The following is a 224089-nucleotide window of genomic DNA, read 5'->3' as shown; positions in this document are numbered from 1 at the left end:
TGACTGCTTGATTTTGTTTCACGCGCACAATCCACTCTCTCTGCTTCATCTCCTCTTCCGGAAAAAGCCAACCCACTCGCTCTGCCTCTTCTCCTTTTTCGGAAAAAGCCAACCCTCTCGCTCTGCCTCTTCTCCTTTTTCGGAAAAAGCCAACCCTCTTGCTCCGCCTCTTCTCCTTTTTCCGAAAAAGCCAACCCACTCGCTCTGCCTCTTCTCCTTTTTCGGAAAAAGCCAACCCTCTCGCTCTGCCTCTTCTCCTTTTTCGGAAAAAGCCAACCCTCTCGCTCTGCCTCTTCTCCTTTTTCGGAAAAAGCCAACCCTCTCGCTCTGCCTCTTCTCCTTTTTCGGAAAAAGCCAACCCTCTCGCTCTGCCTCTTCTCCTTTTTCGGAAAAAGCCAACCCTCTCGCTCTGCCTCTTCTCCTTTTTCGGAAAAAGCCAACCCACTCGCTCTGCCTCTTCTCCTTTTTCGGAAAAAGCCAACCCACTCGCTCTGCCTCTTCTCCTTTTTCGGAAAAAGCCAACCCTCTCGCTCTGCCTCTTCTCCTTTTTCGGAAAAAGCCAACCCTCTCGCTCCGCCTCTTCTCCTTTTTCCGAAAAAGCCAACCCACTCGCCCCGCCTCTTCTCCTCTTCCGGAAAAAGCCAATTCACACTCTCTGCCTCTTCTCCTCTCTCAGAAAAAGGTAAAAACTTCTTCCTGAACCGGTCCCGTTGTTACAGTTGACTGCACAACAATAAGGCATGGTTTTTCTTTGGAAATTTCCGAACGCAGGTCATGCACTCAAGCCGAACGGCAATGTAAGTAAACGGCAGTGGACTCAACTCAAGCAGTTTGTTTGGCTTAAATGACGTCACGTGCCGAGTGGTCACGAAAATAGCTGACAGAAATTCGCCACGATCCGCGCTAACCAACTTATTTTAATTATTACTTATTAACAATACTTCTTGGGACCAGAAGAAAATTACAGAGGGTTTTTTAACATATAAAGTTTCAAATGTGCATAAAATTAAAACCGTTGCCTATGAGCTTTAAGGGCAAATTTTTTTCCAACAGCCAGTTTCAGAGTAAAAATAAATAAATAAATAAATAAATAAAGCAATTTGTATAATTTAGCTATAAAAGGGATTTTAAAATAAAATTAGTTCACAACATTAAACTGTGTAAAAAACTTGTAGTCATTAACTTCCAGTACTTTTTTTTTTGCAACATGACGCGCCACTACAAACCCAAATTTGAACATTTCAACTGATCAGCTACTTATTAGGAAAAGTGTGTGTAGCACATCTGTACAAATTAGTTTAGTTTTTAAAAAAATATATGTTTGTAATAGACCTCATGAATAACCCAGAGCTGCTCATCTAATGGAGGCGTTCGCTGGATCAAGAGCTTGACAATGTTGGGGTGCCAATACTTAAGTATTCGTGAAAAACAACAGAATGTATGCAGGGTTGTTGTTTTTTCCCAAAAAAAAGAAAAGGGGAAAAAAAAAAAACTGAGCTGCAGAAAATGCACAAAAACATTTTAAACTAGTTTTTATTATTATTATTATACAACAGTTAGTTCCAGTCCTTTAATCTGATTGGTCAAGCAACATTCCAAGCGTGCCCATATTTACTATAATAACCATATGTTATTATATGTTATTATCATATGGTTAATATAATAACCATATGAGCTTTATTTATACAGGGGACACACTTCAGCATAGCTGTTCTCCCAGGCACCCCGATACAAAATAAAATACAATATTATAATAAATAAGATAATTACAATTATTTACAATATAAGACACGATATCAAATGATTATAATATACAATCGTGACTTAAAATATATGCACTCGTAAGTATAGGTATAAGTGACTACTGAAATATACATACACGTTCGTCTGTATAAGGAAGTAATACATTTTTAAATAAAAAAATGAATATCATTTAGACGTCTCTTGAATGTTTTAATTGAGTCTGGGTTCTGTATGTCTCGGGGGACAGAGTTCCACAATTCTATAAATGTGTGCTTTAAATAATTTGTTCTTGGATTAGGGGGAACAAAGTTGTCTTTCTGTCTTGTGCTATAACTGTGGAAATCAGAATGTCACATGTAGTTTGCGTCAGTTCCTTCAAGTTTATTGCTTAACCACACTGGGATGTTTCATTCTTACCCCTTTTCCACCAAGCCAGTTAATTCCCAGGCCATTTTGGAGCTGGTCCTAATCTCAAACCAGTTCTTCACATTAAAACATAAAACAACCAAAGAACCGGTCCTCGGCCAGGAACACTGGTTCCAGAGCAGTACGAACACTTTGCTGGTCTAGAACCAAGAACAGCTTACGTCAGAGGATAGAGGCGGGATTATCGTGACCAGCTAAAACTTTGTGACCACCATTTAAAAAACAAAACAAAAAATCAGAGCTAGTGTAGTGTCGAGTCTGACTAATCCAATGAATGTGGGCTAGCAGCAAGAAAAGCGGTGGCGTATACAGTGACATATTGACATGGCTCTATGGCCCATGGAAAAGCAAACCGGTTCTCAAAAGTTTGCAAGTTGAACCAGCTCCAGATTAAGCAATTTCCGAGTAGGTTTTAAATTTACACGCCCCTCAGGCAACACCGTTTGGCTTTTTGTTTAAGGATGTGTCCCGTGAAACTAAAAGACAGGAAACCGCGAGCAGCCCAAAAGTATCGGTTCTAACAGAAGTGATTAGTTACGCTACAACTGACCTGGCAGTAAGGATCACAGATACACAGGTCTGAAAGTCCCAAATCAACCAGATCTTAAAGGGCACATCTTGGGTATATTTAGGAGCAAGATCAATGTAATTCTCCTATTTTTTATTAAGCTTTGGTCAAATATGTGTCACATTTTGTGCAATTTTTTTTCCCTTGCGCAATACCAGAAAAATTCAGTTGATATCAAGCCATTTGAGGCGAATTCGTCCACCTCTGAAAAAACCTGGCATTTGGATTTCCTGGGAAACATTGATTTTCAAGACGTCACGTACGTGCGGGACGCCTCCTTCTGAATCCTACATCAGTGTTGGTTTGTTTATGAGAAAACGACCTGGTGGTTTTCTGCAAATTTCTTCAACGTTATCACATAATTATTAAAATGGTCAACAGATGTATCGTAGGAGGATGTAGCAACACCAATCTTGATGGGATTACTAGTCATCGTTTTCCAAAAGACCAGACAATGAGAGAGAAATGGAAGCGCTTCGTGCAAGGCACCCGGAAAAACTGGCAACATGCAACAGACCACAGCATTGCATGTGGGGCTCGCTTCATAAAGCCTGACAACTTTGAGAACTATTTGCAGTGGGAAATGGGCTTCAAGAAGCAACTTGATCTGGAAAAAGACGCAGTTCCATCTGTCAGAATGCCCAAAGCAACACCGTCTCCATCTGTGTCAGCGTCACCAAAAGAGCCAGCCGTGTTCGTCTCCCCCGACAGAAGGCGAAGTGCCGCATCCACTGAGGCCCTCGAAGCCGAGGACCAAGCAGAGCCGAGAAAAAGACCAAGAAAATTGGCAATTCACAAGTTGACTGCTGCCAGGGTAAGAAATAAGAGAGACTATACTCTAATGGCGCTTTTCCACTACAAACGCGGCTGAGCCGTGCCGTGCCGAGTCGAGCTGAGTCGAGCTGAGCGGGGCTGTTGGAGTTGCATTTCGACTACAACCGCGCTGAACCGTGCTGGCTGGAAGTGGGTGGACACATTGGGTGGAGTTAGCGAAAGTGGGTGGACGTCACGTGATGTTGTTAAGCAGCGCAAACAGTGACATCAGTGACAGTGGCGGAACAAGTCAGAGCCGGGCCGGGGGCGGGGCAAATGACCGGGCCCTTTATTAAAGCTTATCATAACATCATTTTAGGCTACAAAATGTCCGCAACTGCGGTGTTTACCAATTTCAACACTACGGGGTGCAACTATGTTATTTAGTACATCAAGTCCTTCAAACGAACATGTAACTCAGAAACAAAAAACATTAGGATACTGTACATGGCTCATAATAAAACATCAATAGCCTATACTGCGCACATTATTTGAAGGCCATACGAATGAGCGCTCAGAGGTTGCAACGGTGACAGGAAGAGTCAGAAATAAAAGGAGGGCGGTGCAAACCTCACTGAATGCACTGTGTTTACCAATTTCAACACTACGGGGTGCAACTATGTTAGTTTGTACATTAAGTCCTTCAAACGAACATGTAACTCAGAAACAAAAAAACATTAGGTGACATACTGTACATGGCTCATAATAAAACATCAATAGCCTACTGCGCGCATTATTTGAAGGGCATACGACGAGCCTTGTGCTCCGCGAACTCGTCCACAATGCTCTGTATGTCACTGATTCAGTGATCTTTTAAGCGGTAGTCTCACGACCCGAATAGTAAACAATAAACATGGAGGACATGGAGTCGTTAGTGTTGCTGGTCTTGGTGCTGTGGCTTGTTGTCACCGACAACGCAAACAGATACTGGCAAGAGCGTATAGATGAGGCGAGGCGCATAAGGCTTCAGAAATTCTCGTAATTCGTAATTATTCTCCTTCCGGGTTTGCGGTGTTTACAGATCCCAGCGCGCTCGTGGGGCGTGTGTGGGCATGTGAGGACACTCCTCCTCACCAATCAGTGCACAGGGGAGTGTCTGCTCACGCCCCCAGCCTCAGTCGGCACGGCTTGGCTCGCTTCAGCCCCACTCCAAAACCGTGCGAGTTTTAGGGGCTAAGCAGGGCTGAAGCGAGCTGAGTCGTGCCGGTTTTTGGTAGTCGAAACGCGAGCCGTGTCGGGCTGAAGTGAGCTGAAGCGAGCTGAAGTGAGCTGAAAAAGGGTAGTGGAAAAGGGCCATAAATTACAGTAGGTGTTCCTGTGTTTGTCTCTCAGCCTGCTGGCGGATCCGCACGTGACGTCACGAATCTGGATCAATCTGGCTCCAGACTCCCTTGGGATTTTTCCAGATGCGTTTTGTTATTTTTTTTTTTTTCTGCTGTAGACAGATGGCCTTGTGCAAAATCACCCTTCTGGATGAGTGTGTAAAGGGACAGACTTTCATATTAAAAAACCCATGAAATTGGTCCAGGATATGCACTTTAATCTACTCTGTAACAGCTCCTGTAATGATTCTGGAAACATCTCTACTACTGCATATCTTGACTTTACTCCTTATACAGTACAATGTACTGTGTGACCTAAATTTGATGATCACGGCTTGATTTTTGTCCTGAATGTAGACTAACTTGTGACCGTAACAAAATTTCATGTCCTCCATTTGGGCTGAACTGAAAACGAGCTGAAATGGAGACGATGAGAAAGGAGCAGAAATTCCTCAGGTAGGTGAGGAGAAGCATCACCAAGGAGCCACTTTACACTCACCAGACTGTCAGCAGCCAGTGGACCAACAGGATGGCCTGGAAAAAAAACACACACACACACACACACACACGTTTTTGTACTATTGTGAAAACCTTCCATTGGCACACTAATGATTCGTGCAGGTACTGAATGTTGTGGCTGACCCTAGCGCTCAGCTCGCTGTGCAGTGGAAGGAGCTGGGTGTGTTTAGCGGTGAGGATGTTGGGCAGGGCAGGGCAGGGCAGGGCAGGGCAGGGCAGGGCTGTGCTCCCTGCAGCCTGGCTCAACTCTTCCCTCCGCTCTGCTCCTGCACTTTCACTCCCTGAATAACTCACTACTAAAGTAACTTTAATGCAGCCGGTTTACAAAAATGACATTTTCTAGTTACATGTAATTATCAAACTAAATCAGATCAGATCAGATCTCATGAATAAGTAATGAGCTTCCGGTCGCTCTCTCCTGCTCCACAAGTTCCTCATGCAGACCACTGACTGCGCGCGCGACACAAATCCCCAAACATGGCGAGAGAGAGTGGCTATAAAAGGAGATAAAGTCAGTAAATTACCTTCAGGTTTATGGCCGGAATTTCCATTTTAAACTGTCGCCTAGCAGCAGCGCATGCAGCCCCGCGGGGAAACGCAGCTCAGAAAGTTTGTTGCGGTGCAGAAGAAAGAGCTGCTCGTGGCCCCTCCCCCCGCCGGAAAACAAACAACATGTGACAGAAGCATGACTCTCGTCACGTGACGTCTCTTTAAAGAGTCAAAGTGCCCTACTATTCCTTACTCCGTTTCCATGCTCCCTACTCTCACTATTCCCTGCTCACTTCTCCCTAATCACTATTCCCTATACCCTACTCACTATGCCCTACTCCCAACTCACTATTCCCTGCTCACTTCTCCCTAATCACTATTCCCTATACCCTACTCACTATGCCCTACTCCCAACTCACTATTCCCTGCTCATTACTCACTATGCCCTACTCCCAACTCACTATTCCCTGCTCACTACTCACTTCTCCCTAATCACTATTCCCCACACCCTACTCACTACTCACTATGCCCTACTCCCAACTCACTATTCCCTGCTCACTACTCACTTCTCCCTAATCACTATTCCCTACTCCCAACTCACTATTCCCTGCTCACTTCTCCCTAATCACTATTCCCTGCTCCCTACTCACTATGCCCTGCCCCCTACTCACTATGCCCTACTCCCAACTCACTATTCCCTGCTCACTTCTCCCTAATCACTATTCCCTACATCCTACTCACTATTCACTACTCACTATGCCCTACTCCCAACTCACTATTCCCTGCTCACTACTCACTTCTCCCTAATCACTGTTCCCTACACCCTACTCACTACTCACTATGCCCTACTCCCAACTCACTATTCCCTGCTCACTACTCACTTCTCCCTAATCACTATTCCCTGCTCCCTACTCACTTCTCCCTAATCACCATTCCCTACACCCTACTCACTATTCACTACTCACTATGCCCTACTCCCAACTCACTATTCCCTGCTCACTACTCGCTTCTCCCTAATCACTATTCCCTACACCCTACTCACTACTCACTATGCCCTACTCCCAACTCACTATTCCCTGCTCACTACTCACTTCTCCCTAATCACTATTCCCTACTCCCAACTCACTATTCCCTGCTCACTTCTCCCTAATCACTATTCCCTGCTCCCTACTCACTATGCCCTGCCCCTACTCACTATGCCCTACTCCCAACTCACTATTCCCTGCTCACTTCTCCCTAATCACTATTCCCTACATCCTACTCACTATTCACTACTCACTATGCCCTACTCCCAACTCACTATTCCCTGCTCACTACTCACTTCTCCCTAATCACTGTTCCCTACACCCTACTCACTACTCACTATGCCCTACTCCCAACTCACTATTCCCTGCTCACTACTCACTTCTCCCTAATCACTATTCCCTGCTCCCTACTCACTTCTCCCTAATCACTATTCCCTGCTCACTACTCACTATTCCCTGTTCAGTGCTCACTATTCCCAACTGCTCCCCGGGCGCTGTTAGCATGGCTGCCCACTGCTCTGGGTATGTGTGTGTGCATGTGTGTGTTCACTGCTTCAGATGGGTTAAATGCAAAGAGGAAATTTAACAAGTGTGTGATGAATAAAGTTGTGCTTTCTTTCTTTTCTTCTTCTATGCCCTACTCCCTGCTCCCTACTCCCTTCTCCCTACTCATTTCTCCCTGCTCACTACCCCCTGCTCCCTAATCACTATTCCCTACGCCCTACTCACTTCTCCCTACTCACTATGCCCTCTTCCCTACTCACTATTCCCTACTTCCTAATCACGTCTCCCTACTCCCTAATCACTACCCCCTGCTCCTTAATCCCTATTCCCTACTCACTTCTCCCTACTCACTATTCCCTGCTCCCTACTCACTTCTCCCTACTCACTATTCTCTGTTCACTACTTCCTGCTCCCTACTCACTTCTCCCGACTCACCACTCACTTTTCCCTGCTCCCTACTCACTGTTCCCTACTCACTTCTCCCTACTTATTCCCTTCTCTCTAATCCATAATCCCTGCTCCATATTCTCTGCACCCTTATGTTTTTGTTTATTTGTTTGATAGTTTGTTCATTTATTAATTCATTTATTGATTGATACATGAGGTATGAATCCCAAACCCTATAAAAAGGGTTTCCTTTTCAGAAAAAGGTCCCAAATATCTCGAGCCCTTAATTATTCAGAGAAACCATGAAGGAATCTTTTTTCCCCAAAATATTGGATATATTTTTCCATGTAGTCATAATTCTTTATTCTGTCTGTTGCCTTATGCATATTGTGTGTGTGTGTGTGTGTGTGTGTGTGTGTGTGTGTGTGTGTGTGTGTGTGTGTGTGTGTGTCAGTGTTTGGGGAATTTCATCACATTTTTGTGAGCATCATCTTTATAGGTGGGAATTGGGTGTCTGTAATGAAGTTATGAATCTGCTGAATCGCATCATATTTGACATTTTATATTGCATCCCAGGATCCCTGGAACAGAAATGACTTGTCCTGTGTGAAAAATCAAGTGTGACAAGTTAATTTCTTCAGCACATTGGATCAGACCTGTGTTATTAGAAATGGTTGGCGCACACGGGAGCACAAAGGCTCAGCTGGGAATGTCAGAAAAAAAAAGACAAATTCCCATTACGTATTGTCATATTCATGCTAACTATATATAACTTTGTTGAATAAATAATTTCATGACAGCACAAAATTCATCAAAATCTCTGCAAAGACTTGAAAGAAAGGATGAAGGAAAGAAAAGGTCACACGGCGTAGTCAATGAGCCACCTGCGATGTGTCCATGCAGTGACGGCTCTGATTGGATGAACCAAACCACACACGGGTTTGTTTGCTTTGTAGGACATAAAAGGCAATTTTGGGGCGGGGGAGTTGGCTTACACCCTGCTGTGTGGCACACGCCTGGCAGATGGTGACCTTTGACCTCTTGCCACCCCTGGCTAAGTAATCTCATCCCTCGTGGATGCAGTCTGTCTCATGTGTTTTGTCTTGTTCTTTTCTGTCCAAGTGACGGACGGTGACTTCAGGGAGAGTCGAATTATTTTAAAGGGGGATGAAAAACAAAATCATCCCTCCTTGTCAAACTGTCATGCATTGATGATTTTATCCCACTACCCATGAATTAATGTGTAGGATTTGTATAAATGTTAGAAAAGACAAAACCAAAAACCAAACAATAGATTTAAGCTTATAATCTTGATTATAAAGCCCTAGTATTGAATTCTGCCATGTTACATGAATTAGATTACATTAGACCACTGTTTACTTAATGAATTAAATAGATACAGTAAAGTGTTTATTTATTTATTCTAGAGGCATTGAGACTTTTTTTTACACCACTTCCAGGCAAAAATAATTTAATATTTTTATTGTTGTTGAATGTTCTTAAATTTTTTCCCCCTAAAAAACGTCAGATTTCTTACAAAAGTAATTTTATTTTATTACTACGCTTAAGTATCACTTGAGACAAATTAGTACCCGAAAAAAATGAATACTTGTCCTCACAGATTATGCAATTACCTTAAGCCACTCATTCTTTATACGACTTGCGGTACATTAAACAGTTATTCCATGAAATCGAGTCGTACATGAGCTGATAGCTGATGAGGTACGTAGCACCGAGTCGGCTATAAGCCATGTACGACGAGATTGAGTGGAATAACTGTTTTATTCTATCCACATTCACTGGATTTTGAGCAACAGAGCATTTTTATTTTTTGCAAATTCGATAAATAAAAACTTTATATAAAACGTCCGACCATCAAATACTTTCATTCCATATTTTGTTGGGCTTTTTATTTCGTTCTCGGTTGGTTCAGCAACACGTTCCACCATTTTGTTTTTCTCTACTCATGGTATAGATAGTTTTCACTGACGTCACGGCATCCCGGGGAATGCCCCCCAGCCGCCATCTTGCGGGGCTAACAAAATGGACCATCGCCACTACCGGCTACTTTATCTCGGATGAATTTATTAAGTTATATAGTCAGTTTTCTAAAATAAAGATCAATGTCGGCAAAATCAAGCAAACGGAAGTATATGGATACATTGGACGACATCTCATGACAATGGTATGTAGTCAAACTGGCCTTGATTGGGGGAATTGACCCCTACGAAGTGGACAAAGAAGCGTTTTCAAGTGACTATGCAGGGCTGCCATCCATATCGTTCCCTGATATTGTGAACTATTTCGTGAATTGTAAAAGTGCCTACAAACTTGACGACCTCAAAGCATACAAGTCGCTGGAGTCATACAATTATTTTGTCTGTGGCTGGGTCCGCGAAGTCCGCCATATAAAAACAAGTGACAGTCGTGTCCTAATTACAGCCAAGGTATGTAAACATTGGAATTTTAGAGCTCTCAACACTGCATATAAATATATGTGTGTGTATAATATCGAGTTGATTTAAGACAAATTTTACATCCATTAGTGGTATTACAGTACCATGTCAGTATAAACTTTGTAATATAATTAACTGCTATGTAGGCTTGTTACATTTTGTTTGTTATGATAAATATGACAATTTATAGGCCAGTAATAATCATATGTTTGCAGCCTTGTACCAAATGTTTTTATAAATACAGTACACTCAGCGGTTCCAGTTAGGCATTCTCCAGAGATTGTTTACACGATGTTTTGATTTCCAAAAACAAACTTAAACACAATTGATTGTTTATTTAAACAACTTACCACTTATAAAATGATCAGAGCAGACTTTGCTGTGTCTGGAAGGCTGAAAATCCTTGTGGTTGATTCTCGCAAGGCATAAGTTTCTCCTTTGTATGCTGAGTTTCTTTGCTCGCCTTCGTGCTCCCGTACAGTGGGAATTCCATAAAAGCTCCGCTTGACGTCATCATCTGACCTTTTACGACAGCCGTCAATACAACAGGTGTGCACCATTGCTAGCTTTAAATAGTAATAATGTAACTATAAATGTAAATAATATATAAATAAATGTAACTCACGCGTTACAATGTGTGCTCGATGACCCGTACGGTAAGCTCGCCCCCCAAGATGGCCACCGACTCTGTGACGTCATGTGAAAACTATCTATATGAGCTGATATCCTAGTAGTAGAGTAGCCAATCAGAGCGCACGATTGCTCATATCCAGTGAATGTGGACAGAATAATTTCATTTAGATCTTCCAAGTACTCATTACAAAATCCCAAACATGACAGATTCAGTCAAATCACACTGCTGTACATTTGTCCTTTATTGATTAATTTGTTTAACATTATTCATTTCCTCCTCATGACATCTCAGGGAGTTTTTCCTTGCCGCTGTCGCCTACTGTCTTGCTCATTATGGATAAATTTAAAATTCATACATATAAAATTTATATCTCTAATTTATATATTTCTGGCAAGCTGCTTTGTGACAATGTCCACTGTTAAAAATGCTAGACAAATAAAATTGAATTGAACTGAAATTTTAACAGCATTATAAAAATATACACTCACCATCCACTTTAATCAGAACTTGTTCTTGAGTCTAAGATCCCTGTTCTTGGCTGCAGGAGTGGAACTCAGTGTGTTATTCTGCTGTTGCATGCTGAGATGCTTTTCTGCTCACCACGGTTGTTAAGAGTGATTACCCATATATGAGTTTATATATCCTTCCTGGCAAAAAAAAGCTCGAACCAATCTGGCCATTTTTCTCTGACCTCTCTTATCAACAAGACATTTCCACCCACAGAACTGTCAATTATTATTTTTTCTTTTTTTCTGGTTCTGTCCCATTGTCTGTTAATAGTGTCGACTATCACAGTCAATGTCAGAATGTCATTTAATGTCATGGCTATGTTAAACTGAAATAAAAATGTCTCATCTCATCTCATTATCTCTAGCGGCTTTATCCTGTTCTACAGGGTCGCAGGCAAGCTGGAGCCTATCCCAGCTGACTACGGGTGAAAGGCGGGGTACACCCTGGACAAGTCGCCAGGTCATCACAGGGCTGACACATAGACACAGACAACCATTCACACTCACATTCACACCTACGCTCAATTTAGAGTCACCAGTTAACCTAACCTGCATGTCGTTGGACTGTGGGGGAAACCGGAGCACCTGGAGGAAACCCACGCAGACACAGGGAGAACATGCAAACTCCGCACAGAAAGGCCCTCGCCGGCCACGGGGCTCGAACCCGGACCTTCTTGCTGTGAGGCGACAGCGCTAACCACTACACCACCGTGCCACCCTGAAATAAAAAGAAAAAAGAAAAAAGAATTGTCACTCGTTTTTTGTTTTTCACACCATTCTGAGTATGTTTAAAGCTAGGGTAGGCAACATTGGAGAAACTAGCAAGAGTAAGCTAGATTTTGAAAGTATCCAATTGAAAAATCCCACCCCTTCCCTTCAGGTCTCCCTCCAAAGCTACTTCTTCAAAACACATGAACGTGCACCGCCCGACTACCACTGGAGGATGAGTCCACAAGAAAGAGCATTGGAGGAGGAGCGTATCCAACAATTTCATGTCTCATTCACATGCCAGAAAACACTTTAAATTATCATAATGAATATAAACGATGAACATTGCTATTGTTCTGACTTACAGCTGTCGACTAGCTCGCTAAATTTACCAATATGTCTGCCTAGCCTTCTGGAAGATTCTGGTCATGCGCAGAATGCACGCATGTAGGTAGGCAGGCCATCCAATTATTTCATTCAGACCATGAGATGGTGGTTCTTGAGTTCTACTGGAGTTTTAAACCTGTTAGAAATGCTAGAGGTCAATGACGTCCACAGCATCTTTGCTCCAGAAAGTCCTTCTTTTTCCTTCTCTCATGCTCTATGGTGTGTTTTACAGTCAAAGCAGGTCCCAGGTGAGTCCTAGTGTGTGTATCACTGTTCTGGCATGTCTCCAGCACCAGGCACAATGCACCATGGACCACAGAGATTAAAAATACATCAGAAGCAAAAGCATAACAACAGTTCAGCAGCTTCTCTGTGTCATTAGATAAGCGTATAAGTCTAGAAGAATGCGTATATCATATGCACAAATGTCTATTTTTCTGAAAATATTGACAAGGGGGCAAGCTAACATTGTTCTTGTAAACACTTAGGGATATCGATCGCACTGGGTTTGTGCTCGGCTCAGCGAGAGAGAATGAGAAAGATGAGCTCGGAGTGGGATTTATACGCCCAGGATGGATGGATGCAGGCCGAAGGGTGTGTTAGAGAGAGGGAGAGAGAGTGTATGTGTAAAAAAGATCCAATTCTTACATGCAGGATTGTAATGAAAGCGTGATGCATGGGAAAGTTGGGCCAATTTCAAGAGCATTACAAAGGCTGTGAAATTTATTTTGCTTCTTTACACAAGCACATTTTATTAATTTAACAGAATGAAGAATGACTTGAACTGCAACAAAATAATCCACATACAAAGAGAAGCACTTCCGCTGGTACAAAAGGATTGGTCACAGATCCCATAAAATGACAAGTAGTAGTTTTAAAGATGTTTGTAGCTGAGAAAAAAGACTTTTTTTTCTCCCTCCCAATTGTGCACTCACTCATCCAAGAGCTTAAACTCTAAAATGACATGGGTTGCAACTGAATATGGTTTGAGTGAACGAGATGCATTTGACTCCGTTCCTGCCTGAACTTTGTGCCGTCCACAGTGAATCCGATGACCCATGATGCATGATAATTACGGAATCAATTTTGTGCCGGGTGGCACGGTGGTGTAGTGGTTAGCGCTGTCGCCTCACAGCAAGAAGGTCCTGGGTTCGAGCCCCGGGGCCGGCGAGGGCCTTTCTGTGTGGAGTTTGCATGTTCTCCCCGTGTCCGCGTGGGTTTCCTCCGGGTGCTCCGGTTTCCCCCACAGTCCAAAGACATGCAGGTTAGGTTAACTGGTGACTCTAAATTGACCGTAGGTGTGAATGTGAGTGTGAATGGTTGTCTGTGTCTATGTGTCAGCCCTGTGATGACCTGGCGACTTGTCCAGGGTGTACCCCACCTTTCGCCCGTAGTCAGCTGGGATAGGCTCCAGCTTGCCTGCGACCCTGTAGAAGGATAAAGCGGCTAGAGATAATGAGATGAGAATTTTGTGCCAAAATGTTCATACAATACTTTTGAAATATCAAACAAAAACGACAAATCAAAATACAAAAAAACAAAAAAAAAAGTCCATTTTTTTAGACTGGCAAACAAATTATTCGTGTAATCGTGCAAAATATCAGTCTATTACTCTTCAGAAACCTTTTATTTTTGTTCCGCGTCTTTCTCAGTTTTGTTTGACGTAATTTATTTTGGTTGCGATTCCAGCTTTCTCGTTTGCGCTCCCTGACTTTTTGCTTGCAGTTTTGGCACAAACTTCACGTGTGGGTGGGCTGTCCAGGAATGCATTCCCATTGGCTAACTTGTGTTTGACTGACAGCTACGCTCAGCCATTTCCCCGGAGGCTGTTGCGGCCATTTCCTACTCGAATTTTGGCGGACTGTTTGACGAGTGACCGATCCATTGACGGTAAACAAGGATCGAGTGGACTTCAGTGGCGACTATGATATTGAATTAATTCAACAAAGTGTAAATTCAATATCATAGTCACCACTAAAGTCCACTCGATCCTTGTTTACCGTCAATGGATCGGTCACTCGTCAAACAGTCCGCCAGAATCCGAGTAGGGAATGGCTGAGCGTAGCTGTCAGTCAAACACAAGTTAGCCAATGGGAATGCATTCCTGGACAGCCCACCCACACGTGAAGTTTGTGCCAAAACTGCAAGCAAAAAGTCAGGGAGCGCAAACGAGAAAGCTGGAATCGCAACCAAAATAAATTACGTCAAACAAAACTGAGAAAGACGCGGAACAAAAATAAAAGGTTTCTGAAGAGTAATAGACTGATATTTTGCACGATTACACGAATAATTTGTTTGCCAGTCTAAAAAAATGGACTTTTTTTTTTGTTTTTTTGTATTTTGATTTGTCGTTTTTGTTTGATATTTCAAAAGTATTGTATGAACATTTTGGCACAAAATTGATTCCATAGATAATGGCAGACATAAACACGGCCTAAGACCCCATATTTAAGACCCTGTTCACACCTGGTACAGTATTAACACACATCATGGGTGATCAGGTCATAAGTGGTGGGAATGAGTGTGTGAAATTTGTGTGTGTTTTGAGACTTTTGATCCTTAAGAGAAAACGTATTAAACAATTTCTGAGTCTGTGTGTTCTAACCAGGGCTTTGAACCGGTTCAAGGAAAGAAAACGAAAACCGGGAACTTTTTCTATTTCACATAGAACAGAAACGAAACCAGAAACTTTATTATTTTTTATGTTCCGGAACAGAAACGCTTATTAAAAATAATGGTAACCGGTTAATACCGGTTTTTATTTCGTTCCTCAAAGTTTCCATAGCCTACAAATAAAAAAGTCATTCTTCTCCTGCGCAAGTTTCTATGACCTGCTGGGGTTCACTTCCTGTGTGACGTTCACTGACTGAATGGAGAGAGCGGGAGGGTGGACTACTATCACGTCTCCACATCTTAAATAAGAGGTAAATATTGCAGTCTATCGTTATTCGAAAACGTCAATTTCAAACACGATATCAATATATTTGTCCACGTTAATGAGAGGCTCGCGAACATTAAATGACGTTAACCTCTGTTAGCCTATCAATGCATAGGGCCTGACTAGCCTTTGGTAACACACTAAACGAATTATCTTTAATTTTTGGCACTTTTTCTGGTTGTGTAGATGGGAAGACATACTGAGAATCCAAATCGCCAACATTTGAAATAATAATTGTTTTGAATTATTTCTTGTTTTATTTAATGAAGGTTGTAATAGAATTAGCCTACATTTGGCTTAAGCTGGATGAGACAGAGACATAATTTATAGCCATTTGTTAAACAGCTGACAGGGAACGTAATTAACCGCTCCGGGAATGAAAATTTTTTGTTCTAACCGGTTCGGGAACGTCTATTTAATGGTGGAACCCAAAACCGGAAACGTTAAAATTCCGTTTCTGTTCGGAACGAACCAATAGGAAAAAAATTCTGGCTCAAAGCCCTGGTTCTAACCATGCTCAAAAAAGGAAAAACAATGTGTTATTAATTGCATTAGTTTAATAAGGACATTGAAGTTAAAAAAAAAAACCACACACACACACACAAAATACACTTAGTCTGTATTCAATGGACCAAATGAAGTCCAGATGGTCATCTCAAGCTCTGTTTAAAAAAAAAAGAAAAGAAAGAAAGAAAAACCCTTCATTAAAATAAAGCCAGGAGAGGAAAACAAATCACTGAAGGAAGAAAAAAACGATGGATCTCCATATCCTTCCAGATGTTGTTCTTTTTTTTTCCTACACTGCTAAAATTTAACAAGCCAAAAACATATACCCTCCTGAGACCCTGCATCCTCATATGAGGACATTACATTTTACAAGTTAAAATGCATTTCAAGCAAAAAAAAAAAAACCCTCAGGTCTCAGGAGGATTTCGAACATGGATCAATTTCTGTCAAATTTTGCTTCTTTATTCAGGCAATTATTTCCAAAAAGAAAAAAAAACAAGCAAAAATGTCTAATGCAATTAGAGGAATCAATTTCGTGAAATCAATTGAAATGTCTACAAAAAGCTGAGTCATCCACAATTATTTGCCGAAGCTGAAGCGAATATTGGTGAATAATAAACGATTTGAAGTCAAGGTTATTATTCACCGATATTCACTGAGCCTGATAATCATTTTAGTGCAAATACACAGGTGATTATTTAAAAAAATCGTATGAAAAAATCATTTATTTCAAACTTCAAAAGCAGCTTGCAAATGTAATAAAGGCGCGCCGCAGACTTGTCACTTATCTACGCCCAGTCACATAAAATACTTTGTTCTGAAACCGATAAAATAAATCACAATCCCACTTTACCTTTGAATAGTTTTCGACCAAACTTCATATAGCATCTTTAGTGCTTTTAGGAACAGCGTTTTCTTTCATCATTTGTAATTCTTCCTCACTTATGGTGACGACGCAATCGGCCGCCATTTTGCCGAGTCGCTCGAGGTGATTATCGAGAAACAGTCCGAATTTCTCGACCAATCAGCACACGTGATTTTCTATAATCATCTGTGTATTTATACTAAATGATAATCTTATTATGAGAAATATTACATAAATTGTTCTGTCCCATTTTATTGAACTCAACAAAAGACTCCTTGATGTTTTCCAGTGACACATAGGTGTGGCATAAATAATAAATCTTACAAAGCAAATCAGAAACAAAACAAAAAAACAGGCAAAAACTCCACCACATCACTGCAATAAATGATTACAGCATAATAGGTTTTAGAAAATGCATTCTCAGTTAACAAAAAAGATAAAGAAAATGAAAAAACAAAAGAGTCCAGTTGAGAGATGAAATCATATGTGAGTAATGTTGGTACACAGTGCACTTTAACACACAGGCGAGTTTGTCAGATTTTTTTTTTTTGGACTCGTTAAACTTTTCAATTCAGCTTTAGTCCATCTGAAGTCTTTAGAAGGAGGTACAGGGTTGTAGGGTCGTGATCCGTTCTTCGTGTACGTCTCTCTGTCCGTCTCTCTCATCAGATTGTGATGAAAGCTCCCTGGTCGCTGTTAGCCGATTCGGGTTCCACGCAGCGGCCACGTCTCCGGGTCACCCTTCGCTTGCGGTGGAATTTGGCGTAGCATCGGAAACCTTCACGTGCAAAAAAAAAAGTGTCCGTTTACGTCTCTGGGACTAATAACTACAAAATCAAAAGAGTTTGTGTACAAACTGTAATAAAAGTCAGTTAAAGCTACATTTCCCTGCAGTCCACATGCTCGGCTCTGAGCAAATATTCATTTGAACCAATCATTTGATCTCATTTTACAATTTTAGAGCCTGATTTTCACATCTTTCATTTCATCACAACACATGTTGTTATTGCTATTATCACATCGCAGTGTGCGTTTTCAACCAAACTTAATAACAATCTACCAGGTATCAATATTTGAGAAGACATTTATTTTAGATTTATGAGTCTTTTTTGTGGGCGGCATGGTGGTGTAGTGGTTAGCGCTGTCGCCTCACAGCAAGAAGGTCCGGGTTCGAGCCCCGGGGCCGGCGAGGGCCTTTCTGTGGAGAGTTTGCATGTTCTCCCCGTGTCCGCGTGGGTTTCCTCCGGGTGCTCCGGTTTCCCCCACAGTCCAAAGACATGCAGGTTAGGTTAACTGGTGACTCTAAATTGACCGTAGGTGTGAATGTGAGTGTGAATGGTTGTCTGTGTCTATGTGTCAGCCCTGTGATGACCTGGCGACTTGTCCAGGGTGTACCCCGCCTTTCACCCGTAGTCAGCTGGGATAGGCTCTAGCTCGCCTGCGACCCTGTAGGACAGGATAAAGCGGCAAGAGATGATGAGATGAGATGAGTCTTTGTTTGTACTTTCATACAAAAGACTGGGAAGCTGTCCTACTTTAAAAGGAAATGTTGTGAGTATTTTATGATTTGTGCATTTCTGTCATTCTGCTTGTCTTTCCTTTCGAATCATGTTTCATTTCTGAAAGAAATAAACAGCAATGTTTATTCACAATCAATTCCTGCTCTTTGCAGAAAGTCGGATCAGTTGGATCAACTGGAGTCGAGTCTTTTCGACTCCCAAATGCTTCGCTTATTTTTCAACAGACAAAGTTTGCAATAGTTTGATCAGTGAGAACAGTTTTTTGAATAAATAATGACATAAAGCATGCAAGTCTGACGTTTCAGTGCTGTATACAGTATAACTTAAAAAATATGGATGTTGTTTGGACAGATGAAGAAATTGATGTTATGAGCTCATCCGGCCGACAGGTGATGAGTTTATGCCATCATGTGTTGGCAGTCATCTGTCCGTACGTCCGGCGTCATCCATATTTCATGAAAATCGCTTCTTCTCTCTCAGTTTGTCACTGATTTTTATTCTTTTTGGCAGGAAGGTCGGTCTGCCTGGGGTGCATATACGTAGCTTCTACCCAAATTTGCATAATTGGAATTAATAATGAAGATATGGAGTAATTAATCAATCCCTAATGAGCAGTTTCCACACAAATCACTTCTTCTCCCTCAATTCTTCACCGATTTTGATTCTCTCTCTCATGAAGGTAGGGTGCATATAACTTCTACCCAGATCTGCTTAATTACAATTATTAATGAAGTTATGGACTAATTAAGCCTTAATGTCTTGCAGTTCAACAAAAATCGCTTCTTCTCGGTCAATTCCTCACCATTTTGGATTCTTTCTGGCAAATAGGTCGGTATTCCTAGGGTGGATATCGCTTCTATATAGAGCTTGTGTATATAGCTTGCAACATTGATTGCACAAGGAAGGTGGCCCACTTTAGATCGTTCCTTCTGGACTAGATGGGGCCGGAGTGAGCTACGCCATCATGGACGGTCTCGTTTGTTTTAATTCCCAAAATCAGCATCATGGTTACTGATGATGAATGAATTCATAGCAGCAAACAGATCAGATGTTGAAATCAGGTTTCCATGACAACATTTTGATAAAATTACACTACTAGTGTAACACCACTGCTAAAAACAAACAAACAAAAAAATGTCGGTTCACATATACTAGTGCATCTCAAAAAATTAGAATATTGTGAAAAAGTTCAATATTTTCCATCAGTTATTTAAGAAAGTGAAAATGTTATATATTATAGACTCATTACACATAAACTAAAATGTTTCAAGCAGTTTTCTATTTTAATTTTAATCAGTATGGCATACAGTACAAAAACATAAAAAAAATCTCAAAATATTAGAATATTTAATTTCGAGTTTGAGTAAAACAGTATGAACACAGTGTATCTCTCGGTCTAGTTCAGTACACACGACCACAACCATGGGGAAGACTGCTGACTTGACTGCTGTCCAGAAGATGATCACTGATGCCCTCCACAAGGAAGGTAAGCCACAAAAGGTCATTGCTGAAAAGGGTGGCTGGAAAAGGTGCACAAGCAACAGGGATGGCTGCAGTCTTGAGAGGATTGTCAAGAAAAGTTGATTCAAGAACTTGGGAGAGCTTCATAAGGAGTGGACTGAGGCTGGTGTCAGTGTATCAAGACCCATCACAAACAGACATCTTCAAGAAAGGGGATACAACTTTCGCATTCCTAATATCAAGCTACTCCTGAGCCAGAGACAATGTCAGAAGTGTCTTATCTGGGCTCAGGAGAGAAAGAAATGGACTGTTGCTCAGTGGTCCAAAGTCCTCTTTTCAGATGAAAGTACATTTTGCATTTAATTTGGAGATCATGGTTCTAAAGTCTGGAGGAAGAGTGGAGAGGCACAGAATCCAAGGTGTTTGAAGCCCAGTGTGAAGTTTCCACAGTCTGTGATGATTTGGGGTGCCATGTCATCTGCTGGTGTTGGTCCACTGTATTTTATCAAGTCCAAAGTCAACACAGCCATCTACCAGCAGATTTTAGAGCACTTCATGCTTCCATCTGCTGACGAGCTTTTTGGAGATGCTGATTTCCTTTTCCAGCAGGACTTAGCACCTACCCACAGTGCCAAAACTACTACCAAATGGTTTGCTGACCATGATATTACTGTGTTTGATTGGCCAGCCAACTTGCCTGACCTGAACCCCATAGAGAATCTATGGTGTATTGTCAAGAGGAAGATGAGAAACGCCCGATCCAAAAATACAGATACGCTGAAGGCCACTATCAAAGCAACCTGGGCTTCAATAACACCTCAGCAGTGCCACAGACTGATTACCTCCATGCCACACCGCATTGATACAGTAATTCACGGTAAAGGAGCCCCAACCAAGTACTGTGTGTATAAATGAATATACTTTTCAGAAGTTGGACATTTCTGTATTGTAAATCCTTTTTTGATTGATCTTAGGGAATATTCTAATAATTTGAGATACTGGATTTCTGATTTTCATGAGCTATAAGCCATAATCATCAAAATTAAAACAAAAAAGGCTTTAAATATTTCACTTTACATGTAATGAATATAGAATATATGAAAGTTTACCTTTTTGAATTAAATTACGAAAAAAAGGAACTTTTTCATGGTATTCAAATTTTTTGAGATGCACTAGTATATATGGGACGTTCAGCTAAGAGATCCGGTTCAAAGAGTTGACTTGTTCATGAACGACTCATTACTCACACTCACCTTCTTCACACATGCAGTCATCGTAGCACTTGTTGTTCAGACCACGGTTATGTGGTTTGCACTCGTGATGTCTGAGGTCACAGCAGGACCCTGAAATGATTCACAACAGAGAGAGAATGCTTAGACGTTCAGGTTTCTGTGTAATCAATCTTACTGCTGATTGGTCGGTTTTGTGGGTGCACTGACCAGGCAGGCAGTCGAGGTGATGGTCACATGGTTCAACATCATCTGTGCTCATGGTCACATTACCACTGCTCATGTTCCTGCTGCGCCGCTTATCTTTGTCGAAAAAGATCAGCAAACACAAAACAGTAAAACAGCACCATGTTCTTACTTCTGCGAAACGATTTTCATGAATCAATAACGACATTACGAAAGCTGAATATGTGTCTGCTTTCAACCTGCTGACAGTCACATTGACCTGTAGTAATTAAAATATTTTATTGATTTCTTCATGCAAGAATGGCACTCAGGAAATCGAGAAGATTTGATTATTAAAGAGCCCTTCAACTTATTTTTACATAATTATCTTAGCAATCGCTTCTGTGGTGTACTCGGTATCGACTGCGGAGATCTTTCTCGCTTGCTCAGCCTTTTTTCCCCTGTGAGTGTCTGTGAGAAAAATTGGCATCTATCTAGCATTTTTAGCACTGTCTACACGCCTACACTCAACGGCCACTTTAATAGGAACTCGTTCTTGAGTCTAAGATTCCTGTTCTTGTCTGCAGGAGTGGAATCCAATGTGGTGTTCTGCTGTTGCTTTTCTGCTGAGATGCTTTTCTGCTCACCACAGTCGTAAAGAGTGATTATACGAGTTGCTATATCCTTCCTGGCAGCTCGAACCAATCTGGCTAACATTTTATCACATTTATGGATGTGATAAAAATATTTGTCTGGCATGCTTGGAACTGGAACAGGCTGTTCCGATTGCTACTTGTTCTTGAAACTGGTACAGGCAGTCCTGATTGCTACTTGTTTTGGTTTGTTAAATCTTTGAGAATTATCTTCGCTCGCACATTCTGTTCTCTGATTAATGAAGGTCATGTTGACCAGTAATGTCTTTCTTCTTTTCATAAGACTATGATCCTGACGGGTGGTGTAATAGTACATAATATCTCTCTTCTTTCATACAATAGTGCAGTCTAAACCAGTGATGTAATGCTTCATCACCCATTTATGTTATACATAGATAACTCAGCTTTGTCAATATCATCATCATCATCATCCAATCACATCGCTACAACACACTCTTGAATGTGAATATATACTCATGTTTATCCTAAAATAAACTGAGAAACATCTCTGAACAGCTGTGTCTGTGTCAGTGACTGTTTGATCCCGGATCGATCCGTGAGGCAGAATCTCTTATGCGGCAGAGGTCGACATTCCTAGATCATACTTTGTCAATTCAACCTCCTTCGGCACAGACAGATCAAAACCTAACAGAATGCTACTAAAAATCCTCTCAGATGTGGTTCATGTTAGCCAGCTGGCTAGCATTAGCAATGAAGGAAAAAAAATATTCGAAAACAGCGTCATACCTTTTTTCTTGTTGGATGACCAGCTGTCCTCAGGCCTCATGTCCTCGTAGTCTGTCCAGTCAAAAAGCGCCATGTCCAACGTAGGCAATACTTCACCTTGAGCTGTTTCTCGACCTGCCTTCTATGTGCAAACACACACACACACGCAGAGTAAGCTAGATGTTACTTTATTATATACAATACTACTTTCAAATCTGATTGGTCGGGGACTGTTACCTGACCAATCGCAGGTTTATATGAATGTCGTTCTAATACTTTAGCATTTTATAGTGTTGTCGATATGGTGAAGCTTTCTTTAAGGATATGTTTATTCGAAGGAGTCTCCAGGGTCAATTCTGCTTCGCATCAGGCCGAATCACACCACCTCACCGTTCATTATTTTCCTAAAACAGCACTTCCAAAGTGTTTCATTCCTGACATGATGGTATAATTAACAGTAAGAGTCGTATCTTACTGACTCAATGCTATTCATATAACATTGAGATGCAGTTGGAATCACACTTCCTCTCTCTATACTGAAGTGTTAATTGAGCATGTTCAGTACTGTTCCTGTGAGGAAACTCGATTTATTACAGAGATGTGAAATCCCGGCTTCTTTTTTAGTACCAGAGCTGCCACAGACGTTCACAACTCTCTCAAACACAATCTGTGTATGCGGCATAAAAAGCTGCTGTTTAAAAGCACAAAATCAAAATCTGAAAGCACTTTGCAATTCACTGTTTCCAGGGATGTAATGGCTTCTTGCTTTATAACACGCAAGTTATAAAAAGGCTGGTCATGCTTTTCCCTTTAATGTATCTCTCTCTCTCTCTTTTTAAGAAGAAGAAACCTTTATTTGTCACATGCACACTTCAAGCACAGTGAGATTCATCCTCTGCATTTAACCAATCTGAAGCAGTGAACACACGCACACACACCCAGAGCAGTGGGCAGAGATACTACAGCGCCCGGGGAGCAGTCAGGGGTTTGGTACCTTGCTCAAGGGCACTTCAGCCCAAGGCCGCCCCACGTCAACCTAACTGCATGTCTTTGGACTGTGGGGGAAACCGGAGCACCCGGAGGAGAAGACATGGGAAGAACATGCAAACTCCACACAGAAAGGCCCTTGCCAGCCGCTGGACTCGAACCCAGAACCTTCTTGCTGTGAGGCGGCAGTGCTAACCACTACACCACCGTGCCACCCATTTACAATTTATGACTTTGTATCCGGGGCGGCACGGTGGTGTAGTGGTTCGCGCTGTCGCCTCACAGCAAGAAGGTCCGGGTTCGAGCCCCGTGGCCGGCGAGGGCCTTTCTGTGCGGAGTTTGCATGTTCTCCCCGTGTCCGCGTGGGTTTCCTCCGGGTGCTCCGGTTTCCCCTACAGTCCAAAGACATGCAGGTTAGGTTAACTGGTGACTCTAAATTGACCGTAGGTGTGAATGTGAGTGTGAATGGTTGTCTGTGTCTATGTGTCAGTCCTGTGATGACCTGGCGACTTGTCCAGGGTGTACCCCGCCTTTCGCCCGTAGTCAGCTGGGATAGGCTCCAGCTTGCCTGCGACCCTGTAGAACAGGATAAAGCGGCTACAGATAATGAGATGAGATGAGATGAGATGAGATGAGACTTTGTATCCAGTCTGAAAGGATGGTAGGTAGCTCATGTTAGCTAGTGTGCTAATTCTGGCAGCAAACACTCTGAATATGAATATAAAATTCTCACTAGAAATTCTGTCAGGTTAAATCACATTAGCTAGCTGACAATATTTAAGAGTGAAGATCATGAATGCTTTTGGATTTGATTTAAAATCCCCTCAGAAATGCAGTCAGGTTAGCTCTGTAGTTTTAATAATGAAGATAATAAACACAATCCTCTAATAAATCCTGCCATTTTAGCTCATCTTCGCTAACCAGCTCCCAAAATCTGGTGTGAAGAATTTGGTACCTACTTACTTGTAGATTACACTACTGTATATGGACTCAAAGACACGCCTGCATTCCCATTTATGGTCTTAAAGGCACGCCCATTCTGGACTCCTCTCATTTTCACATGTGGACTAAAGTCATGCCCATGCTTCTTTAAATATACAAAATCAGAGTCTGCAATTTGGATTCCTAAACTATGGGCAATTCCATGTAAATGTCAACCTCACCATGCAAAAATAAAGCAACATGTAATACATCAAAACCACTCCCAGAGATCTCACCTAGGCCTGTATTTTACAGATGTGAATAAGTTGAACCAATTTGTAACCAACCTAATATGTCACTGTCAGTCTTTCTTTCTTATAATGTAAACCCCAAGCTAAAATCAACTTTGATCATGTACAATTCTATATTATTGCCACAAGCCACAGAAATGTATGCTAAAATCCACAAAACAGCAAAACAATAGCCATCCTAAATATTATTTAAGAACTTTAATAGTTTTAGCTGATATTTAGAGAGTTTTTCAAAGGGTTATGGTGGTTAAATTGCTGATTTTCTAAACATATGCCATGTCTATTTCAGACGCGTCACATCCATAACGGAATTTCATCACATCCATAACGCTGACTTTTCCTTCCGAAACTCTGCATGAAATACAAAATATTTTAAACAAAGATTTTTTAATATTCACCTTGGACCCCTCTATCAAATGGATATCTCCATTTCGACATTAGGTTTACAATTTCACAGAGTTTGATAAAAATGTACAGTAACCCAAGAAAAGTGATACAGATAAGAAATATTTTCTCAAAGCAGAACAAACCAATAATCTGCTGTTGTGGCAGAAACGTCTGTTCATGACATTTTCCAATTTCCAAGCGCTGCCAATGCTAAGGTCACACATAGCCGGTTGATATGTGAGAACTGTGGCTGGGGCTACCGTGGCCATTCTGGCAGATTTTGGAGGTGGTCCGTCACATAAATTTGGGCAGAGTGAATATGCAAATGAAGCCACAGTATTCATGATGGTAGATGCTGGAAGCACTACTGGCAACGATGGATGCAATCATGGTTGCCCGTGGTAATGACGGCTGGGTGGCGGTAGCCTCTGCGGTTGAGGCCGGTTGGGTAACCGCAGCGACGTATCGCAATGTATGGCCTTACGACAATGATGGTAGTGTGTACAGTTTTCACAGGTGCAGTACGGCATAGCCATGGCAAGACGAAATAAGCCATGCCCCCTTGGCAAACTTTTCACTTTCTACAGAATGTTGTGCCGTGAACATTTTGAGCTTGAAGGTTACGACGGAATGCTACGGGAACCCCTGGTAGCCCACGTAAACCTCACGTATACAGTACCTCAAGGATGCCTTCACGGATGAATTCATCTGGCGCTTGACCCACGGCAATTTTCAACATGACCAAACTTTCTGTGGATGGAAGCCACACCCTTCTGGTTGTAAAGGTAGCTCTCTGGCTCTCGCATATTCCGACAGAAGGGCCCGGAACGCGTGCTGGTTGACCCCCAGAAGGCCCAAATTCGTCTACCAGTGTCTACCGTGAAGTGATTCTGGTTGCATGCTGTGTGGGTTGATAGCTTTGTCAATATGTTCTCCGTACTTCTAAAAATAAAATTGTTTTGAGGGCGGGGCTAAACTTCAGTTCAGTTTGTCAATAAATAACCTCCTGTAGAGCTTTTAGTGCACTTATGATTGGGACAATTTATTATTCTACATAGACTGAATTTCACAGAGTTCAACTCCATGTTCAGGGAGACTTTAAAACCACTAGCACACCAGACAAGTTTAATTAATTACAGGGAGCTGCGTTGCTGTGGGCTCTAAATCTGTATGTCAGCACCAACTGAAGCCAAATTAAGATGACAAAATCGAGACACTGAACCCATATCTACATATACGAACACTCAGTCCCCCAGAGGCTTTTTCTATCATAACTCTCTAAGAGCTCATGCCTGCTTGTACACATGTTAAAACAGAAACCAGTAGGGATTAATGGTTCTTTAGAACAGCCTTCAGGTTTAAAACAAAACTTCTGCATTTGGGTATTGAGCTCTGTACAGGACTCTTTTTTTTTTTTTGTGGTTTGTACCCATGTGCAATATTTTCCAATGAATTTAAATTTCAAAGTAATAAGGTCACTTGAACACTATTAAGAAAGTTTTTATTTCTTTTTAGTGACAAAACAAACAGATCCAATTTATCATCATGGCATCATTTAGGCCTCAGTCAGGCTAAACATCAGGGGAAATTTCTGAAAGAGAAAAAGATTACAGGAATATGAAACTACAAAGTTAGCATCTTGGACAACGCCACCTGACAGGATTTCTGAGAGGAGTTTTAGCCAAATTAAGAAATGTTTTTACACATCAGTAATAAAACCAACCATCTATGTAAAACAACCTAAACTGACAGGATTTTTCATTCATATATGCATAAATTTATAATCTTCGCTGGTAAAATTAGCCAGCTAGCTGAGATTAGTTAAACAGACAATTTCTGAGAGGAGTTTAAAGTAATATTCATAAATATTTCTAATTTTGTTGCTAAAAAATAGTCAGATAGTTAATCTGAGCTAATCTGACAGGATTTCTGAGATGATTTTAGTTTATATACCCAAATGTCTTCAAGTTAGCCAGCTAGCTAACATGAGCTAACCTGACAGGATTTCTGAGAGGATTTTAGTTTATATACACACAAACTAATTAAAGTTAGCCAGCTAGCTAACATGAGCTAACCTGACAGGTTTCAGTTTATATACATGCACACACAAACCGCTTAAAGTTAGCCAGCTAGCTAACATGAGCTAACCTGACAGGATTTCAGTTTATATACATGCACACACAAACAGCTTAAAGTTAGCCAGCTAGCTAACATGAGCTAACCTGACAGGATTCCTGAGAGGATTTTAGTTTATATATACAAATGTCTTAAAGTTAGCCAGCTAGCTAACATGAGCTAACCTGACAGGATTTCTGAGAGGATTTTAGTTTATATACACACAAACTAATTAAAGTTAGCCAGCTAGCTAACATGAGCTAACCTGACAGGTTTCAGTTTATATACATGCACACACAAACAGCTTAAAGTTAGCCAGCTAGCTAACATGAGCTAACCTGACAGGTTTCAGTTTATATACATGCACACACAAACCGCTTAAAGTTAGCCAGCTAGCTAACATGAGCTAACCTGACAGGTTTCAGTTTATATACATGCACACACAAACAGCTTAAAGTTAGCCAGCTAGCTAACATGAGCTAACCTGACAGGATTTCAGTTTATATACATGCACACACAAACAGCTTAAAGTTAGCCAGCTAGCTAACATGAGCTAACCTGACAGGATTTCTGAGAGGATTTTAGTTTATATATACAAATGTCTTAAAGTTAGCCAGCTAGCTAACATGAGCTAACCTGACAGGATTTCTGAGAGGATTTTAGTTTATATACACACAAACTAATTAAAGTTAGCCAGCTAGCTAACATGAGCTAACCTGACAGGATTTCAGTTTATATACATGCACACACAAACAGCTTAAAGTTAGCCAGCTAGCTAACATGAGCTAACCTGACAGGATTTCTGAGAAGATTTTAGTATAAAAGTGTCTTAAAGTTAGCCAGCTAGCTAATGTGAGCTAACCTGACAGGATTCCTGAGAGGATTTTAGTTTATATATACAAATGTCTTAAAGTTAGCCAGCTAGCTAATGTGAGCTAACCTGACAGGATTTCTGAGAGGATTTTAGTTTTTATACACACAAACTAATTAAAGTTAGCCAGCTAGCTAACATGAGCTAACCTGACAGGATTTCAGTTTATATACATGCACACACAAACTGCTTAAAATTAGCCAGCTAGCTAATGTGAGCTAACCTGACAGGATTTCTGAGAGGATTTTAGTTTTTATACACACAAACTAATTAAAGTTAGCCAGCTAGCTAACATGAGCTAACCTGACAGGATTTCAGTTTATATACATGCACACACAAACTGCTTAAAGTTAGCCAGGTAGCTAATGTGAGCTAACCTGACAGGATTTCTGAGAAGATTTTAGTTTAAAAGTGTCTTAAAGTTAGCCAGCTAGCTAATGTGAGCTAACCTGACAGGATTCCTGAGAGGATTTTAGTTTATATATACAAATGTCTTAAAGTTAGCCAGCTAGCTAATGTGAGCTAACCTGACAGGATTTCTGAGAGGATTTTAGTTTATATACACACAAACTAATTAAAGTTAGCCAGCTAGCTAACATGAGCTAACCTGACAGGATTTCAGTTTATATACATGCACACACAAACAGCTTAAAGTTAGCCAGCTAGCTAACATGAGCTAACTTGACAGGATTTCTGAGAGGATTTTAGTTTATATATACAAATGTCTTAAAGTTAGCCAGCTAGCTAACATGAGCTAACCTGACAGGATTTCTGAGAGGATTTTAGTTTATATACACACAAACTAATTAAAGTTAGCCAGCTAGCTAACATGAGCTAACCTGACAGGATTTCAGTTTATATACATGCACACACAAACAGCTTAAAGTTAGCCAGCTAGCTAACATGAGCTAACCTGACAGGATTTCTGAGAAGATTTTAGTATAAAAGTGTCTTAAAGTTAGCCAGCTAGCTAATGTGAGCTAACCTGACAGGATTCCTGAGAGGATTTTAGTTTATATATACAAATGTCTTAAAGTTAGCCAGCTAGCTAATGTGAGCTAACCTGACAGGATTTCTGAGAGGATTTTAGTTTATATACACACAAACTAATTAAAGTTAGCCAGCTAGCTAACATGAGCTAACCTGACAGGATTTCAGTTTATATACATGCACACACAAACTGCTTAAAGTTAGCCAGGTAGCTAACATGAGCTAACCTGACAGGATTTCTGCGAAGATTTTAGTTTAAAAGTGTCTTAAAGTTAGCCAGCTAGCTAATGTGAGCTAACCTGACAGGATTTCTGAGAGGATTTTAGTTTATATACACACAAACTAATTAAAGTTAGCCAGCTAGCTAACATGAGCTAACCTGACAGGATTTCAGTTTATATACATGCACACACAAACTGCTTAAAGTTAGCCAGGTAGCTAATGTGAGCTAACCTGACAGGATTCCTGAGAGGATTTTAGTTTATATATACAAATGTCTTAAAGTTAGCCAGCTAGCTAATGTGAGCTAACCTGACAGGATTTCTGAGAGGATTTTAGTTTATATACACACAAACTAATTAAAGTTAGCCAGCTAGCTAACATGAGCTAACCTGACAGGATTTCAGTTTATATACATGCACACACAAACTGCTTAAAGTTAGCCAGGTAGCTAATGTGAGCTAACCTGACAGGATTTCTGAGAGGATTTTAGTTTATATACACACAAACTAATTAAAGTTAGCCAGCTAGCTAACATGAGCTAACCTGACAGGATTTCAGTTTATATACATGCACACACAAACTGCTTAAAGTTAGCCAGGTAGCTAATGTGAGCTAACCTGACAGGATTTTTGAGAGGATTTTAGTTTATATATACAAATGTCTTAAAGTTAGCCAGCTAGCTAACATGAGCTAACCTAGGGTGACCAGACGTCCCGGTTTTACCGGGACAGTCCCGGTTTGGGATTGTGTGTCCCGAGTCCCGACAAAAGTCTGTCGGGACATGTATATGTCCCGGTTTTCGCCACTCGCGACGTTTGCGACTGAGCAGCGTGGGAATCATTAGCGGAGAAATGTCTGCATTTACGATTTTGATGAATTGACAGGAATCGCAAACTTTCCTGGTTACTGCCCCCTGGCCCTGTGGCATGGGTGTTTATTTAGCCACATTATTCCAGACAACAGAACGTGTTGCCATGCAACAATAAAATAAACATTAACTGGCGCGAATGTTCTTTGTGTAGCAGCTAGCAGCAGTAATGCCGCAGCAATTATGCCGAAAAGAAAATGTACCTTTTCCAAAGATTTACAGGGCACCTACCCCTTCCTCCGAGAGGTGCAGAACAATGCGCACGAAGCCTACTGCACACACTGTAAGTGTTTTGTTCTTGTACGGAGTTGGGTAGCCTATGCTGCAAATGCTGTGCGCTCCTGTGGGGGCTTTCCTCGGGCTGTCGCCCCTCTCCTCCCTTCATATAATCTTTTTTATTCACCTTGTTATCCTGAGATAACGACATAATTAATTCAGGATCTCGAGAAAACAACACAACTAATTCGAGATCTCGAGAAAACAAAACCGTTATTTCATGATCTCAGCTGGATCACTGTATCTCGGTCCGTGTATCATCCGATCATTCGGGTCCCAGGCCAAAAAAGGTTGGCAACCACTGCTTTAGACAGTCAAAACACATTACTCAGGAATGTACATGGGTTTGTCGCCTATTTTTGTGAAAACTTCCTTGCAATATATCTCACAACTCAACACAGACTAGCCTATTTATCTGGCCTAGTATGCACACATTTCTGTTGACCATGGTGTTTTCAATGTGTGAGGGTTGGATTCCAAACCAAAATGGCATGACATAACAATGCATGACAAAAGGAAAGTTATATGTGACAGTTTACTATGACAAAAAAAATAGGCGGGGCGGCACGGTGGTGTAGTGGTTAGCGCTGTCGCCTCACAGCAAGAAGGTCCTGGGTTCGAGCCCCGGGGCCGGCGAGGGCCTTTCTGTGCGGAGTTTGCATGTTCTCCCCGTGTCCGCGTGGGTTTCCTCCGGGTGCTCCGGTTTCCCCCACAGTCCAAAGACATGCAGGTTAGGTTAACTGGTGACTCTAAATTGAGCGTAGGTGTGAATGTGAGTGTGAATGGTTGTCTGTGTCTATGTGTCAGCCCTGTGATGACCTGGCGACTTGTCCAGGGTGTACCCCGCCTTTCGCCCGTAGTCAGCTGGGATAGGCTCCAGCTTGCCTGCGACCCTGTAGAAGGATAAAGCGGCTAGAGATAATGAGATGAGAAAAAAATAGGCTACAAGTACAAAAGAGGTTGAAATAAAAGATTAAAAGATAATTTAGCCAGCATCAGGAAAAGCAGATAGTATAGTTCTCAGAACAACAAAAAAACAACCAAACATAACGTTGTGTGGAGGTTATAGTGTAACCAAATGATAACGTTTCAGTTGGTTAGTTACCTCAACGTTTCGGGGACGTTTGGCTTCGTTAGGTTTATGCATAACCATGAGGAAACGTTCTCTAAATGTTAGTTGTTGGTTACGTTCTAACAAACTTTTAGAGAACCATAGGCTAACGGTACATTAACGTTCTGTGTTACTAGGGAAGTATTCCATTCAAACTGGAAAACGAAAAACAAAAAAACCACTCAATATTTCGTTTTCCTGTTTTTCTGTATGACCAAAAAATGAGTGATTGGTGTTTGTTTTCCTTTTTCCAACTCAAAACGGAACAAATAATAAACAGGGAAACCAAAACGAAATAATAACTCTAATTTACGATTATTGATTTTCTCTATTCCCCACGCTACATTAGCCTTCCCATGATCCTCAGCGACAGTCCATCATCATCTCTGCGTCTATGAAACAAAAAAATTGCATGTGCATGTATATATCAAGTAATTTATTCATACATCCTATTCATTTAATATATTAAGCTGATGATCTCTTAATTATTATTATCTCAATATAATAGTAATCAGTACTCGAGTTGAGGGGGGATGGGGGGATGCCATCCCCCCGGAATAAAAAATGGTCAAAATCATCCCCCCTCTAAAACGGGCTTCCCCCCTCCCTTCCCTTGAGCAATTTTATCAATAAATGTGGACATTACTTCTATTTAACATTGGAATTAGAAATGCCATTCCACGTAGCTTTGCTGAAACTGGGCATACAGTAAGCTACGGCGAGAGAGCGCACGCGCAAGTGAAGCGTTTGAGGAGGTGACATTCAGTTGGGGTTCCGTTATTTTTGATTTCATTCGGCGTCAGTGACAGCAGCGGATTGCAGCATCATGGCCAAGCGGAGTGGACAGCAAGACCTAAGCAAGTTCGGATTTAAGATCGCAAGAAAAAACATTTCCGGAGGTAAGTCAAGAGTTACGAATATCAGTCCCACTTTCTGTGAGCCCACTATCATGCTGTAAAGTTCCCGATATGGAGCCTAATTTGTGGGCGGCGGATAACAACACAGCTATCATAATGAATGTTAGTTTGGAGTCTATCCAGCTATCGATAGCTTACTCAGGTTCATGTTAGCTTTGATTTCTTGTATAAGGCCATTAATTTAATCAGCCTGGACGTTCGTTTGTTATTCTTCAGGCAACAAAAAGTATTATTCAAGACAGGAAGGCTAAAATAAACGACACTAGCAGTTTTGAAGGCTTCATTGCCTCATTAGAGAGCCGATCACGACATGTAAGGCAGAGCAGGATTGGTGTAGGACTCGACAGTGTCTGCTAAAATGCAGCTTTCTTTTTCTTCGTCATAGGCTCTTCTTCTGTCTCCTCAATGGGCCTTTTCCCCTTTCCAAAGAAACTTTCCAAAGATGCCTGCTTTTAACTCATTTTGCTAGCTTGTATCCAGTATGTATCAAAGTGCTGCTATGTATCGAAGCAAAGTATCAAAGTATCCAAGGCAGCTCCTTGGTAACCGTCAACATTAAGGTGTCACGTGACCTAGATAACAGCGGGAATCAACGTTACAGAAAGAATCCGGTCATTTTTCAAAGCTCAAATCCTCGTTCAGATAATAAATAAATCAGAAATAACATTATAATTATATTTAATTAAATTATCTTATCCACTGCTCTTTATTCCAGATGACAGTCAGCAGCAACTGCAGCACAGTGTGACAGGAGCTGGAGGACCCGGAGTGTGAGACAATACAGGAGCAGGAGCAAGCAGGAGAACCAACAGCTGAAGAGCTGAAGATTTACAATTTACTGTTGCTTGTTTTAGCTTATTGGTTCCCTACCTACCTCTGTATTTAATTCAATGTTCCCAATGTTCAGCTTTGAATAAAAATTCTATTGACTTGATATGAAAAGATTCAGTTGTTCATTTACATTGCCTGCTGAGGTTTTAATAAATTATTTACCAAACGATTTAAAAGGAGCCTACCATGACTAGTGCAATTTGAAGTGTAACTTCATAGTCATGGTAGGCTCCTTTTAAATCGTTTGGTAAATAATTTATTAAAACCTCAGCAGGCAGTGTAAATGAACAACTGAATCTTTTCATATCAAGTCAATAGAATTTGTTGCCTGAAGAATAACAAACGAACGTCCAGGCTGATTAAATTAATGGCCTTATACAAGAAATCAAAGCTAACATGAACCTGAGTAAGCTATCGATAGCTGGATAGACTCCAAACTAACATTCATTATGATAGCTGTGTTGTTATCCGCCGCCCACAAATTAGGCTCCATATCGGGAACTTTACAGCATGATAGTGGGCTCACAGAAAGTGTGACTGATATTCGTAACTCTTGACTTACCTCCGGAAATTTCTTGCGATCTTAAATCCGAACTTGCTTAGGTCTTGCTGGCCACTCCGCTTGGCCATGATGCTGCAATCCGCTGCTGTCACTGACGCCGAATGAAATCAAAAATAACGGAACCCCAACTGAATGTCACCTCCTCAAACGCTTCGCTTGCGCGTGCCCTCTCTCGCAGTAGCTTACTGTATGCTCAGTTTCAGCAAAGCTACGTGGAATGGCATTTCTAATTCCAATGTTAAATAGAAGTAATGTCCACATTTATTGATAAAATTGCTCAAGGGAAGGGAGGGGGGAAGCCCGTTTTAGAGGGGGGATTATTTTGACCATTTTTTATTCCGGGGGGATGGCATCCCCCCCATCCCCCCTCAACTCGAGTATTGATTACTATTATATTGAGATAATAATAATTAAGAGATCATCAGCTTAATATATTAAATGAATAGGATGTATGAATAAATTACTTGATATATACATGCACATGCAATTTTTCTGTTTCATAGACGCAGAGATGATGATGGACTGTCACTGAGGATCATGGGAAGGCTAATGTAGCGTGGGGAATAGAGAAAATCAATAATCGTAAATTAGAGTTATTATTTCGTTTTGGTTTCCCTGTTTATTATTTGTTCTGTTTTGAGTTGGAAAAAGGAAAACAAACACCAATCCCTCATTTTTTGGTCATACAGAAAAACAGGAAAACGAAATATTGAGTGTTTTTTTTTGTTTTTCGTTTTCCAGATTGAATGGAATACTTGAATGATCGAATGATACACGGACCTATCTCCGTCGGTAGAGACGAAGCCGGGCCAGTCTTCTGCGGAGGTGCCGCGGACTCATTTTGAAATTATCCCTTATTAAAAGCCTTAATGCAATCTCTCCCTGTGTCAACCCCTGATCAAGATATTGCCTTATTAGGTGATCGATTATTCCAGACATTCTAATGACCAAAGTTGTGTCTCATAGGGTTGCCAACCGTCCAGTATTGGGCGGGACATCCCGTTTTTCGGGTAATTTTAATTTGTCCCGTCAGGGACAGATCCTGCCCCTCACTCCAATGCTGTGGTGTAAATCGCGTTATTGCCGTGAGAAGCGCTATTACAGCGAGTTGCGGTCATCTGCAATTTAAAACCATTCACTGTCAAAGGCTGCCATATCCTGAATTTTTAAGCTATACTGACAAAATAGGCATCAAATTAAACTAGAGCAGATGGTGCAGCCAGTGGCTACAGCCTAACTGTTCGATAAGGATAGCAGATAGCTTAAGAAAAACCCTTCCGAAACAGGATAGACCTCAGCCTATAGTAGGGGAGCTTTTCTGCCTCACTCCTGCCTTTGTGATGTCTTTCTCTCTTCTTCTTCTGCTATGAAGCATTGCAGAAGGTTCTTAGGGTTTTCAAATGGACAATTAAGCAAATATCAGGGTTTTACAGCTACAGCAAATACTTTTTCAGGTTATGACATTGCCTTCATAAATATGGCCTTCATAAATATTTGGCCAAAGTTTAAAAGAGAAAATGAGACAATAATATTAGAATTGTTTGTTATTTTGCATTAAGTTACTTAAAAATATCCATTAATTGGTCTGTTAATTTTTAAAAGCTCTATTTTAGAAATGAATTTGTAGTGGCCTACATTTGAAACCCTCACCTAAAGGTGATTCGGTAACTATTTTGGGGCGCTGGGGTGCGTGTACAGGGCCTGTACCGGTACTTGTCCACACCCGGAACAAAGTGTCCCTCATTTGGATATGAGAAAGTTGGCAACCCTAATACAGAAAGAGAAATAGCCCCAAAGTCAGCATATCACAAGTCTCTTGGCGTTCCTGAATGAACCATTTCTCAGCTGTTTACTCGAGATCATGAAATAATTTTTTCTCGAGATCACAGAATAATTGTTTTGTTTTCTCGAGATCTCGGAATAACGGTTTTGTTTTCTTGAGATCTCGAATTAGTTGTGTTGTTTTCTCGAGATCCTGAATTAATTATGCCGTTATCTCGGGATAACAAGGTGAATAAAAAAAAAGGATTATATGAAGGGCCTCTTGCGGCTTCCGTAGGTATTTATTCTCAAATCACTTGTCTTTTTTTTTGTTTCTGTTTAACATACCATTCTGACAGTTTGGCCATATTGCTGTGTTGAACAGCTTGTTGCACCTTCCATTAAAGTGTTCACTTTTGTACACATCTTGCTTTATTCATTCAGTTGTGGGGAATGGTTAGTAAGGTTGATTCTGACCTAGGCTATGTTGAGGTCACATATCTACTTTTTAAGTTCATGCTATAGTGCAGGGGTTCTCAACCTTTTGCAACCTGGGCCCCACCAAAGCTGGTTCATTGCAGTTGGGGGCCCCTCTTCTCGCCCCGCCCCCATCCCCCCCCCAAACACACTCACCCGCAGTGACGCCACCCGACCTACAGCACCTTATATCGACAGATAGATAGATAGATAGATAGATAGATAGATAGATAGATAGATAGATAGATAGATAGATAGATAGATAGCCCTGGGCTAGATTATTATTATTATTATTATTATTATTATTATTATTATCATCATTATTATTCTTATTAGTAGTAGTAGTAGTAGCAGTAGCAGCAGTAGTAGCATTATCCATTCCATAGAAATACATAGGCCTATTATCATTATTAGGCTATTGTTATAATTGGCAGTAGCACCACATTTCTAATCTGCTTTCGGGCATTATTATAATTATAATTATTATAATTATTATGGCCTATTATCATTACTAAGCTGTTGGCAGTAGTACAAGACTTATGTTCTTTCAGGCATTATTATTATTATTGGGCCTATTATTATTATTATTATTATTATTATTATTATTCCTGTTGTTGGTTATTATTATTATTATTATTATTATTATTATTATGCTATTATTATTAATAGGCATTATTATTATTATTATTATTATTATTATTATTATTAGTGTTTTTATTAGGTATTTTATTAGGCTTATCATTAGCTGGCTATTGATATCATTGGGAATTGGGACCAGGCGTGAATTTAGGTTTTACTTTTTACTGTGCCTTTGTGATCTGCATTTGCGTTAATGCGAGACCTGAGCCTGCTTTGCCTTACAAAGATCCTCGATTCTTGGCGAAATGTTTGACAAGCACAGTCTCAAGTCATCCTCAATTTGCGCACGATTGCGATATTTCGTTTTGAGCGCAGTCATTTTTGAAAATCCTGCCTCACACAAGTAGGTCGATGCGAATGGGATGAGCAGTTTCAAGGCTACGTCACACAGTTGCGGGTACTCCTGCATCAATGCTGCCCAGAATGTCGAAAGAGGGCATGAGGTGAAGACTGCCTTAAGTCTACTGTCACTCTTCAGCTCAATAAGCTGTTCCTGCATGTCAACTGGAAGTTCGTCAGCAGTACACACAAATGGATCTCGAACCCACGCAAAAGAGCGATAATCCTCTGTGAAGTATGCCGCAAACTGTTTTCTCATTACCGACAGGTGCTCTGACGCTGCTTGAAAGACAGATGAGAAATCGTGGGAAGTGCCTGCATTACTGATAAAGTCTGCAAGGCTTGGGAACATATCACAGTTCCCCCGACTGATGCGGCCACACACACAAGATTTTATGATAGATTGATGATAGATTTTATAATAGTATTGATTTGTATGTAATAGTCCAATGTCCTGCATTTTGACATGGGTAAATGTGTTGCATCTGCTTAGCTACTATAGCCTGTTAGCCCCAGATTTTTTTTTTCCTCCATACATGAAGCCTACTCGCGACCCCCCTGGAGTACCTCCGCGCCCCACCAGGGGGGCGCGCCCCCCCGGTTGAGAACCACTGCTATAGTGCATACAATTTTAGAGATATAGCCTACATGTGCATATGCATTCTTCTTGGTGTTCTCACAAACAGGTGAAATAAATCAGTTTAAATTTGGCCTATGGACATAGCCTGGCCTATTCTCAGCCATTACAAAATCTGTTGTCTGACCATATTTTAACTGATCTGTATACCACTATGCTACTAGATAACAAAATGCCTGTTTGTTTTATTTCATGTGAGATGTTGATAAATGTGAGCTTCAACAAAATGATAAGAGCACCTCTCCGAGTGTCACGTTTACGTAAAAAAAAAAGGTGTGCGTGCACGAGCATGGTCGCGCGCAAAAGTGTCCCGGTTTCAGACTAGGGAAATCTGGTCACCCTAAACTAACCTGACAGGATTTCTGAGAGGATTTTAGTTTATATACACACAAACTAATTAAAGTTAGCCAGCTAGCTAACATGAGCTAACCTGACAAGATTTCAGTTTATATACATGCACACACAAACAGCTTAAAGTTAGCCAGCTAGCTAATGTGAGCTAACCTGACAGGATTCCTGAGAGGATTTTAGTATATATATACAAATGTCTTAAAGTTAGCCAGCTAGCTAATGTGAGCTAACCTGACAGGATTTATGAGAGGATTTTAGTTTATATATACAAATGTCTTAAAGTTAGCCAGCTAGCTAATGTGAGCTAACCTGACAGGATTCCTGAGAGGATTTTAAACAGATTTTCATAAAAAGAATGCAGTCATGATGTACGGCTCTGTTTGTGTACAGTGGTGCTTGAAAGTTTGTGAACCCTTTAGAATTTTCTATATTTCTGCATAAATATGACCTAAAACGTCATCAGATTTTCACACAAGTCTTAAAGGTAGAGAACCCAGTTAAACAAATGAGAGAAAAATATTATACTTGGCCATTTATTTACTGAGGAAAATGATCCAATATTACATATCTGTGAGTGGCAAAAGTATGTGACCCTTTGCTTTCAGTATCTGGTGTGACCCCCTTGTGCAGTAATAACTGCAACTAAACGTTTGCGGTAACTGTTGATCAGTCCTGCACACCGGCTTGGAGGAATTTTAGTCCATTCCTCCATACAGAACAGCTTCAACTCTGGGATGTTGGTGGGTTTCCTCACATGAACTGCTCGCTTCAGGTCCTTCCACAACATTTCGATTGGATTAAGGTCAGGACTTTGACTTGGCCATTCCAAAACATTCACTTTATTCTTCTTTAACCATTCTTTGGTAGAACGACTTGTGTGCTTAGGGTCGTTGTCTTGCTGCATGACCCACCTTCTCTTGAGATTCAGTTCATGGACAGATGTCCTGGCATTTTCCTTTAGAATTCACTGGTATAATTCAGAATTCATTGCTCCATCAATGATGGCAAGCCGTCCTGGCCCAGATGCAGCAAAACAGGCCCAAACCATGATACTACCACCACCATGTTTCACAGATGGGATAAGGTTCTTATGCTGGAATGCAGTGTTTTCCTTTCCCCAAACAGAACATTTCTCATTTAAACCAAAAAGTTCTATTTTGGTCTCGTTTGTCCACAAAAAATTTTTCCAATAGCCTTCTGGCTTTTCCACGTGATCTTTAGCAAACTGCAGACAAGCAGCAATGTTCTTTTTGGAGAGCAGTGGCTTTCTCCTTGCAACCTTGCCATGCACACCATTGTTGTTCAGTGTTCTCCTGATGGTGGACTCATGAACATTAACATTAGCCAATGTGAGAGAGGCCTTCAGTTGCTTAGAAGTTACCCTGGGATCTTTTGTGATCTCACCAACTATTACATGCCTTGCTCTTGGAGTGATCTTTATTGGTCGACCACTCCTAGGGAGGGTAACGATGGTCTTGAATTTCCTCCATTTGTACACAATCTGTCTGACTGTGGATTGGTGGAGTCCAAACTCTTTAGAGATGGTTTTGTAACCTTTTCCAGCTTGATGAGCATCAACAACGCTTTTTCTGAGGTGCTCAGAAATCTCCTTTGTTTGTGCCATGATACACTTCCACAAACATGTGTTGTGAAGATCAGACTTCGATAGATCCCTGTTCTTTAAATAAAACAGGGTGCCCACTCACACCTGATTGTCATCCCATTGATTGAAAACATCCGACTCTAATTTCACCTTCAAATTAACTGCTAATCCTAGAGGTTCACATACTTTTGCCACTCACAGATATGTAATATTGGATCATTTTCCTCAATAAGTAAATGAACAAGTATAATATTTTAGTCTCATTTGTTTAACTGGGTTCTCTTTATCTACTTTTAGGACTTGTATGAAAATCTGATGATGTTTTAGGTCATATTTATGCAGAAATATAGAAAATTCTAAAGGGTTCACAAACTTTCAAGCACCACTGTATATGGTGTTGTTTTCTAATACAAAATCTAAAGCACATTCATAGAAAAATAAAAGCAGCAGAAAAGACACTAATGTAGATACATAGCTATGAACATTTGTCTACTGCAGATATAGACAAGTGTTTCTAAAATTATGGAACTTTTTCCAGAATGAAAATGACACAAATGTAAGATTTTCTAACTGATCTTATTGGAAAAATGTAATTCGCTTTCTCATTGCATCTTGCTTGTCTCGTCGGTCTCCTAGCTTGCTAGCATAGCAGTTAACGTGCTCATGGTGGAGGAGAAAAGTTAACTCTCGCAATAAAAGTTACTCTTGACTTTAAAAAACAAAACAAAACAAACAATAACAGTGAAAAGACGACTTGCTTAATTGCAATGAGGTTAACGGCTGCCCTGAGACGTTACTCATGAGATGTGTGAGGGCGGTAAGACAATAATATATCGTTTTTACAAAAGCCTTTTTTTCCCCCTCTGGTTGTAGTAACGAGTGTGTTTGTCATCCTCGCTCTTGTGTTGCATGTAGAAAAGAAGCAAAACGTGCCATGGTAACCAAACATGAGCTTGATTTTGGATACACAAATAACAACAAGCTTAATTGGGGAAAGCGACAGCGAGCACACGCTTGACAACAAGCCAGTGGAGGAGAAAAGAGAACAGATGGCTTTGAGGAGGAGGAGGAGGAGGAGGAGGGATGGATGGATGGAAGGACAAGCAAGTGAGCGAGTGACACCTCTTTCCCCGGCACTGGTGTGTTTGGCGCTCCCCTTCCCCCTGCCTCCATCTCAGCATGCACTGAGCTCATTTGGCCCATGTTTTGAGCAGCAGGAGAAGCTCCCACATGCAGTAATAAAGAAGCAGAGGTGCTGCGCTGGAGTCAAATAAATCTACACAATCAGGTCCCTCACGTGTGGTGCATCTGCAGTGATGATACAACCCAAGCATATTTACAACACACTCAGAAATTACTGTTTGTTCCTAGCCTAGTAAACTAGACCCACCCGCCTAGCGGCCAAAAATATTTTTGCCTAGCGAATGGGTCTAGCCTCGCACCATATAAACAAAAACACCCCAGGCATCAAATCGTGCCCGCCAATCACAACGCAAGGTTTTTGTTTGGATTCTTTGGGCGGGCTTTTGCAGGAGTGACGACAAAGCTGCGCGACGCTGGAGAAAGCGCAGCAGGAAAGATGGCTACGGCTAGTGAACAGCGCGCGTTTGACTCCGCTTTGGAATCAGTTTTAGAATAATTATACTTGGAGTTTTCGTTGAAACATGAGCAGGAAGAGGCTCTCCGCTCATTCCTTTTCAAGAAGGACGTTTTCGCTGTTTTGCCGACCGGCTATGGCAAAAGTCTGATCTACCAGCTGGCTCCGCTCGTAGCCAAAAGGATGGGGCTAGTTTGTGCAGTACGAAGAATTAATAAACAGCTTTGAAACATTACTTTTTGATTGTTTCTTATTTTCCCGTTATTTTAAATTTAAGGGAAATTATTTCACCAAACACCACTAAATAAAAACTCTCAAAAACAGTTTAAGCAAACCCTTGAAAAATACTTGGAAAAAAAAATGAGTGTATGTGGTACAGACTCCAAACTTGTGGTCATTATCTCCAAACTTCTTAATATCTAGAACCTGTTTATTAATTAATACGCATTTTGAAAAATTATTTATTTCAAGGCCTCCCCCACTGCTTTCTGTCGCTCTGACTACGTCACAGTCACTGTTGCGCTGATTGGTCAGAGCGTTGGCCTATACGCGCAGAGACAGTTTGAAAGACAGCGGGTTGTTCCTCCCACCCCCGTCGGAAATGTCTACGGATCGAGGCCAGACTAAATATTCACATTTAGTCTGGCTTGCCAGGCTAGTTTGTTCCACCTTTATGCCATTTCGTTTTAAACTTGGCATTTGATGAAATGCAAACGATATGCTCATTATGTTCAAAATGCTGAACGCACAATAGTGGACTACTGTATTTCATGTATAATGCAAATCAGGACGTTTTTAGTTTTTATTTACCGTAGATAGGGAGAAAGACTGGCCCTCGTCTTGTGCTTTCTTTGGTTTGAATCGGGTTATGTAGTTTATAATCGCAGAAAGTGATCCTATTTGCTTGTTTTTTTTAAGCTGGTACTCACCACAGTATATTTTATACATACATAAGCAACAAAACCATTCTGATCTCTTTGTTTTTGTTTTACGTCACTGGCATAATGAGCGTTACTTTAAATCGGTTTTGGAAAACAAAGCAATGGCCAGGAAGGTGAAAAAAAAAAAATCTGCTACATTCTGTATTCATAAATGATGGAACATAAAACCAAGAACCCCTTTAAATGGACAAATCTCTTTTCTCAAAACACATTACACTATTTTCTGTCTTTCTCTATTCAACAAATAACGGCACCATTCAAAGACACACTTCATGCGGAAACACAATCCTTAGTAGCATGGCAATGAATCGGAATAAATCCCTCAGAAAGCTCAACATCCCAGTGAATTGAAAACCTTTCAATTCAAAGACACATTGGCCGAATTGATACCTGCGGTTTGGTGGAGGTCGGGGCTCGAGTTGGTGGATGCTCAGGCATCACTGTGGCTACCGGGATACGAGAGGCAGGGCCTTCTGCGAGTGCAGCAGCTTCACGATTGGACAAGCGGGCATAGGCTTTGTCTAAATCCCTCATTGGAGAGCCAAATCCTGTGCTGGGGTCATGGAAGAACCCTGAAAGAGGGAATCAATAAACAGGAAAAAAACTGGATTTAGTTTCATGTTGCGTTCAAGTTTCATCGAACGTTATGATACCTCATGACATCATTGGGTTATTTAAATGGAATATCATTTTGTCATCCATGGGTTTCATATTTGTAGTGGATTTTTAAGAATGTGGCAGAAATGGTCAACACAATGCAGTCAAGAATGTGGGTCAAGGAAACTCATTTGCATCAACATTATATTTTGATGGCATGTTTGGCATCATTTTAACACATTCATGGTGAACCATGTGGGTTCAAAAGCAACTTAAGCCACTGAGACTGGGAATGTAATGTTTTCCGAGCTTGTTGCATGCAATCAGTTATAAATCTTAGTCAGATATTCATGTAATAAAGTAATACACACATTTAACCTTCACCTCACCTATTTCTGCCATTGGTTTGAGGTTAGCAGTAGATTATGACCCACTTACAACCCCCCTACTTTTCATTAATATCTATGCGTTCTTCAATCAGTACACAAGATGAATCTGTAGACACCTTGGCCATGTACTTTGTCCTTGCGTGCATGTCTCTTGCCCTCCACTTGCCCATTTTTCCTGCCTTTGCGCTGGAACTCTCCTCCATGATGCTGCTTGTTCCCTCTTGTATGCCTGATGCCTCTTTCCCTACCCCAATCTCCTGGTCCCATTTCCAGCCGGACTGGGCTCAGACCCTCCAGACCTACTTCGTCATCTTCTAGCCGCAAAGATTTGTGGGAAAACAGGCCTCGTGAACCCTGCCTCCTCCACCTGCCTCCATGAAACAGCACCGCTTCAGGATCCTGTACATTTTTGCTACCAGGATTCTTGGCGCTTTGTGAGGGAAGGGTGAGGGCTGCGAGGAGAAGGGTGAAGGGTACGCACCAGCCGAGGGACTTCATTTTCACTCACAGCGCCTCCTGCTGGTCAGACACACACACACAGGATGTTAATCAGAAAGTAAACTGGCACAATGAGATGGAGCAAATACATAGCACAGTGCATGTGCTTAAAGCTAAAAGTTCTAAATGGTGTATTTGGAAGAATTTAGGGGCATAAGTGTACACAGAACATTACAAAGATGGGTATGGTTTGATAGAATTGTCTTGATTGTCTTTGATTCTTACCTTGACGACCATCAAAACATCTTGTTATGGAGAAAAACAACATAAAATCTGAACCTTTTTGCAAGCTAACAAGTGAGCATACTAATGTAATAGCATAATTAACAGGCTTATTTCACAAGAAGAAGAAGGCTAAAATTAAGTTTAGCCTGACAGTCATTAAAACCAGCTAACACAGAAGCTAGCAAAGAAATGTAATAGCTCGCTAATGAGACACAGCTTGGGTTTCACTGGCTAACATGGTTATCCTACATGATTTTTTTAAAAAGATAATCCGAAATTATATTATTTGTTTTGCCATTTCTGAAGATATAGAACAACAGCATAAAATAAAGGTGAAATGCAAATAACGCCTCAAATAGAACCAAAGCGCAGACTGTATTTACACAACCCCAAATCAGAAAAAGTTGGGATGGTATGTTGAAATTTAAATTAAAAGTGAAAACAATGATTTGTAAATAATAGTTGACATGGATTGCACTCAAAATAAACACTTATTTCAGTTTTGATTCTTGCAGCACATTTAAAAAAAAAAAAAGTTGGGCCGGGCGGCATGGTGGTGTAGTGGTTAGCGCTGTCGCCTCACAGCAAGAAGGTCCTGGGTTCGAGTCCTGGGGCCGGCGAGGGCCTTTCTCTGTGGAGTTTGCATGTCCTCCCCGTGTCCGCGTGGGTTTCCTCCGGGTGCTCCGGTTTCCCCCACAGTCCAAAGACATGCAGGTTAGGTTAACTGGTGACTCTAAATTGACCGTAGGTGTGAATGTGAGTGTGAATGGTTGTCTGTGTCTATGTGTCAGCCCTGTGATGACCTGGCGACTTGTCCAGGGTGTACCCTGCCTTTCGCCCATAGTCAGCTGGGATAGGCTCCAGCTTGCCTGCGACCCTGTAGAAGGATAAAGCGGCTAGAGATAATGAGATGAGATGAGATGAAAAAGTTGGGCCAGTAAAGCATTTACCAATTTATAATATTGCCATTCCTTCTCACAACATTTAAAAGACGTTTAGGGACTGAAAACACCAAGTGATGAAGTGTTTCAGGTGTTATTTTATCCCATTCTTCCTGTCTTACGGTTTGTAACAGCTCAGGGTTGTCATTGTCATATTTTTCATTTCAAAATTCACCACACATTCTCTTTTGGGGACGGATGGGACAGGCACCGTCTTCCTCCACAGCTATGCCTTTGTAATGTGTGCAGAATGTGGTTTTGCGTTGTCTTGTTAAACATCCCTGGAAAAGATGTTGTCTTAAAGGCAGAATATGTTGTTCCAAAATCTCAATGTACTAATGCTCCATCATAGAAGTGCAAGTTACCTTTGGCAAGGGCACAGACACAACCCCATACCATGACACACCCTGGCTTTTGGACTTGTTGCTGGTAACAGTCTGAATGGTCCTGTTCATCTTTGGTCTGGAGCACATGGGGTCCATTTCTTCCAAAAAAACCTGGAATACTGATTCATCTGACCACAATACATGTTTCCACTGTGTAATGGTCCATCCCATGCCTCCGAGCCCAGAGAAGTCGACGACACTTCTGGACACAGTGAACATAAGGCTTCCTTTGTGCACAGTAAAGTTTTAACGGGCATTTGTGGATGTAACTCCATATTGTAGTGCTTGACAAAGGTTTGCCAAAGTAATCCCGAGCTCATGTCATTTATATCAGCTATAGATGAATGACGGTTCTTGATGCAGTGCCATCTGAGGGATCGGAGATCACAGGTGTTCAGCTTAGGCTTGAGCCCTTGCCCTTTATGCACTGAAACTCCTCCAGATTCCTTGAATCATTTAACAATATTATGCACCGTAGAGGGTGAAATATCCAAATCCCTTCCTATCTTTCTATGAGGAACATTGTTTTTAAAATTTTCATTAATTTTCTCACACATTTGATGACAAACTGGAGATCCTTGGCCCATCTTTGCTCCAAAGACTAGACCTTTCCTGGATACTGATTTTGTACCAAATCATGATTAAAATAACCTGGTGGCATCACTTGTTTCAAATCACATCATTATTGAATTGTTTTAACGCCCGGTCACACAGCACTCCGCGTCTATATCACGTACAAAAAGATACAAAAATCTGGTGGACGTGGTCGTAAGTGGTAATTTTTGGTCAATTTTGGCTTTGCCGTGCTTTGTACGGGGTATGGCCGTCGGCGGCTGTTTCACTGCTGCAGCACTGCCTAAGCACAGCTAACCAAGTCCAGCCACATGTAAGGCTAAAAATAGGTTCGCACGTGTTCGAACGCAGGGAAAAAAGCGACAAGTTACCACGGATAACCGCGGCCTCATCGCGTCTGTAGCACTGCCGATCATGTGTTGAGCGCGGACGTAAAACGGGCACTCCACTGCCATAGCACTGCCAAATCACGGGTAACCGCGGCTCAGCGTCGTTGGAAGAGCGGCTTGCTGCGCATATAAAAGCGGTCGCGCAGGGCTGGTTTCAGTCTCTGCACAATTTCATCGTACATCGCAGGAGGCATCCTCATAAAGTTCTGAAAGGCTCTTGGATCTTCGTTACGCAGCTCGACCATGAGACGGTCGTAAAGCCCAAGCTGAGGTCTCCTCGCAATCCAGTCACGTACCCAGATGTTCCGTACCACCCTCCTCCTCCTCCTCCTCCTTCTTCTTCTCTCAGCAAGGATATGTTGAGCCTGTATCAGTTGGTTCTGTTGGTGCTGGAGCATTAAGATGAGGACATCACAGCGTTGAGGGTTCATGTTCACCCCTTGACATCTAGACTGCAAGTGCCGAGGTCTCAGAAAATTACGGTATTTATACATGCCGCAAATCAGAAGTGATGCAGAAGTGATTAGACAGTGATCAATCGAATTTAGAACTTGTTTGAGACATCGTTTAACGGGCTTAGATAGTGCCATGTACGCGGAAAAATCCATTTCTCAGTGATAAGCCGCTAAACACACGCTATATCCCGTGATACCAACGCGTAACACCCGTCCGATGACCGTGCTCTGCCCGTGATAGACCGCCAAACTTTTGCGTCTTACCACGTCTCCCCAAGTTTTAATAACGGCCGGGACACTGATTATCACGTGTTTTTCACGTGTGTTGCACGTCTTTACCACGTGTGCCGGCCGTGGTTGTCCGCGGTCTAAAGTTTTGAGCAGTCCAAAAGTTTTTGCCGCGTCCGACGCCGTTCCGATTTTCCCCTGCGTCCTGTCACGTCTGTATATCGACTGTAACACGTCTTAACTTCGACATCAACACGAACAACATCGTCTGCTTCACGGGAGAGCACTTTTTGACGGGTTTTGGCCGTGATAAAGCCGTAAAGCGCTGTGTGACCGGGCCTTTACCTCATTACTTGGCCTAAATTGCCCCATGTCCCAAGTTTTTTTGGTATATTAACAAATGATGAAATGAAGTTGACCAGACAAAACATGAAATATCTTGGGTTCATACCATTTGCAATGAAATACAAGTCAAAGTAAGTTTAGAAATCACTGCTTTTTTTTTTAATTTGCATTTTTCATACCGTCCCAACTTTTTCTGATTTGAGGTTGTACATTCTTATCAAGTACACTCACAGATACGTGCTCATCCTTTAGAAGCTGCTCTATAAGACCCCTCATATTCCTTCCTTTTGTTCCCACTGCTTTCAAAACTTCCAAAAAGTTTTCGGAACTACTGTGGTTTTGATTGCTATAATGACTCGCTGGGAGCAGCAGTGGAGAATATTTCTGAAAAACCCCACAGGAGGTGATCCAATAGAAATGGGTGCTATTCACGGCATGATGGCTTTCTCACACCATTATTGCCTTTAATTGGTATTGCAATGCTGTCGTTCAGATTTGCCTCGGAATACATGTACAAGTGATGTTATTGAAGGGAAATTTAAGATGTGAAATTGCACAGCGGTGTCGATGAATATAAATCCACCTCAGCTTACAAATTCAAAATTCAGCCCAGGTACTGTCTATTCTCCTATAAATTCTTCTTCCAACAGGGACAAAAAAATAAATAAAAATCCATCATTTTATCTGCCTGCTGGTTTGGCCACTCTCTTGCAGGCAGGTGGCCGGGCCGCATACAGGAAATCAATAGCAGTGGTGTATTGAGTTGCTGCTGGGCAGCGGGTCGATAGATAGACCAGCTTTTTCTCCATTGCATGCACGCGCACACACACATTCATCTACTCTATGTGGAGGGATGTGTATTGAGGACAGGTACCCGAGGGTGTCTTTCAATGGCTATTTAAGAACTCATCAGTACTCAGCAAAGAGCAGGAAGTTCTATATGAGAAAGTGAGTATGAATGGTGCCAAGGGAAATTTTGCAGTGCGGTTGCTGAAGTTTTTTTTGGGAATACAAGCTGAGTGTCTGTGCTTGTCTTGTACCAGCTGCGCACTTTTTCAGAACTACAGAGCACAAAAATAATGGCCACGATTTTCAGCTCAAATGGCAAAATCAATAGCAGGACAAAAAGCTATTACCAACCCTTCGTATAAAAGGATTGTCCATTAAAAATATTTGTATTGTTATTCTTGCATTATTCCTGATATTTCCCAAAAACTCTACTGCTCAAGAAAAATGCAAAACGTAAAAGATTTCTATGTACGCTTATTATCCAGGTTGACATTCATTCATTTTCAGTAAGCATTTTATCCTGGTCAGAGTCTTGGTTGATCCGGAGTCTATCCCTGGAATGCTGGGTGTGAGGCAGGAATATACCCTGGATGGGGCTCCAGTCCATCACAGGACAACACACTCATCCATACCTAGGGGCTCTGGGTTACTGATTGGAGGGTCAGTGGTTTGAGCCCCATTGCTGACAAGCTGCTATTGTTGGGCCATTGGGAAATGACCCGTCATCCTATCGGCTCAACCTATCCTATCCACACAGAAGTAGGAAAAATTATCTAAAAAGAAAAAGAAGAGTTGCTGCTTTATTGGGTGTGAAGAAGCATGTGAATGGTGCCCTATGATGCCCTGGCGTCCCTTCCAGACTCATCTCATCTCATTATCTCTAGCCGCTTTATCCTTCTACAGGGTCGCAGGCAAGCTGGAGCCTATCCCAGCTGACTATGGGCGAAAGGTGGGGTACACCCTGGACAAGTCGCCAGGTCATCACAGGGCTGACACATAGACACAGACAACCATTCACACTCACATTCACACCTACGGTCAATTTAGAGTCACCAGTTAACCTAACCTGCATGTCTTTGGACTGTGGGGGAAACCGGAGCACCCGGAGGAAACCCACGCGGACACGGGGAGAACATGCAAACTCCGCACAGAAAGGCCCTCGCTGGCCCCGGGTCTCGAACCCAGGACCTTCTTGCTGTGAGGCGACAGCGCTAACCACTACACCACCGTGCCGCCCCCCCTTCCAGACTATATTATGAATTATGTAAAAATGACTTGCTTGTAGACTCTGTGTTTTGGGCCCTACAGTGTATTTAGACGTTTCACTCATAATTTAGCAACTGTTAGCTGTACCTTGAGTTATGAAAAGTGAACCAAGCAGCTATGATATACAGTGTTTTTACACCGGCTGCAGTCATATAATGAATGAAAAGCTAGTATCATGATTTTTATTATTCACATCTTTCAACGGTAAAAGCTCCCTAAACAACCAAAAGGTTTGGGTTTTTTTTTTTTTTTTTTTGTGTGTGTGTGTGTGTGTGTGTGTGTGTGTGTGTGTTATTTTGGATTGCAGCATAAGGAACCAAAATCCAAGGTATTCTTTGCTGTCACACTTCGACCAGCTTGTAAAGCTCAGCAGGCAGCAGCAGATTTCATGCGTTATTCAACAAAGCAGGATCACAATGCGGAGGTTTGATGGAAATTCAGCATAGTTAAAAAAATGAATCTATTCTGCCACATAAACTATATATGATATATACAATGTACATTGCTCATCAGTTATATTAGGATACAACAGTGTATTGCTTCAGCTCAGGGGAAAGAATTATATGACAAGAGAGTGCAAGAGAGATGTGAGGTGCATGCACTCAGTTATATCTATAGTGCATGAAGATCAAAAAGTGAGCCAAGGAGCTTTGACACACACTGAGAACATCCCACAGCATGGTAGCTCGGCGTCTGCTGCAGTCCATTGAATCTTCCGTTAAAAAGAACCTGCCACTAGGATATAAAGTACCAAGGCACATAAAAAGGCACGATGATCCTGATTGAACACAGAAGGTTCTTTCACGTAAAAAACAAACAAAAAAACCCCAGATATAACCTTGCTTCCACATCTGAAATACCACTAAATCACAGGTTCCAGACAGAGATCTGAGATTGTACTGTGGTTATAAAGACGTGTATAACTGCACTTACCAGCAACCAATAATCTTCTAACACTACATTGTTCCATCTAGCAACACACAGGATTCTTCACTAGAAGAACCCCCAAAGGGGAGGGTTTCACTTACATCCATCATCTGCGTTTCCTCAAGTCGAGGATGTTTCCAAAGTTTCTTCATCAGTGTTGCTGATATTTCCATTTTTCATGACTGTACCTTCCAAAGTTTGAGATGAATTGTTGGTCAGAGAATCGGCACCGAAACTGACAAGTTGGTCTTTGTCGCAGATGATGTTATTAAGCTCTTTCCTTTCTTCTGGTTCTTTTTTCTTCAGCTTCCAACAGCTCCCTCTATGCATGCTTGCCACCAGTTCTGATCGTCTTCAGCTACTTTTTCCCAGTTGTTTTGTTGGATGTTGAATAAGGGCAAGGCCTTCTTGGTGGAATCACAAAAGTGTTTTTTTTAGGTGCACTTCTTGTACCTTGTACTTCTTGACCTTCTGTAAGTTCAGAGTACAGGATCTGTTTGGAGGTTCTTGTGTCTGGCATAATTTTTCCATACCCTAACTACTGGAGTTGATGTTTTTCAATGATCGTTTGGATTCTCATGGAGTTTGTTCTTGCCAGTACTATACTTCGTTGTTTGTGATATAGTCATCCCAACTGATGTTCAGGGTTGATCACAGTTTTGCTTGATGAAAGTTTTCAAGTCAGTGTATTTGATGGTGATATGCTGTCCAAGTTTCATAGCTTGATACACCATAACTTGTTTGGGGTTTCAGGTTATGAAAGACATTGTATGAGAGGCATCAAGTCTTGATGATGCAAACCTTGAGGCCATTTGCTAATGAGATTGATTAGTGTGGAGAAAAAGTTGCGAGTTTGATCTCCACAGTATTTGGTCATCAGAGCCCCTGTATCCATGGCACAACTGTGTTGGGATGATGGGAACCCTTTCTGATTGCAGAGAGCTGATGGTGCTGCAGTGCACCGACAATATTACAAGTGAATCCATAATCATATGCTCAACAGAGAAATGGGTTCCTCATTGGCTCTTTGGATATTTAATGATTCCAGGGATTCTTATGAAATTCTTTGTACATGAAAGGATTCTTGATTCTGTTTTGGAAACAGTCTATTGTATGGTGGTATGTCACCTTTAAGAGTTCCCCGAGAGATTCAACCAAAAAACTCTTAAGGGGATTAGATTTGATCTTTTACATGTTGAAATATGCTTGCAGACTTGGTAAGAAATGATTCCTTGAGGGGCCTTTGTACATATAGGTAAGGGTGCTTATTATTCTAAACACTCCAAAAGCAAGGTCTACAACCTTTAAGGGTTCCCTCAGAGGGACAACCAAAAGCTGTTTCCTTTATTTTTTCCTAAAAGCATACTTGGAACTCTCTCTAAATAGGAAACACTTTGCTGTAAGGATGTATGTAGAGTTTTCAAACCTAGAAACTTAAAGATTTCTTTGGTTTGTCAATCTGGATGAGGTTCAAAGATTTACAGTAGAACCACTTAGCTAGAACCATTAACCATACAAAGATCCCCTGTAGTAATATTATTTACAGATTGAAACCTCTTTGCCATGTTAGTATTAATTGGAAATTGACTACTTGTACTTCATACAGAAAAGGGTTCTTAGCTTACTACAGAGGTTCTAATTTGGATTTCTTTTTTCTGTGTTCTGTTTTAAGAGTGAACTTGAAATCCTCTCTTGTTGTAAGGTTTTACAAATAACTTTTACCAAACCAAGTCAAAGTACTCTTTGGGTTGTCGATGGAACTTGTTTTTTAAGTGGTACAAACTGGTGAAAATCATGAAACATAGCACTGCAAAGAAAGGACCTAGAACCCTAATGCTTTCTTTGGTTTGTCAATCTAGGAAGGTATACAAAGCAAGAACCATTAACCATCCAAAGAACCCCTAAGGAATCCTTGCAAAAGATTCCTTCAAGGATCTTTTGGATAGTTTAGCATTCTTCAGTTGGGGTTCTACGTCTATATCTGTTCAATTCTGTAAACAGAAATGTATAATGGACTTGGAACCCTGTCCAAAAGACAAATGCTCATTACAAGGGTTCTATGTGCACCGTGGGACAAACTGGAAAAGTATAAACAGATAAAAACCAGGAAACACAATACTACAAAGAATGGTTAAACCTTGAACCCTTAAGTTTTCTTTGGTTTGTCAATCTAGAGGAGGTTCAAAGTAGACCCACTTTAGGAATCCAGAACCATTCGATATCCAAACAAATCCATAAAAAACCCTAGCCTGGCAAGCCAGACTAAATGTGAATATTTAGTCTGGCCTAGATCCGTAGACATTTCCGACGGGGTGGGAGGAACAAACCGCTGTCTTTCAAACTGTCTCTGTGCGTATAGGCCAACGCTCTGACCAATCAGCGCAACAGTGACTGTGACGTAGTCAGAGCGACAGAAAGCAGTGGGGGAGGCCTTGAAATAAATAATTTTTCAAAATGCGTATTAGTTAATAAACAGGTTCTAGATATTAAGAAGTTTGGAGATAATGACCACAAGTTTGGAGTCTGTACCACATACTTAACATACACTCATTTTTTTCAAGTGTTTTTCAAGGGTTTGCTTAAACTGTTTTTGAGAGTTTTTATTTAGTGGTGTTTGGTGAAATAATTTCCCTTAAATTTAAAATAACAGGAAAATAAGAAACAATCAAAAAGTAATGTTTCAAAGCTGTTTATTAATTCTTCGTACTGCACAAACTAGCCCCATCCTTTTGGCTACGAGCGGAGCCAGCTGGTAGATCAGACTTTTGCCATAGCCGGTCGGCAAAACAGCGAAAACGTCCTTCTTGAAAAGGAATGAGCGGAGAGCCTCTTCCTGCTCATGTTTCAACCAAAACTCCAAGTCTAATTCTTCTAAAACTGATTCCAAAGCGGAGTCAAACGCGCGCTGTTCACTAGCCGTAGCCATCTTTCCTGTTGCGCTTTCTCCAGCGTCGCACAGCTTTGTCGTCACTCCTGCAAAAGCCCGCCCAAAGAATCCAAACAAAAACCTTGCGTTGTGATTGGCGGGCATGATTTGATGCCCGGGGTGTTTTTGTTTATATGGTGCGAGGCTAGACCCACTCGCTAGGCAAAAATATTTTTGGCCGCTAGGCGGGTGGGTCTAGTTTACTAGGCTATAAAAACCCTTTACATTCTGAAATCTCCTTGCAGCATCAGTAACAAAAGATTGTTTTCCAGTTCCTACTTGGAATCTTGGTTCGTAAGTATCAAGCAATCTGGCTGACTTAAAGTGATGAAAAAGCAAAGCTTGAGGCATCTTTTGGATCCTTGAAAGGTTTTGGACATCAACAGCTGACATTAAGCTAAAGATCTCATTGTTCAAAGTGTCTGATCTTAGCGTGCTACTCTATGGTTGTGAGGCATGGGTTTCGACATCTAACCTGTGTGAAATTCTAGATGTCTTTCAAAGACAATGCCGCTGAATCATATTGAATATCAAGCGGCAAGAGTATGTGAGTAGCGAAGATCTACATGCAAGGGTGCAAGAGAAACAATTGTCCCTAGCAGTCAAGGAAAGACAGCTTCAATGGCTAGGCCACCAGCTTCATCAGCCTCAGAAAGAGCTCATTACCAAGTTTGCTCTTTGGACCCCTGAACATGGTCAACGTGCAAGAGGTGGGAAGAGGATACTCTACTCAGAGTATATAGTAAAAATTCTACATGCCGGTTCCGAAGTAACCCTAACATCTGGCAAGCTACATGAAGCTACACAAGACCGAACAGGCTGGGTGAAACTTGTAGCTGCCGCCTGCGTCTCATGATCCCTGTGAACAGCAGCCGACGATGAGGAAGGGTTCTATGCAAGACCTTTAAAGTGCACCTGACAGCAAAATTATGTTCTAAAATAGGTTTCTGTAATAAAACTACAAACACCACTGATCACTTTCATGATAGAACTAACCACCAACAGAACAAAACTCTTTGTGCACAGCTGCATCAATCTGGCCAAGCACCAAGCCGCTGTCAGTGGCCGCCATATTTGCCGTGACGTCACATGCAGAATGACTGCTTGGCCTTCTATGCAGCTATGGCCGACGAAACAGAGCGATTTTCTGATCAGTCTTCAGAAACTGAGGCCCTTTTTTGAGGTTGACACTGGACATGTCGGATTACATGAAGAGGAAGCAGTGGGTGGCATTTTTCCTTATCGTTTTGAGCCGTATCTGGACGATTTGCCTGCAGAAGGCGAGATTTCTGACTCGGACACAGACGACGACGGGACCAATGCAGAGGACGTCGTGATCCCAGCTGACATCGGGAGACTCCAAAGCACTGAATGGTAATATAATAATAATAGATCTAGTCCTCGGGGGGGGGGCATGAAGGATGAGGGAGGAAAGCGTGTGGGGGGGAGGCGATTAGGCAGGGAATGACCCCTTGCCCGGTCTACGCCACCCCACATACACACACACACACTGGGTCTTGACGTGGACTGTTGCATAAATCCAGGCCTCTCCCCTATTACTGTAACTAAGCATCTAAAAACTTACCTAGGATATAGATGTACTGTGTAGTACAGAGTTTATGACTGAGTGATTGAAAATTTATAATAATAATAATAATAAATTTGTAACACAAGTAGCAAGTCAGTATTATTCTGTATTATTCTGCAACAATTTCCTGGTTGCCATTGACAGTGGGATTGGTGAGGTACACATCCCGGCTGCCGCCTGAGCGGGATTTGTTTACCTTACACATCCTGCCATCAATGGCAACGTGATAATGATTAGGTCATTTCACTTGTTTGTGTTAATCACTTCCTGTTAAACAGAGTTAGTATGTTGAATTCTCTCAAGAGACAATACTGTGAAATATCCATGCAAGTAGTAAGATTGCCCATATCTTATATGACAACATCCTATTTGTATGCATTGGATTGGTTTTCATTGATATAATTACCAAAAATCGCCTTAGGTTTGCATACAAACCCTTCGATTCACGTCAAATTTGAAGATTGAAGATTTGAAGATTCAGTAATTTGCGAACTATTGTGTTATTATGAATAGTCATAATATGAAATGGGCGGCACGGTGGTGTAGTGGTTAGCGCTGTCGCCTCACAGCAAGAAGGTCCGGGTTCGAGCCCCGTGGCCGGCGAGGGCCTTTCTGTGCGGAGTTTGCATGTTCTCCCCGTGTCCGTGTGGGTTTCCTCCGGGTGCTCCGGTTTCCCCCACAGTCCAAAGACATGCAGGTTAGGTTAACTGGTGACTCTAAATTGAGCGTAGGTGTGAATGTGAGTGTGAATGGTTGTCTGTGTCTATGTGTCAGCCCTGTGATGACCTGGCGACTTGTCCAGGGTGTACCCCGCCTTTCGCCCGTAGTCAGCTGGGATAGGCTCCAGCTTGCCTGCGACCCTGTAGAAGGATAAAGCGGCTAGAGATAATGAGATGAGATGAGATAATATGAAATGTTATTTTTCGTTGAAAAATAGGCCGTATCTTAGGTGGTAAATGATAACAGGATAAAATACTTCTATCATACGGTATAAAATTGACAATCATTGACCGCACTGACTTCCTTTTAAAAAAAATATGCTCTCTTGAAAGTTCATGGTCTTTTAGATTCTGGCCATTTTCTCACATTTTTATTTGATAAGAATAAAAACTTCTATGACCTGATGAAATTCAATTGCATGTTAGGCCTATAAGGTCCAGCCAACATGGTATTGCAGCAGAACTGTGGCAGAACTTTGAATCATGAACAAATTCACCTATTGCTATTATTTAGTAGTAAATATCTCATTACAAGATGGAGATCTACACCGAAAAATCATCAATCAACAGCTAATCAAACAAGTGTCACAAGTCTGTCAGAGGCCCACCTGTCATTGGGAGTCCACATGTCCCGTGTCCGGCGCACTTGTTTTGCCCACTCTTCGCGTCTGATGGGATCCTTGGGAAAGGTATACAGACTATACCCGGCTTCCCTGGTGTTGGAGCAAAACCCAGCTAACACAACGAGCAGGCATATTCACCAAAATCCACAAGTCAGACGCAAAAATATTCACTTGCAAAAGCACTGATGAACAACAAGAAGCTGAGAAAATGGCCGTCAGCGGTTCTGCATGTGACGTCATATCTGCCTTCTTCCTCGGCCGTGGGTTGGCTCGCCGTGATATCAATTTATCTGCGTGGCGGGCCATTCAAAACAATGTTTCTTACTATTCTGTCGCGCGATGTGTGAAGTAAATCTGTCATTTTATTCAACTCAATATGGCGGAAATTAACAAATTAACATGTTTTTTGGTGTCAGGTGCACTTTAAAGGCTCCCAAAAGGGGAAATCCTGAAGAAACATTGTGTGTGTAGCAGTGTGGTGCACTTTGGGTGAAAACTAAGATCATTAATCATCCTACAGTGGAGATGATATTAATGTCTTGGAAAGGAGGTTCCTTGGATTTGCATCCCAGATGCATTAGAACTGAGGGTTCCTGGAAAATATTTGGACTTCCATACTGTAGCGCTAGCAAAGTGTGGGTGGAGCACAGAGGATGGCAGGACAACGCTTAGAGGCAGAGAAGGCTATTTATTAGACAACTTTTCAGTTTTAAATTCGGTATAAGCCCACATACACACGCACACTCTGCTCTGGTCCCGGGTTGCGCTCCCTCTGCTCTCTCTCTGCCTCCTTAAATAGGGAGCGGTTACTGGGAAAACACACAAAACACAGGTTAACTACCGTCAGGTGTAGCGATTCTGCCACTCACCTTCCCTGGCTCCGCCCTCCTGTCACAGACCGGCGCTTGACCACGCCCCCGCTGCCACATACCCCCACCGCCCGACTCAGGCCGGGTGCCCGTCCGGCCTGCAGCCGACTCCCCCCCCCCTTGACGGGAGAGGAAGTCCGCCACGACCATCTGCACCCCCGGCCTGTGGACCACCTTGAAGTTGCAGGGTTGGAGTGCCAGATACCAACGGGTGATCCGCGCGTTGGCATCCTTCATGCGGTGGAGCCACTGGAGGGGCGCGTGGTCCGAACAGAGGGTGAAAGGGCGCCCCAGCAGGTAGTAACGGAGGGCGAGGACCGCCCACTTGATCGCCAGGCATTCCTTCTCAATCGTGCTGTAGCGCCCCTCACGCACTGACAGCTTCCGGCTGATGTATAGGATGGGGCGATCCTCCCCCTCCACCTGCTGGGACAAAACGGCCCCCAGCCCTCTGTCCGACGCATCCGTCTGTAACATAAAAGGGAGAGAGAAGTCAGGGGAGTGTAAAAGTGGCCCCCCACACAGTGCAGCCTTTACCTCAGAGAAAGCCCGCTGGCACTGCTCCGTCCACTGGACCAGATCTGGTGCCCCCTTTTTAGTGAGGTCAGTCAGCGGGCTGGTGACGTCCGAATAATTAGGTATAAACCTACGATAATAGCCAGCCAGCCCCAGGAACTGTCTCACCCCCTTTTTGGTCTTGGGCCTCGGGCAGGCCGCAATCGCTGCTGTCTTATTAATTTGGGGATGCACCTGCCTGTTGCCTAAGTGGAAGCCCAGATACCATACTTCCACCCGCCCAATCGCACACTTCTTTGGGTTGGCAGTGAGTCCCGCCCGCCTCAGCGACCTAAGAACGGCCCTCAGGTGTTGCAGGTGCCGCTGCCAGTCATTACTATAAATGATAATGTCGTCTAGATAAGCGGCCGCATAGGTGGCGTGGGGCCGGAGGACCCGGTCCATCAGCCGCTGAAACGTAGCGGGCGCCCCAAACAGCCCAAACGGAAGTGTGACGAACTGGTGTAAGCCGAACGGTGTGGAAAAGGCCGTTTTCTCCAGGGATAATGGAGTCAAGGGGATCTGCCAATATCCCTTCATCAAATCCAGTGTCGAGTAAAAGCAAGCCGTGCCTAGTCGATCGAGCAGCTCATCAATACGAGGCATTGGGTACGCGTCGAATTTAGACACCGCGTTGACTTTTCTATAGTCCACACAGAACCGGACCGAGCCGTCGGCCTTGGGAACCAAGACCACCGGGCTGCTCCAGTCACTGTGGGACTCCTCGACGATGCCCATTTCGAGCATGGCCTGAAGTTCTTCCCGAACCACCTTTTTTTTGTGTTCGGGTAGTCTATAAGGGCGGCTACGCACTACCACCCCCGGGGGCGTCTCTATGTGGTGTTCTATGGGGTTAGTGCGACCGGGCAGGGGCGAGAACACATCCGAAAACTCGGCCTGCAACTGGGCGACCTCCGTGAGTTGGGTCGGGGAGAGGTGGTCTCCACAGGGGACCGGAGAGGTACGTGATGCCAATGTCCCTTTTTGAACCTCTGGCCCCAGCTCCACCTTCTCCGGAACTACCGACACCAACGCCACGGGGACCTCCTCGTTCCAGAGTTTCAGCAGATTGAGGTGGTAGATCTGTAGTGCCCCCTCCCTGTCCGTTCGCCTAACCTCATAGTCGACATCCCCGACTCGCCGTGTGACCTCAAAGGGTCCTTGCCACTTGGCGATTAATTTGGAGTTCGACGTGGGCAACAGGACGAGTACCTTATCTCCCGGAGTGAACTCTCTAAGGCGCGTGCCCTTGTTGTACAGGCGGGTTTGCCGTTCCTGGGCCTGCCGCAAATTCTCCTGAGTTAGGTGGGTGAGCGTGTGGAGTTTTGCGCGCAGGTCCATAACGTACTGAATTTCGTTTTTGCTCTGTGAAGGTCCCTCCTCCCAATTTTCCCGCAGTACATCTAAGATGCCGCGCGGCTTATGCCCATATAATAATTCAAACAGGGAGAACCCCGTGGAGGCTTGGGGGACCTCTCGCACTGCAAATAACAAGGGTTCGAGCCACTTATCCCAGTTACGTGCGTCCTCACTTACGAATTTTTTGATAATATTCTTGAGGGTGCGATTGAACCGTTCAACTAAACCGTCCGTTTGTGGGTGATAAACGCTGGTGCGGATCGGCTTAATACCCAGTAGCCCATACAGTTCGCTCAGTGTTCGTGACATAAACGAGGTGCCTTGGTCAGTCAGACTCTCTTTCGGGATTCCAACCCGGGAGATGACGTGGAAGAGGGCCTCTGCAATACTGCGTGCTGAGATATTGCGAAGAGGCACCGCTTCCGGGTATCGCGTTGCACAGTCCACCAGAACCAATATAAAGCGGTACCCTCGTGTTGACCGATCTAATGGCCCGACGAGATCCATCCCAATTCTTTCGAACAGGGTCTCGATTAATGGTAGGGGGCACAAGGGCGCCCAAATGATCCTCCGCCAGTCCTACGGCCTGATCCAGCGACGCTGGGCGGTGGCACTGGACCCACTCCGTGGTTCCGGCTGGTAAGCGGGCGATGAATTGCTCCAGCACCACCTGATCGATGATTCCCTCAGCGTCGCGATCGTCGGCCCTCAGCCACCGCCAGCAGGCGTCCCGGAGCTGCTGGCCGAACGCGAATGGCCGGCCGACTTCCTCCATCCGCAGCGTGCGGAAGCGCTGGCGCTGTTGTTCGGGCATGCGCCCCACGCGCTGGAAGACGGCCCGGCGAAGGTCGGCGTAGGCCAGCCGGCGGTCGGCGGGGAGCTGTAGCGCGGCCAGCTGCGCCTCTCCCGTCAGGAGGGGGAGGAGGCGCGCCGCGCGCTGCTCCATCGGCCACCCCGAGGCTTCGGCGACCTGCTCGAACAAGGTGATAAACACCTCGGGGTCGTCCTGCGGGCCCATCTTGGTCATGGTGAGGGGAGATGGGCCCGCGGCCGGGGCGCTGGCGGACCCCGCCGACGCGAGGAGATGCCGGAACGCCTCTCGATCTTCCTGCTGGGCCAGCACCAGGGCTTCGAAGCGTCGCTCCTGCTCCTTTTGGAGCGTGATGAGTGCCTGGTGCTGGCTCTGCTGAGCCGTGGCGAGGGCGTGGACCAAGTCCGCGAACGGGGAGGATTCCATGGGGCTGCAAAGTTGGTGCTCCACCTTTTCCCGGGTTTTGGCACCACTGTAGCGCTAGCAAAGTGTGGGTGGAGCACAGAGGACGGCAGGACAACGCTTAGAGGCAGAGAAGGCTATTTATTAGACAACTTTTCAGTTTTAAATTCGGTATAAGCCCACATACACACGCACACTCTGCTCTGGTCCCGGGTTGCGCTCCCTCTTCTCTCTCTCTGCCTCCTTAAATAGGGAGCGGTTACTGGGAAAACACACAAAACACAGGTTAACTACCGTCAGGTGTAGCGATTCTGCCACTCACCTTCCCTGGCTCCGCCCTCCTGTCACAGACCGGCGCTTGACCACGCCCCCACTGCCACACATACTTTTTTGCGATATGAGAGATATTGTCTTGTTTCTATTTAATATCACAGCTCAGATGCTTGGATAGAGCCTTTTTCTTTTTCCTATTCTGATTGTACTCGAACCCAAACCCCCCTCCGCCTATATTTTTTAAAGCACCCAGTGGACAGTAAATTTCAGCCTCCTTCTCAGAGAGATAAAGAGGCAACATGCTTCGGCAGAGGGCCAATTTCACAGTCAACAGCTCGGCTACAGCAAGTGGACAAGCGTGACAAATGTACTGAGGGCCCACCACAAAGGCGGGACACACAAAGCTGAGACAAATGTGCTGATAGAGTTAGGAAAGATATGATTTGTATCAGGTTTGTCAGTGGAACCGTCGCAGGATTTGGGGTTGAGTCTCTCTCTCTCTCTATCATAGTTAAGTAGGCCCTAACAACAACAACAACAACAACAAATATAACTTAATATCATTGTGCATATTTTAACACTTGGTTAATTGGCCAATCTTTCAGCTTCCAAAAATGTATTTTTTAAACAATTTTTAAAAATTCCAGAGACATTTAAATTATTTTTAAGATGCCATTTTACCACCAGAGAGATGCAGTCCAGATTTTTTTCTGTGAAACTTTTTGAATGATTATAAAATGAACAGAATTTTTTTTAATATATAAGATTTTCCTCACTGATTCTTTGGACGTGCAATGATTATAGAGTTCAAACAAAAGGGGGTTAAAGATCTTAGCTTTCTAAAAGAGCTCTAGATTGGGACCAGGGTTCTTCTTAGAACCTTTAAGGTTTTCCCCAGAGGGACAACCAATGATTACCTTAAGTTGTCTGGAGTTTACAAATTTATTAAGAATGTACATGGAATCATCTGTTCATTTGTAAAAGAGAAATTATTTGTTGTCAGGTTCCACATGGAGTTTTGAATGATTCCTCCATTGGAACACACCACTTGGGGTTGATGGATGGAACCAGGAATCACCGTAGTACAAAAAAAGGTTAAACTGAGGAACCTGAAGGATGTTTTTGTTCGTCTGTAAATCTATGGGAAGTAGAAAGATTCAAAGTAGAGCCGCTTTAGAAAGCTAGAACCATGAACCATTTGAAGAATCCAGACAGAGCCCCTTGTAAGAGTGCTGGAATAAAATGGATTATTTGATATTTCTTTGCTTACAAAAGCTACTTAGCTCCCTAAATGGTTCTAGCTTGGAGTCCTTTCTGATAGGTAAACACACTGTTCTGGGGGCTACAATTAGAACCTTTAATCATCAAGGTACTTGAAGCCTTCAAAGGAAATACTTTGTGGTGAGGTTTTACATGGAGATTATTAAGGGTTCATTCAGTGGAACAAACCAAAGAACCCTTTACGATGGTAAGATGGAACCTTTTGTTTTTTTGGTACAAAGACTGCAAACCTAGAACACGAAAGGCTTCAGTTCAAAGACTCAATGTAGAATCGCTTATGAGTACTAGAACCATTAACCATCCAAATAACCAAGAGTGGTAATAATGCACTTTTGTTGACGTGTCATTGTAGTCTATGAAAAAAAAAATTCTTAAGGGGTTCTTTGGAAAATTCTTCATTTCGTAAAGAGGTTCCACCTACTCTAAATAGCAAACCCTGTAGAACCTTGAGGTCATTATTTGGACCCTCTATCTCAATAGGAAACACTGCTGTTAGGTTCCACATAGAGTTTCTAAGCGTTCCTTAAAAGAACAAATCGAAAGAAGTCTTCCGGCTTTTCATACAACAGCTTCTTTTTTGTAGAAATTTGCTTAAAATTGAGTCAAGGTTGAGATAATGCATGAAAAATCTCTTGCAAATCCTCCTGGATTTATTAAAATCATGTCCTGTTTAATCTACTTCAATTAAATCATTCAAACTTGCAGAAAGGTAATTAGACTCAGGAGAAAATAGAGCTGTCGCGTCTCAAAGGACTATAATCGGGAATTTCACACCACTTGCTTCAACTTTTGCCAGCTCCAAACGTGTCGAAAGACTCAAAGCCCATGGGGAACAGCGAAGGTGTCAAAACTGACATAAGGAGCCCATCTGCTGCCAAGACGATCAGGAAGAGACACACAAAGTGAGGAGCGAGAAAACGACAGAGACTGAAAGAAAGAGGCGGGATATTTGTTACAGCAGATGTAAAGCGAGATCAAACGACTCCGTGTCACAACGGCCTGGTGGGATCCTGCAATCAGATGGAGCACTGATGGAGTGCAGCATACACTAACAGCGGGAGAACAAGCACGCACGCACACACTCCTAAGTTTCACTAATTACTTCAGCCAAAAAGTGTCCAAAGCCAACATTATAAACACATCCTTTATCCTGGTGAGGATTGTGGTGGAAACACAGCCTATCCTAGGAGCAGGGCTTTGAATCAGAATTTTTTTCCTATTGGTTCGTTCCGAACAGAAACGGAATTTTAACGTTTCCGGTTTTGGGTTCCACCATTAAATAGACGTTCCCGAACCGGTTAGAACAAAAAAATTTCGTTCCCGGAACGGTTAATTACGTTCCCTGTCAGCTGTTTAACAAATGGCTATAAAATTATGTCTCTGTCTCATCCAGCTTAAGCCAAATGTAGGCTAATTCTATTACAACCTTCATTAAATAAGACAAGAAATAATTCAAAACAATTATTATTTCAAATGTTGGCGATTTGGATTCTCAGTATGTCTTCCCATCTACACAAACAGAAAAAGTGCCAAAAATTAAAGAGAATTCGTTTAGTGTGTTACCAAAGGCTAGTCAGGCCCTATGCATTGATAGGCTAACAGAGGTTAACGTCATTTAATGTTCGCGAGCCTCTCATTAACGTGGACAAATATATTGATATCGTGTTTGAAATTGACGTTTTTGAATAACGATAGACTGCAATATTTACCTCTTATTTAAGATGTGGAGACGTGATAGTAGTCCACCCTCCCGCTCTCTCCATTCAGTCAGCGAACGTCACACAGGAAGTGAACCCCAGCGGGTCATAGAAACTTGCGCAGGAGAAGAATGACTTTTTTATTTGTAGGCTACGGAAACTTTGAGGAACGAAATAAAAACCGGTATTAACCGGTTACCATTATTTTTAATAAGCGTTTCTGTTCCGGAACATAAAAAATAATAAAGTTTCTGGTTTCGTTTCTGTTCCATGTGAAATAGAAAAAGTTCCCGGTTTTCGTTTTCATTCCTTGAACCGGTTCAAAGCCCTGCCTAGGAATACTAGGCACGAATCAGGAACACATCCCGGATGGGATGCAAAACACACACTCCTTCACAGCTACGGCCAATTTAGACTAAACAAGCAATCAGCTTATTTGTGGGAGGTAGGGTAAAACTGGAGAACCCTGAGAAAACCTGCTGTGCGAAAATGCACAGAAAGTCCACACAGAGACTGACCCAAGCTCAGGAACGAACCAGGGAACCATGTACACTAGGTAGGATTAAATTAGCAACAAACAAAGCTTTTGAATTCATCTTAACATACATGGCAACCCCTTTGGGCGTCCACCTGTAGTATCAGAGGAAGAAATCCATAAAATCAACATGAAATCCTTATAGCCTTCGAATCGCACCAAACTTAATAAATAAATAAGTAAATATAACTTGCCTGAGAACTTCATCCAGCATGTCGAAAATCGCCTCGCCCGTGCCGATATTGCAAACGGGCATGTCTATGATTCTTGACTTCGCCCCTCTGTTTATGTCGAAGATCCGCACCAAAACGGCCAGTCGCTTGTCCGTCTTTTTGTCATTGGATTCGTCGATCATCAAGGAAAATGGCGACGTCCGGCAGTGCTGGATGATCGGTAGTGTAGCTTCGGGGGCCAAGCTCTTTTTGATTATTTGCGTTGTTTTGGCGCGCCTACAGCTGATAGATTTCGCAATCGTACTGTCCGTGCAAATTCACGGCAACGGTTCTGTCAGGTGGTCCACAACGGCTAGTGGCAAATTGTGCTGAGCAATAAAATTACAGATCGCAACTTCTGCTCTTATTACACTTGTTGGTTGATCATCGGTCTTAGGCTTTGCAAACATCGTCATTTGCGGCTGATTCTGTTTCTGGTGCAAATTTCGCTGATGTAGTTTGGACCTCACGTCGTAAACTCCAGACGCCGCGACTTTTATATCTCGCACACAAACTGTGCAGTGCGCGTACTCCTCATTTTTCGCCTGAACAATGACACCATTAAATGTCTCCTTCCATTCAGGAAGATACCGCCCGCCGTATCTCATTTTCTTTCTCGGTGTTCCCATTCTTTCACTCAGCAGACGCTATTCAAAATCTCTCAGGTGTAAACAGTGTCACTCTGCACAATGAGAAAATCGTTCGAACAATGACCGTTTGGACGCATTTAAATGCAGATCGTGCGCATGACCGGAACGAGCGAAGTCTTGCAGTCGCGATACTGCACGAGGCTTGAGGAATAAACATCCGGTTTCACATAGTCTAGGTTATCTGCCCCTGCATACACGGTGCTCTTTGTCTATAAATCGAGCTTTTGTATGTTTTTGCGACGATCAGCTGACGATGTTCAAGTAAGATACACAAAATAAATTTAGGTCAGAAAATACTGAAAATCCATAAGACTTTGTTTATACGCCCGTACGCCCTTGAAATGAGCTAAAATCCGTATAATTTCCGGACAATCCGTATAGGTTGACGTGTATGTCTTAACTGGTAACGTCACAACAGGTCATCTGATTTCGTTAATGTGTAGTAAACGCATTACTGAATGCTACCTGCTGTGCCACAGTGCTGCCTCTTTACCAAAATAGTCCAATTAAAGTTGACTAATGATGTTTTTACACCAACCTTGCGTATCTTGTTAGTTTGGTTTATTTTAATGGCTTTACCAAATGGATACCAAATGAACCCAACGCCAATAAAAGTAGGTGTCTCTGTCCCCATCTGAGTAAACTGAACAATGGTTCACTTAATTACATTACAGGCATTAAGCAGACACTCTTATCCAGAGTGATGTACAACACACCCAGAACAGCCTGGGAAGCAGTTAGGAGTTAGCAGGTGCCTTGCTCAAAGGAACTTCAGCCATTCCTACTGGTCTAGGGAATTGAACCGGCAACCTTTAGGTCCCAAAGCTGCTTCTCTAACCATTAGGCCATGGCTTCCCCCCATAATTACTGGTCTTCCGTAAAATTTAATACACCATTTCTCATTTCAACCAATGAAGCTTTCTCCATGAAGGGATGCTGAACTTTCCACAAGGGTTACTAAAGGTCAGAGGAGGCATCCATAACCACAAATCACGAATCAAGGATGTGCCGACGAAGGAGACATCACTTTTCTCAGACTAATAAAATGCCAAATCTGATTGGGGTCAGCAAAAAACTTTGTAAAATTGCTGTTAGAAAATTTTTTAATCCACCAAAACTGCATTATCCATCCATCCATCCATCATCTGTAGCCGCTTATCCTGTCCTACAGGGTCGCAGGCAAGCTGGAGCCTATCCCAGCTGACTACGGGCGAGAGGCGGGGTACACCCTGGACAAGTCGCCAGGTCATCACAGGGCTGACACATAGACACAGACAACCATTCACACTCACATTCACACCTACGCTCAATTTAGAGTCACCAGTTAACCTAACCTGCATGTCTTTGGACTGTGGGGGAAACCGGAGCACCCGGAGGAAACCCACGCGGACACGGGGAGAATATGCAAACTCCACACAGAAAGGCCCTCGCCGGCCGCTGGGCTCGAACCCAGGACCTTCTTGCTGTGACGTGACAGTACTAATCACTACAAAACTGCATTAACTGAATGATAACGTTACAACGTCATGGCTACAAGGTCCAACAGTTTGATCCTGAGCTCAGGGGTCGAATTTCACACCTTCGTCCAGTGTCTGGATGGATTTCTTAAGCGTTCTCCATTTTCCTCCAACCTCCCAAAAACAAAGTCCATAGGTGGATTAGCGAATCTAGTTTCCTGCAAAGTATGTGCATCCATCCTTATTCTTTTTAATGCTGAGGGAGTGTCCTTGAACATTCCAAGAGACATGAACTTGACGACTCTTGACGGTGATGTACTTGCTGTAAAAGACTACTTCAAGTATCTGGGCTCATATATCAGCTCTTCAGAGAAAGATATTAGCGTGAGAAAGACCCAGGCCTGGCATGCGCTTCATAAGCTGAAGAATATCTGGCATTCCAGCATGGCGGACGGAATGAGAAAGTGTATCTTTGTCGCCTCTGAAGAATCTATTCTTACTTATGGATGCGAGGTCTGGATATTAACAGTCAGGGATGAGGCGAGTGTTACACGTTTGCTTTGAAAAGGGTGTAACATCAGTTGGCAGGACTGCGTACACGACAAGGTGATCTACGGAGACTTGCCACCGCTCTCTTTAAAAATAAGATCTACATCACTACATCTGGCGTAGCTGCGCACAGTCTGGTTCTTTGAGAGCCTCAGTAGGATCAGGCTTCTCAAGGAGGCCAGCGATTAACATATGTTGACCAGCTCAGACGTGACGCTGATCTGCAGTCAGCCGAAGAAATCAAATCAATTATGCTGCATAGACCATTCTGGCAGGCCATTGCCACAACTTCCTGAGGAGACTGAGGAGCCTGAGGAGACTTGACCTGATGATGATGAGCATCCAGGTTGTATTGGCACCTCATAGCCAGTGTATCCGGAACAGACTCTGGATCCACCATGACCCTGACCAGGATAATGTACTTACCAAAGATGGATGAATGACCATTGAAATGGTCAATAAAAATGAAAGATGACTTTTAAACATAGATGGTTTACACAATGGTTCTGATAACCAAATGTGGGCACGTCTGTCTAATAAACCGTTTCTGACATTTTCTTCTTGGATTTTTATAATTTCATATCATCTTTTTTTTTGGATTTCATCTTCAACCAAATGAACACCTGTACATCTTGAATGATCTGAAGAATAAGCCACATTGACACTCTTTGGGATGATACAAGCAGAGTACGTTTCTCGCTTTAGTAGCTGAGAAATGCTGCCATGTAGGGAAGCCTGTATGAAACACTGGCATTACAAACAAGAGAAGGATGAACATGGACACCCCATGCAACCCCCCTGTTGTCCCACCATTTGTCTTGGCCAAGATTTTGGCAAAGCCACAGCTTTTATTGGCGGAGGTTCTCAGTTCAGCCGTATTTTCTTGTATTTCAATTCCTAACATCTCTAAACTGGAACATCTCTCCTCCACCAATTTTACTGAGCATGAACAAAAAAAATGTTTATCTGAAGAGAGCATCCAGAGCCTCATCATTGATAAAATTTCCCATGCAAAGCTCCCACGATGTCTGAAAATCCACCCTTTCCCATCAAATCATCCAACCACATTTGCGACATTCGCATACCACATCATATCTTCTGTAAACTTCGGAAATTTCAGCTTGTTGTATATCCAAACAGGAGGGTCGAAATAAGGAGGGTCAGATATAAAGAACAGTGATGGTGAGAAAACATGTACAGTATGTACTGTATAAATGGACTCTGGAAATAGAATTTTTTTTAAATTAGTGGGGTTTTGGTGAAATTCAGACACATACTGTATTATATTGCTGAGAAACAAGACCAATAATTCACTTGTCAATCAAATAAATTAATGTAATACAGCAAAATTTTTTTTAATGTTTAAATGCTATACTCTCTCATATTTCTCTACAAATATGAAAGAAGTACATCAATGAAGTCTTTTTTTTTTACCAGCTGTAGATGTGATACACTGAAACATGATGTATCATCATCATCATCATCTATATACTGGATGGATGGATGGATATGGGAATTACATGCTAGTTATGAATTTCAAACGGAGAAGTTCTTAGTTAAAATAGTTGTATTATACATTTCGCTCCCTACTTTTCTCGAAAGAATGACAGCAGAAATATGGAGTCAAATAAATAATGTTTTTTTTTAATTTACAGTTTTAATATGATCATTGTTTACCGTCCCGCCTTAACGTATTGTAAATAAATGTTCACTAACAAACTAAAAAAAATCATGTTCACTGAACATCCTCAGGAGAGAAAAAAAAAAAGTTATTTGAGGATTTTTAAGGGTTAACGCTTAGGAAAAAAATCAACCATTTCACCTGATCATGTGTTTTCGCCCCAAGTGTCAGTAATACATCAGAAACATGAAGGTGTACATCGTATTTCAACAATAAAAAATGAATTACACACTTGGGGGTCAAGTAGCGTCATGTGATATACTGTAATGTGATTTTAAAAAAATACATATGGAAAAAACAAACAAACAAACAAACAAACAAACAAACAAACAAACAAACCCACACACACACCTGGATCATGTGACCTGGTTCTTCACCACCACCCTCAAAAAAAAAAAGGGTTCCTTATTCTACACAGGGCGGCACGGTGGTGTAGTGGTTAGCGCTGTCGCCTCACAGCAAGAAGGTTCTGGGTTTGTGGCCGGCGAGGGCCTTTCTGTGCGGAGTTTGCATGTTCTCCCCGTGTCCGCGTGGGTTTCCTCCGGGTGCTCCGGTTTCCCCCACAGTCCAAAGACATGCAGGTTAGGTTAACTGGTGACTCTAAATTGACCGTAGGTGTGAATGTGAGTGTGAATGGTTGTGTGTCTATGTGTCAGCCCTGTGATGACCTGGCGACTTGTCCAGGGTGTACCCCGCCTTTCGCCCGTAGTCAGCTGGGATAGGCTCCAGCTTGCCTGCGACCCTGTAGAACAGGATAAAGCGGCTAGAGATAATGAGATGAGATGAGATATTTAAACATGCGTTAAATAATAATTTAAAAAAATAATAATAATAAAGTGCATAAGATATAATAAATAATTTTTTTTTAATTTCCATATTTAAATAATAATTAAAAAAAAGAGTCAGGTTTTTAAAGCTCAACTTTAAGACAGTGAATAAACGGAATGTCGGAAATTTGCCGCTAATTAAACAAATCGCAAAAGTTTTGCCACCCATCAGCTCCAAGCACACAAAAGGACACCAGAGCGCGCGGGCAGGTACTCAGAGTAACCTGCAAGCGCGAGCGTGTCCCGGTACCCGGTTAAATCTAACCGAACGTCCACAAAGCCTAAAGACGGGGTGATGATGATGTCTGTGGCATCTCACCTGCGTTCCGTTCCCGGAGATGAGGAAAAGTCCCCCGGAGTCGCGGCTCCTAAAGAGAGGAGGAGGACCAGAGGAAGAAGATGCGGAGGAACCGAGCGCGCGCCAGAACCGACACACAGCAGCAAGTGCGATGAGGAGTCCGAGCTGGATGCGCGTGCACCGGTGCGGGAACGGGGACGCGCGCATGCATTCATGCAAGCGTGCACGCGCGCGCGCGTCGCGGTAGCCTAGCAACGGTATCCTATCTAGCATCTGTCGCAAATATCAAAGGAGTCGAGTGCAAAAGTATTGGCACCTTTCGTGTCAATGTGTGTTCTGAACTTAAACCCAGTGTAACACAGACGTGGGCAAAACACCCACAAAGTACAGATCCCACTGGTCAAATGTGACTCCAATACAATTTTTACTGAAGTACTTGCTTTTAAAAATACTTAAGTATTAAAAGTACATTTTCCGTCAACGCATCGTTGTATTATTGCCACAACGCTTACAAAACCTAACGCCGTTACCAAAGACATAAATGCGAATTCAGAAAATGAACGCGTGCTGTGCCATCATGGCGGTTTAACGTTGAGCTAGCTAGCCAGTGACGCGCCACCTGACATGCTAGCAAACGCTTTTCAAACTCGAAATCATATTGTGTAGCTAACGCTACTAGAAAATTAAGATTTCTACATTCTGTTTAGGGGAAACCGGGTATGGTTAACACGGGGGGAGTTGTAACGCCACTAATTCCACCAATCAGGGATAAGATACAAGTCATGTGGCAATTAGAATCTCTTCATAGTTCCTTTTCGACCACGCATGGACATTTGGAAATCGTTGGCGCAAGTTCTCACGGAGAGAAGTGAAAAAAACAAAGTCTGAGGTAAGAAAGTAACTTTTTTTATATTATTTTTTTCCTAGTGCTTTACACATTGTAGGTAACGTTGTATGAGTTATATCAGGTCAAACTACAGTCTCTAAGGTAAAGAATGGTGTACTTATCCCCTGCTAATGTCAAAGCACCGTGCTAATACAGCTAGCTAAGCAATGGATGACAGTGGTGGGGTAGGTTGTAACATTAAACATTAAATGTAAACATTATGCTTTTTATATTTTGTTTATAACATTCATATGATCTTAATTTTCAATATGGAGAGTGGATTGTATGTCATACAACATAGTTGGTGAATCTATTTTCCATGTTCATGCAATAAATCGGCATATGAAATGGACTTCTGTTGTTTTTTTTCTGTGTTTTAACTACCTGTTACAACCTACCCCAATACGTGTTGCAACCTACCCCAGTAGTGGGGTAGGTTGTAACAAAGGTACACTCTGTCTCATCTCATCTCATTATCTCTAGCCGCTTTATCCTTCTACAGGGTCGCAGGCAAGCTGGAGCCTATCCCAGCTGACTACGGGCGAAAGGCGGGGTACACCCTGGACAAGTCGCCAGGTCATCACAGGGCTGACACATAGAGACAGACAACCATTCACACTCACATTCACACCTACGCTCAATTTAGAGTCACCAGTTAACCTAACCTGCATGTCTTTGGACTGTGGGGGAAACCGGAGCACCCGGAGGAAACCCACGCGGACACGGGGAGAACATGCAAACTCCACACAGAAAGGCCCTCGCTGGCCACGGGGCTCGAACCCAGGACCTCCTTGCTGTGAGGTGACAGCGCTAACCACTACACCACCGTGCCGCCCCCGGTACACTCTGTATTTGACATAATCAGACAAATTTTGTGATGTAGTTGAGGAGATTTAAATGGTTGCAAACTGCAGTAGACAAATGTGGGTACTTTGCCTAAAAGTTCTACAACTGTAGTTTAAAAAGAAATGAGAGTTTTATGTGCTGAAGAAAAATGTGTTACAACCATACCCGGTCTCCCCTACTTGGCGAGATTATGCTAAAACATATTTCTGAAAGGACTTCAGCCTGAGATACGTTAGCGTTATTCATCTTAGCATAACTCTGTTTTACACGCTAACAGTTTCCAAGTTAACTAGCTACACTACCGTTCAAAAGTTTGGGGTCACCCAGACAATTTTGCGTTTTCCATGAAAAGTCACACTTTTATTTACCACCATAAGTTGTAAAATGAATAGAAAATATAGTCGAGACATTTTTCTGGCCATTTTGAGCATTTAATCGACCCCACAAATGTGATGCTCCAGAAACTCAATCTGCTCAAAGGAAGGTCAGTTTTATAGCTTCTCTAAAGAGCTCAACTGTTTTCAGCTGTGCTAACATGATTGTACAAGGGTTTTCTAATCATCCATTAGCCTTCTGAGGCAATGAGCAAACACATTGTACCATTAGAACACTGGAGTGAGAGTTGCTGGAAATGGGCCTCTATACACCTATGGAGATATTGCACCAAAAACCAGACATTTGCAGCTAGAATAGTCATTTACCACATTAGCAATGTATAGAGTGCATTTCTGATTAGTTTAAAGTGATCTTCATTGAAAAGAACAGTGCTTTTCTTTCAAAAATAAGGACATTTCAAAGTGACCCCAAACTTTTGAACAGTAATGTATGTATTAACGTTAGCCGTTGACAAGGTGACGGCAACTTGGTGGGCAAATCTATAGAAAGTCATTTGACTAACCAGACTGCACGGCTATTGCAACGTTATCGCTAGCTCTAAAAGCACAGACAGCTTCGTTGCAAGCTTTCTCTTGGAATAAAACGTTTATATCCCTCAATGTGCTTCCGCAGGTTGGACGGTGAGTTTTTGTAGGCCGTGATGTGGTTCGTTTTCGGCAAACAAAGCAAACATTTAAAACGAAACAACTCTTTAATCCTTTCAGAAAACTGAAACATGGGTTCTTGGTATGGCCATGAGTGCGTGCATTCCACAGAAAATCCGCCTCCTTCCATTCTGCCATCAACTGATTGTGTTCAAATAACGCTGCTGAGAAATCACTGATTTTATCCAGTCTATGGACGTGACGTGACCCTAGTGATTACTGATCGGCTGTCTCAGTGTCACCTGCGAAAAAACCAATCACGTTTTAGAAAAGAAAAGAAAAAACATCCACTTTCGAAGCTGCTTCATAGTAACGAGTAACGAGGACCTTGATAGAAATGTAGTGGAGTGAAAAGTATGATATTTGTCTTTCAAATGTAGTGAAGCTAAAGTCATAAGTTTCCAAAAAAAAATAATACTCAAGTAAAGTACAGATACTCAAAAAGTGTACTTAAGTACAGTACTCAAGTAAATGTACTTCGTTACTGTCCACCTCTGGTGTGATGTTGCTGTTGTTTCTTTTAAACCCCGTTTTACCTCCAAAGTTCTCTTAATTAGCACAATATTTTCAGGAAAACCCCCACCACCACTGGTTTCAGAAGTTTTGGCACCCCCATTATGAGAATATCATCATATCGTCTGTTGTGATGTCTAAAAAAGATCTAATCCATCTTGTTAAATTAATAGATATCTTAAACATTTTTAACCGTGGTTTAATTTGTCAGTTTCCTTTTTTTTTCCACCAAACGTGCCTGTACAGAGTCATTAGACTACAAAACACAATTCTGATTGTAGGCCCAATTCCACTGATGTTTGGTGAAGTTCAGTAGCAAGTGATATTTGGTTTTATTTTTTCCAGGAATAGTTTTTTTTTTTCTGAGCAGTGTTATGGAGGGCTGTGTGTGTGTGTGTGTGTGTGTGTGTGTGTGTGTGTGTGTGTGTGTGTGTGTGTGTGTGTGTTAGAGTTGCTTTTTACACTTGACAAACACAAGAATGGACTAAATTGCAATTCCAAACCTCCTCATCGCCTCTTCTAGCGGTAACTTAATTGTGCATCAGATTCCTGACAAAATGTTTAACCATTCAAAACACTGGATTTTCTCTCTTTTCTTTCTTTTTTTTAAAAATACCCCCACTCCGAAGGGGTGGTATAGTGGTTTACGTCTGTCTGTCCGTCCGTCTGTCCAAAACACCCTTTTTCTCAGCAACCACAAATCATAGCCACATGGTACTTGGTACCAAACTTCAGCTTGGGGTTCTATACCACATATACCGTTTTCAGGTCTGCCCCACATCGACTTCCTGTTTACCGCTTGAATGTATTTACGAAACATATAGCGTGGATTTATAAAATTTTCCTAACACTTTTCTCAGCAACTACTAATCACAACTGCTTGATATTTGGTATTGAGCTTCAGCTTGGGGTTCTATACCATGTATACCGTTTTCAGGTCTGTCGCACATTGACTTCCTGTTTACCAACTGAACATATTTATGAAACATTCAGGGTGGATTTTGATGCTATTTCAGAATAACAGTTTACCAGGATGCTGGTTGAAATCCCTGTGGAGAGACACTGCTCTTTACTTACTTGTTTCAGGGTTCATTATTTGTTGAAGTCAACATTCACAATAAGTGTCCTATTCCTTCGATTGCTTGCATTCTGATATAAGCAAGAGCGGGGGGATACGTAAGTGAGCAGTAGCTCACAGTTGATCTCGTTAATATATGGATCTGTTTTTATAGCTATTATCTGACATGGACAGATCTGTCTATTTTGTGTTGAAAGTCATTTTGGTTGTCCACATTAACTAATTGATAAAACCAGGCTTTGTTGCGTAAGCAAGACCAGACAGGCTAGTTGTTCCTCAAAAAAAAAAATCTACTGTATCAAGTGTCCAATTTCCGCCAATTTTTAAGATTATTCCTTGTCACATTGTATGAGATGATCCTCATGCCAAGATCAGACGACATGAATTCAGCCAAATTTTCACACAATTTCATAGTGGCTGACAAATTTCCAGGAAAACAGGGAAGATGAACAGGCCTTGGCATGCGACATAACTGAAAAACAGTGATATGGCATCTGGGACGCTCTCCAACACCCTGACGAAATAAATGTCTAGCATATCAGAATTTTGTACGGCGTGTTTCTTGATAGCATTGATTAAAAGTCAATCTCCGACGACACACAAGGACGTGAACGATGATTGGTCAGAGTCAAACTTGTAGTGTTGCCAGTCTCCAGACCAAGACACGACAAGAATTTATAGCACTGTGATTGCTTGATCTGACACGATGACCATCGTGAAGGACAAAAATATCACGTAGTCTGATCTGATCCCGGCGTTATGGATTTAACCAGAGAATATGTTTATGACTGATCTAAAAGAAAGACTCGTACATACAGTATGACTCATTTAAAAGTAAAGAAGTAGTGCTACATCGTTTGCATCTGTTGCTGTGAGCAGCCACGCTTCTTTGACGTCACTTGCTGAACTTGGAGCTGAAAAGACCATCCCGAGATCCTAAGTAGGAATTCCGAGTTGAAAGGTTTGGGTTTTGTTTTTTTCACCCAGGTCAGAGGATGTGAATGACGAGTTATGTTTATATCTCTCATCCAATCTTGCATAAGAAAGCTGATCTCAAGTCACGACCAAAGAAACCTTTTATGATGTGTCTTATTTAGATAGATAGATAGATAGATAGATAGATAGATAGATAGATAGATAGATAGATAGATAGATAGAAATGCACACTCTTAAGGAAAACAGGTCAAATCTAGAATGCAGTGTTTCCTTCATCAGAAAAAGTGATCTATACAAAGAACCCCTTGAAGAACCCTTTCTCTCTCTCTCTCTAGGCTCCTCTCATTGTACAATAAGACTTGCCCCATTTTATCATCACATCTTACTAAGTTGCCAGAAAGTTTGTTGAAGAAATAAAAGCGGTGTGTGGAGCGGCGCAGCAGGGGTTCTGCGAGAACTCTGGAGATCAGCAGGGTTTGTGAAAGACCCCCTGCCTGCGACTCCGCCTTTTTCAGCAACACACGAAGTAATACACAAACACACAGAGCAGCTCTCTCTCTCTCACACACACACTCAGTACTGTGCAAAAGTCTTAGGCACATGTAAAAAAAATCCTGTCGTTCAAAACTGGCTTAAAAATAATGAAATGAAATGTTTCAACATTAAAAAAATACTATAAACAGTACTCAGTAAGCTATAATAAATGAAACAAAGTCAGTATTTGGTGTGAGACGACCCTTTGCTTTAAAAAAAAAAGTAGTCTCGGGTTCAATGAGTGCAGTTTTATGTGGAACTGAGCTGTAGGTTTTACTGAGCATCTTCCAGAACCAGCCACAGTTCATCTGGACACTTTGACTGTCACACTCGCTTCTTCGTTTTGCACCGAAACCCAGCAGCCTTCATTATGATTCCTTTTTTAATCTGAAAAGTGCTCTCTTATGGAACATGCTGCTCGGATACAAACTTTTTTTTTCCTGTAACATTTAATTTTGCGTTGGAAAATGAACGAACGTTTGGACTCTAAAATGTTTTTGTGTTGCTGACTCGATAATGTAGAAATCATCTCATCTCATTATCTCTAGCCGCTTTATCCTTCTACAGGGTCGCAGGCGAGCTGGAGCCTATCCCAGCTGACTACGGGCGAAAGGCGGGGTACACCCTGGACAAGCCGCCAGGTCATCACAGGGCTGACACATAGACACAGACAACCATTCACACTCACATTCACACCTACGGTCAATTTAGAGTCACCAGTTAACCTAACCTGCATGTCTTTGGACTGTGGGGGAAACCGGAGCACCCGGAGGAAACCCACGCGGACACGGGGAGAACATGCAAACTCCGCACAGAAAGGCCCTCGCCGGCCACGGGGCTCGAACTTGGACCTTCTTGCTGTGAGGCGACAGCGCTAACCACTACACCACCGTGCCGCCCTTGTAGAAATCATAAAATAGAAATCTATAACAAAGTTTGTATGAAAAAAAGAGGCTAAGACTTTGAAACAGGGAAAAAGCTATTAAACAAAACCTCTACAAAGAGTCATAGTGATCAATTTATAATAAGTGTATAATATTCCTTAAGGCTCAAATCGAGGACTTGAATGAATTAGTATGTCCTGAAGTTATTATACATATTAAAATGATTTGAAATTGTTTTAAATGTACATGAACTACACCTTGAGGCATGCTGGGTGTTCAAGTATCACGGATTGTATCGTTTGTCATTTAACCATTAAAAAATAGCCTCAATGAGTCTGTAGCTCATACCAGCCACTACTGTTGTGTATGAGATTGAAATCCGATTTTTGTGAAATTGCACATGACCCCTGTGTAGCCTCATCCATGGCAAGTGGCACCACTTGGTGAACAATTCTTGCTCGAATATGTCTTCAGAGTCTTCTGGGTGAGTTTCAGTGAAAACATCCTAGCAGTTTACGAACAGTCGTGTTTGGTTTGACGAGTCACACAAAAATTTCAAATGCCCATAAAATGTTAAATATGACAGGTGGCGCCACCATCTTGACAACTTTTACACACCAACCTGGAGAATATTCCATATGAGTTTGATCAAAATCTGATCAATCCTGTAGGAGGAGTAGCGATTTTTGTGAAATTGCATGTGACCCCTGTGTAGCTGCGTCCATGGGAAGTGGCGCCACTTGGTGAACAATTCTTGTCTTTAGAGTCTTCTGGGTGAGTTTCAGTGAAAACTTCTCAGCAGTTTACGAAGAGTAGCGTTTAATGTGACGAGTCACCCAAAATTTTCATCTCATCATCTCTAGCCGCTTTATCTGTTCTACAGGGTCGCAGGCAAGCTGGAGCCTATCCCAGCTGACTACGGGCGAAAGGCGGGGTACACCCTGGACAAGTCGCCAGGTCATCACAGGGCTGACACATAGACACAGACAACCATTCACACCTACGGTCAATTTAGAGTCACCAGTTAACCTAACCTGCATGTCTTTGGACTGTGGGGGAAACCGGAGCACCCGGAGGAAACCCACGCAGACATGGGGAGAACATGCAAACTCTGCACAGAAAGGCCCTCGCCGGCCACGGGGCTCGAACCCGGACCTTCTTTCTGTGAGGTGACAGCGCTAACCACTACACCACCGTGCCGCCCCCCAAAATTTTCAAACACCCATAAAATCGTAAATATAACAGGTGGCGCCACCGTCTTGACAACATTTATGCAAACCCACCTGGGGAACATTATATGCGAGTTTGATCGAAATCCGATCAATCCTGTAGGAGTAGCGATTTTTGTAAATTGTGGCTGGACGACGATGGATAGATGACACATGATCACATAAACTTAATTTAAACAAACAAACAAACAAACAAACAAACAAACAAACCATATGTACAATTTCTAAAGCCCTCTACATATTTATTCTCATAAATCCAACCCAAAATCTATGCATGAATATGCAAATTTGGAAACACCCCATGTCATCCCAAACATCCTACTATTATCGCGAACCTTCATCTAGTTACATTAGTGGGATTTTCAGTATCTTGATTTGAATCATCATTTCCTCAATGACTTATTTAACAGCAATCAAACCTGTCAAAATCCCAAAATCAAAATTTTACACACAACCACCACCATCTGTTCATCGTCTAATCTCAGATGTGATTTTGGCCAAAAAGCTTTTTGGGCTTATTTAGCAACTTCACAAATTGAGCTCATTATATATATATATATATACACACACACACACACACACACACACACACACTACCATTCAAAAGTTTGGGGTCACCCAGACAATGTTGTGTTTTCCATGAAAAGTCACACTTTTATTTACCACCATAAGTTGTAAAATGAATAGAAAATATAGTCGACATTTTTCTGGCCATTTTGAGCATTTAATCGACCCCACAAATGTGATGCTCCAGAAACTCAATCTGCTCAAAGGAAGGTCAGTTTTATAGCTTCTCTAAAGAGCTCAACTGTTTTCAGCTGTGCTAACATGATTGTACAAGGGTTTTCTAATCATCCATTAGCCTTCTGAGGCAATGAGCAAACACATTGTACCATTAGAGCACTGGAGTGAGAGTTGCTGGAAATGGGCCTCTATACACCTATGGAGATATTGCACCAAAAACCAGACATTTGCAGCTAGAATAGTCATTTACCACATTAGCAATGTATAGAGTGGATTTCTGATTAGTTTAAAGTGATCTTCATTGAAAAGAACAGTGCTTTTCTTTCAAAAATAAGGACATTTCAAAGTGACCCCAAACTTTTGAACGGTAGTGTACATATCTCCCCACCCCCAAATCAGTTTCACCCAGAAGTGCTGAGAAAGTCTGGGGTTTAAACATCACATACTGTACATACCCACATTATTGTGCAAAAGTCTTCGGCACCCTGTTTATTTTACACAAACCTTGTTATAGATTTCTATTTTATGACTCCTACATTATCGAGTCAGCAACACAAAAACATTTTAGAGTCCAAACGTTTCTTTTCCAGCACAAAATTAAATGTTACAGAAAAAAAAAGCAGTCAAAGTGTCCAGAAGAACTGTGGCTGGTTCTGGAAGATGCTCAGCAAAACCTACAGCTCATTTCCGCATAAAACTGCACTCGCTGGACCTCAGACTACTATTTTTATTTTAAAGCAAAAGGTCGTCTCACACCAAATATTGGCTTTGCTTCATTGATTATGGCTTACTGATTACTGTTTATAGTATTTTTTTAATGTTGAAACATTTCATTTCATTATTTTTAAAGCCATTTTTGATCGGATTTCTTTACGTGTAAGACTTTTGCACAGAACTGTAGATTTAACAGTTATTCCACGAAATCGAGTCGTACGAGCTGATAGCCAACGAGGTGCGTAGCACTGAGATTGAGTGGAATAACTGTTTTATTCTATCCACATTCACTGGATTTTGAGAAACGGAGCATTTTTATTTTTAGCAAATTCAATAAATACAAACTTTATACAAAACATCCGATCCACTTAGAATGTAAACAAACCGGCGAAATGACAGGAGCAATTTGTAAAAAAATAAAATAAAAATGCGATACTTTTATTCCATATTTTGTTGCTTTTTTTCTGTATTTTTTGGGGGTTTTGTTTTCGAGTACAGTTTTTAATTTCGTCCTCAGCTGGTTCAGTAAAACTCTCCGCCATTTTGTTTTTCTCTATTCACAGTATATGAGCTGATATCCTAGTAGTAGAGTAGCCAATCAGAGCATGCGATTGCTCATATCTAGTGAATGTAGATAGAATAAATATCAATATCACCACATCATCATCACATAAATTAAAATAATCCTGATATTCAGCAAATAGTTTTGAGCTTCTATTCTTTTTCCCTGGTGTATAAACATAGAAGTACAGTTGGAAAAAACACAACAGGACACAAGTTATTGTGTGAAGACATTGCAAAATATATTTAACATCGACTCCCATGTGATTGTCAAGAGAACGTAGATATCATTTTTAGCTAAAATACTGTGCATGTCAGAAATGCCAAAATGAATGCAACACTTATGTACACACTTACATTCTATTTACAGATCCACGACTTTACAAAATCTAAAGACGAATTTGGATACACGGGGGAAATACAGTGGATGATACGAACAGCTTTGGTCTGAAAGAAGTTGTTTTGTCGACTAACGACTCTGACTGAAGGAACACATTCAGACATATGCGTTTTGTGCATCCCATAAACTCTTAACTCTCAATGTTATTGCGATCACTGACTTCCTTGCTTCTTCTATCTGGTTTATTTATCATTATATATAAATCTAATACTGATTAAAAATTTAAAATAAAAAAAAAGCTTCAGCAAATAAAAAAAAGTGGCTAAATGAATGACTGAAATTAAATATCGCAAATGATTTATAATTTCATAACCAAGGTTTATGATCAAATCCCTTCCCTCTTCTTGCTATGCAACAGAGAAGATTCCTTGCATGTACACAGCAGCCCTTTCATTACAAGCATGTGATTCTGTGCAAGATGAAATCCTCCGGGCTGAATTTATCTGCTAATCTGATTAATTTCTCCCTTAGGGTGAACGAACGATGCTGAATGTGGCTTCTCTGACAGAGAGGCCACGTTTATCTCAACAACCCTGAAGAGGATTTAGATTAACGAAAAATAACAAATGATTAAAAAAAAAATTATAATCTTAGGAATACTATAAGCTGTGATGCTTAGAAACAAAATGAAATTAAAACACTGGATTGCACTGCAGCTACACACACAGTAATGAGCTGAGTGATGCACGGAGCTGGTTTTTAATCATACAACACTGACACCCTGTGGCAGCTAGTGGTACTGCAGCGCCCTCACTGTATTAACACCCTTCAGATTTTTATTTTTCTTTCAACACAACATACTTTAGCAGCTATCCCTGAATGGTAGTGAGTGAAAAGAATGGATTTAAGAAATACTCCAGGATTTTTTTTAACGTAATCTCTATTCCAAGCATCTGTTTTGAGAAACAAAACAAACAAACAAACAAACAACGAAAACCCGTTTACATCAAACTGCAAAAAATATAGAAGTCTAAGTGCAGTTATTGGGGCAGTTCATAAACCTTTAGGTGAAACCCTTACTGTTGAGTGCAAAAGTTTGTGCCCCAACCGCCCCTTATGGTTTACTGGTGGGGGGGGATCCATTAGTACTGTATCTCGACTACACAATTTAACAACAATGAAAAAATATATCCGTCCATCCATCATCCGTAACTGCTTATCCTGTACAGCACTGCACGCAAGCTGGAGCCTATCCCAGCTGACTATGGGCGAGAAGCGGGGTACACCCTGGACAAGTCGCCAGATCATCGCAGGACTGACACTTAGAGACAAACAACCATTCACACTCACACCTACGGTCAATTTAGAGCCACCGATTAACCTAAACATGTCTTTGGACTGCGGGGGGAAACCGGAGCACCCGGAGGAAACCCACGCAGACACGGCGAGAACATTCAAACTCTACACAGAAAGGCCTTCGTCGGTTGCTGGGTCTGAACCCGGAACCTTCTTGCTGTGACGCAACAGTGCTAACCACTACGCCACCACCAACAACAAAAATAAATAAATACATAAATAAATAAATAAAGTGTGTTATCTTGCTCACGATACAATGATCCAAAGGATTAGCAATTTCACAGAAAGTGTGAACGGAATATTTGGATTATTAGCAAATACTTATTTTATTTATCTACCCCTCCCCCACACTGTTTTTTTTTTTTAAGCCTTGTTTGCGCTTTAAGGGGATACAAACTTTTGCACTTTTGCTCAACTGTCAAACTCTTTCATAATATTGATTAAAGAACAAAACCTGCACTTATTTTTATCCATTTATAGTTAGGATTGATGTAGAACGACTAAGATGAGCGAGTTCCTGTCATCACTTGTTCCTTCACAAGCCTCTTTTTTTCTTCTCGAAGATAACAAAAACCACAAGAAGAAGGAGAAGAAGAAGAAGAAGGAAAAAAAGCATGTCGTCACTGACAAACTGGAAAAGTATGGATCTCGTCCATTATGGAGTCCCTGTGCAAGTTAATCAACGATCAGACTTCAAGAGCGCGGTGTTAAGAATGTTAACGTTCTTCTCTACAGACGCGCTGCATAGAGATCGGGTTTAAAAAGCATCCCGGAGTATTCCTTTAATTTAAAGCTGGACTCCCATTAAAACACTGCTTTTCTGTCCAGCAAGACACACACACACACACACACACACACACACACACACACACACACTTCATAGCGCGCCGTTATTTAAAATAACAGGTCACCATACTGACTCAAGGCACATACGTACGTATACGTTACGTTAAATATCATCATCATCATCATCATCTACCAGAAAGCACGGTTAGCCCTGTAACGTTCCACCACTTTTGCGCTCTCGGTTCGAATGTCTGAACAGAGAACGAGGAACCACTTGCTCAGAAGCACAATCCAAAATGGTACACGATTCACTGTGAACTACAAAGCCTTTGAGATTTTAGATCTGTGCTTTGGTAAGATAACCGACTTCATATTGTGTTGTTTTTCTTCTTTAATGTTTGCTCAGCACCACTAATTTTACCCAAAACTCCAGCAATCTAAAGTCATTTCATTCTGAATCGTGACCGGGGTCTCGACAAAACACTGCTCGAGAACCTTTCGGTCTCAGACACCCTTCTACCCCCCCAAAAAAATTTACCCTGCAATCCAGACGTAACAACAGCGATTGTTTGAGAAGCACGAAATTTCCAAGCAGGTGTGAACATGTGATGAGCAGGACCTGCTTTTTATTACTGATTGGGATTAAAAGAAAAAAAAAAAAAAAACACACACAAACACGATTCCACCATCGTGTATACAATCATCGTGTCAATCCCCAAGAAGTAGCACAGAGGCACGGGCGTGAAACCCGACACGTCCCGGATGCGTGCGACGGCTCACCGTCCCTTATCCTATCTATTCTACCTTCCTGACTGAAATGAATGTGCGTCAGAAACGTTCTTTTAATGTTGCCCCTGAGTTTTGGAAGGAACTTCGTACTTAAAGACCACGCTGAAGATCTTGCCGCCGAGCCGTTCGGCCAGCCACGAGTTCTTGATGACGGCCAGCTTGAGGCTTTCGCAGTTCAGCATGGCGTAGTAGTTGGTGTGGATGGCGCGGCCCATGCCTTCGATGATCACCAGGTCCGTGCCGCGCTCACGTACCACCGTGGCCAGGACTTTGTCCAATCGACTGGAGGAACAGAAGCGTCATATCCACATTTCACCAGCATGATGAGTTTAATATGATAAAAAAAATCCCTGCTTAAGAATACTCTCATTTTATCAGCAGATGATGGTTTTAAAAGAAATATCTGTACTGGATGCACAGATTTCAACAATAATTGTTGAAAAAAAAAAAAGACGATGCATTTATTCTATTCTGGGAACCAGCAAGACCATGTTTTCTTTTCTTTAAATTTTTTTTTTAAATAAATGAAGCACTTCACAGTTAAACTCCATCACACAAAACTTGCATGACAAAAAAAAATACAAATAATAAATAAAATCATAATTTAAAATATTTTTTAAAAGTGTCAAATCTGTTTCATGTATAAAAGATTTCCAGTTCCAGGGAAAATAAATAAATAAATAAATAAATAAAAAACCCATTTCCGGATCAGGGGCCTCATGTACAAAGCTTGCGTATGCACAAAAAAGCTATGTACGTCACTTTCTACGCAAACATTCGTATGTACAAAGATTGACTTGGCGTGGAAAAGTGCGGTACTCTACGCAAACCTCATGGCTGGCGTACGCACATTTCTGATGCATCTTGGTACTTGGCGACACTTAGAGGCAGAGCAACGCAACTACATTTAGGCTTACTCGGTCAAGAGTCATGACATGGCGATAAGAGGCATCCAAAAATGCATCGGAACATCAGGATGCGTGAATTGAAATGTATGTCAGTCATACGACATTGTCGAGACACATAATGCGAGACTGTTGGGTAAATGCCAACAGATCCATCAACCATCCCTTCCATATTGTAATTACGGGAAATGAGAAACCCCAGCAATATCATTTCGATATTATTCCCATTGACTATTGGTTAATTAATTAAATTAAAGAATGCACATGCAGGACCATGCATTGCAGCTAGCTTAATAGATCTTCCTTGCGCATTTGCCGCGAGGTGTCAGACTGAAATATTATTAGTTGATGTTGCGTGGGGTAGCCTTATCACATAATTACCAAGATCAATATATGAAACGATTTCCAAGTGCGTACAAATCAGACACAACCGCGGTGTGTGGCGTGTTACACAATGTGGTGCAGCGGCACGGCGTGCCAATAATGGAGCGAGACCTGCCGGAGGACCCAGACCCTGGGCCTCACAACGAGGTGCCACAGCGACATGGCATACAAACCCGGCAGCGCTTAATAGCCACAATGTGAAAAGGTAAGGACAGACGGGACACGGGACACCATTCATTTTTTAAGATATTCTTTTAATGTGTTATTCAGTTCCTTCAATTCCTCGCGGATTCCCTCGAGGTTGTCGTTAATCGCCTCTATCCCCTTTAACATTTCCCCCTGTGACTCAAGGACCGCGCGCGTCAGCACCCGGCCTGTGGACCCGGCGACAGGGGCAGGCGGTGGAAAAGGGGGGCAGGTGACAGTGACGCTGGATCCGCTCGGCTGAATTGGCTAGGAATATTGGGCCTATTAAGAGAGGAAGACATTTCCTCAAATACAGGGTGTCCCCGAAAAAATGTACACATTAGAGCACTAAAGGTGTTTTTTTGTTTTCAAAACCCATGTAACTCAAATAGACACTCATTGTGGCGCAGGCACTGCGGACGATGCGAATCATACCGTTATCTTGGTATAGGCTACATTCACATTCAGTGGCATACAATCAGTGACCGTTGCATGTCTCATAGCATACACTTTGAACATCACTTTAATTGGAGGTGACAGAACAATTAAGTGATGTATGTGAATTCTATTACACTGTGCTAAAGGCAGGGATTAACGCGAATAAATGTTAATAATAAATGTTAAATGTTAATTTGATTAACGCGAGATTTCTAACATTTAATTAACATTAACGCGTTAGTAAAAGTTGCCATGTCTTTTACCTAACGCGGGCCTTACTGCAGGTCTATTTATACTAATTAACATATTCAGTGTGGAATAATTGAGGGAGGAGACGGGGCGGGGAACGGGGCTTGTGCATGTGCGCCGAATTCCACGTTGATTCGGATGTACAACAGGAGAGTGCGTGGAAACCTTCGTACGCACTGATTGATACATCCAGATTTTTTTGGTCGTACGCAAATTTCCCGATTTTGACGTGCGCACATATTTAGTGGGAAATCCACGCAGGTCTTTGTACATGAGGCCCCTGATATCCAATCCTCGGGAGGAAAAAAAAACAAACAACAACAAAAAAAAACCCTCAGGAATGCAGGCACTAAGACCACGCGGAAAGAGTGCCTGCTCAAAAACAGGAGACGGTGCAGGCACTAGGACCATGCACAAACATCTCCCGCTCAAGCTGCTGGTTCCCTATCTGCTTCGCTCTCCTCTTGTGTGCTCAAAAACGATTTGACACAATGTCGGAACCCCCCAAGCGACAAAAGATGCGACATACGACATCCCCCCCCCCAAAAAAAGTGAGTAATGTCTTTAGACACACTCCATATTAAGTTCGCTAACGTTATGTTATGAATATTCAAAGTGAGACATCTTAAGTACTGTGATCAGTCTATTTACAAACCAAACCCATCTTTAATATATCAGGATCTACAAATATTCTCAGGACAAAAACACTCCAGAATATTCCAGAATTCTCATATCGGAAATAGCGGACACTGATCACTTCAGTGGTCGAGTGATTTCTGAATCTCAAATAAACATGATTCTATTATTATGATAAAGCGCACTCCCCAAATATGACAGTGCCAATAATAAATTATCATTCAGAATGAATCCGTAACCGAATGAATGAGAAATAATTCATAAATGAAATGTTTTCTCCATTTTACTTTGTTCTTAAGCTCTGGTGATCGGTCACTTACACTGTTTATCAAGGACATGAACATCAGGTGTACTAAATGTACAGAAACAAAATGGATGATCTCAGTCAGGTGAGCATCTCTTTTAAAAAATCATCCACATTCTTACCTCAAGTCCAGACATGGAGAACTGGATCCGCTCTGAACCAACGTCAGCCTGTCCTCTTTTACTGCGGCCCTAAAAACAAACCGCATGGCAAAGATGAGAGTAAAAACACGATTAACACACAGCCACGTCTAACCCCTGGTGTGTGTGCTTACTGAATGACAGGATCCATAGCAGCTATTCTCTCAGTGACGATCTGCAGTTCACTGTTGGTGACGTCGTTTAACGCGGGACCCGAGTTGCTCGCAAGAACGACCTGGGAGACGAGAAATCTGCGCATATGTACACTGAACTTGTGCGCACACCAAGCTGCAGTAATTGTGACGCCTCACCGAATCCAGGGACGCATGTCGGCCGAAACGAATCCGAGATAATCGCAAAAGAAGCATTTTTTTTTCGAAATTTGTGATTGTTTTTTTCCATCATGTGCAAGTTGAGATCTTGAAGAATGCAATCAGTATTTCAGATAATAGATTGTTTTGTTGGAAAAGCATACATTTTTTGTTGCAAATTGTCTCGTTTTTGTCAGGACTGTAGCCTGCTGGGGGGTGTGGGTAAATTACCATATGGGCCATTCACATGATGATTTAAGTCTTTTGTTTTTTTTTTCCGCGAATCAGCTGTATGATACGAGCTGAGCTCGTGGCTACTTAAGCTGCATACAGGCGTGTGATTTCACTATGGAATGAGCAAGCTAAACAGCGCGCAGAGGAGCTGAAACACCGCGAAGCAAACAGACACTCGGTATTTACATCGGAGATAACCTCATCTCATCTCATTATCTCTAGCCGCTTTATCCTTCTACAGGGTCGCAGGCAAGCTGGAGCCTATCCCAGCTGACTACGGGCGAAAGGCGGGGTACACCCTGGACAAGTCGCCAGGTCATCACAGGGCTGACACATAGACACAGACAACCATTCACACTCACATTCACACCTACGCTCAATTTAGAGTCACCAGTTAACCTAACCTGCATGTCTTTGGACTGTGGGGGAAACCGGAGCACCCGGAGGAAACCCACACGGACACGGGGAGAACATGCAAACTCCACACAGAAAGGCCCTCGCCGGCCCCGGGGCTCGAACCCAGGACCTTCTTGCTGTGAGGCGACAGCGCTAACCACTACACCACCGTGCCGCCCTCGGAGATAACCATTGCTAGCAAAAAAAACCAACCAAAAGGAAGCTAGGATTACATTCCATCGGAGGCATTGGCGTGTGCAAGGCGCCGTTTCTCTTTCTGATGGGGTAAGTTTATTAATCTAAGGCTGTGTGGTTATTTTTGCATGTAACGGAGAGTGTTGTGGTTTGGTTAAGCCTAGGTCACAACCGGACGTACGATTTTTTGGCCGTGTGATTTTTGGCGTTTCCCAAATCGCTGCGGGTTTTTTTTTGTTCGTGGAGAAAGACGCACGTTGGCCGTAGGTTTGTCTTGCAACCTGAAAAAAACGTAAGCGCCTGTAGAGTTTGTTTGACATGACAAACAACCTCTGGGGCCGGTCTGCGGCTCGAAAATCAGCACATCACACGCGCGCTCTCATGCGTTTCACGCGCGCCCTCCGTGCGTTTCTTGCGTGTAGACCGGCCGTAGGAGCGCGTACGGCCGGTTGTGACCGAGGCTTTACATGAAACTAGCGTTGTGTTAGTTGTGTCATCATCGTGCTATCTTTCTTTCTTACGGTGTGAGTAATTTTTCAACCACAAAACGTTAAAGTATACTTTAGGACTTATTTTTGTACTTCATAATTGTGTTGGGCATACTTTGCATGGAAGGAAAATTGACGTGGTGATCTTTGTTTACATGAAAGTAGCATCGTGCTAGCTCGTAGGGGGTAGGGCTTTCCTTAATGTCATGCAAATGAGCAGCATTATGTGCCCGCCCTACAACCAGAGTAGCTGAGATGGAAAACTTTGAGGGCGATTTTCTCCCTTTTCTGTTTTAAGAAGTACCGTATACACTTTCAAAAGGCCACACATTCTTCAAAAATTCTCAGATCTCCACATGGAAGGCATCAGTGGAAAGCTTAGAAACTGTACTTTCTGAATCTGTCAATAACTCAAAATGCTCCCGGGCGGGCATGTGTCCCTGGATTCTGGATTTGGGCACAATTGTGTATCTCTGTGTGTGTGTGTGTGTGTGTGTAACAGGGACAGTCTTACCTCTGTGCCTCGAATGAGGAGTTCTCTTACAAAGGGGAAAACTCCCAGAATGATATCCACTCCACTATTATCTACGAAAAACAATGCACATCTATGAGGAGCACCCTGCAAACGAGAAGAAAAGGAGACTTTGTGTTTAATCATAGCATGAAATCCAGAAAAAAAACCCTCAGAATAGTACTGGAAGCTAGTTATGAGTAATACACGATGGCAAGTTTAATGAAACAGTTTCCGGAGTTATTTTCTCCACTTTTACACCAGGCGATTTTTTTTTTTTTTTGCCAACACACACTGGTCCTCCTTTTTATCAATAGACTGATTATCAATCGAGTGTCTAAGTGAGAAATCCGTTATTTGTGAAAATCCTGAAATTGAACAAAAGCGTTCGTATCCGACTCGTGCTCCTGAGTGTGTATGAGCGAGTGTCTGGACGCAACCCTAAGCAGAGAGACGTACAGAAGAGCTTTGGAGTCTCTAATAAAAGCACATCCTTGTGCAATTTCACCCCATCAGGGACTCAGACCTAGTCTGGCTAACGCGACTTCAAAGCTCTGCGAGCATTTGGTCTGGCAAAGATATTAAGCCCAACCGTTTCCCAAAGCGCGTGGTTGACCCGCCTCCCTGAAATGCCTCAGTTTGCTACTGGTCGAAGCCAGAAAAGCCTGTGACGAAGCTTAAACCAATCACATCACTCTTTCCTCTGACGTATGTGACGCGACGGAAACTGCTTGAGTAACAGGAAGAAGATAAATACCTCCAGGGCTGCTCTTTGCTCCGTTTTCAATGAGAACTTCCCGTTGAATGCTTTCAATACAGCATCTACCGCTGTGTCAAAGGCTTGCCGCCGCTCCATGTTCGTAATGTTTCTAGTGAATGAAGCGCTTCCGGCATAGATTCTGTAAACAATCTATGGCTTCCGGTCGCAGTTCTACTACGTCACTGCCTTGAACACGCCTCTACCCAGGGCCGTTGGAGATGCTCAAAGTTGATTGGCTCCCGATTTTTCGGGAGCTTGGAAGAGCTGTAGATAGCTTGCCTTGCCAGACTACTAAGCTCGCAACAGGCCCTCATGTTGCGTCACACTTAGGATGGGCGGGCCCAGGCTAACTCAGAGCACCATCAAGAACATTTTGTGAAAATCAGTCTTTTTTATATATTATTAGCATTAACGAAAGAAGAAAAATATAACTAGAACTGTGTGGAAACTCACTATAGGATACCCCTCACTCGCAACAAAATTTGTCAACTGGAACTGTGCGTGAACTTAAAAACGAGTGCTCCGAGAGCACAATATCCCCCGCTGGCAGCTGGGCCATAACTCTGGTAAAATGCGACTGAATTGAACAAAATTACAATATGCGTATTACCGACATATAACAAAGAATCCTGCCAAGTTTCATGAAATTCCTCCAAAAATTGAGAGAGGAGTTGATTTCAGAAAGCAAGCACACAGTGTTTTCCCCAGAAAAAAATTAAAGCCCTAAATTCTGGCATGATAAAACACAGACAATTGAGCGCCAACAGCGCGAAGCGAAACTAGGGGAGTCCGGGGGCACGGCCTCCCTGGAAAATTTTTCGAAAATAGATGCTCTCAGGTGCATTTTCAGGGTCTCAGAGGTTTTAGATCCATGATTATAGGATCGATTTTACCAGTGCTTCAATAATTTCTGACCTAAATAGTATTAATGTATACGCATTTAAAATTTCACCTTAAAGTTCAACATGCATTGAAAATCTACGGGGATCCCTTGCACTTAATTATCTATGATCAAGTAGTGTTGTAACAAAAACGTGCATGAAAATATGAAGTGGTTTGCTCCATCTTATGCAATCCAGTGAAGAGAATCGATCATCATGACCTCCTGTTGATCACAAAGGGATCTGAACCTAAGAACTGCCACCTTATGGCGTATTCACACCTACGTTGTTTGGTCCGGACCAAACGAACCAAATTTCTCTTGGTCTGGACCTTTTGGGTTGGTCTGAATACAAACCACCGAACTCTGGTCCGGACCAAACAAGCGGACCGAGACCGAGCTGCAAGGTCGGACTCGGTCCGGACCAAAGGTACCTTGGTGCGGATCTTTTGGAGGTGTGAAAGCAGACCGGACCTAATCCGACAGTTTTGCTTTTTTGTACCTCGGGAGCTTCCGTCGTTTGTCGAGCATTATGGGAAACAGAGTCTTGACACTCCACCGCAAAGTGCAAACACTGTTTCGGTTGTCAAGGGAACCTTACAACAGTCGTTCAGTCATTCAGACCAGTGGTAGGCTAGACTACAGAGTACAAAAAATGAGTAGGGGGCAAACGTGGGCCGAGGAAGAAACGCGTACCCTTGTGGATATCTGGGCAGATGTCCACATATCTGAGCTTTTGGAGAGAACACACAAAAATGCCGACGTGTTTGCTGTATTCAGTGAGAAAATGAAGGAGAAGGGGTTCACGCGTTCCCCAGAACAATGTCGGCTAAAAGCGAAGAAACTCCGTCAGACCTACATTAAAATCAGGGACATTCTTTCAAAAAGTGGCGGTACTAGCGACGCAAAAAAGAAATTCATCTATTGCGTGAAGAGCCAGAACTGTCACAACATGATGTGCGCTCATCAGCGCTATCCTCCGTAGCCGCCTTGCCCTTTGTCGTCGTCGTTGATAAATTACTTGTACAACAGCATAGTAATCGCACAATTGTGAAAACAGTAAAAACTGTAAAAAACATATAGCTTTGATGACATTAAAAAGAATAACAGCACGGAAAGCCTCCATGACTACTTTTGAGCTTAACGCTTTGTGCGCGTGTCGTCTCTGACCAATAGCTGAACGACCTCAGGGCGCGTGGCTTTGTTGACAGATTTTGGTCCGCTTACTAAAATGTACAGTGTGAAAGCAAACCGCACCAAATTGAAAAAATGAAAAAAAAAAACCATTTGGTTCGGACCAAAGCAAGTGAACTATCGAACTATCCTGGTCTGAATACACCCTTAAAATAAGTTGCTGTAGTGCTATATCTGTAATGATTTAGAATGTTCCGGATACATTTACCGTAATATATGTATAACTAAGATGCACTGAAAAGAAAAGTAAGGCAACTGCGTATTATAAAGTTTAAATTTTGGCGCTTTATTAAACTGACTAGATTAAGATTAAAACATATTTAAAGGAAAAGAAAACTTAATTCATACATTTAAGTTTGCAGAAAGATTATGTATTTATAAAAACATTCATGAAGGGAATTTGTTAATAAGTGTCAAATGTAGCATAATTTCAAATAATAAATGATAAGCATACCGTAAAATACCAAATAATAGCTGAGTTCCAATTAACCGCCGAGTTCCCTTTAACGGCCGGGTGTACGCGTGTGTTGTGATAAATAAAGGCCGGTTCCGAATACTCGCCGGGGTCTAAAAAAAAAAAAAGCGTCCGAACGTTCTATCTAGAATCTTGAGGCCCAGCACTTTTCTGGTTTTCTGGTGTTTAAACGATTTTGCATTGCATAGTTTTCTACCGAAACAATATGAATGAATGAATGAATGAATGAATGAATGAATGAAAAATGAAATTATTTCTATAATACTGTTTACAACATTTTGTTACGTGATAATAAACATGCCATTTCAATGTTATAATCTTGGTCTACCGTAATATTTCTTGAGGAATGCAACTCCGTAACTTTTGACAGATGTCTTAGCCACCCCTTTGGGTATATCCAACGAAAGCCAGCGTGTGTGGTGACATTGAGGACTGCGGGTTTCCAAGGTTGGACTGCTGCTTCTGTTCAACGACCTAAATTGCCGAATGCATGCGTCAAAGCACACACTGAGTTTTATTAAAGACCTTATACCATTTCACTTGCCCTTACCCATTCGGATCTGGAAGACGCTTTACAAAAAAGGTGAGAGCGTTCTAACATGCATTTCAGTCTGCTCGCGGCCAGTCTAATCCAAGGGGCCTTTTCAACAAGTAATCTGTCGTGCACGTTGGGCAGAAGCACGCGTCAGGCAGGCAACATGTAGGCCTACAAGTCAGTAACCTATTCAACTAACTTTCATCCGAACTTTAAGTTTTCTACGGGGTCGAGCCACCGTACCAACTCACTCGGGGAATAGGCTCATATCGGCCAAATAGGGAGACGTCTTGGAGAGAAACGTGAGAATGCAAGATGACAGTATGTAGCCACTGCAGGTCACTTATTTTTCAGCATAAGAAAAAACCCTTTGGTTTGACACTTTGCACCCTAATTACGTTGCTTCAACGTCGCGCCCTCCATGCAATTTCAGATTGACAGACATCGCGAAGCGCAAAGGGTGGAGGCTGCATGGGTGAGGGTGATAGCAAGTGACCATAACTTTGCAGAGTAATTAAATCACAGTGCTGCGCACAGACAATGGTGTGGTTTCTTGATTATTTTGTAAAGCATGCGCTTAACTAGTCATTAACAGGAAAAGGTGTGTGATTTATCCTTTATCCACCCCGACTGTGCCATGCGAAGATGCATTCTGCGTCTTCAAAATTCCCCGAAGTCGGCACCGTGCTATCTGTAATCTAACTCGAAAGAAACTGTAAGTTATACTGGTTAAAAGTAGGCCTATCTGAGAATGATTTTTTCCCCGTTTTGAGGTAGATTTTGGGGAAGGTGTTTGTGAAGAAGGAATTAATCGCCTGTTCCAAATAGCCGCCTAGTCTCTAATACGCGCCAGGTCTCTTACGTGATTGAGACAAATAATAGCCCGGGCTATTATTTGGTATTTTACGGTATTTGGCAGTGTGACGTCACTGTAAGCCTTTAACGAAAGAATAATCCGGAGCCTTCTTTTGTTAAATGGATCCCAGTGACATCACACTGCCAAATATGCTAATGATGATTATTTGAAATGATGCTGTATTTGACACATTTGGACAACTTCACTTCGTGAGAGTGTTTATACGTACATAATCTTTCTGCAAACCCAAACTAATGAATTAAGTTTTCTCCTCCTTTAAAGCAGATTAATTCTCCTCGGCTTTTGCTTGACCCATGTTGGGCGACCTTCTCATAGTCCATCTCGCTGTCATCCATGCTGATGTGGATCAAATTGTCCAGCGAGTCTTCTCCTCGCTTATTAAAGTCAGTCGGCTTTGTCCGTCTGGTGGGGGACGACATCGGCAGCCAATCAGATCGCTTATAATGAATCGGAAACTTCCGGGATGTTTGACGTTTTCTTTCGATGTTTTTATTGGACGGTTTGAACATGTGCTCTTGACGTAGCCAACAGATTAGTTTGTTTACATCATACCACACGAACATATTACTTTGACGGAATCAACACAAACATTGGGAAAAAAGACCGCTTGTTTAACACAAATGTCAATCAGTATGTAAATGGATCTGTTATTTGCTCTCCTGTGTATCTAGTTACTTGTCGGTAGGAAATTTTAATGTATTGGTATAAATCTAAGCGTATCGGATTTTAACTAAAGCGACTAAGCGTATCGGCAGACACAGCAAGCGTATCGGGCCTGATACGCTAAAAAGCTTTGGGGAAACCCATGAGCACACCTTGATGAAATTGCCAAAGTACAAGTTTGTTAATAATCAAGAGCATAACTCTGGGAAAATTTGCCCAAATTAAACGAAATTTCAATCTGTCTATAACTGTCATATAACAAAGAATTATTTTGCCAAGTTTGCTGAAATTCCTCCACAAATTGTGAAAGGAGTTGATTTCAGAATAGCCCAGGAGTAATAGGGTTATACCCGGAACAAATTAGTAACAAGCTGAAAATTTCAGAATATGTTCAGAATACCTTTAGGAATAACATACTAAAAGTCCACGGAAATCCCCCTTGTGCTCTCTGAGAAATTCAAGATGGCGTCCAAAATGGCCGCCAAATGGAGATCTGCCCATATCTCAGGCCCAAAACAAAATATTAATGCAATTAAAAGGTCAGAATATATGTTTTGTAGGGTAGGAGAGTAAATTCCAACATGTGTGTATTAATTACATTGTGTATTAACATTATATAATAACAATGTACACATTATTATAACAGTATATTTGTGTATAGCAGACCTGGGCATTTTACGGCCCGCGGGCCGCATCCGGCCCTTTGGTTCATTCTGACTGGCCCGCGTAAGGTTAATTAGAAATTACAAAATAAACGTATTTTCTAATTTTACCTCATGCATGGACTGAATGTGCATTGCTTTTATTTTGAAGTTGTGTTCAATAAAAGCACAATGCGCGCGACATGAACATGACATGAAATCCCACGAAACCTAATCCCGTGATAACTACTTCCGTAATTTGTCCAGACCAACCACAAACTTGTACGTCATCCTTCAAACGGTCCAGCCAATCACATAGTGTGACGTCACCAGCAGGCGCCCGAGCCGATCTCCGGCGAAAAGCACCAAATGAGGTGATTAAACTACAAATGTGGGCGTCATTATTATAATATGATGTATCTTGCTTGATATTTGGAGTAGAAAGACAATATTGTGATGTCTTTATTGTGTTTTGGAGTGAATGTGACTGAAAAAAAAATGGTACAAACGTTCACATTTTGTTAACCATTGTTTTGGGAAATTTGATTGAATAAATGACATTTTTTGTAAGGCAACCTCGTTTTTTCCCCATACTCTTACCAGTCTTAGCAGCTTGTAAAAACAATGATATTTACTGCTTTATATAAAGAAATACAATTAATATTATGCAGAATTTAGTTCAGCCTTTTGGTCCGGCCCTCCACAAAATTTTCTGTTTCTCATGTGGCCCCATGGAAAAAATAATTGCCCACCCCTGGTGTATAGTGTGGATCCATTGGTTACTCGTTCACTCCGTATCATCCTATTCTGTTCACAAAACAACAAACACAATTACTAGGGGTTGGAGCACTTATTTTCATTAATATTAATTAAAGTAAATTGGTGGTGTAAAATGAAAAATGGCATGTTAAAAGGTCATGCTGAGTTCAGTCATTTTTAAAAGGTCATGCTGAGTTTAGTCATTTTTTGTCCGAGCACACTGGCGTTGCTAGTAGTAAAGACTGGCGCTAGAAACTCAAAGATTAATTTTTTTCCACCCTTAAACAAGCTTGAATAAATTCCCTATTTCATTGATGGTACAACAAAGGTCCAAGCATTACAACTGAGGCACTGAGAAGTGTTTAAGTCTACTCATTGTTTATAAGCAAGAGCTTTTATTGAGGCAGACCTTTTTGTCATGAAAGTCGCCGGAATGTTGAAGAAGTGTACTGAAACAGCTTGCCATTGTAGTTTTAGAAGATAGAGTTCTCAAATTTAATTTCCCTTTAATATTTTATCAAAGCTTAAAGATGCACTAAATATTAAGGAAATTGATGTCTAATTGTTGTCTTACATTATGTTCATGTATGTAGGTAGCCTACTAAGCTAATCTGTCAATCATGTCAACCATCAAATTCCATGTAATTTCCACATTAATGACCTTGTAATCTTGGTTAATTTTAATTTTAACAGTGTGACGATGGTGAATTTGCATTGCTTGTATGAGAGAACATATAATTTAACATTTTAATTGCATTTATATTATGTTTTATCCCTGAGATATTGAAAAATCTCCAATCGGCGGCCATTTTGGACGCCATCTTGAATTTCTCAGAGAGCAGAAGGTGGATTCATGGGGACTTTTAGTATGTTATTCCTAAGGCTATTCTGAACATATTCTGAAAAATTCAGCTTGTTACTAATTTGTTCCGGGTTGGACTCAATTTTGAGCTAATGCTCTTGGGCTAGAACAACGTACACCCTCATGAAATTGTCAAAGTACACGTTATTTATTCGAGGGTCAAAAGTGTGGGAAAAATTCTCACAAACGAAATTAAATCGCAATCTGCGTATTACCGTTATATAACAAGGACTTTTGACAAGTTTCGAGAAATTCGTCCAACAATTGTGAAAGGAGGGCGACACGGTGGTGTAGTGGTTAGCGCTGTCGCCTCACAGCAAGAAGGTCCGGGTTCAAGCCCCGTGGCTGGCGAGGGCCTTTCTGTGCGGAGTTTGCATGTTCTCCCCGTGTCCGCGTGGGTTTCCTCCAGGTGCTCCGGTTTCCCCCACAGTCCAAAGACATGCAGGTTAGGTTAACTGGTGACTCTAAATTGAGCGTAGGTGTGAATGTGAGTGTGAATGGTTGTCTGTGTCTATGTGTCAGCCCTGTGATGACCTGGCGACTTGTCCAGGGTGTACCCCGCCTTTCGCCCGTAGTCAGCTGGGATAGGCTCCAGCTCGCCTGCGACCCTGTAGAACAGGATAAAGCGGCTACAGATAATGAGATGAGATGAATTGTGAAAGGAGTTGATGTCAGAAGGCGAGCACACCTTCATGAAATTGTCAGATTATAATTTTGTTAATCAAGGGCTCTGGTACTCTGGTAAAATGCGACTGAATTGAACAAAATTGCAATATGCGTAGAAAGAATCCTGCCAAGTTTCGTGAAATTCCACCAAAACTTGTGAGGGGAGTTGATTTCAGAAAGTGAAATGGACGGACAGATAGAAATCGCCACGACATAATCCTCCTTTGGGCTTTTCAGCCAGCTGGGGATAAAAACAATACCCCTGCAACACCGTGATTCAAACTCCCATTAGTCATTCATCTCAATGATACGTGGGGTCTAAATCCATTTGGTACAATTTCATGCAGTGGAACCCCAGCCACATCACCAGATGTAAGAAAATAAGTATCTTTAAGACCTTGGTTCGGGATTATTTTTCTTCGTGCGCATCTTCAGGTGGTATACGGCAACTGTGTAAAGTTTCATCAAACCGTTTAGGAGGAGTTGCGCTTACAAGCCATACGGACAGACAAACAGACGGACAGACAGGGTGATTCCTATATACTCCCCCCCCAAACTTTGTTTGCAGACGGTATTAAAAAAAAAAAGAACGTGAAAAGCACAACCGCATAAGAGAAATAAATCTAATTATTCATTTATGACAAAACAAATGGAAGATTTAACACACATGATTGTTAACCCATTGACGCCGGATGCTGCGTCACGCAACATTGCCCCTAGCGCCGGTTGCTGCATAACGCAGCATTGTTGATTTGTCATTATTTTCAAGACTCATCTATGTGTTAACAAATGTGTTAGTGTTAATGCTGAATGAGCATGATCCAATAAAAGCAGAGAATTTTATCTTTTAAATGCAACTTACTTCATGTCTTTATGTGCTTCAGAGGCTGAGATATTGAATTTTTCATAGGCGTTTTCAATTAATTATTTTTATTTCAGAAAACCCTCAGGCAGATGGGGACCTTTTCTAAAAACTGGCTTACGCATTTGCAGACGTTTTTTTGCAGGCGTTTCAGGCGTCAATGGGTTAATCTAATCATTTTTATTGGCAAAGACTTCCCTTTCTGAATGATCGATTTTGTTCAAGTTAGAATAACTTCTGCGTCTGTCTTTCAGCCTTTACCATCACTGCTCATTTCACTCCCGGCTCGCTGTGCGCTTGACCTTTTATAGAAATCCGTGGGCGTCACCGAATGCAAATGAGCTGTGCCAGGAATGCAGTTTACTCTTTATGGCTGATCAACATCTCCTTCCATCTTGGATATCTGCCTTTTTCTTTCTATCTTTCCTTCCATCTTGTCAATCTGTCCACTTTTACTTCTGTCTGTCTCCATCTTTTTTTCTTTGTCTGACCCCAGTGGCCGGGTATTTTCCCTAATCTGCATGTCTCTGTACTGTGGGAGGAAACCCACGCAGACACGGGGAGAACATGCAAATTTCACAGATGCCCCTTTTCCACCAAAGCAGTTCCAGGGCTGGTTCGGGACCAGTGCTTAGTTTGGAACCGGGTTTTCTGTTTCCACTGACAAAGAACTGGCTCTGGGGCCAGAAAAACCGGTTACAGGCTAGCACCAACTCTCTGCTGGGCCAGCGGAAAGAACCGCTTACGTCAGCGGGGGGGGGCGGAGTTGTTAAGACCAACAACAATAACAAGACCGCGAAAGGTCGCCACGCGAAGTCATCCATTATTATTGTTGTTGTTGTTGCTGCTGCTTCTTCCGTGTTGTTTTTGCTTCGATACTCGCACCAAAGTTTATGCAAACATAACGACGTAACTGACGTATACAGCGACGTAATGACGTGGCTTCCCTTAGCACCGCGAGCTATGGAAAAGCAAACTGGTTCTCAGCTGGCTCGCAAGTTGAACGAGTTGTGAACCAGCACTGGCCCCGAACCAGCCCTGGAACTGATTTGGTGGAAAAGGGGTAAGAGTGAGGTTCGAACCTGGAACCTTCTCGCTGTGGGGCGACAGTGCAAACCACTGCATCACCGTGCCGCCAACAACGTCAACGAAATTTGCATTTCATTACATAATGTCGCTAAGATCACCTAACTAACTAACTAGCTAGCTAGCTAGCTTCACTTGTGCGCTAGATTAGACTCATTATTAGCAGTAATGCAGATGAAATGCAGCCACAGTAGAATTGTGGCATCGCATCACATATCAGTCCAAAAAAACAATGCTATTTTCCGCTGTGTGTTAGAAACACAGGCAATGACTTTTTTTTTTTAATTCAACATGTCGTAACTAACAAAGACTCATTTTTCGCCAGCACGTTGTTTCTTTTTCTCACTTGTGACCTGATTTCCCAGAGTGAGGGGGGTTTAAAGCAGCCTGTACGAGACAAAACTGGAAGCTACATCAGTCTCGTAAGCTCCAGTGCAAACCTCAAACCCTGAACCGGGGATAAACCAGCTTTCTTCAGGTTTCTCACCTTCAGTCTTTCAATCCACTGGTTATACGCGTCGACAAGCCAAGGACGCTCTGAAAAACAGATCAAAAGAAAAAGAACAATGTTAAATTTAAGAAATAATTGATTAATAATTCATCTGTATTAACTGTCCGCATATTGTCAGACACCACGAGACTATTTCGCGTTTCCCTTTTAAAATTTCTCATCTCATCTCATTATCTCTAGCCGCTTTATCCTGTTCTACAGGGTTGCAGGCAAGCTGGAGCCTATCCCCGCTGACTACGGGCGAAAGGCGGGGTACACCCTGGACAAGTCGCCAGGTCATCACAGGGCTGACACATAGACACAGACAACCATTCACACTCACATTCACACCTACGCTCAATTTAGAGTCACCAGTTAACCTAACCTGCATGTCTTTGGACTGTGGGGGAAACCGGAGCACCCGGAGGAAACCCACGCGGACACGGGGAGAACATGCAAACTCCACACAGAAAGGCCCTCGCCGGCCACGGGGCTCGAACCCGGACCTTCTTGCTGTGAGGCGACAGCGCTAACCACTACACCACCGTGCCGCCCCCCTTTTAAAATTTATTAAACTATTTATTTAGTACGGTTCTCCAAAAAAAAAAAAAATCACATTTTTAAAGGTCCCATGGCATGAAATTTTCACTTTCTGAGGTTTTTTAACGTTAAAATGAGTTCCTCTGACCTTCTTAAGTCACCCCAGTGGCTAGAAATGTCATAATGTGTAAACCAAACTATGCCCACCCTTTGTCAACATTTGAGAATGGCGCGTCAAAATGGCGCGTTGATAGGCTCTTCCCTTTACTACGTCAGCAAGGGAGATGATCCCCACGCCCCCCCTTTGGATTCCCACCCACTGTATGGATTGCCCGCCCAGCTCAAAAGTTGCCACCATAGATGCGTCACTTCAGTTTTGTAGTGAGGAGACCATAGAGGACACAACAACATGGCACCACCGAAGCGAGCGAAACATGGAAATTGCGCTGTACTGTACATGGATGTGACAACACAGAAAAGAGTCTGTTTTTACTGCCGACGGGAGAGACCCTGAAGACGCAGTGGCTTAATTTTATTTACTCCAATAATACGCCGTCGAGTCTACCTAAGACGGTGTATGTTTGTCGGAAGCATTTTCCTGATGAATGTTTCCACAACTTGGGACAGTACAGGGCAGGTTTTGCACATCAACTGTCACTGAAGCCTGGGTCCGTACCAAGCATCCCTGCCGCATCAGCAACAAACACCGAACAAGTAAGTGTATAACTGTTAAGTCGTTTTGCCGTGTTTTAAAATCGGTGCGTTAGCCTAGCAATGGCTACATTAGCTGTGCAGCTAACCGCTTCCTGCAGTTAGCCAGGTACTCTGCGCTACAAAACTAAAGAGCATGCAGCATGCTCTGTTAAACTGAGTTTAGTCTGGAAATTGACTGTAACTTATGAGCTTATGTTTGACTATTGCTCCGCAATGCATGTCTTCTGTTGGATAAGCGATATGTTGCTGTAGTTGCTGCTTCTATCCTCTTTGGTTATGGAGTGCGTGTTCAAGCCTAGGGTATTATACGTTCGTAAACTACCACTCCGAACACTCTCACTCTCTGTTCTCTGTGTCACGTTGAGTTTACGAAAGGAGTCCGAGGGAGAACGGGGTTTTGTCTTAGCAGCGTGGCTACAGGCGCTGATAGCAGCGAGTATGTGTGTGCGCAGCTTGGTCAAGCCCCTCCCCCCATGGCCCACCCCCACCCTCTACCCTTCCCCGCCTCCTGCTTCTCATTAGCAAAACGACGCACTGGGAAAAGCGCTGAAATGGGGCTTTCTCCCAGGAGGCTATATATACGTGCCGAGGGTTCATTTCGAGTAAGGCTGCGGATATAACATCCGGAAACCTCCACGAGCCCGTTTAAAGCATCAACAAACCACCATGCCATGGGTCCTTTAAGAATTACTTGTTAACCCTCATCCTGCCAACTGGGGTCCGATTGGACCCCAGAGGGTATTTTTCATATGCCACACAATTATTATTCGCACAATTTTTTTTTTTTAATTTTATGACTTTGTCAGACTCTGTCAGGTTGTTCCAATACAACATTTTATTTCAGGTTTCTAATTGTTATGCGGCAATAATAAACAATATTCCTTTGGGGTCCGATCGGACCCCAGTCAGAAATGTGAATTTGTCAACATTTTTGATGCATACGTCATACTGATTTTGTTTTTTTTTTACAGTGAATAATGGCAAACAACAGAAGATTGGCAAGATACACTGCTGCTCAAGCCCTAAGAGCTATCCTAGAGGTATATGATGGGTCTGATTTAGAGGTTTCAGACCTATCAGATGCAGAAGAGGATTATATTTCAGAACAGAATATAGGGACGCTGAATCCGTAGACCCAGGAAATGGAGAACAAGTTAATGCTAACCAGCTTCCTCAACCCGACCCAAACGGACTCCAGTCAGTAAACCTTGTACAGAACATAGATTCTGTGTTCAGAAATGTTTATTTTCATATAACATTCTTGCATATGCTTATATTTTTTCACATTTAGACTCTGTCTGACACAAATACAACTCCATTTGAATTTCAGGTAATTCAGTTACAAAAAATCGGCAAAATATATCTCAAACTGGCGGCACGGTGGTGTAGTGGTTAGCGCTGTCGCCTCACAGCAAGAAGGTCCGGGTTCGAACCCCGTGGCCGGCGAGGGCCTTTCTGTGCGGAGTTTGCATGTTCTCCCCGTGTCCGCGTGGGTTTCCTCCGGGTGCTCCGGTTTCCCCCACAGTCCAAAGACATGCAGGTTAATTTAACTGGTGACTCTAAATTGACCGTAGGTGTGAATGGTTGTCTATGTGTCAGCCCTGTGATGACCTGGCGACTTGTCCAGGGTGTACCCCGCCTTTCGCCCGTAGTCAGCTGGGATAGGCTCCAGCTTGCCTGTGACCCTGTAGAAGGATAAAGCGGCTAGAGATAATGAGATGAGAGATGAGATATCTCAAACTGTGCCTATTTTTTAGGGTAGTATGTGCCGATTATAGCTTAGTTAGAGTAGATAAACTGTTAATAATGAGCATTTTTTACTGTAATCCTGTTTGTTTTTAATTAATAAAATAAGTTCTAACTAAAAATGTTGTTTGTCATCAATACTTATTGAAAAAATTCACATATGGCCCTTTTCCACTACCCTTTTTCAGCTCGCTTCAGCTCGACACGGCTCGCGTTTCGACTACCTCAGAGCAGCACGACTCAGCTCGCTTCAGTCCTACTCAGCACCCAAAACTCGCACGGTTTTGGAGTGGGGCTGAAGCGAGCCAAACCGAGCCGAGTGGGGCTGGGGGCGTGAGCAGACACTCCCCTGTGCACTGATTGGTGAGGAGGAGTGTCCTCACATGCCCACACACGCCCCGCGAGCGCGCTGGGATCTGTAAACACCGCAAACCCGGAAGAATAATAATTACGAATTACGAGAATTTCTGAAGCCTTATGTGCCTCGCCTCATCTATACGCTCTTGCCAGTATCTGTTGGCGTTGTCGGTGACAACAAGCCACAGCACCAAGACCAGCAACACTAACAACTCTATGTTTATTGTTTACTATCCGGGTCGTGAGACTACCGCTTAAAAGGTCACTGATGTCACTGTTTGCGCCGCCTAACAACATCACGTGACGTCCACCCACTTTCGCTAACTCCACCCAATGTGTCCACCCACTTCCAGCCAGCACGGTTCAGCGCGGTTGTAGTCGAAATGCAACTCCAACAGCCCCACTCAGCTCGACTCAGCACGGCACGGCTCAGCCCAACTCAGCCGCGTTGGTAGTGGAAAAGCGGCAATATTGTAATTGGGGTCCAAACGGACCCCAGTCGGTAAGATTTGTATGTAAAATATGTCGGTAGGATGAGGGTTAATTTTAAGATACTTAAAAAGCTCCACACGATTATTGCTTTCTATATTAATGCCTTTTTTTTTTAATTCTTCTTGGAAATAGAAACCGAAATGAATTTCCTGCACATGTAGAGCGCCAGTTTTCTGGAATTTGTGATAGTCGTTTTGTCTTTCAGTGGCTAAATACTCCGCTACGGTGCGCCAGACCTATACAGAGGGTGCTATTTTAGGAGACACCATCTCCATTAAGCAAAATTGCCACCAATTCTTGGACAGATGCAGAAATTGTCTCAACCAAAACACGTCGATAGACGCTATACAGACGCTGCCTGGATTTAACCATGCATGATACGGTCGTCACCCCGTAAGGACTTTCACTCGTCCCGCATACCGATAAGTGGATTTAAAGGGGTACGCCACCCCGAGGTGAAATTGAGTCAGTCCCTGCAGTCCCTAGAGTTGGATGAGTGAGCCAAAGCGTTTTGTTGCCGACCCAGCCATTGTCCTGATCTAGAAACGCCCCGGTTAGCTTTAGCTTAGCGTAGTCGCTGTAATCCGGCGTGTCCAGCTAGCATTGTCGTTGCAAAAGTGAATCAAATAACTCAAGATTTTTTATAATTATTTCTCATGACCTGTACATTCACATCGAGTACACATATCAATGCAAATTAACATGAAGGGATTTACTAGACCAATTTATATCTGGAACTATTTTCGGCCACAGCACAGGCAAAGCACCGCTGCAGGCGCAAAGACACCGCGCAGCACCACAACTTCCGTCAATACTGGTGTGAATACTCGATGTGAATGTACAGGTCATGAGAAATAATTATAAAAAATCTTGAGTTATTTGATTCACTTTTGCAACGACAATGCTAGCTGGACACGCCGGATTACAGCGACTATGCTAAGCTAAAGCTAACCGGGACGTTTCTAGATCAGGGCAATGCCTGGGTCGGCTACAAAACGCTTTGGCTCACTCATCCAACTCTAGGGACTGCAGGGACTGACTCAATTTCACCTGTGGGTGGCGTACTCCTTTAAGGTGACACAACCACCGGTATTTTTATCAAGACACCATCTCTAGAAGGGTTGCCAACCAAGGCTAAAGAACCCCTCCTACCCATGAGACAGACTAGTCCCCGCTGGACGCCAACCCGGTACTTCAAGGTCTCGGGGAGAGCTGACAGGTGCTACACCTTGCTCAAGGAGGTCGTTGTGACAAAGGGTAACCTCATACATGTCAACCTATACGGATTTATACGGATTTTAGCTCATTTCAAGGGCGTACAAACAAAGTCTTACGGATTTTCAGTATTTTCTGACCTAAATTTATTTTGTGTATCTTACTTGAACATCGTCAGCTGATCGTCGCAAAAACATACAAAAGCTCGATTTATAGACAAAGAACAGCGTGTATGCAGGGGCGGATAACCCAGACTATGTGAAACCAGATGTTTATTCCTCAAGCCTCGTGCAGACTGCGAGACTTCGCTCGTTCCGGTCATGCGCACGATCTGCATTTAAACGCGCCAAACGGTCATTGTTCGAACGATTTTCTCATTGTTTACACCTGAGAGATTTTGAATAGTGTCTGCTGAGTGAAAGAATGGGAACACCGAGAAAGAAAATGAGATACGGCGGGCGGTATCTTCCTGAATGGAAGGAGACATTTAATGGTGTCATTGTTCAGGCGAAAAATGAGGAGTACGCGCACTGCACAGTTTGTGTGCGAGATATAAAAGCCGCAGCGTCTGGAGTTTACGACGTGAGGTCCAAACTACATTAGCGAAATTTGCACCAGAAACGGAATCAGCCGCAAATGACGATGTTTGCAAAGCCTAAGACCGATGATCAACCAACAAGTGTAATAAGAGCAGAAGTTACGATCTGTAATTTTATTGCTCAGCACAATTTGCCGCTAGCCGTTGCGGACCACCTGACAGAACTGTTGCCGCGAATTTGCGCGGACAGTACGATTGCGAAATCTATCAGCTGTAGGCGCGCCAAAACAACGCAAATAATCAAAAAGAGCTTGGCCCCCGAAGCTACACTACCGATCATCCAGCACTGCCGGATGTCGCCATTTTCCTTGATGATCGACGAATCCAATGACAAAAAGACGGACAAGCGACTGGCCGTTTTGGTGCGGATCTTCGACATAAACAGAGGGGCGAAGTCAAGAATCATAGACATGCCTGTGTGCAATATCGGCACGGGCGAGGCGATTTTCGACATGCTGGACGAAGTTCTCAGGCAAGTTATATTTACCGTATTTTTCGGACTATAAGTCGCACTTTTTTTCATGGTTCGGCTGGCCATGCGACTTATACTCCGGTGCGACGTATATATGTTTTTGGTTTTTTTTTTCACCGCGGAATAACTGGAGCTGATGCTGAGTCTGACGACAGCCACGCAGAAGAAGAGGAAACGGCGCTTCATCTGCCGCTGGAGGCAGAGTTGTTCAGAAGCGACACCGAGGATGAGGAATTCAATGGATTTGCTGATTTGGAGTGAAATCATCAGCTTGATAAACTTGATTGACCTGTGTTTTATTATTAATGATAGGCCTATAGTTATTTAAATAAGTTATGTAGTGATTTTAGGCAGTGCTTAATTTGTGAAGTGGGAGGTCCCAGAACGCAGGAGGTGGGTGGGTCCGGCGACTCAAAAAAAAAAAAAAAAGGCGGGGGATGGTTTACTATAACTTTACGCACATGCGCTTATAGTGTGTGTAAAATAATAATAATAATAATAATAATATCAGACATTATGATCTTAGAAAACGCTTTAGTGACAAACAGTTACAGACAGTAATATGTCGTGATATTATATTATAAAATATTAATTTTTATTAGTCTATATATTAAATTATATATTACATTTATCTTCTAAAATAACAGACTGTACTCATCACAACCGGTTTATTTCACCATTGGAGATCAGATCACACAAGACGTGAGTTAAATGACTCATTTTAAGGATTTAAGTAGGGGATTTAAAAGCGGTTGTTGTTGTTTTTTTTTCACTAGACGGTTGTTTTTACTACCGTACCTGTCTTTGGAGATGATATACCTATAGCCTACTTGACCTCTGATTTGATGAAATAAAATTCAACAAAAATGAAGAATGACACTCCTCGATGATGACTACAGCTTTAATAACACAGATGAAAGAGCCATGGGGCGATAATAAGCCCTACCGGTAAAAATAATCTAAAAGCAAACTGATTAATGCATCAGTAATAGGCTACTAATATTAGTTATAATAATAATAATATAGGCTATTAGTAATAACGATAGTGATAGTATTAAAGATAGTAGTAGATATTTAAAATAATCAGACTAGGCTACTTACAGGGCAAAGGGCGCGTTATCACTGCTCAGCTGTTCGTTTATTCAATAAACAATGCAGTCGCGCAGTAACCACGCGCCGCTTATCAGATACAATCACAGATTCTATGGATAGAATAACCCTTCAAAAAAGTGCGACTTATAGTCCGGTGCGACATATATATGTTTTTTCGTCTTCATAATGCATTTTTTGGCTGATGCAACTTAAACTCCGGAGCGACGTATAGTCCGGAAAATACGGTACTTATTTATTTATTAAGTTTGGTGCGATTCGAAGGCTATAAGGATTTCATGTTGATTTTATGGATTTCTTCCTCTGATACTACAGGTGGACGCCCAAAGGGGTTGCCATGTATGTAACCTCATTACCCCACGTCGAAACTCCACAACCGGATGCAGTTTTATGTAATACCCAGGACAGCAGAGCGCCAAATGTGGTTGAAGACGGGCTAAATGTGGATAGGAACTAAAATTCTAAGAGTAGAGATTTTTTTTTTGGGGGGGGGCGGGGAAGACGACACAACACACATAATAATATTTAGTCCGACGAAACGATCAGAGCGGACCGTTTGGATCGGGACATAAAATTGCACTTTGCATAGAATTAAGAAACTCTTCATTCAAACGGTGTGACAGCAGGCTTAGAGTACGTACAGATCTGTGTAGAGACGCCATATTTGGGCAAAAGTAACACGTTTCATCATTGTATAATCAATCAGTGGCACTAAACTGGCGTTTATGTACAGTCAGGTCAAAAACGTCTCTTACCTTGCAGCTGCTGCTTTGCCTGTTCAAACCCGAACTGCGGATCAGTTTCCAGAATGCTGTGAAACAGGTTGATGGATCAGAAATTGGACTCGTTAACCTTACAGGATTCCTGCTTTTTGTTTGTTTAAAACAAACAAACAAACAAACAAAAAAAACACCACTGCTCTCACTGGTATACTTTTACATATCGCTCACTCGGACACAGCTTTGGCTCCCCAGTCGAACACGTTGCCCGCCAGCAGGCCTCGGACCAGAGCGAACTGCCTCTGCTCCCAGCTCAGCTCCTCCAGAGACTGCACCACCTTCTCGTAGTACTTCAGCGCCATGTCGTTCTCCTTCTGCTTGATCTGTGCGCGCAGAAACGACACGGAGTGAACCTCATCTCCGCAGAGTCATACAAGTATACAGTATAACAACGAATACACTATATGAAACGCTAAATATCGGTCATGTTAAAATTTTGCTGTTCCTGTGATGTGAAATTAGCCGAGATAAAATCACTGATCCGATCGGCTTTGGGACGTTCCAAAGGTGTTTTATTCCTCAAACCACAGAAATTTGTCAATGCTGACTTTTTTTTAAAAAATAGATTTATTAGGAAATACACGTGACTTCACCCTAGGCGGAAGTAACAAAGCTTGAAAACACACACAAACAGATCTAAAATGGGAATGAGCTGCTGTAAAAGAAACTCTAAAAAAAAAAAGAGTACACTTTATCTGTTTATGCAGTACATATATTTAAATAATATTGGCTGGCGTTGAGTGATATATCAGATATATTCCATTCAGCTAGCATGATATTGAACGAGTCGAAGATGAGTAGCTGAATGGAATACATCTGTGGAATATACCACAAAAAATAGCTAGCCAATATTATTATTATTATTATACATTCTTTTCAGGTGCATCTTTCTCTTTCAAAATTCTCTCAAAATCTTCCGTATTTAACAAAGCAAACCTGTCAGCCGTGTTCGTTTACAAATTGTCCCAGTCACTCGCTAGCGCGGAAGTTTTACAACTCCGACGTGCGACATGTTGTCTTGACAACCATGCAATATCGTAAACCGTATTCAACGCTCATTCTCCATTGGGTAGAGTGACGTAATACACGTAGGATAAGCGATATGCTAACAATACTGCATGCTATCGAACCAAATGAACGAAACCCGCTAGAAGGGAACAGAACACACGTTTTTATTCCATCGAAAAAGTGTCCTGTATGTATTATTATAATAATTAACATTACTGAACATCTGTAAAGCAAGTAATCATTCCTGTTATCATTTACGTTACAGCAGATATATACAGTAAGCATTTATCTCTCTCCGAGTTACAGGAATATAATGATATATCGTGTGATGATAACTTGCAATACAAATTTTAGACAATTCGAATCGATGAAAAAAAAAAAGAATCACAATTATTATCATCAGATCTTCCTCAATGTAACTGCGTTGTTTATACACCAGAGGTTGAAATACATGTGACTTCACACTAGGTGGAAGTAACACAGCTTGAAAACACACACACAAAAAAACCCCAACAACCCAGATCTAAAATGCGAAAGAGCTGTTGTGCAATTGTGTACTAATAGATTCAACAAGAAATCAGAGCTCTCTTTTTACAGACTGCTGAAAGATAAAGAAATGAGAAGCAAATGAAGGTAGCAGAAATGTTCATAAACATTTTTCCTTTAAAAAAAGGCCTTTACAACCAAACATTTACAAATGTGGGTAAATTATTGCTGGTTAAGAAAATGAGACAACATTTTTTTTTTCCATTTAACAAAAGGAATATTTAAGTAGATCAAGAACAGGAAAATCAACGTTGTGGGTTTTTTATTTTGGGAATAAAATATTTAATTTTTTACAAAACATCATGGGAAAATCAAATCGTGAACCCAATATCATTTAATGAATCGGCTTGTTCATTGGGTGAATCGTTACCTGCCTTCTGAGCTAAAAAAAGCTATTATAAACTGCTGACACTGGAGACTCCTTCCAAAAATGTTAAAGACTATCTACAATCCAACAGCACTGTGGTATAAATATTTTTTGCTCATTCATATATGTGATGTGTGCTTTTATTGTGCACAGATTATCGTACGTGCGTGTGGTTTTTAAAACGTAAGCACTGGATGCCGCTAAAATGGCTGTCCGAAGCAAGACAAACATTAAAGATGAACAAAACCACGTGGGGAGAAATCCTGAACTGTTTTAACCTTAAAAAGACCCGTAAATGTGAAATATTCATCAAGACACATGCACAGAAATCTTCTATTCGGATTCATGTGCACCGACTCTTTGTAGGACTTTTTCCGACACTTATCATCGACTTTAACATTTGGAGATATTCAAATGACACAGAGCTGCCCATCACATCACAACTTTCTATATTTAATCATCCAGTGTTTATTCAAATATTAATACAAACCTTAGAATAGGGGTCAGGAAAGTTGAATTCGTTCAGACAATGTTCCCTGGTGTCGAGCAGGCTCCGAACAGTGAGGGATCCGTATGCACTTGGAAAAGGAAAAAAAAAAGAGAAAGAAATAGTGCTAGTTGTGTCTGTAGTCTGTACAAGTTTGGTATTTAAATAAAATCTACACTGTGATTATGTTTATGAGAAACAAGAGCGCTCTGAGAGCACAAAATCCCCCGCTGGCAGCTGGGCCATAACTCTGGTAAAATGCGACTGAATTGAACGAAATTGCAATATGCGTATTACCGACGTATAACAAAGAATCCTGCCAAGTTTCATGAAATTCCTCCAAAAATTGTGAGAGAAGTTGATATCAGAATGTGAGCACCCTTCCCGGAACGGACGGATGGACAGACATCGCCACGACATAATCCCCCTTTGGGCCAGCGGGGGATAATAAAAATTGTGCAGGAAGTTGATTTCAGAAAGCAGGCACACCTTGATGAAATTGCCAAAGTACAAGTTTGTTAATAATCAAGAGCATACACTACCGTCCAAAAGTTTGGGGTCACTTTGAAATGTCCTTATTTTTGAAAGAAAAGCACTGTTCTTTTCAATGAAGATCACTTTAAACTAATCAGAAATCCACTCTATACATTGCTAATGTGGTAAATGACTATTCTAGCTGCAAATGTCTGGTTTTTGGTGCAATATCTACATAGGTGTATGGACCCTTTTCACGTGACGTCACGCCAAACGCGGCCGCCGTTTTGGACGTGTACTACCAGTAGTTTACCACAGCCAACATTGAGGAACGGCAGCAAAGAAAGTTTTTACTTTCAGCAAGACTTCCATCATGCCACTATATTGTTGTGCACCTGGATGTAGTAACCATCAACAAACAAGGCAAGGTTTATCATTTTATCGGATCCCGACGGAGAAGATGGATAGCGGCCATTAACAGGAAAGATTGGCAGCCCTCGGCATACCAACGCTTGTGTAGTGACCACTTTGTTGGAGGTAAGACGAATAAAATTAGCCAGAAAAGGCATTACATTGCTGTTAACATTCTGTGGCGGCGAGTGTGTAACCAAATAGGTTAAAATAACCCATTGTAACCTCTTTGTTCTTCTGTAGTAGCTATTGTTGACTAGCTAATGTCAACAACATCATAGCTGGTATGTTACTGTAGCAATGTTTACGTTCAGTCATTTGGATGACTGTTAAAACCTTTCAGTCTCAAGTTTTTCCTTTACTGTATTTACTAGTTTACTGTAATTATGATCCGGCAGCTATTTACACCGGATCCAGTGTAAATAGCTGCCAGAGCCAACGTCCGAGGTTCCGGAGCACGCTCCGGCTTGCTCCCCCTCAAATTAAGCAGTGTGCTCCGGCTTGCTCCCCCTCAAATTAAGCAGTGCGCTCCGGCTTGCTCCCGGAGTGCTCCGGCCGAGGTTCCGGAGTGTGCTCCGGCTTGCTCCCCCTCAAATTAAGCAGTGCGCTCCGGCTTGCTCCCGGAGTGCTCCGGCCGAGGTTCCGGAGTGTGCTCCGGCTTGCTCCCCCTCAAATTAAGCAGTGCGCTCCGGCTTGCTCCCGGAGTGCTCCGGCCGAGGTTCCGGAGCGCGCTCCGGCTTGCTCCCCCTCAAATTAAGCAGCGTGCTCCGGCTTGCTCCGGAGCAAGCCGGAGCGCGCTGATTAATTTGAGGGGGAGCAAGCCAGAGCGCGCTGCTTAATTTGAGGGGGAGCAAGCCGGAGCGCGCTCCGGAACCTCGGACGTTGGCGTGTATGTGTATGGCGATGGGTTTTTAACGACATAGGTATACAGATCACGTGGGCCGAAGTCAGGTAAAGATGAGGGCTTCGTGTACTTCCGTACGTCAGTGAACAATCCTGGTGGAAGCAGGTAAACGTCGTTCTCTAAGCCTGCTAACCTCAATTTTTGCAAATACCTCTCCCTCTGCTCGCCCTGTAAATAAATGCCCTACGTCGCTGGATAGTGAAGGCGTTTTCTGCATCTCGCTCCTTTTTTTTTAATGTTTTTCGTTTGTCGCCTTCCTCGCATTCAAACCGATTCGAGCCGAAGTCCGCTACATGTCCAAAATGGTGGTCGCGTTTACGAAGGTCACGTGACTGAAAAGGGTCTATAGAGGCCCATTTCCAGCAACTCTCACTCCAGTGTTCTAATGGTACAATGTGTTTGCTCATTGCCTCAGAAGGCTAATGGATGATTAGAAAACCCTTGTACAATCATGTTAGCACAGCTGAAAACAGTTGAGCTCTTTAGAGAAGCTATAAAACTGACCTTCCTTTGAGCAGATTGAGTTTCTGGAGCATCACATTTGTGGGGTCGATTAAATGCTCAAAATGGCCAGAAAAATGTCTCGACTATATTTTCTATTCATTTTACAACTTATGGTGGTAAATAAAAGTGTGACTTTTCATGGAAAACACAAAATTGTCTGGGTGACCCCAAGCTTTTGAACGGTAGTGTAACTCTGGTAAAATTTGCCCAAATTAAACTAAATTTCAATCTGCGTTTAACCGTCATATAACAAAGAATCCTTTTGCCAAGTTTGGTGAAATTCCTCCACAAATTGTGAGAGGAGTTGATTTCAGAAGAACGTACACCCCCATGAAATTGTCAAAGTACAAGTTATTTAATCAAGGGTCAAAACTACTGTAATAACTACTGTAATTTAATTTAACTACTGTAGTCTAGACATATAAAATGTACTACTGGACATGGTGGTAGTTGTGTGCGTGCGTGTGATGACGTGACGTATGAAGACCAATTGTTTAACGTTTTCTCACAATGGCTGTTGACGTAACGTCTGCAGCTTGTGTCTGTACTTCTGACGGAACTTCTCTGCCCTCTCGATGGCCTCGGGCTGGTCTTTCTGACTGGCCACGGCTCGCTTCACCACCTGCACAAATAAATAATAATAATGGCGGTGGTGTCATAAACCAGTTCAGGTCAGTATATACAGTATGACTACTATAATATTAGTAGATCTTCATTATTACAAGGCAAATGCCAGAATAGGTTCTACTACATGATATTATTTGATCATTTTCACATTACTACAACAGGGATTCTCAGAAACAGAGCCTGCGTGTTTAACATCACTGCGCATAAAACAGCTCAACATTTTACAGTTCGGTACAGAAACCTGATGGACAGGACTGTTGGACTGTTCTGGCTTTGACATGCCGTCTAATAAACGTTGCTTTTAGATCTTCTGGATGTACACAAGATACACAACGAGGGTGTGAACAATAATCATGGCACTCGTGTTACCGTGCACATGCTCATAAAATCACGTCTAGTATAAGGGTCTGTCTCAGAAACTGGGGACTAAATATACTCAGCCAATAAACTATACCAGGACTTTTCAAAGTGTGGGGCGCGCCCCCCCTGGGGGGGCGCCAGAGTTCTTCAGGGGGGGCGCAACGTGAGGAGCCTTTACCAGAGACAAAATGGATCGATTTTTAGTACCTAAAGCTACAGTGAGTGAGGAGACAGAGTTTGGGCCAAGCAAAAAAACCCAGAGCCTCCAGGATGTTGCGATTTGCAACTTCAGCGCAAATTCAACCAATCCCCGCGAATTCAGGGCGGTGTTACAATTATATCCAATCACCGCAACTTTCCCGCAAATTTGACCAATCGTTGGCATCGTCTTGAGGTGACGTCGACAAACTACCTTCCGCCTTACTTCCATGTTTACGTTCAAGAGAAGCAGCATGCGCGCAGTGTTGCCAGATTGGTTTTAAGTGCATTTTGGCGGGTTTTGAACATATTTTGGACTGGAAAACATCAGCAGTATCTGGCAACATTGCATGATGTGCGAGTCAGTGTTTATGTAGGCTTAAATTCTGTTACTGAAAGTGTGTTATGTTTACAGTGAAGCACTGTGTGCACTTTTTTTTTTACTTAATACAAGAAAGTAATGGATGCCAACATTTTTGCCAAAATGGTATTTTATTTTCCATTGTTTAGGCAGCTTCAGCATCATACTGTGAAATTCTGTTCAAATTGTTTTTTTTTTTTCTTCTATGAAGCCTGAGCCATTTATTTTATTAGTTTATAATTATTGTTTAATTTAGTCTTCAGGAGAGACTGCCTGCACACAGTACTAGTATTAATAGTTTTTTTTCTTACATGAAAGCTGAGGCATTTATATTATATTTTAAGGTAACTTCATGTCGTGCTGTGAGGTTCTATACACTTTAACTTTTGAACCAACAGGAGCATTTGGATAAGTAAAGCCTATTTTTCTGCATTTTTGTAGTCCTGGTAATCTTTTATATTGGTAAAGTTGTTTATAGGACCGTTTCTCAGTGTCTTTGTTTTTTAATCAGTAGTTTTTCAGTAATAACTTAATATTTAACATATCACTCAATTTTAATCACAAAAAGAGAAAATCGCAACAATTTCTCGCAACTTTCACTTCCTCCCGCAATGTAATCGCAACAAAAACCTAAAAAACACCGCAACTTTCATCGCAATTTTTTTGGAACACCCCCCCCGCAACATCAGACATTTTAGCCCACAACAATCACAAAAAAGGCCCGCGGAATCCTGGGGGACTGGAAAAAGAAGGAAGTATGACCACGATTATTTAAAGTTTGGATTTTCATGGACTGGATCTGAAGATGCTCCACTGCCACAGTGTGTTGTCTGCCAAGAGGTGCTAGCTAACGATGCTATGAGATGTTTAAAATGTGTAAAACAAGATGTTTTAAAAAGCACAGATGTTTAAAATGTGAAAAAGAAAAAAAGAAAAATGTGTACAACAACCATTTTTTAAAAATACGAATGGAACATTAAGTATAGCAACAACAAAAAGTGTAGGGGGGGCGCTGTTGTTTATTTGCTCTCCGAGGGGGGGCTCACTCTCCCACACTTTGAAAACCCCTGAACTATACGTTTTTGAATGGTGATGTTAGTTTTAATTTGAAATAAAATAATGAAAGAAATAATACAGATAAAACAATCTTTGATGTGAAAACTCTATTCAGAATTTGGCAAAAATTCTTCAAATTTGTAGAAAAATGGTGGCTTGATCTGGGACATGATAAACGGTCGACTACATCGCATTCCCTTAAAAAGGTTGTAGTCCACTGAAAAGTCTACAGTTATCACTAATTGTATTTTAAGTTGTAACTTTATCCACCTAAGGATTGGTGCGCTCACGGAATAATCATAACCGTAATAAAACGTCATGCAAAATATTTGATCACCGTCGTAACTCCGTTTTCCGCAAACCTAAAACCAATACGATCGTGTGTTTTGATCTAAACAGAAAGCCTCAGGGTCGAGGTCACTACCTCACCAAAAGTAGTAACTTAAAATCACTACGCCATATAAACATTTAGTTATAAATCTGCGATTTTGTTTTTTAAAACGAAAGCTGAAAGTTAGGTATAGAATATGTTTCTTACAGAATATGTTACGATGGTAGCTGGTCTTGTATGAATTTCTGAGCTATAAAATGAGTCGTGGTCTATTTTTTACCGTAGCGTGCGGCGAAGGACACGCATTAACAATTTGCATGTGTAGAATGGAATTTCCCACTCCAACAGTTAGAAGTTGATCGTGCTTCCATTTTCGGTCTTTCTGTTACGCGGGTGATCTGTTCGGACGTTATCGCTGAAAAGGTGAGTTTTGACAGTTTTATTTTGTTTTAGTCTTGCAGTATAAGGCAATACACTGCAAAAAATAAAAATCTTAGGAAGTTGATTTGTCTATTTTCAAGTCAAAACATCTAGCCACCCTTATTATAAGACATAATTGCCCAACAAGCAAAACCTCATTTAGCTAGAAAGGCTAGTTTTTAGACAGTCCATCTTGAAAATCTTGTATAGACAAAATGTCTTGAAAAAGTCTTGTTTGGAGCACCTTTGAAAATAAAACAAGGTTTTTTTAAAACAAATAAGAACATTTTGGACATTTGTCAAATGCCGTTCATCTTGTTTCAAGAAAAAAAACAACAACAAAGTACCGTATGCTTGTTTTGGGAATAAATGAACTTTACTGACATGTTTGAATCTAGTGCCCCCAAACTGTATTGTCGTGGCTCAGGTGGATAAGGCGCCATACCATAAATCCAGGGACCCGGGTTCTATTCCGACCTGAGGTCATTTCCCAATCTCTCTTCCGCTCATTTCCTGTCTCTACACTGTGGAAAAAGGCCCAAAAAAATGGCTAAATGTAAGTAGTACGATCTTGTTATAAGAACTATTTTGATTATTTTCAGTTAATCAGATCTCGCATAATAAGTTCCCCAATCTTATTTTGGAATTATTTCATCGAAAAACAGGTTAGATTTTTCATCTTACTTTAAGAAATCTTACCAAGTCAAATTTGACTAGTTCCATTGGCAGATTTTTTTCACCTGATTCAAGCAAATATGCTTTGTTTTAATATTTTATTTCTTATTTTTGAAAGGCCATTTTTTTGCAGTGTAGAATGTTTCTTTTTCATCTTACTTTCATATTTCGTAGTGTTTGCGTATTTTTGGCCAATATTTTGCAACCATGGTCAATTTAGATCGAACTTTTGATAGAATCTACGGCCAGTCATTTTGCCCCGCCCCCACCTTGCACTCCGTCCGGTGCGGTAGTGATGTCCCGTTGCTCACGCGCCGCAGCAGAGACCCGCGCGACCTTCAGCCGGTACAGTCGCTGTTCTTTTACCACCGCCGTTATTCTCATCTTTCCGGTGTGTTCTTGATTTTTCCATTGTGTCCTATTTCGCCGTATCAAACACCCAAACTGGATCATATTATCCATATTTAAGTGAATAATCAATTCAGTCATCATAACTTGGCATTTTTAACCCAAGCAATCAAAAAGAGGAAATTTATTCAATCTTTTCACTCATCTGTGAAGGACGGGCTTTAATTCTTCATGATGGAGTTATTTTATATGGAAATCAATTTTACAAAAGCATTTGAATTGTAATCAAAAGAAATTTTCCACAGTGGAGGCCAGATAAAGCAAGATGCTATCTTTATTCTTATTAAACATGACAAAAGAAACATTGAGTGTTAGGTAAAATGCAAAAAAAAAAAAAAAGTAAAATTAGAAAATTTATTTTTTGACCATAACGTCCCAAATGAGAGACCAGTTTCTGAGACCGACCCATAAACAAGGCTGCTTGGCGTTGCACTCCACCCCAGTGCTGACTTTCCGCGAACACAACACTTCACACTAGACTCGAAAGTCAGTGTAAGGAATACCCCTTTCACTTTTAGTCACTTGTTACACATACACTCGTTACTCATCTCATCTCATTATCTGTAGCCGCTTTATCCTGTTCTACAGGGTCGCAGGCGAGCTGGAGCCTATCCCAGCTGACTACGGGCGAAAGGCGGGGTACACCCTGGACAAGTCGCCAGGTCATCACAGGGCTGACACATAGACACAGACAACCATTCACACTCACATTCACACCTACGCTCAATTTAGAGTCACCAGTTAACCTAACCTGCATGTCTTTGGACTGTAGGGGAAACCGGAGCACCCGGAGGAAACCCACGCGGACACGGGGAGAACATGCAAACTCCGCACAGAAAGGCCCTCGCCGGCCACGGGGCTCGAACCCGGACCTTCTTGCTGTGAGGCGACAGCGCTAACCACTACACCACCGTGCCGCCCACACTCGTTACTGATGTTGAAAAATATTCAAATCGAGTATAGGGTCAATAGAGTAGGTCACGTGTGAAGCCTCACCCCGTCCAGTGCTTCCTCGAAACAGTAGAGCCAGTACTCTCTGGCCAGAGCGTCCTCTGTGAGGTCCACAGTGTCGGGGATGTAAGACGATGGGTCCTGCAGGAGCGGCAGGTTCACCAGCTGCCTCTCCAAACGATCCATCTCCAGCATGTCAAACTGTAGAAATGACGAGAGAGACAGACAAAGAGAGAGACAGACAGGAACATCGTAGCATAAATCTTAGATTCAACACTGGATCAGAACAGTCTGGGTGATAAAAACCACGGCTGAAGCGAGACATTTCTGACAGCATACTATTCTAATTTCTCAGAAAGTACTCACTCTCATCCCAGCACTTTAAACTGTTGCAATCTGGAACTGTATATCAGCGCAGGGAGACGGATAATCACACATGTAGTGCTACAGAACAGTGTGAAAAATTCTGGAGTATTCCTTCGACTATCAGAAGCTTATCATTTTATTCAAGTGAGCAATTTTTGGTCTCAAATTGTCCCTGCTGACTGATATCCCATTTCTTGTAGCAGCGCCATGAGGCGGGTTTCCATTTTTGCGACAAAACTTTTGTTTTTCCGTTGTTTGAGGTCGTATGGTTGAAGCTGGGCTTTCTCCTCTCTTGGTCGTCTTTCCAGTTAACCATGGTGACGGAGCTCCAGGGCCTGATACGTGTTGGTGATTTCGATTGTACGTCATGTCATATGACTTAAACGCGAACAACAGGCATGGAACAATATATCGTGTGACGATAAATCGCAATACAAATTTACGACGAATCGAATACAAGGAAATAAAAATGAATCGCGATCATCATCAGGATGGTTAATCTGTTTGTTTTTGTGTTGTTTAGACAGCAAAATGCACATGACTTCACTGTAGGTGGAAGTAACACAGCTCTAATTCCGGGGGGCACACACAAAAACAGATCTAAAATGGGAAAGAGCTGTTGTGTGATTGTGTACAAATAGATTTAACAAGAAATCAGAGCTCTCTTTTTACAGACTGCTGAAAGATAAAGAAAAGAGAAACAAATTGAGATAACAGAAAAGTTTATTAAGAAAAGGCTTGTTATTAACTATTTTATTTTTAATAAAAGGAATATTTTAATTAATAGTTTTTTTTTTTCGCGGTCCGGTTTCCATCAAATCCTGCGCTCTGATTGGCTGGCGAGCGGGTCTGTATCCTACGATACGGACCCCGGTTACGGACCTCTGGCGACTCACTCGTTCACAACAACAACAAACATAGTAGCAATTTTTGTCAACATTTATTTTCGCATTTCTCAGGAGAATAGCATTAATTTTACAGCATGGATAGCGATAATGACAGTGTTCACAGCGAAAGCGAGTTTTACTACCCTGAGGAAGAAGAAATAAAAGAAAACATTTCAGGAGAAAGCTAAAAACCTGTAACTGTTGCTAACGCCGAGCAAAAACATGGCTGAATCCTGAATGACTCAATTTTGTATAAATACGGGACTACATTAGTCTGGTTAACACCAGACCATATCACAAGTGAAATATGGTCTGGAATCCGCCTATTGAATTTCTCGTAGGGGAGGTGTGGTTTACGATTGTCAACGGCCGTTTATTGGACGTTGCGAATGTCTATCATTTGGCGTATACGTAGCCCATGGCCAATCATGGCAGTTGTACCCGGTGACGTAGTTAGAGCGACGAAGAGGTGAAGAAAGACTGAAACGCCAAACGCTGTTCTTTTTTTAAAACAAACTTTCGCTCTAAACTATTCAGAACAGTGTCTAAAGCTTGATCGAAAGTTTGGTTCGTATCGCTCGCCGCCATGTTAAATGTGATCCGTAAACAGTCCCAAATAAACTACAAGCTTCCGTTTGTCGAGTAGTACGCATCACCGTCTTTCCACCCCTCCCCACTCTCTGATTGGCTCCCTAACTCAGGCGAGCCTTTAGACCATAGTTTCCATGCTGTCTTTTCAGATCGGAACGATTGTGCAAAGCAGCATGGGATTTCCCAGGCTAGGACTACATAGGCGGCAAAATGTAATTTTTTTCCTGCCATGGAAGTGCACTTGTATACCGAGGAGGAAGCCATTTGCATTACAGCCGTGAATGAGGATTCAAAATGGCGGCTCGGCTCGGTTTTCCCTTTCGGGCGCTCTCGTTTTCTGTTAGAATTTGGTAAAGAAAAAAATAAATATATTATTTACCAGCTTAAGGTCGGTCCGTATGGTGAAATACCGTGACCTCGGCCTTGAATACTGACCTCGGCCCAGAGGGCCTCGCTCAGTACTTTCAAGACCTCGGTCACGGTATTTCACCATACGGACCTCCCAGCTGGTAAATAATATATACATATACATATATAAGAATAGAGTAATCCTTAGGCACAAGAGTGCTCAAACTAGGAGCAATAATACAACAAAATAAAGAGAGAAAATACTTCAATTTTTATTGAATTGATCAAGAAATTGAAGTATTTTCTCTCTTTATTCTGTTATATATGTATATATATATATATATATATTTTTTTTTTTTTTTTTACTCCAAGCTTTACAAATGTGTGCAAATAATTATTGATAGTTATTAAGAAATTTTTTTTTTATTCACAAAAAGGAATATTTAAGTTGATAAAGAAAAGGAAAATGTTGCTTTTTTAAATACTTTTCTTCGTCTAATTTAAAAAAAGTAGGAAAATCGAATCAAGCGAATTGCTGTCCAGTGAAAAATGCATTTCCATTTAAAATTTTGTGAAATATGGCTGTTAAATTGTTTTTTTAAAGGAAAAACCACCTCATGCGAGTGTATGAACTTTTTTGCGATATTTGACAGTTTTTCTAAATTCGCATGCTTCCATTATTCGTTTACTGTTTTTTTTTAGTTCACAATTTTAAATAAGCAGGTTAATGGAAACCCACCTATTCTTGAAAAATTGCACATCCACTTCTAGTGCACTTGTTATTTTCTAGCTTGCTTTAGTTAAACATCACCACCACACACTATTAAGCAGCATAAATCCATCATCTCAAAAACTAAACAACCACCGAATATCCTGCTGAATATTTTGAAAAAAAAAAAGCATAAAGCCAGAAATGCATCACTCATCAAAGAATTTGTACTTACAGGAAACTGACGAGTACAGATTAAGACAAGAACATAGAGATGTACGGATGAATGGAAAAAGAAAGAGATGTTAGGAGGGAAAAGCAAAAAAGTAAAGAACTAATGATAAAAAATTAATTTAAAAAAAAGAAAGGAAAAAAAGATTATTTTTTTCCTACTGGTTGTATATAGGTTGACTTACTGTGCCGCTCCGTGCCCGCTGCATAGGATTCAGATCTGGAGACACGCTCATGAGGCCTGAACTGCCGGCGTAGTTTTCCCCCCAGCTGTACTGATTAGGATCTGAACAGAGAGAATAAACTGCACCTACTGAGGCAGATCACAAACCCAGCAAAGTGAGTGCTAGTCCAGGTGTCAGAACAACTTACTGTCTTCTTCCGCACCCTTCAGGAAAGCCCCGATAGCACCCAGATAGCCTTCGTGTCTTAGAAACAAAGCCTGCACCTCGCCCTGGAACATCATAAAGAACATCACATTCAATTCGCTCATTCATTCATTCATTCATTAACGCCAATGAATAAATCACCATCGTTCTGAAATAGTCGCGTTGGAAGAGGAACAAAACACCCGGGATGTGCTGTTATTGGAAACATCACATGAGCTCATCGTCACATGAGCTCATCGTGTGTGTGTTTGAGATGCACGGAGATGGCAGGGTATCTGCACATTTCTGATAACCAAAAATAATACTTTTTAAGGCCATTTTAAGACCTGTGAGAATAAAAAATAAGACCACTACCACGGGGAAAAAATATTTTAAAAAATCAGACTCTAGGCCAGACCTGGGCATTTTACGGCGCGCGGGCCGCATCCGGCCCTTTGGTTCATTCTGACCGGCCCACGTAAGGTTAATTAGAAATTACAAAATAAACGTATTCTCTAATTTTACCTCATGCATGGACTGAATGTGCATTGCTTTTATTTTGAAGTTGTGTTCAACAAAAACGCAATGCGCGCGACATGAAATCCCACGAAACCTAATCCCGCGATAACTACTTCCGTAATTTGTCCAGACCAACCACAAACTTGTATGTCATCCTTCAAACGGTCCAGCCAATCACGTAGTGTGACGTCACCAGCAGGCGCCGGAGCCCGAGCCGATCTGTAGACAGGGCTCGAAATTAACTTTTTTTCTTTGTGTCCCCCAGTGGTCCCGAATTCTGTGTTGTATTGTCCCGAATGGAAGCAATAGTGTCCCCATTTTTTTCCTCTCTGAAATAACCAGTGGTTAATATTATCATATGAAGTCTCATCTCATCTCATTATCTCTAGCCGCTTTATCCTGCCCTACAGGGTCGCAGGCAAGCCGGAGCCCATCCCAACTGACCACGGGTGAAAGGCGGGGTACACCCTGGACAAGTCGCCAGGTCATCACAGGGCTGACACATAGACACAGACAACCATTCACACTCACATTCACACCTACGCTCAATTTAGAGTCACCAGTTAACCTAACCTGCATGTCTTTGGACTGTGGGGGAAACCGGAGCACCCGGAGGAAACCCACGCGGACACGGGGAGAACATGCAAACTCCACACAGAAAGGCCCTCGCCGGCCCCGGGGCTCGAACCCAGGACCTTCTTGCTGTGAGGCGACAGCGCTAACCACTACACCACCGTGCTGCCCATCATATGAAGTTACTATTATATTTGTAACTATGCGATTTTGAACCCTTTATATCATTTTTACAATAAGTCACAAGACACAAGCGACACATGTCCTATACATCATCTACTTCAAAATTACAGTTATTGCATTTTCAGTTTATTAAACTTTGGCGATCTCACTGTATGAATAGATACCCGTTTATTTAAAGGGGCCAACTAGCTCATTCAGAAAATGTTTCAACTCCCTACATCTGCAGTACACTTTAGTTGAAAATAAGACCCCTTTTATGTTCATTTCATCTACTTATACCTTGAATATCTGTTGGCACTTATAAGGCCAACTTATAATTTTCACCATTACCGTTATCCATTTTTATGAACTTTCCGTTATCCATTACCGTTATCCATTTTTATGAACTTTCCGTTATCCATTACCGTTATCCATTTTATGAACTTTCGCTGCCGGGGGCAAATGTTAGCAACATCAGCATAGTGCCAGGTCCGAGCCTAGTTGTGCTGCTGACTGACTAAACTTTCTGAACTAGAAAGACACCAAGAAAACTCACTTATTCTGTTGAATGGTATCTTCCGTCAATATCATCCACATCATTCCTGTTGTATTTTATAACGTGTCTAACAGTGCTCATTAAGTTCATTCAGTTGCTAGCGTTGCCTGCAGACCAGGCGATGACACTTTGGATCCTGAAGGTCCCGGAGACGTTATGTCTGGGCTTTCAGTTTCTTCCCCGCGGTCGGTCCGCTTCAACCACTTCAGCATTTTTGTTCTGGCAAGAGTCGGCGCAGCGTGTGCGGTAGCAATTCCATTCCAAGTCCATATAATGCGGACACCAGCCGAAGATTCTAGAACAGAATGCGCTGCTCTGTAGCCTACGGATGCAGGTGCATCGAAAGTGTAGCTACTATGTATTTTTCGCTGTTAACGTTTTAAAATTAAAATTGACAAATTAGGTGAATGTCTACGTATGTGTTACGGCTTTGTAAATAATATTAATGTAGAACTTTTTTTCTAGATCTATTTTTTTCCATTGTCCCGGGATTGTCCCAGATATGATAATTTTGTGTCCCGATGACATTTTTTATGGTCCCCGGGACATCGGGACACCGTTAGTTTCGAGCGCTGTCTGTAGATCTGATACCTACACCGAATCGACGTTGTTGCGAGCAGGTCACATGAGGTGATTAGACTACAAATGTGGGCATCATTATTATAATATGATATATCTTGCTTGATACTTGGAGTAGAAAGACAATATTGTGATGTCTTTATTGTGTTTTGGGGTGAATGTGACTGAAAAAAAATGGTACAAACGTTCACATTTTGTTAACCATTGTTTTGGGAAATTTGATTGAATAAATGACATTTTTTTGTAAGGCAACCTCGTTTTTTCCCCATACTCTTACCAGTCTTAGCAGCTTGTAAAAACAATGTTATTTACTGCTTTATATAAAGAAAGACAATTAATATTATGCAGAATTTAGTTCAGCCTTTTGGTCCGGCCCTCCACTAAATTTTCTGTTTCTCATGTGGCCCCATGGAAAAAATAATTGCCCACCCCTGCCCTAGGCTCAAGGGCAGTAGAGCCCATTGTTCCCAACTTTATGTCTTTCTTGCAGAGTTTACACCATGCTTCATTTTCGGACGTTGGTCCTCAAGCCACTTGTCCCTAAACTTACACTTCCCCATCCTACATGTCTGCCACGCTAAAGAAACCACTTCTTCGTCTTTTCCCACAACACTATAAGGAAAACACTGCCCCCTAAGTGTTGTGTGACGCCTGTACTTTTAGGTACACAGCGGTCTTTTTGCCATCTTCTTGTTACACATTGACGTGCGCTGTTTGAACAACGTTAGCACGGAAAAAAAATGTACAAACATATATTTTTGTGCCCCGATGAAATTTAATGCCACCCATATGAAAATTAATGCCACACTTCGAAATATTAGCAAAATATAACGCTATTTAAGGCCTTAAACGCCATATACTGTATATCAGACTTTTTCAGACTTTTTAAGGATCTGCGGACACCCTGGATGGTCAGACAGGTACCTTGGAGAAGAAATTGATGCTGTAGGTGATGGTGTGCATGGTCACTGGGTGTCCCCGGATGAAGAATCCTCCGAAGTAAACTCTGGCGAGGTTGTGCAGTCGGGCGTACAGGCAGGCCAGCTGACCGATATCATTACTGATCATGTGCAGCAGGCTCTTAGCCATGTCTTCTTTGGAAAACTCTAAACGCACAACCGAATATACATAGATTATACATTACACACTGCATGACTGTATATATATATATATGTGTGTGTATTTCATTCAACATCTTTAGACCAGTGTTAAAGTGCATATCACGGGTAAATTCAGGAGCGAGATCAATGTAATTCTCCGATTTTATATTAAACTTTGGTCAAATATCTGTCACATTTTGCATTTCGTGCAATTTTTTTTTCCCTTGCGCAATACCAGAAAAATTCAGTCGAAATCGAGCCATTTGAGGTGAATTGGTCCGCCTCTGAAAAAACTTGGCATTTGGATTTCCCGGCAAACACTGATTTTCGTGACGTCACGTACGTGCGGGACGCCTCCCTCTGAATCCTACGCCAGCGCTGGTTTGTTTGAGAAAACGACCTGGTGGTTTTCTGCAAATTTCTTCAACGTTATCGCGTAATTATTAAAATGGTTAACAGATGTATCGTAGGAAGGTGTAGCAACACCAATCTTGATGGGATTAGTACTCGTCGTTTCCCACATTGCACTCAGGCGACAATTCCATATTTCAATGCAAAATCGCTCGCTGCTAAACTTGGTCTCCACAGGCTGTGCACTGAAACCGTGCAAGCTCTCGCAGCCTGCTGGCGCTTCCGCAGGTGACGTCACGAATCTGGCTCCAGACTCCGTTGGGATTTTTCCAGACGCGTTTTGTTATTTTACTTTTTTCTGCTGTAGACAGATGGCCTTGTGCAAAATTACCCTTCTGGATGAGTGTGTAAAGGGACAGACTTTCATATAAAAAAACAAAAACAAATTTGGTCCAGGATATGCACTTTAAAGGCAAATCTTTTTTTCTCCTGGGTTTATGGTCGGGGATAAATGACTGACACTGAGGACAGTGGTTAAAAAAATGTTATTACTGGTAATTACACACATAGCTAGGATAATGCTATGTAATAAATAAATAAATAAATAAATAAATAACTTTAAAAAACAGTGTACATTACAAAAGTTAGACAACATGCATTGTTTTACATGCTACTAGTCCTCCTCCCCCACCCCGGACATACCCGTCTACACTTCACTGCAAAAAAAATAAAAATAAATAAACCCACACAATCTCAACACCTGAAGATATCTTGATTAAAGAAAAAAAATTAACATTTCTCATTTTGAGATTATTACAATACAACAAATACGAACCGTATTTGAGGCGTAGCTCACTCCGGACCCGTCTGGTCCAGAAGGAACGATCTAAAGTGGGCCACCTTCTTTGCGCAATAAATGTCGCAAGCTATATATATAGAAGTGATATCCACCCTAGGAATACCGACCTACTTGCCAGAAAGAATCCAAAACGGTGAGGAATTGACCGAGAAGAAGCGATTTTTGTTGAACTGCAAGACATTAAGGCTTAATTAGTCTGTAACTTCATTAATAATTATAATGAAGCAAATCTGGGTAGAAGTTATATGCACCCTACTTTAATGAGAGAAAGAATCAAAATCGGTGAAGAATTGATGGAGAAGAAGTGATTTGTGTGGAAACTGCTTGTTAGGGATTGATTAATTACTCCATATCTTCATTATTAATTGCAATTATGCAAATGTGCTTAGAAGCTATGCATATGCACCCCAGGCAGACCGACCTTCCTGCCAAAATGAATAAAAATCAGTGAAGAACTGAGAGTGAAACGTGGACGACGGCAGCCGGACAGACGACAGACGAACGACACATGATGGCGCGAGCTCATCACGTGTCGGTCGGATGAGCTAATAAGACCGTTAACCAAGCGTGAAATAAGCTAATCTACATTTTGTTTGTTTCTTTCTTCGTCCATAAGTAGGACTGTACAAAACCTACCAACCCATGAAGCTTTCCATGAAACTTGATGGAAGGTTGTAGCATGGGCCAAGGAAGAACTCATTAACTTTAGGAGCGGATCCGAATCACGGAGTGGATCCACGGATTTACTTTCACTTTTGCTAACATTGCGAGACACGGCGTTCGGCTTTGGTGGAAGTCTGCGCTCAACAATGCCATACAGCCTAAATTCCAGTAAGGACAAAACATAGCCAGTGTAGAAATACGACGACTCCGTATCACAATCCACATTCACGGGTAGGAGAAATCCTCTGGGATTCGCATGCAGGCACGTAATTCTAACCGTTTCGGAAAATCTCCAGACATATACAGTGCAGATTTGTGTGTCATAATAATAATAATAAGTTGAATGTATATAGCGCCTTTCAAAAAACTCAAGGACGCTTTACAATTATAGACAAAGAAAAAAATAAATAAATAAAAAATAAAGGGGAAAAAAATAAAAAATAATAAATAAATAAATGAATAAATAATAAAAAATAAAAAGTAAAAAGTCCACCGAGTAGGGGTCAGGATGTAATTCCCGTGGTGTAGCAGCCACAGTCCCACCAAAAAGCGCATGAAAATGAGTCCCACATCTCCCAGCACCGCCGCCGTGACGCCGTCAGCCACATCGCTCAAACGCCACGCCATGGATCCACAAAGCGAGCAGAGAAGCTCCGCCACGCAGAGTGCTGGTGTGTCCCAAACCGCCTGCACAGCCGCCGTGACGCCACCGAGCAACATCGCTCGGAACATCACGCCAAGCGTTAAAGCACAGAGCGCTGGACAACCACGATGTAAAATGAGCAACGAGCTCACTGCAGTCCACAGCTGGGAGCGCAGGCATCACCCACAGCGAACCAAGGCCTGGAGGGAACCGACGCCCAAAACTGGGTCCGGAGCTACACCACAACCGGCGGACAAAACACTCAAACAAGCATCAAACCACACAAACACACAGAAAAAAAAATGAAAATTGAAAAAGAAAGAAAATAAAAAGAAAATTAAAAAAAGCTCTGGTGAGAAGCGGCAGCCAGAATGCGCATGACGTACTCTCAACCGGAAACGGAAACGAAAAAAAAAAGAATAGAAGAGAAGAGAGTCGAGTATTGTCCTTGGTGGAGGGAGTGTCCTTCTAGTCAAACCTACTCCTTGAGATGAAAGTGGAGCAAAGAAAAAAATCCTGAACTTTTGAAAGTCCAACTAAGATGGGGGGGGGACGTCCCCCGAAAACATTTTAATAAAATACGCAAAACCCTGCATTCTAGTGCATTTTAGTACTTATTTTCACTAAAACAAGTTATAACTTAAGCCTTTTTCTTTCATGTACATTAATGTCAAAAATATCAAATTTAATTCCCCTAGTTCATGAGTAATTTTCAGGCGTGCGTTTAGAAAACGCGGTGATTTTCCTGCTACACAGTTCATTACTCTGAAAAATATCAGACAGTTGAAGGTAAACTCAGCAAAATCCCAAACCAGTGCTGTTAAAAAGTAAAGGTCTGTTAGAGTTTCTAAAGCTTTCAGGTTTCACTGTTGGGGACGTTGAGCCTCGTTTATCAATCTTTTAGTAGAGTTGTGCGTTTGCAGAAGCTAAAGTGAACTAAACATTTCCAATTCAGATTTATGCGAGTTGAAGCCAATTGTTTACATTAGTTCGTCTCATCTCATCTCATCTCATTATCTGTAGCCGCTTTATCCTGTTCTACAGGGTCGCAGGCAAGCCGGAGCCTATCCCAGCTGACTACGGGCGAAAGGCGGGGTACACCCTGGACAAGTCGCCAGGTCATCACAGGGCTGACACATAGACACAGACAACCATTCACATTCACACCTACGCTCAATTTAGAGTCACCAGTTAACCTAACCTGCATGTCTTTGGACTGTGCGGGAAACCGGAGCACCCGGAGGAAACCCACGCGGACACGGGGAGAACATGCAAACTCCACACAGAAAGGCCCTCGCCGGCCACGGGGCTCGAACCCAGGACCTTCTTGCTGTGAGGCGACAGCGCTAACCACTACACCACCGTGCCGCCCCGCATTAGTTCGTATTGTCTGTAAATTTAAACACACCAATGAATACCAAATTTCTCATGTAAATCAGGGGCGTAGGGTGGGTGTGTGTGCCACACACTGACTGGCAGCCTGAGTGCATTATGGAACAGGAAATAAATTACCATTGCTAGTTTTAGGCAGCTTAGAAACCGGCTCTTCCATTATCGCCGTTTCTTCCACGGTTTCTTGATGCTGTGTTCTAGAAACGGCACTAAAACTTAGCTTCGAAGCCACAAAACGCAACTTTGATGGAAAAAAAATATATAATAAATTGCTTGCCTCTCTTCACGTCGAAAGAAGGAGGAAAGATTTGCTTGTTTTGACACGGCGAATTATTAACACGAGGAAATACTCGTAATTCGCAACTAAAAAGAGACTGCAGCGACACCGGCAGCTTGAACATGCTTTCTAGTGCGATCGTGTTGCGTTTGCGCAGAACGGTGTCAGTCCTGCGCGCCTTAGCTCGTGCACCTGAAGGCACCGTTAACAAAGAACACCTGTCTTTAATCAATGAACTATGTTTGGGCTATTTAAGGACCACGCCCAGGCAAGGACGATGCGAAGAATTATGCCGCATCAAGGAACGCGAAAAATCCGAAAAATACATTTCTCCAATCGGGAAACCGGAGATTTTCAAGAGTTTTGTCAAATATCCGGATTTCCAGGTAATTCCGGAAGGCTTTCATCTATAAACTCCTAAAAAAAAAATCTTACTAATTTCAAGCTTTATATTTTCTTATTTCTCGTCTCGTCTCTCGTCTTCTTCCGCTTTATCCGGGACCGGGTCGCGGAGGCAGCAGTCTAAGCATGGAAGCCCAAACTTCCCTTTCCCCAGACACTTCGGCCAGCTCCTCGGGAAGAACACCGAGGCGTTCCCAGGCCAGCCGAGAGACATAGTCCCTCCAGCGTGTCCTGGGTCTTCCCCGGGGCCTCCTCCCGGGGGGACATGCCTGGAACACCTCCCCAGGGAGGCGTCCAGGAGGCATCCGAAAAAGATGCCCGAGCCACCTCAGCTGGTTCCTCTCGATGTGGAGGAGCAGCGGCTCTACTCCGAGCCCCTCCCGAGTGACTGTGCTTCTCACCCTATCTCTAAGGGAGCGCCCAGCCACCCTGCGAAGGAAACTCATTTCAGCCACTTGTATCCGCGATCTTGTTCTTTCTGTCATTACCCAAAGCTCATGACCATAGGTAAGAGTCGGAACGTAGATCGACCGGTAAATTGAGAGCTTCGCCTTTTGGCTCAGCTCCTTCTTCACCACGACGGACCGGTAAAGCGACCGCATCACTGCGGAGGCTGCACCGATCCGCCTGTCGATCTCACGCTCCATCCTTCCCTCACTCGTGAACAAGATCCCGAGATACTTAAACTCCTCCACTTGAGGCAGGACTTCTCCACCAACCTGGAGAGGGCAAGCCACCCTTTTCCGGTCGAGAACCGTGGCCTCGGACTTGGAGGTGCTGATTCTCATCCCAACCGCTTCACACTCGACTGCAAACCGCAGTCTTATTTCTTATTTCTATTGGCAGATAAGTTTGCTTCTTTCAAGAAATACATGTTTAAAAAAAAAAAAGTTTGAAATTGGGAAAAGGTTTAAAAACAGGTAATTAATTTAACAATACTTCGTTAGGAAATGACTACAAGTGTTTAGAAATAGGCTGAACAATCTTCTATTTCTTTAAAAACAACGTCATTAAAATGCATCCCTATAGGAAAGATATTTTTACTCGTTTTTCTTTTTAAGGTTTGCTTTTTTGCAGTGCTTGGCTCTCAAACTAAAACTCTCGGTTTGTACGACACAAAGACCTTTTGCTTCATTTCATAACTGGAACAGCAAAGAGTGCGTGGCTTCAGAACTGGATGAAAGGTCACGTAACTGTCCCTGTGATCATTATTACCCTCAGGCTGTTGATTTGTACACGTCACCTTTATCAGTGGTGGCAGATTTGCTGAAACTGCTCGCTATGAGGTATCCCGGCAGTCCCAAAGAGACGGACGCTCCCCCGTAGATGTCCTTAACCAACATGTCTACGTTGGTGTGCTGTCCTTTAGAGGCCAACTGCAAAAGCTCATCAAATCTCTGTTATGTCAGAAAGATGCAACACTTAATCAACGTTTTAAAAAGAAAAAACTTACTGGGATGATGCGTACTCGCAAACGCACACTAACCTTGGTTTTTGTAAGCAAAGCTCCGAGACCCCAGAACGTCCCACCGCCGATGGAGCTTCCACCGATGCGCTCAAATTTGTCCTCGGATTCCACCTTCGGAGTGAGAAAGCGTGTGGAAGTTTTAACCACGTCATATTTGTTTTGCCTCAAGCTCATTCTTCTACAGTTCTTAAAAACCGTGCAATAATTATTTCATTACTTGACTAGCTAGACTTTCCCAGTAAACATCATTATTCTATCCATATTCACCGGATATGAGCAATCGCGTGCTCTGATCGGCTACTCTACTACTAGGATATCAGCTCATATACTGTGAGGAAAGAAAAACAAAATGGCAGAACAGCGGTCTCAAAAGTAGCCGGTCACCGGCGGCAAATCGCCGTCTGTGGCTTGTTATGCCGCCGGCTATTGTCAGTCGAGTCACAAAATTTAATATTAAATATTTCTGACGGCAAAAAAAGTTGTGAACGTAAATTACATCCACTATGTCATGTATGTCCGTTGCCGCGTCAACTTTGTTTACATCCTCGACATGAGTGCAGCCATTAGCTGTGTTGCCAGATTGGGCGGTTTTAAGTGCATTTTAGCGGGTTTTGAACATATTTTGGGCTGGAAAACGTCAGCAGTATCTGGCAACATATTTTTTTTTACTTAATACAAGAAATTAATGGATGCCAACATTTTTGCCAAAATGGTATTTTATTTTCCATTGTTTAGGCAGCTTCAGCATCATACTGTGAGATTCTGTTCAAATTGTTTTTTTTCTTCTCTGAAGCCTGAGCCATTTATTTTATTAGTTTATAATTATTGTTTAATTTAGTCTTCAGGAGAGACTGCCTGCACACAGTACTAGTATTAATAGTTTTTTTTCTTACATGAAAGCTGAGGCATTTATATTATATTTTAAGGTAACGTCATGTTGTGCTGTGAGGTTCTCTGCACTTTAACTTTTGAACCAACAGGAGCATTTGGATAAGTAAAGCCTATTTTTCTGCATTTTTGTAGTCCTGGTAATCTTTTATATTGGTAAAGTTGTTTATAGGACCATTTCTCAGTGTCTGTTTTTTTAATCAATAGTTTTTCAGTAATAACTTAATATTTAACATATCACTCAATTTTAAACAACCCCCCCCCATGGACTGCCCCCATAGTCTCCAAAACTTCTGTGGGAAACACTGGCGTGCGTAACAACGCTAATCAAGCTTAAGCTAGACGACCTGCCTCAAATACCCGTCCCGGGTAAATGTTATCCCAATTTTAGATGGCCTGTTCCAAACCATCCCGCCCCATGAAAAATTCGTACTTGCATCTCTCTCTCTCTCTCTGCACGCTTTGCGTGCATTATGTCTGCCGCTGGCAGACATTTTACCATTTTGCACCCTACTGTAAATTATTTGTACCCTGCTATTCTCCCAAACTTTGAAGCCCCTGGCAGAACGTTTTGCTGAACGACGAAATAAAAACTCTGCTCAAAAAAAAATCCCCAAAAATACAAAAAACAAAACATGGAATAAAAGTATTTGATGGTAAGAACGTATCTTTTTTCTTTTTCAAGAATTATTATTATTATTATTGCATTTTTGCACAAGTTGCTACTGTCATTTTGCCGGTTAGTTTACATCCTTCATCTTTTAGCATTACATTTTTAAAAAGTTTTTATTGATTGAATTTGCAAATAATAAAAATAAAAATGCTCCGTTTCTCAAAATCCAGTGACTGTGGATAGAATAAAACAGTTATTCCACTCAATCTCGCCGTACATGGCTTATAGGGCGACTCGGGGCGATGTGCATCGTCGGCTGTCAGGTCATGTACGACTCGATTTCGTGGAATAAACGTCATTAGGTATTCATGAAAATTCTGTAAATCTGGAATAACGTTCGTATCCTACTCGTGCTCCTTAGGGTGTGCAAATTTACGCACAAGAAGGCCAACTAATGTAAACATCAACTTGGTCGAATTCAAAATCAAAATCACTTCCTCAAAAATTATTCAAATCACTCGCCTTTTTATATCTGGAATATACTCTCAGGTACAGTGGTATGCAAAAGTTTGGGCACCCCGAACCGAGCTTGCTAGCATGTCAGGTGGAGCGTCACTGGCTAGCTAGCTTAACGTTAAACCACCGTGATGGCACAGCATGCGTTCATTTCCTGAATTCACATTTCTGTCTTTGGTCACTGCGTTAGGTTTTGTAAGCGTTAGGGCTGTGCCGATAGATGATGCCATCGTCCATCGACGATGGTGGTCATCCATCACGATGGAGAGCCACCATCGTGATACCACGCCCCCTCCTGTCATAAACATGCATATACGGTATCATCTGGGCCTATTTAACCTAAAAAGTTAGTTTTTTGTTAGTTTAGTTAGTTAGTTTTGTTTAATATATAAATATATTATATAACATATAATTATATATAAATACATAATTATATAAATCATTATAAAGTAATATCCTATTACCGCTTGTTCACGTAGGCTATGGTGCAGGGACGTGCTAATGAACATAACATGTGGTTACACAAATACAGTATGCTACTAATAATACATTTTGACTTCATTTTTTAGCCTACACTATACTTTTAATGTAAAATTTGTCATGTTGTTCAAACAAATAGCCACTATTAACGACTTCAGTCAGGAAATATTGCACCTTATCAAACGGCAGTGAAGCGCAGACTTCGGCAGAAGTCAAATAACTTTAATCTGGTAAACAGGCCTACTTTCAGACACAGAATAGTCCACTCTAAGCCATAATGTCAAACCAAAGGGAAGAATGAAGGTGATTCTGATAAATGTAAAGACAGTAAAAAAAAAAAACAATATTAAATCATGATTTTAAAAGCTGGTGCAATAATTCAAACACTAATAAATTGGAAAAATTAGCGCGTTCAAGTGCGCACTAAAGGCCGAAACGCATCTTCAATTGATATGGTGTAAATAAACAATGAGTAATAGCTTAAGTGTAGTTTCTTCTCATAGTTTGAATACTAGTCTTTCATTGTTAGAGCAGATTAATATCTTGCCGTGATCAGTGAGTGCTCGGGGAGGTTCATTTCCACCTGCGCTTTGCGCAGCTCATTTCTCCGAAGCCAGCTGTGCACAAACGCAGTGTTGACTGCTCGGCAAACTCCAAACGCTCGGTCTGTACTGGCCCTCTGTTGCGCAAGCGAGTTGGTTATGGCCAGGTTCAAATTGTGCCCAAAACAACTTAACCACGGCCATTTCAATTGCCTGATGGCTGCGACAATATTCGCCCCGTTGTTATGCAGGCGATCTTTTTCTCCTCTATTTTCCATTCGGCAAGTGTCTCGCGCAGTGCGTCTTCTAAATTGTCCGCTGAATGTATCTCTGGCATGAAACTCGTCTGCAGGCATTTGGACTGCATTGCCCACTCTCGGTCCACATAATGTACGGTAGCTGACATATAGGGCATCATGTTGCAGCTGGACCACATATCCGTTATCAAGACCAAATATTCCACATCACCTAGCGCTTTTTTTCTTTGCGTGCCAAAGCCTCGGATGAGTATCTAATACTTTTAATAATAATAATGATAATAATAATAATAATATATTTAATAACGGGTATTAAAATCCCCCCCCCGCCCACGATATGATCGTCCATCACGATGTTTGCACTGTAAACATCGTCGATGCCAATTAAGGGGACATCGCACAGCCCTAGTAAGCGTTGTGGCAATAATACAACGATGCGTTGATGGAAAATGTACTTTTAATACTTAAGTATTTTTAAAAGCAAGTACGTCAGTACTTTAACTTTAGTAAAAATTTGACTGGACGACTTTCACTTGTATCGGAGTCACATTTGACCAGTGGGATCTGTACTTTGACTTAAAAGGATAGTTCGGGATTTTTGACATGAATCTGTATGGCATCCCCATCAATAGTGTCGTGCAAACACACTGACTTACCCCTGACAGCATCCTGGGAGTCCAGTTCTTGTCCAGTTTTGGTCCAGACGAAAGTAGTCCGGCAAGTTTGTTGGGGTCACGAAAGTAAAACGTTTTTCGTCTCAAAACAGTATGTGTTCAAAAGAGTGATATATTTGCATCACAAAACCGTTGCCAAATAAAAAGTCAGACCTCGAAATCGCTTGGCACTATTTTCTCTCCCTTCTTATCACTGCGCGCTGCCGCCAGGTGACAGCCACGGCTGTTTCATTCATTGTTTTAGTGATGGGAATTTCGGCTCTTTTTCAGGAGCCGGCTCTTTTGGCTCTTCTTACTATAAGGAGCCGGCTCGTTCGGCTCCCAAACGGCTCCTGAGATTTTATTTTTGATTTAATTGCTGCAATTAACTAGTTAATTAATTACATTATTATTTATATTTTATCAATAGGATGTTTTCCATTTTATTTTTTAGTTTTTGTAGCCATTGTAAAGCTTTGTAAAGTATAGCAGTGTAACAATGCTCTAGCTATAGAAATAAAACTTACTTACCAATTAATAAATTATTTTCTCACAAACATAATGCAAAACTGTGTTATATTACCAATCTAAAATACACAGAAGACATCAACTGTTTATCCTTTATGGCTTTATTTCACACTCGACCTTGAACAAAATGCCACAAAATAAATTATGAAGTATAAATCAGGCCTAAGAAACTATGAAGCAAAGTTGGAAATTATTTTAACAAACACAGAACAATGTGCAACAAAATACGTGGCACCTTGAGCGCATGTAAAAAGAGAAAAAAGTGCCGCACTCTGCTCCACCAGTAATGAGAAGCCGCTGGAACAGCAAATCTGCTCCTGTTATAATGACTGCTGTCTCGTTGTATACCGCAGATTAATCTGGCCATGCCAAGGCGGTTGCCGACCGAACCTGTCAATTTATGAGCGACAATTTATATCATGAGCTTTAGGAATTCACGGCAACAAAACAATGATCATGGTTGTCAAATAGACAATCATTCTTCAGCTGAGCTGAACTCTGTCTCTCTCTCTGGTGGGGTTTACATTAGACCGTATCAGCGGATCATCAGATTAACGTTTTTAAAACGATTAGCGTGCACACAGCAACACCAATACACGATTCACGTGCACACAGCAACGCCAATACACGGATACGCTCGGCTCCGCAGGCATCCTGCGCTCCAAATCACTCCGCCCTGAACACCGAGTGCCCTCTGGAGGATGCGCACCCCGGCCCTGCGCAGCTCACAGAGCGCGTGAGTGAAGCGCACGAGCAGTGATTCGGGACTGAGCCGCTGTGTGTGTGATCCCAGCGCATATCACTTAACACTTGCAAGTGGAAGGATGGCAAGCCTAAAGACAATCATAACTACACAATGGGCAGTATTTGCATCAGTATTTGCAGTATTTTCATACTTTTATACTCTTTAATGAAAGGTGATACAAGGCGGAAGTCCGCGCCGTTTTTCAGCAGTCGCGTCACATGACCAACGCCACCGAATCAGGAAGGTGGATGTCACAGTGACGTTGTCCAATGACGACGCCAGCTAGAGCTCAGCACAGCGTATCCGTGTATCTTCGTATTCTCAATGTTTACACAGCACCGGAGCTGACACGATCTGGATTGAATACGTGGACCCTGGCGGATTCCCGTTTCCCGGCGTTTCCAGGCGTTTTAATGTAAACGGACAGTGCATCCGCGAAGAAAACGAGACAGATACGGTCTAATGTAAACTTGGCCTCTCTCTCTCTGTCTCTCTCTCTCTCTCTCTCTCTCTCTGAGGCACCTAAGGACAAAAAACTGATTCGGTTCCCCAACTCGGCTCCCACCGAAGAGCCGGCTCCCGTCGTTCACTTCAAAGAGCCGGCTCTTTGAACCGGATCGTTCGCGACCGACACATCACTACATTTTTTATTGCTAGCAAAGTTAGCGACAACATGTCTGACTACGACGGTGAAATGTGTGCGGAGATTCAGCCACATCTTTGTTGCTACAGCCTGGATAGTCGCAAGTGCGCACCATTTTCACAAATATATTATTGTATAGGGCGGCACGGTGGTGTAGTGGTTAGCGCTGTCGCCTCACAGCAAGAAGGTCCTGGGTTCGAGCCCCGGGGCCGGCGAGGGCCTTTCTGTGTGGAGTTTGCATGTTCTCCCCGTGTCCGCGTGGGTTTCCTCTGGGTGCTCCGGTTTCCCCCACAGTCCAAAGACATGCAGGTTAGGTTAACTGGTGACTCTAAATTGACCGTAGGTGTGAATGTGAGTGTGAATGGTTGTCTGTGTCTATGTGTCAGCCCTGTGATGACCTGGCGACTTGTCCAGGGTGTACCCCGCCTTTCGCCCGTAGTCAGCTGGGATAGGCTCCAGCTTGCCTGCGACCCTGTAGAAGGATAAAGCGGCTAGAGATAATGAGATGAGATGAGATGAGATATTATTGTATAGGTTATAGAAGGTGATAAATTTGTCGCTGTTCTTGCTCTCAAATTAGCTTGTTAGCGCCGCTGATCTGAACTCCTAATCACTGCCAAACAATGGGAAAGGTGTTGATTCCTGCGCAGATGTCAACATGACAGCGCGCAGTGATACCGAGGGAGAGAAAATAGTGCCAAGCGATTTCGAGGTCTGACTTTTTATTTGGCAACGGTTTTGTGATGCAAATATATCACTCTTTTGAACACATACTGTTTTGAGACGAAAAACGTTTTACTTTCGTGACCCCAACAAACTTGCCGGACTACTTTCATCTGGACCAAAACTGGACAAGAACTGGACTCCCAGGATGCTGTCAGGGGTAAGTCAGTGTGTTTGCACGACACTATTGATGGGGATGCCATACAGATTCATGTCAAAAATCCCGAACTATCCCTTTAAGTAATGAACTTGGGTACTTTGTCCACCTCTGGCATATGTTGATCACCTGTAAAGTGCAAATCACATTCCTGACGGAGCTCATTTGCAGCCGGTAATCGGCTGTTTCAGTGTCACCTGCAAAAATCCAATCACGTTTTAGAAAAGAAAAGAAAAAACATCCACTTTCGAAGCTGCTTCATAGTAACGAGTAACGAGGACCTTGATAGAAATGTAGTGGAGTGAAAAGTACGATATTTGCCTTTCAAATGTAGTGAAGTTAGTCATAAGTTTCCAAAAAAAAAAAATACTCAAGTAAAGTACACATACTCAAAAAGCGTACTTAAGTACAGTACTCAAGTAAATGTACAACCCCGATTCCAAAAAAGTTGGGACAAAGTACAAATTGCAAATAAAAATGGAATGCAATGATGTGGAAGTTTCAAAATTCCATATTTTATTCAGAATAGAACATAGATGACATATCAAATGTTTAAACTGAGAAAATGTATCATTTAAAGAGAAAAATTAGGTGATTTTAAATTTCATGACAACAACACATCTCAAAAAAGTTGGGACAAGGCCATGTTTCCCACTGTGAGACATCCCCTTTTCTCTTTACAACAGTCTGTAAACGTCTGGGGACTGAGGAGACAAGTTGCTCAAGTTTAGGGATAGGAATGTTAACCCATTCTTGTCTAATGTAGGATTCTAGTTGCTCAACTGTCTTAGGTCTTTTTTGTCGTATCTTCCGTTTTATGATGCGCCAAATGTTTTCTATGGGTGAAAGATCTGGACTGCAGGCTGGCCAGTTCAGTACCCGGACCCTTCTTCTACGCAGCCATGATGCTGTAATTGATGCAGTATGTGGTTTGGCATTGTCATGTTGGAAAATGCAAGGTCTTCCCTGAAAGAGACGTCGTCTGGATGGGAGCATATGTTGCTCTAGAACCTGGATATACCTTTCAGCATTGATGGTGTCTTTCCAGATGTGTAAGCTGCCCATGCCACACGCACTAATGCAACCCCATACCATCAGAGATGCAGGCTTCTGAACTGAGCACTGATAACAACTTGGGTCGTCCTTCTCCTCTTTAGTCCGAATGACACGGCGTCCCTGATTTCCATAAAGAACTTCAAATTTTGATTCGTCTGACCACAGAACAGTTTTCCACTTTGCCACAGTCCATTTTAAATGAGCCTTGGCCCAGAGAAGACGTCTGCGCTTCTGGATCATGTTTAGATGTGGCTTCTTCTTTGAACTATAGAGTTTTAGCTGGCAACGGCGGATGGCACGGTGAATTGTGTTCACAGATAATGTTCTCTGGAAATATTCCTGAGCCCATTTTGTGATTTCCAATACAGAAGCATGCCTGTATGTGATGCAGTGCCGTCTAAGGGCCCGAAGATCACGGGCACCCGGTATGGTTTTCCGGCCTTGACCCTTACGCACAGAGATTCTTCCAGATTCTCTGAATCTTTTGATGATATTATGCACTGTAGATGATGATATGTTCAAACTCTTTGCAATTTTACACTGTCGAACTCCTTTCTGATATTGCTCCACTATTTGTCGGCGCAGAATTAGGGGGATTGGTGATCCTCTTCCCATCTTTACTTCTGAGAGCCGCTGCCACTCCAAGATGCTCTTTTTATACCCAGTCATGTTAATGACCTATTGCCAATTGACCTAATGAGTTGCAATTTGCTCCTCCAGCTGTTCCTTTTTTGTACCTTTAACTTTTCCAGCCTCTTATTGCCCCGTCCCAACTTTTTTGAGATGTGTTGCTGTCATGAAATTTCAAATGAGCCAATATTTGGCATGAAATTTCAAAATGTCTCACTTTCGACATTTGATATGTTGTCTATGTTCTATTGTGAATACAATATCAGTTTTTGAGATTTGTAAATTATTGCATTCTGTTTTTATTTACAATTTGTACTTTGTCCCAACTTTTTTGGAATCGGGGTTGTACTTCGTTACTGTCCACCTACGCACACAAGGGTAAAGAAAATCCGTCTGTCTGAAACTTTTATAAACCTGGCGGAAATTTTAATATGGTTTGGCTTACAAAAACATTTACATCCAACTATACGAAACGTTTCACGAATAAGGTGCTAAATAATGTTTGGATAATGACTTTTACTTGTATTTGAATGATTATTTATGGTGTGTCTATACGAAATGGCGCTCGTGTGCGTTCCTGATCACCTCTAAAACTGATCTGAGCCGAATTCGAACCTATCCTCCTGAGACAGCTGTTAACACCAGGTTAATAACCGCGTCATAGCTGTTACCTTGACGATGGAAACTCCAGAGCCGATGTTGACCAGGAGATAAGGGAAGATGTCCGGGTGTGTGTTCTGGAAGCGAAATTCCGGGTCGGCGTGCTTTGCGTAAACAAAAGCCTCGTGAGGGATATTCTTCAGCACGAAATTACAGCCCTTGATAAGACACGACATCTCGTCCTCTTTGTCCACTCTGTGAAGAGAGACATAAAATCAATCAGAAGCTCCAGACATACTGTACGGCAGCTTGGTATGTTTGTGCTTTCAATTCCCCTCGCACTTGAGTTTTAACTTCTTCTCAATCAGGTCTTTGAACTTGTACGCTCCTCCTCCGGTAGCCTTGATAACTTTGGTTTCCGTGTTCACCAGGTGGTCTTTAATGAAATCCAGGCAGGTTTCGATGTACCGGTTCTCGAACTTGATGAAGTGGAGCCGAGCCGTGATCTCCTCCTGGACCGAGATCTCGTACAGAGGGTCTCCTTCGGTTTCGTTCTACACCGACAAAATGAAGCACAACACAGTTCATCTGTCAGACGTAATAACAGACAGGAGATTTTCACACAAGTCCTAAAAGTAGATAAAGAGAACCCAGTTAAACAAATGAGACAAAAATATTATACTTGGTCATTTATTTATTGAGGAAAATGATCCAATATTACATATCTGTGAGTGGCAAAAGTATGTGAACCTCTAGGATTAGCAGTTAATTTGAAGGTGAAATTAGAGTCGGGTGTTTTCAGTCAATGGGATGACAATCAGGTGTGAGTGGGCACCCTGTTTTATTTAAAGAACAGGGATCTATCAAAGTCTGATCTTCACAACACATGTTTGTGGAAGTGTATCATGGCACAAACAAAGGAGATTTCTGAGGACCTCAGAAAAAGTGTTGTTGATGCTCATCAGGCTGGAAAAGGTTACAAAACCATCTCTAAAGAGTTTGGACTCCACCAATCCACAGTCAGACAGACTGTGTACAAATGGAGGAAATTCAAGACCATTGTTACCCTCCCCAGGAGTGGTCGACCAGCAAAGACCAAGAGCAAGGCGTGTAATAGTCGGCGAGGTCACAAAGGACCCCAGGGTAACTTCTAAGCAACTGAAGGCCTCTCTCACATTGGCTAATGTTAATGTTCATGAGTCCACCATCAGGAGAACACTGAACAACAATGGTGTGCATGGCAGGGTTGCAAGGAGAAAGCCACTGCTCTCCAAAAAGAACATTGCTGTTCGTCTGCAGTTTGCTAAAGATCACGTGGACAAGCCAGAAGGCTACTGGAAAAATGTTTTGTGGATGGACGAGACCAAAATAGAACTTGTTGGTTTAAATGAGAAGTGTTATGTTTGGAGAAAGGAAAACACTGCATTCCAGCATAAGAATCTTATCCCATCTGTGAAACATGGTGGTGGTAGGATCATGGTTTGGGCCTGTTTTGCTGCATCTGGGCCAGGACGGCTTGCCATCATTGACGGAACAATGAATTCTGAATTATACCAGTGAATTCTAAAGGAAAATGTCAGGACATCTGTCCATGAACTGAATCTCAAGAGAAGGTGGGTCATGCAGCAAGACAACGACCCTAAGCACACAAGTCGTTCTACCAAAGAATGGTTAAAGAAGAATAAAGTTAATGTTTTGGAATGGCCAAGTCAAAGTCCTGACCTTAATCCAATCGAAATGTTGTGGAAGGACCTGAAGCGAGCAGTTCATGTGAGGAAACCCACCAACATCCCAGAGTTGAAGCTGTTCTGTACGGAGGAACGGGCTAAAATTCCTCCAAGCCGGTGTGCGGGACTGATCAACAGTTACCGCAAACGTTTAGTTGCAGTTATTGCTGCACAAGGGGGTCACACCAGATACTGAAAGCAAAGGTTCACATACTTTTGCCACTCACAGATATGTAACATTGGATCATTTTCCTCAATCAATAAATGACCAAGTATAATATTTTTGTCTCATTTGTTTAACCGGGTTCTCTTTATCTACTTTTAGGACTTGTGTGAAAATCTGATGATGTTTTAGGTCATATTTATGCAGAAATGTAGAAAATTCTAAAGGGTTCACAAACTTTCAAGCACCACTGTATACGACAGATGAAGTGTAGAGATCGTACCTGAAAGCTCGTCTTGGCCGTATGATCGAACGATCTCACTTTGGCCACTTTGTGCTGTACAGTGGAGTAATACGCCAGCTTTGTCAACGAGCCACCTATTAAAGGAAAAATGCCATCACGGCGACATTCATACGACGTATCTGTGCTGGGACGACTTAGAAAATATCTCTTTAAAAAAATAAAATAAAACCTTGATCATAACAACTTCAAGATGCGATTCGTTTTAGTCCGGACCTGTACATATAACCTGGACGTTATGTCGAACATGATAAAATACAATGGGTTAAGTCATGGAGAAGCCATGGCCTAATGGTTAGAGAAGCAGCGGCAGCTTTGGGGCCAAAAGGTCACCAGTTCGATTCCCTGGACCAGCAGGAATGGCTGAAGTGCTCTTGAACTGCTCCCCAGGCTGCTCTGGATAAAAGCATCTGCTAAATGCATGTAATGGAATGAAAGAACCGTGGACAGATCCCACTGGTCAAATGTGACTCCGATACAAGTGAAAGTTCTCCAGTCAAATTTTTACTTAAGTTAAAGTACTTGCTTTTAAAAATACTTAAGTATTAAAAGTATATTTTCTGTCAACGCGTCGTTGTATTATTGCCACAACGCTTACAAAACCTAACGCCGTTACCGAAGACCATGCTGTGCCATCATGGTGGTTTAATGTCAAGCTAGCTAGCCAGTGAAGCTCCACCTGACATGCTAGCAAACTCTTTTCAAACTCAAAACCATATTGTGTAGCTAACGCTACTAGAAAAGAAAGATTTCTACATTCTGTTTATCTGGCAAGATTATGCTAAAACATATTTCTGAAACGACTTCAGATAAGTTAATGTTATTCATGTTAGCGTAACTCCATTTCTACATGCTAACTAACAATGTCCAAGTTAACTAGCTGTGTGTTAAAGGTCCCATGGCATGAAATTTTCACTTTCTGAGGTTTTTTAACGTTAAAACGAGTTCCTCTGACCTTCTTAAGTCACCCCAGTGGCTAGAAATTTCATAATGTGTAAACCAAACTATGCCCAACATTTGAGAATGGCGCGTCAAAACGGCGCGTTGAGAAGCTCTTCCCTTTACTACGTCAGCAAGGGAGATGATCCCCACGCCCCCCCCTCTGGATTCCCACCCACTGTATGGATTGCCCCGCCCAGTTGTAGTGAGGAGACCATAGAGGACACAACAACATGGCATCACCTAAGCGAGCGAAACATGGAAATTGCGCTGTACATGGATGTGACAACACAGAAAAGAGTCTGTTTTTACTGCCGACGGGAGAGCCCCTGAAGACGCAGTGGCTTAATTTTATTTACTCCAATAATACGCCGTCGAGTCTACCTAAGACGGTGTATGTTTGTCGGAAGCATTTTCCTGAGGAATGTTTCCACAACTTGGGACAGTACAGGGCAGGTTTTGCACATCAACTGTCACTGAAGCCTGGGTCCGTACCAAGCATCCCTGCCGCATCAGCAACAAACACCGAACAAGTAAGTGTATAACTGTTAAGTCGTTTTGCCGTGTTTTAAAATCGGTGCGTTAGCCTAGCAATGGCTACATTAGCTGTGCAGCTAACCGCTTCCTGCAGTTAGCCAGGTACTCTGCGCTACAAAACTAAAGAGCATGCAGCATGCTCTGTTAAACTGAGTTTAGTCTGGAAATTGACTGTAACTTATGAGCTTATGTTTGACTATTGCTCCGCAATGCATGTCTTCTGTTGGATAAGCGATATGTTGCTGTAGTTGCTGCTTCTATCCTCTTTGGTTATGGAGTGCGTGTTCAAGCCTAGGGTATTATACGTTCGTAAACTACCACTCCGAACACTCTCACTCTCTGTTCTCTGTGTCACGTTGAGTTTACGAAAGGAGTCCGAGGGAGAACGGGGTTTTGTCTTAGCAGCGTAGCTACAGGCGCTGATAGCAGCGAGTATGTGTGTGCGCAGCTTGGTCAAGCCCCTCCCCCTCCCCCCATGGCCCGCCCCCACCCTCTACCCTTCCCCGCCTCCTGCTTCTCATTAGCAAAACGACGCACTGGGAAAAGCGCTGAAATGGCGCTTTCTCCCAGGAGGCTATATTTACATGCCAAGGGTTCATTTCGAGAAAGGCTGCAGATATAACATCCGGAAACCTCCACGAGCCCGTTTAAAGCATCAACAAACCACCATGCCATGGGACCTTTAACGTTAGCCGTGGACAAGGCTACAGCAACTTGGCGGGCAAATCCATAGAAAGTCATTTGACTAACCAGACTGCACAGCTATTGCAACGTTATCGCTCGCTCTAAAAGCACAGACAGCTTCGTTGCAAGCTTTCTCTTGGAATAAAACGTTTATATCCCTCAATATGCTCTCGCAGGTTGGACGGTGAGTTTTTGTAGGCCGTGATGTGGTTCGTTTTAGGCAAACAAAGCAAACAATTAAAACGAAACGACTCTAATCCTTTCAGAAAACTGAAACATGGGTTCTAGGTAAAGCCATGGGTGCGTGTGTATTCCCCAGAAGAACCGCCTCCTTCCGTTCTGCCATCAACTGATCGTGTTCAAATAGCACTGCTGAGAAATCACTGAACTTGATTTTATTCAGTCTATGGACGTGACGTGACCCTAGTGATTACTGATCGGCTGTCTCGGTGTCACCTGCGAAAAACCAATCATGAAAACCGTGGACAGGGCACTCTGACTGGTCTCCAGCTACGCATCAAACTGCGATAACCAGATAGGCGAGCCTTCACTCCCAACACGCATCGATGAGACTTCAACACCCATAACCCTGTCGCCGGTTCACCGGTTGTCCTTCCTTGGACCACTTTTGCTCGGTAGTAACCACTGCGTACCAGGAACGCCCCACAAAACCCGCTGTTTTGGAGATGCTCAGACCCAATCATCTAGCATCACAGTTTGGCCCTTGTCAAAATCGCTCCTTATGTTTGCCCAGGTGTCTCCCATAACCCGGTACGGAAAGTATGAACCGGAACGGGACGCTACATTACAATAACGTTCCGTTTTCTAAATATTCAGGGGTTTCATACTTAACATGTTGTACTCACTATCATGTATTCTTTGATATTCCAGTATTATTATTATTATATCCCGTCACGTTTTATTAACGTTATATTCACGATATTTTCAATCGAAATTGATCTAAAAGCCCGGAACTCCAATTACGGAATATAAGCCAGTACCTCACTGGGCAGCGACAGCCTGCGACTAGTTGGAGACACAACAATTGCAATAAAATATGCGAATTAGCAACAATTTTCACTTGGAATCACACTGAATTGATATTCGCATATTTTACCGCAATTGTTGTGTCTCTAACTAGTCGCAGGCTGTCGCAGCCCAGTGAGATACACTCACACTTCCTGTCTCAACTCGCACTTCCTGTCTCACGGAAACTGACTTGAGAAGGGTTCGCGACGACTTTGCGACACCAGCGATGCATTTGCGGCTATTTTGAGAGAAATTTTGTCGCACGAATTTTTTGAACATGTTCAAAATTTCAGCGACGAAGGAACGACACTTTGCGACTCATGCGAGGAAATTGAGAAGCCCCGCGAATGTTTCAAGAGACTTTTGAAACTCTCTCACGAACGACGTTCGCAATTTGTCGCAAGCTGTCGCAGCCCAGTGAGATACTACCCTCACCTCGGCATGACGTCACAAAGAAATCCCGTGTGGCGGAACGAGCGCCATCTCGAGTAAAATGTGGTTTCGGACTGATTGTGAAAACGTGAGTCATAAAACAGAAGCACAGATGAAAAAAGATAAGAACTTGAAATGTATACAATGTCAGCTGAAGAAACGAAAAGGTAGAGGTAGAGGCAAGATATTGTAAAATAGATGAATAAATAGTAGTTAAGTTATACAGTGGGGAAAACAAGTATTTGATCCCTTGCTGAGTTTGTTGGTTTACCCACTAAGAAAGACTTGATCCGTCTGTAATTTTAATGGTAGGTGTATTCTAACATGTGGAGACAGAATATCACAAAGAAAATCCAGAAAATAACTTTTAAATATCTATATTAATTTATTTGTATTTTATTGAGAAAAAGAAGTATTTGATCCCCTAGTAACCATCAAGAGTTTTTGTTAATACAGACAAGTTAGACTCTCCAAATTACCTTGTCACCTAAATTGAAGACACCTGATATCACTAATGACTTGTATAAAAGCCACCTGGCCACAGAATCAATCAGTTTGTCAGACTCCAAACTCTCCAACATGGGAAAGACTAAAGAGCTTTCTGTGGATTTAAGGGAGAAGATTGTAGACCTGCACAAGACCGGTATGGGCTACAGAACCATTAGCAAGAAACTGGGCATTAAGGTGACAACTGTTGGTGCAATTGTGCGCAAGTACAAGACTCACAACATGATCATCAATCGACCTAGGTCTGGGGCTCCAAACAAGATCTCACCTCGTGGGGTTTCCAGGATCATGAGAACGGTGAGAAATAGACCTAATACAACACGGGCAGAGTTAGTGGATGATCTTAAAGCAGCTGGGATCACAGTCACCAAGCAAACAGTTGGTAACACTTTACACCGCAATGGTCTAACATCTTGCAGTGCTCGCAAAGTACCCCTGCTTAAGAAAGCACATGTGCAGGCCCGCCTGAACTTTGCCAATGAACATCTGAATGACTTGGAGAGTGACTGGGAGAAGGTGTTATGGTCAGATGAGACCAAAATTGAGCTCTTTGGCATCAATTCAACCCGTCGTGTCTGGAGGGAGAGACATGTTGCTTATGACCCCAAGAACACCATCCCCACTGTCAAGCATGGAGGTGGTAACATTATGCTTTGGGGGTGTTTTTCTGCACAGGGCACAGGGCTGCTTCACCGTATCAATGGGAGGATGGACGGAGCCATGTACCGTAAAATCCTAAGTGAAAACCTCCTTCCCTCTGCCAGGAAGCTTAAAATGGGTCGTGGATGGGTCTTCCAGCAGGATAATGACCCAAAGCATACAGCCAAGGCAACCAAGGAATGGCTGAAGAAGAAACATATCAAGGTCATGGAGTGGCCCAGCCAGTCTCCAGACCTGAATCCTATAGAAAATCTATGGAGAGAGCTGAAGCTCAGAGTTGCCAAGCGACAGCCACGGAATCTTGATGATTTAGAGGTCATTTGCAAAGAAGAGTGGACCAAAATTCCTCCTAATATGTGCAGAAACCTGGTCATCAACTACAAAAAACGTCTGACCTCTGTGCTTGCTAATAAGGGGTTTGCCACAAAGTACTAAGTCCTTTTGGCAAGAGGGTTCAAATACACCTACCATTAATATTACAGACTGATCGAGTCTTTCTTAGTGGGTAAACCAACAAAATCAGCAAGGGATCAAATACTTGTTTTCCCCACTGTATGTTCTGACAAACAATAGGCTATATTTTGTTTTTCTTCTAACTTTATTTATCATACGTGACGGGACGGGTTCATATATTAAGGCGGGATGACTAATGTAAGTACCGATTTATAAAATGGTGGACGTGACGGATGTCTTTGTGAAACTGGAACAAAAAAGGTAAGGTTATGTAAATAAACGTCACAAAAGTGGTTTTGCAGGACGGAACACTTGTTATACTTGGGATGGAACAGCATATAAAAAACCCGGAAGCCAAATATATACGTTATTTACCAGCTGGGAGGTCCGTATCGTGAAATGCCGTGACCGAGGTCTTGAAAGTACTGAGCGAGGCCCTCTGGGCCGAGGTCAGTATTCAAGGCCGAGGTCACGGTATTTCACCATACGGACCGACCTTAAGCTGGTAAATAATATATTTATTTTTTTCTTTACCAAATTCTAACAGAAAACGAGAGCGCCCGAAAGGGAAAACCGAGCCGAGCCGCCATTTTGAATCCTCATTCACGGCTGTAATGCAAATGGCTTCCTCCTCGGTATACAAGTGCACTTCCATGGCAGGAAAAAAAAACTACATTTTGCCGCCTATGTAGTCCCCTATTTATACAAAATTGAGTCATTCAGGATTCAGCCATGTTTTTGCTTGGCGTTAGCAACAGTTACAGGTTTTTAGCTTTCTCCTGAAATGTTTTCTTTTATTTCTTCTTCCTCAGGGTAGTAAAACTCGCTTTCGCTGTGAACACTGTCGTTATCGCTATCCATGCTATAAAATTAATGCTATTCTCCTGAGAAATGCTGGCAAAAATGTATAAGATTTTTGATAATCGTATAAATAAATCTTATTAAAAAAAAGATAAAATGTTGACAAAAAATGCTACCATGTTTGTTGTTGTTATGAACGAGCGAGTCGCCAGAGATCCGTAACCGGGGTCTGTAACTGGGGTCCGTACCGTAGGATAAGGACCCGCTCGCCAGCCAATCAGAGCGCAGGATTTGGACCGTGAAAAAAATAAAAGAAATTATTTTTTCGCGGCCTGGTTTCCATCAAATCGTGCGCTCTGATTGGCTTGCGAGCGGTCTGGAATCCGGTTATGGACCTTTGGCGACTTGCTTGTTCACAACAACAACAAACATAGCAACAATTTTTTGTCAACATTTATTTTCGCATTTCTCAGTATAATAGCATTAATTTTACAGCGTGGATAGCGATAACGACAGTGTTCACAGCGAAAGCGAGTTTTACTACCCTGAGGAAGAAGAAATGAAAGAAAACATTTCAGGAGAAAGCTAAAAACCTGTAACTGTTGCTAACGCCGAGCAAATCCAGCAGTTTATTGAGGAGCAAAAGGCAGAAAATACAACGAAAAAGACGACCTACGACCTCAATGTCTTTGGGAAGTTCTATCGAAACCTGAATGAAGGTCGAAAGGTGGAAGACAGGCCAGGCGAAGAACTGAACATGTTGCTGTGCAACTTTTTCATGTCCAGTACAAAGAAAAACGCCCATGTGTACGAGCCATCCTCGCTCACGTCTTTCCAGAGAAGTATCCAGCGCTATCTGAATCAGGTTTATTCTAAATATGGTTACCCTTTCGGGCGCTCTCATTTTATGTTAGAATTTGGTAAAGAAAAAAATAAATATATAATTTACCAGCTGGGAGGTCCGTATTGTGCAATACCGTGACCGAGATCTTGAAAATACTGACCGAGGCCCAGATCAGTATTTTCAAGACCTTGGTCACGGTATTTCACGATACGGACCTCCCAGCTGGTAAATTATATATATACACATACTCACACACAGTGGTATGCAAAAGTTTGGGCACCCCTGGTTAAAATTGCTGTTACTGTGAACAGTTAAGCAAGTTGAAGATGAAATGATCTCCAAAAGGCATAAAGTTAAAGACGACTCATTCCCTTTATATTTTAAGCAAAAACAATTTTTTTTTTAATTTTCATCTTTTACATTTTCAAAATGACAAAAAAGGAAAAGGGCCCGAAGCAAAAGTTTGGGCACCCTGCATGGTTAGTACCTAGTAACGCCCACTTTGGCAAGTATCACAGCTTGTAAACACTTTTTGTAGCCGGCTAATAATCTTTCAGTTCTTACCTGGGGGATTTTCACACATTCGTCCTTGCAAAAGGCTTCCAGTTCTACAAGTTTCTTGGGCTGTCTTGCATGCACTGCTCTTTTGAGATCTATCCACAGATTTTCAATGATGTTTAGGTCAGGGGACTGTGAGGGCCCGGGCAAAACCTTCAGCTTGTGCCTCTTGAGGTATTCCATTGTAGATTTTGAGGTGTGTTTTGGATCATCGTCTTATTGTAGGACCCGTCCTCTTTTTAACTTCAACTTTTTTACAGATGGTGTGATGTTTGCTTCCAGAGTTTGCTGGTATTTATTCGAATCCACGCTTCCCTCGACCAATGAAATGTGCCCTGTGCCACTGGCTGCAACACAACCCCGAAGCATGATGGATCCACACCCATGCTTCAGAGTTGGAGAGGTGTTCTTTTCCTGGAATTTGGCACACTTTTTTCTCCAAACATGCCTTTGCACATTGTGGCCAAAAAGTTCTATTTTGATTTCATCAGTCCACAGGACTTGTTTCCAAAATGCATCAGGATTATTTAGATGTTCATTTGCAAACTTCAGATGCTGAATTTTGTGGCTAGGACGCAGGAACGGTTTTCTTCTGATGACTCTCTCATGAAGGTCATATTTGTTCAGGTGTCGCTGCATAGTAGAACAGTGCACCACCACTCCAGGGTCCGCTAAATCTTTCTGAAGGTCTTTTGCAGTCAAACAGGGGTTTTTATTTGCCTTTCTAGCAATCCAACGAGCAGTTCTTTCAGAAAGTTTTCTTTATCTTCCAGACCTCACCTTGATCTCCACTGTTTCTGTTAACTGCCATTTCTTAATAACATTACGATCTGAGGAAACAGCTACCTGAAAACACTTTGCTATGTTCTTGTAGCCTTCTCCTGCTTTGTGAGCATCAATTATTTTATTATTCAGAATGCGAGGGAGTTGCTTAGAGGAGCCCATGGCTGTTGATTTTCGGGACAAGTTTGAGGAGTCAGAGAATTTATACAGCTTTGAAATGTGCATCATCTGACCTTTCCTAACGAAGAATTTGAACAAGCCACAGCTCAATAAGCTAATTAAGGTCTGGAACGTTGGTAAAAGTTACCTGAGAACTCAACTGTATTGGGGTGCCCAAACTTTCCCATGGTGTTCCTTTTCTTTTTTCACTCTCCAATTGTACAAAACAAAAATAATACACAAATCTTGTAGAAAATGCTGAAAAGAAATGTCTCGTTTTTACCTTTATGCCTTTTGGTGATCAGTTCATCTTCTGCTCACTTAACTATTCACAGTAACAGACATTTTCAGTAAGGGTGCCCGAACTTTTGCATGCCACTGACACCATGTGAAAACACGTGATGGTATTGTTCTGTCCCGGGTTATGGGAGATGCGTTTGCTCATTTTTCCTGCTTCCAAAGAACTGACTGTTCTGTTGCTGACTAATACAGTATATATACACACACACACACACACACATATATATATATATATATATATATATATATATATATATATATACAGGGCGTCTCAAAAAAATGTACTCACACTTTAACTGTCCCTAACATGCTGCGTTTTTTGTGTTGCAAGTGTAATTAATTAATCACAGCATGGACTTCTTTTTGTGGGGATATCTCAAAGACAAAGTTTATCGCACCAAACCAAGAACAACTGATGCATTGAAATTGAAAGACAATGTCGCGATATTCCTAATGACCTGTTTCGTGACGTTTGCGAACCCCTTGGTGCGCGTTATCAGCGTTGTCTGGACAATAATGGTCATCAATTTGAACATTTGCGAACATGATTCTTCAATTACATTTGTCTTCTGTATTCGAAGCTATTCCATTTCACTCTATGTTCATAAATAAAGGTTTTCTCGTCATTCAAAGTGTGAGTACATTTTTTTGAGACACCCATGGTGGCACGGTGGTGTAGTGGTTAGCACTGTCGCCTCACAGCAAGAAGGTCCGGGTTCGAGCCCCGTGGCCGGTGTGAATGGTTGTCTGTGTCTATGTGTCAGCCCTGTGATGACCTGGTGACTTGTCCAGGGTGTACCCCGCCTTTCGCCCGTAGTCAGCTGGGATAGGCTCCAGCTTGCCTGCGACCCTATAGAAGGATAAAGCGGCTAGAGATAATGAGATGAGATGAGATATATATATATATATATATATATATATAATCTCCCACCCCTTGACAGGTGCCATTGTGATGAGATAATCCAGGTTATTCGCTTCCCCTGTCAGTGGTGTTAATGATTATTGCTGATCAGCTGTCAGTGGTGTTAATGATTATTGCTGATCAGCTGTCAGTGGTGTTAATGATTATTGCTATATGTTCCACTGTTACTGCCCTGGCAGTGTCGCCCTGTGACGTCAGTGCAGGACACAATCACTACCTTGTCACAGAAATACAGCACAAACAACCAAATTAGCACCAGAGTCACTAAACACATCACATACTTCTATAAAAACCCATATGAAATAAAGTTTCAGGGTGAAGTTTTATTATATTATATTACTGTTGTTATTACTACATATTACAACTCATGTGACTAGCTAGCTAGTAACAAGGACGTGCTGTACTAACCTCACAAATATTCAACATTATTATTATTATTATTATTATTATTATTAAAAACTGTGTGTAAGTGTTCCGGTGTTGGTCCCTGATGAGCAGGAAAGCTTTGGCTCGAACTCTGAACTTCTGCAGCGTTGCTAACCTTCAGCTAGTCAGTTAGTTAGCAGCTAGCAAGTGTTTGTTTTCAAACAAAGTAAACAGAAGAATTGAGTTTAATACCTATATCTATTGCGAACCTCTTAGCATTTTCCAGATTGCGAAAGATTTCATCCGGAGGAAGGGTTATGCTTTTATCCATGCTGTGTGAGCCGCAGTCACTGCCTCCGTCCGTCGCCATCTTCCGCACACTTGTTTTGACCAACAAGCGCAAGTCGCATACTAGACTACTAACTAGTATGAAAAAATAGTGCGCATCCAGGCGACTCCAGCAGCAGTGGCGAGGGGTCTTACCACACTTCTTAGTACGCAAGTGTGCAGGGTAGCACTTGGGTCAGAAACCGAGCCTTCCAAGTGCGCTGTCAACTCTTCAAAATAAAAGTCACGGGGAATAAAGTCGCTAATGAAAGTGTTAAACAAGTCTAATGAATACTTCACTGATGCAACATGTGCGAATGTTCTTACTCTGAAAGAAAGAAAGAAAGAAAGAAAGAAAGAAAGAAAGAAAGAAAGAAAGAAAGAAGACAGTGAAAGAAAGAAACAAACGAAGAGAGGAAAAAGAAAGTAAAAGAAAAAGAATGAATGGAGAAAGAAAGAAATGAAATGAAAAAAGGAAGAGAAAGAAAGAGATAAAGGAGAGTGAAAGAAAGAAAGAAATGAAAAAAGAAAGTGAGCGAGAAGACAGTGAAAAAAGAAACAAACAAAAACAAAGAAGAGAGGGAAAGGAAAGTGAAAGAAAGAAAGAAAGAAAGAAAGAAAGAAATGAAAAAGGAAGAAAAGAGAGAAAGAAAGAAAGAACAGAGAGAGAAAGAAGAGTGAAAGAAAGAAAGAGATAAAGGAGAGTGAAAGAAAGAAGAGAAAGAAAGAAGCAAACAAAGTTAATGAAAAAAGAAAGTGAAAGAGAGAGAGAAGAGAATGAAAAACAAACAAACAAACAGAGGGAAGTGAAAGTGAAAGAAAGAATGAATGGAGAGGGAAAGAAAGAAAGAAATGAAAAAAGGAAGGAAGAATGAAAGGAGAGAAAGAAAAGAGTGAAAGAAAAAGAAGCAAACAAAAAGGAAATGAAGAGAGAGAGAGAGAGAGAGAGAGAGAGAGAGAGAGTGCTGTCACATGATCCCAAACCCCATCTCTCTCTCTGTCTCTCCTCGCGCTTTCCCAGGATGAGCTGTAGGCGGAGCGGATAGTAACTGAGTCCCCCGGGCCGGGCTGGCTTTCCTGAATAATCAACGCCCCCGGCTCCGGCTGGCTGCCGCTAAACTCCTGACGGCGGGACTTTCAGAGGAATAAAACACTTCCGCCGGGGCTGTTCCGGGAGAGCCACCCACTTCGGGCTGAGAAGAGACCGACACTCCCTCCCGCCTTCTCTCCCTCCCTCACTCACTCACTCCCTCCCTCCTTCTCTCCCTCCCTCCTTCTCTCCCTCACTCCTTCTCACCATCCTTCTCTCACTCCCTCCCTCCTTCTCTCCCTCCCTCCTTCCCTCTCTCACTCACTCCTTCCCTCCCTCCCTCCCTCCTTCTCTCCCTCACTCCTTCTCTCCCTCCCTCCTTCACTCCCTCCCTCCCTCCTTCTCTCCCTCCCTCTCTCCCTGCTTCTCTCACTCCCTCGCTCCTTCTCTGCCTCACTCCTTCTCTCCATCCTTCTCTCACTCCCTCCCTCCTTCACTCCCTCCTTCTCTCTCTCCCTCCTTCCCTCCCTCACTCTCTCCCTCCCTCCCTCCTTCTCTCCCTCCCTCCCTCCCTCCTTTTCTCCCTCACTCCTTCTCTCCCTCCTTTTCTCTCTCACTCCCTCCCTCTCTCCCTCCTTCTCTCTCTCACTCCCTCACTCCTCTCCCTCCTTCACTCTCTCCCTCCTTCTCTCTCTCACTCCCTCCCTCCTTCTCTCTCTCACTCCCTCCCTCCTTCTCTCTCTCACTCCCTCCCTCCCTCCTTCTCTCCCTCACTCCTTCTCTCCCTCCTTCTCTCTCTCCCTCCCTCACTCCTTCTCTCTCTCACTCCCTCACTCCTTCTCTCCCTCCCTCCTTCTGTCCCTCCCTCCCTCCTTCTTTCCCTCACTCCTTCTCTCCCTCACTCCTTCCCTCCCTCCTTCTCTCCCTCACTCCTTCTCTCCCTCACTCCCTCCCTCCCTCCTTCTCTCCTTCCTTCTCTCTCTCTCCCTCCTTCTCTCTCTCACTCCTTCTCTCCCTCCCTCCTTCTGTCCCTCCCTCCTTCTTTCCCTCCCTCCCTCCCTCCCTCCCTCCTTCTTTCCCTCCCTCCCTCCCTCCCTCCCTCCTTCTTTCCCTCACTCCTTCCCTCCCTCACTCCTTCTCTCTCTCCCTCCTTCTCTCCCTCCCTCCTTCTGTCCCTCCCTCCTTCTTTCCCTCACTCACTCCTTCACTCCCTCCCTCCCTCCTTCTCTCCCTCTCTCACTCCCTCACTCCTTCTCTCCCTCCTTCTCTCCCCCCCTCTCTCTCTCTCACTCCTTCTCTCCCTCCTTCCTCTCTCCCTCCTTCTCTCCCCCCCCCCTCTCTCTCTCTCTCTCTCTCTCACTCCTTCTCTCCCTCCTTTCTCTCTCTCCCTCTCTCCCTCCCTCCCTCCCTCCCTCCTTCTCTCACTCCCTCCCTCCTTCACTCCCTCCTTCTCTCTCTCCCTCCCTCCCTCCTTCCCTCCCTCCTTCTCTCACTCCCTCCTTTTCTCCCTCACTCCTTCTCTCCCTCCTTTTCTCTCTCACTCCCTCCCTCTCTCCCTCCTTCTCTCTCTCACTCCCTCACTCCTCTCCCTCCTTCACTCCCTCCCTCCTTCTCTCTCTCACTCCCTCCCTCCTTCTCTCCCTCACTCCTTCTCTCCCTCCTTCTCTCTCTCCCTCACTCCTTCTCTCTCTCACTCCCTCACTCCTTCTCTCCCTCCCTCCTTCTGTCCCTCCCTCCCTCCTTCTCTCCCTCACTCCTTCCCTCCCTCCTTCTCTCCCTCACTCCTTCTCTCCTTCCTTCTCTCTCTCTCCCTCCCTCCTTCTCTCCCTCCCTCCTTCTGTCCCTCCCTCACTCCTTCTCTCCCTCCTTCTCTCCCTCCTTCTCTCCCTCACTCCTTCTCTCCCTCCTTCTCTCTCTCCCTCCCTCACTCCTTCTCTCTCTCACTCCCTCACTCCTTCTCTCCCTCCCTCCTTCTTTCCCTCACTCCTTCTCTCCCTCACTCCTTCCCTCCCTCCTTCTCTCCCTCACTCCTTCTCTCCCTCACTCCTTCTCTCCCTCCCTCCCTCCTTCTCTCTCCCTCCCTCCTTCTCTCTCTCACTCCTTCTCTCCCTCCCTCCCTCCTTCTGTCCCTCCCTCCTTCTTTCCCTCCCTCTTTCCCTCACTCCTTCCCTCCCTCACTCCTTCTCTCCCTCCTTCTCTCTCTCCCTCCTTCTCTCCCTCCCTCCTTCTGTCCCTCCCTCCTTCTTTCCCTCCCTCTTTCCCTCACTCCTTCCCTCCCTCACTCCTTCTCTCCCTCCTTCTCTCTCTCCCTCCTTCTCTCCCTCACTCACTCCTCTCCCTCCTTCCCTCCCTCACTCCTTCTCTCCCTCCTTCTTTCCCTCACTCACTCCTCTCCCTCCTTCACTCCCTCACTCCTTCTCTCCCTCCTTCTCTCCCCCCCTCTCTCTCTCCCTCCTTCTCTCCCCCCTCTCTCTCTCACTCCCTCACTCCTTCTCTCCCTCCTTTCTCTCTCACTCCTTCTCTCCCTCCTTCTCTCTCTCTCTCTCACACTTCCTCACTCACATCACCGCATTACTGATTAGTTTCCCATCGCAGCACGACACCATCACAGTCTCCCTCACTCCATCACCAGCACTTCCTGCCCCCTGAGAGTCCCCACAATGCACTGCGGCAGTTCTAGTGCACTAAAAGCGCACGCGGCTGTATTTGGGACACCACATATTTCCGTGTCCCAGAATTCCGCAGTACCGGAAGTGGTGTGGTTTAATGTCGGCTAAAAGCAGCGTTCGAGGCGCGGAGTGTCAGACGGGTTTCTGAGGCGGAGCTGCTTTGTGCAGAAATCCAAGTTGCAGCAGTTCTGCTGGGTGTGTGTGGGGAATGCGCCTGTGCTTTGGGCTAAAGGAGTGGTTTATTCGGTTTAAGTCTGAGACGAGGAGAATTCTGGGCTGGATAACAGGGTAGGTGAAGCTCACTCACTCACTCGCTAGCTAGCTCGCTCACTCACTCACTCACTAACGAGCTAGCTAACTCACTCACTAACCGGCTCACTAACTAGCTAACTCCCTCACTAGCTCACTCATTCACTAACTCACTAGCTAGCTCACTCATTCACTCACTAGCTCACTAACGAACTCACTCACTAGCTCACTCACTCACTAGTTAGCTTACTCACCCACTAACTCGCTAGCTCACTCACTCGCTCGCTCACTAGCTCACTCATTCACTCACTAGCTCACTAACTAGCTAGCTCACTAGCTACAGTAGCTAACTCGCTCGCTCACTAACGAGCTAGCTAACTCTCTAGCTCACTCACTAGCTAGCTCACTCACTCACTAGCTAGCTCACTCACTAGCTAACTCACTAGTTAGCTAGCTCACTTACTCACTAACTAGCTCGCTCACTCACTCACTCACTCACTAGCTAACTAGCTCGCTCACTAGCTCGCTCACTCACTAACTAACTAGCTCGCTCGCTCACTCGCTAGCTAACTTGCTTGCTCACTCACTAGCTCACTCACTCATTAGCCAGCATTCATTCATTCAGAGGTTTTAGTCTGTAAGGTTCTTTCTGTAAATAATTACAGCACCTAGTTAACCGTGTTAGCAGCTCTTAGTTCTTCTTAGCTGTGCTGCTCTGCTAGTTAACTCACTAAAAAGGTGAAATAGATTCCTGAGCATTTTGCTGTACACTGATCTGACTGAGTAAAGTTAGCTGGATAAAGCGGAAGTTGATTCTCTGCTATCAAAACCAGGATGACCTGGAGCTGTCCGGTAACATCAGCTTTCTCTCCCTCTTCTTTCTGGGAGACTTTTTTTGAACATCATGACTCACCTGGTGATGTTTTGTAAATGTTCCTCTTTCATTATCACTATCTCACCCTGTCCTGGTTTGATTAACAGCTTACTGTTATTGCTGTGCAGTTATAGGAAAATAATCAACCACAGAGTTACTCTTACCACACAGAGTTGATTATCTTCCTATAACAACATGCCTCAAGGTGCCATTAGGGTTTTACATTCATTAAATAATATGTTGTACTTTTTGTCCATGTATAGTTAGAGTTCATGTTCTGGAATGTCCATGAATGTAGTGTGTTCTTGTTCTTGCTTATGTTATAGCAGCTATAAACACTCATTCCATCCATCATCAGTGTCTCCCCCCCCTTTCTCTCTGTCTGCCTTTTAAACTAAGGAGACTCGGCTGGTTACTGAGACAACAAAACAAAAGACAACTGTGTTACAGAGAAAAGAGCACTTGTGTTCTTAAAGCTCTGACACGCACTATAGACTCCTTCCATAAATGTTAAATAAGCATCTCCGGGGGGGGGAGTTTCACCGTACTGGTGTTCTATAACCTTTTTCTCTTTTAGTGCATGATAGTTTTGGCACCCTTGACCTACTACTATTTAAACAAACTATCCTTTCCGTTTCTTACACTGACGTACACTCACTGTCCACTTTAACAGGATCTTGTTCTTGATTCTACGATTCCTGTTCCTGGCAGTGGAACCCAAACCTGATGCGGTGTTCTCCTGTTGCATGCTGAGATGCTTTTCTGCTCGCCACAGTTGTAAACAGCGATTTATATGAATTGCTATATCCTTCCTGGCAGAAAAGCTCGAACCAATCTGGCTGTTTTCCTCCGACCTCTCTGATCAACAAGGCGTTTCTCATTTCCACCCACAGAACTGTCGCTCACTCAATTTTTGTTTTTCGCACCATTCTGTGTAAACGCTCGAGGCTGTTTGTTTTTGTTTGTTTGTTTGTTTGTTGTGTGTGAAAACCCCAGGAGATCAGCAGTTTCTGAAATACTCAAAGCATCAAAAACATCTGGCTCAAACCAACACCCATGCCACAGTGAAAGAGTGTAACTTTCTGAGATCGCAATTTTTCCGATTCGGTTGTTTGAATGAAGTGGACTTTAGCTGAAGCTCTTGATTTGTATCTGTATGATGCTGCTGATTAGAGAACTGTAAAAACAAAATGGCAGGTGGATGTATGGGTGTTCCTAATAAAGCAGCCAGCGAATGTACACACGTGGTTTTTCAGTTGGTGAACATTAAGCAGCGTTTAGTGTCTCGGTACGGTCCTAGTAATGGGAATGGAAAGATTTACACCTGGATTTGTTACCTGTACCACGTAAAACCGCTTGTAAAACGTACTTGTAAGTAGATAGACACAGGTGCTCTAAACTCAGAGCAAGAGGCGTTCGCTTTTGAATACGTGATCATGTATACGGTATGAGATCCCACACGTACGTAGCCGCTGGGTGATGAAATACTCCACTTCTGTCACTTCAGCTTGAAAAAAAAACGGAAATGCGACCACACTTTCTAGATTCGCAGACCTCAGGGTTTTACCTGACATAACGACTCACTGAAGAGTCAGTAATTTGGTTATTTCTCTAATTGACTCATCAAGAGAAGAACAGACTAAGTGGAAACTTTTGGGGGAAAATCCGACGCTGATGTTTGATTTAATTAACCACCCTTGCTTTTTTTTAAGTAGATCTTTGAGAGCAGTTACATACGAGTTGCTTGTTTATAAATCAGCCTGTTTAAATTTGTATTCATTTCCTGTTGTGGGGAAAAAAAAGCACAGATTTGTTATCTTTCTATCCACGTAGACAAGATTATAATAAATAGTTTGGTAATGTTTCATTCAGTGTAGGATGGGATGTGGGTTTTTTTTTTCCTTTCCTTCCCCTCTCTCTCTGACCTTTCTGTGTTTAAACAGTGACAGTTATAATGTATGGGTAGTCCATATCTTTCTAAAGGACCAAAAGTAATTAGAGAATCATCTGTTCGGCTCTTCAACGGCCAGCCCTTCATCGTTTCACCTCCAAGTCAGCCGATCCAGAGCTGATTTCAAGCATAATGTTTGCATTGGGAATTTATTGCTGTTAACTGTCAATATGAAGTCCAAAGAGCTGTCACAGCCAATGAAGCAAGTCCCCGTCAAGCCGAAAAATTAATACAAACCCATCACAGAGGGCAAAAACATTACGTGAGCCCAAATCAACTTTTTGGTACATTCCTTTCAAGAAAGAACACACTGAGGAGCTCAGGAACTCCAAGAGACCCTGAAGAGCCCAGAAAACACCTGGAGTGGATGATGGAGGAATTCTTTCTTTCCTTGATGAAGTAAAACTCCTTCACAGCACTTGACCAGATCATGAGCATCCTCCAGGAGGTAGGTGTATCTGTGTCAGTCGACAAGCAAGAGAAGATTTCGGCAGAGAAAATACCACAAGATGTAAACCACTGGCCTGGCAAAGCTCAAAAACAGGAAGGCTCATGCAGAAAACGAACAAAAAGTAAGCTTGAGGGGGTAGTAAACTTTTTTTTTTTTTTTTGGTCCGCATGTTTTGTGTTTCATGACACATATTTGTAGCTGTACCTTGATGATGATGATAATGATTCATCCTGTTGGTGGATGTTGAGTCATTTGCTGTTTGAGCAATTCGATTGGGGAAGGTTGTCTTCGAACCCAAGAGTGGTCCGGGACGTTTTACAATCAGGGTACAAAGTTGGTGTCACAGGGGTTCAAAATTCAAATTGATTCAAACTGGTTCTTGTACCAGTTTTTAAGTGAAGGACAAGTTAAAGAACAGATTTCAGGTAATTTTTTGACGCGTGTATGGTAGTTTTGTGTAATCTGCTATAAGATAAAGAAGATTAAGTGTAGCTTTAAGCAGGGCTGGGAGAAACAAATGAAGTGATTCTCGGAAAGGATTTTTTTTTTTTGACAATTCAGAGTCCACTACTTCCATAGTGCTTTTAAATATAAGGCTGTAAGCTTTGTGTTAGTTGTCTTTAATATTTATGTCCCAATATCTTGACCACATTTTAGGATGAAAATAATTTTAGATATGTTATTTTATATTGAAAAATTAGCTGTCTCGGAGAGGACTTTTTTTTTTTTGACACAATTTTTCGTTTCTGTTTGAGAGTACGTCGTACGCTCAAACAGAGCGTACTGCTCTGAAGCGTACTGCCGCTTCTCACCAGAGCTTTTTTTTTTTTTTTTTTTTAAATTTTATTTTTCTTTCTTTTTCAGTTTTCATTATTAACCCTGCCGACAGTAGTCGGAGGGGTTATTATTTTCACCTGCGTCAGTGTGTGTGTGTGTGTGTGTGTGTGTGTGTGTGTGTGTGTGTGTCTGTCTGTCTGTCTGTCTGTGTGTCTGCAAGATATCTCAAGAACCAATGGATCGATTTGGACCAAATTTTGTACATGTGTTGCCAATCACCCAGGAAGGAAACCATTAAATTTTGGAGGTCAAAGGTCAAGGTCATGGCAGAGCTTCGAAATTTTCGCCCAATGTATTTTAATAGGGAAAAGGCAGGGTTTGCACTCGTTAGAGTGTCCCTGTCTAGTTTAATTTATTTTTTGTGTGGTTTGATGTTTGAGTGTTTTGTCCGCCGGTTGTGGTGTAGCTCCGGACCCAGTTTTGGGCGTCGGTTCCCTCCAGGCCTTGGTTCGCTGTGGGTGATGCCTGCGCTCCCAGCTGTGGACTGCAGTGAGCTCGTTGCTCATTTTACATCGTGGTTGACCAGCGCTCTGCGCTTTAACGCTTGGCGTGATGTTCCGAGTGATGTTGCTCGGTGGTGTTGCGGCGGCTGTGCAGGCGGTTTGGGACACGCCAGTGCTCTGCGTGGCGGAGCTTCTCTGCTCGCTTTGTGGATCCACGGCGTGGTGTTTGAGCGATGTGGCTGACGGCGGCGGTGCTGGAGATGTGGGTCTCGTTTTCGTGCGCCTTTTGGTGGGACTGTGGCTGCTACACCACTGGAATTACATCTTGACCCCTACTTGGTGGACTTTTTTTACTTTTATTTTTTTATTCATTTTTTTTTTTTCTTTGTCTATAATTGTAAAGCGTCCTTGTTTTTTTTTTTTTTTTTGAAAGGTGCTATATAAATTTATTATTAATTCCATACTAATTTGATCAAAATAGTCTGAACTTCCTGGCATTCAACATTAAAACTTCCATATGTTTCGAATGATATGGAACCAAATATTTGTTTTATGGTATAAAGAATGATTTCAGTGCATCCCTTTTGGAGCTACACTACCGTTCAAAAGTTTGGGGTCACCCAGACAATTTTGTGTTTTCCATGAAAAGTCACACTTTTATTTCCCACCATAAGTTGTAAAATGAATAGAAAATATAGTCGAGACATTTTTCTGGCCATTTTGAGCATTTAATCGACCCCACAAATGTGATGCTCCAGAAACTCAATCTGCTCAAAGGAAGGTCAGTTTTATAGCTTCTCTAAAGAGCTCAACTGTTTTCAGCTGTGCTAACATGATTGTACAAGGGTTTTCTAATCATCCATTAGCCTTCTGAGGCAATGAGCAAACACATTGTACCATTAGAACACTGGAGTGAGAGTTGCTGGAAATGGGCCTCTATACACCTATGGAGATATTGCACCAAAAACCAGACATTTGCAGCTAGAATAGTCATTTACCACATTAGCAATGTATAGAGTGCATTTCTGATTAGTTTAAAGTGATCTTCATTGAAAAGAACAGTGCTTTTCTTTCAAAAATAAGGACATTTCAAAGTGACCCCAAACTTTTGAACGGTAGTGTACCTGTGGTCAAAAAAGCACTTTTTCTAAATGGCACGAGTAATTTTGCTAAATATTGCCATACATTCACCAAAAATAACGTTATCGCCAATTTTTGTTTTTGCATGGTAAATAGAGCTATCACAGGGCTACAATAAACAACCAAGTTTATTTAGTCAAGCCTTTTGATATTGAAGATAATGTGTTAAATGTTTTTTTATGCTTGCGTACCCTGATTGTAAAACAACCCGTCCAGCAATCCAATCCCTGGTCCTCTCGAAAACGGTGGAGTTGGGTTTGATTCAACCTGCGTCAGGTGTTGAACCTGATTGGTTCAGATTGTCACGTTACTTACTGCTTCTTGGGGGGTGTTTTTCATGAAAAACGGGCATCTTGTCATCCTGCATGGCTTCTTGTCAAGTCTGCTTGTATACGAGGTCAGCGCTACGTTTGCCGATTTACTACAGGTACCCGAGGACATGCTGTGCATCCAAGAAGCAGGGTTCTAACCAGGCCTTTTCAGCATATAGGGCTGATGCGTCACGTTTCCTTACCGCTACGTCCACAATGTTGCCGCTACACGAATAAAAAGACTTGCCAATCTTGAAAATGTGGTCTTTTGTTTGATTATCAGCCACCCAAACAAAAGGGGTGTTCACACGGCAACTTTTACTCCGGTGTAGCGCCGGGGCTGCCCCAGTAGAGCGTTCACACGGTACAAAGTTATACCGGTGGGTGTAGTCCCTGAAAGCTGCTTAAACCGGTGCAACTCTAACCCTGCTCGGGAGGTGGTTTAAGAAATTTACTCCGGAGTAAATGCTAGCTTGCGGGGCAGCACCGATATAAAATGGGACGTCTGAACGCTACAGGGGTAGACTTGCTACGCGTGAGGAGAGTTGATTACATACGGGCATTGCATAATTTGCATCCTGGTATTTTGCGCTTCCAAAATGGCGAATAACAACAACAGAACTGTGTGTCTTCCAGTGTTGCCAGATTGGGCGGTTTTAAGTGCATTTTGGCGGATTTGAACATATTTTGGGCTGGAAAACGTCAGCAGTATCTGGCAACACTGGTGTCTTCATCCGTGTTGTTTTCCCGGCGCTTGGTGATGCCATGACAACCGGGAAAAGGAAGTACATTTTCACGCATGCGCATATTTTCATTTCCACATTATTACTATCGTATAGCACGGTCGCAAAAACTGCCGTGTGAACGCAAGTGGGGCTGCACCGGTGCTAACACGCTTCTCTCTAGTAAGCAGGTTTGTGATGTGTGAACGCTCCACAAAATTTACACCGGTGTAAGATATATCGCAACAAAATACATCGGTGCAGCATCGATGCAAATATGTGCCGTGTGAACACCCCTAGAGTCTGGCGGGGGATGTAGGAACGGGGTCCGTCTGTCCATCCGGTCACGTTTTCATATCCGGGCCATATCTTTTAAAACTACTGAAGATATCTTCATCAAACTTTGTATACGTATCACGCAATGTGTGAACTGATGCCGTTTGGATTTTTGGAAAAAAGTGTGTTTCGAATTTTTACATGAAATAGTTTTTGACCTTGTTTCTAAGAGCAATGTTCGTTTCCAGAACGTATATCCAAAACTATTCATGATACGGATTTGAAACTTGGTATACGTGTTAACAAGGTTATGTAGATGTGCCTTTTCATACTAAGAAATTTAAATTTTTCATGTTTCCACGGAAACAATTTCAGACTTGGTCTTAAGGGTAGGTTTTGTTTCCAGAGCAGAACTTGAAAACTGAGTGGTATGGTCCTGAAAGTTGGTATATGTGACTTTTGATACTAAGAAATGTGAGAGATTTAAATTTTTTGCTCACATGGACCAAAGGTCCGGTGGGTTTATTATGCCATGGGCTGCTGAGGGCCGTGTAAAGAGGCAGGGTTGGTTTCCTGCAGCAGAACTTTGAAAAAAATGTGACAATATCTTGAAACTTGGTATATAGGGCGGGGGATCTAGATGACTGTCTTGTTGTTGTCTCTTGTTATCCCTACGTGGCGGTGATGGTACACCGCCATGCGAACCTTCTACATTCGGACGTGCTCCACTCCCCGTCCACGTAAGCGCCCAGTGCAGAGCTGCCCGAGTCGTTCTGTGCGGAGATCGTCACTGATCATGCGAGTCTGGTTTACCTCCTTCCTTACGCTGCGTTCACGATAAAGTGCCGTCCGTGTTAAGAGGTGCTTGCGCGTCATGCATGTAATATGTGCCGGTCCTCGAGTTAGATCTGGATAGTCGTGTATTGTAATTGGCTGAAGCTGAAAATAAAGCGGCCACTTGGTGAGCATCAACTGGTTGTTTTATTCTTATTCCGTAAATGTCAGTAATATAGAATAATTGAATATTTAATTATAAGTCTTCAATCACAGCAACTTTATTTCTAATATTACCCAAAAAGAGTGACTTTCAAGGAGGCCTGCAAGCGCCACTAGAATGCATCTCTGATGCCCCTTTTCCACCAAAGCAGTTCCAGGGCTGGTTCGGGGCCAGTGCTTAGTTTGGAACCGGGTTTTCTGTTTCCACTGACAAAGAACTGGCTCTGGGGCCAGAAAAACCGGTTCCAGGCTAGCACCAACTCTCTGCTGGGCCAGCGGAAAGAACCACTTACGTCAGCGTGGGGGCGGAGTTGTTAAGACCAACAACAATAACAAGACCGCGAAAGATCACCATTTTTAAGTGGCAAGAAGTAGCAGCTGTACAAATGCGAAGTCATCCATTATTGTTGTTGTTGCTGTTTCTTCTCCGTGTTGTTGTTGCTACGATGTTCGCGCCAAGGTTTATACAAACGCAGTGACGTAACTGACGTATACAGCGACATAATAACGTGGCTCCGCTTAGCACCCCGAGCTATGGAAAAGCAAACTGGTTCTCAGCTGGCTCGCAAGTTGAACGAGTTGTGAACCTGAACCAGCACCAGCACTGGTCCCAAACCAGCCCTGGAACTGATTTGGTGGAAAAGGAGTATGAGAACGTAGAACCTGTGAGCTTTCGGAAACCTAAGGTGGCCCCCGAACCCCCAGCCGGTTTTGACTGGTGCCACTATGCTGATGTTTTCAGGGTTCTAGTTAGAACCCTGAAGCCATGGCCTAATGGTTAGAGAAGCAGCTTGGGACCAAAAGGTCACTGGTTCAATTCCCTGGACCAGCAGGGCTGGCTGACGTGCCCTTGAGTAAGGCAGCTAAACCCCAGCTGCTCCGGCAAGAGTAGCGGCGTACCTTGTGTACGCCGCCAAAGAAATGCATAAGCAGTTGAGGTGGTGCCCGACTGGGCTGAAGAAGGATCGTTCTTCGTTACATAAACCAGGAAACGTCTGAATCTATAGAGTCTACCATTTTGGAATTGTGCAGTTGAGCCACGGATCAGAAGGAATTCTTCTTCTGTGTGAAAGGAATAAACCTGTGATGAGCTCTGTCCTTAAACAAGAGCACCCTTAATGAGCTCCACAACTTTTTTTTATTTCTCACACTGCCAGAACTTGGGGTGGTGTTGTGGTTAGTACTGTTGCCTCACAGCAAGAAGGTTCTGGGTTTGAGCCTCATGGCCAATAAGGGCCTTTCTGTGTGGAGTTTGCATGTTCTCCCCGTGTCTGCTTGGGGGTGCTCCAGTCGTCCCCCCCCCAAAGACAAGTGGTTAGATTAATTGGTGGCTCTAAGTTGTTCGCTGGCCGTGTTAAGCTGCGTCTTTCATAATTCAGCTGCAAGAAAGGCTGATGAGCCGTCTTCAACTTCAGGTTTAGTCAGAATGGGAGTAACCTTCCGACCATGGAATTATTTTGCAATGTGTGGAAATGGGACAGCAAGTCTGGCTTAAGACTCAACAGCTTCTTAAAGGAACAGTCCACCGTACTTCCATAATGAAATATGCTCTTATCTGAATTGAGACGAGCTGCTCCGTACCTCTCCGAGCTTTGCGCGACCTCCCAGTCAGTCAGACGCGCTGTCACTCCTGTTAGCAATGTAGCTAGGCTCAGTATGGCCAATGGTATTTTTTGGGGCTGTAGTTAGATGCGACCAAACTCTTCCGCGTTTTTCCTGTTTACATAGGTTTATATGACCAGTGACATGAAACAAGTTCAGTTACACAAATTGAAACGTGGCGATTTTCTATGCTATGGAAAGTCCGCACTATAATGACAGGCGTACTAACACCTTCTGCGCGCTTCGGCAGCGCATTGATATGAGCTCCGTATCAATGCGCTGCCGAAGCGCGCAGAAGGTGTTAGTACGCCTGTCATTATAGTGCGGACTTTCCATAGCATAGAAAATCGCTACGTTTCAATACAAAGAAAATCAGAGCCACTTGAGAAATCAGAGCCACTTGCAACCCTTTCAGCCGACAGGCCATTTCAATGTGTTCTTTCCCCGCGAAAGTGACACAGTCGTGTCTATCGTCACTGTTCTGACAATTATTGTTGATATTTCAATTTTGAAAATAAATTTTCATCTTTATTTCAATATTTTATTTGGTTCTAGTGATGAGGTATTTAATATTATTACTAAATTTGTCAGATTAATAATGTAAGAAACAGTTTTGTTGCTATTGTCATCTAGAGTGTCTGTCAGAATATGATGGTTAGACGTTAGTTTGTCTGTCAGATTTTGATGATAGAAACCGATGTGTTTCTATTGTCATTTATAGGGCTGTAACGATATGCGTATCGAAATCGAAATCGCGATACGCAGAGCCACGATCCGTATCGCAATACAAGAAGGCAGAATCGCGGTACACCCTTTCAAACTTCTCCTCAGCCCAAAAACAGAGGCGCTTCCAAACTTCAATTTATGAATACTTTACTTTTTATTTAAATTACATTTTAAACTTACTTAAATTACTTTTATTTTTTTATATCTATTAGTAAGTCGTTTTTTCGCCGACCTGCGACAATCTTCTGCGAGTCACGCAACGTCCACACTCGCCACTGGCAGAGCATTCATTTCTTTTAAGCGGTCGCCATTCTGGTTGCGACGCGGGGAGCGAATCTGTAAACAAGCAGCTCATTGGCTGGCTAGGTGTGCCACAAGCCAATCACAATCACTTGACCGGAAAGGCATGCAGTGTTGCCAGATTGGGCGGGTTTAGGTGCTTTTTGGCTGGTTTTGAACATATTTTGGGGTGGAAAACATTAGCAATATCTGGCAACACTGAAGGCATGTCTGCTTGGGCGGAAGCCTTCTGCGGCAGTTACATTTTGACACGCGAGCAACGTTTCACCATAAAAATTCTGTAATTTCCATCTGTTTTCTGCGATCACAGAAAATCATTGGCCCTATGAGAGTGAGACAGTGAGAGCCACCCCCCCCAAAAAAAAATCTTAACGGATTTACACGATTTGGAAAAATGACTTTTTTTCAGAACCGAAAAAAACAGAGCTTCCGGCTCAACAGTATTATTTTGAGAAATAAAACAATCTTTGGATATACATTTGTTCATTTTTGCATACATATTACTCATTATCTGCAGTGGTCTGAATTATTTATTAAATAGTTAATGTAAGTAAGTAAATGTTAAGTCAAATTTACTACTTTAAAAAACATTTAAAAAAAAATCGTGGGTGTATCGAATCGTGGGTCAAAAATCGCGATACGAATCGAATCGTGAGTTGGGTGTATCGTTACAGCCCTAGTCAATTAGCATGTCTGTCATGTCAGGCTTTTATTAATTAGTTACCAGGACTACTGTCCTAAAATTTACTGTGAATGTCCAAGACCCCAAATGGTACTAGAAAAACTTTAATAGAATGATCAAAATAATCAATTCAGCAATTTAAGGAGATGGGAGTTAACTGGCCTCTGTTACGGTAGAATCTGCCAGGTGGTCTTTCTCTCGACTCTTTCCTTTGTGCTGGAGCAGTGTTGAAGTTTGTGGGCTGACTATCATCGCGATGAACGCTATTGTCTTTGGAAAGTCCTGCAGAATTTGTAGCCAAGTGTCTTGTTTTTGGGAGAAAATGGCCACGGTGCAGGCGGAAACTCGGTCAGATTAAAACAAAAGCTGTTTGATTTGGACGACGGAGCACACCGTACTCCAACACACTTACTTTCTTCCTCCTGACCTCTGACCACCTTATTGAGTGAGTTACGTTCTTCTGGACAAGCAAATAGAACAGTCGATGTTTTTCAAATCGCCTTTATTCACTCTGCACAAACAAATCCAATCAGTTCACCGACTTGACTGTAAAATATAGTCGGCTGTTAAATTAAAATGAAATGATTTCAGACGAAATGGGAGAGTAGTAGCGACTCTGTCCTGTGACTTTTCGCTCTCCCTAAAGGGAGCTTCAGAACAGCCGGCCGGCCTCTCGCGGATCTCCAGCCTTACATGGAAAAAGTATTTCTCACCCTTACTCGCTCAACGGGTGTGAGCGAGAGCCGGTCTGATTCTGTTCAGCTTGCGTTAAGTGATCAGTTGCCTGTATGGACTGTTTGTTTGTGAGAGATTTCTGAGATAATGGAGCGTCGTGATAAAATATCAGTGTGCTTCTTAGAACATGAATGAATGCTGGTTATGATGGCATGATCTCAAAACTAGAGGAGAGAAGAAAAGTGTTTGGATATTATCTGAGAAAATGAATAACAATCTACCAATTTTCAAATAACTGTCAAGAGAATTTTTATAATTTGGGTGATTTTTAAAATATTCTCAAATTGCAGCAGCTGGAAAACCCTCAACCAGATTTTTTTTTTTTTTTAAAACGGCTATAATGTCATCCTCTTTACACTTGCCAGTAGTATTAAAAAAAAAAAGTGTAATTTCAGATTGGCCCCAAACAGCAATTCTTTATTTAACCTATTCGCCATGTGATTAGCTGCCCGCTAATTGCTTAGGCAGCTGGGCCATAGAAGGTTCACGCTGCACGCTGCATGCTACACGCTACACGTTCACGTGAAGAACCGGACCCTGGGCCATTAAACTTCAACTTTTCTCGGTAGTCGTCCATTTTATCTCCCTAGACCCGTTCTGATTGGCTGGCGCGGCGGTGACCTTGGGGTCGTGCATGCATTGACTGGAATTTCCATCTTCACGCCTAGAAAAAAGTGTGCATGTTCATTTCTCGCTTCACGCGTGAAGTGTGCAGCGTGCAACATGAACGCCGTTCTATGGCCCAGAGCAAGTCATGCTACGTTTGTCCACTTTTCTTTACACGCGTGCAGCGTGAACCTTCTATGGCCCAGCTGCCTTATGAATCATCCAAAGATGAACACTGAGGTGTGAAAAATAAGCAAAAGAGAAATAGTTTTTTTTTTTTTTTTTTGGGAGTTTTCAGCTTTTAAATTAAATAAATACAATACGGACACTTTTACTTTATAAAAAAAAAAAAAAGTCTTTATTGGTTTTTTCCCCATTGACAACATAACAATCATGACAATCTGGGCCAACAAAAAGACACTACATACAATACTTTTAAAGAAAATAACAATAAAAAGGAAATAAGATTTTAAAAAAATAATAAATAAAGGAAAAGAGGAAATATGTTGGGTGGCATTTTATATCATCGGAAACTATTTAGTCTACCTATGAGCTAGTCTGGTTAACACCAGACCATATCACAAGTGAAATATGGTCTGGAATCCGCCTATTGAATTTCTCGTAGGGGAGGTGTGGTTTACGATTGTCAACGGCCGTTTATTGGACGTTGCAAATGTCTATCATTTGGCGTATACGTAGCCCATGGCCAATCATGGCAGTTGTACCCGGTGACGTAGTTAGAGCGAAGAAGAGAAGGCAATAGGAAAACAATGGCACCCAATGATTACTGCCGTTTGTGCAAGACAAATATGAGAGAAGCTAGTTTGGTTCGTATCGCTCGCCGCCATGTTAAATGTGACCCGTAAACAGTCCCAAATAAACTACAAGCTTCCGTTTGTCGAGTAGTACGCGTCACCGTCTTTCCACCCCTCCCCACTCTCTGATTGGCTCCCTAACTCAGGCGAGCCTTTAGACCATAGTTTCCATGCTGTCTTTTCAGATCGGAACGATTGTGCAAAGCAGCATGGGATTTCCCAGGCTACCTATGAGCCATTAGACTGTTGAGACTGTATAAAGTGTAGAAAATGAGACCAAACCTTATGAAATTGACCCCACCATCATTCAGTCTGGCAATGAGCTCCTCAAAGGAGGCTGTATCTGTCATTAACTTCAACCAGTCTGTAAAACCAGGCGACACAACTGTTTTAATGGGAAATATGCCACTCGTATTTTTGATATGGGCTCCATTCGGGACATGGAGAACCAAAACAGTCACCCAAATCTCTATATGTCACTCGTGAGGAAATCTGTGACCGGTTTTGACAAATTTGGGGACTTTGTGAATGTGTTGATTTATAATAAAAAGAAAGTCACATGTTTGCTTGAAGATATGAAGTTTCTTCTTGTGTTGAAAAACTCACATTTTTCATACGAAATCCATCACGGTTCTGACGGACATTATTTAAATATTTGCTGGCGTTGAGTGTTATGTCAGACATATTCCATTCAGCTAGCATGATACTGACCGAGTCTAAGACGAGTAGCTGAATGGAATATATCTGATATACCATGAAAAAAGCCTTTATTATAATATGTTCCTTTTGGGTGCGGCACGGTGGTGTAGTGGTTAGCGCTGTCACCTCACAGCAAGAAGGTCCGGGTTCGAGCCCCGTGGCCGGCGAGGGCCTTTCTGTGCGGAGTTTGCATGTTCTCTCCGTGGGTTTCCTCCGGGTGCTCCGGTTTCCCCCACAGTCCAAAGACATGCAGGTTAGGTTAACTGGTGACTCTAAATTGAGCGTAGGTGTGAATGTGAGTGTGAATGGTTGTCTGTGTCTGTGTGTCAGCCCTGTGATGACCTGGCGACTTGTCCAGGGTGTACCCCGCCTTTCGCCCGTAGTCAGCTGGGATAGGCTCCAGCTCGCCTGCGACCCTGTAGAACAGGATAAAGCGGCTAGAGATAATGAGACGAGACGTTCCTTTTGGTCCTTTCAATGTGTCTTTCGCTTTCAAAATCTTCCATGTTTAATGATGCAAACCTGGCAGCCATGTTTGTTTACAAATTGTCCCAGTCGCTCACTAGTGCGGAAGTTTTACATCTCTGACGTGATGTCTTGATAACCATGCAATATCGTAAACCATATTCAACGCTCATTCTGTATTGAGCAGAGTGACGTAATACATGTAGGATAAGCGATATGCTATCGAGCCAAATGAATGAAACCCTCTAGAACATGTTTTTTTTTTTTTATTCCATTGAAAGTGTCCTGTATGTATAATAATTCCCAGTATTTCACTCCGATGATGTCACTCCCAGTGTTTTCCTGCTGACTGGACGTGCGCTGTTAAAATGGCGATGATTAACTTGTGCTTTGTGGCTGTGTTCATATAAAAAAAACATTTATACAGTGGAGCGAAGATATGAAGTTTATTCGGGACAAAGGCACTTGAGCTGTCGAGGTTGGTGTTCCACTCGGCGTGGATATGAGCTGTTCTAAAGCTGTTACTGTAGTGATGTCATGGGGACAGGATGGCTCCACACATCTCTCTCTCTCTCTCTCTCTCTCTCTCTCTCTCTCTCTCTCTCTCTCCAAATCCACAGCTGCTTTGTGTTTGCGAGGTCATGCTCACACTTCCCTCTTCCCCACCCCTGGGCTCTGCTCCAGGACAATCCCAATGTGATCTCACATATACATACACACACGTTTCCTGATCTCTCTCTCTCTCTCTCTCTCTCTCTCTGTTCTAGACGGCTGAGCTGATTGGTGACGTGCTCCTGCCATGCGTGAATACAAGCTTGTGGTGTTGGGATCTGGAGGTGTAGGCAAGTCCGCACTGGTGAGTATACCATATAAGCAATCGAGCTAAAGCACAACACATTGCGCTGTGCTGTTCGAGGGAAATAATCAACCCCAGGGTGATGTAATGCTGCACATCACTGTTCCCACCATGAAGTTGATTCTTTTCCAATAACAGCATGTCCTGTAGTAGGTTTTTTTTTTAATTTATTTATTTATTTATTTAATAAAGTCACTCCTGCACCACAACAATTTGAGTTTTATTCATGAAAATTCTCAATTCTGATTGGTTAGATGACGTTGATTCACTTTCTAGAAGACCAGCTCGGGATGCGCTCGTTTAAACGTCTCTAAAAATGCGTCAAGATGAAATATTTAAGTTATTCCACGAAATCGAGTCGTACATGAGCTGATAGTCGACGAGGTGCATAGCCCCGCAAACTTGGATAAATAAGAACTTTTATACAAAACGTCCGACAAAATCATTTCCGCTTAGGCGGACTTCTTAAAAACCCCATCAACAGCTGCACAAATTGACTTTTTAGTAGTGTGTTTTTTTTTTTTTTTTGTACAAAGTGCCATCATGCCGAGGTATAAAATACCTTTAGACTTTTATTTAATTCTTCCTTGGATGTTTCAGTTCTGTAATTTTCAAACTACTTTGAGCTTTTGAACCAGTCTTAAAAAAAAAAAAATTCAACATTTTCATGCTTAAAGATGAAGAATGTAAACAAACCGGCAAAATGACAAAAGCAATTTGTGAAAAATGTGGTGATTAATAATAATTATTGAAAAATAAGATACCATCAAATACTTTTTATTTCATATTTTGTTGCTTTTTGGGGGGGGGTTTGTGTTCAGTAGTTATTTCATCCTCGGTTGGCTCAGCAAAACACTCTGCCATTTTGTTTTTCCTCTACTCGTGGTATATGAGCTGATATCCTAGTAGTAGAGCAGCCAATCAGAGCGTGTGAATTAGGGATGTTAACCGATGACAGGTTGACCGAATCAATGTCAACCAGTTAAATTTTTTTATTTTTTTTTGGTTGTTGGTTTAAAAAAAAAAAATCAATCGTTTTGAAGCTGCCGATTTTGGAGCGGAGAACCTGGAATTCTGTGTTGTAAACGCTTGGGGCATGCCATGCGGTGTAAGGACAACAGCTGACAAATCAGAAACACCCATTCAGTCATGTCCCGCCCTCCCGCCCCAGTTGAAGACAGCTGCCACTCAGCGAAAGAAAAGTGTGTAGACAGGCTTTTTAGCTTACAAATTACTATTGTTTTTTTTTTTTTTTTTTTTAAAGTTATTATTAGAAGGCACATGGAGTTTAGTCCTGCCTTGGCCAGTGCATTCTGAAAGTATGTTTCGGTCTGTAGCCAGCAATGCATGTTATTGCAGATCATATCTCTCCACACAAACTAAAGGCGCAGATGCCGACTTTTTCACGGCTGAATCGTGCAGATCCGTTTTTTTTTTTTAAAAGGGGGGGGCATTGGAGTGTCTGAATAATTTCATCAGAGTAAATTCTGTATTAAAATGACTAAATAAGCAAATACCGTTAGTCCATGAAACATAGGAAATATGAAAAGAAAACAGTAAATCAGAAAGCTGCGCACATTTGCGCAGTTTCCGCAAAAACGTGCGCAGCTTTCTGATTTACTGTTTTCTCATACTTGTACTTCCTATGTTTCATGGACTGTAACGGCATTTGCTTTATTTAGTAATTTTAATACAGAATTTATTCTGATGAAATTATTCAGACACTCCAATGCCCCCCCTAAAAAAAAAAAAAAATTGGATCTGCACGATTCAGCAGTGAAAAAGGCGGCATCCGCCAAAAGGCGCGCTGTTTGCATCCCTGTTTAAACTCCTAGGTTAACCGGCTAATGAGGCTCGGTGGTCGGTCAAGATTTTTTTTAGTTTTCGCCATCCCTAGTGTGAATGTGGATAGAATAGTTCTGTTTTGATGTTTGGAAGGAGTCTCCATTGTAACAATAAAGCTGCAAGTCTTCCTGATGGATAGTTTTATGTTTTCTTGGTAACATGATTAGCTGCGTCGTTTTATTCATGTTAAGGGGCGGCTGGAATGAAGGAGCGAATGCTTATCACTGCGATAATGTACGTGATTACAGGAACGTTTTGAGCGTTCTCCGGCTTTAGGCTGAAATGAAACTATGAACGGATGAAAAGTACGATCAGTTCTTGAAACGAGGAGTATAAAACTTGTAATTGTTAGCAAGTCGCTGCGGCGGAAGAGGAATAAAACGGGTCGAGGCGTAGTGTTGCGTTGAGTCGGCTTCGTCGCACTACCCCGTCGTTGATTTTTCTTGTATCCTGAAGCGGTTGATTTTCACGAAGGTGACTTTTTCTCATCCTGGGGTTCAGAACTGAAATACGGTTTGTATTTGTGTTGTGATTTTATTCTGATGTTTTCCTCTCAGACAGTACAGTTTGTCCAGGGCATCTTCGTGGAGAAGTATGATCCTACAATAGAAGACTCGTACAGAAAGGTAGATTGTGCTGCTTCTCTGGTACAGTTAGAACTCATTATCCCAGTTTACTTCCTCGATCAACATATCCATTGCTTTTTTTTCCCCCTCTCCACCTCCTCTCTTCTCTATCAGCAAGTGGAAGTGGACGGGCAGCAGTGCATGCTGGAGATTCTGGACACCGCCGGCACAGTAAGTGGTCCCGAGCTCCATTCTGGCTTCTTGATTTCAGAGTATGAATTACACACCCACATCTGCTGCTACTGGATGTGGTTAGCGCAGAGTAATGACTCAAAACCACATGGAGCACAAGATGACTGAGGTGACATGAGTGCAGGAAATGGTGAATGGCAAGTGTATGAATATTTCACACAGCAGCGCTTTCTTAACTGCGCATTCCTTTAATAAGAGCTGAGCTGATTGTTTATCAGCGCCGGTATCGCTTGATTCTGGTCATACAACGACATTTCTGTCTTATGTAAACTTGACTGACTTTTCAGGTTCACTGGAAATCATTTTAAATGAAATAAAACCAGCTTTCAGAGTCGGTGGGATCTCGGGTCGTGGGCGTCGTGATGAAAATATCACCTCGCGGTTCTTGAAGACGTTTCTACAACATGCTATATGTATCCTGATTTCTAGCACTGCTAACAAACTGTCAGGAAAACAGTACAGTAGAGGAGAGAGAGAGAGAGAGAGAGAATGTGGAAATATCAGTGTAAGGATACTTGATGCATTTTTTTTATGCATTGGAAAAGAAGAAAAATAAATAAAAGTTTGAGTTCGTAAAAACAAGCCTCGCCCAGCAGCACTTATTTTATACCGATGTGTTGATGGTGGTAATATTTCCCATGACCTTGAGTTTGACACTTCACTCATTCAAGGTCATGGCGGCAACTGAAAGCCCATATGGGACTTCTTGTATGTTGATAATGGTAAACATCTGGCTATCATGAATCATTTTAAAGTGCATATCACGGGTAAATTCAGGAGCGAGATCAATGTAATTCTCCGATTTTATATTAAACTTTGGTCACATATCTGTAACATTCTGTATTTTGTGCAAATTTTTTTTACCTTGCGCAATACCAGAAAAATTCAGTTGAAATCGAGCCATTTGAGGCAAATTGGTCCGCCTCTGAAAAAACTTGGCATTTGGATTTCCCGGCAAACACTGATTTTCGTGACGTCACGTATGTGCGGGACGCCTCCTTCTGAATCCTACGCCAGCGCTGGTTTGTTTGAGAAAACGACCTGGTGGTTTTCTGCAAATTTCTTCAACGTTATCGCGTAATTATTAAAATGGTTAACAGATGTATCGTACGAAGGTGTAGCAACACCAATCTTGATGGGATTAGTACTCATCGTTTCCCACATTGCGCTCAGGCGACAATTCCATATTTCAATGCAAAATCGCTCGCTGCTAAACTTGGTCTCCACAGGCTGTGCACTGAAACCATGCAAGCTCTCGCAGCCTGCTGGCGCTTCCGCAGGTGACGTCACGAATCTGGCTCCAGACTCCGTTGGGATTTTTCCAGACGCGTTTTGTTTTATTTTTTTCTGCTGTAGACAGATGGCCTTGTGCAAAATTACCCTTCTGGATGAGTGTGTAAAGGGACAGACTTTCATATAAAAAAACAAAACGATGGATTTGGTCCAGGATATGCACTTTTTTTTTTTTTTTTTTTTTTTTTTAAAGTTATAGCGCTTTGAAAACCCATGACCTTCAGTTTGACCTTTCAAGGTCAAAGATCTCCTCTCGTCGTCCTCCGCTTATCCGGGACCGGGTCGCGGAGGCAGCAGTCTAAGCAGGGAAGCCCAAACTTCCCTTTCCCCAGACACCTCGGCCAGCTCCTCGGGAAGAACACCAAGGCGTTCCCAGGCCAGCCGAGAGACATAGTCCCTCCAGCGTGTCCTGGGTCTTCCCCGGGGGGACATGCCTGGAACACCTCCCCAGGGAGGCGTCCAGGAGCCATCCGAAAAAGATACCAGAGCCACCTCAGCTGATTCCTCTCGATGTGGAGGAGCAGCGGCTCTACTCCGAGCTCCTCCCGAGTGACTGTGCTTCTCACCCTATCTCTAAGGGAGCGCCCAGCCACCCTGCGAAGGAAACTCATTTCAGCCGCTTGTATCCGCGATCTTGTTCTTTCTGTCATTACCCAAAGCTCATGACCATAGGTCAAAGATCATGGTGCCAAATGAAAGCCCATATGGCACTTCCTATAAGTTGAGATGGGTAAATATCTGTCTACCATCAACCGTTTGAGTTACAGCTCTCTGAAAATCCATGACCTTGAGTTTGACCCTTTCAGGGTCAAAGGTCATGGTGCAAAATGAAAGGCCATATAAGAGTTCCTATAAGCTCATAATAGTAAACATCTGTCGATCGGTCACCGTTTTTGAGTTATAATGGAAAATGTTATTTTGGCCAAAAGGTTGACCTTTCCGGTGACCTTCACCTTGAACCAGTTACCCCCAAAATGTAATCAGGGAATCGAAGGACCATTGCTCACCTACCCTGGAAATTAAGTCCGTTGGTACGTCTGTCTAGATGCTAGGTTGTTAACACACACAAACAAACCGCGCTGATTACAACACGCCGCCCCGCTTACGCCATCGCAGGTGAGGTCACAATACTGACTCAAGTTTTTATCATGACGATATCGTGTCATCACTTTGCCCAGCCGTTTTCATCGTGACACAATTTTATTATGAAAAGAATCTTCATACATTCATGGCGGCACGGTGGTGTAGTGGTTAGCGGTATCGCCTCACAGCAAGAAGGTTCTGGGTTCGAGCCCAGCAGCCGACGGGGGCCTTTCTGTGCGGAGTTTGCACGTTCTCCCCGTGTCTGCGTGGGTTTCCTCGACAGTTTAAAAACATGTGGTTAGATTAACATGGAGCAGCCATGGCTTGAGGTTGGGCTGAAGTGCCCTTGAGTAAAGCACCTAACCCCTAACTGCTCCCCGGGCACTGTCGCGTAGCTGCCCACTGCTCTGTGTGTGTTCTCACTGCTTCAGATTAGCCTGGGCCCGCCCATCCTAAGTGTGACGCAACACGAGGGCCTGTTGCGAACTTAGTCTGGCAAGGCAAGCTATCTCCAGCTCTTCCAAGCTCCCGAAAAATCGGGAGCCAATCAACTTTGAGCATCTCCAACGGCCCTGGGTAGAGGCGTGTTCAAGGCAGTGACGTAGTAGAACTGCGACCGGAAGCCATAGATTGTTTACAGAATCTATGCCGGAAGCGCTTCATTCACTAGAAACATTACGAACATGGAGCAGCGGCAAGCCTTTGACACAGCGGTAGATGCTGTATTGAAAGCATTCAACGGGAAGTTCTCATTGAAAACGGAGCAAAGAGCAGCCCTGGAGGTATTTATCTTCTTCCTGTTACTCAAGCAGTTTCCGTCGCGTCACATACGTCAGAGGAAAGAGTGATGTGATTGGTTTAAGCTTCGTCACAGCCTTTTCTGGCTTTGACCAGTAGCAGACTGAGGCATTTCAGGGAGGCGGGTCAACCACGCACTTTGGGAAACGGTTGGGCTTAATATCTTTGGCAGACCAAATGCTCGCAGAGCTTTGAAGTCGCGTTAGCCAGACTAGCTTCAGATGGGTTAACTGCAGAGGAGGAATTTCATGGCGTGCTTGAGTATACGTGTGACAAAGGCTGCTTCTTTTTTTTTTTTTTTTAATGCCTCCGCCACCTTAAGGTGCAGGAGGTATTATGTTTTCGTGTTGTCCGTCCGTGCGTGCGCGCGTCCGTCCCGAAACCTTGTGAACGCGATATCTCAAAGGCTAATGAAAGGAATTTCACCCAACTTTCACCATTTGTGCGCTTTGGGACAAACATGAACTGATTAGATTTTGAGATCATAAGGTCTAAGGTCACTGTGAGGTCAAATGTCTGTCTGAAAACCTTGTGAACACAATATCTCCAAGGCTAATGAAAGGAATTTCGCCAAACTTTCACCATTTGTGCATTTGGGGACAAACATGAACTGATTAGATTTTGAGGTTAAAAGGTCACAGGTCAAGATTACTGTGAGGTCAAATGTCCATCCCCAAATCACAACTTTAAAGGAACAGTCCACCGTACTTCCATAATGAAATATGCTCTTATCTGAATTGAGACGAGCTGCTCCGTACCTCTCCGAGCTTTGCGCGACCTCCCAGTCAGTCAGACGCGCTGTCACTCCTGTTAGCAATGTAGCTAGGCTCAGCATGGCTGACAGTATTTTTTGGGGCTGTAGTTAGATGCGACCAAACTCTTCCGCGTTTTTCCTGTTTACATATGTTTATATGACCAGTGACATGAAACAAGTTCAGTTACACAAATTGAAACGTGGCGATTTTCCATGCTATGGAAAGTCCGCACTATAATGACAGGCGTACTAACACCTTCTGCACGCTTCGGCAGCGCATTGATACGGAGCTCAGATATCAATGCGCTGCCGAAGGTGTTAGTACACCTGTCATAGTGCGGACTTTCCATAGCATAGAAAATCGCTACGTTTCAATTTGTGTAACTGAACTTGTTTCATGTCACTGGTCATATAAACCTATGTAAACAGGAAAAACGCGGAAGAGTTTGGTCGCATCTAACTACAGCCCCAAAAAATACCATTGGCCATACTGAGCCTAGCTACATTGCTAACAGGAGTGACAGCGCGTCTGACTGACTGGGAGGTCGCGCAAAGCTCGGAGAGGTACGGAGCAGCTCGTCTCAATTCAGATAAGAGCATATTTCATTAGGGAAGTACGGTGGACTGTTCCTTTAAGGCGTGTAGTCTACCAGGCGGAGGCATCCCCATCGATGGCGTTAAACCTCTTCCCTCCCCCTTCATTTTCTCCATAATGTGGTCTTGTCAATTGCCACCCATCAGCCAGTTCTCTCCTCGCTACCATCCAGGGAGGGTAAAGCCGGCTAACGTAAAGCCAGCCAACTCCATCTTTTCGATTTCCTGCATTACAGGATAGATTAACACGCTCCAAGGAAAGCACTGTCTGTCTGCCCTCTTCTGCTTACGTTAACTTAAACTAAAGACAATGCGAATATCCTTCAACCAGGCGTCCACCCAGCCTGACCACCTGTACGTAGGAAGTGCTGCCGTCGAGAAGGTCTCGACGTTTAAACTCTTCGGTGTTTAGCAACAACAGGATCTGCACTGGAGCCGCCATGTTAATCAAATAATTAAGAAGGCTGACAAAAGGTTGCACTACCTTTTGCAGGAAGCCTAATCTACCTAAGGATGTTGGGGTCACCGTTTACTACAGGAAGATTCGTCCGGCGCTAGAGTACGCATCGCCGGTCTGGAACAGCATCCCAGGATACCTCGCAGAGGAAATCCAAGCAGCGCAAAATCACTGTATGGCCATAATCGGCATCTCGAAGACAAGTCTTGCTCTTGCAAGTCTGGAGGAACGAAGAGACGAGGCGACCCTACGTGAGCTTGAAAGGATTATAGCGGACCCTGACCATCCAAATTGCGTGTTCCTTCCAAGAATGGCGGCCCATGATTATGCAACTAGGAACAAAATTTGTCTCGCAATACCATTATCAGGAACTGAAGGACATGAGTCATATCTCAAGAGCATGATGTGTCATAAACAGCTGGACATAGAGTTTGACTATCTATTATACTCTATTTTATTTTTGGATGTTTTTCAACCACTTTGTTGTAAATTCAGCCTATGTTTTTAGTTCAGGATGAATTAATGAAGTTATTAGTGTCACTGTGATTGACTGACTGAAACGACAGTAAATCCATCCATCCATCCATCCCACCCAGAATGCACGACTGGTTACAGATGAGCGTAGCAATGACGGGATTGAAACTTGTGATCCGACGATGTAAGGGCGAATGCTTTTATGTTGCACCAGTTACATGTTTAACATCCCATGATTTCAGTTGCTTAAGCATCGTGGCTGGGTATTTAGTACGCTACGTACCGTACAGTATGTTCTACAATGCGATGTCGTGAACAGGAAGCCGTTTTGGATTCAGGCTCAGGAATAAAACCCGGGAGGTGTTTATGTGGGCTTTCTGGTTCTAATGTAAAATGAAGCCAAATATAAGACTACGTTCAGACTGCACCCTGAAATGACCCATATCCGATTTTTTTTTTTTTTTTTTGGCCCATATGCGACCTGTATCCGATTTGTTATTGACAATCTGAACGACACAGATCCGATTTTTTTTCACATGCGACCCAGGCCGCTTGGATATGTGGTCCTAATTCCGATGCATATCCGTTATTTTCACATGCGACTGCAGTCTGACCGGACAGGTCGCATTCATGCGACCTACACGTCATCAAGAGACAAACGTCACTATTCTGCGTTGGCTAATCCCGCCTCTTTGGTGGAAAACAACAGCAGAGAAGCGCGGCACAGCACGTCAACATCCCACCACCCCTGGCTGCGACTCCGCATCCATACCCTGCTTTCAACGGAGGTTGCTGCCACGGCCCCACACAGCGCCTGGACCAAAGCCCTTGCCCTCCTGCTTCTCAATTGCTTCCACAATACCAGGTTATTGTGTGAGTTCCGCCACCGCCGCCACAAAAACCACATCGCCAGGTCTCGCCTCATCTCCATGCTTTACTTGCAAACTTGAAGAGTGCGCTTTTTGTTTACGTATTACGTAGATGTGCTTATTACGTGTCGATTTGCGCATGCGGGACACTTTTGGGTCGTTTTCCGTTCATATTGGAGATCGCATACAAGTCTCATATAATTTGGTAATGTGAACGGCCTAAAAAAAAAAATCGGATTTCACAACAAATCGGATATGGGTCGTTTCAGGTTGCAGTCTGAATGTAGTGTAAATGACAAGGAAATGTACTGTGGATTGTTACGTCCTGAGCCCCATCCTGGCATCAGCTCGCCAGTGCACGGGCAAGGCTGGTGTCAGGTGGGATAATTAACATCATTCGTTACACCTGGGTGGCGTACCTGGAACATAAGGTGGAGCTTTGCTCTCCCTTAAGAGGCACCTGCTGGCTGTGTGTGTGGATGCATAGTCATTTTATCTGCACTCTCTCTTACTTTCTTCCCCTTCTCTCTTTTTTTGCCTCTACATTGACCACATAACTGACATGCACCTTCACTCATCCACACAGTCCACGCCATACTTTGCACCACATATGTTTACCCTAGACATTTGGAAAACTGGTAATTATAAATAAAAGTTTACAATTCAATCCGTAACCTTTTGTGTGGTCTCCCTTTTTATGCTGCGGCGAGTTTACAAGCCATGCCGTAACAGGATAAAAAAATAAATAAATAAATAAAAACAAATTGCGAAGGTTGGAGAAGCAGCCTTGGGCCCAAATAGTCGCCGGTTCGATTCCCAGAATCGGCAGGAAAAATTTGATGGCAGTTGCGTGAAAGAACAGCACTTTTCCTTTCCTCTGTGTCATGGCTGAAGTGCCCTTGAGCAAGGCAGCTAACCCCTAACTGCTCCCCGGGTGCTCTAGCATAGCTGCCCACTGCTCTGTGTGTGTGTGTGTGTGTGTGTGTTCGCTGCCCCAGATGGGTTGAATGCAGAGGAAGAATTTTCATACAAATAAAGGACAAAGGCTTTTACTTCTTAATAGTTCACTTTTTAATCCATTGTCATGTTTTGTATCCAGGAGCAGTTCACGGCAATGAGAGACCTGTACATGAAGAACGGCCAGGGCTTCGCTCTCGTTTACTCCATCACAGCACAGTCGACGTTTAACGACCTGCAGGATCTACGAGAACAGATCTTACGAGTAAAGGATACTGAAGATGTAAGTGAGCTCGCCAAGGAGCGTTTGCACAACGAAAGCATGCATTCAGCTGAATAAATCGGTAGTATTTGCCGAGAAGTCCCTTTAAGACCCCACGTTGTGTGATGGTTGGTATTTTGAGTGTATAGTGAATGAGCTTTCACTCGTCCTCAAGCCATGTCTGTTTAAAGGATGCCCTTTTTAGGACATGCGTGCCGGGAATGTAGTGCGAGTCGAGGATAAAACCCCGGAGCAGTCAACGATGCTGCAGTTTGTTATGATTGGCCTTTCTCGTGCGAGCGCTGTGGTATGGTGTGTGTTGTGGAAATTGTTTAACACCCAACTCGTGGCAAAATATGACACTAAAGTGCGAGGGTGTAAATACAGGTATCAGAGCGAACAAGCATGGAATCACTAAATTCAACTTGAGCGCTTTCAAAGTAAAGGAGAAATAATACTATTAAAAAAAATGTGGTTTTTTTTTTTTCCCCCAAATATATACACTACCGTTCAAAAGTTTGGGGTCACTTTGAAATGTCCTTATTTTTGAAAGAAAAGCACTGTTCTTTTCAATGATCACTTTAAACTAATCAGAAATCCACTCTATACATTGCTAATAGGGGTGTGCAAAATAATCGTCATGACAATGCATCGCGATACTAACTTTCACGATATACTGCATCGATTCTTGATGCCAAATATCGATTATTAATTTTAAAAAATGAATAAATAAAATTGGTTGGCGAACATCAGCCAAAAACAAGTAGAATACAACTTCCAGTCCTGTAAATGTCGCCGTGGAGTTTTTGACGCCTGCTGCCTTCATGCCAGTGGCATTTCCAGCGGCGGGCTACTGCGACCTAGACGTTCTGCATAGACATCATATGCGACTCTGTTTACAAATCTCGCTGGAACAGCGCGCACGACATGCTTGAGCGCTTTTTAGAGCAACAGCCTGCCATCCACGCTGCACTCCTGTCTGCAGAAATACGTAAATCTGAGGAGGACATCTGCACACTCGCCGAGTCTGACATAACTGCTGCGGTACTACAACATGCTAAAAGAAATATGCTAAGTGAGTGTATTGTTTCCTCATTTGAGGATGCTCCACAAACTATAAATGCATAAGGCATTTAAATATAATGTAAAGTAATGTAACAATAATATGATAATTTAATGTATTGAGTAATATAGTATATATATTTTGATATTTATTATTGCCTTGTCCTGCCATACTGCAGGTGCTGCAAAGAAATTGAAAACTGCTGCTATTAGTTTTCTTTTATTATTTTTAGTTTTATAAAGCCTATGCACTTTTTGTCATTAGTGTGTCCACTTGTTAAGTATGGAAACAGTAATATTTGTTTTAATGGTAACTACCTCCAAAGTCGTTTCAATAAATTCAGTTATGAACTGAGTTGCGGGCAGCCCGGTGGTGTAGTGGTTAGCGCTGTCGCCTCACAGCAAGAAGGTCCGGGTTCGAGCCCCGTGGCCGGCGAGGGCCTTTCTGTGCGGAGTTTGCATGTTCTCCCCGTGTCCGTGTGGGTTTCCTCCGGGTGCTCCGGTTTCCCCCACAGTCCAAAGACATGCAGGTTAGGTTAACTGGTGACTCTAAATTGACCGTAGGTGTGAATGTGAGTGTGAATGGTTGTCTGTGTCTATGTGTCAGCCCTGTGATGACCTGGCGACTTGTCCAGGGTGTACCCCGCCTTTCACCCGTAGTCAGCTGGGATAGGCTCCAGCTTGCCTGCGACCCTGTAGAACAGGATAAAGCGGCTACAGATAATGAGATGAGATTAACTGAGTTGCTCTGAGTTATGCATCAATTGGAGACACTATCCAGATCGTACACAGCCACTAGTAATTATGCTCTTTTTTTTTTTTTTTTAACATTTTCACTGAAGTATGTTAATATATCGCAATGCATCGTAATAATTCAAGAATCATGATGGTATCGCACCGTAGCATGTGAATCGTGATTCGAATTGACTCGTGACTTCTTTGCCAATACCCACCCCTAATTGCTAATGTGGTAAATGACTATTCTAGCTGCAAATGTCTGGTTTTTGGTGCAATATCTCCATAGGTGTATAGAGGCCCATTTCCAGCAACTCTCACTCCAGTGTTCTAATGGTACAATGTGTTTGCTCATTGCCTCAGAAGGCTAATGGATGATTAGAAAACCCTTGTACAATCATGTTAGCACAGCTGAAAACAGTTGAGCTCTTTAGAGAAGCTATAAAACTGACCTTCCTTTGAGCAGATTGAGTTTCTGGAGCATCACATTTGTGGGGTCGATTAAATGCTCAAAATGGCCAGAAAAATGTCTCGACTATATTTTCTATTCATTTTACAACTTATGGTGGGAAATAAAAGTGTGACTTTTCATGGAAAAGACAAAATTGTCTGAGCGACCCCAAACTTTTGAACGGGTATGTGTGTGTGTGTGTGTGTATATACAAGCACTTATTTTGTCTAATTAAAAACAATCTTATGCAGATGTGGAAAATCTGAAACTTTTATAGAAGTGAGTATAAATATTTACCTTTTTGTTTATTTTTATACAATACAGAGGAACAAATGGTGTCGTGTTTATTCTGTTGCCTCCTTGATGGATTTTTGCGCATTAAAGTGCATATCACGGGTAAATTCAGGAGCGAGATCAATGTAATTCTCCTATTTTATATTAAACTTTGGTCAAATAGGGGCGGCACGGTGGTGTAGTGGTTAGCGCTGTCGCCTCACAGCAAGAAGGTCCGGGTTCGAGCCCCGGGGCCGGCGAGGGCCTTTCTGTGTGGAGTTTGCATGTTCTCCCCGTGTCCGCGTGGGTTTCCTCCGGGTGCTCCGGTTTCCCCCACAGTCCAAAGACATGCAGGTTAGGTTAACTGGTGACTCTAAATTGAGCGTAGGTGTGAATGTGAGTGTGAATGGTTGTCTGTGTCTATGTGTCAGCCCTGTGATGACCTGGCGACTTGTCCAGGGTGTACCCCGCCTTTCGCCCGTAGTCAGCTGGGATAGGCTCCAGCTTGCCTGCGACCCTGTAGAAGGATAAAGCGGCTACAGATAATGAGATGAGATGAGACTTTGGTCAAATATCTGTCACATTTTGTGCATTTTTTTTTTTTTTTTTTTAAATTACCTTGCGCAATGTTGGAAAAATTCAGTCGAAATCGAGCCATTTGAGGCGAATTGGTCCGCCTCTGAAAAAACTTGGCATTTGGATTTCCTGGGAAACATTGATTTTCATGACGTCACGTACAGTACGTGCGGGACGCCTCCTTCTGAATCCTACGTCAGCGCTGGTTTGTTTGAGAAAACGACCTGGTGGTTTTCTGCAAATTTCTTCAACGTTATCATGTAATTATTAAAATGGTTAACAGATGTATCGTAGGAGGGTGTAGCAACACCAATCATGATGGGATTAGTACTCCTCGTTTCCCAAAAGACCGGACAATGAGAGAGAAATGGGAGCGCTTCATGCGAGGCACCCAGAAAAATTGGCTACATGCTACAGACTACGGCATTATTTGCGGTGCTCACTTCACAAGGCCCGACGACTTTGAGAACTATTTGCAGTAGGAAATGGGCTTCGCGAAGCAACTTGATCTGGAAAAAGACGCAGTTCCATCTGTCAGAATGCCCAAAGCAACACCATCTCCATCTGTGTCAGCGGCACCAAAGGAGCCAGCAGTGTTCGTCTCCCCCGACTGAAGGCAAAGCGCCGCATCCCTCGAAGCCGAGGACCAAGCAGAGCCGAGAAAAAGACCAAGAAAATCTGCAATTCACAAGTTGACTGTCGCCAATAATTCTAACATCTCATTATTCGTCATCCAAAGGTGAAGTAACATTGCGCTCAGGTGACAATTCCATATTTCAATGCAAAATCGCTCGCTGCTAAACTTGGTCTACGCAGGCTGTGCACTGAAACCGTACGAGCTCTCGCAGCCTGCTGGCGCTTCCGCAGGTGACGTCACGAATCTGGCTCCAGACTCCGTTGGGATTTTTCCAGACGCGTTTTATTTTTTTTTTTCTGCTCTAGACAGATGGCCTTGTGCAAAATTACCCTTCTGGATGAGTGTGTAAAGGGACATTCTTTCATATAAAAAAGAAAAAATGAAATTGGTCCAGGATATGCACTTTTAAGATCGTTCAAAATCCTAAGACTGTGTGGGGCTGAAAAGCTTTCTAGGTTTTAAAAAGTGATGGTTTGGGATATTTGAGCGAAGCACGAGAAGCCTGAAAGTATGAACGTGGCTGGAAACCCGGTTCGAGTCGGGACATTCCTGTGCAAAATCCTGAGCTGCACTCGCTGATGTGGCTCCGTCCGCTCCCCCGGGGAACTGCACGGTGCCTCCTGACTGTTTGGATTTGAAACGCTCTCACGCAGCCAGTCCAAATATGGCAAGGACCCTTTTAGTGAGGAGAAAAGAGGCGCTGTGTTCACTCCCGACTCCGCCGAGAGGATCGAATGAGAGGGTTGAAACAGCTTAGAGATGCAATAGCGCCTTCATGTGTGGGTTTTTTTTTTTTTTTGGGGGGGGGGTCATAAATATCTCGTACTTCTAAAAGTAAGTGTACCTCAGTAATAGTGGATCATTTATAGTCCGCTTATTTCATCCGGATTGTTTTTATCGTGCGTATTCTGAATTCTCAGACATCACAGGCAGAAATCGAATGCAAATCTGCAGACAGGAAGTAGATTTTATCCTCCGTCGGCAAGGCCAGGAATGTAATCTTACTTTCTACCCTTTTTTTTTTTTTCCCCCTCATGTTTTACAAACAGCTTTATCTTAACTAACCGTTCAAATTTTCATTGTTCGATTTGACTGCTGCTAAATAAACAACTATGAGAAGTAAACTAATGGTGGAGTTTCCAGATTGCAGAACGTTCCTACGAATTATCCTTCTTTTATAGGTGCCGATGATTCTGGTGGGGAATAAGTGCGACCTGGAGGATGAGCGAGTGGTGGGAAAGGAGCAGGGACAGAATCTGGCTCGTCAGTGGAACCACTGTGCCTTTTTAGAGTCCTCGGCTAAATCAAAGATCAACGTCCTCGATGTAAGTATAAGTGCTCATGGGCTGACTTGACCACGTAAATCCTTCATGACAGTAGACTTAAAATGTAAGGAGGAAGATGTACATTTTGGTCACAGATATTATAAGGAGTGTGTATTCATGCAACATGTGTTTTTAAATCACGTTCAGTTCATCAGCACTTGTATTTTAAGCAAACAAGTACCATAGAACGTCGTGTTTTAACGCATTTGGTAGTAGCCCAAGAGCATTAGCTCAAAATTGAGTCCAACCCGGAACAAATTAGTAACAAGCTGAATTTTTCAGAATATGTTCAGAATAGCCTTAGGAATAACATACTAAAAGTCCCCGGGAATCCACCTTGTGCTCTCTGAGAAATTCAAGATGGCGTCCAAAATGGCCACCGATTGGAGATTTTTCAATATCTCAAGCATAAAACATTAATATAAATGCAATTAAAATGTCAAATTATATGTTCTCTCATACAAGCAATGCAAATTCACCATTGTCACACTGTTAAAATTAAAATTAACCAAGATTACAAGGTCATTAATGTGGAAATTACATGGAATTTGATGGTTGACATGATTGACAGATTAGCTTAGTAGGCTACCTACATACATGAACATAATGTAAGACAACAATTAGACATCAATTTCCTTAATATTTAGTGCATCTTTAAGCTTTGATAAAATATTAAAGGGAAATTAAATTTGAGAACTCGTATCTTCTAAAACTACAATGGCAAGCTGTTTCAGTACACTTCTTCAACATTCCGGCGACTTTCATGACAAAAAGGTCTGCCTCAATAAAAGCTCTTGCTTATAAACAATGAGTAGACTTAAACACTTCTCAGTGCCTCAGTTGTAATGCTTGGACCTTTGTTGTACCATCACTGAAGTAGGGAATTTATTCAAGCTTGTTTAAGGGTGGAAAAAAATTAATCTTTGAGTTTCTAGCGCCAGTCTTTACTACTAGCAACGCCAGTGTGCTCGGACAAAAAATGACTAAACTCAGCATGACCTTTTTAAATGACTGAACTCAGCATGACCTTTTAACATGCCATTTTTCATTTTACACCATCAATGTACTTTAATTAATATTAATGAAAATAAGTGCTCCAACCCCTAGTAGTTGTGTTTGTTGTTTTGTGAACAGAATAGGATGATACGGAGTGAACGAGTAACCAATGGATCCACACTATACACAAATATACTGTTATAATAATGTGTACATTGTTATTATATAATGTTAATACACAATGTAATTAATACACACATGTTGGACTTTACTCTCCTACCCTACAGAACATATATTCTGACCTTTTAATTGCATTAATATTTTGTTTTGGGCCTGAGATATGGGCAGATCTCCATTTGACACCTTAGGTCGGAGGTCAATGATAGACCTTGTAGTCGTTTCATCTGATCTCCGGCCCTATGTCTTGGACACTCGGGTGAAGAGAGGGGCTGAGCTGTCAACTGATCACCACCTGGTGGTGAGTTGGATCCGCTGGCGGAGGAGGAAGCTGGACAGACCTGGCAGGCCCAAACGTATGGTGAGGGTCTGCTGGGAACGTCTGGCCGAGCACTCTGTCGGGGAGGTCTTTAACTCCCACCTCCGGGAGAGCTTTTCCCAGCTTCCGAGGGAGGCGGGGGACATTGAGTCTGAGTGGACCATGTTCTCTACCTCCATTGTGGACGCAGCTGTTCAGAGCTGTGGCCGCAAGGTCTCCGGTGCCTGTCGTGGCGGCAATCCCCGAACCCGGTGGTGGACACCAGAAGTAAGGGATGCCGTCAAGCTGAAGAAGGAGTCCTATCGGGCCATGTTAACCTCCAGGACTCCCGAGGCAGCTGACGGGTATCGGCAGGCCAGGCGTGCTGCAGCTCGGGCAGTTGCGGAGGCAAAAACTCGGAACTGGGAGGAGTTCGGGGAGGCCATGGAGAAGGACTATCGGTCGGCCTCGAAGAAATTCTGGCAAACCGTCCGGCGCCTCAGGAGGGGGAAGCAGTACTCTGCCAACACTGTTTACAGTGCGGGTGGGGAGCTGTTGACCTCGACTGGGGACATTGTCGGGCGGTGGAAGGAATACTTTGAGGATCTCCTCAATCCCACCGTCATGTCTTCCACTGAGGAGACTGAGGCTGATGACTCAGAGGTGGACTCGTCCATTACCCAAGCCGAAGTCACTGAGGTGGTTTGCAAGCTCCTCGGTGGCAAGGCACCGGGGGTGGATGAGATCCGCCCTGAGTATCTCAAGTCTCTGGATGTTGTGGGGCTGTCTTGGTTGACACGCCTCTGCAACATCGCGTGGCGGTCAGGGACAGTGCCTCTGGAGTGGCAGACTGGGGTGGTGGTCCCTCTTTTTAAGAAAGGGGACCGGAGAGTGTGCCCCAATTATAGGGGAATCACACTTCTCAGCCTCCCAGGGAAGGTTTACTCCAGGGTACTGGAGAGGAGAATTCGACCAATAGTCGAACCTCGGATCCAGGAGGAACAATGCGGTTTTCGTCCTGGTCGCGGAACACTGGACCAGCTCTATACCCTTCATAGGGTGCTCGAGGGTTCATGGGAGTTTGCCCAACCAGTCCACATGTGCTTTGTGGATCTGGAGAAGGCATTCGACCGTGTCCCCCGTAGTATTCTGTGGGGGGTGCTTCGGGAGTATGGGGTTCGGGGCTCTTTGCTAAGGGCTGTCCGGTCCCTGTACGAACGGAGCAGGAGTCTGGTTCGCATTGCCGGCAGTAAGTCAGACCTGTTCCCAGTGCATGTTGGACTCCGGCAGGGCTGCCCTTTGTCACCGGTTCTGTTCATAATTTTTATGGACAGAATTTCTAGGCGCAGCCAGGGGCCAGAAGGAATCCTGTTTGGGAACCACAGGATTTCATCTCTGCTTTTTGCGGATGATGTTGTCCTGTTGGCTTCTTCAAACCAGGACCTTCAGCATGCACTGGGGCGGTTTGCAGTCGAGTGTGAAGCGGCTGGGATGAGAATCAGCACCTCCAAGTCCGAGGCCATGGTTCTCGACCGGAAAAGGGTGGCTTGCCCTCTCCAGGTTGGTGGAGAAGTTCTGCCTCAAGTGGAGGAGTTTAAGTATCTCGGGATCTTGTTCACGAGTGAGGGAAGGATGGAGCGTGAGATCGACAGGCGGATCGGTGCAGCCTCCGCAGTGATGCGGTCGCTTTACCGGTCCGTTGTGGTGAAGAAGGAGCTGAGCCAAAAGGCGAAGCTCTCAATTTACCGGTCGATCTACGTTCCGACTCTCACCTATGGTCATGAGCTTTGGGTAATGACCGAAAGGACAAGATCGCGGATACAAGCGGCCGAAATGAGTTTCCTTCGCAGGGTGGCTGGGCGCTCCCTTAGAGATAGGGTGAGAAGCACAGTCACTCGGGAGGAGCTCGGAGTAGAGCCGCTGCTGCTCCACATCGAGAGGAATCAGCTGAGGTGGCTCGGGCATCTTTTTCGGATGCCTCCTGGACGCCTCCCTGGGGAGGTGTTCCAGGCATGTCCCCCCGGGAGGAGGCCCCGGGGAAGACCCAGGACACGCTGGAGGGACTATGTCTCTCGGCTGGCCTGGGAACGCCTCGGTGTTCTTCCCGAGGAGCTGGCCGAGGTGTCTGGGGAAAGGGAAGTTTGGGCTTCCCTGCTTAGACTGCTGCCTCCGCGACCCGGTCCCGGATAAAGCGGAAGAAGACGAGACGAGACGAGATGTTGGAATTTACTCTCCTACCCTACAGAACATATATTCTGACCTTTTAATTGCATTAATATTTTGTTTTGGGCCTGAGATATGGGCAGATCTCCATTTGGCGGCCATTTTGGACGCCATCTTGAATTTCTCAGAGAGCACAAGGGGGATTTCCGTGGACTTTTAGTATGTTATTCCTAAAGGTATTCTGAACATATTCTGAAATTTTCAGCTTGTTACTAATTTGTTCCGGGTATAACCCTATTACTCCTGGGCTATAGCTGCTGATGTTCGCTCATGAGCAGTACAGCAAATTAATTTTTTTTTTTTAAAAGCTCATCTGGGTGCAGGCCAGGCCGAATGAGCTTATGCGATCAAGCGTCATCGTCTGTCCACAATTTGCAAAAATCGCAACTCCCTCTTTCAGGATTGATTGATTGTATGCAAGTTTGATCGAAATCCAATGTTCCCCAGGCAGGTGTAGATAAAAGTTGTCAAGATGGTGGTGCCGCCTGTCATATTTATGATTTAATCAGACCCTCCAGGATTTCGCGATGTTGCGATTTGCAACTTCAACACAAATTCAACCAATTCCCGCGAATTCAGGGCGGTGTTGCAATTATATCCAATCACCGCAACTTTCCTGCAAATTTGACCAATCGTTGGCATCTTGAGGTGACGTCGACAAACTACCTTCCGCCTTACTTCCAGTTTTGCCAGATTGGGCAATTTCAAGTGCATTTTGACGGGTTTTGAACATATTTTGGAGAGGTAAACATCAGCAGTATCTGGCAACACTGCTTACTTCCGTGTACACGTTCAAGAGAAGCAGCGTGTGCGAGTCAGTGTTTATGTAGGCTTAAATTCTGTTACTGAAAGTGTGTTATGTTTACAGTGAAGGACTGTGTGCACTTTTGTTTTTTTTTTTAAACTTAATACAAGAAAGTAATGGATGCCAACATTTTTTGCCAAAATGGTATTTTATTTTCCATTGTTTAGGCAGCTTCAGCATCATACTGTGAGATTCGGTTCAAATTGTTTTTTTCTTCTATGAAGCCTGAGCCATTTATTTTATTAGTTTATAATTATTGTTTAATTTAGTCTTCAGGAGAGACTGCCTGCACACAGTACTAGTATTAATAGTTTTTTTTTCTTACATGAAAGCTGGGGCATTTATATTATATTTTAAGGTAACTTCATGTTGTGCTGTGAGGTTCTCTGCACTTTAACTTTTGAACCAACAGGAGCATTTGGATAAGTAAAGCCTATTTTTCTGCATTTTTGTAGTCCTGGTAATCTTTTATATTGGTAAAGTTGTTTATAGGACCATTTCTCAGTGTTTTTTTTTTTTTTTTTTTTTTTTTTTTTTAATCAATAGTTTTTCAGTAATAACTTAATATTTAACATATCACTCAATTTTAATCACAAAGAGAAAATCGCAACAATTTCTCGCAACTTTCACTTCCTCCCGCAATGTAATCGCAACAAAAACCTAAACACTGCAACTTTCATCGCAATTTTTGGGAAAACCCCCCCGCAACATCAGACATTTTAGCCCGCAACAATCTCAAAAAAGGCCCGCGAAATCCTGGGGGGACTGTTTAATGAGCGTCTGGAATTTCAAACTCTCACACAATAGTGTATAGATGAAAGCCTTCCGGATTTACCCGGAAATCCGGATATTTGACAAAACTCTTGAAAATCTCTGGTTTCCCGAATGGAGAAACGTATTTTTCAGATTTTTCACGTTCCTTGATGCGGCATAATTCTTCGCATCGTCCTTGCCTGGGCGCGGTCCTTAAATAGCCCAAACATAGTTCATTGATTAAAGACAGGTGTTCTTTGTTAACGGTGCCTTCAGGTGCACGAGCTAAGGCGCGCAGGACTGACATCGTTCTGTGCAAACGCAACACGATCGCACTAGAAAGCATGTTCAAGCTGCCGGTGTCGCTGCAGTCTTTTTAGTTGCGAATTACGAGTATTTCCTCGTGTTAATAATTCGCCGTGTCAAAACAAGCAAATCTTTCCTCCTCCTTTCGACGTGAAGAGAGGTCAGCAATTTATTATCTATTTTTCTCTATCAAAGTTGCATTTTGTGGCTTCGAAGCTAAGTTTTAGTGCTGTTTCTAGAACACAACATCAAGAAAATGTGGAAGGAACAGCAATAATGGAAGAGCCGGTTTCTAAGCTGCCTAAAACTAGCAATGGTAATTTATTTCCTGTTCCATAATGCACTCAGGCTGCCAGTCAGTGTGTGACACACCTGATTTTATATGAGAAATTTGGTATTGCGTGCATGTGCACGCAAGACTTTTTGCCAACAGTTTGCCAAATAGCTTTTTTTTTTTTGTCCCCGTTTCTGGTTGAGAGTACGTCGTGCGCATTCTGGCTGCCGCTTCTCACCAGAGCTTTTTTATTTTATTTATTTCATTTCATTTATTGTTTGTGTGGTTTGATGTTTGAGTGTTTTGTCCGCCGGTTGTGGTGTAGCTCCGGACCCAGTTTTGGGCGTCGGTTCCCTCCAGGCCTTGGTTCGCTGTGGGTGATGCCTGCGCTCCCAGCTGTGGACTGCAGTGAGCTCGTTGCTCATTTTACATCGTGGTTGTCCAGCGCTCTGTGCTTTAACGCTTGGCGTGATGTTCTGAGTGATGTTGCTCGGTGGCGTCGCGGTGGCTGTGCAGGCGGTTTGGGACACACCAGCGCTCTGCGTGGCGGAGCTTCTGTGCTCGCTTTGTGGATCCATGGCGTGGTGTTCGAGCGATGTTGCTGGCGGCGTCACGGCGGTGGTGCTGGAGATGTGGGACCCGTTTTCGTGCGCCTTTTGGTGGGACTGTGGCTGCTACACCATGGGAATTACATCCTGACCCCTACTCGGTGGACTTTTTTTTTTTTTTCTTTATTTTATTTATTTTTTTCTTTGTCTATATTGGAAAGCGTCCTTGGGTTTCTTGAAAGGTGCTATATAAATCTAACATTATTATTATTATTATTATTATTATTATTTTTATTCGTGTGTTTTTAAATTTACAGACAATATGAACTAATGTAAACAATTGGCTTCAACTCGCATAAATCTGAATTGGAAATGTTTAGTTCACTTTAAAGACTGATAAACGAGGCTCAACGTCCCCAACATTGAAACCTGAAAGCTTTAGAAACTCTAACAGACCTTTACTGTTTAACAGCACTGGTTTGGGAGTTTGCTGAGTTTACCTTCAACGTTTTTTTTTTTTTTTTCCCTTTCCAAAAGTAATGAACTGTGTAGCAGGAAAATCACCGCGTTTTCTAAACGCACTCCTGAAAATTACTCTTTAACTAGGGGAATTAAATTGGATATTTTTGACGTTAATCATTAATGTACATGAAAGAAAAAGGCTTAAGTTATAACTTGGTGAAAATAAGTACTAGAATGCAGGGTTTTGCGTGTTTACGTTATTAAAATTTTTTCAGGGGACGTTGGCCCCCCCATCTTAGTTGGACTTTCAGAAGTTCAGGGTTTTTTTTTTTTTTTTTTTTTTTTTTTTCTTTGCTCCACTTTCATCTCTAAATAGTGTCCAGTACGAGCTACAGGGTTGAGTTTTTTGAGCTTTCGTACAGCACTTTAGCCAACGTTTGTTTTTGTGGTATTTTTATTTATGTGCTTTTTGAGTAAATGAGTTCTTTGAAACTAACTACATGTAAATTATACGTGTATCATTTATTTTTGTGGCTGCTGCCTCATAGAGGCGAAGCGAGGCAGTAGCCACTATGTCATCGTGTTGTAAGGAGGAGTGTAACAATAGTGCACTGCGTATGTGCATAAGCATTATGGTGCGTTCATGTGCTATGGGAATTATGGTAAATACCAAACGCCGACATGGAAAGCACACATGAACGCCCCCTCTTGTGGTATTTTCCACTGGGCAACTCGTAGAAAATTTTGATACACGAGTTGCCAAGGTGAGCTGAACTTTAACCTTTTCAACATGGCGGCGAGCGGTACAAGACTAGCTTATGAACCAAGAAAGAAGTGGTTTTCACCTACGGAAAGCTGACTCTCACCTTTTAAACGAGTCATGTTATGCATATTATATTATTATAATATGTATATTATAGCCTAATACAAAATATTCTGTGGCTGTCCAAAGAACGCCAACAATGATCTAGATACTGGCTACTCTCATTGTGGCTACAGCCAAATTTCCAAAAACTGCATGGCATTCAATGTGTTCAGAAAATCTCTACTTGTCATTATCAGGAAATATTCAGCATTATTTACCTTTTAACTTTTGATAACTCATATTCCTGCTGCCGCTGATGAACAAGGCAATCTATAATTGTTTTAGCCAAATAACAGGCCTGATTCTGAATCTGGTCCACCATCTTTAATTTGTCAACAACAAAAGCATGTGAACACAACACACTGGTAAATACCACTTCCCAACTGGAAAATATCATCTTCCCGTAGCACATGAACGCAGCATTAGTCACCAGAACAGCGAATCGTGATCTCGCGACATGGTACACAAGAACGAGTGGCGAAACCATGATGTAATCATGTTGTAAGGAGGGCAGGGCTCGAAATTAACTTTTTTTTTTTCTTTGTGTCCCCCAGTGGTCCCGAATTCTGTGTTGTATTGTCCCGAATGGAAGCAATAGTGTCCCCATTTTTTTCCTCTCTGAAATAACCAGTGGTTAATGTTATCATATGAAGTTACTATTATATTTGTAACTATGCGATTTTGAACCCTTTATATCATTTTTACAATAAGTCACAAGACACAAATGACACATGTCCAATACATCATCTACTTCAAAATTACAGTTATTGCATTTTCAGTTTATTAAACTTTGGCGATCTCACTGTATGAATAGATACCCGTTTATTTAAAGGGGCCAACTAGCTCATTCAGAAAATGTTTCAACTCCCTACATCTGCAGTACACTTTAGTTGAAAATAAGACCCCTTTTATGTTCATTTCATCTACTTATACCTTGAATATCTGTTGGCACTTATAAGGCCAACTTATCATTTTCACCTTTACTGTTATCCATTTTTATGAACTTTCCGGTATCTATTTTATGAACTTTCGCTGCCGGGTGCAAATGTTAGCAACATAGCACCAGGTCCGAGCCTAGTTGTGCTGCTGACTGACTAAACTTTCTGAACTAGAAAGACACCAAGAAAACTCACTTATTCTGTTGAACGGTATCTTCCGTCAATATCATCCACATCATTCCTGTTGTATTTTATAACGTGTCTAACAGTGCTCATTAAGTTCATTCAGTTGCTAGCGTTGCCTGCAGACCAGGCGATGACACTTTGGATCCTGAGGGTCCCGGAGACGTTATGTCTGGGCTTTCAGTTTCTTCCCCGCGGTCGGTCCGCTTCAACCACTTAAGCATTTTTGTTCTGGCAAGAGTCGGCGCAGCGTGTGCGGTAGCAATTCCATTCCAAGTCCATATAATGCGGACTCCGGCCGAAGATTCTAGAACAGAATGCGCTGCTCTGTAGCCTACGGATGCAGGTGCATCAGAAGTGTAGCTACTATGTATTTTTCACTGTTAACGTTTTAAAATTGACAAATTAGGTGAATGTCTACGTATGTGTTACGGCTTTGTAAATAATATTAATGTAGAACTTTTTTTCTAGATCTATTTTTTTCCGTTGTCCCGGGTTTGTCCCAGATATGATAATTTTGTGTCCCGATGACATTTTTTTATGGTCCCCGGGACGTCGGGACACCGTTAGTTTCGAGCGCTGAAGGAGGGGTGTAACAATAGCGAAACTTCATAACCAATCAGCACTTACCCTGATCGAGTTCGATTACCCGTTCTACTTCTTGATAAACTAAACGAAATAAGAGAAACCTCGTTATAACTTCGTAGTATCGGAAGATAATCGGCAGATAAAAAGATAAACGAAATGCACCTCGTGGTTCGCCGAGGCTGCTGATTCGATATCGAGTAAGTGGTGTTTATTTTAAGAAAACTTACCTTTTTGATTATCACAGCTTTTGTTTGGGCCTTCTGAAAGGTTTTCTAGGTTTTGGGTGTTTTTTTGCACGTTTCGGCAGATAGATAGAGACGCCGATATCAAACTTCTGCTATTTGCTTTAATTTAGTCTTTACACGTTAGTACTAAATAATGCTTCGAAGACAACTCACGAACAAGTGCTTTCTTTCTTACTGTTTTGAAAACGGATCGAGTTCACAGCACTGTGTTTTGAACAAAACGCAGTAAATAAAATTGGTGACCAAAATACCAACTCCAAGCCCCGATGCTGCTCACAGCTCAGTGATGCTTGGAAGAGATGAAGCGAGTATAATTGATAACATGCGTGGATGCTTTATTTACTGTATGGACATTAGGGTGCATCAGCTGCCCCCTAAAAATGAAAAGTTCCTCCGATCATGATGCATTTTTGTTTTTATATTCCTTTTGGTAAGAAAACACACTGGGTGAAATATTTTGATAAAATTCAAAAGTTTAATGGTGCCACCAGGAGCTCAAAGTTATGGAAAAAGCTGCTATTTTATGACTTTTATGACACAATTTCCATCACTTTTCATGAAACATTATGGCACCTTATAGAGTATACCAAATATCTTAGATCCACATTTTTAGTACATATTCTAAATATATTATCAAGCACAGTTTGAGTTTTAGCTGTTCATTGAATCGTTGTTCAATTACTTTTAAACAATACAAATGTATTATGAATCACATTAATGCTTCTCAATCCCTTGCAAAGGTTCTTAACATGATCTCTGGCTCACAAGAAACCAATAAACGGAGTCCAACATTGTGATTCAAACCTTACGCGAAAACATAAAATCAGCGTTTTTTGGCAAAAAAAAAAAGAACCTCATGGTGCCACCATTAGACTTTTGAATATGGTCAAAAAATTCTACAGGATGCCTTTATTGGTGAAAAGGAACACCCAAACAAAAATGCATCAGATTTTATGAAAGTGAGGGCAACTGATGCACCCTAATGGACATGGGATCAGAAAACCGTTTTATTTACACGCAGGAGCCGCATGGACCCATAGAGGTGTGTTTTTTTTTTTTTTTTTTTTTTTTTTTATGTAATATTTAGGCACTGCCTAAAACTGTCGCTCCCAATGAGTGTAAAATGCGTTCGAAAATAATCCCACCTTGATTATCCTCCGCCACGAAGTGCGCAGAGGGATATAGGAATGGAGTCCTTCTGTCTGTCCGTTTCAATCTGGACAAGTTTTCTCAAACATTAGCTATATCCGCGAAACTTTGCGTGCGCATACTTCTGAAAAAAGCTGGGTAGCGTTTCATAAAGATATCGTAAGTGCTACGAGACGAGTCGATATAGGCTTATATAGTCGAATGGGCTTATAGGGTCGTAAGTGTTGAGGTCTTTGTTCATGGTGGGTGGGGGATGATGACCATGTCGTCCTGTTGTGTCGACAGTCAGGTTCCCTGTGGTGGGACGCGTATGTTTGTACAGTCACAAAAATCAGGGTTGTGCATTACCTTGTTCTCTTAAGTACCGTATGGAGCTCTGCGCCGCTCTGCTGTAAGTTAAAGATTAGTTGACTGGTTGTACAAACGGTGTGTGAGTTAAATCTAAAAATTTAGTAGCCTACAAATGGCTTTTTTTTTTTTTTTTTTTTTTTTTTTTTTTAATTTTCATATTAGGACACGGGCGGCACGGTGGTGTAGTGGTTAGCGCTGTCGCCTCACAGCAAGAAGGTCCGGGTTCGAGCCCCGTGGCCGGCGAGGGCCTTTCTGTGCGGAGTTTGCATGTTCTCCCCGTGTCCGCGTGGGTTTCCTCCGGGTGCTCCGGTTTCCCCCACAGTCCAAAGACATGCAGGTTAGGTTAACTGGTGACTCTAAATTGAGCGTAGGTGTGAATGTGAGTGTGAATGGTTGTCTGTGTCTATGTGTCAGCCCTGTGATGACCTGGCGACTTGTCCAGGGTGTACCCCGCCTTTCGCCCGTAGTCAGATGGGATAGGCTCCAGCTTGCCTGCGACCCTGTAGAACAGGATAAACGGCTGGAGATAAGGAGATGAGATATTAGGACACATGAACTAATGAAGTCTGTGAACAGCAGTACGGGTTTATGCCAAGGAAAAGCACGTCGGATGCAGTTTTTGCTTTAAGAATGTTAATGGAGAAGTACAGAGAAGGCCAGAGAAAGCTACATTGTGTGTTTGTAGACCTGGAGAAGGCATACGATAGTGCCGAGAGATGAGTTATGGTATTGTATGAGAGACTGGAGTGAATGAGAAGTACAGAAACGTGAGTAAAGCTCAAAATCCTTATTGTTTTTATTTCCATGCATTGGGAACACTGCACATTATATTCTACATCAAAACATGAAGAAAAATGTATAAATGTTTTAATTACTTTACAGAAAATGAAGAAAAATGAACATTGGGCTGTTCAAAAAAATAGCAGTGTCTGCATTTTTCATTACAAACTCCAAATATTTACTGTATAAACTGAAAAAATCTTAAGGATTTAGTATTCCTGTGAATCACTAAACTAATATTTAGTTGTATAACCACGGTTTCTGAGAACTTCTGGCACCTGTGAACAGGTATTCCAGCCCAGGATGATTTGACAACATTCCACAATTCCTCTGCGTTTCTTGGTTTTGCCTCAGAAACAGCGTTTTTGATGTCACTCCACAAGTTTTCTATCGGATTAAGGTCCGGGGATTGGGCTGGCCACTCCGTAACTTTCATTTTGTTGGTCTTGAACCCTGATGCTGCTCGCTTACTGGTGTGTTTGGGGTCGTTGTCTTGTTGAAACACCCATTTCAAGGGCATTTCCTCTTCAGCATAAGGCAACATGACCACCTCAAGTATTTTGATCTATGCAAACTGATCCATGATCCCTGGTATGCGATAAATAGGCCCGACACCACAGTAAGAGAAACATCCCCAGATCATGATGCTTGCACCACCATGCTTCACTGTCTTCAGAGTGTACTGTGGCTTGAATTCAGTGTTTGGGGGTCGTCTGAAAAACCGTCTGCGGCTCTTGGACCCAAAAAGAACAATTTTACTTTCATCAGTCCACAAAATGTTTTTCCATTTCTCTTTAGGCCAGTCGATGTGTTCTTTGGCAAATTGTATCCTCTTCAGCACGTCTTTTTTTTTTTTTAACAGTGGAACTTTGCGGGGGCTTCTTGCCGATAGATTAGCTTCACACAGGCATCTTCTAATTGTCACAGTACTCACAGGTAACTTCAGACCGTCTTTGATCACCCTGGAGCTGATCATTGGCTGAGTCTTTGCCATTCTGGCTATTCTTCGATCCATTCGAATGGTAGTCTTCTGTTTTCTTCCACGTCTCTCTGGCTTTGCTGTCCATTTTAAAGCACTGGAGATCATTTTAGCCGAGCAGCCCATCATTTTCTGCACTTCTTTACAGTATACGTTTTACCTCTCCAATCAACGTTTTAATCAAAGCACGCTGTTCTTCTGAACAATGTCTGGAACGACCCATGTTTCTCAGGTTTTCAGAGAGAAATGCATGTACAACATGTGCTGGCTTCATCCTTAAATTAGGGCCACCTGACTGACATCTGTTTTTTCACAGAATGAATGATCTCACTAATAACGCCACACTGCTATCATTTTGAACATGTCTCTTTCACTTAATTATTCGATTACACAGACTCAGGAGCATGCATATCATGAATGTTGGGTCTGTTGGTTTTCTATGACTCTACTACACCTACTGGTAAATTATTTGCCATGTAGTAATATAATTTCCACCAAAAACAGTGATCGATCTGGTTAGTCGTGTTGGACTGCTATTATTTTGAACACAAGTGTATATCAGAGTGGTGCAAGACATGTATGAGAACAATGAAACAGCAGTGAGGTGAGCAGTTTGGAACAACTGAATGGTGAAGGTGGGACTCCATCAAGGATCTGCTTCGAGTCCTTTTTTGTTTGCCATAGTGATGGATAGCTTGACGGACAAAGCGAGGCAAGAGTCACCATGGAACATGTTTGCAGATGATATTGTGATATGCCGTGAAGGTAGAAAGGAGGTTGAGCTGGGTTTGGAGAGATGGAGGGATGCATTGAAACGAAGAGGAATGAAGGTGAGCAGGAGCAAAACAGAATACATGTGCATCAATGAGAGTGTAGTGAAGATGCAAGGAGTAGACGTAAAGAAAGTTGGTGAATTCAAGTACCTGGGGTCAACGATAGTGAGGTGAGAAAGAGAGCGCAGGCAGGATGGAGCAGTTGGAGAAGGATTTCAGGAGTCGCTTGTGATCGGAAAGTCCCAGCAAAAGTGAAAGGTAAGATGTATAAGACAGTAGTGAGACCAGCTGTGATGTATGGATTGGAGACGTACGCTTAACGAAGAGACAGGAGGCAAAGTCGGAGGTGGCGGAGTTGAGGATGTTAAGGTTTGCGATGGGAGGTTGGACAGGATAAGGAACGAGCACATCAGAGGGACAGCACATGTGGAGAGCTTGGGAATGAAGCTAAGAGAGATGAGACTGAGATGGTACGGGCACATCCTGAGAAGAGATGTGTTGGAAGGAGAATGTTGAGGATGGAGCTGCCAGGCAAACGAAAACGAGGAAGGCCAAAGAGGAGATACATGGATGTGGTGAGAGAGGACATGAAAGTGGTAGAGAGAAGGATGTGGAAGACAGGGAGCAGTGGAGACGAAAGATCTGCGGTGGCGACCCCTAATCGGGAGCAGCCAGAAAACGACTTATGAACTATGAAGCTCTGTTATTATTTGTTGAAAATGTATTTACAGTAATGGTAAGTCAGGTTTTTGTCACTGGCAAGAAAAAATCGTTGCGTTAGAAATCTGCTGGTCCTTCCCAATTCCCTTCAATCTGTCTAGCGTGAGATCAGGAACAGACCGAGGAGGGGTCAGAGTGAAAACTGTAACTCTAGAAATATTAGTGACCATTTATTTAAACGATTTGAGCACTGAAATTAACTAAAAATTTGCTAATGTTAAGTTGCTCATAATTTTGGTATCTTAAAATAAATTCACCGTTATGCTATGCTTCAATTATTAGGCAAATTTACCAACTTTTTTCCAAAAGTGCTTAAACTTAAAGTGCCATTCCACCATTGGATGTATTCTTTGGCATAAAATACAATATATTTTGACAGCATATATAAACGGTATCACTAGACAGAGAAATCTTTAACTTCAAAATGATATATCAAACATAATTTTTTGACAAGTATATTAATTTTGCGACCAAAGTCACCTACCCTTTTAATTTCTGCGCGTGATGTCATCGGCAGGTTCCCCTTCTTGTGTACCGTGTGACGCGGCACACATTATCAACAATGGCTGATAGAACGTGATAAAAATAATACCAATAAATCTAGCTAACTGAAAGATTAACTCAAATTTTTCGCAATTTTTTTGGCCCCCATATACGAGGAGAAATGACTCTCACTTTGGGGGTTTCCTGGTCTAAAAATAGACCGACACGTGGTACATAAGAAGGGGAACCTGCCGATGACATCACGTTTCACTACCGCGCGGAAATTAAAAGGGTAGGTGACTTTGGTTGCAAAATTAATATACTTGTCGTTGTCAAAAAATTATGTTTGATATATCATTTTGAAGCTAAAAGATTTCTCTGTCTAGTCATGTTGTCATAAAATATATTGTATTTTATGCCAAAGAATACATCCAATGGTGGAATGGCACTTTAATGACACTAGAATTAGATTTACAGTATCATGCAGTACAGGGTTTTGTTGCCTTTTTTTTTTTTTTTAAATTGAAGTGGCTGAGTAGAATATTCCAGCATATCTTCGCCACATTACGTATAGACTACATGTAACTGCGATAACTTATGACATCATTGATGACGCCCTGTGTGTACTTTCTGTCCAGAAACTTCCTCTTGCACTCGGTCTTCCTTCTCGCTTAGTATTTGGCAAGTTATCTCTCCATTTTGAATTGGAATGTTCCCAGAAAAAATTTTTTTTTTTTAGATAAATAAATGGGCGGCACGGTGGTGTAGTGGTTAGCGCTGTCGCCTCACAGCAAGAAGGTCCGGGTTCGAGCCCCGTGGCCGGCGAGGGCCTTTCTGTGCGGAGTTTGCATGTTCTCCCCGTGTCCGCGTGGGTTTCCTCCGGGTGCTCCGGTTTCCCCCACAGTCCAAAGACATGCAGGTTAGGTTAACTGGTGACTCTAAATTGAGCGTAGGTGTGAATGTGAGTGTGAATGGTTGTCTGTGTCTATGTGTCAGCCCTGTGATGACCTGGTGACTTGTCCAGGGTGTACCCCGCCTTTCGCCCGTAGTCAGCTGGGATAGGCTCCAGCTCGCCTGCGACCCTGTAGAACAGGATAAAGCGGCTAGAGATAATGAGATGAGATAAATAAATAGTCGCTACATAGTGAAACACGAGGGCCAACGTTTGCACTGGCGACCAATCACAGGTGAGATGATGCATGCAGGAAATGAAATGTGCAACGTGATTGGCTCTCACAATCTCCTTCATAAATGCAGCTTGTGTATACAAGCAAGTGTCTTCCGATACGCACAAGAAAAATTATCAAGGTGCTTCATGTAAATACGAGATTTAAAAAAAAAAAAAAATTTGGTCGGACAGGATGGCTGTTTTAAAACTTCTGCGGGACAGGGACTATTTCAACCCCTTCAGTAAGTGATTTACCAACTGCTGACTAAATATTTTTAGCAAATTTCGTCAATTATTCGTCTGGAGCCGGTGAACAAAATACAATGCGACAGCCACTAGGGGGCGATTTCTACCATTCGTGTTTGGAGAAATGGTGGCATAATTGTTTTGTTTATAAAGGCTTATTCCAGTTGTGTTCTGCTGACTTCATGAACACCTGGGTTAAGTAACGTAGACTGATCTAAGTTTGTCTAATGAGACTTACAGACTGACTTTCATTACATCATGATGTAATGACAGTATTATGCGCATTTTCTTTACGGGTCAGCCACAATCAGATGCACCTACTTGTTTGAGATCATGTAACACTATGTACCAGCCTTCTGTTTGTTTATTAAACTATTTCATATGTTGTAATGGTAGACTATCATTGCCAATGTATGACGTTTCAAAGCCAGATCATAATTTACCACCACTGAATCCATGTTTCAGGTTTTTTTTTATCAGACAAACTCTTCATATTGCACATTTTCACCATGTAACGCATGTTCATTTGATTTAATACCCCAGAATGCATCATTGCTGCTTAAACTTGGCAATAATTTGTCCAACACTAACTGTTTTAGTAAATCAGCAGATTTTTGAGGAACAAATTGACAGCTGAATCACGGAATTCCGATAAAAATGAAATCTTTCACCATAGTTTTGTCAATGGGGGGGTGCTGAACCTAAGTTGTTTTCTTTGTCACTGCAAAGTTGAAAATGGCCTGAGAAATCTTATTTAATGCATTTTAATAAACACTTTAAATTAAATACAGACATTTTATGTAGTATGTGATATGATTTGATACAAAAACCTTGTTGCTGGGGGCATATGTTTGCAAAATTCACATGCCAAAGATTTTGCGTGTCATTTCCGTTGTTTTCTGTCGTGTCCGTAACGGTCTTGCTGTAACAGAATGCTGCAGAATTTTTTACCATTTTTGATGATTATGACATGCATTGGTCCTGTTGGCCTCGTCGGGCTCTAGTTACATATTCATATGTCTTTAGTTGTTATATTAATAGATATATTTGCAATATGTAGTGTCCGTAACGGGTGTAGTGTCCATAACGGCAAATTGATATTTTGGTAAAGCCAGTTAATTGAGACTTCTTGACAAATTTAAATGAAACCTTCATGTGAGAATGATGCAAATTAATCATCATCTTCTCTCAAAGTTGTAATTGATTGAATTAAGACCCCACAGGCCAACTATTTGAACACTAAATTATTATAATCAAGATGTTACCAAGACACATTTTGACCATTCAAGATACAGCCCTGGCTTGTTAATAACGTGTGTGTGTGTGTGTGTATGTATATATATATATATATATATATATATATATATATATATATATATATATATATATATATATAATTTTTTTTTTTTTACATAATGTGCTTTTTAACACACTTGTTTGAGACGGCTATTCATGTACAGTTGAACCTCGTTTGAGTGGCCTCCCCTATAGCCGGCCAAAAGTGGCCTTATAATGTAGTGTCCGTAACGTCAACAACCTAGCAGAATGGGGCATGTATAAAATGAGGTATATTTTCAAAACGGAAAGAGAATGCTACATGAAATTTTAGGTATGGGACCCCAATATGTTCAAGCCCATAATATCACAGTTTTGACCATTTTGGGTAACCTTGGGTTTTTTTGTTATTTTGGAACCTATAAGGTCCATCTGATCTTGGCTGACCCGTTTAGCCTGTAATTTAAAATGTCTCGTATTTCAGATTTTTTTTTAATGAATGCTTATAACATTAACAACACTATGACACCTTACATTATGTAGGTTTTAATGTATCCCTATGAACGCTGCACTTTAGTGAAGTGTTGCGCAACATCTAATCCGTTTTAATCTGCTTTGGACGTCTTTTGTAACCATGTCGCTTCCTCTTCCTGTAGATCTTCTATGACTTGGTCAGACAGATAAATAGAAAAACGCCAGTGGAAAAGAAGAAAGCGAAAAAGAAATCCAACTGCGTGCTCCTGTAGTGTCTCCTCCCTGAAGCACCTTGGAGCCAGGTACGTTTACCTCCCTGAACTTCACACTGCACTTTAATAATAATAATAATAATAATAATCTGGAAGGATTTTTTTTTTATTTGAATATGAAAGTTAAATTCTCCAAATGTGATGCATGCAAAAAAAAAAAAATGTCCCTTTCTGAGAAAAGAATGAGCAGAATGGACTCGACGTCTCCATCACAGTACTTCATCGTTATCATCGCCATATAATGGACCTCAATGCGTCAGTGAGCGCAAAGGACAAAATGATGACAAATACCAACAAGGCATTTAGTGTTAGATTTCACAAATGGTTCCTGATTAAAATATTGATATTATATATAGCTTATATTTTTTTCCGTTTCCGGTTGAGAGTACGTCGTGCGTGTTCTGGCTGCCGCTTCTCACCAGAGCTTTTTTTTTTTTCTTTCTTACTTTCTTTTATTTATTTTTTTTTTTCTGTGTGTTTGTGTAGTTTGATGTTTGTTTGAGTGTTTTGTCTGCCGGTTGTGGTGTAGCTCCGGACCTAGTTTTGGGCGTTGGTTCCCTCCAGGCTTTGGTTCGCTGTGGGTGATGCCTGCGCTCCCAGCTGTGGACTGCAGTGAGCTTGTTGCTCATTTTACATCATGGTTGTCCAGCGCTTTAACGCTTGGCGTGATGTTCTGAGCGATGTTGCTCGGTGGTGTCGCAGCGGCTGTGCAGGCGGTTTGGGACACACCAGCGCTCTGCGTGGCGGTGCTTCTCTGCTCGCTGTGTGGATCCATGGCGTGGTGCTGAGCGATGTTGCTGACGGCGGCGGTGCTGGAGATGTGGGACTTGTTTTCGTGCGCCTTTTGGTGGGACTGTGGCTGCAACACCACGGGAATTACATCCTGACCCCTACTCGGTTGACTCTTTACTTTTTTTTTTTTTTAAATTATTTATTTATTTATTTATTTTTTCCTGTGTCTATAATTGTAAAGTGTCCTTGGGTTTCTTGAAAGGCGCTATATAAATTTATTATTATTATTATTATTATTATTATTATAAAATGGTCAACTCCTGATCCACAAGGTGTGGAAAGAAAATCTATCGCCAGGTCATTATTTTGACTTGGATCCCAAGGTCAGAATAAGGACTAACTACAGGCAACGGGATATGAGGTCAAAATAACGAGATGCTAGGTAAAAATAATGATTTGACTTGCTGTCGTCTTTTAACTTGGTAAAATAATCCTGGTGTCTAAAATCACTCTCGTTCACTACTCCCTACTGACTATATATAGGGAATTGCTGTATAGAGGATTATATAGCGAGCTCATGGAAAAAATACTTTCGGACACTACTCCGTCGCACCTTTATTTACATCATTACTGTGTCACAATTAAAATGTGCCCGATCAGTCAGCTGGTAAATACATGCATTTATTTTTTTTCGTATTCTGGTTTCCATCAAATCCTGTGCTCTGATTGGCTGGGGAGCGGGTCTGTGTCCTACAATACGGACCCCAGTTATGGACCTCTGGTGACTCGCTCGTTCACAACAACAAACGTTATTTATCTTTTTTTTTTTTTCTTTAAAGAAGATTTATAAGATTTATCAAAAAATCTTATACATTTTTGCCAGCATTTCTCAGGAGAATAGCATTGACAGTGTTCACAGCGAAAGCGAGTTTTACGACCCTGAGGAGGAAGAAATAAAAAAAACACTTCAGGAGAAAGCTAAAAACCTGTAACTGTTGCTAACGCCGAGCAAAAACATGGCTGAATCCTGAATGATTCAATTTTGTATAAATAGGGGACTACATAGGCAGCAAAATGCAGTTGTTTTTTTTTTTTTTTCCTGCCATGGAAGTGCACTTGTATACCGAGGAGGAAGCAATTTGCATTACAGCCGTGAATGAGGATTCAAAACGGCGGCTCGGCTCGGTTTTCCCTTTCGGGCGCTCTCGTTTTCTGTTAGAATTTGGTAAAGAAAAAAATAAATATATTATTTACCAGCTTAAGGTCGGTCCGTATGGTGAAATACCGTGACCTCGGCCTTGAATACTGACCTCAGCCCAGAGGGCCTCGCTCAGTACTTTCAAGACCTCGACTACAGGCGAAAGGCGGGGTACACCCTGGACAAGTCGCCAGGTCCAGGGATGTGATTTTTCCGCGAATTCGCGGAATTCCGCTTTTTTCACCTCAAAATTTGAAAAAAATTTTTTCCCATTTTTCGCTCAAAAATCCGCATTTATATCCTATTCGTTCCAACTTTCAGTAATTCCGTCATTGAGATGAAACGAGGTACGTGATTGGCCCATCGCTCTGTAACAACCAATGAACGCGCTTGTTAAATAGCTGTACGTAAGCTCGCTTCAAACAAAGAGTTGAAAGATGGCAGCCTCCGTGATCGAGCGTAAAGATGCACATGATCATCAGTTTGGTGTGTGTGTGTGTGTTTAAAGTAAATAAACATGGGGAAGAAGAAAAAAAAAACAACCCAGCTCATTTCTTTCCCCATATTAAACCTGTGAGTGGTGATGGTGTCACTGCACGTGTGACAGTTGGGTACGTTTTCGCGGGGTGACGAAGGTTGCCATGGCAACGGGGCCTCGCGCCATCTGTTGCTTCCTGGATGCGCATGCGCACGCTATGAAAGCTGTGGTGAAAAGGTTAGCATCGGAGGCTAAACCTTCTGAGGAGAAAAGAAGGGGCGGTTTTTATTTGTTTGTTTTAGTTACGTCCGAAGAAACAGCAGTTTAAATCACGGCTCGAGTTTACAAATCAAAATGGGTACTCAGTGAAAACAAAACAAAAGCTAGAGAGAGGGGGAGGGGTGTAGAGAGAGGGGGAGGGGTGTAGAGAGAGGGGGAGGGGTGTAGAGAGAGGGGGAGTGGTGGGAGTTTAACCCGGGAAAGTGGGTCTGTGAGGCGGCAGTGATGCTTGACCCCTCCCGCCTCCTCTCACTTTACCCCTCCCGCCTCCTCTCACTTTACCCCTCCCGCCTCCTCTCACTTTACCCCTCCCCCCTCCTCTCACTTTACTCCTCCCCCCTCCTCTCACTTTACTCCCCCCCCTCCTCTCACTTTACCCCTCCCGCCTCCTCTCACTTTACCCCTCCCGCCTCCTCTCACTTTACCCCTCCCGCCTCCTCTCACTTTACCCCTCCCGCCTCCTCTCACTTTACTCCTCCCGCCTCCTCTCACTTTACTCCTCCCCCTCCTCTCACTTTACTCCTCCCCCTCCTCTCACTTTACCCCTCCCGCCTCCTCTCACTTTACCCCTCCCGCCTCCTCTCACTTTACCCCTCCCGCCTCCTCTCACTTTACCCCTCCCGCCTCCTCTCACTTTACTCCTCCCGCCTCCTCTCACTTTACTCCTCCCCCTCCTCTCACTTTACTCCTCCCCCTCCTCTCACTTTACTCCTCCCCCCTCCTCTCACTTTACTCCTCCCCCCTCCTCTCACTTTACTCCTCCCCCCTCCTCTCACTTTACCCCTCCCGCCTCCTCTCACTTTACTCCTCCCCCTCCTCTCACTTTACTCCTCCCCCTCCTCTCACTTTACTCCTCCCCCTCCTCTCACTTTACTCCTCCCCCCTCCTCTCACTTTACTCCTCCCCCCTCCTCTCACTTTACTCCTCCCCCCTCCTCTCACTTTACCCCTCCCGCCTCCTCTCACTTTACTCCTCCCCCCTCCTCTCACTTTACCCCTCCCGCCTCCTCTCACTTTACCCCTCCCGCCTCCTCTCACTTTACCCCTCCCGCCTCCTCTCACTTTACTCCTCCGCCTCCTCTCACTTTACTCCTCCGCCTCCTCTCACTTTACTCCTCCGCCTCCTCTCACTTTACTCCTCCCCCTCCTCTCACTTTACTCCTCCCCCCTCCTCTCACTTTACCCCTCCCCCCTCCTCTCACTTTACCCCTCCCCCCTCCTCTCACTTTACCCCTCCCGCCTCCTCTCACTTTACCTCAGAGTCTCTGCCAACTTCATCACAGATTATTTCACCTTTTACACTCGAAGTTAGTTTTAATTTTCACTCAGAACTTTTCCCACAGCGTGGATGTAAGGTAATTATACACAATTTTGATTTGTTTATTCAATATTAAAATGTTAGTGCAAATAATACATACTTGCCAACTTTTCAAAATTCTGATCTCATGAGGGAGAAAAGTGCATGAAAGACATTTTCAGTTGGCCGAGGGTCTGATGCGCGGTTGAAATGATAAAAACAGTGGATCCCAATTAATTGCAAACACATTTTTTGTGAATGTTTAGTGAAAGTGATTTTTATTCTTGCATATGAAAATCCTCAAGTGAGTGAACACTGTACAGTTCTGTATATGAGTCAATTTCACAGAAAACTTTTTTTTTTTTGTCCGGACATGTTTTGTTTACATTTTGAGATTTCTAAAACCTTTTTATGGTCTCATATGATAAAACATTATCAGTTCTACCTTGCATTTCAAAATTTGACTACTTTGGTTCATAAATGTGCATTTTGTAGCAAATTTTAGGGTCGAAAATGAGCAAAAATGGCTGTTCCACTGAAGAGACTTTTTTTTTTTTCAGACATGATTCTTAATGTTAGGTGGAATTGAAACTTTTTCATGTTCAATGACAAGACTGTGGAAACCACAATGGACATATGTCACAAATTGAAAATGCTATTAAGAAAAGAGAGATTTTTCGATGTTTTGTTAATTTTTGTACCTGTCCCAGAGGTTTGTCAGTTCTGTTACCGTGATTAATCACATAACAAAAATAAATGCTCCCAAAAGCTATTATTGAAATTATTTGTTGCCAAGGATCTGTATATTCTCACCTTTTATATGGATGGCAGAATGAACTGAATCAGAGAATATTTACTTAAAAATTTCAGTTTTGGTAAGTAGCCTACGCATGACTAATTTTTTTGTGTCAATCCTGTTACCCTGTCTAAACGGGGTGTGCAGTGACTTAATCAAATATTAGAAGTTGCCATACATAAGAAGCAAACCGGGAGACTACCAGGAGCAATAGAGTTTAATAAATAATGGTGGATGAATTCTTATGTTGCATCATGTTTGTTTGAAAAGGCACATTTAGGTATGTTCAACTTCTACAGTAATTGAAAGTATAAATTTTGTTTTTCCTTATACAATTTTTTTTCTATTTATTCTAATACAGATTTAATTTAGAATGACATTTTTAGGTTTCATGTTTTGGCTTTTTGTCAGTTAAGAATCATTGAATTTACTATAGGGGCTCAGAGTTGCATGTTGACCATTAAATTGGCTTGAATTTGTTAATCATGACAAGTTTTTTCTTGTGTTTGCTTGCCATTTTAGTACAATTTTTAAGTCCGAAAACCCCAGGAGCTTCGGGGGCTTCGGCCCCCTTGTCCACCCACCAGGGCGCTGCCCTGGACCAGCTGGGAGTCTGCGGCCCCCAGACCCCCGGCTAAAATTTTCAGATAATTTCACCAGCCCCAAATCACATCCCTGCAGGTCATCACAGGGCTGACACACAGACAACCATTCACATTCACACCTACGGTCAATTTAGAGTCACCAGTTAACCTAACCTGCATGTCTTTGGGCTGTGGGGGAAACCGGAGCACCCGGAGGAAACCCACGCGGACACGGGGAGAACATGCAAACTCCACACAGAAAGGCCCTCGCCGGCCACGGGGCTCGAACCTGGACCTTCTTGCTGTGAGGCGACAGCGCTAACCACCGTGCCGCCCCTATTTATTATTATGAGCATATTTCTCACGTTTTAATAAAGTACTTTTGTGTCTGCTGCATCTTTCAGTTCTTTTAAATCAAGGCTGAATACTTTCTTCTTTGCCGTTTGTTAAATTAAATTTGAAGCTTTTGATTTAATTCCTCCCTCTGCATTGTAACTTTTTTTTTTTTTTTGTCTTATTTTATTTTTGCTTAGTTTCTATTTGGTTACTATTTTTAATTGTACTTGAAATGTCAGTTTATAATGTGTTTCTTCCTCAGTCCATTCATTCCCCCCCAGCGTTACTGCAATGCCTGATGGTGTACGTATTGCTTGGTTAGTGACCATCTGTTGTACACTACTTTACTTTTCATGATGCATTGTGGGATACTTTGTGCACTATATTGGGTGTAATAATTCTCACTATACATTTGGACAGCACTACAAAATGGCGACCTCACTATATAGTGATTAGGGAGTGATTTCAGACACAGGGAATGAGATTAGGTCAAAATGATTGTATGTTATGTATGTAAAAGGGCAGAAAATGCTTTTTTTTTTTTTTTGAGGGGGGGATCAGACCTTGCAGCTTGGGGCTTCTGCACAAGATGATAAATTCACATTTCATTGCTGTATGTATGTATTTATTAATGTATATGGCAGCAGTTCATACTGTCGCCTCACAACAAGAAGGTTCCGGGTTCGAACCCAACAGCCGATGAGGGCCTTTCTGTGTGGGGTTTGCGTGTTTTCCCCGTGTCTGCGTGGGTTTCCTGCAGGTGCACCAGTTTCCCCCACAGTCCAAAGACATGCAGGTTAGGTAAAATACCCAACCACTGTGGTTGTACAAGACAAGACAGTGTATACTTGGTGCTGGATAGATTGGGGAGGGTTGCGTCAGGAAGGGCATCCAGTGTAAAACCGACACTAAATCAAATACGCAGAACAGATCCACTGTGGCGACCCGGAACATACAGCAGCAGCTGAAAGATGATTTATTAACGTGTGTTTTTCCTTCATTGGGGTTTTTCAAGAACCTATCGGGCTGCGAACTTTTGCACTGCACTATAATGGATATTTTCCTATCATGTCCAGAAGATGGCAGCACATTCAGTGGAATACAGGATCACTGCTTCAAAAATAAAAACAATCCATCAGATTGCTTCTTATTAATGTAATAAAGTACATCAACCATTCAGCATATTAAATTACTGGTGTATTCTGTATAAAAGGGACGCGTACACAAACTGAAATTAAGTGAATGGCAATTCCTTCCAGACGAACATCTCTTACACGTGTTTCTGTTTCTCCACCTGCAGAACGCTGTAATGAAGAACCGTTGCCCTGTTTGGAAAGCTTTTTCCATCCTCAGCAAATGAATCTGCGGACCAGCTGACAAACTTGAAGGATACACAATGAGAGAGGGGGGGAAAAAGTGAAGTTGGTGGGGGATTTTTTTTTTTTGAGATTCTCAGACATCTGAGGATAAATGTTCATTTGTCACAACCTGAGTAGGACTCATTTTTCAGTATTCCTCAGGAACACTGAGCAAGATGTATCTTCTGCATTTAAAAAAGAAAAAAAATCGACAAACACGCAGCATCTTTTCATTTCCAAACCAAACCACCTTCAACCAGAGAACCACCAGAGCTGATTGCATCAACCATGAATGACTTGGTAATAAAGTAAAGACTTTTTATATTGGGGGGGGGGGAGGCTTAATCCTTTAACAGCATCAAGAAAAGGAAGATTTGGGAGGAAATGCGTAACTGTGACCCATAATTTTGGTCTCAACATTTCAGTACCTAAAAGATTTAACACACAATTGTGTCTTTTTTTATGAAGGGGTTTCATTTCAGGAACTAATTATCCCTCCTTTTATTCTTCTTCTTTATTATTATTATTATTATTATTATTATTATTATTATTATAATTTCAGCATCAGCATGACCACATGATGCAAGATGTTGTAAATGAAATGAAGTTAGTGTTGACTCTCTTCTTTGAAGTATTTCATTCTCAAAGCCATTCGCGTCGACGTTTATAGACGAAGGTTCGTAAGCTGTGTGGAATTACACTCCGTCTCCCTTCGCATCAATAAGGACCTGACCCTTGACCTGTGACCGTTTTTGTATTTTAGTCACTCTGCTTTCGTAGCTTCTTCCATAAACATATTCTATTTTTTGGACGTGTAAGACTTTGCGCTTTTTTTATAGACAGGAGAAATGGATAAAATACCAGACAGATTTGTAGGTCTTCTGAGTTTTAAATATATTGTGCTCTATATATATATATATATATATATATATTATATCCTTTATTCCTTCTCATGCATTTGTCAGAAGTCGTTCTGGCTTTTATGGTTGACCTTTTGATTAAATTTTAGTATGTTTTCACAGTATTGGACAATTCGCATTTATTTATTTATTTTTTAAAAAAAGTTAAGTCTTTCTGATTTTTGAATATTTTTTAAGTTGTGCGAAAACTGATTTACGGTCAAATGTATTTATTGTCGATCTAACATTTTTAACATGGAAATTTTAGGCTGTATTTCAGGCTGGGTGATGTACGGAGTAAAACTCTTCAGAGCATGCTGATAAAGGAAAATGATCAATAATGGACGAAAGAAACCCTGACGAGTCCTGCTGAAAGGAACTTGTGAAAATATGAATCTTGTGTTCATGACGCACTGTTGTATACACTCACCGGCCACTTTAATAGGAACTTGTTCTTGATTCTAGGAGCGGAACCCGATGTGGTGTTCTGCTGTTGCATGCTGAGATGCTTTTCTGCTCACCACGGTTGTAAAGAGTTGCTATGAGTTACGATATCTTTCCTGGCACAAAAGCTCGAACCAGTCTGTCCCTTTTCCTCTGACCTCTCATCAACAAGATGTTTGTTTCCACCAACAGAACTGTCACTCACTCACTCGATGTTTTTTGTTTTTTGCACCGTTCTGTATAAACAGTCGAGACTGTGTTTGTTTAAACCTCAGGAGATCAGCAGTTTCTGAAATACTCAAACCAGTCCATCTGCCACCAAAAAAAGTCGCACTTTTTTTTTTTGAGATCACAATTTCTCCCATTCTGATGTTTGAATGAAGTGAGCATTAACTGAAGCTCTTGATGTGTATCTGCACAATTTTACGCATCATGCTGCTGTCCAGGAATCGGCTGATTTATTATTTTTTTAAGAGAACTGCATAAAACAGCACGTGGTCAACATAGGTGTTGCTAATAAACTGACCGGTGAGTGTGCATAGCACACGTTAGGGTGCATCAGTTGCCCTCACTTTCATAAAATCTGATGCATTTTTGTTTGGGTGTTCCTTTTCACCAATAAAGACATCCTGTAAAATGTTTTGACCATATTCAAAAGTCTAATGGTGGCACCATGAGGTTCATTTTTTTTTTTTTTCCAAAAAACTAGCCTGGCAAGCCAGACTAAATGTGAATATTTAGTCTGGCCTCGCTCGTAGACGTTTCCGAAGGGTGTGGGAGGAACAACCTGCTGTCTTTCAAACTGTCTCTGTGCGTATAGGCCAACGCTCTGACCAATCAGCGCAACTGTGACGTAGTCAGAGCGACAGAAAGCAGTGGGGGAGGCCTTGAAATAAATAATTTTTCAAAATGCGTATTAATCAATAAACAGGTTCTAGATATTAAGAAGTTTGGAGATAATGACCACAAGTTTGGAGTCTGTACCACATACTTAACATACACTCTTATTTTTTTCAAGGGTTTGCTTAAACTGTTTTTGAGAGTTTTTATTTAGTGGTGTTTGGTGAAATAATTTCCCTTAAATTTAAAATAACGGGAAAATAAGAAACAATCAAAAAGTAATGTTTCAAAGCTGTTTATTAATTCTTCGTACTGCACAAACTAGCCCCATCCTTTTGGCTACGAGCGGAGCCAGCTGGTAGATCAGACTTTTGCCATAGCCGGTCGGCAAAACAGCGAAAACGTCCTTCTTGAAAAGGAATGAGCGGAGAGCCTCTTCCTGCTCATGTTTCAACGAAAACTCCAAGTCTAATTCTTCTAAAACTGATTCCAAAGCGGAGTCAAACGCGCGCTGTTCACTAGCCGTAGCCATCTTTCCTGTTGTGCTTTCTCCAGCGTCGCTCAGCTTTGTTGTCACTCCTGCAAAAGCCCGCCCAAAGAATCCAAACAAAAACCTTGCGTTGTGATTGGCGGGCACGATTTGATGCCCGGGCTGTTTTGTTTATATGGTGCGAGGCTAGACCCACTCGCAGGCAAAAATATTTTTGGCTGCTAGGCGGGTGGGTCTAGTTTACTAGGCTACCAAAAAACGCTTATTTTATGTTTTCGCGTAAGGTTTGAATCACAATGTTGGACTCCATTTATTGGTTTCTTGTGGGCCAGAGATCCTTTGAAGGGATTGAGAAGCGTTAATGTGATTCATAATACATTTGTATTGTTTAAAAGTAGTTGAACAATGATTCAATGAACAGCTAAAACTCAAACTGTGCTTGATAATATATTTAGAATATGTACTAACAATGTGTGTCTAAGATATTTGGTATACTCTATAAGGTGCCATAATGTTTCATGAAAAGTGATGGAAATTTTATCATAAAATAGCAGCTTTTTCCGTAACTTTGAGCTCCTGGTGCCACCATTTAAACTTATGAATTTTGTCAAAATATTTCACCCAGTGTGTTTTCTTACCAAAAGGAATATAAAAACAAAAATGCATCATGATCGGAGGAACTTTTCATTTTCAGGGGGCAACTGATGCACCCTAGCACACATTACATTAAACTTTCTCATACCTGGTATGTATTTGTAATATATTCATAAGTAGGTATCTATAATTTTTTATAAAGCATCTGTGTGTGTGTGTATATATAGGACATCATAATGTCAGGTTACATAATGCATTATAAATTGTGTTCATAAGAACAGTATTTATGTGAATGAAGAATGCACAATAGTATGCTATAATGTACTATAGAACAGGCTCTGGTGATAATGTCTTTGCTGATACAGACCCTGTGTTATAACACGTTATAACCATGGTGTCTGGTTTACAGACCTTTTTATAGCAAGTTTTTCTTATGACCAGATGTGTGTTATGGAATTTGACAAGTCGTGATTTAAGCTTTATAAATTGTACTGATGTAACCGTACTTGCTTATGAGCACTTAGACAAGCTTACTGTATTCCAGGCATTATGAGGAATTCTTATGACATGTATTATATACACTGTATAATGCGTTATGAATAGAGGATTCATAGGAATTGTTACCAAATTTTGTACTTTAGCGTATACACAAACACACACATGGGCCTTATGCTCCAAGGAGAACATGCAATTTGCTTGTTTTTCTTATGAACAGCTATAATGCGTTATATAACCTGACAGTCATATAGTCACATTTTCTAAAGTGTATGCATGTAATCCAAAGTACTTGTACAGTACTTATTCCAGGTATTATAAAGGGTTATGTATCCTTTATGAATACCAGATTCATAGGAATTGTTACCAAATTTTGTCCTTTAGCGTATACACAAACACACACATGGGCCTTATGCTCCAAGGAGAACATGCAATATGCTTGTTTTTCTTATGAACAGCTATAATGCGTTATATAACCTGACGTCATATAGTCAAGCTTTTATAAAGTGTATGCGTGGAATCCAAAGTACTTGTACAGTACTTATTCCAGGTATTATAAAGGGTTATGTATGCTTTATAATGCATTATGAATACCAGATTCATAGGAATTGTTACCAAATTTTGTACTTTAGCGTATACACAAACACACATGGGCCTTATGCTCCAAGGAGAACATGCAATATGCTTGTTTTTCTTATGAACAGCTATAATGCATTATGTAACCTGACGATATAAAGTCATGTAGTCAAGTTTTATAAAGCGTATGCATGTCATCCAAAGTACTTGTAAAGTACTAATTCCAGCAAGATGTATCATCAGGAGGGAGATTAGCTCATGTTCACTCTAGAGGTGACCGATTCACTGACTAGGCATGCTTATAACAGATGGTTATGATATATGGTTACTTTTTTTTTTCGGCCAGAATGTAAACAGTACCAAAGCAGGGCAAAAATCACTGCAGTTCTGGAAGTTTAATCTCGGAAGTTTATCCTCATCAGCTGGCAGCCTGTTGTCATTGTGGTGGGATTAACACCATGCTCAGGGGCTCAACTCACACAGGAAAGAGTCCGACTCCGGCCACGTCCCTAAATCACCCCGTACACTGGCACTCTTACTGCTGATGTCATGTGGCATGTTAGGTCAGCCAATAGGTGTCTTATCCTGTTCATAATGACAGTGTAGTCCCAATTTAATTCACCTTTATAGAGTCGGAGCAAAGTATTGAAAAGCCTTTCTTAAAGGCAGTGTGTATAAAGCTTCATAGCATCTACATGGAACCATTATCATAATGACTCCTTTTGTCAATGTCGAAGTCAAGCTAAAGTGTCATAACAATCTTGTGTCAACCAAGATGCATGTTATCAAGGTCTTATATACGGTAGGTACTGTGTAGTCTTATGCACATTGCCCTTAAACATTTTTTAATTACTTTGTTATTCAGTTTTGTGGCCAATGTGCATAAGGCTACATAGCACCTACGTAAGAACTTCATGACGTCTGACATAAACCTACATTAATATTTGTATTTTTTTTTTTTATACCGAGAGACATCGGTCATAAAGACTGCTTTTGTCAATTATGTCAATCTTAACTGAAATGAAGGTGTTATGTAGGTGCTATGTAGCCTTATGCATACTGCTCTTAAGAGAACTTATTTTCAATAGTGTTTTTCAATCTTCAGGAGACGGCACAGGAAGCTACTCAGCACCTACACTGTATATAACCCTCATGACGCCTGATACGAACGTTCATAGAGGTTTATAAATCTTGTATTACGAGGCATCAGCTGACATAGTGGCTGTCAAGATAGTGTCAATCTTATGTCAAACCGAAATCTGTCACTTGGCAACTTCAGACAAACTGCTGCCTTTATGCGTTCAGTTTTGTTGAGTGTAAAGGCCAATTTATGCTGACAACCCAGTCCTCGCAGATAGCGTCGCAGACAGTGTCTGCGTAGCCCCCCCCACCTTCGCAGACGCTCTGCGCGCACCTCCCAAAAATTGTGACCACCGCAGAAGCCTCGCAGACAGCGCCGCAGACAAGAGGGCTCTGATTGGTCCACTCTACATCCACTGTACACGCACTTCCGCTTCCCTACTTTCCCGGTTTGGTTTGTTTTCACGACCGGCATTTTTAAAAACACGAGCGAAGATGGAGCAGCACGAAGAGCGGTTGATTGAGGAAGTGAGGAAGTACGTACATCTATACGACTCCAGTTCTAGTCATTATATTAAAAAAAAAAAAAAAGTTCTAGTCATTATATTAAAAAAAAAAGTTCTAGTCATTATAAGTAACCGGAGGATAAACACTCCACTAACCACACCCACCAACTACTCCTAGCGACTTCGCGCCCCCTTGTGTTGTAGCGGTGAATAACATCGCGTACGCCTATTACTCCCCGCTCAACGATAAATTACAACTGTCTGCGAAAAGCTATCTGCGAAAGCCTTGTCGCAAGAGCATGCAGAGGCCTTAACAAAGGGGTCATATGCATGTCATGTGGCCTTATGAGCGCTGATCTTACAGTAAGTAGTGCTGCTGAAAATAAGGTGAAAGTATTCGTTATTTTGCTTTGAAAGTTTTGAATATAATTTAAGCTTTTTAGTAAAATGTTTCCTCAAAGCTGTGCCTTGTGTGTTTGTGAGAGTGCTGAGAGAAGGAGGACAGTCTAACCAACCTGCTGATGAGAAGAGACAGGTATGAGACGGGGAGGAGAGATGTCCACAAGCCTCCGCTTTCATGTCGTATCAATTCATGCATCTCATCTCTGATGGTGCAGTGAGTTTGACTGGTTTGATCAGCCTCCCTCGTTAGGAACCTCCTCCGGTATGGAAGTGCAGTTGTACGAAGGTGCACAGTGATCAGGGTGGGAATGACTGATACCACTGTGGGTGATTTTTGTTTTGACAATGCAAAAATAAGGTTATTATAAATTTGGAGTATTGTTAGGATGAATTATTCCATCAGAGGGATCAAATTAAATATGTTCAAGTATCGTCACAGAGCTCTCCATGCATAATAATAATATGGTGTATGGGGTACAATAATTTTTATAAATCAGAGAAGCAGCTTTGGGAGCGAAAGGTTGCCGGTTTGACTCCCTGGGCCAGCAGGAATGGCTGAAGTGCCCTTGAGCAAAGCACCTAACCCACCCCCAACTGCTCTCCAGGCTCCTCGGGGTATGTTGTACATCACTCTGGATAAAAGCATCTGCTAAATGCAGCTAATGTTTTTAAAAAAAATTTACTAGAGTACCATTGATCAACACTCTTATTTCCTTAACACTGTCTAGACCACTGGATCTGAGCACTCTGATTGATTGATTGATTGATTGATTGATTGATTGATTGATTGATTGGCTACTCTACTACTAGGCTATCAGCTCATATACTGTGAGTAAAGAAAAACAAAATGGTGGAGCGTTTTGCTGAACCAACCGACAACGAAATAAAAAAACCCCAAAAATATGTAATGAAAGTATTTGATGGCAAGAATGTTTTTTATTTGTCAATTATCGCATTTTTCACGAATTGCTCCTGTCACTTCGCCAGTTTAACATTCTTCATCTTTTAAGGATTAAACTTTTTTTTTTTAGACTGGTTCAAAAGTGGGGCGGCACGGTGGTGTCGTGGTTAGCGCTGTCGCCTCACAGCAAGAAGGTCCGGGTTCGAGCCCCGTGGCCGGCGAGGGCCTTTCTGTGCGGAGTTTGCATGTTCTCCCCGTGTCCGCGTGGGTTTCCTCCGGGCGCTCCGGTTTCCCGCACAGTCCAAAGACATGCAGGTTAGGTTAACTGGTGACTCTAAATTGAGCGTAGGTGTGAATGTGAGTGTGAATGGTTGTCTGTGTCTATGTGTCAGCCCTGTGATGACCTGGCGACTTGTCCAGGGTGTACCCCGCCTCTCGCCCGTAGTCAGCTGGGATAGGCTCCAGCTTGCCTGCGACCCTGTAGAACAGGATAAAGCGGCTAGAGATGATGAGATGGTTCAAAAGCTCAAAGTAGTTTGAAAATTACAGAACTGAAATGTCCAAGAAAGAATTAAATAAATGTCGAGAGCTATTCTATACCTCAGCAAGACGGCACTTTCTACAAAAAAACACAGCACTAAAGTCAATTTGTGCAGCTTATTCTCATCTCATTATCTGTAGCCGCTTTATCCTGTTCTACAGGGTCGCAGGCAAGCTGGAGCCTATCCCAGCTGACTACGGGCGAAAGGCGGGGTACACCCTGGACAAGTCGCCAGGTCATCACAGGGCTGACACATAGACACAGACAACCATTCACACTCACATTCACACCTACGCTCAATTTAGAGTCACCAGTTAACCTAACCTGCATGTCTTTGGACTGTGGGGGAAACCGGGGCACCCGGAGGAAACCCACGCGGACACGGGGAGAACATGCAAACTCCGCACAGAAAGGCCCTTGCCGGCCACGGGGCTCGAACCCAGACCTTCTTGCTGTGAGGCGAGTGGAGGTTATTTATAACAGCAAAGGGCAACTAAATCTGGAACGGGATGTTCAAAAATCACACGTCTCTGATTGGTCAGGTGTCCACACACTTTCGAACCATTGTTTTTGCAAGGAACAAAATGTTCTACTACTTGAGAACATCTATAAACAGGATATTACTCATTATTGGGTATTTTATTCATTCATTTTCATGAAAGGTGCAAATGTTTAGTGTATCTATTTATATTCTTTCTATATATAAATATAGGGGGAGGGAAAAGAATTAAGTTGTGGCACTAAAAATTAAGTCTTGAAATGTTCTTTTATCATCTCACCTCGGAGTCAAGTAGGGAAACCAGGGCAGCTTAAAATAACTGCTAGACCTCACAGTGAACTAATGGATTTTTCAGCCTTAAAGTCCAAAAGTGACAGGAACATGAAGCTATTTTGGGTGATTTTTTTTTTCTCCCCCCCTCGGGATGCTACGTGGCTGTCTGTTCAAATATAAACACAGCCTGGTTCTGCTTCACTGAATCTCACTTTTATTTCGAAGACAGATGCAAGTTAGTCGTTAACATTTTCCACCCTGTGGCTTGTCTCCCTGTGGTACATAAGATCCACAAATATCAGAGTATAAATGCTAATGCTTGCTAGCAAACGTGCATACTGTACTGGTTTTGATTCTCCAAAATTATAGGTAGATTAATATTAGGTAGGTTAATGAATGCGTCATCAAGCATTCTAGTAGCTTTTCACAGTATATAATAATAACTTTATTTACGGACTCAGGGTCCAAAATTGTACATACAAGAACCACTTATATGTTCATATACACACGCACATTAAAAAAGAAATCAGATTGAAGATACATACAATTGGCTCTTCCAATATTTCCAAATGTCAGAACAGTGTTGGGTGTCACTTTCCTTAATACTAGTCAAACACATTATGATGGCATTTCTTGATACTGTTAACCTACACACAAATTTGTACATGAGGTTTCTCATTAGAGCCTGGAACGTGGGTGCACTTGCACTTTCCCACCTAGGCGTCTTAAGCAAGATTCTAAGTGCATCATTCTATGCCACCCTGATCTTATTCATCTTTGCTTTGCTATAGCTACACCAAAGGTGAGCTGTATACAGTGGAGTACAGTATGTTCTAAAGAGAGATATTTCGACATCATTGGTACACATCACCATTCTCTTAACATTACTGAACAATATACACACTTCAGATTCATGAACATGAACACTATTTATACACAAATACTGCCCTCCGCTCCTTTTCCAGAAAATGGTCTGTGACCCTGTCATACCAGCTGGTTGTGCTTTCCAGAGACTTCACCAATTTCTGTTAGCAGCTAGCACTGCAGATCCCAATAAGGCTCAAGCTAGCCTACAACCAGATTGAACTACAAATGAATAAACGAGTGAATTCACGAATGATCAAACTGGATGAAAGTTAACGGAGCACAACGAGTAATATTTACATTTATTTACAGAGTAATGTACAGAGACATCAATGAGAAGAACCGTTTATATGAAAAGAAATTCGGACAGCACTTTGGCACACGACTACACTTTCTCGACATCCGCTAAGGACTGACTGATCATACTTCCGTGTTCCTCGCCGAAGTACCGCTCTCCTCATGTCTTTCAAACACTACCTCCAATAATCCTTTATCAGCCCGACTTCTTGTCCCTCCCACTGTCTCGTTTAGTCCCAGAGAAGCCCGGCTTCCCTGGAAGTGACGATTTTGTTGATTTTAACCAATAACAACTAGCCGAAATTGGCTGTTCAGAGCCGTCTTGTAGACTGCAACGGATACCCGGCTGCTAGTCAGTGTTGCCAGATACTGCTGACGTTTTCCATCCCAAAATATGTTCAAAACCCGCCAAAATGCACTTAAAACCGCCCAATCTGCCAACACTGCTGCCAGTCCATAGAGCCCATTGAAATAAGAAAGGTTACAGCCTGGCAGCAAAGGTGATTCTCGTAGCGAACTGCAAGTTCGTCAGACATCACTCAAATAAGTTACAGGATAGTTCTGAACATAAATACAATCTTGGGCATATATTATGTTATGCAAGTTATTGTTTTAATGAGAATTCAACGTCGTAGACGCCGCAGTTTGGGGAGAGAATTTTAGGGGAAGCTCGGCTTCCCTTGTTGTCTCTGAGAAATCGCCCCTGGTACACATACATACATGTCAACCTATACGGAATGTCCGTATTTTATACGGATTTGATTCAATAAACGTAGTATACGGGCGTACAAATAAAGTTATACGGATTCTTTAAAAAAACTTCAATATTTATTTAGAGCTATAATCAATTCCCACGATGATAAAAGAGCGCATAACATTTACTGTACACCACAGACAGCCAGTAAAGAGTCTTATGAAATCGTGCGTTATCTTGTGGTAGCGAGACTTCGTTCCACTTTTGATCATGGCAACACCGCATTGTGAGAATCCCGCCAACCGGGAAGTAACATTTTGTTTGAAACACGTATTTCCACCTGAGCGACTTTCACTAGTGACTGAAAAGATTCTGAATGGGCACTCCGGCAAGATCAGCACAGACACTTGCTGTGACATGCAGCCGAGTGAGGTATTGGTGCAGAGCGCTAAAAAAAAAGCTGTCATGGAGTACAATTCAGAACATTAGAGTGACACTTTGTGTTTTTGTCAAACATTGGAGCTTTGTATTCATTCAAGGTTTATTGTTATTAATATTGAATAAAAAGTAACTTGGATAGATCATTGTTAATTATCATTCAAATTTTAGGTAAATTATTTTAATTTGCATCTTATAAGGATTTTATAAGGGAAATACGGATGTTGGAGGTTGGTTATACAGGTTTGATTGACCAAAGGTTGACATGTATGCATATATAAAATTTACGTGCCAGCATATTCGCTTGAACATACAGTTTGCAACATTGACGCTGAATGTCATCATCATCACATGAATCATTTCTAAGAGTATGACCCAAGTATTTTACTTTAGTTGCAATTGTCAGCTCAGTGTCATGTAAATAAAAAGAAGGGAAGTGTAGTTTTTGATCCTCCTTAGTCCTGGCATTCATGACAACACTCTTTTTTGAGTTATACAGGGTGTCTCAAAAAAATGTACTCACACTTTGAATGACGAGAAAACCTTTATTTATGAACATAGAGTGAAATGGAATAGCTTCGAATACAGAAGACAAATGTAATTTGAAGAATCATGTTTGCAAATGTTCAAATTGATGACCATTATTGTCCAGACAACGCTGATAACGCGCACCAAGGGGTTCGCAAACGTCACGAAACAGGTCATTAGGAATATCGCGACATTGTCTTTCAATTTCAATGCATCAGTTGTTCTTGGTTTGGTGCGATAAACTTTGTCTTTGAGATATCCCCACAAAAAGAAGTCCATGCTGTGATTAATTAATTACACCTGCAACACAAAAAACGCAGCATGTTAGGGACAGTTAAAGTGTGAGTACATTTTTTTTGAGACACCCTGTATTTGATGTCATACTCCATCCCATACTCTGAACAGGCTCGAAGCAATTGCTGGAGACCAGCACTATAGACCCTTTTCAGTCACGTGACCTTCGTAAACGCGACCACCATTTTGGACATGTAGCGGACTTCGGCTCGAATTGGTTTGAATGCGAGGAAGGCGACAAATGGAGAACATACAAGAAAAAGGAGCGAGATGCAGAAAACACCTTCGCTATCCAGCGACGTAGGGCATTTACAGGGCGAGCAGAGGGAGAAATAACAACAGTAACGACACATTAGCAACGCCGTACAGAAATAACGGTTTATGGCACAGACCCTTTCGGTTCTCGCTCATCTAGCTGCTACAATGACTGCTTAGACTGCAACAATAATACCTAACACGCATTTAAGTATCCGTCGTAAAGACGTGAAACTCGTCGAGTGACGAGTGTGTTCATTGATAAGCTAACACAATCTAAAAGTAGACATACCATCACACTGCCCTGGCGCTGTGTACAGTTTACCTTCTATGGCTTGTGCACTCACTATTTGCCATTACTTTCTCCAACCGTTGTTACAGATTACAGGGAACGGCCTGGATTTAAGAGACAAATACATGCTCCTATTGTTTTGAACACTTATTTGTAAGCAGTGCTTAATTTG

At 42.4% G+C, this 224089-nt stretch overlaps 5 protein-coding genes across 8 annotated transcripts in view; 1 reads left to right on the top strand and 4 right to left on the bottom strand.

The window, feature by feature from the left end:
* The window catches only part of agtrap (angiotensin II receptor-associated protein), a 26176-nt gene extending 20137 nt beyond the window's left edge, over positions 1 to 6039 (bottom strand). Inside the window, exons 1-2 of the mRNA XM_060910772.1 lie at positions 5916 to 6039; positions 5372 to 5406 (exon numbers count right to left, since the gene is read on the bottom strand). Coding sequence (XP_060766755.1) covers positions 5372 to 5406; positions 5916 to 5942 — 62 coding nt within the window. The 5' untranslated portion in view covers positions 5943 to 6039. The remainder of the gene's footprint in view (positions 1 to 5371; positions 5407 to 5915) is intronic.
* Positions 6040 to 15996: 9957 nt separating this feature from the next.
* On the bottom strand, positions 15997 to 22652 carry LOC132874000 (draxin-A-like). Its single transcript, XM_060909854.1, has 3 exons — positions 21221 to 22652; positions 21035 to 21124; positions 15997 to 17578 (listed from the first exon to the last, which is right to left on the bottom strand). The coding sequence occupies exons 1-3, from the start codon at positions 21402 to 21404 to the stop codon at positions 17466 to 17468; spliced, it is 387 nt and encodes a 128-aa protein (XP_060765837.1). The 5' UTR covers positions 21405 to 22652; the 3' UTR covers positions 15997 to 17465.
* Positions 21689 to 43752, bottom strand: draxina (dorsal inhibitory axon guidance protein a). The gene is made up of 4 exons (XM_060909757.1): positions 43371 to 43752; positions 42659 to 42840; positions 22576 to 22696; positions 21689 to 21696 (listed from the first exon to the last, which is right to left on the bottom strand). The coding sequence occupies exons 1-4, from the start codon at positions 43750 to 43752 to the stop codon at positions 21689 to 21691; spliced, it is 693 nt and encodes a 230-aa protein (XP_060765740.1).
* On the bottom strand, positions 43663 to 151951 carry pank4 (pantothenate kinase 4 (inactive)). 4 transcript variants are annotated; one of them, XM_060909849.1, is made up of 20 exons: positions 151555 to 151951; positions 141311 to 141405; positions 139480 to 139691; positions 139209 to 139392; positions 130125 to 130217; positions 129882 to 130035; positions 123876 to 124057; positions 120567 to 120648; positions 120380 to 120480; positions 117108 to 117263; positions 112185 to 112297; positions 109386 to 109473; positions 107146 to 107297; positions 106951 to 107006; positions 98949 to 98998; positions 88205 to 88309; positions 86201 to 86301; positions 86049 to 86117; positions 82915 to 83106; positions 43663 to 43773 (listed from the first exon to the last, which is right to left on the bottom strand). In XM_060909849.1, the coding sequence occupies exons 1-20, from the start codon at positions 151670 to 151672 to the stop codon at positions 43755 to 43757; spliced, it is 2322 nt and encodes a 773-aa protein (XP_060765832.1). In that variant the 5' UTR covers positions 151673 to 151951; the 3' UTR covers positions 43663 to 43754. The 4 variants fall into 4 exon arrangements, with proteins under 4 accessions (XP_060765832.1, XP_060765833.1, XP_060765831.1 ...); XM_060909850.1 differs by having other exon boundaries at positions 43663 to 43770; XM_060909848.1 differs by lacking the exon at positions 43663 to 43773 and having other exon boundaries at positions 79771 to 83106; positions 151555 to 151950.
* Positions 151952 to 155385: 3434 nt separating this feature from the next.
* rap1ab (RAP1A, member of RAS oncogene family b) lies at positions 155386 to 212734 on the top strand. The gene is made up of 8 exons (XM_060909852.1): positions 155386 to 155616; positions 170976 to 171064; positions 173467 to 173535; positions 173650 to 173706; positions 181149 to 181289; positions 186184 to 186327; positions 204569 to 204688; positions 211658 to 212734. The coding sequence occupies exons 2-7, from the start codon at positions 171008 to 171010 to the stop codon at positions 204656 to 204658; spliced, it is 558 nt and encodes a 185-aa protein (XP_060765835.1). The 5' UTR covers positions 155386 to 155616; positions 170976 to 171007; the 3' UTR covers positions 204659 to 204688; positions 211658 to 212734.
* Positions 212735 to 224089: the final 11355 nt, after the last annotated feature.

Source organism: Neoarius graeffei, chromosome 26 (genome assembly GCF_027579695.1).
Source record: "Neoarius graeffei isolate fNeoGra1 chromosome 26, fNeoGra1.pri, whole genome shotgun sequence".
Lineage (NCBI taxonomy): Eukaryota > Metazoa > Chordata > Actinopteri > Siluriformes > Ariidae > Neoarius > Neoarius graeffei.
This window is presented reverse-complemented; position numbering and strand designations above follow the sequence as displayed.

Coding starts and splice junctions, on each gene's coding strand:
- LOC132874000 (XM_060909854.1), bottom strand. CDS start 21,404: ATGTCGTTATTGATTCATGAAAATCGTTTCGCAGAAGTAAGAACATGG. Junction 21,125..21,220: donor TCACCTCGACTGCCTGCCTG/GTCAGTGCACCC, acceptor GAATCATTTCAG/GGTCCTGCTGTGACCTCAGA. Junction 17,579..21,034: donor TGACTGCATGTGTGAAGAAG/GTGAGTGTGAGT, acceptor TTGCACGTGAAG/GTTTCCGATGCTACGCCAAA.
- draxina (XM_060909757.1), bottom strand. CDS start 43,752: ATGAAGTCCCTCGGCTGGTGCGTACCCTTCACCCTTCTCCTCGCAGCC. Junction 42,841..43,370: donor GGACAAAGTACATGGCCAAG/GTGTCTACAGAT, acceptor TCCCTCTTTCAG/GGTTCTTCCATGACCCCAGC. Junction 22,697..42,658: donor CGACCTCCACCAAACCGCAG/GTATCAATTCGG, acceptor GTTTGCACATAG/AAGGCAGGTCGAGAAACAGC.
- pank4 (XM_060909848.1), bottom strand. CDS start 151,672: ATGGCGACGGACGGAGGCAGTGACTGCGGCTCACACAGCATGGATAAA. Junction 109,474..112,184: donor ACGTTACGTCAACAGCCATT/GTGAGAAAACGT, acceptor TCCTTTTCCAAG/TGCATACGGATCCCTCACTG. Junction 86,302..88,204: donor TCCTCATTCGAGGCACAGAG/GTAAGACTGTCC, acceptor CTCGTCTCCCAG/GTCGTTCTTGCGAGCAACTC.
- rap1ab (XM_060909852.1), top strand. CDS start 171,008: ATGCGTGAATACAAGCTTGTGGTGTTGGGATCTGGAGGTGTAGGCAAG. Junction 173,536..173,649: donor TAGAAGACTCGTACAGAAAG/GTAGATTGTGCT, acceptor CTTCTCTATCAG/CAAGTGGAAGTGGACGGGCA. Junction 186,328..204,568: donor CAAAGATCAACGTCCTCGAT/GTAAGTATAAGT, acceptor CTCTTCCTGTAG/ATCTTCTATGACTTGGTCAG.